This window comes from Drosophila subpulchrella, chromosome 3L (assembly GCF_014743375.2).
Source record: "Drosophila subpulchrella strain 33 F10 #4 breed RU33 chromosome 3L, RU_Dsub_v1.1 Primary Assembly, whole genome shotgun sequence".
NCBI lineage: Eukaryota > Metazoa > Arthropoda > Insecta > Diptera > Drosophilidae > Drosophila > Drosophila subpulchrella.
Genome location: NC_050612.1, coordinates 10,699,437 through 10,910,963, shown reverse-complemented (window position 1 = coordinate 10,910,963; position 211,527 = coordinate 10,699,437). Strand labels below are relative to the sequence as shown.

At 41.5% G+C, this 211,527-nt stretch overlaps 38 protein-coding genes across 60 annotated transcripts in view; 13 read left to right on the top strand and 25 right to left on the bottom strand.

Moving 5' to 3' along the window:
* The first annotated feature begins 1,666 nt into the window (after positions 1 to 1,666).
* LOC119553755 (protein masquerade) lies at positions 1,667 to 6,481 on the top strand. Its single transcript, XM_037864359.1, has 8 exons — positions 1,667 to 1,790; positions 2,156 to 2,305; positions 2,363 to 2,659; positions 2,915 to 3,070; positions 3,128 to 4,060; positions 4,349 to 5,255; positions 5,561 to 5,838; positions 5,906 to 6,481. The coding sequence occupies exons 1-8, from the start codon at positions 1,667 to 1,669 to the stop codon at positions 6,226 to 6,228; spliced, it is 3,168 nt and encodes a 1,055-aa protein (XP_037720287.1). The 3' UTR covers positions 6,229 to 6,481.
* Positions 6,482 to 7,604: 1,123 nt separating this feature from the next.
* On the top strand, positions 7,605 to 15,326 carry LOC119554535 (NGFI-A-binding protein homolog). Of its 2 annotated transcripts, XM_037865489.1 has the most exons (6): positions 7,620 to 7,977; positions 12,310 to 12,582; positions 13,111 to 13,994; positions 14,802 to 14,893; positions 15,140 to 15,219; positions 15,301 to 15,326. In XM_037865489.1, exons 1-6 carry the CDS (start codon positions 7,620 to 7,622, stop codon positions 15,324 to 15,326), a joined length of 1,713 nt encoding a protein of 570 aa, XP_037721417.1. The 2 variants fall into 2 exon arrangements, with proteins under 2 accessions (XP_037721416.1, XP_037721417.1); XM_037865488.1 differs by lacking the exon at positions 15,301 to 15,326 and having other exon boundaries at positions 7,605 to 7,977; positions 15,140 to 15,275.
* A 2,079-nt stretch (positions 15,327 to 17,405) lies between these two features.
* On the bottom strand, positions 17,406 to 20,133 carry LOC119553367 (venom serine protease Bi-VSP-like). The gene is made up of 6 exons (XM_037863712.1): positions 19,919 to 20,133; positions 19,287 to 19,456; positions 18,962 to 19,214; positions 18,374 to 18,782; positions 18,237 to 18,312; positions 17,406 to 18,127 (listed from the first exon to the last, which is right to left on the bottom strand). The coding sequence occupies exons 1-6, from the start codon at positions 20,013 to 20,015 to the stop codon at positions 17,594 to 17,596; spliced, it is 1,539 nt and encodes a 512-aa protein (XP_037719640.1). The 5' UTR covers positions 20,016 to 20,133; the 3' UTR covers positions 17,406 to 17,593.
* Positions 20,134 to 21,084: 951 nt separating this feature from the next.
* Positions 21,085 to 25,217, bottom strand: LOC119553366 (venom serine protease Bi-VSP). The gene is made up of 6 exons (XM_037863711.1): positions 24,897 to 25,217; positions 23,305 to 23,474; positions 22,959 to 23,232; positions 22,169 to 22,562; positions 22,034 to 22,109; positions 21,085 to 21,769 (listed from the first exon to the last, which is right to left on the bottom strand). Exons 1-6 carry the CDS (start codon positions 24,991 to 24,993, stop codon positions 21,233 to 21,235), a joined length of 1,548 nt encoding a protein of 515 aa, XP_037719639.1. The 5' UTR covers positions 24,994 to 25,217; the 3' UTR covers positions 21,085 to 21,232.
* Positions 25,218 to 27,393: 2,176 nt separating this feature from the next.
* On the bottom strand, positions 27,394 to 31,741 carry LOC119553851 (venom protease). 2 transcript variants are annotated; one of them, XM_037864496.1, is made up of 7 exons: positions 30,103 to 30,676; positions 29,743 to 29,894; positions 28,917 to 29,205; positions 28,533 to 28,826; positions 28,050 to 28,261; positions 27,908 to 27,979; positions 27,394 to 27,686 (listed from the first exon to the last, which is right to left on the bottom strand). In XM_037864496.1, exons 1-7 carry the CDS (start codon positions 30,674 to 30,676, stop codon positions 27,546 to 27,548), a joined length of 1,734 nt encoding a protein of 577 aa, XP_037720424.1. In that variant the 3' UTR covers positions 27,394 to 27,545. The 2 variants fall into 2 exon arrangements, with proteins under 2 accessions (XP_037720424.1, XP_037720425.1); XM_037864497.1 differs by lacking the exon at positions 30,103 to 30,676 and adding an exon at positions 31,645 to 31,741 and having other exon boundaries at positions 27,546 to 27,686.
* A 241-nt stretch (positions 31,742 to 31,982) lies between these two features.
* LOC119552750 (adipokinetic hormone) lies at positions 31,983 to 32,578 on the bottom strand. The gene is made up of 2 exons (XM_037862538.1): positions 32,420 to 32,578; positions 31,983 to 32,354 (listed from the first exon to the last, which is right to left on the bottom strand). Exons 1-2 carry the CDS (start codon positions 32,486 to 32,488, stop codon positions 32,184 to 32,186), a joined length of 240 nt encoding a protein of 79 aa, XP_037718466.1. The 5' UTR covers positions 32,489 to 32,578; the 3' UTR covers positions 31,983 to 32,183.
* Positions 32,579 to 32,713: 135 nt separating this feature from the next.
* On the bottom strand, positions 32,714 to 34,951 carry LOC119552749 (ras-like protein 2). Its single transcript, XM_037862537.1, has 3 exons — positions 34,795 to 34,951; positions 34,090 to 34,177; positions 32,714 to 34,033 (listed from the first exon to the last, which is right to left on the bottom strand). The coding sequence occupies exons 1-3, from the start codon at positions 34,873 to 34,875 to the stop codon at positions 33,624 to 33,626; spliced, it is 579 nt and encodes a 192-aa protein (XP_037718465.1). The 5' UTR covers positions 34,876 to 34,951; the 3' UTR covers positions 32,714 to 33,623.
* Positions 34,952 to 35,370: 419 nt separating this feature from the next.
* On the top strand, positions 35,371 to 38,013 carry LOC119552747 (protein ROP). Its single transcript, XM_037862535.1, has one exon. It carries the CDS (start codon positions 35,564 to 35,566, stop codon positions 37,355 to 37,357), a length of 1,794 nt encoding a protein of 597 aa, XP_037718463.1. The 5' UTR covers positions 35,371 to 35,563; the 3' UTR covers positions 37,358 to 38,013.
* Positions 38,014 to 38,115: 102 nt separating this feature from the next.
* On the top strand, positions 38,116 to 39,375 carry LOC119552748 (replication factor C subunit 2). Its single transcript, XM_037862536.1, has 2 exons — positions 38,116 to 38,418; positions 38,471 to 39,375. The coding sequence occupies exons 1-2, from the start codon at positions 38,263 to 38,265 to the stop codon at positions 39,299 to 39,301; spliced, it is 987 nt and encodes a 328-aa protein (XP_037718464.1). The 5' UTR covers positions 38,116 to 38,262; the 3' UTR covers positions 39,302 to 39,375.
* A 368-nt stretch (positions 39,376 to 39,743) lies between these two features.
* On the top strand, positions 39,744 to 52,051 carry LOC119555684 (ensconsin). Of its 12 annotated transcripts, none has more exons than XM_037867307.1 (16): positions 39,745 to 39,845; positions 40,452 to 40,505; positions 40,631 to 40,738; positions 42,340 to 42,596; positions 42,659 to 42,798; positions 43,274 to 43,389; positions 43,865 to 44,119; positions 44,771 to 44,911; positions 45,839 to 46,510; positions 47,717 to 47,890; positions 47,949 to 48,118; positions 48,178 to 49,008; positions 49,080 to 49,310; positions 49,609 to 49,979; positions 50,038 to 50,198; positions 50,262 to 52,051. In XM_037867307.1, exons 1-16 carry the CDS (start codon positions 39,797 to 39,799, stop codon positions 50,276 to 50,278), a joined length of 3,747 nt encoding a protein of 1,248 aa, XP_037723235.1. In that variant the 5' UTR covers positions 39,745 to 39,796; the 3' UTR covers positions 50,279 to 52,051. The 12 variants fall into 12 exon arrangements, with proteins under 12 accessions (XP_037723238.1, XP_037723235.1, XP_037723243.1 ...); XM_037867308.1 differs by having other exon boundaries at positions 39,750 to 39,845; positions 45,839 to 46,204; XM_037867310.1 differs by lacking the exon at positions 40,631 to 40,738 and having other exon boundaries at positions 39,744 to 39,845; positions 45,839 to 46,204.
* A 722-nt stretch (positions 52,052 to 52,773) lies between these two features.
* Positions 52,774 to 61,596, top strand: LOC119553793 (myophilin). 2 transcript variants are annotated; one of them, XM_037864404.1, is made up of 3 exons: positions 52,774 to 53,000; positions 59,942 to 60,283; positions 60,830 to 61,596. In XM_037864404.1, the coding sequence occupies exons 1-3, from the start codon at positions 52,947 to 52,949 to the stop codon at positions 60,998 to 61,000; spliced, it is 567 nt and encodes a 188-aa protein (XP_037720332.1). In that variant the 5' UTR covers positions 52,774 to 52,946; the 3' UTR covers positions 61,001 to 61,596. The 2 variants fall into 2 exon arrangements, with proteins under 2 accessions (XP_037720332.1, XP_037720333.1); XM_037864405.1 differs by lacking the exon at positions 52,774 to 53,000 and adding an exon at positions 59,847 to 59,876.
* A 601-nt stretch (positions 61,597 to 62,197) lies between these two features.
* Positions 62,198 to 68,769, bottom strand: LOC119555630 (serine/threonine-protein kinase par-1). Its single transcript, XM_037867149.1, has 3 exons — positions 67,983 to 68,769; positions 64,545 to 65,686; positions 62,198 to 64,485 (listed from the first exon to the last, which is right to left on the bottom strand). Exons 2-3 carry the CDS (start codon positions 65,681 to 65,683, stop codon positions 62,415 to 62,417), a joined length of 3,210 nt encoding a protein of 1,069 aa, XP_037723077.1. The 5' UTR covers positions 65,684 to 65,686; positions 67,983 to 68,769; the 3' UTR covers positions 62,198 to 62,414.
* Positions 68,770 to 70,404: 1,635 nt separating this feature from the next.
* On the bottom strand, positions 70,405 to 73,935 carry LOC119555631 (unc-112-related protein). The gene is made up of 2 exons (XM_037867150.1): positions 73,471 to 73,935; positions 70,405 to 73,387 (listed from the first exon to the last, which is right to left on the bottom strand). The coding sequence occupies exon 2, from the start codon at positions 73,307 to 73,309 to the stop codon at positions 71,174 to 71,176; it is 2,136 nt and encodes a 711-aa protein (XP_037723078.1). The 5' UTR covers positions 73,310 to 73,387; positions 73,471 to 73,935; the 3' UTR covers positions 70,405 to 71,173.
* A 1,008-nt stretch (positions 73,936 to 74,943) lies between these two features.
* Positions 74,944 to 85,036, top strand: LOC119552949 (adenylate cyclase, terminal-differentiation specific). 5 transcript variants are annotated; one of them, XM_037862925.1, is made up of 10 exons: positions 74,944 to 76,486; positions 77,445 to 77,510; positions 80,400 to 80,573; positions 81,182 to 81,515; positions 81,691 to 81,819; positions 82,280 to 82,354; positions 83,279 to 83,377; positions 83,468 to 83,706; positions 84,154 to 84,247; positions 84,309 to 85,036. In XM_037862925.1, exons 1-10 carry the CDS (start codon positions 76,407 to 76,409, stop codon positions 84,420 to 84,422), a joined length of 1,404 nt encoding a protein of 467 aa, XP_037718853.1. In that variant the 5' UTR covers positions 74,944 to 76,406; the 3' UTR covers positions 84,423 to 85,036. The 5 variants fall into 5 exon arrangements, with proteins under 5 accessions (XP_037718853.1, XP_037718854.1, XP_037718855.1 ...); XM_037862926.1 differs by lacking the exon at positions 81,691 to 81,819 and having other exon boundaries at positions 74,952 to 76,486; XM_037862927.1 differs by lacking the exons at positions 81,691 to 81,819; positions 82,280 to 82,354 and having other exon boundaries at positions 74,955 to 76,486.
* A 146-nt stretch (positions 85,037 to 85,182) lies between these two features.
* Positions 85,183 to 86,314, bottom strand: LOC119552950 (phenoloxidase-activating factor 2). Its single transcript, XM_037862930.1, is given in 3 exon segments — positions 85,183 to 85,956; positions 85,959 to 86,157; positions 86,222 to 86,314. Coding segments are annotated over 3 exon segments (960 nt in total). The 5' UTR covers positions 86,297 to 86,314; the 3' UTR covers positions 85,183 to 85,270.
* Positions 86,315 to 87,080: 766 nt separating this feature from the next.
* LOC119554330 lies at positions 87,081 to 90,996 on the bottom strand. Its single transcript, XM_037865194.1, has 3 exons — positions 90,745 to 90,996; positions 89,853 to 89,956; positions 87,081 to 89,396 (listed from the first exon to the last, which is right to left on the bottom strand). Exons 1-3 carry the CDS (start codon positions 90,987 to 90,989, stop codon positions 89,029 to 89,031), a joined length of 717 nt encoding a protein of 238 aa, XP_037721122.1. The 5' UTR covers positions 90,990 to 90,996; the 3' UTR covers positions 87,081 to 89,028.
* Positions 90,997 to 94,323: 3,327 nt separating this feature from the next.
* Positions 94,324 to 106,933, top strand: LOC119553727 (glutamate decarboxylase). Of its 3 annotated transcripts, XM_037864315.1 has the most exons (9): positions 94,324 to 94,511; positions 94,630 to 94,713; positions 95,327 to 95,395; positions 97,698 to 97,934; positions 101,533 to 102,101; positions 102,249 to 102,316; positions 104,579 to 104,657; positions 105,572 to 105,916; positions 106,342 to 106,933. In XM_037864315.1, the coding sequence occupies exons 3-9, from the start codon at positions 95,335 to 95,337 to the stop codon at positions 106,513 to 106,515; spliced, it is 1,533 nt and encodes a 510-aa protein (XP_037720243.1). In that variant the 5' UTR covers positions 94,324 to 94,511; positions 94,630 to 94,713; positions 95,327 to 95,334; the 3' UTR covers positions 106,516 to 106,933. The 3 variants fall into 3 exon arrangements, with proteins under 3 accessions (XP_037720243.1, XP_037720242.1, XP_037720244.1); XM_037864314.1 differs by lacking the exon at positions 94,630 to 94,713; XM_037864316.1 differs by lacking the exon at positions 94,324 to 94,511 and having other exon boundaries at positions 94,627 to 94,713.
* A 970-nt stretch (positions 106,934 to 107,903) lies between these two features.
* LOC119555115 (fumarylacetoacetase) lies at positions 107,904 to 109,798 on the top strand. The gene is made up of 4 exons (XM_037866339.1): positions 107,904 to 108,087; positions 108,446 to 108,663; positions 108,734 to 109,335; positions 109,399 to 109,798. The coding sequence occupies exons 1-4, from the start codon at positions 108,001 to 108,003 to the stop codon at positions 109,743 to 109,745; spliced, it is 1,254 nt and encodes a 417-aa protein (XP_037722267.1). The 5' UTR covers positions 107,904 to 108,000; the 3' UTR covers positions 109,746 to 109,798.
* Positions 109,799 to 110,341: 543 nt separating this feature from the next.
* On the top strand, positions 110,342 to 118,779 carry LOC119553165 (bone morphogenetic protein receptor type-2). Of its 2 annotated transcripts, none has more exons than XM_037863399.1 (6): positions 110,342 to 110,601; positions 114,286 to 114,459; positions 114,526 to 114,750; positions 114,816 to 115,385; positions 115,715 to 116,538; positions 116,601 to 118,779. In XM_037863399.1, exons 2-6 carry the CDS (start codon positions 114,393 to 114,395, stop codon positions 117,645 to 117,647), a joined length of 2,733 nt encoding a protein of 910 aa, XP_037719327.1. In that variant the 5' UTR covers positions 110,342 to 110,601; positions 114,286 to 114,392; the 3' UTR covers positions 117,648 to 118,779. The 2 variants fall into 2 exon arrangements, with proteins under 2 accessions (XP_037719327.1, XP_037719328.1); XM_037863400.1 differs by having other exon boundaries at positions 114,295 to 114,459; positions 116,601 to 117,647.
* On the bottom strand, positions 112,138 to 113,038 carry LOC119553168. The gene is made up of 2 exons (XM_037863404.1): positions 112,900 to 113,038; positions 112,138 to 112,842 (listed from the first exon to the last, which is right to left on the bottom strand). Exon 2 carries the CDS (start codon positions 112,832 to 112,834, stop codon positions 112,190 to 112,192), a length of 645 nt encoding a protein of 214 aa, XP_037719332.1. The 5' UTR covers positions 112,835 to 112,842; positions 112,900 to 113,038; the 3' UTR covers positions 112,138 to 112,189.
* On the bottom strand, positions 118,703 to 120,957 carry LOC119553167 (cytochrome P450 302a1, mitochondrial). Its single transcript, XM_037863403.1, has 4 exons — positions 120,394 to 120,957; positions 119,301 to 119,902; positions 119,043 to 119,240; positions 118,703 to 118,951 (listed from the first exon to the last, which is right to left on the bottom strand). The coding sequence occupies exons 1-4, from the start codon at positions 120,941 to 120,943 to the stop codon at positions 118,832 to 118,834; spliced, it is 1,470 nt and encodes a 489-aa protein (XP_037719331.1). The 5' UTR covers positions 120,944 to 120,957; the 3' UTR covers positions 118,703 to 118,831.
* Positions 120,958 to 121,583: 626 nt separating this feature from the next.
* On the bottom strand, positions 121,584 to 123,767 carry LOC119553166 (UDP-glucosyltransferase 2). The gene is made up of 4 exons (XM_037863401.1): positions 122,951 to 123,767; positions 122,482 to 122,891; positions 122,310 to 122,422; positions 121,584 to 122,246 (listed from the first exon to the last, which is right to left on the bottom strand). Exons 1-4 carry the CDS (start codon positions 123,607 to 123,609, stop codon positions 121,668 to 121,670), a joined length of 1,761 nt encoding a protein of 586 aa, XP_037719329.1. The 5' UTR covers positions 123,610 to 123,767; the 3' UTR covers positions 121,584 to 121,667.
* Positions 123,768 to 124,109: 342 nt separating this feature from the next.
* LOC119554270 (actin cytoskeleton-regulatory complex protein pan1) lies at positions 124,110 to 141,831 on the bottom strand. Its single transcript, XM_037865121.1, has 4 exons — positions 141,459 to 141,831; positions 127,517 to 127,679; positions 127,330 to 127,451; positions 124,110 to 126,055 (listed from the first exon to the last, which is right to left on the bottom strand). Exons 1-4 carry the CDS (start codon positions 141,471 to 141,473, stop codon positions 124,973 to 124,975), a joined length of 1,383 nt encoding a protein of 460 aa, XP_037721049.1. The 5' UTR covers positions 141,474 to 141,831; the 3' UTR covers positions 124,110 to 124,972.
* LOC119554271 (protein dpy-30 homolog) lies at positions 140,687 to 141,470 on the top strand. The gene is made up of 2 exons (XM_037865122.1): positions 140,687 to 140,826; positions 141,055 to 141,470. Exon 2 carries the CDS (start codon positions 141,062 to 141,064, stop codon positions 141,359 to 141,361), a length of 300 nt encoding a protein of 99 aa, XP_037721050.1. The 5' UTR covers positions 140,687 to 140,826; positions 141,055 to 141,061; the 3' UTR covers positions 141,362 to 141,470.
* A 4,769-nt stretch (positions 141,832 to 146,600) lies between the features above and the next one.
* LOC119554780 (microspherule protein 1) lies at positions 146,601 to 148,688 on the bottom strand. The gene is made up of 3 exons (XM_037865824.1): positions 148,330 to 148,688; positions 147,506 to 148,247; positions 146,601 to 147,446 (listed from the first exon to the last, which is right to left on the bottom strand). Exons 1-3 carry the CDS (start codon positions 148,605 to 148,607, stop codon positions 146,712 to 146,714), a joined length of 1,755 nt encoding a protein of 584 aa, XP_037721752.1. The 5' UTR covers positions 148,608 to 148,688; the 3' UTR covers positions 146,601 to 146,711.
* A 536-nt stretch (positions 148,689 to 149,224) lies between these two features.
* Positions 149,225 to 151,958, top strand: LOC119553485 (protein prune homolog 2). The gene is made up of 4 exons (XM_037863894.1): positions 149,225 to 149,428; positions 149,493 to 150,719; positions 150,778 to 150,888; positions 150,952 to 151,958. The coding sequence occupies exons 1-4, from the start codon at positions 149,424 to 149,426 to the stop codon at positions 151,070 to 151,072; spliced, it is 1,464 nt and encodes a 487-aa protein (XP_037719822.1). The 5' UTR covers positions 149,225 to 149,423; the 3' UTR covers positions 151,073 to 151,958.
* LOC119553486 (gustatory receptor for sugar taste 64f) lies at positions 151,923 to 153,902 on the bottom strand. The gene is made up of 7 exons (XM_037863895.1): positions 153,777 to 153,902; positions 153,487 to 153,572; positions 152,981 to 153,433; positions 152,634 to 152,905; positions 152,424 to 152,578; positions 152,115 to 152,367; positions 151,923 to 152,063 (listed from the first exon to the last, which is right to left on the bottom strand). The coding sequence occupies exons 1-7, from the start codon at positions 153,872 to 153,874 to the stop codon at positions 151,971 to 151,973; spliced, it is 1,410 nt and encodes a 469-aa protein (XP_037719823.1). The 5' UTR covers positions 153,875 to 153,902; the 3' UTR covers positions 151,923 to 151,970.
* A 152-nt stretch (positions 153,903 to 154,054) lies between these two features.
* Positions 154,055 to 157,790, bottom strand: LOC119555257 (gustatory receptor for sugar taste 64e-like). Its single transcript, XM_037866555.1, has 14 exons — positions 157,714 to 157,790; positions 157,471 to 157,665; positions 156,698 to 157,334; positions 156,387 to 156,639; positions 156,217 to 156,335; positions 155,928 to 156,032; positions 155,799 to 155,866; positions 155,673 to 155,747; positions 155,172 to 155,558; positions 154,849 to 155,123; positions 154,638 to 154,792; positions 154,364 to 154,526; positions 154,216 to 154,305; positions 154,055 to 154,150 (listed from the first exon to the last, which is right to left on the bottom strand). The coding sequence occupies exons 1-14, from the start codon at positions 157,760 to 157,762 to the stop codon at positions 154,067 to 154,069; spliced, it is 2,655 nt and encodes an 884-aa protein (XP_037722483.1). The 5' UTR covers positions 157,763 to 157,790; the 3' UTR covers positions 154,055 to 154,066.
* Positions 157,791 to 157,935: 145 nt separating this feature from the next.
* Positions 157,936 to 159,581, bottom strand: LOC119555256 (gustatory receptor for sugar taste 64c). Its single transcript, XM_037866554.1, has 5 exons — positions 159,524 to 159,581; positions 159,267 to 159,461; positions 158,447 to 159,083; positions 158,126 to 158,378; positions 157,936 to 158,066 (listed from the first exon to the last, which is right to left on the bottom strand). The coding sequence occupies exons 1-5, from the start codon at positions 159,579 to 159,581 to the stop codon at positions 157,950 to 157,952; spliced, it is 1,260 nt and encodes a 419-aa protein (XP_037722482.1). The 3' UTR covers positions 157,936 to 157,949.
* A 131-nt stretch (positions 159,582 to 159,712) lies between these two features.
* Positions 159,713 to 161,356, bottom strand: LOC119553488 (gustatory receptor for sugar taste 64b). The gene is made up of 7 exons (XM_037863897.1): positions 161,317 to 161,356; positions 160,867 to 161,256; positions 160,633 to 160,793; positions 160,293 to 160,570; positions 160,060 to 160,225; positions 159,920 to 160,009; positions 159,713 to 159,859 (listed from the first exon to the last, which is right to left on the bottom strand). Exons 1-7 carry the CDS (start codon positions 161,354 to 161,356, stop codon positions 159,764 to 159,766), a joined length of 1,221 nt encoding a protein of 406 aa, XP_037719825.1. The 3' UTR covers positions 159,713 to 159,763.
* A 189-nt stretch (positions 161,357 to 161,545) lies between these two features.
* On the bottom strand, positions 161,546 to 163,361 carry LOC119553487 (gustatory receptor for sugar taste 64a). Its single transcript, XM_037863896.1, has 7 exons — positions 163,166 to 163,361; positions 162,912 to 163,103; positions 162,667 to 162,861; positions 162,444 to 162,610; positions 162,110 to 162,387; positions 161,703 to 161,955; positions 161,546 to 161,635 (listed from the first exon to the last, which is right to left on the bottom strand). Exons 1-7 carry the CDS (start codon positions 163,359 to 163,361, stop codon positions 161,546 to 161,548), a joined length of 1,371 nt encoding a protein of 456 aa, XP_037719824.1.
* Positions 163,362 to 164,347: 986 nt separating this feature from the next.
* LOC119553758 (FGGY carbohydrate kinase domain-containing protein) lies at positions 164,348 to 167,756 on the top strand. 2 transcript variants are annotated; one of them, XM_037864363.1, is made up of 6 exons: positions 164,348 to 164,368; positions 165,388 to 165,612; positions 166,040 to 167,056; positions 167,116 to 167,190; positions 167,257 to 167,475; positions 167,537 to 167,756. In XM_037864363.1, exons 2-6 carry the CDS (start codon positions 165,427 to 165,429, stop codon positions 167,684 to 167,686), a joined length of 1,647 nt encoding a protein of 548 aa, XP_037720291.1. In that variant the 5' UTR covers positions 164,348 to 164,368; positions 165,388 to 165,426; the 3' UTR covers positions 167,687 to 167,756. The 2 variants fall into 2 exon arrangements, with proteins under 2 accessions (XP_037720291.1, XP_037720290.1); XM_037864362.1 differs by having other exon boundaries at positions 164,368 to 164,484.
* On the bottom strand, positions 167,684 to 169,367 carry LOC119553759 (mitochondrial E3 ubiquitin protein ligase 1). The gene is made up of 4 exons (XM_037864364.1): positions 169,202 to 169,367; positions 168,563 to 169,146; positions 168,303 to 168,510; positions 167,684 to 167,931 (listed from the first exon to the last, which is right to left on the bottom strand). Exons 1-4 carry the CDS (start codon positions 169,304 to 169,306, stop codon positions 167,812 to 167,814), a joined length of 1,017 nt encoding a protein of 338 aa, XP_037720292.1. The 5' UTR covers positions 169,307 to 169,367; the 3' UTR covers positions 167,684 to 167,811.
* A 262-nt stretch (positions 169,368 to 169,629) lies between these two features.
* On the bottom strand, positions 169,630 to 171,008 carry LOC119554393 (mitochondrial E3 ubiquitin protein ligase 1-like). Its single transcript, XM_037865274.1, has 4 exons — positions 170,849 to 171,008; positions 170,196 to 170,779; positions 169,943 to 170,138; positions 169,630 to 169,829 (listed from the first exon to the last, which is right to left on the bottom strand). The coding sequence occupies exons 1-4, from the start codon at positions 170,951 to 170,953 to the stop codon at positions 169,710 to 169,712; spliced, it is 1,005 nt and encodes a 334-aa protein (XP_037721202.1). The 5' UTR covers positions 170,954 to 171,008; the 3' UTR covers positions 169,630 to 169,709.
* Positions 171,009 to 171,191: 183 nt separating this feature from the next.
* LOC119554666 (fork head domain-containing protein FD2) lies at positions 171,192 to 173,634 on the bottom strand. Its single transcript, XM_037865668.1, has 3 exons — positions 173,264 to 173,634; positions 171,750 to 172,005; positions 171,192 to 171,680 (listed from the first exon to the last, which is right to left on the bottom strand). Exons 1-3 carry the CDS (start codon positions 173,632 to 173,634, stop codon positions 171,195 to 171,197), a joined length of 1,113 nt encoding a protein of 370 aa, XP_037721596.1. The 3' UTR covers positions 171,192 to 171,194.
* A 5,078-nt stretch (positions 173,635 to 178,712) lies between these two features.
* On the bottom strand, positions 178,713 to 179,374 carry LOC119554428 (C-type lectin 37Db-like). Its single transcript, XM_037865320.1, has 2 exons — positions 179,246 to 179,374; positions 178,713 to 179,183 (listed from the first exon to the last, which is right to left on the bottom strand). Exons 1-2 carry the CDS (start codon positions 179,366 to 179,368, stop codon positions 178,824 to 178,826), a joined length of 483 nt encoding a protein of 160 aa, XP_037721248.1. The 5' UTR covers positions 179,369 to 179,374; the 3' UTR covers positions 178,713 to 178,823.
* Positions 179,375 to 190,487: 11,113 nt separating this feature from the next.
* On the bottom strand, positions 190,488 to 191,714 carry LOC119553354 (MIT domain-containing protein 1). Its single transcript, XM_037863696.1, has 3 exons — positions 191,226 to 191,714; positions 190,945 to 191,150; positions 190,488 to 190,747 (listed from the first exon to the last, which is right to left on the bottom strand). The coding sequence occupies exons 1-3, from the start codon at positions 191,589 to 191,591 to the stop codon at positions 190,594 to 190,596; spliced, it is 726 nt and encodes a 241-aa protein (XP_037719624.1). The 5' UTR covers positions 191,592 to 191,714; the 3' UTR covers positions 190,488 to 190,593.
* An 11,690-nt stretch (positions 191,715 to 203,404) lies between these two features.
* LOC119552855 (protein snail) overlaps positions 203,405 to 211,527 on the bottom strand; it is a 9,417-nt gene continuing 1,294 nt past the window's right edge. The window contains exons 1-2 of the mRNA XM_037862731.1: positions 211,252 to 211,527; positions 203,405 to 210,084 (exon numbers count right to left, since the gene is read on the bottom strand). The exon at positions 211,252 to 211,527 is cut by the window's right edge and continues 1,294 nt beyond it. Coding sequence (XP_037718659.1) covers positions 208,535 to 210,084; positions 211,252 to 211,527 — 1,826 coding nt within the window. The 3' untranslated portion in view covers positions 203,405 to 208,534. The remainder of the gene's footprint in view (positions 210,085 to 211,251) is intronic.

The window sequence follows — 211,527 nt, the reverse complement described above, 5'->3', positions numbered from 1 at the left end:
CCTGTTTTCGCTGGACTTTGCATATGGCTAGCACTACTTTAAAGTGGATTTCCGTATGGAAACCAATTCTCCTGGCTGCCAGCTCACAGTTATGCGTATGCCAACTTACCGTTAAGATCTCAAGATCCCGAAGAAAGAAAAGAGACGGGAATGGGGATCGTATGGGATGGTATGATGATGTTGATGGCCATTCGAGAAACAGAAGTCGCTTAACTTGTTCGTGAGCCACCGCCGAGCCTAAGGCGAAGAATTCCTCCAACTCTTTGACGTGGTCTTCTACGTTTCTTCGCGTGTCTTTTCCATTTCTCGGGTCGGTTCGGGACTTTTATGGAAGTGCTAAAAACGAAAGAAACCAAACAAAAGAAAATAAGAATCGTTTTGCAAATTGACAAATCAACTACGATAGTTATAGTGTTTGGGCCCGAGTGTCGTTTACAGTTAAGCCAAACGGTTGTGTTTGTTTTGAAAGAAATCTTTTCTTTTCCATCGCCTGGCGTGAAATTCAAATTCATATAGATATTCGGCCAAGTGGAATTCCAAGTGATTCCCATACAATACTCAAGAACCGAAGAACCGAAGAACAGAAACGAACTGAAAGAGAGAAGAACGATACGTTCGATGTTAATGCCGTCGCGCCTTATGCATCTGACCCAGTTTTTGGTTTTGGTGCCGGACTTGGTATTCATGGTGGCGTAGGCGTGGTGGACTGACAGAATGGGGCAGGAATGTGTTACCCAGAGGAGGAGAAACGGCTCACTTGACCCAAAATTCGTGCTAGCACTTTCTAGCCCTTGCCATCAGCTGGCCAAATAAACATAATACTATTTTCCTGGCCCGTTGAGAAATTTCCGGTTTGTAGAAAGCTATTGTAAAATCGCACGTGATTGGGGAAGTCCGATTCCGATTCCGATTCCAATTCCCATACCGCATCAGTTACCGAAACCCCAAGTGCACTTTCGCTGAGTGGCGACAGATCTCGAGATATCTCTATCGCAGTGGCAGAGGTTTCATTTCATACTAAGTACTTTCTATTTCATTCATTAAACGGTTTCGTTTCGTTAATTGTGGCCCAAGAATGCCCTGGCTTTTACCGACCTCTCCGACTGCCCATAATTATTTGCATGGTCTTCATCTGCGTCTTTATCGAGTGTGTGTAACCAGTTTTGGGTTTTTGGCTTACAGCTCTTTTTAGCCGTTGCCATACTCGTTCTGGGCAACCCAGATACATGGATTATGGCCGGAATGGAGCTGGAGTGGCCCGTTAGTTGGCTGGCACCGCTACGTATACGTAATATTGAAATGGGGCACCTGCCCCGCAGAACCAGAACCCAAACCCAAGGCGTATAAACTGGTTTGGGCTTATCACACACCTTGCCTCTTAGAGGTAACATCTCGATGATGATGATGATGATGATGCCTCTTTCTAGGCCAATGATCTCTGGGCCGATGCCTGTGGCAGATGACCATGCCCCCAAGCTGCCGCATTACGTCACTTGGGGGCCGGGGTTACATGGCCCCGGGAGTCTTGATGATTCAGTCGCCATTGCCGCCACCTCGACTTTCACTTGACCACCGCTAATTGTCTCACCTTTTCTTCTCTCTTTCTATCTCTGGCAGATTCTTGGTAAGAAATGAGCACGTGCTGACCATGTTGGCCCATCGAAATATGCAAAGACATCCCAGCACAATGAGCCGCCTTGTTCTGCCCCTGATCTTTGGCGTTTTGCTGATCAGTAAACCATCGCCATCACAGGCTCAGGATGAATCACTGGCTGGCAGTTTTCTATCAGGTAAAAATCTTACTAAAAAAATTAATATTAAATATTTTATCGATCTTATTAGTAGATATTTAAAATATTTAGTATAACTTCAATAATCCATAAAATACATTAACATTAGTTGTAGTTAGAAAGAAACCCGAAATACACTTTTAATGTAAATTTATTTTTCCATCTTAAGTATTACAGAAATTGCAAATGAGATTCTTCCTTTTGAATGAAATAATGAAAATGAAAAGTAAAACATATATTTAATATTGATTTTCTTGCTGAAACATAAAGTGTTCTATGTTTTTAGACACCTTTAAAGTAAACATCCTCGTTTCCAATTTAAGGTCGAAACATGTCATTAACATTTATATATTCTTACTTCCCAGGCCTTTTGGACACCATAACGAGTACAGCAGATGCCAAGGATTGTCCTGGAGTTTGTGTCCACACTTTGGCTACTTTGATATGCTACGAAGTTCTAGACGATGTGGCATGTCCTTCGGCCAGCATGAAATGCTGCATAGAGAATGCTCCAGGTAAGAAAAGACTTTTATATAATCCCTCTGAAATTTATTAAAAATAAATATTTTAAGCTGGTAAAAATGTAACTGCTGTCAGGGCCACAACAACGCCAAAAACCACAACCACTGCCAGCACCACCACCACTCAGAGGACAACCACTACGGTGGCCACCACTAGCACCACAAAGCGCACCACCACCACCAGTACCACGCCAAAACCCAAGCCAAAACCACAGACCAAGAGACCCACTACCAGCACCACCACAAAAGCCACAGCGGCCACCACCAAGAAACCCAGCACCACCAAGAAGGTGGCCACTGCCAAGCCCAAGGACAAGGAGGAGGCCACCAAGGCGGAGGATGCCAACAGTAAGTTGGAGAAATTCTTTAAAAATAGGAAACCAAATTTAACAATAATATAAATGGTAATAAATAATATAGCTCGATCAGCCTTCTTATAAAAAGAGAATAAGGGTTTTTAAAAGATTATTTAAGAGTATTAATGTAAAATGATTTTTTTTCCTTTTTAAGACCTTTATAAAGAACTGTCTTAAGATATCTTGTAAAAGATTTTATATCTTACGAATAGTTTAACTAATACTATGTACCTTCTGATATTTTCAGAGGACTGCACTGGAGTCTGTGTGGCGGACCGCATAGCGGAGTACTGTGAGGCCTATTTGACCAGCGATGGACTGTGCAAAGAGGGCACCAAGTGCTGTGTCTCCCTGGACGAGTACTCCAATGGCAAGCTGCCCAAGGATATCTACATTCCAGCCAGTAAGTAAACACCATTAAATACTAAGACTCCAATTCTAATTTAACTTGTGCCACCAGAGCACATGAGCAACTTGAAGCCCAATCAGACGCTATCCGAGAAATCAGCTCCCTCTAAGAGTTCCAGTACGTCCACTAGTAGCACCACTACCACCAGCACCACCACCACTCCGGAGCCGGCCAGAACCAATAATAGTTCTCCAAAGCCCAGCAAGCACAAGAAGCATCCAACAACCACCACCACGGAGGCGGCCGACGAGGATGAGGATCAGGAGACGGAGGAGGATGGCGAGGAGGAGGAGCCACCATTGAGCAACAAACTGAAGTCCGGACAGGGTCAGGGTCAGGTGTTGAAGGAATGCGAGGGCGAGTGCATGAATGGGATATTCGCCATCTTCTGCGATGACATTGATTCCGAGGCCTTTTGTCCGGGAGAAGGAAGCTGTTGTGTGACCGGATCTGCGTCTGAGGCATCTCCCGCCTCTAAGGCTCCACCAACGAAGCCAGCCATCAAACATGCACCCAAACCTGCCGCCAAGCCGGCTAAGCCCGCCCGTCCTGCCTCTCCACCGCCACCACCCCCAGCTTCCACTTCCGGAGGAGGAGGAGGCGGCGGAGGAGGAGGTGACTTCCTTTCTCAGATCATATCATTTGCGGAGAGCACTCTGAACTCCCCAGCTCCTCCACCACCACCTCCGCAGGCTCCAGTTCAAGTGCCACGCTGTCCAGGATTCTGTCTGCTCAACATCATGGCCGCCTTCTGCGAGAGACCCTCGATTCTGGTCTCTACACCCACCACCTGTGCCAAGGGATCCGTGTGCTGCGACAATTCGAGGGCTGGAGCACCCAAGCCCAAGTTGCCACCGCCCACGCCCTCGCCCACAGCCCCGCCCACCGCTCCGCCCTATGTCCTGCCCAACACTCCAAGTCCCGATCCCCGAGAGGAATGCCCTGGATCCTGTATCGTCAGCCTGCTTAGCTTCACCTGCTTCAGTGAGTATTATAATTGGATAAACTAAAATAAGATTAAAGTCAAACTCAAGTGTGAGAACTTGTGTTCTTACTTATCAAGAAGAAAAGTTCTTGAAAACAAGACGAAAGTCCTCTTGCTTTTAGTGTTCAAGATAAAGTGTTCTTGAAATACAGATAGAAGCAATCTTGATTTGTTTTTCAATATCTCGATTTTGAGAATTTGAAATTGAATTGATCTCTTCTATCATTTGAGATCGACAAAACGATTTTAAAGAAACCTAACATTTAAATATTATATTTAACCCTCAGAAAACGCCGAGATGACTGACATGTTCCGCTGCAAGCGTTCCGGCCAGATTTGCTGTGCGCCCAAGAGCAAGATCCTGGAGAAGCAACAATTCCAGACGCGCAACGATACCGCCTACTATCCGGCACCACCCCCACCACCCATTGGTCCACCCCAGGCGTATCCGCCACAGACGCCACCCTATTCCTACATGAACAACCCACCGCCACAGGGACCACCACCACCGCAGATGGCGCCACATCATCCAAATCCCTACCAGCCACCGCCGCCGGCTCCCAACTACGGAGATTACTATCCAGTTTCGGGACCAGCAGGACTTCCACCACAACCTCAGACCACACCACCCACCACGACCACAACAACCACGACTCCAAGGCCACATGTCTACTCCAAGTACGTTTGCGGAGTCAAAGGAACTCTGCGAACAGGACGAGCCCAATCCCAAGCCCTTTCCCTGGTCTCCTATGCCCGTGCCAAGTATGGAGTACAGCGAACAGCTCGCCAGATCACCTCCTCCGCCGGCTACTCCGGTAACTTCAACAAGTCTAACGAGAGATTGGTCCTCGGATCCGCCATTGTGCCCATCCAGATCCACAACGATAAACTGGGTGACCTTGTCGAATCTAGCAGTCTGCAGAGCAACCAACTCCGCTCCTATCACAATCACCAGGAGTCTATGAACCAGCCGGATCTGGTTTATCCAGAGTACTATCACCAACAGAGATCGCTCCACGGACTTCAGTCCAATTTCAGTGGACGGCGAAGGGCTCGCGTGGTGGGCGGAGAGGATGGCGAAAATGGGGAGTGGTGCTGGCAGGTGGCTTTGATCAACTCCCTCAATCAATACCTCTGTGGAGCAGCTCTCATTGGAACCCAGTGGGTCCTCACGGCAGCCCATTGTGTCACCAAGTAAGTGAACCCAGAAAAAATTACAACAGAAAAAAGCCAAGCTCAATTCTCACTTATTTGAGAAGAAACCTTCTTGAAATCAAGTCAAAAGTGCTCTTGATTTCGTTCTTTGCGAGGAATGGATTTTTAAATAGAGATGAAAGTCAAGATTAAATGTTGTCAATTTGAGAGTTCTTCCTCTCACTTATTTAAGAAGAAATGTTCTCGAAATCAAGAAGAAAGTGATCAAAATTTTTTTTTTCAAGGCAATCTATTTTATGAAAGTGGTATAATATTTCTAACATTTATTATGCTTACCTCCTCAGCATTGTTCGCTCTGGAGATGCCATCTATGTGCGCGTGGGCGACTACGATCTGACCAGGAAATACGGCAGTCCCGGGGCTCAAACCCTGCGCGTGGCCACCACCTACATCCATCACAACCACAACAGTCAGACCTTGGACAACGATATTGCCCTGCTGAAACTCCATGGCCAAGCTGAGCTCCGGGATGGAGTGTGCTTGGTGTGTCTCCCGGCTCGAGGAGTCAGCCATGCGGCGGGCAAGCGATGCACTGTGACCGGATATGGATACATGGGAGAAGGTACTGTTGCCATGACCTTAAAATCATCTCCAGAAAATCTCAAGCTTTTGCTCTTCCTTTTCCATAGCTGGTCCCATTCCCCTGCGAGTACGTGAGGCAGAGATTCCGATTGTTAGTGACACGGAGTGCATCCGAAAGGTCAACGCCGTGACGGAGAAGATCTTCATCCTGCCCGCCTCCAGTTTCTGTGCCGGCGGAGAGGAGGGACACGATGCCTGCCAGGGTGATGGAGGCGGTCCTCTGGTTTGCCAGGATGATGGATTCTTCGAGCTGGCCGGCCTCGTTTCCTGGGGATTCGGCTGCGGACGCCAGGATGTGCCCGGCGTCTATGTGAAGACGTCCTCTTTCATCGGCTGGATCAACCAGATCATCAGCGTGAATAACTTATAGTGAGGAATCGCTCGCATAGGACACACAGACACCATGTGCGGGAGGAACCCCGCTCTTGTGGCGATTTCCTGGCCAAAAATATTTACAAAAAAAGATAGGCCCGGTGTAGCCTACGATTGTTTTTAAGGGGTTCCCGCTCTTCGACTGCTAACGTAAACCCATCCTAGTGTAATCTATTCATACCTAACCTAACCCTAACTCTAATGGCTCGAAACCCAGAAAACAACTATATTAACTATTACGATTATCGGTAGCGTAGACGGCAATCTTTAAAAGTATTCCCCTATTTGATAACGCCCTATGGTAAACTGTTTTTGTATATACCAAATAAATACAAAAAATCTTCAGTTATATAAGCATTTGTTTGAAAATGGGTTGGGGCCTTAAACTGGTATCATGATTATTCCATTTTACTTATAAATAAAGACCTTTTCATTAAACAAATTAACGGAAAAGACGTTTTGCTTTTTCTAAAACTATTCAAATTTATTTCATTTGGCTGAAAATCAATGACGATTTTTTAAGTACAAGAAGAAAAAAATCTTTAGATACCTTTAGAAAAATTTGACACGAGAAAAGGGTTATTTATTTTCCCTCTTTTTTGCTGAAAAATTACTGCACATCTTGCATTTGAAGAAATTAAAATATTCCCAGCAGACTTAACGGAAATTTTTACCAAAAAAAAAGTGTTTTTAAAAAGGATCTTCAGGAAGAGCTCTTAGGCACCCAAGCTGTCGGATCTTTGAGTGATTTTCAAGAGGCGGAGCACAAAGACTCACTCAAAAATGCTCAATTTTGGAGAGAAGAGAGGCATTCTCTAATAAGAGAATCGTATGCTTTACCAGATAAAAAGTAACCCTCGAGTGGAAACGTGGAAACCAATGTCCTACGTCCCTCACCCTCCATACGATTTGTTTTGTTTTGTTTTTTGTCCCTGATTTTAACCCTTTTCGCCCGAGTTATAACAAACTATACTTCCCTGCTGAAAGAAAACGAAAGCGCATGGCACTCGGGTGGACTTCGGGTGGTTTCGTTTGGCTTCGTTGGCATCGGCCGGTTCCAAAAGGGTTCCTGAGATGTCCGTTCTGGGATTCGAGAACAGAAGTTCGTCTGGCCTCGAGCTGAGCGGATCGCAGAGATCGTTGAAACTGACGCGAATCTCGTTACTGCCGTTACATTCTTCTGTTTTACATTCTCCTGAGAGATACAAATATCTAGTGTAGCTAAGCGTAGCTTTGTAGTACTCACCCCGATCTAAGATCCCTGATCCCTGATCCTAGTTTGCATGCATTTCGTCTTGGTTGTTTGTGTTTGTGCCTGGTTTTTGTTCGTCTTTCGTACAAATCGCGATAATTTAATTCGACACCGTTTATCAACGAGTTATCAACGCAATGGAGGCGAATTCAAATCCCACAACTCCCACGACGGCGGTGGCCACCACCACATCCACATCCAGTCCATCGCCAGCTGCGAGCACCAGCAGCAAAGGACACAGTCAAGCCGCCTCCACTTGCTCCGCATCCGCATCCGCCTCTGCATCCGCATCCGTATCCGCATCCGCACCCGCCACACAGTCCCAGCTGCTAACCACAAGTCTGGAAATCCACAAGGTGGAGGATCTGTACAATCTGTCCCTGGCCAGCGGCTTGTCCGAGGGTCAGAGATCCCTTTCGGGAGCCCCGTCGGCCTCCTCCAGTCCCATCATGAGTCCGCAGGGCAAGATATTCGGAAGGAATGCGAATGGAACAAGTAAGTACTTAGTAAATTACTAAATTAAGTTTTAAGGTAAAAGTGATCCTTTTCGGTATCGTATAGTACTATCAAACTGAAGTTTAAGTTAGGTACAGTTGTGGATAGAAATATCAGCTTTTTAAAGTATTCTAACATTGTCGAAATATTTGATTTAAGTACCCATACTTGGTTTTGGGTGTCACAATCGAATATCTCGAATTAGTTAAGTATAAGGTACAGTCGTGGATAAAATATGGAGGTTTTCTAAAAGAATTTTTTCCTTGCTATCTAATAAGAATTTGAATACGTAATTTAGTGTTGGGTGCCACATGTTTTATGAAAGGTATGTCGCGGTTCTAATAAATTATCTCTAAACTTATTCGAAATATAGCTTTTTTAATAAATTGGAAAGATAGAGAGTTTTATGAGAGATAGATTTGAAAATTCTTTATTTTTTATCTTTAATAAAAATAGGTGAATGAAATCAATGTCTGCTTAAAACTTTTAAAATTGTAATTATAATTCAAAGTCGTGCATATCTTATTCGTTATTCAAAGATGCAGACGGGTTCCCTTATTTAACTGTTATTGTGCCCCATCTTGATCCTTCGACCGCATCGAATCCTTTTTTAAGCTTCCCTGCAGCCAAGGCAATCTCCTCCAGCCACATGCTGCAATTTTCGCGCTCTTTTCTTGAGCTTCCATTGTTTGGCACCATTTATGTAACGGAAAACGCTTGGAAACCAAGAAGCTTGTCCCTAGTCCTTGAAGTCCTTAGTCTGATAACAAAGGCCCTTGAAATGTTGCCTTCCTGGGTAATTTAATGTCTTGAAAAAATCGCAGATCCTGTTCCTGCTTTCATTTCCTTGGTGCCCGATTGCTCGGGGTGTCTTATTTTGCATAACTGCTCAAGGTCTAGGCTTCCTTCAGGTAGCAATGGCAGACTTCATCCAATGAGATCTGTTCAAGACCCAGGTAAGATGCCGTTTCCTAGGCAGCCGTTAGATCAACCTCATGATGATAGGCCATAGTCTTAGGGGTGACAGGAAAAAACTTTGAAAAGAAACGGGAAAAAAACTCACCCCAAGCGATGAGGGTAGTAAAATATATCCATAAATCTCGGTTCGCAAGAGAGTCAACCAACGAGACGCGTTCTCGCTGGAAAATTGCTCAACCTCCGGGAAAAAGATGTCGCCACACAGAAAAAAATATATCCCATTAATAATGCTGATTGATTTTCATTTGGTTTTACAGGAAAGTTGGGATATTTGTTGTATCATACCTAAACTGTATCAAAGCATTTTTACTTGGAATGTTTTCTCTTTACTTAAAAAGACTATCCGAAAAGACTTCGAATCTATTAATAACTTTCCAAAATGGTCTTAAGTTTATGATAATTTCTTCCTAAATGAGACCTACTTATTTCCGGGACTGATAAGATTAAGATCGTAATTACCCCCCAAAACAATGCATTTAAAAATTGAGTGGGCATTATTCTTTCGCTGTGCAGGTTATGGTTATGGTCCGTCTGCAGGGGCCATTGGCCATTGGCACGTACGGGCCAAGTTATTGCCACCAATGGAATTTTGATCGACAAGAATTTGGTCGTTGAAAAAGTTGGCTTTTAATTTATCGTTGTATATGAGAAATAGTTTCGGTTACTTGCCCATTGCCGATGCCGATGAGTGGAAGGGAGGATGAGGAATCGGACTCGGACTCGGGCTCAGGCTCAGACTCGGACCCAGGTCCCAAGTCCCAAGTCCCAGGTTCTTCCAGGTTCCGATTCCAGGTCCAACTCTCCAAGTCAAAGTCTGCCAAGTCCGGCGTCTACTTTTTGCCCATAATCGAAGCGATCGCACGATTGACTGCTCCGCTCCACACGCACACATTAGCCCCCTCACACACACACTGGCACTCACACGCATTTTCTTTATGCACTGTGAAAAATAATTTGTTTGTTAATTGTTCTACAATAACGATGTAGAATAATTTTTAAGCATTTATGTATGAATGCCTTTATTTAGTACAAGCATGAAATACTTAAATCTCATGTTTCATTTTCTATGGCAAAACAAAAATCTATAGAATTTGTAGGATGGATCAAAAAAAAAAGTGTTCTAATTGGTCCTCAATATATGATCTTCACTAAACTTCTTTTCCGTTTAAACGAGATCAAAAATATTTAAAATACTTTAAAATGGATATAGAAAAAAAAAACATATTATAGTTAAAATAAGAAATTTTTTTCATTTAATACCAGTTAGTAATACCATATTTTTTCTGAGTGCCGATCCTGCTGGCGGTTCGCGGTTTTCCGTTTTCTGCTCCTGGCTGCTTGGGCAGCTGCTTGGTATGTGGCGTCGAATGTCATTATTGCTGCCAAGTGCCAACTAAAAAGTTACTGCAGTTAATTTTTTGTCCATCTTTACCATTTGCCGTTCGCATAAAAACAGCATATTTAGCAAATGACAACAACAGCAGCGGCCGAAGCATCGGGCAGTGGGTAAAAAAAAAACGAACCCGCAAATTAAATAAATAAAAAATCAGCAACAATCCGCAGAAGCAGAGGAGCTGGAGCAGCCACAACAAAGTGTCCCCAGTTCCACCGATCCCCATACCGAACCCTCCACCTCGCGATCCTCCGATCCTCCCTGCCCGGCATTATTTGTGTATTGAAATCACGTCTCATTTATTTATTGCTGCCACCGTATGCCCCTCTCTGTCGCTCCACCAGACTCCCGACTTACGCAGGTCTGCGTTAAATACCCAAGTTAAGATGAGGGAGAGGGACGACAAGTGGTCGCATAGAAGTGAAGTGTGGCCATGCTATTAACCCTAAACTGGTCACTCTAAGAATTTTTTTTCTTGTTTTCAAAAATGTTTTAACTTTACTAAGGAGATGTTGCCTCCATTTCTGATATTATAGGGTTGTATAGAGAATATTGAATCTAAAATATTTTGTAAAGTATTAAAACCACTTCGTTCTTTGGATGAAATATTAAAATAGGTTCCGATACCTTATAATATTTGTTTTTAACCGTATTTGTTCCAAAATATATAAATATATTTTCTTATAATTCTAATGTAAGAATATTTATTCTTAATCTTAATGTATATCTTCCAAGCTAAAATCATATCCACAACATTTCACCAATGCTGGGAACTTTAACCACATTTAACCCTCTAGTTAAACTAGTTTCCACCATCCTTGTCACTTGTTTACTGGATTAGCGGGCATTTGTGAGCACTTTCAAGTCTCTATCAAAGTTGACGCTTAGCCGACCACAACCACATTTTCAAGTCCACGTAACTGGGCTGATTTTTCAGTTTTCAAACTATTTATGATATACCCAATTAAGCGGCTAAGAATGCGAATTATTCTTGGGCCCTGGCCATAAATCGTAACAACCCCATGGCGCGGAGCGTGGGTTAATGGCGCGAAGTGCGCATCCTTGGTGTTGGTCGTTGGTGGATGCGCTTCTGGCTTTCAGATGACCAAGGCAAAAACTAAAATAAAAAAAAAAAGCCAATGGAAACAGAGGATGGCCATCGATGTACGCAGCTTTTTCTGCCCTGAGTTTGTTATAATTTAGCCGGCCAGCTCGTTTTTCTATTAATTAAAGCTGGCTGGAGACGTTGTCGCCGCCTGAAATATTCTCACATAATTATTTACGATTTGACATAATCATCATCCTCGTCATCGGCGTCGTCCATTTAGAGCTGTGCTGCCATAACAGTAACAGCCTCGTCGATCGGGGGATTCATTAGTATGAGCAATAAATCGCTGCCTAGTCAAGAGTGGGTTTCTTTGAATTTCGCTGTAGGTACGAGTCTTTATACCCATGTATTTCACACGAACTGCTCTTGCCCTTTATAAAATATCATTTTTTTTTTTTGGGCCAAAAATCGAAAGTGATAAAACCAAGAAAAAAGTGAAGATTAAAATGATCCTGGCAATCCTTGACGGCATCTTGCAGCATGCGTGACGCATTTCTAACGAGTTTGCCGACTCAAATCGGATCGTATCGGATCCTTGGTCCCTCGAAAGGGGTTGAACCACCATGCTTATGCAGATGAGTTGGTTCCCAGGTTCTCTTGCCTCATCCTTTTTGTGTGTGCTTTTCGAGTTTTTTTTTATACCTTGGCTGGCTCTCTACGATAAAAAGGGTTAGGGTCCAGACGTCCGTCGAGTTTTTTTTTTTTTGGGTAAGAAAAAGCGAATTTAATTAAATTTTTTTTCTTATAGCCGGTTAGCATTGTGAGAACGTCGCAGGCCAGAACTTAATAAATATCATTTTTTGCTGGATTTTTTTAAAGCCTGTTCTTATTTTTTTTCGTTTGTGTCTTTCAGTGATCACCACATCGCGACCGGGCAACGAGGCGGAGGTGCAGCTGTACCGGGTCCTCCAGAGGGCCAGTCTGCTGGCCTACTACGACACCCTACTGGAAATGGGCGGCGACGATGTGCAGCAGCTGTACGATGCCGGCGAGGAGGAGTTCCTCGAGATCATGGCCCTGGTGGGCATGGCCTCCAAGCCGCTCCACGTCCGCCGGCTGCAGAAGGCGCTCCACGAGTGGGCCAACAATCCGGGACTCTTCCAGGGTCCCATGCTGCCGCACTTGGGTAAGGATCAGTATTGTACTATAAGGATTATCATACGGAACCTTCAAGCTTAAGTTAAACTGAGGTTAAAGTAAGGTTTAGGAATTTTAATTTACTTTTATTTTTCTACACTATTGGATTATTGAATAAAAAAAATGATAGCACAATGTTTTAATTTATAAATTTAAAAATTGGTAATAAATTCTTTAAGAACACATAATTGTCCTACAAAGTTTAAGATCCTTATATGATCTATGATCGTTAAATTTAATATCTACGTTTTTAAAACTATTCATTAATAGTTAAATAATGAATATTATATTAATTTAAAAGTTTAAGATCCTTATATGATCTATGATCTTGAAATTTAATATTTACGTATTAAAAACTATATATTAATAGTTAAATAATAAATATTATTTTTATTTATTATTATGAATTATGGATTTAGTAGGTATGTTTTTATAACAGAGTAGCCTTTTTCTACATTAATTTAAGATATTTTATAAAATCCTGAGAGTATCCTTATTAACAAAATCTTACTTCCAGGTCTCTGCGAAACGCCACCGAAACCGGCTTTGGTCTTCAATCCGGACACCACTCCCGCCCTGCCCCGCCAGAAGTTCCCCTCGTTCAACCCCTCGGCCACCTCCTCCTTCCAGCCCTCGCCGCTTCCCCCGGCTGCCGTGCCCACATCCGTTTCGGTTACCGTCCCCGCTGGTCCCTTGGTCACCCAGATTAGTTGTCCCTCTGCGCCACCGGTGCCCATGCCCCTGGTCCTGCCCTCCACCCCGCTGACCAGCAGTCCCCATCCCTCGGCGAACAGCAGTCTGCCAGCGAACACTGCCCACCAGGTATCCTCCAGTTCGCCCCAGCTCACTCCCGTCCTGACCGAGATGCAGATTCAGAGGATAACCATGTGTGCCGAGAAGATCGGTAGGCAGTTGCCCCAAAGGGAACCGCGGGCGCAGACCACCAGGAAGCGAACCACCCGGGAACTGGAGCAGGTGATCGCCATGGCGGAACAGGATCCGCGGCGCATGGACGAGATCCGTAAGTACTCGGCCATCTATGGGCGATTCGATTGCAAGCGGAGGCCGGAGAAGCCGCTGACCTTGCACGAGGTGTGCGTCAATGAGGCGGCCGCCCAGTTGTGCCGGAATCCACAGACCATCTGGCTGCTGACCCGCAGGGATGAGCTGTTCCCGCTGGCGCGGCAGATTGTCAAGGATGCAGGTTTTGGTCATTCCGCCAGCATTGCTCGGTACGGTGGTCTGCTCACCCAGCTGCCCTCCCAGGGAGCGGGATTGGGCGGCGGACGAGCTGGTCCTGGGGACACGGACTGTGAGTCCAGTGACGCCGCCGCCGTTCCCTCCAAGCGACAGCGACTCTCCTCCACGGAGGCCGCCCAACTGCCGCTCGACTTGAACCGGGTAAGGAAGCTAGAATCCGTAGAGCCGTAGGTCCATCGCCCGGTGCAGTGCTTCAGCTTCGCTTCGGAGTTCTCCTCCGGAAGGAGGAGCTCCCTGATAACCCAAAATTTCCTTGCAGCTTTCGCGATCGCCAGCACAGAATTACTAATCCTGGTCGAGAGGTTCTTCTCAGAATATCTCGACTTGTGGAGGGGGTTCGAAATTTACGCTACAGTATTTTTTCCGTAGACAAGATATGTCTCGTAATCCTTAGATTTATCTTGTTGTACTCTTGAGTAGTTAATCTGGTCTTAAAGGCCCTTTAAAGTTGTAGAAAAGGCTGATTAAATAACAATATTAAATAACAATAAATAAACAATATAACAATAATAAATATAATCCTTAAATCAATAACAACTTCTTAAAATCTTGGTATTATTGGCATGCAATTATAGTAGTCCTAAGTGGTTATGTTTTTGTAGAGTATGGTATCTATTATATTAAAAACCTACTAATCCTTAACATGATACTAATCACTAACCCTTAACCCTAAATAATTAGTTAAATATTCTTATATTTAAATCCAAGTTATTTAGTCAGTAGTCGTTTTGCAATATATTCTTGTACCTTTTCCCACTGTTGAGTCAATAAATAAATTCTACAAAACTGCCAAAACCAAAGATCCACGTGTCTTCTTCCTTGACCTCCAAAACAAAAACCTCTTTCCACGCATCTGCCTCCTTGCCTCGCTTAGCTTCAATTTGGCTTCTTTGAGAATGAGAGACTTTAATCCCCGATCTTGTTGATAAATCCAACCCATAAATAAAGGAAGCCGTCGAGGACTCACGCTACAATCTGTTTGCCATGTACCAAAAGTTCGCCAAGCCGCCGTTCGATCTTACGGAAATTGCCAAGTTCTCGTGAGTATAAAGGTCTACAAGATACCACCAAAGTTTAGATTATTTTATTCGTAAGCAACATCATATATATTTGTTCTAGTAATTCAATTTATAATAAGAAAAGTTTTTATCTTAACTAAATAATTGCCAAAATTTTTAACAAAAATATTAACTTTACAGTTTTCTTTAGTTATGAATTAGTATTAAACTAAAGTTTGCATCGTGTTTCGTATTAATCAAATATTATTTTATTTTTATATATTCCAGACTTGGCAAGGCGGCTGACTATGAGGATAATGACTCGCGCTTCTCGTTCAGCAACTCCAGTTCGCCGACCATGCCAGTGAGTATGTGTTGGAGCTCTACGAGGGCACTCCGCTCGCCGGGAAAAGCCTTAGAGTAAGGAAAAACCATTTTCTACCCCACAGACGCCCTGCAATGGAATGGAAAGTGATCGATCGCCCGTCTCCCGCCGTATGGAGACCTCTTCGCCGCCCAGGGAATCGGTGGATCTGAGTGGTTCGGCCTCGGGTCCGGTGCTCAGTGGTGTCCAGGTGATATCCGCGGCGGGGGACAACATCATCGCGGTGGCCAATCCCGCCCTGGCACTCAGTCCCACTTTGAACGAGGTGCTCTCCCTCAAGAGGAACGCCGCCTCGCCGGAAGCCTAAGTGCAGCTGGCGAGGATCGGATGGATGCCATTCGTAGTGCCAGATTTGGATAAACATACACCCAAATCGTTTTAATTCCAGTGCAATTCAATTAATTTACGTTCGTCTAAGAGAAAACCTTGTTTTAGGAGTATTAAGTCAATTTGTAGTTCGTAGTCTCTGTGATCTATACTAAAAACCTGTAATAAAACCATTATTTATCCATCAATAAAAAATTTCTAATCATTTTAACTGAATAACAAAAATGTTTTTAAATTTACTTTTAGTTTCAAAATTTTCCTTATAACAAATAAAAAAAGGCATCATATTAAAACTAAGGGGAATTCGCCATAGACAATTTAAAGAATTATAAGTTCTTTGCACAATATAGAGGATAATAGAAAACCATATTTAAGTATATGTGCTACATTTACTTATGTGACCACATTACCTAATTAAATATATGATAAAACTCTATAGATAAATCTTTAAATTCGATCCAAATATAAACAGTCAATAGAGCCGTCTATATAGAGAGGTGACAAGAGAGCTAAAAGACAATGCCAGACAATTGCCCTCATTGATCTTGGCAAATTGAGAGATCATCGAGATCATAGATCAGAATTGCACCCATTGCAGTTGACTGATCGTGTTTACATTTGCGATTGTGGGCAATTCCTTTGTTCGCCTCTTGACGTCGCAAAAAAGGCCAGTTAAGATCCTGGCGAACCTCCCTTCGATTCTTGCGAACCCTTGCGAAAATTTTCGGGATTGGCGATAAAGATGTCTAATCTGGGAATCGGGTAATGAGCAAATTAACACCCTTGTGGCATCGGCTTAGGTATGCAAATTTTTGCCAAATTCCTGGGGCATGCAAATTTTGTTGGCATTATTGATGATGATGATGATGATCGGATGATGATTGCAGATCGGTTTCCATTCGCTGTTGTGATTGCATCTTAATTGTGAGGAGAACAGGGACAGAAATTCCTGAGGTATGCAGTTTAATGAACTCTCGTGCTCTCTCTTTATAAACACTAAATCATCTGCCAGATGCGATTGGAATCTCAAAGAAAACCAGACCATGTGGCCACAAATGCGCGGGAGGCGTTCTGACTTTAAAAAGGATTCGTCTTGCTTTGTACTTTCGGCATTTGATTTGTTCATCTGCTGTTGGAGAAAAGAAAGCGAGAAGGGATTTGGGGGGAAGCCAACCCTTTGTTCCCCTCCAGGAGATGGCGCCCAAGCGATACTCTCTAAAGATCGTATAGGGGCATTCTTACCACTCCCCTCCCTTTCTGAGTTATGCAAATCCGCTTGTGGCTGCCGGAGCAATTACAATGCAGTTCATGTCCAGGAGCGCAGGCTGCCTTCTTACCCCGCATTTACATATGCGTACCCCTAACCCATTTTTTCCCCTCTGGGTTCTTTTCGGTTCGCCCAAGACGCGATCATTACCAGAATGATTGATGGGCGTCTTGCGCTCGATTTGCATAAGATGCTGTAACCCTAAAAGGGATCCTTCTGCCTTCAGGCATCGGACGCAGGGATTAGACATCCTGAGAACAAAGCAAAGAGTGTCAATATTTGCACTCAAAGAGCACTAGATGTTTTAAAGTTCGGTACTGGAATTTGGTATACGTCTGTACTGGGTTTACTGAATGGTCAAAATATATAAAATTCAATTTATTACCTATTTATTTAAAACTCTTTTACCAAAATATAAAAATATCTATGTTTTTTATATAATTGAATTTTTAAATTCACTTTGAAATGATAAGAATCTTAAAGAAACGTGATAATTAAATTTTCAAATCAAAAACTTTTATTTATAGATAATTAAAAAAATATTTTAATTTTGAAATCAAAGGAGATACTAATTTAAAATATAAATACATTTTTAATAATTTATTTTATTATTAATTCAATTAATATCCAATTGTTTTAGCGTAGTAGCTTCATTTTAGGATTGATTTAATTATTAGGTTATAGTAACCAAATCATTTTTAAATCGATATCACACCTCAAATCATTTATAAATTTAGTTAGATCTGGCCTTTGTGATAGCAACTCAGGGTGTTTGCTGGACCTGTTGGATGATCCAGTCCATATAGTGCTGTGTGCTGGTGTATACACCCGGAGTATTTTTCCGAGCACACCCGATGCCGTAGGACACCACGCCGATGAGATGGTACCGATAGGTGTCCTTGTACGACTCCGGCATCATCAGCGGACCACCGGAGTCGCCCTGGCACGTATCCTTGCCTCCGGAAAGATCTCCGGCGCAGATGACCGAACTGTCAAACATATTGGCGGGTAGGTTCTTAGAATAAAAACTATATGCATATCTCTGGCGGCACAGACTGTTATCCTGAATTGGAATTTGAAGCTCGTTCAGCACGGTGGCGGACTCACCGTCCTCCATCGTCTTTCCCCATCCTACGACGAAGGGATTGTGTTGCAAGTAGGATTTGTGGCGCAGATCAGGCGTGTGTGGCAGGCAGATGGGTGTGATCTTGGAGGTGAACTCCACGTTTCGCTCTAAAAATATAATGGCCAAGTCACCGCGTTTGAAGCGGACTTCGTACTCCGGATGGGTCACGTACTGAAAGAAGAAATCGGTGTTTATTAGTTAAGAACCCTTGAAATAATTATATGACTCAGTAGAAATTTTAAATTATATAAATCGGATCAAATCCTAAACTCAACCTTACCTTTGCTATTTTAAAGTCCACATGGCGAGTCTCGGTGTCCGTAGACAGATCATGTTCTCCCAAGCGCACAAACGACCTAAGAAAAGATGAAAGGTCAAAGCAAAAGAAAATCGTATCATTTACCATTTTGAACTCACAGATTTGTGGTGATGCAGTGGGCTGCCGTGACCACGTGTCTGGCGGTGATCAGGGTTCCTCCGCACTTGAACCGTTTGAGGGTATTCTTATAGCCCAGCAGTGCGATCCAGGGCCACGCCCCCTTGTGGCTCACTACACCGCCCACAATTTTTTTATTCGGTACATTCGTATAGCCACACCCATCCTCCATATTGAGCAGCCGACGAGGCACTTCGTCCGTATTCCTGGGAATAATGGAACCCGATGTGATATTGGCACTTGGTGTGGTGACCGCCTGTCCATTGGGACAGCACACCTGGTAACCCTTGTTGCCACAAACCAATCTGGAGGCACGCAAGAATTTGGCGTAGATCTCGTCCTCCGGTCTCTCCAGCAGCTCCTTGGCTAGCAATGCACACTCCTTGAGTTCTAAAGTAGTTGCAGAAAAGTAGTTAGGGATATTTATTAAATTATTGGTTGGTTCCAAGTTATATAGTTCTTTTAAAACTCTATATGTTACCACTTAAACCAACTACAATCTATTTTTTTAAGATCTGATTCGATCTGATCTGTAAATGATATTATAAACAATTTTTAAAAAAACTCACCTATACAGTGTCCAGGCTTGGTGTCTGGTCCTCGGCATAAGGGTCCCGATGTGGTAACCGGAAAGGGAGCTGGAGTGGTTGTCGTTGTGGTTGTCTTAGTAGTAGTCGTGGTTCTCGGGAAGTTTGGAAAGACGAAGGAATTGGTTCTTGTAGTCGTTGTGCTCGGTATGGTAGGAAACAGGAATGGATTATCGGGGTGTTGCGGCGGAGGTGCCTCTGTAACCGGGTTATATCTGGGTTCTGTGCAGCAGATCTACATAGGAGAAGGAAGGTAAAGCTTAGAAACGGTGGAAAGTGGTAGAATTGATCGAAGATATGTCCCTACCACCGGATCCCCGTTGATGTTGCGGGTGCCACAGCTGCGCTGCAGGGCGATCACATAGCTCGCGGCCCGATCCCTGCTGGTGGTCTGGAAGATGTCCACCACCTGGGGACAGTAGGTCAGGGCCACGCAACTTCCAAAATAGTTATCCGGGGTGACGCAGCTCTGGCTAACTGGGCAAATAAAAACAATGGGTCATCCATTCGATATTTTTTTTATTAATTAACTTTATTCCACTTTCAAGAGTTGCGATTTCCTCAAAATGACTTAAAACCAACTTTATCCCAAGAACGGAAGATGTTGTTCAAGCCAGTCATAGACGTCTATTTATATATCAATTAAACTTTACAAGTACTGGGCAGCACGCGAGTAATAAATCCGGTCTTGGGGACTTGCCCAGCTGTCAAATCAAAAGACTTGAGCAACAAACTTTCCATTGAACTAGAAGATGATTGAGGTCTAAGCAAATAAATCTATAGACCATTTGGGTTAAACGCATTTAAACAGTTTTTGATTTAATTCACATTTGCGTTGTTAACTAGTTTGCTCAGATCAGTCGTAAAAGTTATACAGATATTAGATAAAGATAGTTAAATAATCTCAAAGCTCTCGACTAATTAAGTGGCTTTGACTACCTTGCCTGCGCTGATTGAACTGGGCGGCAGTGGGCGGGGGGAGGAGTACAAGGGGCAGGAGTGTAATCACAGCACTAGCACAGCACATCCACTTCATGGCGAGATCGATATATTACGATTATCTCCCAATAACGTTAGCCGAATTGCTTATAAGAAGGATCTTGCGGTTGTTTTGTATGTTTTTCCGTGGCCAGCGTGACCAAAGCGATCGCGTCTTCGATTCGGATGAGCGGTCGACCCCCAGAGCCCAGCTTTATATGCCGGGTTCTCGTGGGAATTACCGACCTCTCAATCTAACAACCTGTCTCGCGGAAGCTCTCTCGCCGGAAAAGTGTGCGCAACTTTGTCGATTAACTATTTCGGAAAAGTATGCAATTTTAAAATGATTTTTTCAAAACTAAGTAGACAATAGATTAAAATGTTAAATATATTATATTAATTTTTTACTATTCCATATACTAAATCGTATAGCGTTTATACTTAAAACTTGTAAAGTTGCAGAGGAAAGTCTTAGCCGGCTTAACGGTTTCACATATTTTATTAAACTTTATACCACGGCATATACTTTGTAGCAAATTTTTAATAAACTTGATTTCTGATGATCAGGTATTTTCAGTGATGTAATCCCTAATATGATGGCCAATCAATAACTCTATATAATTGTTTAAAGAAAGTTAATCCCCTATTAACAAGTTTATTATTTAAAATAGTTAAATTTTGATATAATATGTTAATTCACTTAATATCCTGTGATCTCGAAAACCATAAAAGCTACAAAGTTGGGATTGCAGATTTTAGAGATATCAGTGCGAGCAATTTTGTTTCAACGCCCACAAGCCATCCGAAATTGTGGCTCCTACAGTCTTAACGCTAGAATACACATTTTAACTGTAATGTATCAATTCCTATCAAATTGATAGTACCAATTGATTGAAAAATATTGCCACGCCCGCAAACCGCCCAAAACTGGGGCGCCCACATTTTCAAATATTTAAGAATATTGTCAATGACGTCACAGCCAGTAGATAAAAGTGTACAATTGCAAATGTAAAGTAGATAAAATGTAAGAAGTATATTTATTATGAAACTAATTAGCTGAGTAATGGGTATCTGATAATCGATGCACAGCTTTCTTTCTTGTTATCTTTTAATATAGAGACGATAGATTAAATATGTAATAATTAATTTTTTTTATTTTTCATAATCCGAAGTTAATCTGATATCAAAACTTAAATCAATCGTTATGTTCTGATTAGGGGCTTAGATTAAGTTTGGGTTCTTATGACCTAGGTGCAACATGTAGGCGATGGCAACTCAGGGTGTCTGCTGGACCTGTGCGATGATCCAGTCCATGAAGTACTGCGTGCTGGAGTAAACCCCCGGCACATTTGGTCGGGCACACCCGATGCCGTAGGACACCACGCCGATCAGATAGAACCGCAGTCCCGAAGTACCGCCCTGGTACTGTTCCGGCACCATTAGCGGACCGCCGGAGTCGCCCTGGCACGTATCCTTTCCTCCGGAAAGAACGCCGGCGCAGAGGACAGCGCTGTCGAACTGATCGGCGGAGAAGTATCGCTTCTCCTTCGCGTAGCTCTGGATGCACACCCCGTTCTCGTAGATGGGGATTTGGAGCTCGTTCAGCACGGTGGCCGACTGTCCGCCCTCCATCGTCTTTCCCCATCCGGCGACGAAGGGCATATAGCCCACGTATGACTTCTGGCGTAGACTAGGCGTGTGTGGCAGGCAGATGGGGGCAATCTTGGACGTGAACTCCACGTTCCGTTCCAGATAAAGGATGGCCATGTCACTGCGTCCATTTTTGCGATTGTACTCCGGATGTGACACGTACTAGAAAGAGCAAGTATAATAATCCCATTAACATTTAAAATACATTTTGGAGCCTGGATATAAGAATACTTAATATATATAATCTAAATCTCTTTCGGTGACCATATTAAAACTATTTTGAATTAAATTATGAATACAACTTTTTACTTTCCTTAACATTTTTTAAACCGAACAATTTTTAAAGTACTATTAAATATTCAAGATTAAAACAAGTCTCAGTAAATATTTTTAAAATAGATTATTTTCTTAAAATCTTCGACATACCCTTGCAACATTGATGTCCACATGGGGAGTCTCCGTGTCCGTGGACAGATCGTGTTCTCCCAAGCGGACAAATTGCCTAAAAAAGGGAAAATCCGATTAAAATACACATAAATTGTTAGGAGAAGATGAACTCACAAATCGTCCCTGATGCAATGGGCGGCCGTGATCACGTGTCTGGCGGTGATCAGGGTTCCTCCGCACTTGAACGGCGATCCGGAGGGATCGTCATATCCTAGCAGTGCGATCCAGGGCCACGCCCCCTTCCGGCTCACCTCGCCGCCCACGATCTTCTTGAAATATCCAACCGTTGAGCCGCATCCTTCCTCCACATTGGGCAGCCGGCGAGGAATTTCGCCCGTGTTCTTGGGAATAACGGAAGGCGGAGTGGTGACCGTCAGTCCATTGGGACAGCACACCTCGGTGCCCTTGTTGCCACAAGTCAGTCTGGAGGCCCGCAAGAAATTGGCGAAGGTCTCGTCCCGCTGCTTCACCCGCAACTGATTTAACAGCGATGCACACTCCTTGAGTTCTAAATGAGGTGCCATATTTAAATATTTTTTAATTTTTTTGATTTATAAACAATTTTTTGGTTTTTTTTCTTTAAACATTTTTATAAAAACAAATTATCTGTTCCCTTGTAATATATAAAGCTTTTTGAAACACGTGTGGCCACAATACTTTTCTTATATATGTATAAGAAACAGGTTCAAAATTATTATACCCGTTCAGTTCTCCAAGGGTAATTACTTTCTGATTGCATGTCTAACATAAAATTTAAATGAACCCAATATATGACATAAGCTTCCCCAAACAAATCTTAAAAATAATATCAAACACGTGTAACCATGTTGATCTCAAAAAACGTATTGCCTGGTAAATCCCGCTTTTATTTTAATCTTACTAAAGAATTGTTATGTAAACTCACCCACACAATTTCCGGGCTTGGTGTCTGGTCCACGGCACGCGACACCCCGCTGTTCCACCAAGGGTTCTGATGAGGTAACTGGAATGGGAGCTGGAGTTGTAGTCGTTGTGGTTGTCGTGGTCGTAGTCGTGGTCCTCGGGGCGGTAGGGATCAGGAAAGGATTGTCGGGGACTTCCGGCGGGGGCTGTGGACCAACAAACGAGTCCTCTGTGGGGAAGAAGGGGTTCCGAGGTCGCTCTGTGACCGGGTTATATCTGGGTTCTGTGCAGCAGATCTACGTAGGAGAAGCAGGGCAAAGCTTAGAAAGGATGGAAAGTGGAAGGATAGATCGAAGATATGTCCCTACCACCGGATCCCCGTTGATGTTGCGGGTGCCACAGCTGCGCTGCAGGGCGATCACATAGCGTTGGGCCCGATCCCTGCTGGTAATCTGGAAGATGTTCACCACCTGGGGACAGTAGGTCAGGGCCACACAACTCCCATAATAGTTCTCGGGGGTGATGCAGTTCTGGCGAACTGGGAAGCAAAAATGGGCCAGGGGTTCATTAGTTTTCTTTATAACTTTTATAACCGTTAAGTTCAGTTAAAGTTTTAATCTACTTTATACCTCCGTAAAAAGTATTAGTTTACTTAAGAATAAAATACTTTAGATATTTAGTAATCTTCTTTATACCTTTGTTAAAAATTTTAGTTTACATAGGAACAACATCCGCAAAATATTAAAAAAATTAAAATACTTTTTGTGATTACGTTACTAATGGTTATAGATATTTAAATTTGAAAACCAATATACTTTTTATTACTTTTAAAATTGTAATTGAAAAAAATGTTGAAGTCCGATTTAATCTTTAGGTCCAATTATAAAGATATGAATAAATGTTTAATTACAATTTTTAATTCATGAATATAAATACGAATTGGTTAATTTGAGTTGCATGTGTTAAACGGCTAAGCCTTCACCTCAAGATGAGTCAGTTTTGGGAATGGGGGATTTAGTTATGTTTTTCTCACACCTCTAACCAAGTCAACAGTCTATCATTAGCAAGAGCACAAAGCTACAAACAAAAATCCGCATTGTACAAGCACTAAAGCTCTATTATTATACTTCACAGTTGACAGGAAATAAAACAAATCCTATTCTTTGTATTTTAAACGATTTATTTAAATTTCAAAGCCATTTACTAGTCCTATTCTTTGTCTGCTTTGTTTATTTTGGCCTGAATGGTATAATTGATACCCAAACTTAGCACTTTCTAATGTGATTCATAAGATAACAAAACAATAAATCTTAAAAGTAAAAGCCGTCATACTGAATTATAAATGACTTTTTTAATTTTGTTGTAGTGACAATGTAAAACAAACTTTATCTCAAGAGCACTAGTATTAGACTTTCTCATAATCTTACAAATTTGATATCGTCGTAACGGCAGATGCTGATCAAGCGAGCTATAGATGTTTATATCTCAATCAAACTTTACGAGTACCAGGCACAAAAACGCCCCGCGGGTAATAAACACCTGTTTAAGTCGGTGTCCGAATCGAAATTCGACCTTGGTGACCGGTTTAGTGAACTGGAATTGAACTCGAACACAATGGGCCAAAAAATTTCGTTGTGAATAATTTTGGGATAATTGTTTATTTTGCAGTTAATACAAATTGCCCCATCAAATCAAAAGACTTGAGCAACGAACTTGCCATTGAAATTGAAGATGTGGAAAGATTCACACAGGTTAGAAGTCTACGCGAATTGATATTTAGACCATCTAATTTAAATGCGTTGATGTATTTATGGTTTTTGATTAAAATCCCAGATGCGTTGCTAATGAAACTGGTTTGTTGTTTGCTTAGATCAGTCGTAAAAGTTATACAGATATTAGATATAGATAGAAAGATATGGCGAAGCGAAAAGCTCTCGACTAATTAAGTGGCTTTGACTACCTTGCCTGCGCTGATTGAACTGGGCGGCAGTGGGCGGGGGGAGGAGTACGAGGGGCAGGAGTGTAATCACAGCACTAGCACAGCACATCCACTTCATGGCTAGATCGATTTATTATATGTTTACGATCATATATACGAGATATCGAGGGGCAACGCGACGTTCACTGTCCGAATAGCGTTATTAAACTAATTTTTTTTTGGGGAACCGGACAACCGGAGACAACTGGAGACGCGTCTTCACCCGCGGAAGCTTCTTCGGAGATTGCCGTGTGTTTCTTTTCGTGGCCTGCGTGACCAAAGCGATCGCGTCTTCGATTCGGCTGAGCGATCGGCCCCCAGAGCCGAGCTTTATATGCAGGGTTCTCATGGGATCTCTCCGCCGAATCTACCGAATCTACCGACCTCTCTCGCCAAGCTCTCTCGCCGGGAAAGTGGGTGCACTTTGGAGAGCACTTCGGATGGGGTTCACATTCGAATTCATGGAGCACGCCATTTGCTTTCCAAGCATATAATCAAGGTGGAAAAGCACCAAATTCACACATTCAGATTAGGAAGTGATTTTCCCAACCCAATCCTAAAATGGAAACAAATATTTATTGTTTTTTTGCAGCCTGATAATATGGTTCAGTGGGTAATGGTTGGTAATGATATAGGACACAATCTGGCATTGTTCTGAATTGGGAATTTTCAATTAAGGCGTGAGTCAAATGAGGCGCCAAATTATTGGCCTTGCTCTGCTCACAATTTGTCATTGATCTCGAGAATTCCGTGACTCAATTAGACGGTCGTCTAAGCAAAAATGATAAATGCCATTAATCAAGGTAAATTAAAACGGATCCCGTTGACATGTCAATTGGGAATCACTTAGAGAACTGACCAAAGCCGCCGGCGACATTCTAGCTCGAATTCTATTTTAGCATCATGATTAGCAATCAGAACTTATTCTCATACTTTGAAATTGCATTCGTATGCCAGTACAGTGAAAAGCTTTTGATTATATAGATAGCAGCCTCCCATAAAGAATACGTTATTATTGGACTTACAGTGAGGATCAATCAGATGTTGTATAGTAAATTTGCAAAGAAATGATTTTATTTGTATTTTCAATGTTGCGCTTAGGATGATTCATTTTCCTTTACTGAGACCTAAAATAATAGTTTTACAATCATTACACTTTTGGGAACCTTTCGAATATTAATTATTTTACATGACTAATTCTGTCAACTACGATGAATTTAGAGGTTCCATAATGTTAGTACTATGATTATCCAAGAAAATATTTTGGGGCGGTTCAAATATTACGTGATGCGGATTTCACGATGAATAGAAACTCCACCCCCCTTGGTGACACATTGTGACACTTATCCAAATATTTTCCACATTTCGTAACACTACCATTCCCTTCAGAGCATCATGTATTATGACCCCTTATCTATGATACATAATAAACTAATCAAAAATACCAAAAACATTATATTATCGTATTAAATAAATTAATATAAATGTATATTCTGTGTGTTGTTGTTTTTTTGGACATTCAGAATTTCTTCGACTACAATCAACACAGTACATGTAAATTTTATTTGTTTTCGACTGTCAACAGATCTTATAAGAAATATTCTACATGTGACGTCATCTGTGTTCACTATGCATCTGAAGTGCGATCACAGTTAGCACTCTCCTAATACACCCCACTTAGTCTCCTCCGATTCGCTATATACATCTCAATACTGGGGGCACTCAACCTGATTAGAATTCCGTTGAGACGCTGCCGAAAGCCAATTGGCATGCGATCGATGCAACCGCAACAACACCGATCGATCTACTATAATGACTAATCCGTATCACTTGGCCATGCAGTGCAGGTAGAAACAGCGGGGGCCGAAGTGAATGGCGGGAAATTCCAGACCCTGGTGTTAAAGAATTGCTCTTTTTCGGTTCCGGCTCAACAATTTCATCTATTTTATGGTACCTTATGCCGCGAAATATACTTGGTAGCAAGTGTTTAATAAACTTGACTTTTTTATTTTCAGATATATTGAGTGATGTAATCACGAAATCTTATGAATATCCCTAATATATTTCAATTGCTAAATACCTACCTAACACATGTGATGACATATAATCAAAATAACGCAAACACGTTTTGTAATTAATCGAAAACAAATTTTAAAATGCTTTGAGAACACAATAAATAACGTGAAGTGTATGCAAATCAAACAAATTTATTGTGTACTTCGAATAATAAATATTAATCAAAAATCGATTAAGTCAACAATATAACATTGTTAATTATTTTACTACAACACTTATTTTGATTAGAATCACATAAATCAGTTTCAAATAAGATAAGAACTAAAATGAACTAAATATTTTGGGCACTTGATTCATTTTCCTGGTTAAACAAAGCCTAAAACAAAATCCCCTGACAAGGGGAATTTAATCCAATACATGCAAATGATATTCACAAATTAATGTAAGATCAATTAGGCTTAAATCAAAAAAGAACATAAAATCATGAAGTTTATTGCGGAAATTCCGGTGGGTAAGTGTATTTGGGGTTTAGAATTGAAATGCAAGTATTTATTAAGTGCTCTCAATTTGGATGACACATCAAAGATAGCTAATCGATTTAGGATGTGTCATATTCTAAGCCGTTGAGATGTGTTTCCTGATCCAAGGAACGTAGGAGGCGACTCTCGTATAGACACCCGGAAAGTTAGGACGAGCACACTCATAGCCAAAAGAAACCAGGCCGAGTAAGTAGAACCTATAACCGTTGGCCTCCAGCTGAAGAATTCCGAAAAGAAGTGGTAGGAGGTATATGATTATAATAAAATCCGAATTCCCTTCTGCAAGTCACCGACATTTTCGTTGACCAACGAATTCTTATCTGCGTCACGAGCATGGACAATTAGCGGTACGCTATTTAGTGAACCACCTTGGCGACAGAGCTCAAGACGTGGCCAAAACAGGTTCGATGACTCACAGAAGAAGAGATTGTAACTGACCTGGGGCATCATGAGTGGTCCACCGGAATCCCCTTGGCAGGCATCCACGCTCGAACTGCCCGCACACAGCACCTGCAAAGGATTTATTGGGCTTGAAATATTCTCTCGGGGATTCCCCTCTGGATCAGGATGGCCAGCTCACCTTGTCACTGAACTGGACGAACTGGAAAACGGACTTGTAACTCTGCTCGCAGCTCTGTCGAGATACTATGGGCACCTGGGCATCTCTCAGCACTTGCGAGGTGGCTCCCTGGTGCTTCACTGCCCCCCAGCCGGCCACAAAGGGATTCATCCCCACAAAGTCCTGTTGCAGAAACTTGGCGGCCTCAGGCAGGCAAATGGGTGATATGTTACCTGGTAGATACAATAGTGTAAAGATGGAAATATAATTATCATTCATTGAGTCAATAATTTTGTGGGAAAAGGGTATATACGGATAGACCTTAAAAAGTGCTTTTAAGGTTTGAAGAATAAGAAGAATAATGAATAATAATACAAATCATTTTGTTAAAGTTGGTCATGGATAATATACATTTTCCGAGTTTTGTTAAAACATTTTGAAAAACATTTTAATTTTATCAATTTAAAGAGTAATATAGTACAACCACTAATCTCGAGATCTTACCTGGCAATGTCCCCACTCCGTTTAGCTCGACCAAAGCTATATCATTCGATATAGAATTCAGATCGAAATGCTCGTGGACCACAGATCTACGGATACGGAAATCCATAGCCCCCGGTTCAGCTGGCTTGGAGAGATCATGGGCTCCCAATCTCACCAAAGTCAACATGGGATTAATGCAGTGTGCCGAGGTGACCACATAGTGCGAATGGATCAAACTGCCACCGCAGAGGAACTTTAAAGCATTCCTATTGGACTCCTCGAAGTAGCCAAGGGCAGCTATCCAGGGATAGGCTCCTGGAGAGGAGTTAATATAGGAGAAATAGGTAGTAAAATAAATAATAAATAAATATTCAAAATGTAATCTGGTAAATAACCACTTGTTACCTTTTCGAGCCTCCATTCCACCCACAACTCGATTGGAAGTGGCACCACTGATCCCACAAACGGATGCCGAGCGTGGAGCATTTGGTGGAGGTGGTGGAGGAGGAGCTTGTGGGTTAAAGCTGGGGCTCACCACCTGGTTTAAAGGCGGAGTGGGCTGGAAAACCATCGGAGTGGCAGTGGATCCTCCACTTAATGGCGAGAAATGAAAAAAGCCAAAGGGTGCAGCGGTGGTCGCAAATAGGTCCTTCCTGCTTCTGGCATTTCCTGTTCGATCCGAGGCGCAGCAAACCTGACCGAAAAAAATCCAAACTTTTTAAAAATTATATTAAATGATAGAAGACAATTTTTTTTACTAATGCAGCTTTTAGATTTTGAATGCAATAGTTTAAATTTACGTCAATTGTTAATGACAATAACTCATTTTGCTTTAAAAAAATGTTTAATTTTCGGTACCAATTTAAAATGTTTTTTTTTTATGTCCCAAGTGAACTAAAATATATTTTTTGAAACTTTTACCCAGAACATTGAATATTTTTGTCCCTTGTAAAATACATATCAATGTGATACAGGGCAAATCTCATGTTAAAAAGATGTACCACTTTTAAAAAAATCGAGTATAATTTCTCAATAATTCTTTTTATCAGTGTAGCAAACAATGTTCATGCTCAATTTAATGCGTAGTTTGAGATAATAATTTTAAATAATTTTTGCAAGTAGCAAAAAATAAAGCGATTTTAAATAGAGTGCAAAAAAATGAGCGGTCATTGATATTTCGAGTTAAGTAAAGCATGTGGAAGTAAAAACCAAAATGGATCTGAGGGATTACCATGAAAGTGGAGCCATCGAAGCCACAGATGGACTGGCCCAGGAAGGTGTGGAACTCGTTGCCCTGGCCCTGATACTCCTCCATGAGCTGGGGGCAGGAGGTCAGGGGCAGGCAGCTTCCAGGCCGGGATCGGGCATCTTGGCAGGACTGGGCTGTAAGAGAACGAAGTGATTGGGAGGGGCGTGCCAGAGGATTCTCCAATATCAAATTTAGTTGGCCAATTCAATTTGCTTTGGGTTTTGTGATCGTTTTTTATTTTGACTAATTTTGCGGTGTATATGCAAGTGTTTTGTATTTCTTTGGTGTGGGGATAGGTGATTTTTTTGGTGGCTAGGAGGTGATCTTAGTAGAGTATCCGACGTTTCCGGCGACGACGCCGCCTACGTCCGGAATTGAGCGGCATGAAAACCATCATATCCGAACCAGTCTGTGGTCCTGGGGAGGGGTTCAACGGGGAGTTCTGCTGCTGGCGGGGATCGATGCACGGGCAATTGGGCAGTGGACGTGCTCCACCGGGCAGGCAGACCAGTGGCTGTGATGGACACGTGGGCACAGGCAGGGGCAGGGTGGTGCCCGCGGTACTGGTGGTGGTTCCACCCGTCGTCGAGGTCGTGGAAACAGTGGTACTGCTACTGGTCGTGAACAGCGGCGGGGTCACCGGCGTCTGGGGATTCGGTGGCGTGGGCTGGAACGTCGGGATCACTGAAGATGTGGACGGAAAAGCGGTTTGAGGCGGTATTAGTGGACCAATCGGCTGGAGCTGCTGCTGCGGCGGCAGCGGTGGATATGGTAGTCCCTGCGGCGGTGGCGGTGGTATCGCATAAATGGGATAGTAACCTGGCGGATACAGCGGACACCAGCCCTTGATGGTGGCCAAATAGGACAGGAATGGCCAGAAGTACACCTTCACACAGAACTCGTCCAGCAGAACCATCTCTCCAATCCGCAACCGTAACCGTATCCGTTTATCCGTGCTTGCTGCTCGGCCACCAGGTGGAAACTGTCCACGAACTCATCTTTTTCGGCCAATTGCAGCTCCGCCAAGTGGAGCATGGCGGCCCATAATGATTATATTTCAATTGTATTTTAGTGGGGCACAATTATCCAAAGAGTTGTCCGAAAAGCTTAAACTCAGGAGCGGATCAGGGGTAAGTGTGAATTTTAAATATAAATTGTTCGAAAACTTTTTTTTTCGATATTTTAAATACATTTAAAAAGTTTTTAAGTTAAATGAGTATTTTTCGTAAACTTGTAACATGTTGTGTTCGAGTTTTCAACAATTTTCTAAAAAATAAAGTTACATTCATCTATGTTACTAATAAGGTAGAATTTTTAAATGCATATCATTCAATTAAGAATGGGTATTTAAAAATTAATATAAGTTCCAAAACCATATGATTTAAAGCATGTTTTGTAGGATGTTCATGACTAAAGAACCTCATCATAATACACATAAACACTTATAATATCATTGAAACAAATAAAAACTTTGTATTATTTTATGACCCATTACTCATTCTATAAAAAAATGACTTGGTTGTATTCAGAGAATTTAATGACCACCGGGAAATGCACATTTTTAAAAGCTTAATTCTGAGCATTATTCAACCCCTTAATTGCAGATCCAACAAATTCACACCGAGATGCATCGTTAATTCCGGGGGAATTAAAATAACTGGGCCAGTGGCGCTTGGAATCCGATTGTAAACATTTGGGGAGGTCTGTTCAAATCACTTGCTGGGTGCTAGATGATGTGATATGTGGGGGATTTGTTTATGTTGACACATTAAATGGAATGACACGATCACATAACTCAAAAAGATCTATTGGCACGATCTAGTTGGTATTTTTAGACAACCGAATGGGGGAATGGGTCTAAAAAAAAGAATTCACACAACTTACATTTGACGGGCAAGCCAATGGAGAGACCCAAATAAATTATGAGGAATTTATGAGCTTTCGGGGAGCCAGAGATCGCACACATTCTGATCCTATGAACTTCGCCGACGAACTGAACCCGTGGGCCACTGACACACCGGAACTTAAGCGCCAATGGAGTGGGTGTCATCAAATGATTTAATTGATGCAATTTTCGAAATCACATCTAATTTAATTGACAGCTACCATTGCCCGGTTTTCTTTTTTTTTGGGGGATGAACTTGAAAAGTTGAAGGATGGGTAAAGCACCCACTGAGTTCAGGGAGCTGGTCGAAATTCCCACTTTTGATAGCCGATCGAAATACATTTTAGATGCGCTTATTTATTGTGGGGAAAGGAAAGTTCCATTAAATCTAAATGCCGACTACGACTACCTTGATAACGTGCTGTATACATATATATGGGTATATATATAGATAGTGTATGTGTGTGCGTGCTAGACATCGTCCGAGATCCGAATTCGAAAGGGGATCTAGATGGGATACAGATACAGATACAGCCTCCTACTCGCGGTGCTTGCAGTCCAGGAAGAGCTGGGCCTGTGCCTGCACAAAGCGGAAGATCTCGAGCAGCATTTCGTTGGAGGTCTTGCAGTTGCCTTGCTGGGGTTCGAAGAAGGATCCCGGGACAGCTCCACCAACCGAACGCTTGCCCCAATCCGGCGAGAAAGTCAGCTATATGGGGGGAAATCATATATCACGTATTAGGATGGGTTATAAGTACAAATAGAACTACTCACTTGACCCTGGACACAGGCCAGCAGCAGGAAAAGCACGGCTGCAATGAGGACTACGCACTTAGGATTCATTCTGAGTTCTATGCTGCTTTACCTCGGTTCAGCCTGCTTTTATACCCAATTCAGCCCTAAAAGGAGCCAGCTGGCAGCTAATTAACCCAGCACTTGCTAGGATTCCGTCTATAATTGATTCCTTTCTGCTTCTTCATATCCAATCCAATTGGCATCGTCATTAAAACATTCTTCTATGTGGAAGCGATTGTGATTCTCCATGTGTTTATTAGAATTGCGCATATGTTTAATATTAAATATAATTATATATTTATTTATATACCTTTAAATAAGTTCGTTAAATTAAGCAGTGTATAAGAGTTAAACGAGATTGCGGCTTAAGCAAACTGTTGCAATACATTTGGCGAACAATAAACCATAGAATCCGGCTTGGGACATGTACAAAAATATTGTTAAGTGAGTTGTGCGCCTGGCAGCTGCGGATATAGTACAAAAATGTTGTGTGTGTGTGAAATACAGAGTTTGATGTTTTAGCTTTCTATGCGCGAGAACGAGGCACTCAATTTGTTACAACAAAATCGGATTGTAAGCAGTTTATATATGTATACGTATATATTAGTAGTAAATAACAATACAAATTACAATAACACATTATTACGTTTTGGCTTAATCGAAACAAACGTTCTGGGTTTAGTTATTGCATTATAAAAACAAATGGCCTGCGAGCCACGATTGGTAATAATTATAGAAAACATTCGTCCTTAATTGTTGTCGTTGATCAACAAATAATATTACAAAAATATATGTAGAAATATATATATATATGTATGTATATATATGTTATTCGTGTGAATCTGTTGTATATATCTAACTATTCTTCGTGTTTCTGTTTTCTGTTTGCATGTGGCATTGTTAGTTCTCAGTTGTAAGTTTCTTCGTAGCTATTTGAAAGTGGCGAAGCTTATTCGATTCGTTCGTTGAATGCGGCATGCACCTGGGCAGGTAAGAAATGCACTTCGTTTGGGCTCGTTGACACGTTTTGCGCGGTTACTGGTTTCGGGTTACTGGTTTATCGTCTTCTCAACGGAATTCAAAGTTCAGTCGACGCGTGTTTTTCAAAAAATTTGGTGTTATACTCGTTACATGTTGGCTCCTGCTCCCACTGCGGCATTCAGGAGATTCTCTACGCCGCCTCTTACATCAGACAGCACTTCCTCTTGCCCTTCTTCTTGTAACTTTGCTCGATGAAGGGACGCTCGGCGATCTGGAACTTCCGCACGATCCTTACCAGCTCGTGGAAAGCCTGATCCACGTTGACCCGCAGCTTGGCACTGCACTCGATGTAGGGGATCATCAGGCTGCGGCTAGTGTTCTGCGCCTCCTCCAGGGACACCTGCTGCTGATGCTTCAGGTCGCACTTGTTGCCCACCATCAGCATGGGGAACTCGTCGCGATCCTTGACGCGCAGGATCTGGCGCTGGAACTTGGGGATCTCATCGAAGCTGGAATGATCGTTGAGCGCGAAGACGAGAAGGAATCCTTCGCCGGAGCGCATGTACTGCTCCCGCATGGCACTGAACTCCTCCTGGCCAGCCGTGTCCAAAACTAGCGAATCGCAAAGATTAAAGGGGTATTTCAGGGGGTAAGGTAAGATAACTTACTGTCCAATTTGGCTGGCACATCGTCGATGTTGCACTGCTTCGTGTATGAGTCTTCAATGGTGGGATCGTAGTCCGTGACGAAGTAGCTCTGCAAGATAAAGGCCGAATATTATAACATATTACTAACTTATATTACTCAGGCCATGGACTATATAAACATTTCATAATAGAAGACCTGGTGCGTTTATCATTCCGCCTTTGATTTGTTTACACACGTCACTTTTATCATCCACTATGCTCTATATATCTTTGGGGAAAAGCTACAGCATATACACGAAAGATGTGCAGATGACGCAAATGACTAAAAATAAATGGAAGCGGGCGGGCATTGTGGTCGTGACCATGGCACACACTCTCGGAATCGATCGGCACACCCAGAAAACAGGGGGCTACATGGCAATCACAACTCCCAGGGTTTTGGCTTTAAACTGTGACCACTGGATCCCCCAAATGGAGATACACACGGGGGTGTGGCCTAAGTCGATGAAGACGATGATGATGATGATGATCTCTGCCCGAAACTATGCACACGCATGTCCAAACACAGACGCACATCGCAGTCGCTTGTTGCTTGTTTGTTGCTCTGGCCAAAACAAGGGCCGCCCCGCCCCGCCCCTGTGCTTCGCCACCCCGCTCCATCACCCGACCGCCCCTGTAGAAAGCGACGTCACCTGGCTGGATATGGGGGTGCTCCCGGGGCCTCACCTGGATGAACTGTATCGTGATCGCCGACTTTCCCACGCCGCCGCCGCCGACGACCACCAGTTTGTACGTTTGCATCTGCATTTCCCCGTTTATTTCGACCAGTTGGCCAGCGAAATTTTTTATTTTCCTCCGCGACTAGGGATGAGAAAAATAGAACTAATCTATTGATGGCACTATCGATAACATCGATGATTAGGAGCCAGCCTGCCAGAGTTGTCACCTCAGTTCATCTGATAGCCAAGACAACTGTAACATTTTTGTATCACAAGTAAGCATTGTTTATTAAAAATCAATTTAGAAAGTATACTTTTAGTTCTGCTCATCTTAATAATAATTTAAGATACTAAATTATAATGTGAAATAAAATATTAAGTGTTTTTACTTCCAAAAAGTTTAAAAGTTGGTTAAGTCCTTTTTATAAATTATACAGGAGCCATTTGGTGTCGTTCCTCAATTGCTGAAATTTTCTGTTGATTTTTCAACATCTTAATTTTTTCTGTTATCAGTTGATACCCTGTAATGCTAACAGTCGTACAGAAAATACCGATTTATTGGTAATTGTTATATTTGAGCCACCGCCACCTGGTCACACTACGGTATAGTCATCAAAGAAAAATACAGAAAAAAATACAGAAAATTGGCCAAGGAATAGATAAAATTCTTTAGGCCCAGTTAAGACACGGGAAAACAAGCGAAAAAAAGTTTGGCAAAGCCAGATAATCTCCAATCCTAGTGTGTTCATTATCGTGACCAATAAATCGCAGTGAAAATGGCCTTGAAAGTGCTGGTGGGCCAGAAGCTGATGAATGAGGTGGTGAAGTATAAGCCTCCAGCCCCCAAAAAGCAGGGCGTTACGTCGGCTGCGGGGGCGGGCGGAATGGAATGGAGGGTGCTGGTGGTGGACAAGCTGGGTATGCGCATGGTGTCCGCCTGCACCAAGATGCACGAGATCAGCGCCGAGGGCATCACCCTGGTGGAGGACATCAACAAGAAGCGCGAGCCGCTGCCCACAATGGATGCAATTTACCTGATTACCCCATCGGATGAGTCAGTGCGTGGGTTGATTCGAGACTTCGAGAACCCCGCACGGCCCATGTATCGCTATGCCCACGTCTTCTTTACGGAGGTCTGCCCCGAGGAATTGTTTAACGATCTGTGCAAGTCCTGTGCTGCCGGAAAGATTAAGACCCTCAAGGAGATTAACATTGCATTTTTGCCCTACGAATGCCAGGTGTTTTCGCTGGACTCACCGGATACATTCCAGTGCCTGTACTCCCCGGCCTTTGCCTCCATAAGGAGCAAGCACATCGAGCGGATTGCCGAGCAGATAGCCACTCTGTGCGCCACTCTGGGGGAGTACCCCAATGTGCGCTACCGCAGCGACTGGGACAGGAACATCGATCTGGCCGCTTCGGTGCAGCAGAAGCTGGACGCCTACAAGGCCGACGATGCCACCATGGGCGAGGGTCCCGAGAAGGCCCGATCCCAGCTGCTGATCCTGGATCGCGGCTTCGACTGTGTGTCGCCACTGCTGCACGAGCTAACCCTCCAGGCCATGGCCTACGATTTGCTACCCATCGTCAACGATGTCTATCGTTATACACCCGGACCCAACCAGCCGGATAAGGAGGTGCTGCTCGACGAAAACGACGACTTGTGGGTGGAGCTGCGCCACGAGCATATCGCTGTCGTCTCCACCCAGGTGACTCAGAACCTGAAGAAGTTCACCGACTCGAAGCGCATGGGCTCGGCCGACAAGTCGTCCATGCGTGATCTCTCGCAGATGATCAAGAAGATGCCGCAGTATCAAAAGGAGCTGTCCAAGTACTCGACCCATTTGCATTTGGCCGAGGACTGCATGAAGTCATACCAGAACTATGTGGATAAGCTGTGCCGTGTGGAGCAGGATCTGGCCATGGGCACGGATGCCGAGGGCGAGAAGATCAAGGATCATATGCGCAACATTGTGCCCATTTTGCTGGATGCCAATGTCTCGAACTACGACAAAGTTCGCATTATTGCTCTCTATGTGATGATCAAGAACGGCATTTCCGAGGAGAATCTGACCAAACTGTTCACGCATGCCCAGCTGTCGCCGAAGGATCAGGATATGGTGCGTAATCTTAGTTGCTTGGGCATCAATGTCATTGCAGATTCGCGCAAGAAGGTGTACTCGGTGCCGCGCAAGGAGCGGACCACCGAAAGTACCTACCAGATGTCTCGCTGGACCCCGGTGATCAAGGACATCATGGAGGATTGCATAGAGGATAAGCTCGATCTCCGCCACTTCCCCTTCCTCGAGGGCAGGGCCCAGAACACCAATTACCATGCCCCGACCAGTGCCCGTTATGGTCACTGGCACAAGGACAAGGGTCAAGCGCAGGTAAAGAACGTGCCCAGGCTCATTGTCTTCATCGTGGGCGGCGTCAGTATGTCTGAGATGCGGTGCGCCTACGAGGTCACCAATGCCGTTCGCAACTGGGAGGTCCTGGTCGGCTCTTCGCACGTCCTGTCGCCCGAGATCTTCCTCAGCGACTTGGGCAGCCTCTCCAAGGAGGACTAAATATTTATTGGATCATAATCTTGTTAACGATTTTGTCACATTTATCGTGTTTAAAAATAGTTTGTTATTCCTTACCGAAGGTTCAAAATGATTCCTTAAGAAATTATTATACTAATAACATATTGCAATATATAAACATAAAAATACAATACATAAATTATATACGCATTACATAATATATTAAAATTATATAGTATTTTATTCTTAGCCGAATATAAATAAATATTAACGTCAATAATACGAGTAGTATTATTTCAATTAAGCCCCTATACTGGCTCTTATACTGTAGTGTGAACATTAGAAAGAAAACGGGAAACGGATTTCACAGCACCATAAAATATTCACCTCGGATTACTAAAAAATTATATGTATTACCGAACTTAGTCAAATTGAAAAAAAAAATTATGGATGAGCCTGTGTAATAATGCATATTCGGCAAAATGACATAAAAAATACTTAAGTGTTAACATTAAAAATAAAACATTGAACCGAAATTTCATTACGTTTCAAAAACTTAAGACATTTTAAAATTGGTTCAGCGATGTATGTATTTGATCTAATTCGAAAAATATTAAAATGCAAGTTCAAATTTTTGGCACCCGATTCATCTAAATGTATTGTAATTTCTTCAATACCCAATAAAGCTTACAAAAAAATATCAAATTGTTTCTAAAATATATTTTCTTTACATATTCAAACAAACCTGAAAAGTTAATGCATTTAAAAAATTATTATAAAAACATTCAAAAAACGCTAAAAATACTTCAACAAAAAATCGATGGAATGTTTGAACATATACTAGACCAAAATACCAAACACTCGTATTTTGGCGCCCAAGGTACGGTCATACTGCAGCCCCACGCCAAACAATTGTTTGTCTTGCAAATTTATAAAATTGCACAAAAATGCCAGAGGAAATTGCGGACGACAAGCGTAGCCACTTGCCTTGGATTGAGAAGTACCGCCCGGCGAAGTTCAAGGAGATAGTGGGAAATGAGGACACAGTTGCTAGACTATCCGTCTTCGCCACCCAGGGAAATGCACCCAACATTATCATAGCGGTGAGTTTTTAAGGACTACAACCTTTGAAAGAGTACTTATCATGTTGTTTAGGGTCCTCCTGGCGTGGGCAAGACCACCACCATCCAGTGTCTGGCGAGGATCCTTCTGGGAGATAGCTATAAGGAGGCGGTCTTAGAACTAAACGCTTCCAATGAGCGAGGAATCGATGTGGTGCGCAACAAGATCAAGATGTTTGCCCAGCAAAAGGTGACACTGCCCCGCGGAAGGCATAAGATTGTGATCCTCGATGAGGCGGACAGCATGACAGAGGGTGCCCAGCAGGCCTTGCGCCGCACCATGGAGATCTATAGCAGCACCACGAGATTCGCCTTGGCCTGCAACACCAGCGAGAAGATCATTGAACCCATCCAGTCGCGATGTGCCATGCTGCGATTCACCAAACTTTCCGATGCACAGGTTCTGGCCAAGCTAATCGAGGTGGCCAAGTGGGAGAAGCTCAACTACACGGAGGATGGCCTGGAGGCCATCGTCTTTACCGCCCAAGGTGACATGCGACAGGGCCTGAACAATCTTCAGTCCACCGCCCAGGGATTCGGAGATATCAATGCCGAGAACGTGTTCAAGGTGTGCGATGAGCCGCATCCCAAGCTCCTGGAGGAGATGATACATCACTGTGCCGCCAACGATATCCACAAGGCCTACAAAATCCTAGCCAAGCTGTGGAAGCTTGGCTACTCCCCGGAAGACATCATAGGAAACATATTCCGCGTCTGCAAGCGCATCAACATCGACGAGCACCTGAAGCTGGACTTTATCCGGGAGATCGGCATCACACACATGAAGATCGTCGATGGAATCAACTCGCTGTTGCAGCTGACCGCCCTGTTGGCCAAACTCTGCATAGCCGCCGAGAAGCATTAGCTTTTATGAAAAACTTTGTTTAGGGTCCCTTAGATTATGGTCAAGTTACTGAATAAATTTTTGGAATGAATTTACACCGCTGAGTTTCGATTTGTAATTTTTTTTAAAGTTTTAATAACAATTTTGTGGCTTCATTGATTTATTTTAATGATTCCTCTAACCTAATTTTAAAAACACGTACCTAAGTTATACAAAGTGTACCTTGAATCTGTCTGGGTATTTAAAATATACCGCACCTTCTGAAACTAACAGATTTGTTAATTCTACAGGATAAAACAAACGTGAAATATGATTTAATTACTTAAATAATTATTTGTTTAAATACATTCACTTCAAACAAACTTAATATTTACTTATTTCTAATTTACTTGGTACTCTTCCGGTATTTTTATAAAATCAAAAGGTATTTTCCCACCAGCCGCGTTGCCTGGTATATCGCAGCACCCCGGCTCTGGTCACATTGTTTGCAGCGCTAAAAAAAAGAGCGAAGTGAATATGGCGAGTCTTGGGGTCCAACACGAAAATATTTCGAATAATCCAGAAGGTACGCATTGAAAACAGCCTGTGTGCAGTGCGAAATCGAAGGACAAAGCCCTCCGCGTGGGCGGCGATCCAAAAACGGCCAGGATTTACGCGATTCCGGGGCGTTTTCAATGGCCAAAAAGTGCTGGTCGACTGCGCAGCAAAACGGCACTCACACCACGGCCAAAAAGCAAAAACGGAGTGAAAAAAGAGAAAAAAGCAAGAGAGGAAGGGAAAAGCCAAGAAGCCAGAAGTGTCTCCCCCTCAAAATGGGTGGATATTTCGAGTTCCCCCGATTCGGATCCGGAGTTTTGAGTTTATAAATAAGTTCCAGTCCTGAAGACGAACGAGAACGAGAAAGAGAGAGGGAGACATACATTATTTTCCCGTATTTTCATCTGTCTCTCGCTTCGTCATCGCAGCTGCTGCCCCTGTATTTGTGTGTGTGTGTGTGTGTGTTTTTGTGTTCCCTCCCTCCTCCGCTCTTTCGCCGTCGTTTTTCCACCTTTCCTTTTGCCAAAACGGAACGGCAATTGATTTTCCCCACACGAAAACGAAAAACGTCCGTGTAAAACTCCGGAAAATCCCTGTACTTATCAGACCCATTTTTCCGTACTTTATTTTGCAGTGGAAAACACATCCAAGCGAACCGAAAGTCGCGAGGGCAGCGCCGAGCGAAAAGGTAAGCCTTCTAGGGGGATTATCTCGCGGGTTACATAAAATGGGCACCTCTATATCTTCTGCACTATATGTATATATATGAAAGCGCTTTAAAAATCTCAAAAACCTCACAAAACTCAACTCCAGCCCACGCACTCGCACCTGCCAAGATCACGGGCTGCAGCGCCGGCGCAACCTTGCATTGGTTCGCCCAGGTGGGCGGGCAATTCTCCGCCAGCGAAGACGACTCTCAAGGTAGTTGGCATTCCAATACGGCTCATTTGAAGAGCCACGGCCACGCCCCGTACCGCTCCGCCCACAAATACGAATGCTCTAAATGCTTGCCGCATGATCTCACTAACAAATAAGACCCATAGTCCTCCTTATCGCGATTTTAACCCCCGGAATACCTCTGTCACCAGTCTATTACAAGTCTGGAAATCATTGAGAACCACTGTTTTCCTCATTGGAATGTCTTCTTATCTGCTCTTCTTTTGTAAAGTGACGCGATTCTTCTTAAATTAAAACTTTAACTATCTATGTTGATTTTAAATATTAAGTATTACGCTCGTTTGACCTCTTGAAGTGCATACTAATATCATAAATTCCCATTAAACATGATTCAAATTATAAAATATCTAATTCGATTTAAGATGTCAATAGGGTACTGCATTTTCTTATAAAAACAGGCATATCTTACTCGCATATTTTTTAAAAACAAGTATAAGCGTTTTTGAGTAAACAAAAAATATTAATAAATGAATAAGTATTTGCGAATATTTCATGTAATGACAAATATTGTTCTTCAAAGAGTTTTGGTGACGAGAGATATGAGATGCTTCAACTTTTTCCAACTTAAGGAATTCAGTAAAAATCGAAGTCACGCCTAATTTGCATTTTGTTAAAGTTAGTTTTGTTTCTCTTAACAAATGCAAAACTCATTCAAGACTTATATGCATTAATTTGCAAACATTTGCTATTTCGAACAAACAATGCGAAATCTTTAAATCTGAATATAAATACGACCACATATTAAATTCATTTCCACTAAATAAGAAAGAAGGACGGCAAAAAGTAATTAAAAGATTGATTTTCTCTAGCGAAAAATCAATTGCAAGATTCTTGGCTTTCCAAAACATATGTAAATGCAACGCCCAGGGGGTTAAGAAAATCCACAAAAATTTGCCTGCGACCTTGGCCGATGATAATATTTCATTTGCCTGAAATTTTCGCACCTGTAACGAGCGACAAGATTGACTTGCAGTTGTTCCTTTGTCGTCTCACTTACGTCATGGAATTCCAAAAATATCTTAACCGATAACGCGATAAGAACCGGTTCCCAATTCGATTATGCAGACTTTTCGCAGCCCAGCCGCATGTTAAGAATAATATTATTATTATTGTTTGTTTTTCGCATTTTTCCGGCCTCAATGTCATTTCAATAGAACAAAATGTGCGCTTGCATTAGCTATTTGCTTTCTTTTTTTTGTTTCTATTATATTGTTCGTCCATTTTGCACATAGGCAAATTTTTCGGTCGGGGGCGGCGGTATTATTTTCCATGTATTTGTTGTTGCTGCTAGTTTGTCAATTGACCCACAAAAAAAAGCGAGTGTACATCGTCGATGACGTCAGCTCTCGGCTCATGTAAATAACTCGCCGGCAAAAGTCGAGAAATAGAGGGTACCTACATATATTAAGCAGATATTTATTGATTTCTTTTTCGGCCACAGGTAGCAACTGCTGAAAATATTCCCCACTTTTATTTGCCTGCGAACCGTAACTTGTTTGTCCAAAATTCAATTTATTCCCTTATATGTGCGAATCAGAATCTCTATTAATTTGCTACGCTTTTAGCGTCCAAAGACCGCGAGGAGAAGCTGAAATATGCCCGCGATCGACAAAATGAGGAGCGCCACCGGAAGATCGAGGAGCTGCGCGCTCAGGCAGAGGCCGCCCAGCGGTATCGCGAACAAAAGGAGGAGGAGCGGCGGCGACGCATCGAGGAGATCCGCGTCCGGGACACAGAGAAGCGCCACCAGGTAGAGGAGCGCAAGAGGGCCATCTTCGAGGCCGAGAAGGAACGCCGCGAGTATATCCTCAAAAAGAATCAGGTGGGTGGGGCTTACCTCAACCCTATAAACTGTAATTGTAATCCATATTTGATCCCCCCTAGGAACGCGAATCCCGGATAGAAGTCAAAAAGCGGGACAGAAACTCCATCGGCTTTGCTTTTGGTTCCTCGACTCCCCGCCTGCTGGATGTGCCCGCGGATTATGGCCTGGTATCGCCCAGTGCCTTTTGGGGTCAGCGGAGGTGAGATCCGAATGAAAGTTATCTCAGCACACGCAAAAAGCTCGCACAAAACACACATATTTGCTTTTGGCCGATTTTATCTGGGCTTTGTGTTGCACATGACTAATTATCGCTTTACTTTGAAAGACATGCAAAATTATGACCTAGACTTTTCATTATTTAATTTTCGTTATCACTCCTTGATCTTTTAATGACGACATTGTTTACCGAAATAAGGCAATAGCTTTCAACTTGAAACTAATTCAATTTGTTATATTAATTAAAAATAATAAATGTCCTAAAAAAACTATGAAGCAATAGATCGATTAGCTGTTCATTCACCTCCAATTGGTAACTAACAACCAATAGATTTTTGTTTGCTTATCAAATACGATAATACTATTTCACCATGAGTAAACATTATTTATATTATATGTAGGGATATTTTATATTCTAGAAGTTTTGACTATCACTAACATTACTGCTTTCCCTCCAGATCCACATCTATATCGAACGTAGCGGGCGCCTCGCTCACACGTCGAAGTTCAGAGCGTGAACTTGCCGACAGTGGTGCTAAGAAGCGTGCCTCCTCATCGACGGACCGTCAAGATGGTGAGTCCCGATGCCACCGGCGGCACCTCAGTCACCCCCGAAACAGAAATACACACACTCTTGAACACTCCACACTCGCTGAGACACCAGACACACATAATGAGATTAAATTTTACTTTGCAGTTATCGTTATCGTTACCTTAGACACTCGTAACTCTTGTAATTGACAAGTCCCAGTTATTGTTTACATGTGCCCCGCAAACTAGAGATTTTGTATAACCCTCTACCATGTTATCTGTCACTGTGCCCGGATGGTGTACATGTGAATTACTTTTATTATATAGAAGATACAAACCCCCTAGCACCCACAGACTTCTCACACGGCACGATCACTTTTGTTTCCTATTTTGTTTTTTTTTTTAAATTTGTTTTCCAATATGATTTGCACCCAAAAGCAAACAGCAATCACACCTCTGTAACGTTCACTTCTCTATCTCTCTGAAAACAAATCGAAAAAACCACCGACTTCACACAGATCACCGACGCAAGTCTTCCTCCATGTACGAGGTGTTCAATTGGGGCTATTCCAATGACGAGCCGCCCAAGCGGTTCTCGCTCTCCATCGCCGGCAGCGAGATAAATATCGATGGGCCGGCCAATCCCAATACGCCGCCCACTTCCAAACAAACAGCCAACGCGCACAGACCTACAAATCTCACAACAACTACAGCAACAAGCACCACAACTGCAGGCCACAACAACTTTAACAACCATAACTCGTATCGTAAGGGTGAGGGTTCTTCTACTCTTCTCAGCTCCTCCTCGTTCTTAACCCCAATTCTCGTTCTGACCCCGATTTTTGTTTTGCCGTAACCCAAAAAGCAACCCTAACCCCGTAATCGTAATCGTAACCCCCGCCGTAAGCTCTTAACTCGTTGTCTCTACCCCCTAACCCAAATCGATGGCATGTCTTGCGCCGATCAGTTTTGCATGATGTTTTTTACGCCCTCAAAGATTATACAGATACCAAGCGCCCTCTAAAGCAGCATCGGCCGTCTATAAGGAATTTAACGTAGTTCCCCAACAGCATGGTTCTTTTGTACCGAAAGCTTTTACACTGGTCCTATCTATAATATTAATATTTTAAGCAGTAAAGAAATCTAAAAGCCTATATAACTACAAGAAATATATTATAAAAACCAATGATAGCATAGTTTTTTGAGATATAACCTCAGGCAAATACCAGTGTAAAAACTTTCCAATTTTTAGCTATTTTCGCTTTTGGTTTCTATCGTTCCTAGTAATTAAGTTCTATTTTTTTTATTATTTTGAGACCGAAATCGCAAGTGAATCATTTCGGCAGTTGCATCTAAAAATCCATTATCAAAATCCAAAACCATGTACAAAACAAAAACCAACAACCCAAAACCGAATATTGCAGAGGATAGCGTTGATTCATCGCCCATGATGTTCCGAAGCGTTTACCGCAGGAAAACGGACCTCATGCCGACAATACCCAGCCCCCGAGACGGGCATTATGGTTCGCGAGGCTCCCTGAGCACCACGCCGGCCAGAACCCCAGGTAAGACCCACCCAGCCGATCCCCCATCCCCAGACATCCAGCACACACTCCAATAGCAATCTGAATCATCCAGCGATCAGCTTCATCGTCCAGCTACGCATCATCAGCTCTTCATTCGACATCCTTCCATCCAATTAGTTGAGTTTTCTTTTGGTTTAGCCCATTCCGGACCAAGAGTTGCCCCTCCAGCCCCTGACTTTATATTTCTGTCGATTCCCGGGTTCTTTGCTGCTTGGGCAGAGAGAAAGTGAGAAAAAGGAACGCACTTTCCCATTTAGCCACCTGAAACACCTCAGAACACCAGAACTTTTTTCCACGCACAAAAACAAACACTGTACAAAACACACCAGCCATCCTGAACTCACATTCTTCTTTGATACACACCTTGTAAACACCATTTTGTAGCCAAGTTTATCCACATCTCTTTGTGCCGTCTTCTTGTAACTGCAGTTGCGTTTGAAATATTATTGCTAATGGGGCTTTGAATTTATAAATATAATAATATAAGGTAATATATTTTCAGGAAAAATAAACCATTTGGTTTATCCTGGGGTTTTTATCCTACTGATCACTGATCAGTAAAAAAACAAATATATATATTCGTTCAGTTATCCAATTTGAATAATTCTTGTAAATACTTTTTCTGTCGCCAGACTTAAAGAATTTTAAAAAACCATTTCCAATAGAACGTTAAAAAAATTCTAAATTTATAATATCTTCGGAAATTACCAAAAAATGTATATATCTAAAAAAATAAATTTCTCGGGATAGATATAGGTTATTTTCCTTACATTTTTCAAAGCCCTTTCAATATTATTTCGAACGCAATCGTGAGTAGATAAGCGTAGCTCCCTAAGGATCCGCAGCCAGAGCCAGGCTCAAAAAGATTCACGAAACCAATTACAACCACTTTCAACTGAACCGCAGGACGGGCCTACTCGATGAACCGCTTGGACCAGCTGGCGCAGCCGATACGCCGGAACGGAGAGCACATGCGGGCCATTCTGGAGCGCGAGAGGCGGGAACGGGAGCTGGAGATGCTGGACGAGACCGCCTCGCTGGGCGGAGGAGGGGGGCGACGCGGTGCGGCGGCCAGTGCCCGAGCCCGGAGGGCGGGTAGCGCCGGCAGCGGAAGCTCCAGTGCCGCCGGCATCATGTCCCGCAGCATGACCCACCTGGCCGGAGGAGGTGGTGGTGGCCAGCGGGAGCGCGGAAAGTACTCGCTGGGCGGCGGCATCTCGACCAGCTTCCGACCGCTGGCCAGCGGTGCCGGCGGGCAGCGGGACACCACCAGTAAGAGCATGACACAGATTAGCAGTTGGTCGGTTTATGGCAGCACAGCACCACAGCAACCAACACCCAACCACCTGCACCACCTGCGCCAGTCCACACTCGGCCTGCAAACTGCGGCAACTAAGAAATACCTCCAGTCATCATTTGCCTCAGCCTCATCCTTCAACTCTGCATCCTTCCGCGCGAACGCGACTGGGCGTGGCCAGCAGCAGCAATATGCGATCTCTACTAACCCCCACCGTTTTCTCGATCTCGATCCCAACTCATTGTTGCTCATGAACTCTGCTAGTTTGTTAGTGAATGCAGGTGTGTGCGATTAAACAAAACAAAACTAAACAAAAAAAACAACCAAATCGAAATCAAACATCTCGAAACCACCAATCCAAAAACACACTAGCACTACCACACACCACACACTAAAAGCTAAAATCCAAATCCTCTGCAGATTGCGTATAGCGTTGTAGCCATCTACCCATTTCCTCGAGTACTTACCGATAGCCACCACTACAAACCACAAAAACAACAGTTCGCGCACCACAATTGGCTAACTTGAACTTTCACCACACTCCGCAAAAAACACACAACAAGAAACTTACACTGTACACTCGCATAGGCTTTGGTTCCCCGGTAGATCGATCCATAGAGGACATACGAAGAACGACCGATCGAGGTTGTCCTTAGTTCATTTGAGCAGCAATTTGTGATCCAATGTTCATCTCATTCGGTTTTGAAAATTCAGTAAATGCATTCCGCAAGTCCGTTTTTGTACTATAATTCTATAAACAGTCAGTGTTTATAAATGATATTCTGAAATCCCATTACCTAAAACTGAAAAAATTCATGATTTGATTTCCGTTTAATTGGAAATGTATATTATCTTCGATATATCGCACTGTAGTTGTCAAAATTCCTCATTCATTTGGGACTATCATCATCACATTATCATAATAGATCCTTATTCGGGTATTCGTGGTCCATATTGTTGCTGCCTGTCGCCGTCTGTCGGTCGTTTCGTTCGTATGTATCCATAGTTACACTTATTTATATCGGTTTTTATCACATGGTGAAGCGAAACATACATATATTGTTATTATTATTATTATTCTCATTTTGGTTATCATTTATTTTACGTTTTAGCCATTGCATAACATTAAAAACACACATAATACTAAGTATATATGGGCTCAGTCGATACTGGGCCTATCTCATCCTGGTAATTGGTATATGTTCTTTGGTCCTTGGTTTTATTTTGTGTATCCTCATTATGTTCGCTCTATATGTGTAAGAATTGGAAACTTCCTTGTCTGTTGGTACCTTGGTTAACTTGTGTCCCCTCATTTGGTTTTGTGTTTTCCCTGTGTTTCCCCCTGCAATAATGGTAAACTCTGGTGACGGTCACTACTCACGTACGCTTTATTTGGTGCTCCACATAAGCTCATCCATATTGACACCCTCTTATCCCCTAAAAACCGCTCATCTCGTAATTGTTCTAATCATATTTGGATTCTCTAGGCTCGCGATCGGGAAATGCCACGCCCGGCGGACACTTCAATAGCTCAAGGCCCGGCAGCGCCATGTCCACATCGACAAACATGTCCACAACCGGGATGGTCCCCAGGCGACCGGCAACGGCACCCCGCAAACCCAGGCCCGCCAGCATCGCCGGAACGGGCATGTCCCTCGATGGTAAGTCTGCTTTAATGTACTTATTTGGAACAGGAGTAAAACTTTTCTAACCCCGCAGAGATCAACAAACTCAAGAGGGATCAAAAGCCGCCCGTGAAGGCAGCAGCCGCCTCGCCATCCGCACAAACGACACCCAAACGAACTGCAAACCTGATGTCCACCTCCCTGATCGTGACCTCCAGCTCATCGCGGCTGACCAGTGCCGAGAAGAAGACGCCCTCAAAAAGGGTAAATTACTAGTCTATAGATAACCTATAAAAGATATTAAATATATTATAAACCCACAGGAACCTCCGGTACCCAAGGCGGCATCCGCTTCCAAGGCGCTGCCAAGTCGCACGGCCAGTTCGGAGCGCATCAGTCGGCTCAGCAAGGAGCCGAAAACCAAGGATACCTCTGCGATGACCAGGTCCATGATCGTCAGCAGCAGCAGTACCACTACCATCACAAAAGTGGCTCCTGCCCCGGCAGCACCAGCTCCCGTTGCCGCCCCGGCTCCCGAGCAGAACGGCGTGGCCAAGGAGGCTGAGAAGACGCCCGCAGAGGTGCCAGTTCCTGCAGTGGCTGCAGTTCCTACCGAGGCTCCTGTTGCTGTTCCACCAGTGAGCAAGGCTGAGAAGGAGGCCCTGAACTCTGAGAAAACGGAAGAAGTGGCTCGTCAGGAGGAGGAAACATCTTTGGTGGTGGAACCTGTGCCCGAGACCTTGGTTACCTCAGTAAATGTAGAGGAAAAATCCGACGAGGGAACTGAAAAGGAGGCGCCCAAGACCCAGGAGCAGGCTGTGCCCAAGAAACCGTCGCGCAGCAAGGAGAACTCCGAGGTGCGCGAGCTCACTCCGCCGGAGGGTGCTGATCTGATGACCGCATCGATGATGGCCAAGAAGATCACGACCGAGGAGGAGGCCAAGGCCGCATTGGCCGAGAGACGACGCCTGGCCCGCGAGGAGGCCGAACGACAGGCGGAATTAGAGCGCCAACGACTGGAGGCTGAACGCCTGGCAGAGATTAAGGCCCAAGAAGAGGAGGCCGAGCGGCAGCGCCTCTTCGAGGAGGAGTCCACTAGACTGGCCGAGGAACAGCGCCGCGGCGAGGAGGAGCGCCTGCGCAAGGCTATTGAGGTAAGAGGTTTACGCCCAAAGGGAACAAAGAAGACAAAGGAATCTAATTTATTGACCACTTTTGTTCACAGGAAGCCCAGCAGCGGGAGGAGGAGGAGAGACGCAAGCGCGAGGACGAGGAGAAACAGCGCGTGGAGCGCGAGGAGGCCGAGAAGAAGGCCAAGGAGGAGGCGGAGAAGCAGCGCGTCGAGGTGGCCGAGCGGCTCAAGCGGGAGGAGAAGGAGCGCGAGGAGCGCCGCAAGCGGGTGGAGGCCATCATGTTGCGCACTCGCAAGGGAGGTGCTGCCACCACACCCTCCAAGGTAGGGATCTTTATAGTCGAAAATTTACTGGATAACATCTTACTTTATCAAGCAAAGTTGCCAACACATCTAGATCGACTAAAAATAACTTAATGTATTCTCATGTCGTACCCACAAGTTTGTCATAAGTAAAAGGAAGCAATTAATCTTGTATTATTCATTTATTGTTATGTTATGTCAATGTTATAATGTCAACAGTTTCTTTTGAGAGTCATGCATAACAATTTCGATTTATTTTTAAGCCCCTACAATGATTCATACAATGACAACACTCAACTAACCAATCTCCTCTTTTCAGGACGCTAACGACAAAGCAGCTCCTGCTGCACCAGCTCCAGAGAACAACAGCAGCAGCAACAGCAGCGTAACTGGCAGCAGCAACAACTCGGCTGAGGGTTCACCCAGCGCAGCAGATTCCACGCCAGCATCTGAGCCCGCGCCCGTGGAAACTGTCCAGGAGCCACCAAACAGCCAGGCGATGTATGAGCAGTCGGTGCTAGACAAGGAGAACTCGCTCATCAACAGCTTCTCCACAATGATCATCGATGAGAATGCCAAGAACCTGCAGCAGGTGAGCAACGGCAAGTTGCTGGTGGACTTCGAGGGCACCAACACTGTCCCGGCGGTGGCCAATGGCAATGGTCACATCGAGAATGTCAACAACAAGAAGTGAGTGGCATGAATTGGCTTCGTTTTATATTATTCTAAATATGCCCTTTCATTTTAGTGACATCAATCTGCTGCAGGACGCAGTTGCTCCGGTTGCCAGCCAACTGATTGACCTGAGCATCGAGTCACAAGATCTACACCTAAACAACAATAACAGCTTGCTGACGAGCACAGCGGCAACCACCACGCTAGTCACTGCTGATAGTCACGAGAATAAAGGTACCTTTATAATTCTTATGCCTCTAAAAGCTCCACTAATCTTCCTTTAATTGTCCACCCCAGATATATCGCTGCTGTGAATTGGATGAGGAAACCAAACCTGATTGTTTTCTAAACCTAAATCTTGATATAGCTAAATGTGTGTGGAGTTGGAGTATTTATTTATAGGATGAGATCTATATAGGAATGCGAGTGGACAGTGCGACAAATTATGGTTACTAAAAACAGGAAAACGTAAAAGCTTATAAAAACCTATATATTTAAACGTACACATTATATAGATAGATCTGAATCAGAATCAGAGCGGGGGGTTAAGATGAGACCGATTCCAAGCGAGGAACGGAAAAGAGTAGCAGCTGCAAGTTAAAATTAGTTAAGAACTAAGACAAACCGTAAAAAGAGATAGATTGAAGAAGATCGTCCCCAGAGTTTGGGGATCGTTTGCGAAGCAATTCAATATCAAAGAAATCTGTTTGTGAAGCACTACAACTAAGCTAAAGAAAATGAACATTTGATGCAATTCTCGATTCGATTCGATGCGTTTCGATCTAATTTAATTAAAAACTCGCTTCAAAAGTTGAAAGTGCATGCTTACATTGAGTATAACTTGAGCCAGAGAGCAGGAGAGTCGCGGAAGCAGCGTATATAATTGAAAATTATATAAAATTAGTAGACAAACCCCTAGTTTAAACAAAAAGATAACGCGAGATTCTAAGGGGCACCCAGATCAAATTGTGTGCGTGTCGGGCCCCGAGCGAGCAATAAACGAAGACGAAGACGCGGTATCCACATACCATCAACCCCATCCACATTTACAGCGCCTCACTGCTGGGAGGGCATCCGCTCCCTTCTTTATTTTTTGCCCAACTTTGCACAGTTGTTCTGTAAGTTAAGTTTACTACGTTGAGCCAACGAATCCGTGAGGTATTATTTATTAAAAACAAAATCGAAACAAACAAGAAAAAAAAATAGAAAAAAAGGAACAGAAATTCAATTGAAATTATTTGCTGATACTGTTGGCAGTTAGTCGAGCAGATATAGGTAGCCTGTAAACAATAAAAAACAATTACACGCGGATATATACACCCACTGTAATCACAGATGTCAGTGCTTGATATACACATGCCTAGGCCTAGTGGAAACGGCAGTACCATATTGTACTATTCGTAGTAGGAGTCCCAAATCTGATTATGCTTATGTCACCCTTTTATTATAGTAAAGTTCTCTGTATATTATTGCGTCTTTTTTGCGTCTACGTATATATTTTTTGGTAAAACATTTTTTATATATATACACATTTATACTTGTAATTTGTATTTATCCATGTGCAAAAATAAATTATGATGATTATTTTTTAAAGAGTCGTCGTCCCCCTCGAAGCATGCATAACAAAACAGATTGTAAAAAATAAATCGATTTATACATACATCTATATGTAAAACCATCCCCCATAGTCTACGAAACTCACACACCCACTTGTATCTGAGCGAAAGGGCCTTAACAGTTAGTAGGATGCATGATCGATGCTGATCGATTATAGAACGATTGTAGGCAGAATCGGAGAGAGTTCATTTTCGAGCGTTTCGCATGCGGAAACCGTTAATAGATTAATATATTATAATTGCAATATGTGTATGCAACTAATAAGCCCTAACTTCTAGTTAATTACTGCTTTCCTATGTTATAAACCTAATGGCGATATAATCAAAACAAAAGACAAGCCCACATCAAATCAAATGTGTATGCTACCAACTTAACAAACCTTTGAAGATCAAGCTGAATTATGTATTTTTAATATTAAATATCACACACCCACACAAAAGAATGAACACGACAAACAGAACAACAAATTATACAAGCAATTCCCCTTATTTATTTAGAAACCACACTGAAACACTAAAGAAATTCGCTTCTTATCGTAAAAACCACAATTGCATAATTTATACGATTAAACGAAATATATATTTATGTGAATAAACTGTAACTAATTCTCAAGGCAAAGTTCAACGAGCAGTTTCCTAACTTGTTGGCTTCCAGACGGTCCCTCAAAGTGTCATGGTCACCTAAATGGAATGCTGCAGTACCCTATCGATAAGGCGGAACATAGGAAGTAACGAATGGAATTCTAGTCTAGCGGAGCTCTATCTTATCGTTTAGTTAGTACACTTAACAAAAACATATCTGAAATATTTGGGGTCTCAAAAGAAAAACAAACATACATATTATTAGAATCAAAAAGGCTTTCAAAATAATAAGGGAAAATATATATCATATCATCGATAAACACTTTTTTATAGAACTGCTATTAATTATAACTGTTAATTTTATGTAAAAAGATGACTACACAATAGATTTCAAAATCTTAGTGGGTTATTTTTTCCAGTGATCGATAGTTTTCAGTTTCACATTTTATTTTTAAAAACAACTGCCGTTAAAAAAAGCTGTATGACATCATCAATACCACCACAACAAATCAGCTGACGCTGATAAGCGCTGGCTGGAGCTTTGTACAACCCAAGTGTACCTCGAATAGGTACAGAAATGTTTCAGAGGTTATATATAGAGCTGAAATTTCCGGACGCCTTTCAAAACGCAGTAAGCTCTCGTTGCGAACGGACGTACAAACCTTTGCGCTCCTCCGTTTTATTTTATTCCGCGGCAAACATTCCAGTGGACAGTGGTGCACTTCAGGCCCAAGACCAACCTACATTTTAGCTCCCTGCAAACCCGTTTCTCCACCAAATAACCATGGCTTCCAACCGTGCAGCAAAGTCTGGTTTCGCCGCCGAGGCCCAGCGCAAAGTAAGTACCAACAAAGTAACCCCACCTCCCAAAAATAAGCCCCAAACAAAACAACACGGTATACAAATTGGCCAAAAAACCCATTTTGCATGGGTGTGCGAGTGAGTTTGGAAGTTTGGAGCCAGCATTGACTTTATTTGGCGCTACGATACGACGCCAGGTTTTTATCTGCTCGCGCCAAATGCCAAAATTTAGCTAAAAATGGTCTTGAAATTGCCAGCGTCTAACAAGGAATGACCTCATTTCGTTGATAAGTCGAACAAGTATGTATATTCAGCTAGATGTATGGGTGATGCATGCGTAATTGGAAAGCTTGAAGATGACTTAGGTGATTTTAAGGCATTGTCAGTGCGGGTGATTCAGTTTCAAGTTCGAACTACTAGGTGTCGAAATAGTGGAGCTCTGGAAGTTTCAAGTTTTGGTGAATACTTGTAATATCATATTTATGACTTTCGGAACAATGGGAAGGCAGTAAATGTAAATTTTAATTTATTGCTGTAAATAATAAATCTTAGGAGCTTAGTATTGAATTTATAAGACGATCTTTCAGAGTACCAGTTATAGAGTTTCCACTGCAATTCGAAAGATATCCCGTTTTCGGATGATCTCAACTACATTGAAGTATTCTAGCTTCCCCCTTGTAAATTGACAACATTAGTTCCGTCCATTAGCAGCACTTTGCATTAAATGCACTCATACAAATGCATCGGGTTTTTGTGGGGGGTACTTGTAGTACTGCTCGTACCCTTCGACAATTTAGCCCTCGCCGAGTCGGGGTTACGCAATTCAAGCCGCCCCTGGACAAGCCAGAGTGAAATTGTATATGTCGCCGGCAAAGGGGATTAAGTGCAGTCCAACAAAACAACTACAGTTACAACATTGCCCAAACAAAAAACGAAATAAAAATGGGATTACCATTTAGCCGAAGTTTTATATACCCTTGAGGGTTTTTCCATATAATATACCATGCTGAAATATTTTGTATTTTCTTTTGCTCGCTTATCTGAAAGTTTGCTACCCGGATTTCATTTTCTTGAGTCAGCCCACTTGCTAAAAAGACCTTGTTTATCGGTATTATCTAAACAAGCACATTTTTAAAGCACACTTGTGGTTAAAAATGTAGTATCCGGTTAAATTTCTTATCTGAAAGCTAAATTCAGTTTGTTTGCAAGTGATTTAAATTATAAATAAATCAGATATTAGGTATAGTTATTTATGAGGCTTTTAAGCTTTGGGTTGGTTAATGTTTTAATCATTTTTATTAATTTAAAACAGTTTAATATGGTTGTTAAACAACTACTTTTAAAATACTTTGGGAACTTTTATAAAGGTCATTATTTGTAGGCTTGCTATTATACCACGCTATTTTAAGCTAGAACATGAGGGAAAACACTTTGATTTTTACCTTAGCTATAGGTTCGTTGGGAACAGGGATAGGAAGAACCTTGGGATAGGGTATACTATACCAAAAGAGAATGAGAGGCGAGTGTTATTTCAGTTTTCGCGATGCCTGAAAGCGCAGCTGCTGGCGCGACTTCAAACCGCGATCAAATGGCTCCCCAGGAGCTAAAGGCGATGATGTCATCCCTCCAGCTGCCTCTCCTGCGTCCTCCTCGACTCCTCCCCGAACCATCCAACTATAAGACGTCGTTAGTTTTGAGCACTTTTTCGTTTGAATGAGTTGCCGGTTTCGGCCGCAGAGAATCACTCAATTCTACTGGGGGTACGTGGTTCGGGGTCTTTTAGGTTTACGGGTGACAGAAGGAAGAAGCGATAGCAGCACCTTTTCCATACACATGGGCACTTAAAAATGAGTATGTGGCGTAAGCAAACAGCAAAACAAAAGTGAGGTAAAAACGTAAGAAAACAACATTTTGTTTGCTTCTTGGGTTCTCTATACTCGCGTGTGTGCTTTTTCCGACATTTATGGCACTCACCTCACCGACAAATGAGCATGGATCTCAAATTTCGGAAGAGGGATACGTTGCCCCTTTAGTTTGTCAACCCTTCCATCGGATCGTACCACCTTAATTACGAAACCACTTTTCCTCAAACTCATACCGCCAGCTGTCACGTATAGTTATGGGTAGAAAATGTAAGGGTTTCAAATTACCTCAAATTGTTTACCAATTTGTAAACAAAAGGATTCAAGGAAATTGGATGACAAAGTCAATGTGTCCAGGTAAATGTTTTGGAACAATGTTACTATGAACCAAAGTGTTGGATATCAAAAATATAAAAAATAAAATTAAATATTTTTATCTCTTTTCTAAAGATGAACATTTATATAGATCGTAAAGAATTTTTCATTTACCTTTTTTTTATAAAAAAAATAGATTATATGGTAAAGAACATTCGACTTAGGAATTGACAGTAATTACTTTCTTGTCCGATTCCCTCCATGTTCGCAGCTGTATCTCAGCCATTGGAACATTGGCCACGTACTAATCACCTGGCCGCTTTTGGAGCCAAGAATCCACACTCAATTAGCAGTGAATATACGAAAGACTGTGTACATTTGTACATCCGCAGCACGCAACGTGTCCAACTCCCTATATCTACTATATGTATCTATAAAGGTACCTCTATCAGTGCGGGCGACACGTAAATGGAACACTTGGCCCACATGAGCTACCTCCTAGATGGGGATAGGTATACCCTCTGGAACCCCCGTTGTCGATCCCCCCAAAACACTTGTTGGCCGTCAGTCAGTCACCGTCATTTTTAGATAAGCCATAAACAGTCGCGGGAGGAGGTCGGTCAAAAACGATTTTTATCATAAATCAAATGTTGTTTTGGATTTCCGGTGAAACTACTCCCAGTACCGAAAACACCTCGACAAATAAAAATGGGGTTCTCTTTGTTTTGTGGCAACCCCTCCCAAATAAAGACACTCGGACTTGGGCCTACAACTCACTCAACTGAACTCAACCTGGTCGTAAACCAGACTCAAAATCATATAATTGACCTCGTTACATTTTTGCGGATTTTGTTTATGTTTTCGCTGTGGCATTTTTGTCGTTTTTCCATTTATTTATCCACCCAAAAAGATATCGGTCAGCAATTGTCATGGATCATGACACATCGCGAAAGAAAGCGAAATCGAAACGGCCTGGTAGTGAATAATCACCAGATCTGGCCATTCGATGGATTGATTTCTGAAGCCGAGCTTACGTAATGGAGTGAAGTGTTTTTTTTTGCCGACTGGCGATGCGTCAACTGCCAGCGATCCCTTTCGAAATACACACATCTAACTAATCATCACCATCTACGCTAAAATATTGCCAAAGTTCAGATCCAAGCCATAACGATGCCATGATGTCATCGGCTTCAAAAAGCCATCAGCCAAGCGAAAACGTGCCCCTGTCTCTGGTCTCTGGTATCCTACAACGGATTATTATGCAATGATCATCAGTCTGGGTCCCTCGTGGTTTTTCGGGGTAAATTTATACAGATACTCTTCGGATGGGCGGAAACTTCCGTCAAATGTGTTATTGTTCGAAGCAAGAAACGTTTTTAGAATTTTAGAACCACTTTGTTTCTCCCTTTAATTGCAAATTATATCTTAAAATAAAGTCCTGACTTTCCAGACATTTCTTTGGAGTTATTAAAAGTCTATAGAGTTTAAATAATATTGTTTAATGGTACTAAATGTTTGAAATATTGTATTCTGGAATTTAAAACCAAGTATCAATATTATTACAAGCTTGTTACAAAGCAGTTTTAAAATCTGTTTTTTTCCGAATTACCGGAAACTTCCAGTGGTTTTTGATATGAAATTGTTTTTGGGCACCAAGATCAACTAATAGAATTCTCGGAACTCGCACTCAATTGTGAAGACTGAATCATGATAAATAAATAAATAGTTACATATGTGGCACCAAAACAACATTTTCACTTTTCAAGTGGCGTAGGTGTGAATTAAATTGAGTTGGCGTGGGCAGGCCCTCTCCAGAGAAACTTTTTACTTGGGAGTTAGGATTTATGCTGACCCTCAGTTTTTTAGGGGGTTTTTTTGGATAGCCAAGAGTATGCGGGAAGCTTGCCTTAGCCAGGTTTTAGGTCATTTTAATTTTAATTCCACTAAAAGCCAGCCAGGCTTGGCTTAGCATGTCTCGGTCACTAATGCGCATTGCGTGTGGAATGCCAACCACCCAGAACGTACTTGTAAAAGAGACCCAACCCCAAAAACACATTGTACATCCACATCATAAGCTGGGAAATTAATTAGGTTCTTGAGTCTAGCGAGCATTTCATTGTCACGCCGTTTTGTAATTGCCCGTAATCGTGGTTAATTCATCATATGACCCATAGACCCAAAAAATAGTGCCTGAAAAACTAATTTTGGTCAGGAAGAACATAAGGAAACCGTTACGCCGACGTCATTTCTAACGGCAAACGATGACCAAGTTTAAAAGTTCCGCTTCTAATTATTGTTATTTTAATTTTTTCTCCTATCAACTGGAAGCTTTTTGTCTGGAATTCCTCACTCTCGATAAGGCAGTAAGTTCTAAACAGCTGTACATATGTTTTTACTAAAATATTATATATATGGGTGTACACCATTACGGGCTGTACTTATGCCCCGGCATGCGATCGCCGTTGAATTTCGAGTCGACCTTATAGCGCTAAGGCAAACAAAAAATACGAATGAAATTCGCTGACTGCTGACTCATTAAAACAACGCTAAAAATATTTTAATAAGCGGAGAGAAGAAGACAAGACTTTGAAGGAACGGCAAAATAACTTGGCTATTCCGCACCATTTTTCATTTAGTTCCGAACATTGTGTGTCTGCCGGGACCACCAACTGTCAAATTTGGTTGGGGTTTGTTTGGGAAGAATTGGGGTTCGAAAAACGTGTAAGAAACGATCCGTATTCACTAGGCTCTTAACGGCTTTTGGTTTACGATTATGTATGGTATATGCATAAACTAACCGCAGAATCCCATAAACATATTTATTCCTAATCAAAATTTATTCATCTGCCCCGAGGGTGTCAATTTATCTGCCATCATCAGGGGCTCTAAGTTATGATCATCAACTTCTGGCTTCGGCCAGATTCTCAAAAAGAATGTCAATCTGAAATTGCTTTTATTAATTGTCTCACGCTTCTTGGTGCTTTTCTCTCCGCTTCGATGATGGATGATGCTGTTATTCGGTTTCAATCTTTTCTCCTCTTATTTTTGGCTATTGAGCTCTAATGAACTGACCTCTGCTGTTAAATGCTTGTCCGTTATACCCAAAAATTCGAACAAAGCAATTTGCCCAACGGTCTATTGCAATTATCGATAATCTTTAGTTTTAGTCAGTGAAATTCAAAGATAAAGACATTTTCAGGTGATTACCATATTCTTCGCTTTTATTCTGTATATCTCAATGAGAGATCTTTGGTTTTTATTAAGCTCAAACCAAAAAAAAGTCTTAAATTTTCAATAACTCCCAACTTCTGTTGGTTTTTGAAGAGGAAGAGTGGAAATTTGATGGAGTGGTATAATATAATGTGCGCAAAGTGCATTCACCTTCATTAAGTACAAACAAACACAGGGAAAGCTTCTGGTCTGTATTTCACTTTTTTTTTTACTGCATCGCCAACTTCTCCCCTTCAATCCCCTTCAATTTACGAGTTTGCATTTCCCCACGACTGGCGATAAGGAGTGGAATACAACTCAATTGGCGACAATCGTTCCATTTGTTTTCTCTGAGATCATTTATTTTAATAGACTTGCCAGTCAGAGCAAAAATCACACAAATACTAAAAAATAACACAATTGTGGGTAAAATAATAGTTCTCTTGACTGAGTTTTAGATGGAAAAATTCAAAAGTTGTACTATATCAACGTTTCCCTTTATAAAGTAACTGAAAGCTTATAAATAATGGATTTTCCCACAAAAAAACCCAAGCAAATATAAACAAAAACCTGAATAACCTTTATCTTTCCGTTATCAACTGTTACTTTTTATAGCATATACATATCATAACTTTTTTATTACTAAGGACTAAAAATAACTTCTTTTAGCTTAAATCATCACTACCAAATGAACCTGAATTGTGTATAGGTACTTGAACTTTCTGATAAAATGTCAGCTAATCTGAAATCTGTTAGCGACAGCCATTCAATTCAATCAAATAAAACTAATAAATACGTGTTAAGTGAGTCTCTGCGATATGACCCATAGTTTGCTAAACATTTTGACTCGGATTTTTATTGGCAAGCCCAATGGAAACGCGACACGCAACGATTTTGCGGTTTGTTTTGGGACTCCGACTCTGGCTTTTGCGGTTTTGAGCCAAACGAGTGGAAATGGCAATAGAAGTGGGGGCCAGCTGGCTCGGCTCAACAAGTGGCTTTTTGTCTATGGCCAAAATCGGTGCGAAGGACGCCCAAGCGGCCGGTAAACTTAGGCCCATATATGGTCAAGACGATCAGATTTAAAGCAGGCTATAGCTCTCAGTCGAAGCTATCGGCATTGGCAAATATGGAATACTTACACTTACTATTCAATAAGAGAACATGCGAACGTGACTGACTTTTATAAGTTGTACATATAGAATAATGGAATTGTGGGGAGTGCCGGCGAGAGAAATGAGAACCCAACCAACCCGATCGACCGAGTGCAATCTTATCCTTATCGGAACTTGAAATATAACCGCCAAATTGTCACGAGTGCGAGACAAGGGAAAGGTGAAGAGTGCTGTATGTTTATAACCAATTAATGATAAGACCGCTATCGGCGATATTTCAAGAGATAAGCGTGGGGAAATGGCCCACAAATAAAAAATAATGGTCTGTACTTGATTTAACCCCCGATTTTGGCTTTAGTCTACCAAGTGCAGCAGTCAGGTTGGGATTAGCCGAAAATGTACCAGTCCAAGGTGGCTTTCTCCTGCAAATAATTAATAATTTTGTACTAATTCTTAACAATTATCTTATTTTTTAGATCAACTCCAAGTACAGCGAGGAGCTGGCCCAGGAATCCCTTGAGTGGATCAAGGCCGTCACCGCTGAGCCCATCAACACATCCGGCGACACCGACAACTTCTTCGAAGTGCTCAAGGATGGCGTTATCCTGTGCAAACTGGCCAATGCCCTGCAGCCCGGATCCATCAAGAAGGTCAACGAGAGCAAGATGGCCTTCAAGTGCATGGAGAACATCTCGGCCTTCCTCGAGTGCGCCAAGAACTTCGGAGTGCCCACCCAGGAGACCTTCCAGAGCGTTGACCTGTGGGAGCGCCAGAATCTGAACTCGGTGGTTATCTGCCTGCAGTCGCTGGGTCGCAAGGTGAGCTGATTACCCTTGCTTACATGGGAAAAATGGGATCAAAGATCACTTTTATAAGAAGAATGTTGATTGTTTATACTTTAAACGGTATATGATCATTTTTATCGGTATTTTTATAGTTTTTTCATCATTTTTCATTCAAAAAATGGGATCAAAGATCAATTTATAAGAAGAATGTTGATATTTTATACTTTAAATAGTATATTACAATTTGTATCGGTATTTGTATAGTTTTTTCATCATTTTTCATTGAAAAAATGGGATCAAAGATTACTTTTACAAGAAGAATTTATATTTTTTATAACATATAACAGCATATGATCATGTTTATCGGTATTTTTATAGTTCTTCCACTATCATCACAAATCTGTGTTTATAAGACTAATTCAAATTATAAAAATAATAGTAATCCTAACTGGTTAAAATATTATTATTGTTTTGAAAAGTATTCAATTAGTCTGATCCTTTTCCACACGAACCCTAAATAAATTCTAGATATTTATATTTATTTATTGAAAATCACATTAATAATACCCCTCCTTATAGGCCTCGAACTTCAACAAGCCATCGATTGGACCCAAGGAGGCCGACAAGAACGTGCGCAACTTCAGCGATGAGCAGCTGCGCGCCGGCGCCAATGTCATCTCCCTGCAGTACGGATCGAACAAGGGTGCCACCCAGTCCGGCATCAACTTCGGCAACACCCGGCACATGTAGATCTGCGTCCTGCATCCAGGATCCTCCGCCCATCCTTCGCTCTCAGACATTCCGCAATAAAAGACCAAACCAAAATGCCAACCACTTCCGCAGCCGCTTTTGGGTTCCACACTTTTCACTATTTGAGCTAAATTTGGGAAGAGCCCCGAAATGATATGATACGGATATATATTTATGATACCAATTTGTATTTGTATTCCATTTGACCAGGCGTATGCTGTTATGTAATAACATAAACTACTTTAATTTAATATTATTAAGTACTCGTACATACGGATCTTAGGATGATTTATTCTATTTTCAACATTTGCATTTGCGACACGATCGTTTTTGGATAGTTTCGTTCCATATAAACCGCACTCAGATTCTGTGCCATCGAAGACAGTTGGAAATTGTCCCCATGCAAAGTGAGATAATAAGTGATCAACGGATCGAAAACGAAATGAATTGTGTTTGGTGAAAGTGTCTTCTATCTCGTAGAGTAACGATTACAATGTTGTTTCGAACTAACCACCTGAATACCAATCAAAAACGCAGAGCATTTAAAATAATGTATTTACAGGCAGAGAAAATATACGTGTTACACACTTTTGAAAGATCTATTTTAAATAATGTCCCCTGTTGAAAATAAATAATTATTCTTTTAACATAAATGGTGCTTTTAGTGATTTACTGGTACTTTTAATGGTTGCTCGGGGGGTAAAATCTTGGATACTCATTTTTTAAAATTTATTAAGTCTCTGAATAGGACGTTTAATAATTATATTACACATCGTAAGACTTTCTGAATTTTCAAACTAATCTCGTGGGATCTTTAAACTACTTCAATCAAATTTTCGGTTATTTCCATCCATCTAATATCTGAAATTCATATTTTAACTGCATTTTCTGCGCGGTTGATAAGCAGTTACGATTTCGACCCCCTTTTCGACACCCATGGATTAGTATATTTTCTGAAGCTTGTTGGTATGTTTCCATTCAGCAGTCAAGTATATTTCAGCGGTATATTTTATGCCTCCCCAGTTGGCGCCAAATTTAAAAGAAAAGAATGTTTTGTAACAATTACATATAATTTATTTGATTTCAAAACAAATTAATTGTTGCATGCGTTGATATTTTTGACCTTAACCTTCCTTCGAACGGTTCGATTTCAGTGTAAATAAAATTTCGGGGCATCTAAAATATGCAGACATCGAATAACAATTATAAAATAATTTTATACGATCGCTTATATAAAATAGAACATATTGTACAGTCGTTGACAATGTGTGTTTGCTTTCGTGCAGACACCTAGGAGTATTTTGATAAAGATTCGAGACATCGTTAGCTATTTATAGACGAATATTCAGCAATTAAAACTAAAGCAATTATATTCGAGGCGGTAATACATGGTTGCTTCTTTTTGTTCGCGAGTTTATCCCGCAATTGTAGACTGCAGTAGAAGTTCAGCTGCCACCTCTAGGCTCCAGTTGGTCTGCTGCAGCGCCTGTTCGCACTGTGGTCGACCAGCGACGCCCAACCGCGCCAGCTGGTCGATCTTGTAGTGCCTTGTGGCCAGGCCCACATCCCCGCTGGCCGCTCGCAAAGCATTGCGTACATCCTGCTCCACCGCTGAGCTGCCCAGTTCCTGCATCAACTGCTGGAGTTTCTCCTGCTCGCGTCCGTAATCCGAGGGCACTGGGGCATACAACTGATGGGCTCCCTCCAACTCCTGCTGTTGCTGCAGCCGCATCTTCTCCATCCGCCGTTGGATCTGCTGGGCGGAGAGGGGAGGTGGTGCCAGGGGAGCAGGTCGCGTTGGCCTCAGGTAGTCATCCTGGGTCACCTCATCGTATCGAACAGCGCCACTGCCGTTCGGCACTTGCCCGTAGTACGTGGATCCTGCCGTGCTGGCTGCCACTGCATCGTACAGAGAGGCCGAGGAGGAGTAAACACTGTTCTTGGGTGCCACTACCCTGTTGGAAATGGCCACAAACGAGTGGTTAGACTCTTGCTGCTGCTGCTGATGATGATTTTGGTAGATCTGCTCATCTGGCTGCTCTGGCGGCGGCTGCGCGTAGTACTCGGAGGACGTGGAGGCCACCTGCTCGTACCAAATGCGATTGACCACACTTTGCGTGGTTGCTGCCGCAGCTGCAGCTGCCTCCAAATTGTTTTGCTTTGGCGAGGCGGTCGACGAGGGACTGGAATGATTCGAGTGGCCTGAGCCGTTCTTCAGTGGCGTGAGATTCTGTTTGTATACCATGTCCTTGCTGGAATACATCTGCGTGGAATTGCGCTGGTACTCCTCATGCGCCCGATTCTGCCCATTGCTGTACATGTCCTTTTCCAGTTCGGCGATAAAGGATTTGTCCAGCAGCACTCCATCAGTGGCAGGAGCTGGTACAGGCTCCATAGGCTGAATGCTAAGGGCTTCATGCCGCTCCAGCGCGAGGTTATTCAGATTTAGCTGCATGGCCGCTGATTCCAGGGCAGGTATGTTTTCTTTATTCGAGTTGGAGCCCCCAAAAAGACTCTTTCTGACCGAAAGACTGTTATAAATGGGTGCTGGTGGAGGAGCTGCCTCTAGAGAGTTGTTAAAATTCGAGTAGATTGCCACAGCCGTTTCCAGGTTTGTGGTGTCAAAGGGATCTCGCTCCCTTACAGGCGTCGCTAGCTGCTGCTGGTGAAGGTCTCGCTTCTGGACAAACTCCATGGTATTCGAGTATGTGGGTGGCATCTGATACGGCGGTGGCTGAAGGCGTCCAGGAGAAGCTGTCATGCTGGCCGGATCAAAGTCAAACTGTGGTTGTTCGTTATAGTATGTGGGTGAAACGTTTAGTTCCCCCGAACCACTGGATCCAGCGTATGTGGGCACATCTATAGGAGCATCCAAAAGGCAAAAAGAGCTGTCCGCCTGCAGAGATGAACTATCGCCTGCTCCCTCAACTCCGCCTCCTCCTGCCGAGGGCCGCATGTCGGGCGAAATGTCAATGAGTATGCCCTCCTGCTGGAACTGCGGCGGTGGAGGTCGCTGCGGACCCACCACTGCTCCCTTGTGCTTCACCGCGTTGCGTCGATGAAGTCCCGCCGCCGCTGCCTCGTTGACCAGTTTGTTGTAGGCGAACTGCTTGCTGGACGTCGACTTGCGCTCCTTGGCGTGTGCCTGGCTCGTCAAGGAGGCGGTCTTCCGCTGCCGATCCTCGCCATTGGCCATGGCAGCCGCTCCACCCCAGCAGAAACCGAAGGGTGAGGACGACGAGCCATTGCTCACGCTGCTACGCATCACCACATCTCCGGCTGCACCCACTTTCCGCTGCTCCAGCAGACTCCTGGGAAAGATTCCTATATCGAAAGTGCGCTGGTTCTGGCCCTTGATTAGCTTTAGCTCGTGGCGGCCATCGATAATGGCAATTGTGTCGCCGGGCTCAATTTGTAGTCCCTTGGACTCGTGGTGACTTCGGGAGGCACGCATCACTGGCGGTGACATACTCGCCAGATATTCTCTGTAAATCAAGAATAAGAATTAGATGAATACGAGTTTTAATAACTTATAGAAACCTACTTGAGGGCGGCAAAAGTGGGTCGCTCTGCCGGCGTTTTATCCCAGCACTGCAGCATCATGGCGTAGACGTCCGGCGGACAGGCGTCCGGCTGATGCAGTCGCTCTCCCTCGCGATCGATCTTGCGCAGGATCTGAGAGCCATTCAGCCCCACCCAGGGATCCTCGCCAAAGCTAAACATCTCCCACAGCGTAACGCCAAACATCCAGGTGTCCGAGGCGTGCGAGAATTGCCGGAAGCGCAGCGATTCCGGAGCGCACCAGGGAAAAGGCACCTTCTTGTGCTCGGACATCACATAGCAGTCATCCTCTTGCGGCAAGGCACGCATCAGGCCGAAGTCCCCGATCTTGATCTTGTTGCCAGCTGCCAGCAGGACATTGCGACAGGCGAGATCGCGATGCAGAAAGCGCTTCTGTTCCAGATAGGCCATGCCCGTCACAATCTGCACCGACCAGTTCCAGATGATGGTTAGCGATGTGTGCCGGCACTGTTTGCGCAGCGTGTCCAGCAAGGATCCTCGTTCCGCCAGCTCTGTGATCATCATCATGGGCTGGGATAGCACCACGCCGTAAAGCCGCACCAGATTCGTGTGATCCAGGGCGTGCATGGCCTGAACCTCGCGAAAGAAGTCATCGATGATGCCCGGCTGGGTGAGGTTGTCCGACTTGAGGACCTTGACGGCCACCGGGATGACCTTGCCCGCTGGTGAGGCACTCCATTCGCCACGTCGCACCACTCCGAAGGATCCGTCGCCCAGCTTCAGGCCCATTGTGATGTCCTTTTCGTGGATGAGGCAGGTTAGCTGGGTGCCATTGCCCTGAGTGGATTCCCGGGCGGAGGACGACTGCTTCTTGGACGAGGGCTGCTTGCCGCCACCAATCAGCTTAGAGAGGATGTTCTTGCGCCACTGGTGGGCCTTCTTTTTGCGCACTGCCTCCATCAGCCGCCGGATGGCCGGCTTGCCCAGCCCACATCGTTCCAGATCTTCGGGCAGCACGTAGTCAAAGTGCGCCAGCCGGGTCACCTGCAGGTCATCGCGTATCCTGTCCAGGAACTGCTCCAGCTGCACCTCGCGCAGCAGATCCTCCAGCCAGGCCGTCTCGCTACTCTGGCCGCCATCCACCGCGGAAGTGGAGGTCATGTCCTGAAAGAACGAAGAACGAAACACAATCAAATGAAGGCAATATCAAACACATAGTGATCGGTTAATGAACTTTGGTCAAGGGCACTGGGGCAGTTGCGCAATCACGTAATCCCCTCAGTAAGCGATAACACGGTGGGGAAACAGCGAAAGTGCGCAACATTTATGGGCAGTAAAGGCAATTCCATATGCTGCGATTTACAGAAGGTGGAGCCAAGTGTTCAGTGATTTCTGACGCCATAAAATACTAATGATACTACGGGTTTAATCAAGTGGCTTATCAAATATTTATAAATCAATAGTACAGGCCTATGTTTTAAATCACTATAGTAAGTAATCCTTTCTTGTTAAATCATTGATAAACTATTTTCAAAAAATTATATTAAAATTTTTTAAATTATCTTTAAACTTCTATGGATTGTATCACAAATATCATTGTTTCAACATTCTTTCTTTGGTAAAAAGTTCATTGGCTTTTGTGTTAATATTAGCCCATCATAAATGTCATTTAATTAAACATATGTTTCGATATAAAATAAAGTCGCCCCCAAATGAAGTTGTTATTATTGATAGCTTATCATTTCCAAAAAATCTCTTTTACTGCCATTGGTTTTAAGTTGTTTTTACAAACTATAATTGGATATTGTGTAAATTTTCGTATTATTCTATAAAAAAAATTGCAATCATTTAAGTGCCACTAAAAACCGGTTGTAAAGCAATTAACTATACATAAAATATACGAAATCTGATGAATAATATTTATAAAATCGTATAGAAACGAACAAATCCCTGATTTATTTATTTCTATAAGGAATATCAAGTGTCAAATGTAAATTTCCGATTTCCGGAAAGGGCACAGGAAGTAAGCTGAGCTAGTTGCAAGATAACATATTTATTAAGTTCTTGGAATTCCGACAAACGATTTACTTGTTGAATTTGTTGCTGTTTCCAAGGGGCCGATGCACACAAAAGTGGATTTGTGTAAATATGTCCCCCATGACGTCACGTTTTCTTGGCAATCCACGTAAATACGCTGCGTCACCTTATGAAACCAAACCTCCCTCATACGGAAGTGATATAAAAGTCGGGGGATACTCTCGGAAAAAGGGGATTGGGATCTCAGAAAGGGCAGCTTGAACTCTGGCGCGTGCTGAAGTGGCGTTTATTTATAGAGCGCGATAAAAGGTGAGCAGATGGGTGTTCGGAACGAAAGCGATATGCATGTCCCATAGGATTCCCCTGGGGTGCAAAAAAAAATAGAAACCCGGCTGCTAATTTCTATTGTTAACGAGCGAATAATAGAAATTACACTTTGCGGCGACAGTTTGAGTAATTATTCGGGCGGAAACTGGAATTTAGCGGATGCGAGAGGCGGGCAGAGATGTCCAAAGAGACAACAACGCCCAGTTGAGAGCAGGTTATCAGCTGGGTAATTTAGATACAGTCGGACGTCCATGGATTAACATCTGTCGCCAAACAGAGTTTCGAAAAATGGTGACTTCGAGGTACAGAAATAACCCAGGTACGAACACATGTTGAGTTTTAAATACAGTCGGACCTCTGTGATTTGAAAATGGGCAAGTGAAGATTGATAAAAGCAAAGGTTCGGTTTCAAACTATATAAAATTGACCCATGTTCCAATTATGCATAAAAAAACATAGTTTGGAAATGGAATAAAAATCCGTCCTTCGGTTAAAGTCCCATTTTCAAAAACTTTTATATATTTATGTACTTTTTGATGCATTAGCCAATTATACATCAATAATAATCATAAAAAAATCTTTATATTTGTTTTTTGACGATAAATTTAATGTATATTATCCTATAGAACACCTAATCTAAATTGCATCGGGAATTACTTTGTTTATGTTTTCTGCTTTGCAAAACAGTTTCCTTTACCAAAGTTTTTCTGTACAACTATTAATATTTTAATTTTGCATGGGTTATTGATTTTATAGCTTAGCTATAAATGGTAATATCGAACTAAAACAATGGAACGAACTCAAGCTGCTTTCATGCTTTCTGCTCTGCTTTTAGGATAGTCTAATTAACCGAAATTTCCTGGTATTACTTATAACAAGCTGTTTGGTAACCATAGGTATCAACTTTATATGTAAATATGGTTAGGTACTTTAACTCCGTTTGATTTATGGGGTCTTCACTGTATGACAACAATCCCACCCCGAAATGCGTAAAGGGGCTAGTCCCATTTTATTGTTTTTTGTTCGAGCATTTGTAACATTTCCTCGAGGTCTTCAAAAGGGTTTGTTTTTCTTTGTTTTTTTTGGAAACACTCACCGAATATTAAGATCCGCAGCTGCTGCGACGCGGGCAGAGGACGTCGACGTCGCTGCCTCGCTGCACTTGGCTAAACTTGCGAAAATTGGCAAACTTCCTGTCTGGAAGCGAACAGGTTGGCCAGACAAAAGATGAGGCGGCAGATGGAAGTGCGATATATGGAGATTTCCTTCTTTTCTGGCTTAAAGATGTGAAATTCGATATGCGTGATGGGCAGCGCAGTTGCGGTCGGCGTCGCCGTCGCTGTTGGCGTCGCAGTCGCAGCCAGGTAAACGAGTATGCGTGCGTGTGTGTGTGTGTGCTGCTTTGTTTACACTCGCCAAATAAGCAGCTGTCTTTTCGGCTGCTGAATTCGCTGGCGGGAGGTAAGCGGTCCCCACATGACGCAGACACTTAAATATGAATTTATAGTGCACACACGGGGAAAAACAATGAATATTTTGCTTTCAACACACAGCAGAAAAGCCCCCTCCTCCCCCGCCCCCTCTGTCGTCACAGGTTTTTGCACAATTTCACACACACACACCCATTCGCTGCACGGTCGTTTATCCGCGTGTGTGTGTGTGTGCGTTCGTGTGAACGGATTGAAAAATTCACGAAAAAACGCAGGTGCCACAAATGAGCGTTAGAAACGTAACTTTTCACTTTTAACTTCACTAGATTCCTTGGAATCCATACGATTGGCTTTGTTATTCGAGAACGGAGGTCGCTAAGCGAAATTAACAGCGTTTAATTTGCGATTGAAAATGCGCGACAGAGTTTGGTATTTTTTCTAGCAGCTGATGCAGCAGAGATGGAACTACAAGACGATTCTTTTTCAATACCATCGATGTTTATTGAAACCGCGAAATATCGATATATTCATGCCATTATCGATTGTTTTCGATGTATTTACCGTTACCAGAAATTTAAAATGCAGTCGCATGTATTATTAAATATTAAAATAAGCATTAAAACATTACGAAGAACATATAATTTTGTTACCCTGCTGTTTTTGTATGCTTGTAAGCTTCTGTAAAAAAACAAATATACATACATTTTTGGATCGTGGAATAAGACATTTGTCCAGATATTTTTAATATCTCGATCATATTTTTTACTGCAGATTTGCAAACCATTTCAGAGAATTAAAAAAGTGTCTAAAAGCCATTTTTAAAAATACGCGCAAACAAAGAATTGGTATTTTTTCTGAATATACCCTTTTTTAATATACCAATTCGCAAGGCGTTACGATTTTTAACGGTATTACGTACTGGTTTGTATCCATAAATGGCAAGGAAAATTTAAAATTAATTATTATAAATGGAATATTATTATTATTATTTATGGAAAATATTTATATTATGCATTGAATTAAAGCTAATTTATATAACTTAGCGAATTTTTTAAATTGCCTAATTTATCTTTAAATTACGTCAAGTCATAAAGCACTCAAACAAAACAAAAAGCATTATATCTTTTCCTTTTTTAGAGAACAAAATGCGCTAATCTGTTTAATATTTTTTGTTATGTCGAATTGCTTTCATATAAATCATGTTATTATTAAAGTTATATAAAAATAAAAACAAACTAATTTTATCTGTATGTGATTCAAATTTATGAATAGCCCTGTGTTACTAGAGCAAGTATCTGGAATAACAGATTTTAATTAATCACTCTTTATTTAAATATACTCTCATTTTTCATCCTCTGAAAGTCATACAAGTGGCCAAGTAAACACTTACGCCTGTGACGAATTTTTGTAAGGCATTTTCATTATTATTTTTAGACTTACAAGGAATTACAGTAGAACTAACATAATTGCAAACACTCAATAGAATTGTTGACTCGAATTTTCCTAACATTCTAATATATGTAAGCACCCAAAAATGTATATTCTATTTTAAAAATATTTTAAGTCATTTAAAAAACAAATCTCTCATTAAAAGTTCTTAGGATAACTCATTTAAAAAACAAATCTTCTAAAACATTCATCGACTGATTCTTTGTTTATCACTCCTTATTCATATCCGGCAGTTCTTTTTTTCCTCCTAAGAGTCACCCCGTTAAATTAAATCAACTTGAAGATTTCGCCAGCCGTTGCGTGAGAAGTTGCCCCATTCCGAGGCGCACAAATAACTCTCCGACCGGGGTCATCAATCAACGGTATTGCCCGGAGCTTCCTATAATCTACAATCCCCACATAACGACGACTCAGTCGTGGTGCTTATCAATCCAATTGAGTGCGCTGTTATTAATAACAATACCCGTGCTTTATATTAAACGCCCGACTCTTGCATCAACGCCCCTTTGGAAGCCGTAGCCCTCTATAAAATTCGATGAGTAATCCATTTGGAATCGGGTTTCCAGCTGCCAGTGGAATGTGGAGTGTAAAGCAAATAAACAAGCCGTCGTTTACGATCATTAAAAACATATAAAATAATTTATTCTGCTTATTAATTTGTTTAATAAATATACAATATGTAAAACTGCGGGTTAGTCGCGCAAGTCCGCACAAGAGTGGTACAAAAAGGACTTAAGTAGTGTAACTTTAACGCTGTGTTAGAAAACAGACAACACAGAGAACACAGGACATTGACTTGGACTTGTTTTGGGTTAAGATTGCTCTGGCGAAGGCACAACATCGTTATCAGCGTGGTGATTGCTATTAGTCTAGAATTCCACTTCCATTAACACTTAAACACACAACGCTTTCGACGAGGGTGGGTCGACTGACTGGGTTGATAAAAAATGGAGGTAATCTTTGGACAGCTTCAAGCAATTTCAGTTTTAAAATCAAGTTAAGCATTGCCCTAGATATAGAGTACGTTTCAACAACACAAATTATTTTCTGGTCGTTTTAAAATTAATTATTTTTAGGTAAATGCCGACAGTAAGAAAATAAAAACAATTTTCACTACTAGTCTGTCAAAGTAGTTTACAAAGTAGATATTAAATTTGGTTACTTTTGTTTTTCAAAACCAGAAGATAAAAATGACCTTGCTAATAATTTGGCATTGGTGCTTTTACAACTAATGTTAAGCGATATTTGCCTAGCATAGTCCGCAGATTACTTCTCAACCCATAAATCAACGCACCCTACTTTAGGTAAATATATGTAGATAAAACTGTAGAACATGCGACGAGGTTTGTGCTTGGCACTCGTAAGACTCCACTCCACTTCACACCTCCTTAGGATTCCGCTAATCCGTTTACGACCAGCCACCCGTCAGCTTGTGGAACATCTCCTCGTTCAGCGTCTGGTTGTTCTCCTTGGAGCGCATGGACATGAATATGTAGCCGCCGATGAACTCGTGCACGACCTTGCAGTCCGCCGACTGGACGGAGAAGATGATGTTCTCGTCCTGCAGCTGGATCATCATGCACTTGATGCCCCAGTTGACGTTCCAGGCCTTCATCGTGTTATAGCGCCAGGTCTTGATGTGATCTCCGGAGCTGAGGTCCATGCGCATGATGCGGTTGTTGGCCACGCCCAGCAGCTCCTCCTTCTTGTGGCCGTCGAACTTGATGACGAAGAGAGTTACACCGAAATCGGGCAGGGATTGCCAGGCCTGGATGTACTTCATCTTGGCCTCCATCAGGGGCAACTGCTTAACATTGGCATGGGCCTCTAGAATACGCTGCACCGCTTTGCTCGATAGTTTGCGCATCATTTTGGGCGACAGATAGTCCATGGGCTCAACACTCCTGGGATTCACGGCGAGCGGAGCTCCCTGGGCGGGTTTCTGCATCTGGAGCAGCGAGCGAATGCTGCTCACTTCGCTGTCGTAGGAGCTATCGGCCAGAGAGCGACCCTTGGCGGCCAGACGACAGGCGGCCATCCACTTGGCATATTGCTCTTCGTTCTCGCATCTCACCCAGACCTCGCTATTCGGACCATTCTTGCCCTCTGGCGGAACTTCCAAGCGAATTGCAAACTTTCCTTGGGCCAAGTTAACATCGGGCGTCACCTCGCAGCCCCGCAAATTGATGCTGATGCTGGGAGCTCCGCGACGGGACTCTTCCTGCGATTTGTACAGGTGCAGATGCAGATCCCTGTAGGTGAAGAAGTAGCGCTTGTATCCCTTGAGCGTGAACCGCTGGGGCTTGAGGAATTTCAGATAGTCCGATAGCTCTGGTATCCTGGTGATGTTGCCCTGATCCTTGCCACCTCCCGGACCCTCGAGGGTGATCTGCAGCTCGTTGAGAGCGGAGTCAATGTCGTCCTCGCCGCCAGTCTCCTGACTGGAGGTGTCTATCCCGGAATCGATGCCTGGTGGATGCAGATCCGTCTGGTGATTCACCTGGAACTGCAGGGCGGCAAACATGAGGGTCTCCTCCTCGGTGGCGTCCAGTTCCTCGTTGAGGATGCTCCATTTGGCCTGCTCGTACAGCTGGTTGATCCTCACCTGGTCGTACTTGGGGTTCAGATCGAAGAACGTGAAGTATTTAAAGCGAAGGCAGAGGGTGTCGTACTCCCGAACACCCTGTTCCATGATGGACAGCGATGAGTCCAGCCAGCCCACATTAAGACGGGCTTTCTCCACCCGTGTCTTGGGCCTAATCAGACGGGCTCTTACATCCGGACTGGGGGACCTGGGCGACATGGCCAGGTTCTCCTGGAGGTCGCCGAAACTGGAGTTTGAATCGTAGCTAGCGTAGCCCGTGGAGTTGTGCTTCCAGGTGCCCGTGGGCGAACTAATGGGCGTTCCAGGCGCAGTGGCTGCCCTCCTGGGCGTGGTGGCATATGGCGAGGTCGGGGCACACAGCAGGTTGCCATTGTGCGAGCGATCCAGACTGCTATTGCTGCCATTGTAGGCTCCTGTGATGGGGACAAAGGAGTTGGTGTCCGCCGCTGGCTGCAAATAGCCAATGCCATTCACGTCCGCCACGGGAATCTTGCGCTGCGGCAGCTTGGAAAAGTTCTTCTTGAGATGCTCCGCCTCCAGGGGTTTGCAGAACGACAGCTCCTCCGGATAGCGAATGTCCAGATCCTTGCACAGGCTCACTACGGCCCCAAAAGTCTTGGCCGAGAAGTTGACACGATAGTCGAGATAGCGAAGATCGGGCATTTGAACCCTCAGCGTTTTGTGCATGGGTGTGAAGTGCAGAAACGAATCGGATTGGACTCCAGCCTGGTCCAGAGTGGATCTCGTCCTGGTTAGCCACACATTCTTGGCGGGCCACCACAGGGCGTGATCGGACCAATCCTTGGGCATCTCCGGATCCACGAGGTTCAGCATGACACCGCCAATATGCTGATCCCCCTTCACCCGCAGCGTCTTCTCCACCTGCAGATCCGTGATGAGGATCCGCAGGTTCCACGTATTCTCGCCCACATGAATCATCTTTTGATCTCGCTCCCCTCTGGCCTGTAAAAAGTTCTGATGCGCGGCCGTCTGTTGTGTCCAAAGGCAAAACTATAACTGAGTATATGGACGTCTATGTGTATATATGGCACAATCAGAGTCTAAAATTGCCCTCGAAACGATGACGTAATGCAACTTACGTTCAGCGCCGTTTTTTGCAAAAGCAACTTTTGTTGTTGTTGGAGCGCTTGGTGGGGGAAGGGGAGTTGTGCCGAAGGGGGGCGGGGCGGGGCTGTCTTCTATAGGCCCTTATCTCGCCAGATGTTTGCACGGAAACAGAAATACCAGCGGAACCAGAAAACAGAACAAGCCCCGTAATCCAGATCAAAATCGGTGGAAGAATGTATGTAGATAAGGGGTGGGGTGGGGGATCACTCGATTAATACACGCCCAAGGTTATGATTTTAATGGCTTGTTGCTTGGGCCGTCGAGATGATGTTTTGTTTTCCCTCTGCGATCTCTCGCTCGCGTTTTTCTCGCGCTTTTCCTCGCACGTCAACACACCGACGAATACTAATGCAGGCGCGTGAAAATGCGATGCAAATTTTCACAAAACAACACGTAAACGAGATAGAGAGAAATTAATTTATAAATAAATCAGCAAGGTGAGGGAGATGGTCACACTGTCGCAGTGTGCCCAGATGTGGCTATGGCATTTACACCAAATCGTGAACCACCCTGTTCTTACATTTAGCAACCCACTTTCCCGCTATATTCAAAATGTTATAAAAATAAGAATGGTTTCCCTTTCCTCAAATATAATTAAAAATTAACAAAATGTATATATTGGCGTAAAGATAATAATAAACCATTTATTAATCATTCAGTTTTGAAGAAATAATAAGATAATAATTAAAATTCCTAAAAGTATGTATGTATTTCATTCAACGGTTCTAATTGTATTTGTTAAATATATTAAGACGTAATAAACCTAAGCGTGGCATATCGAATACATTTGTAGCGCCTGCAAGATTGTATTATTTGGAAACTATAAATAAGAGAACATCTCAGTCAAAAAGTAAAAATGAAAACACAGTCATTAATACTATTGGGTCTTATTTGCATGGCCAGAAGACACGTTGGACCCTGTGTCCCCGGATATATTACTAAGAACTGCTACAAAGGCTGACATTTTTACGTTTTGAACATAAACGTCTTTAAAATAAACATAAAGAATGTATTTTCATAATAAAATACAACCAAGAAAATAGTTTTTATTATCAGATTATTTAAAAGTAAAACTACGGGAAGTTATTTCTCGGATTAGCCGTGTCCAAAGCAAAGAATTTCGCCTTGACTTTTCCATTTGTTCGTTATCTATCTATTTTATCTAATTACAACTTAATTTAGTTATGAAAATAAGTTGCAATAGATAAACTGGGTATTTTCTTAGTTTTTTTAATGATAAATATTTTTTTTTTTTTTTGGATTTTCATTTCCATGTTAAGTATTAGTTTTTAAATATATATACCAGAACTTAATTTAAAATAACGGTATTAAATACCAAAAAACGTTCGATTATTCTCCCCTTCAACAAGTATGGTCACTTTGGTGGCAAGTGTCATCTCTCAAATCTTAAAAAAATACAATCCACTTTTTATAAGGAATTTTAATAGCTAATATATAGTAAATTAGTAAGAAAACCAATAAAATTGAAAGCATATAGCAGTTAATTGATATAAAATGTGAAACACAGATGCCTTCACAAAAACAAAACTGGTTTACCGCCCACGCTATCTCGCTCTCTCTCTCTCTGTTTCGCTCTCTCGCCTCTCCTGCTTCACACCGCATTCGTAAACAAAGACAATGAAAGCTCCAGTTGAACGGCTGAAAGGCCCCAAAGTCCCCAGATTGTTTCTCGCCGTCGAGCCGAGCGCACGTACTCGAAAAAATAACACTAATAATAGTATACAATAGTGCAGTATTGTGTAAAACACGCGCGTCTCTGCTGTCTCGCTCTGGCACACACCCATACCCGTGCACTCTCGCGTGCCCACACACACACACACTGATATACAAACATACCTGTAAGAGAGCGAGAGATACGAAAAAAGGTGCATGGAAAATCGGAAAATCGGAACTGAAAAAGTCTGAATTTCGCTTAAACATAGTTATCTAAGTACGACTGACAGTTTGAAAACGAAAGTGTCGGCAAAAAGTGTTTTAATTAGTTAAATATTATAGCAATCCAAGAAGTAGTTCTACGTCCATTAAAGCTCGAAATCGTAACGGCAAACGGGAAACATCTGGGCGCGAAAAAATCGATCCAGACGATGTGAAAATTGGCCAAAAATTTCCTCGTACCTCCCAAAGCAAGCAACAATTTTGGCAAAAACAACAAGACTGGGAGCGTGAAATTGAGATACGGCTAAAGATACTATATATATAGTGGTGGATGGGTAGTTAAACGGCGTGTTACGTTGATATCGTAGTAAACATAAAAATAAACCGCGGCGCAACAACCCGAGCGGCTTAGTCATCCGTGCAAGAGATTCGCTATAGCTGCAGATACTAAAAGATACGAGATACAAAACACCAGATACAATAGACAATAAGCGGCAGACTGCGAGATCTTAACTTTGAGCGCTTGGTAAACGAACCCAGGGGAACTCGGAAACCTGAAGGCCTATGTAATTGGACAAAATTTCAGCTGCAAAGACGCTTTATAATACACAAAATTCCAATCTTGGAGATCCCAACTTCAAGCGGTTGATAAACCCGAATCTAAAGGAACTTGAAAACCTGGAGACTACGTAATTACAAGTAAAGTGCAGCAACAACAACAGGGCAACGCCTACGACACGCCAGTGATTACAGCAACAACATTATTATTTACCTAGCCAGCGTAACCTGTTGTAGGTTTTTTGTATTGCATTGTGGCTCACCTCTCGCCGTCTAAAATTGGGCATTCACAAGCGGCTTAAATACGTGGTTAGCCATCGTATACCACTATACATATAGGCGGAATCTGCAAGTGGCACACCTGTGGCCACGGGTCAGTTGAACATCAATTGGACGACCAGTTGGAGCCACAGCATCACCATCACCATCGCCATTGGAATCACAATCACACATAATGTCGAGACTCACCGAGGAAATGGTGATTGCGCGGGCCAAGCAGTCCGATCTGTCCCTGATCAAAAAGCTTAATTGCTGGTAAGTAATACTGGGAACCAGTATGATTGGAAAGATATTATTGCAAAACTAGACTTTGAATTATATAAATGTTTTGAAAAGTATATATAGATATATACATTTTATATACAAGTTGTGTCTTTTAGTCAGCGGTAGTATTATCATTCAAAGAAAAATTTTGAATGAGTAATGCTTTTGAAAAATATCAACAACTATACAATTCCGAAAATGTTTAATATGTTATCTATTTGTTGTTATTAAAAGAAAGGCATTGTTTTCCCTTAAATGAATAATTTTACAGACTTTAAATGTATATGATTGGAGATGTTAATACATATATGTACAAATGTATGTATTTTTATGGCGGGCTACTAAAAAATTAAAATAAAATTTAATTATGTTAATGCTTTGAGAGATTTTTTAAAGTTCACTGAACTTAAATGAACAAATTGTTTACCATAAAATACGAGCTTTGTTTACTGATTGTGGTGAATCTACAAGTTTTACCCCACTGTTCATTAAATCGATTTTCGATCTAATTTCCGCCTGTGCATTGATCTATTGCTAATCGTGCTGGGGCAGGTGCAGCCGTAGTGAAAGCTTCGATCTCTGTGGAATGGGTCTACGATCTGGGGCCTGAGGCATGGGTCTGGGGGATCTACCCACTTTGCTGCTCACTTCTGCTGCGCCGCCTGCTTTCACTCGACCCAAATCCGGGGGCAAATCTTCTAACCAGTTTAGAAGTGTCCACTTTGGAGCGAGTCACGATTCCCTGGGCTGGAAAAACACGCGGGCCCCTCGAGGAAAACGCTTTGAAAAGCGTGAAAAGCAGTTGAGCTACTTTTCGAAATGGACCCCCCCCCCCCACAACACAACTCTTGACCCTTCTGCGATAAGAGCGCACGATGACTTTTAAAAGGGGACTCCACTGTACATATTTATCTTTATTAAAATACCATCTATTCTGTGTTTATTTCAGGGGCAGTGATCTCAGCGATGTGTCCATCATCAAGCGAATGCGTGGAGTGGAAGTTTTGGCTCTGAGGTAAGTCGCCCAAATGGTGGAATAAATCACATATAAGGATCATTTTGATTATGATTTCCTGACCCGCGCTCTGGTTGATTCAAAGTCGGCGCCCCAAGAAAACGGGAAAGATATATATGAAACCACTGAGATATTTGCTTTCAAGTGATGTCATCGCCCCATCATTAGGCAAGCTGAAATACGAGAAATACTTTGGCACGCTCAGGCGCGTAATTAATGCAAAAAGCAGTGGCCGCAGAAAACTACAAAAAATAAGCTAAAAGTCGTGGGAGCTCCAAAATTGGCAATACCAACTGGCCGCGTACTTTTCCAAGTCGCGTAGGCCATTGCGTGGGGGGCAGAGATACTGTAGTTATGACTCGTATCTGCCAGATACTATTGAACAACCCCCTCCCACTTCATCTCGTACTTGTTACTCAGATGTACTTGTTTGTACTTGGTGTACTTGCATGTCGCTCGATAACTTTGCATGTACTGCTGCTGCTGCTGCTTTTGCTGCCATCGCCTTAAAAGGCGGCAATCATTTTGACTGCCAAGGTCGTCGAAATCGATTCGCCCGCCAAACTTCTTCGTCATCTGCTGGCAATATGCTGACAACTCTCGACTCTGACGATTCGTTTAATTATGCATGTACGAGATATGGGAGGAGGTGTACACGGACCATAGTTCGTGGCCTTATAGGGAGCGGACTTGGGGCGATTTGGCATTGAACTTGGGGGAAAAGAACCGTGAGAATAGCAGTTCCGAACAGGAAATAATAATGTAGCTATGGGCGAATCACATTTTTCAAAAGGAATTATCAGATGAAGCGAATAAATAAACAGGAAACAATAATTGGGGTATGGGAGTATCAGATATTATACCTTAAGAAGAAATCCGATTTAGTAGAAACTTCTTATACATGTCAGTTCAAAACAAGGGGAAGCACTTAGTATACCATATGATATAAAATATAAGATATAGATAAAACGAGCAAGCACAAGGACAAAAATATCCCAGTTTTTTATTATGTTGAGTATAAATTTGCCTTGAAAACTAATTAAACCAATCTTGATTAAAAGCAAAAGTGGTCCTTATTTGGCATCTGGTTTTTGGCTTTACATTTTTGGATTTTATATAAAATGAGTCACATAAAATATATAGAAAAATTGGTTAGGGAGATAATTTGGTTCTTAAAAAACGAAAGTTCTTTAAAATACCAAGCAATACATCTAATCTTTCAAGTTTTCTTAGTTATAGTTCCCCTTGTCTAAGTAATAACCAAAGTATTGTGTAAGAAAAGTTAATTTTAGACTAAATGAGATAAAAAGGCCCTGAAGTGGTTAAACTAAAAGTAGAGCAGTTGGATTTTCTTAACTATATCCCTTTGTAACTATCTTAACATACATATACTTGATTGCTTTTATTCCATTTTTGTTATCAGGAAGCTATTACCGCAATCGACCTATAGCTTTATCAGTCTTCATAGATAATGAAAGGCGTTTCCTATATACAAATGTGAATGAATAAATTGATATGGCAAGCTTGTAAGTCTGAGGGCAATAACTTCTAATAGAGGTCTGTTCTGTTTGCATTATACTACTTGGTTAAGCATTATACAACGAAAACCTTTCAGTCTCAACTCGTTGGGCATTGGGTTAGCGTGGGGTTCTCGACTTTGTTTGGCTATAAGTATGTTGAGCAAGGCCTGAAGTAGTGTACGCAAAGAATGAGCCATAAATTAGTTTGGCTCACTATGCCTCAGGTAAAATGCGTTGGCGTAGTCTTCATTTGTTGGGGGAATTTTCCGCCCCTCGCTCATTACCATTCCATTTTCCATTTCCCCTGCGTTATGAGTGTGCATATTGATTTGACTTGCGTGTGGCTAGCACTTTTCTTTTTACTTCCACAGACCTATCAGTGGTATTTCCACTTGGAAGTGCTTAAGTGCTGGGTAACCTTGACTCTTTAGGGGAAGCATTGATTATGCATATTTAAGGAGGGACACTTATTCTTGGCCCCTCTCCCAATTGGCCTGATTTTTTTAAAGAACTATTAATAGGGTAAGCGGTGCTACGAATTCCAGATACCAGACATTCACTGAGGCAATGCACTCGTGTGCCATTTACCGATCTTCCTGGCTAAGTTTAGACAGTTGTTTCTGCCGTACCCGCCCTGCTAGGGAAAAATGTTTATAGTATCTACACAGGAAGAAAAAAAAAGATATGTGTCGATACGGAAAAGTTAAGAGGGGATAATGAATATATCAAAAGTATGTAGTTTAGCAGATCTAAAAAATAAAGATTTAGTTCATCACAAAGTTGTATTCATGGCCTAATTACTATTTTATATCCAATTAACAAATTAAATCTTATATATATATTTAAAAATATGTACAGAGCTTACATTTTCTTTATGTAAATATTAAAACATTAATAAGTTATGATTTTAAAGTTATTTTTTCAATGCAATAGTTTCCAATATAGTGGAATTTTGTCTTTATTTAACCTCTAGTTTTCTCTCAGTGTGGAAACATTTCTTTCCCTTCCTTATTCAATCAGTCAGGCAGGCAATCAAGGCACGCTTTTGGCCATCGGCAATTGGCCACTTTGAAGTGTAATTAGCATTATTAGGAACCGATGTGCTAAGCGGGGACTTGGCCGGAACATGGGCTTAAACCTGACCTAGACGCAGACAAATGATGACAATCAGCTTTTCCCCCTGCCGCCGTTCTTTAACTGTTATTTGTGGGGAATTCTGCGAAGAATCCGACGAGTTAATGACCGTACGCAGCTGCTGGAGAATCTTTTGTCTTGTTTTGAGCATGATTCACGGCAGTTAGTTGTTGGTGCCTTTGTCATCTTCGAGAGAAAGTTTCTTGAACCTAAATGTTTTGTTTCTCTGTTGCAGTGTCAACAAGATCAGCACGCTGTCGCCCTTCGAGGATTGCAACAAACTGCAGGAACTGTATCTGCGCAAGAACAACATCTCGGACATCAACGAGATCGCCTACCTGCAAAATTTACCGGCCCTCAGGTATCTTTGGCTGGAGGAAAACCCCTGCTGCGATCGAGCGGGCGCCAAGTGAGTAACCTCTATTGAACATACTACAGTACACAAAAGCCAGATCTCCTAAAGTGTTTCCACCAATTGTTGAAAAAAGCACAGTTCTTTCTATTGAAAGAAAATATTTATTTAAATTATTTTGATCTATTTTCTTTAAAATTTCGTAGTTATCATTAATCATGTGATTTATTCATGATATTTAATTGTTTTAAACACTGCTCATGTAGATTTTGAGTAATATTTAGTTATCTGTGAAACGTGATATTTGGAGCAACGTGTTGAATTCATTTTGCAAACGCTTTAGTTTTCTTTTTAGGAATAATAATATCGAAATATTTGCATTTATAATAGAACAAAATAACCACCTGTAAATTTAACTGCAACTTTTACTTTTTAGCAATAACATCTAAAATTAAATGCCATCTGGAATATCTCAGAATTAGATTTATGTTTTTTTTTAAGACTTTTAAATCTACTTGATTTATAGTATGAGAAAGAGACCCTGGAAATTCTATTGTTAAGCTTAAAACAATGCAGCTTATAAGTATTAAGTTAACCGACCTGTGGTTAGTGCTCTAGAGAAGCCCCTAATGATCGTTCTCACCTCTGACTAACCGCAATCGCAGCTATCGGGCGCTCGTGTTGCGCGCCCTGCCCAACCTGAAGAAACTCGACAATGTGGAGGTCACCCAGGAGGAGTTGGACGATGCCCTGCGTGGGGGCGGTGGCTCCGCTACAGAGGATGAGGTCTACGAGGATGCCTACCAGCAGCAGCAGCAGCAGACGGCGAGAACGTCCCCGCAGCAGATGCCGCAGCAGCAGCAGCAGCAGCACAGCTACCCGCAACACTCGCCGCCACAGCATCAGCAGCAGCAGCAACATCACCACCAGCAGCATCACCAACCGCAGCAGCAGCATCAATCGCAGCAGCAGCGACGCAGCTCCAGTCCCATGAAAGAGGTAAATGGCTCCCATTGTCTGGGTGGATTTTCCCACACCACGCCCTGGTTTAGCGGCTATAATCTCTCGCCTTGGTAATGTAACCCAGTAATCATCTGTCGCCCCCGTCTTGGTCTATTTCGGTTACCCCTCCCCCTTCGAATCCTTATATTCCCATTAACTCTTTGCTAACAAGCCGCCTCAGTTGGCCAGTCCGCTGGTCAATAACAGCAGCGATGGAAGCATCAGCCAAAGTGCCAGCGATCTCCACCAGGTGCAGGCGGCCCAGCCGCTGAAGGGTTCCCAGCCACCCACACCCACCAAGGTAAAGGGAGGTGGTCAGCTAGGGAGTTGGGATGAGTTTAGGGACCACTCTGATGGACCTATTACGTACTATTCCATAGTACTCCTTTTTAAAATTCTTTTTGATTTTATGGTTATTCACATATGAAGATTTTTTTTGGGTATTTGTATAGAAATATAATCAAGTAGTATACAAAGTCATTATTGTTTATGTATTTGTTCAGTAAAACCAGTGGTTCCTTAGAAGTACTTTATAATAAAATACCTTAAGCTATAAGCTTTCCATCAGTTATTTTGTCTGCTAAACCTATATACTTCGTTATTACATTTTATTTGTATCGAGTTGAGTTGCCTTCCTAAGTTTCTATCGAATGTGGTACAGCATCATATAACCGTAATTCAGCATCTTGTAAGATCTGAGATTACTGTCCCCCTTTTCCTTAACAAAAATTCCCACTAATCTCGTTTCGGCCTTCCCCCAGGAACCCGTGCATCCGCCATCGCCCATGTATAACACCATAACCAAAGAGCAGCGCACCTCCTACCACCAATACGATGTAAGATCCACAGTCCCCCCACCGCCAGAAAGACTACTAAATAACACCATAACAGCCCCACGCATCCGACATGACAGAATTGAGCTTGTTGCCGGGCCCACTTTTGGGGCCCTATTTTTTTTTTTCGTAGGTTCGATGTTCGAGGTTCGAGGCTCAAGGGTGTGGGCCCGTCACACTCGAGTGGAGAGGGGGCAGCTGAAGGGCTAGGGGATTCGGATTGGGGGTATAGTCACGCGATGGCTTCGACATGGTTAAGGTTCTCTCGTTTTCCCGCCGCCTGTCCAATGGGCCATTGTCTACTTGCCGGCTTTTGTGGGTTAAGTCAGTCAGTTGACTTTCAGACCGAGAGATGGGAACTGGGGGACGAACTATAATTGCCGAAGAAGCCCAAAACAAAAGTCCAAAATGAACTATATAAAATGGGTCTTTATGTATTCATACACGTGAGAAAAATACTTGACTAGGTGGCGGAGAATAATTGAAATTCTAAGAGATTAAAGGCTTAAAAAAAAATGTAGTATCTGAAATAGACATGCTCACTATAGATAATACTGAGTATATAGCATAGGGAAAGCTACCAAATTTATTTCTGTGTATCTTTCTTTATTTCTAATTGTGTTTTAAGTGCATTGTGCCAGTAAAGGGCTTGTCCCTCCGAAAAACCACTGAACCAGAGGGAAATTACCCCCTCCCCGAATGACTTGCTGAACAATTTGTCATGTGTGGATTGCCCTGGGGACTGGGACTGGGGGATATCAACTCGAATCTAACGTTTCTAATCTGCTGCCTTTCTCACCAACCATGCACTGCTCCCAATTGCAACCTCTAAACAACAAAAAATATTAAAAACAAAAAAAACCAAACAAACCCAACTAAAATGCAAACCGCACCACTAACGCCTCACCGAACGGACTCGACGAGCAGCGCTCGCCGGGATCCGACCAGGAGAGTAGTCCGCACACAGCATACAGGGAGGTGCGGCCCACGCCGCTACCGCCCAGCATCTCTGCGCACTCGATGAAGGTAAGCCCGGCCATCCTCACCAGAGGCGCAAGCGTGGCTCGATGGGTCGGGACGATGGTGAAGCTATCTAATTGTGGTATTCCCGCACAGGAGTACTATCAGTCGGACAGGCCCGCCTACCCGGCGCACTACCGCCACAGCCAGACGGATCTCACCGAGTGGGAGGAGCACCAGCAGGCGCCCCAGGTGCATCACAATCCCTACGGCAGCCAAATGCAGCTGCATCATCCGCAGCGACGCAGCGCGGGACCGGAGACGACGGCCTACCGGAATGGCAGTGCCCGGGAGAATGGCGGCGAATGGGATGCGGAGGACAGGCCCAGGTCGAGGTGAGGTCATCGAACGGGTCAGCTGGCGGTTGTGCCAATTAGCTTATCGCGGTTTCCGCTTATTTTATTATGGGCAAACAATCTGACGTATCATGGATAGCCAGGCGGTTTGTGTTTACCTTAAATGTTTACTTTGTTGACTTTAAAGTGGGTTAAACACGCGCTTGTGTCTGGATTTTTACACAAATAACACGAATTTATATAATTTTGGTATTTAACTAATAATAAATGTAAGTAAAGGCCAGTTCAATTTGTTAAAACGACGAATATGTAATCTACATACCTATTTTGTATTGTAATTATAAGTTAAAACTGGATTCTAAAACGATCTAGTTCAACATGCTATTCTCAAACCTGTTAAAAAACAACAAGGCTTAGCACCTAGTATCTAAGTGTCTTAATTGCCTTATTAAATACTGTAAACTAATTTATGTAATCGTTTTCCAGACGACCCGAGGGCAGATATAGTGACTCGACTACGACTTTGTCGGCCTCCGTGATGAATCACTATACGGGCTACCATCGCCGGCCTGTTAACAGGGTGAGTATATAATCTGACACATATGCTCAATCAAGAACTGAATAATATGCTTCTTTCGCAGAATTCAAACCTTCTGTCCGCCACTCTCTGTCTGGTGAAGGAGCTGGATTACGCCAGTCTGGAGGTGCTCGAACACGCCGTGCGATGTCGCATCGATGAGATGGCGGGCGAATGATGAAGACGACTCTCTAATCGCATGTCGATTAGCTAATCCAATGCCTTTGGGGAGTTTCAACAACCACAAATGACCAGAAAATCACTTAAAAGACAGGCAGCAGAGGATGCCAAGGAGGAAATAAAATGCTGATATTATACTAACGTCTTAAGCAACAAACAAAAATGGAAACAAATCAGATACTTAACGGGGATAACGATTCATACTTGCCAATTGTAAACTGTCATAGTGTAACTAGCAACTTTTGTAAGCATTTTGTCATGTAACGAACTTTGCTAACGGAATCAGAAAATGGATGAGAATCATAGGAGATAATCGCCGATGGATCGTTTAATTAATGCTTAGATTGATTTCCGCCTATTGATCCCAGATCCCGTTTAGTTGAGCCCCGATCGTGCACACAGACCACAAAAACTAGCCTTCTTTTGTACTTAACTCGCGAAGATCGAAACTAACGAACTAATGACGCCCAAGGCGCCAAGCACAATGTATCTTCCTTGTTTCTTTGTAAGATTAGTTCAAATTTATACTCATGACTTTGTTAAATATTTTGTACACGAAAGCAATTAACGCTAAACCTTAATTTTAATATATTTACCTATAATGCAATGAAACACGTCCAGTTTATGTTTGCCTTTCTCTATTTAATGAATGCGTTGGAAACTATGCGAAAAATAAACAAATTAACAGTAGCTAGGGGTTTAAAATGTTTTGATTAAAGAAGGGTTATTATAGAACTCCTTTTAGGGATCATTATATTTATTTTGTGATGTAATTATGTGCTCTAATATATAAGATATATATAATTGGTACTTCAATATTAGGTTTATTATTAATCATTAGCTTTATTACAAACTAAATGTTAAAGGTAAATGGCCAGGCAGTGGAACACTGCTCGAGTGGTGCCCAGCCAGTTGTTGATAAATCCAATCTATGAACATTTCCACATTTGTGTAGGTAGCCGGCAAGTTTACCTGGCCACAGCCGATGCCCCAGTTGACGATGCCAATCTGTTCAAAGCGAGTTGGGTCCTGCTCCATGGGACAAAACAGGGCAGATCCTCCGTCGCCCTGGCAGGCATCCTTATCCCATTCTCCACCGGCGCAAATCAGACTGGCAGGGAGCTCAAAATCTGCCCCCAATATGGTTCTTCTCAACTGATCCTGGCATACTGCTCTTGTTACCATGGGTAAATCGATTTTCTTTAGGATGTTCGAATAAATTTTCTCCTCAAACGCCATTTTCCCCCATCCTGCCACCGAACAGCGTCTCTGCTTGAAGGGTCTTTGCTGGCTGGGCAAACAAATGGTTCGAATGTGGGCCTTCAACTCGAAGGGTGTGCTTAGGAATAGAAGTGCTATGTTGTTTTCTCCCAACTGATAGGAGAACTCCTTGTGTCGCACAATACTGGCCACCTGACGTTCCTCAGATGGTAATGGTTCAGTACGGGAAACCATGTCATATTCACCAGCTCTGACCACAATATCCGCCTCAACCTTGTTCTCGAGGAGATGAGCTGCTGTCAGGACAACCCCGGGGCAATCAGAGAACCGCCTCCAAAGAATATACGTTTGTTAAACAGGGCAACTACCCAAGGATATTGGCCAAGTTTTAAGTGATTCTCGGCTACATTCTCGCTGGCATCCAAGCCACTGGGATTACTTAGACCGCAAAGTTGATTTGGGTCTGGTTGAAGATAGTCCATGGGTGGGAATCCATTGAATCTCACTGGGTCCTAAGCGTGTTAGTAAAATAAATTTATGTTAATAAAATAAAAAAAAAACAAGGCATTTTCTTACGTGTCCAAAATTTTGTCCAGCAACGCTTAATAAAATGCAACCTATAATAAAGGTTTCCATTGTCCAGATTGGCATGCTTGCTCGAGATGAAGAATTTCCAAGCACTGACATGAAGAAGCTGCCAGCTCATTTCATAAATACTCATGAAAAGCTCGCCTTATCAGAAATTAATATATGTAAATAAAAAAACCCAAGAAACAAGTACATAAGGTTAATAATTATAAAATATAATCAAATTCTTTTGAATTGAACTCAATCTTAATTGCCTTATTTGTTATCAAAGCTAGAAAGCTTTTTTATTATTTCATATTTTGATACAGTAAAATTGACTCTACATTTGCTTGTTTGCGCGTATTTTACACGCGTTATTGACGTAAAATACTTACGATCTGAAAAACAAACTGCGTTGAAAAGATAAAAAATTAATATTTAATATATTATAAAAAAAAAATTAAATAGATTTACGTATCCGTGGGATTTCCCGTATTTCGAATAGCTTCAAGAATGGGAACCCAAAAATGAACTTCCAGATTCCATAACTTGAGTTACTGGACCCCGATTTTGAAACGTGATATCTCTATGAGTTTGTGGTCGAATTCCCTAATATTCTGCATTAAAATTTTACCTTCAAAAGAGGGTCCAAATTTTAGGCCATTTTCATGTCTGATTTTTTCGAATATCCGAATGGCTTTCAGAAGGGGACCAAAAAATGTGCTCCTAAATTCCATAACTTGGGTTAATGGACCCCGATTTTGAAGTGTAATACCTCAATGAGTTTGTGGTTGAATTCTCTAATGTGATTCCCAAAATCTTTTTTATAAGCTCTAATCCCTTTCGATTTCCCAATAAAACACTCATATTTCTTCCTTTTTTTATTTAGAGGGCTTTACAACATTTAACGTATATAAGATAATATTTGCCTTTATTTGGTTGTGTATTTGTTTGCTTTGGTTATTTGTTGTGTAATCGCCTTTAATTTTTATTTTTCTGTGTTTATTTTGACTATGAACTGGACATTACTGTTTAGGATAATGCCTGGCCATAGGATAAACTGAAAAAACGAAACTGCGAAACGGTATAATCGGTTCGAAACGGTTTTCGACTCGGTTTTTCGTAATTGATGATGATGTGTCTGTTGGTTATAAATATATTATGGATTATAGGTATTATTCCGGCATAATCCGTCTGATCGGCTCGTTAGCCGCTGGTATTCATGGCAGAAACGCAACGCCTAACACATATACATATACATAAATGTTAAGTGCATTTCGTATATTATATTTTACTGAGTGATTAACTTGCTACACATCGATATACATACTGAAGCCGCATTAGGTTATCAATGAATGTGCTCTGAAAATTGCCTTAAATACTGCGATATTCTCGGTAATAACTTTGGTGCAATACAATATATTGTTATTTACTTTTTTTTTGATAAGTGCATGGTTAATATATTAGCAATAGTACTGGTATATAGACACTGAGTATGCGAACTTCCTTGCCTGCTGTTCTCCTCATAAGTTATAGTTAATTATTGTCAGTCACAGCGTCGCGTTTGTCACAACAACGTGTGCTTGTATTGACTATATCTTCGAGGTTTAAATCGAAAATGTTATTATTATTATACTTGATATAGAATATCTTATTGACTAAATGGCAGCTGACCGATCTTGTTGTCGCTGCCGCAACGCATGTCTTCCAGAATGCGATTTGCTGATATTGTCTTCCATTTCAATGCAATGCGAAAAAATGTCTTCCGAACACACAGATAATATGCATATAAGGTATTTTATATGCGATTATTTATGCTGAACAATATGACACCTAGATATTAGAATAACTAAGGTTTACATTTTGTTTATATAAATTTATATATATATATATATTTATACGGGTCTGGTAGATCCAGTATGTCCCGTCTGAGTTTCTGATTTGCAATCGCAACTCATTGTGTGGATATATATAGACCAATTACAATTGTTTTTCATTAGTAAGTACATGTATATTGTTATATTTTTATGTTTTAGGGCCGTAACCAACACTAAACTCTTGGTATGTTTTTTGACCTAATTGCGACGCTCATAATTGATGCTGATTTAAATATATCAACGATTTTGATTTGCCAATAACTTGTAAGCCAAAACATATGAAATTCTTTGGATACCAACTTGTTTTTGCCTCGTGGTAAATTGATATGCTGATTCCATCGAACCAAGGTGTTATTATAATGAAATAAATGTGATTGGATATACTTTTGGGTATATCACGATATGTTGTGTACTTTGATATTAGTTGGTTGTTGTTGATTTCTATTCTTGTGTCTCCTTAGCTCCAGCTTCTTGACTAATCACTTAAATACGGGTTGTGCCCGCCCGGAAAATTCGGATCCGCTTTGGGAAAGATCCTAATCCTCCGAGGCGGCGCACTGGAAGCCCTGTGTGATTCTGCTGTTTCCGAAGGGGGTTTTAGGCCCTAGCCGCTTACGTTACTTAGTTACGTTTAATTGAAATTAGTTACAAATTAATTGATTCGCATAGGGATTTTATGCTTCTCTTCTCCTCCTCCTTCTCCTCCTTTTTTTTTGATTTTTCTATATGTTTTCTTTTTTTTTTCTTTACAATATTGAACTAAACTTTCGTAACAAGTTTTCCGATACAGAATATATCATTTATGAAAACAACACTAGCACTAACTGAAGTCCAAAAACGAAGAACAACAAAACATCATATAATTCTCGATCTATATATAATGGGTTTGTGATTTAGCACCTCCATCGGGAGCGATCCCCTCAGGAAGGTGGGGATCGCTCAGCTGAAGAACGGCGATAAATCACAGTTGCACAAAGACCCGCCATCGCCAGTCTTGCAGAGCACCTTGCACACTTCGTCCCAGTCCGGAGCCAGAGTGGTCGTCGTATCCGCAGCCGACCCGGCTACCACGGGAGCCACTGATGATGTTGCCTCGTCGCCCGATCTCTGGAGTGTCATCTCCTGGGAGCTGGAACCGTGTGTTGGATCGCCCTGCTCGATACTGGCCTTCGTCTCCTCCATCCGGAGATCCTCCTCCTCCTTTTGCTCCTCCATCCTGCGCACCTCCTGCTGGCAGGGACTGCAACCGGGCAGGGAGCGACCTTTCTGCCCGCAGAAGCTCGAGCAGATCAAGTCGCCCTCGGCACCTGGAAAATTATTAAATGCCAGCGATTAGAATGTGTTTTGCTCAGACTAGAGTTATATTGCAAATACATTATCAACATATTTTCCTTTTGAATTTTGTTAGGTAAATGTGATACATCTACTAAAGAATTAGATATGAAGTATATCACAATAGAATTAAATCTCTTTACTCTCTGAATATTATTAATATTCTAAGACATTTTCGGCAAATAATATCAATATCTTATTTCTCAATTTTAAACTGTCTTTTATGTTGTTTCTTATCATTAACTTATTAAACAATCAATAGGCTACCTATATTTAAGAACATGATATGAATGAATTTCAGAAAGTTACAATTTCAAAGCGGTATGGAATATTTTTAATGATCGCTGATTTTGAAACCAACAATTTTTTTTAAATGTTTTTAGCAATACATTTTTATATACTTTTTAGATTCTACTTATGTATCTACTTACCCCTAGGCAGTCCACACAGTTGCCGGCACTTGGCCACATCCAACTCTGGTCTCAGGATCGGGTTCTTGGCCCCATCAGGCGTTGACGCAACGCCCAGGCCAGCTCTGGAAAAATCAACAAGAAAATGCTTATTAAATAAAATTAAGGGAAGTCTTAAGAATTATATCACTGCAGACTAAATTTTAGATTTATATTTCTAAAAATACGGCAGGATTAAAAGGATGAACTGCTAATATTTTTTGAATTTCGCTACATTTGATCTATTAAAAAATTTTTTAACTGATCTTAAGCCAAATATAATAGATCACCACGATCGATTTTTTGTTTTTAATACTTTTATTTTCTGTTTGAATTTATTTAAATTTTATAAATGTGAGAATGTTATTATTTAATGAAAATGTTTGAGTAAGGCACAAAGTTTTAGAATGCTTTTCAAAATTTTTTTTTTAACTATTAACGAAGTTTTCAAAAAATTATCTAACAGACATTTAATTTAAAAAACATAACAGCTTTATTTAATTTTCCAAGCTATTCACACTATCTCAATTTTTAAATCAATTTCGAGAACCGATTATACTAAACATATTTGGCACTTCACAAAAACATTGCACACACGCTATTATTTAGAAGACATATCAGTAATGTAAAATATAATTGCCTGACAGTCGCGATAATGGAAAAACCTTGATAGAAACCACTTGAAAAGCCGACGGGTTTGTCACAAACACTCTTTTGTTTAAGTTTTGTTATTATCATCGTTAGTTCGTAATTTTCGAGGGAAACCTACACTTGCCGAAAAACACTTGAGTCACTTAACGCCACTCCTGACGCTCCAAGTCACTTTACTTTGGTAACCTCAAGAGTTTTGGATTGCTGTTTATCCGAAACTTACCCGCAGAGCTCTTTACACAGCAAACTCCAATCCTGAACTGCGCTGATGGTTTGGATGTCTTCAAGGATTTTGGCTGCTGAATGCGATGGCAACGCAGCATCCCCCAAAGTTTTGTCCTTCAGGTTTGTCGATGACGTCACAGTCTGCGCAGACGCAGATAGAATCAGGATTATAACCAATGAGAGACCGTAATGGAATCCACATCTCCCCAATTTTTCCTGTCCCATTTCCACACGCTTTCCCATCGCTGGGCTGAAAAGAGACGGGAAAGATTACTAGATTGGGGGATGGGTTTCTGGGGTGTTTGGGCATGGTTTGGGGGCGTATTATCCTCGGGGGGGTGCAAAATGGAGACCTTACAATAGGAGCAATTGTGCTCGAAATGCAATTATCCCGCTCTCAAAAATAGGCAGCAAAAAGCAGCCTTCGGGGGGAACTTGGATTTCCCCGTTGGGGCCTAATCCCTCCACCATTGTTATCCCGAGTATTTTGCTATCCGAATTTCATGCGCTTGATTTGCCAAACCGAAAAGGGTTATGTAATCGCCTGTCTCCCAGATGCTCGAAAAGTTCCTGGCATCCTGACCATGCTTTTGAAACGTATATTTTTCGTCTAAAATACCTCACAAAAATACCTGGGCTAACCAACCTACTGCTGGAATCTTATTTTGTCATCGTAATGACAGGCTAAGCAGACGGGAGGCCCAAACTCCATTTTGTCCTCGGAAAAATGTTTATGGCCCACGGGTGAAGAGCATTCTCCGGTCCACCGGTTCGCAGTTGAGAGTCGAGTGCGAAAGAGGACGCTTCGCCCTGGCCAAAACTCCCGGTCTGAATTAACTTCCCGACAAATTCCCACCCATCCGCATCCGTGGGTGGCACCAGGCTCCAAACATTTTCGCCTATCTGGGTTACAGGGCCTACTTGCGCTACGTGCAATCACAGCCAGGTGAGCATCCTATTTTCTGCTCGAGAGCTCGTTTCATTGTCTGATTCCGTTCGCTAGTTATACCCTTTCAAAAGGTATAGGTAGTTTTTCTGCATCTTAAAAAGGTTTTAAGAAAAAATAATAGTGCTATTCTACACGTAAATCTTGTTATATTATAATAATAAGATTTAGGGACTTAAGTTTTATTAGAAACTTTTCAAATCCATAACACCTATCACTCAGGTAATATTTATTTATTATACATTCATCACATTCTTCAGAACAAAGTTAAAAGTTAATAAAGTTGAATTAAAATATTATTACTATTATAATAGTATTATGTATTAAGTTATTATAATAAAATTATTAACCAAAGGTTATGTTTAACATAACATAACAATTTATGAAAGGTTGAGACACCTAATATTTCGGAACGCTGACTGAAAAGATGAGTTAATTTATATATCTTTTTTAAAAAAATTGGCCCATATACGGGCGCTAACTTATTGAGTTTAAGCCATATATTGCCTTGACTTAATAACTGAAAACAACCAAAAAACAGAATGACCTAAATTTATGGCCTTAACTCGGTAAATCAATTGAGTCAAGGCAATATATGGCCTCACGTAAATTGAGTTAAGGCCATATAGTTACGTGATGTTCTTTTTGGGTGTAACTACACAATTTCAGGGTATTTTAAGCACTGCTCTTAAAATTGTTTAAATCATTTAATCCCATTGTTGTTCATGTCTGCTTCTGTATCCGTTTCCCTTTACAACTTACTGTGCTTTTCGAAAAGTTTGACTCAATTAAATCCAATTGTTCGGTGCACCTGCCCCACTTGAAATGCTTAAACTCTTAACTCGACTGGATTTATATAAAGGCTGTCCGATCCAACTGGTAGCAGTTGGTGAACTGAGCCCCTGGCCAAAGCGAAATCCGATGCGAAAATCCCACTGGCTAATAATAAATGTTTTTGATGGCCTTATCTGCCGGTGTCATAGATTCAAGTGGGAATCAGTGGATATGCTATCGCAGATGGAACATCACCCCTTTCGGTCTGGGTTTGATAGAGAGTGCCTAATTATTATTGGTAGCACATGCTGTTCAAGAGGCTAGAGATAAGCCCCGACTTTATTTTGCCATATTTTAGACTGGCTAAATAGCAAAAGGTGTTTGCTATCGGAAATATTTGTCTGGCACCTGTGATGGATGGGCTTTTATAAAGGGTTAAGAGGCAGTCTTGATTTCAGTGCGCTAAATAATATTAAATGGGTGCCATCTTTGTCACGCGATTTTAAAGATAAATTAAAATATAGTTAAGTTATAGAATTTTTAAAATGGTCGAATTATGATTATTTTAATAACAAGTTTTTATAGTTTATTCATTATTTAGTTTATATCATTTAGTAAGACTTATTTTAAAAGTACCATCAACCCCAATGATATAATACAAAATAATGATAAAGTTCTTTAGTGTTGCCTCATTAAAAGTAAGGATTTTTAAGTAGTTAAGTTTTTGAATAAGGGAAAACAGCCTAATTACATTTTTGTAGTAACTTATAAAGCTTGGAATGATTCAAACTGTTATAGCCACTTTACAACTTTGGAAAATGTTAGAGATGTCTTGTTAAACAAGCGTCTACTCCATTTTGTTAGTATTGTAGAAATGGCATTCAGTAAAAGATTGATCACAAGGACTTGCAAGGGAGTTATTGCCACTGTAATGGCCTTCTTTAGTTGCAATCAGTTACATCGAAAGACACTTTTCAAGTGCCAGAGCCTTCGAAACGAATATGCTGACGCAGTGGATCCTGGCCAAGGACCAAGAACATGCCAAGTGTGGTAACATCCTCCGCCAGCTGCTCCATGTCAGATAAGAGTGGGAGAAACTCTGTTGAGGGAAGTGTTTTTATGTTCTCGTTGTTTAAGCTTCTTCGGTTTGATGGACGTCACTTTTGCCCCTTTTGCTCCTTGGGTCCTTTTAACCATGTTACATAACATTCCTATGTGTGCGGAGGCCCTTAAAAGTATGCTATGAAAAGCGTTCTATTGGAAATGATGCAATTTCACTTCTAGAGACATATCTTTTTTGCATGGTGGAAGAGGAGGTGGCACCTAGCTTTGACCCAAATTTCATTTTGTTCTATATACTAGTATTCTATGTTTTAGGTCCTATATGTACCGATATACACATGGGGGAAATGGAAGTAATTATAGAGGTTTTTTTTCACTGTCATTCGGCAGGAACTCTCATAAAAAGTTGTGGGTCATTGTAAATGTCAGTAACAGTGGCAAAATTAGTTTGTTAATTAGCTTTTCATTTGGTCGCCCCCTCACAATCTTTGTTTCCTTTAGACTGGGGTCCTTTTTTTTTGCATGTTCCTTTTTTTTTAGTATTTACCAGGCGTGCGCATATATTTTATGTATCTGTTGGATACATTGGGGCGCGCATGGTTGAAGCTCCGCCCACGCAAAATGGCCTTAACAAAGATGGTTGCCGAAAAATCAATGACGTCACCCAGAGAATTTCCCGCATTTTCCTCCTGCTGAAGGTTATGCAAGAGATTGAGGAGTAGCTTCGTATGTGTGTGGGCAGCCATTTTGTGGGTCTGGAAAAGCTTCGTAGGCAGCCCAGTCGGATGCTGCTGCTCATAGCTCCGCAGATCGTCAGCGAGTGTAGGCTGCTCAGTTCCCTAAGTTCTCCAACAAGTGAAAGTTGCCAGAGATACAATATACAAGATAATAAATCAGTAATCTGTTAAGTCCGTTTAATCAGTGAGTTACAGCTCCGTCCCGCGAGTGATTTTCCTGTGTTTTAATTGCTATAAAGGAACTCTGTAAGTTGTCGCCAATTTAGACCACTCGTAGCACTCGCAGCTCCATCTTAGAGATACATTTCGATACATTTCGTCCTCGCACATTCCTCTAGATCTGTCTACTTTTTTTTCCCGAAAGCCTCGTCGGTGATTCGTCGCCCCCAACACACAGTCAAAGTGAATTATCTAAAGCAGTATATCGACGATATCCGCAGGATTATCGGTAAGACTCCCAGCTAAGATTTTGTCTGACATTCGTTGTTGCATAAGTTTCGTACTGTCCAAGGTTTTCTTTCTTCGCTATTAACTGCAGCGGTCTGTATCCCCATGTAAATTACGTGGAGATATATAGGTATATAAATGTACATATTTACAGTCGCAGGAAATTGGCTTAACACTCACTGCGCAATAGCAGATGGCGCCAAAATGGAAAAAGGAGGGTTCCCGAAATCAGTGTATATACTATGTACTAGTTATTTACCTCCCACTTGGAGCTTGCCCTTCAGTTGTCCTTGTCTCAAAGACCCCCCATCCACCCATCCACCCACTTCCCCTTCCATTCTCCACTCTGTTTATTTACACGCCCATTGCATTTTCACACCGCTTGTTTGTTTGTCTTGGTTATGCAATTTGTGTGTGTGGGCTGGTGTACAAAGGGGGTTTTTGGAAAGGCAAGGTCTTATGTAACACCTGCCTCGGGGCCTTCGGATTTCGGTCGATTGCATAACATTGACTCACTTCATTTGGCCGAGCTCCATTTTTTCTTACTTAGCGGAGTCTGCTCCTTGGGATTCCCCTTACTAATTAAATCTCTTTCTTATTTTTAATCCTTGCAGAGGAGAAAATGTCACTCAATCCGAACGGGTATAAACTGTCCGAGAGGACGGGCAAACTGACGGCATATGGTGAGTACTTATTTTAATTTATTTTAATAAATCAAGAAAGGGTATTGGGACTTTATGTTTAAGCTTTATTGCATAACATGTTAAAATCGAATTTTGGCTATTAAAAAAAATACAATTTTTGTATTTTAAAATGATTAAGCAACCAAATTTTTACTCCGAAAAAATGTATTTTTCCAACGTTAATTTTAAACTGAGTTTCATTTCAATTCCATACTATTAATATAAGATAAGATAAAGTACTTTGTTAATTTATCATGAATTGTAAATAATTATATTTCAATAATTAAGCCTGATTTGATTTTTATAAAAATGTATTTTAAGTATTAAATCAAATATCATAAAAGTAAAATTTAAGAACAATGCTGAAAGAGATATAGTTAATTTAAAACATATGAACGAATTATATTTTAAGTTTTGTAACATTTTATTTTTTTTTCTAGCCAATGCTAACTATGTTTTTTGAACACTATATGCTTTTAATTGTTATTATCTCCTTTTTTATAAGTTAGGAAAGAGAATTTTCTTTACTATCATATATTAATTTTGTAATTACTTCAAAAGTATATTTTGAGCTGGGCTTAAAATATGGCTAAGAAAATATAGTAATGTTTTAGATATATAATCTAAAACTTTTCTACATAAAATCTGGGAAAATTTGTTCCGTAAGTTATTAATGTTCAAGATTATAGTTTTCTGTCATAGTCATAAATTGCAACGAAACAAGGGATTAATTCTAGCAGATAGCCGAGATTTATTTTCTAAATGTGCTACTCCAGCCTGTCAGATTCCTGCACACGGAACATGTATTTTATGAACATGTTTCCGAAGGGGCATTACTTCGCTGTGGTAATATGCCTGGCAAACATTGGTTCTCCGCATAACTGCACTCCAATTGCTTTTGGCTGTGCAAATAACAAACGAGTGTTAAACTGACACGGCCAGGGACAGGAACAGCAAATGGGCAAACTGGCAAAGGCTGCTTCTGTTTAAGGACATGGCCAGGCCAGGCTGTGGGCTGTCCAGGACACTCGTGTCCTTGATAAATGGCTCTGCACTGGAAGCTCCTGTTTCGTGTGCGTGTGTGCGATTTTTTGTTGGCTCCGTTGAAGCGTGAAACTGGCGACTGTTGCCCTGTAACAGATTTTCCTCGACAAACACGAAACAAACAGACAGAAAGTCAAACAAATCCACCACCATACGATTTTCCCATCCAAGGACCAGGACGAAGGTGGCAGGACTCTCCCCGAGGCGGCAGACGCGTGCCTCAAATTGAAAGGCCAACAAACATAAACCGTTTAGTCACAGGATATTGCTCACGCTCGATGCCAGGACTCTCGTGTGTGTGTGGCGGCTGTTCCTAATGCCTTGGCAGGATTCGGGATTCTGGACTCCGGACTCAGTACCGTCTGCCTTTGACACTGAGCACCCACTGCAGGCAGTCGAGCACATTAAATTTTATTTAACTTCTTGGCCGTAAACTCGAGGAATTTTTGAAATTGCTACAATTTGTCCCACCACCCCGAAGGTCCTTCTCCCCCTGAAAATGGTAATCATGCGCAACGTTAAGTTCCCAATTGATTTCCAGCTGGCTTCTAATGGCGCTGCTCCCATTTGCTCGGTGGCTTAGTGGCCACTGCTGATGCTTAAACAAAAGCCCCAGTAATTAATTGCAGCCACCGCAAAAGGACGATGGCAAGGACAGCCAAGGAAACGCTCAACCCACAAGGGTGCACTGCCGAAATCCTGCTGGCTTACAAAAAATCTTTGCTTGATGTACAGCCTTTTAGTCCTAAGTTTTTGGAATTTTTTAATTTAAAATATTACACCGAAAATAATTTTAGGTTCAAAAGATAAACCAAAATATCTATACTAATACTTAACTTTATTCTTAAATCATCTTGATAAAATAAAAATAAAATAGAGATTATTTGAAACTCTTTCTAATAAAATCCGGGGTGCTGTTAAAAAAAATCTGGGGAAATCGCACAAAAAATATCCATAGGTATTCACATAAATTGAATAGTACTGGATTTTTTCTGTGAATCAGTGCACAAAGTCTAAAACAATAATTGAAATCTCAGGCAGCCCCTGACCAGATTACCTTACCTCAAAAAAAGTCAGTCATCTCTTTTTACGACACTGCCTCCCCACAAATCATTGCAATAATAATGGTCATATATCACGATAAGAGAGGAAAAACCATTTTTCCTGTCAGCAGCGGGGCACGCTTTTCATATTTACCGATAAGAAATTCTCATTCGGTTTTTTCCGCACCCTCTTGTTTTTTGTTTATCCCATCCAGATCTCATGCCCACCACAGTTACCGCTGGACCGGAGACCCGGGAGTTCCTGCTGAAGGTAATCGATGTGCTTTTGGACTTTGTAAAGGCCACCAACGACCGGAATGAGAAGGTCCTGGACTTCCACCATCCCGAGGACATGAAGCGCCTCCTGGATCTGGACGTTCCCGATCGCGCTTTGCCACTGCAGCAACTCATCGAGGACTGTGCCACCACGCTGAAGTACCAAGTCAAGACGGGTAAGTCAACAGTTAAGATTCTAAAATTCATAAAATATGAATTATTAAAAGTTAAACAAAAATCTTACAAGTAAACCCGAACAGAACCCAATATATTGTATACCACTTTTGTAAGTTTCAAAATAAAAAGCATAAGATTCAGAAATTATTCCATTGTTTTTAAAATATATATATTTTTTCCAACCCTAAAACTTTAGTGCTTCATTAAAAATAAACAGCTTATTATACAATGTAGAAAAAGATAAGAACTATCAAGTCCTAGTCTTTCCAAGCTATGATCAATATTTCTATGATCTTAACCTATCATTTTATTTTATATAATATTTTCTTTCAATTACGAACAATGTTGTACATCATTTTGACTTATAATAATCCCGCCAGCCAGAGCTCAAATTAAATCTCTACCTTTCCCAGCTGTTTCGAAAACTCCAAGGTGATCTATACTTTGTGATTTGAGTTCTTATCATCACCTCCTAATGTTTGCTCAGTTGGGGATTAATCAAATTTGTCCCTGCTTAGCATATGCTTATTGTGTGCGGTATATTTTTTAATTTTTAAGGGCAAGGGCAGGACGCGTGCCTCTGGACCTTGCGGTCGTATTAGAGCACAAAGTGTGCAGCCTTCGAGATAAGCACATTAGCATATTGATGGCACTCGGGGAGATACTCGCACTGGGCGATCCCGGGGAGCAGACAGCAGACAATGCCATTTTATGGCCCATTGAGCTGCGGCCCCGGCTTGTTTACACCTTTCAAAAACACTCGCCTCGGGGTCTGTAATCCCCCTGTGATTCAGGCTCAGTCTGCCATCAATCATAAATCAGGCAAAGGGTTCTTTGTGTGCGCGGCTTTAGCAGCCAAAAGTCATTCGCACGTTTCACTTTTAACTTTTTATACCCACTATTCGATGATAAAGGGGGATATTATATTATAACCATAAATATAATAGCTTTTATAACCTAAAACCTCAGAAATATTTCCATCTTCTTATTTTACTTTTACAGATATAACGAGTGAGATTACAATTCTAAAATACAATTTTGTATAATTGAATTTTGTTAAAATCATGTTTGTACAAATACATATTTTAATTACATTTGGAAAGATTTCTGCTCCTTAAAATCATAAAAAACATTGTATTCGGAGGACTTTATTGTTGTGCTTAAATATGTATTAAATCTAATTTCTAGGTATCTTTCAGTCCATACCTTATACCATAGTTCCTTCCAGCTTGTTTTGAATGTCCTTGCTGATTTGATTTCATTGAAAATTAATGCGAGAGGCAGTCCGTCCTGTCCCCAGTCGTCCGCCGCTGTCTTTGTCCCTCGATGTTTGTGCAGTCCTCGCACGTGACCGCAATTGTGTTTGGAGTATCGATAATAAGCGTATTTACTATAGCCACCCCACACCATCCACTCCATCCCAGAGAAACCCGACCATCCAACACCCCCGGAAACTGCGGCCTTGTCTCGGAAGCAGGCGTTGCTTCCTTGATTTGCTTTGCAGGAAATGAGGACTGCTGCCGTTTTAGCCTTCTGCTCCCATTTGGCTTGCCAAAAATTGAATTAAAACTCTACGCAATCAAGACGGCAACTGAATAAACTCAGATTGCATGGGAAAACTTTTGGGAAAGAAAACCTAACGTAATTAGGAAGCATAGTCATAGTCGCATGATATATGGTGGGAAGTTCAAGTCTTGGCTTAAGTTTAAATTAGTTTTGCGCTCATTAAAATGCGCTTAGGAAGTAGACTCTTGTTGAAAGAAAGTTTTCGGCTAATAAGTTTCTAATAAAAGAGAATGATACTTGAGAGTTTCTACTTAGTTGTATAATAGTTGGGATTTTTCCCATAAAAATAAAAACTTAGTTTCATAATAGGCTACCATTTAAATATTTTAGATAAATTAAAATAAACACACATTTTCCCTTCGAAAAGAAATGTCAAGTCCCTTTTTATCCGTACTTGCCTTCCCTGCAGACCCGATAAGAGTCCCATTTATGATCCGTAATCTCACATAATGCGCGCCCTGTCAGACGGGCAACCTGATAGGACGGATACGACGGCTTCCTTCTCCGAGGACTCCATAAAAACGAGGGGAGCTTTAATCAAAATCCGTTGTTATTTTCTGACTCGCTGCATTCCTGATCCTTTGATGCGAATGAATGGCTGCCGGGGCGAGGGTGAATCCGCTCGATTCGACTCGTCCTTCCAACGAGATATCCTGGCCACATGCGCAAATTGAAATGTTTGGATGCCAACGCTCTGTCAGTTTACACAGGAAGAAACCCGAACTGAATAAGTAAGGGGATTAAGATGTTATTTTTAACACATTCAGAAAACAGCATATAAGTTTTAAACCCTATTTAAGGGTTAAGGCTTAAGATATACAAGGTTATTTAAAACAATATATGGCAGCCATTAAACTGATCTTTATTTTTCCCAGTGCACATATTTTATTTCTGTGGGTGGATTTAGCCTTGTGGGCAATGGGATTTTAATCACACGACTTATGGCACTCAAGATGTGAACTGACAGACGCCGAAGGGTTCAAACAGGAATATGGAGGGGATTTTGGAAGAAAATCGGGGAGTTGGACAGCTTCCTGATGGTGACTGAAAGCATTTTGTGATTCTTCGTGGGAGTTTTTCCCGCACTCTTCACAGATAGCACCCCAAAATCGGAGCTCGGCAAGTCGCAATTAGCTACAATAAATGAGCAATTTATAGAGCTCAGCAGGAGCAGGGACTTAAGGATTACAGTGTCAAAACTTGTTGAGCAAGGGATACCGATTCAGAGCAGACTATCCCCCATCGATTGGCCAGGACCTTGTTCCGTCTGCCCTTGAACATATGCACTTCCGGCGGTCTTTATCCTCCGTTGTCCTTCTATTCCTACATAGATATTTTTCCTTTCGAGGCCAGTCAGTCGTGTTTTGGTTCGGCCCATTGTTTCTCTCTGCCACTGCCCTCGAATATATATTTTTAATAAAACAAAAAAATACGAGGCTGAAGGAAGCACAGCTGCCTGGCACATCTGCTGTCAGCTTAGTTTCACTCGTTTCTCCGGAGAAGCGAGAAAAGTCCCACAGACTTCAAGAGACAGCCAGACAGCCGTGGCTAAATGGAAAGCATTTTCAGCTACATTAGGCAGGCATATAGAAAATGTCAAAAGTATTACTTCCGAAAATATTAATTAAAGGGACAAATTTAACTTTAGGCGAAGGGGTTGCAGAAAGCAAAAAAGGAATTCATATAGTCTGGGCGATTAGGAGATAATTTAAAGGACCTGTTCCAGAAAAGAATTCGAAAGGCAAATCTTAAAACTTAAATTTAATAAGAAACAGGAAAATAAGAATGAATATTATTTTGACCATGCATCAAAAAGTTACTTACAATATACAGTTATACTTACAATATTACAGTTATACTTAAGATGATAACTTAAATATTATTTAAGATTGTTGTTGGATTTTTGAGGACTTTAGGAACAGGTGTTAGTTTTTGTAGGAAATATATTAATAATTTCCCATCTTTAAGGACTCGAAAACTTAGATCAAAAGCTTATTTCCATTTCCATTTTGTATCCTTTGTAACTTCCAGGACATCCCCACTTCTTCAACCAGCTGTCCAATGGTCTGGACCTGATCTCCATGGCCGGCGAATGGTTGACGGCCACGGCCAACACCAACATGTTCACCTATGAGATTGCTCCAGTTTTCATCCTGATGGAGAACGTGGTGCTGACCAAGATGCGTGAGATTATCGGCTGGTCAGGTGGCGACTCGATTCTGGCCCCCGGAGGTTCCATCTCCAATTTGTATGCCTTCTTGGCGGCCCGTCACAAGATGTTCCCGAACTACAAGGAGCACGGCTCGGCGGGATTGCCTGGAACCCTGGTGATGTTCACCTCGGACCAGTGCCATTACTCGATTAAGTCTTGTGCCGCCGTTTGCGGACTGGGAACCGATCACTGCATTGTGGTGCCCTCGGATGAGCACGGCAAGATGATCACCTCTGAGTTGGAGCGCCTGATCCTGGAGCGCAAGGCCAAGGGGGACATCCCGTTCTTCGTGAACGCCACTGCAGGCACCACTGTCCTTGGGGCCTTCGATGATATCAACACGATCGCAGATATCTGTCAGAGGTACAACTGCTGGATGCATATCGATGTAAGTTACCTTGGAAATATATCAAAAAGATCCGAAAAAAGAACAATTTTATATACAATGGTTATAGGGACTACAATTAAATTAAGGGAATTGTATTTTACATATTATCTTAATTTGATATCCCAATTTTTATTAAATTATTTACAGGCTGCTTGGGGCGGTGGATTGTTGATGTCGCGCAAGCATCGTCATCCCAGATTTACTGGAGTTGAGCGGTAAGTAATAATATATATGTTTTAAGAATGTTAAATTTATGATCATACTTATATTTCTTCGGGAGTGGAATACCTTATAAAATCTTCAAAAAGTACCCTCCTTGAAAGTTTTCAAAGTATCATAGGTTATATCAAAATGATCAAGAAACCTTAATACAAAATACCATAATTCTTAAATTGTTTCTCAAGATTAAAACTAAATTTCTAAAAAAGATAATAGTATTTCTTAAAGCTATCAATTCTTTCAAGTGCCCTTCAGTTTGTTGGGTTCTTTAGAAGTGCTTTAAAAACCCCTTAGAAGACCTTATCTTTTGTCCCAACACAATTGTTGTGCCCATTCATCATCGTTCTTGACATGAACTTTGTGCCTTGGGCGCCCTCATCTTCGGCCCAGTCAAAACACAAATTGAAATCTCTGGCCGGGTTGGGTAAATTTAAATCTAAATGCTCCCAAATGGCCCGCATCGCTCAGTTTCCCGCCCCCTTTTTTTTGCGGCACAGGCTCGGGTTGAACATGTGGGAAAAATCTCAATTTGTCATTTAGTGCCTCCATCAGGTGTTCAGAGCTTACAGGGATTACAAGGCACAAGCCGAGTGCATTTTATCCCGAACAAACAAATGAACAAAGTGGATATTCCAGATGCCCCTCTCCTAAGCAATCCATCTAGCCAAGGGGGGTGTTTTATACATCCATGGGCATTACTTACACAACAATTACGCCAAACAATGAACGGGCGAGGGCAAGTCAGGGATTCATCCCCAGGGCGAGGAATTTTTAATTTTAAAGTCGCAACCTGAAATGCACTTTGCACTCCATCTCCAACTCGAATCCGTTTACATCAGCAATCCATACAACATCTTTAATTCCACTCAGTCTTCAGGAAGCTTAGGCAAATGCGGCAAGTGCAGCTGTCGCAGTATCGACAGCTTGCGGTCAAGCATCCGACTCCATAAACACTTTCGAATTGATTGCCCTCCCATTTCCATCCCATCCCAATCCATCCATCACCCAGGCCAACTGGCAAACGCCTTCAATTAGTTTGAATGGATCCTAAGTCCCAAATTGTTGTGGCATGCAAATCGAGGTCCTTAATTGAAAGGCTCTCAGCGCGAATTAATCATTAAAATGCCCATGCAGCTGACATTTTGCGGCCTTCGACGGCTTAGGCAACTCTGATTAATGGTTCTTCGATGGTGGCTCTTAAATCCGCTGAGTTTCATTTTGGAAATAAACTTAAAACAATCGAACGAGAATCTCATCTTAAAAGTTTTAGCTTCACATGCCGTCGCTCAATCAAATAGGAATAAAGTGGGAAAAATGTTGAGAATATAAGATACTTATCTAAAAATCCATCACTAGTTTTTTAAGACGTTATAAAGTTTTTAAAATTGTGTTTAAATCATATAATACTAATTTTTAAAAATATCTGAAGTCGATTAGAATTTGTATCCTTACACCAATTAAAATAAAGTTTTTAGTTAAAGATTTTCACTTGGAAACTTCTTATATATTTAAAAAACATGTGGCATAGATAATTCTTCATGAAATGCAGCCATATCTAAGAAATTATTTTAAAATATAAATTATACAAGGATTATTTCTTTAAAATTTAAAATACAGAAAAAACAATATACCCCTTTTCATTAAAACGACAATTTTTACTTGGAATCTTCTTATATATTTAAAAAACATGTGGCATAGATATTTCTTTATAAATTGTGTATGCCATGAAATGCAGCCATATCTAAGAAATTATTTTAAAATATAAATTATACAAGGATTATTTCTTCAAAATTTCGAGAACTGAAAAAACAATATACCCCTTTTCACCAAACCGACAAGGTGTAAAAAAGTGAAGCATACTTCCAGGCACTCCATAAGGATCATGTTTATAGACACCCACTCACTCACTCACACTTCCAAGCCCACGCACACACACACAGACTGCGCCCACATAACTGTAAATAGCTCCCACAGGGATGTTTAGCTGTCAATGTCAACCCTCTAAAGCCCACGGGGGTTGTCCTCGCCGCTCTTTTGAATTCAATTAAAGTGCTGCGGCCTGAAATTGCCACAATTTATGGCACTTGCCAGGACCTTCCGCATCCCTTCCCCTTACTTTTTTTTCGTACATCTTGTCGAACAGCAGGGGGTTGGATTTTTAGTGGATTGGGGTTTGTACCGCACTGCGGCAGCTTAGTGTTAATTGTTTGTAATTCGTAATTGAATGTCCATTTAACGCTATGATTTGACTCTTGCAGCGCCGATTCGGTCACCTGGAATCCCCACAAGCTCATGGGAGCCCTGCTCCAGTGCTCCACGATCCACTTCAAGGAGGATGTAAGTATACCATTCAATAAATCGTAAAATACAAGGGTTTGACTATATTTAAATAAATAATAGGAAACCCTACTTAAGAAACAAAATCGGTTATATATTTCCTATGTTTTTAGATGTTCTAACAAAAAAAAGTGCTGAGCCTTGTAACTTATGAAGAATCTTCTGAGTTACAAAGACTTTTTTAAGATTTAAAATATAACTCAATGAAATTTATATGAGATTGGGTTAAGCACACTCCCCACTCTGTTGCAAATCAAACAAAGTCCTTGCTATAAAAGTATGCAACATTAAATGAAATCTGAATCTGAAGTTCTGTATCCTTTACAGCTGTGACCTCACATATTTCGTATTTTATTGCTCAAAATGAGTGAAATTACTCTTTGGAAAGTAATAAATGGATAATTGTTCTTTGAGTCGCAAATTAAAATTAAAGGCCAGCCTGTCAGAGAAGTTGGTCCTCCACCATTTCCATTTCCCCACTCCCAACAAGCGATACAAATTCGAGGCATACCTCTAGCTCAACCCCATGCTTTAAATTCCATCTCCACTGCCCCATTCCCCCGGTTTGCCCAACATTCTTCTGGATGCACATCGAACAATGTTTGTGTAAAGAATTCCAATTGTACTCCGAACAATTCCTTGTTGTTCGTCCTGCCAAACCAGGAGCCAAATGGCCAAGGGTAGCAGTACCGCACACAATGCGTAATGAAATCTTTGACGAACCCACCATGGACCAAATGCGTCGAGTCACCCTGACTTTTTTACATCCCATGCAATATGTTACCATCGGTCACAGTTGCGTCTTTTGGCAGGCGGAATTTTAATTAAAATTTCAACTTGACTTATGGACAGAGAGCTTTGCAGAGTGAGAGATTTTATGCCAAATCGATATATGTGTTATATCTTTTCCGCAGGGCCTCCTCATCAGCTGCAACCAGATGTCGGCCGAGTATCTGTTCATGACCGATAAGCAGTATGATATCAGCTATGATACCGGAGACAAGGTTATCCAGTGCGGTCGGCACAACGACATCTTCAAGTTGTGGCTCCAGTGGAGGGCCAAGGGCACCGAGGGCTTCGAGCAGCAGCAGGATCGCCTCATGGAACTGGTCCAATACCAGCTGAAGCGAATCCGGGAGCAGTCCGACCGCTTCCATCTGATTCTCGAGCCGGAGTGCGTCAATGTCTCGTTTTGGTACGTGCCCAAGCGGCTGAGAGGAGTACCACACGATGCCAAGAAGGAGCAGGAGCTGGGAAAGGTAAGACAGTCGTTATAAAATTACTCAAGAATATAAATCTGAAAGCCAAGATTTTATTTTAACCTAAGGTTAGAGAACTAACAGCACATTAAGTTGGAAAACTTCTTAGATTGCATACTCTGTTTGGTTCAAATAGATTTTTGGTACTATCTAAATTATCTCAGCAAATAAAATTTTTAACATATTAATATTTTACTTAATTTAATTAAATAAAGGTTTTTAAATACAATTTTCAAAATACTTTCTTATTACCAAACGAATCGATTCTGAATATGAAATAGGATATGATTATTTTAATGTTTACATTATCATTTTTAAACCCAGTTATAATGCTTTTTTAATAGGTATTATAATTATATACCTTTAATGCCTTAAAGTATCTTTGTGCTAAAAAAGTATCTTTTATTTCCATACTATCCTTTTAGATCTGCCCCATCATCAAGGGCCGCATGATGCAAAAGGGAACACTGATGGTGGGCTATCAACCCGACGATCGGCGACCCAACTTCTTCCGCTCGATCATCTCATCGGCGGCGGTCAACGAGGCGGATGTGGACTTTATGCTGGACGAGATCCATCGTCTGGGCGACGACTTGTAAGGGGTTTCAGCATGGTTCGGTTCGGTTCCGCTTAGATTGGTAATGGTAGATCGCACAACCAAGAAGTATCATTAAGGTAAAAGCATATCAGGAGACCGCTACGAAAAACCCACAAATTTGAGAGCAGGGTATTCGAATCCAGCTAATCATCAGAGTTCAATGTTGAATGTACATTTGTTTGTATCTATAACGTGTTGCTAGATGTTCCTTTACGATTTCTCATCCCGTTATCCGTTAAACGTTATTCGTTAACCGTCGTTATCCGTTCGTCCCGGAGTTGACAAAAAAAAAAGCTATGTATGTATAATCGAGGCGTTTCATTTCCGTTCGTTGGCAACTATATCTAAATCGAAGGACAGAGAGGAGAATCTATAAGTAATATTTGAATATCTATATGTATCCGCAAATAACGATGGAATTCAGAGCATAGAAGCCACCGCTCCACACACGCACCACCAAAAAAACACGGAACAGTCCCAGCCCCCAAAACTCAATACTATGAAATATATACGATATAGAAACTGTTGGAACGCTATCTTAACATATCAGGAAAAGATGAAGAAGAGTTAAGGACTTTAGTTCAATTCGTTGATTTTGCTTTGTTTGCAAATAGTAAATCTTTTCATATAGTTATCTATGGCCATGCGTACCTTTATAAAAACGAGATCGAAAGAGACCTGTGCTTGTTAATTGTATAGACAAAACCAAAGAACGGGGATCTCTCCACCAGGACAGATCCCATTTAGTCCATGTATCGAACTGTGCTATATATAGAGACATGAATACGTATAATCAAATTAGTTGGAGTTTAGTTTCCAGCAAACGGCTGACAAATATATATTACCCGGAGTCAATTAAACTCAATTACGAATGTTGGAAGATTCTGTTTTCAGTTAAGTTTTAATCAGTTTTTTATCCAAAAAGGTTGGAGTGGAAAGTCCCTCAATCAGAAGAACACAATCAGACATATTACATTCTACCTGTGCACAAAACTCGTTTGTCAATTCAGCAAGAATATAAAATTAATGGTATACAAATAAATTACACAATTATAGTATTTTAAAGCGTGTTATCTAAGTTTATCCAGCATCGCGCTCATTTTATGTATGTATAAATTAATGTATATGTATTTGCAGAGATCCAAATCAAAACCAGAACAAGAATTATTCCAACATCTATATAAATGCAAAAGAATATATTATATATATAAATATATGGGTAAATAAAAATAAAAGTAACCAAAGCGCAATCAGTGTTTCTCTTTTTAATGGTATAGAGTGCTCTTCTGCTTTGGGGGCTTGGTTTTGCTAAGAGAAGAGAGAGATCTTGGGGTCTGGAGAGCCTATATAAAGCGGATCGTAGATTGAAAACCCCTCAGTTATTATCTAGCTCACTCTGGCTGCGAGCACATTTTTTCCGCTTCTCTGTTTCAGTTTATTGATTCGCACCCACCTGCCCAAGTTTTCCACTTTGAGTGCTTTTAAAATGGCCCAGAGTTTTGTACCAGTGCCAGCGGGCAGCGATTTTCCTCTGGAAAATTTGCCCTATGCTGTCTTCTCAACCGAAAACAATGTGAGTTATATATCTTTCTGAATTGTGAAATTAAATTTTATGAGATTTTTCAACAAGAGTTATGCTGTCTTACAATATAACTGGAATGTGTTAAGTTTTCTAAAATATTTGTAAGTTTTTAGAGTTTCACCATTTTCCATGTGACTTGAGTTTGTTCCACATGTTCTAGAAATCAACTTTAGAACAGAAACCGCTTTGGGGCATAGCATTTGCATACATCATCCAACACAAACTAGTTTGTTTACGAAAACAATATGCTAATCCAATCTTTAACTACCCAGCAACCAGCTATGATAAGACTTTATATCATATCGTATGTGTATATCGTAAATGGTATTTTTCTTCTAAACATTTATAGAAGGTTCATCGTATTTGTGTGGCCATTGGAGAGCATGTCCTGGATCTGAAAGCTGTCTCGCAGTTGTATCCTTTGCAAGTTCAGAAAAGCCTTCAGGCGGAAACTTTGAATGAGCTTATGGGATTGGACTTTGAAGCTTGGGATGTGGTGAGGACCAAGACTCAGAAGCTTTTGTCCAAGGGGTCCGAACTGGATCAGAATGTGGACTTAAAGGCGGTGTGAGTATAATTTTATGATTTCTTTATTATAATTTTGACAGCTTTCTGTTTCTATTTGCTTATATTTCAGTTCCATCGTTTCCCAGTCTGAAATCAAACTGCATTTGCCTGCCCAGATTGGCGACTATACGGACTTCTACTCTTCCATCCATCATGCCACCAATGTGGGCATTATGTTCCGTGGACCGGATAATGCCCTAATGCCCAACTGGCGCCATCTGCCGGTGGGTTATCATGGTCGTGCAAGTTCCGTGGTGGTTTCCGGCACCCCCATCCGCCGTCCCTTGGGACAAACCTTTCCCGATGGAGCTGAGAAGCCAGTTTTTGGAGCTTGTAAACTTTTGGATTTCGAACTGGAGATGGCCTTCTTCATCGGTGGTAAGGGCAATCAGCTTGGAGAACCCATCCGCGTGGACGAGGCCTGGAAGAATGTGTTTGGTTTTACGCTGATGAACGACTGGAGTGCCAGGGATATCCAGAAGTGGGAGTATGTGCCATTGGGTCCTTTCACTGCTAAGAATCTGGGAACCACCATATCGCCATGGGTAGTGCCCACAGCTGCTCTGAAACCCTTCCTGCTGGACAACTTCCCCCAGGAACCAGAAGTGTTGCCCTATTTGCGCCAGAGCATCCCCTTCAATTTCGATATCAATCTAGAGGTCTCCTTGAAACGTATGTTGAGATGTTTTTGAGATCTCTTCGAGATCTTTTAATTTCACAATTTCTCGTTTTCAGCTTCCGACCAGAACGAATCGCTCATCTCAAAGTCCAACTTCAAGCACCTGTACTGGACACCACTGCAGCAAATTGCCCATCATACTGTCACCGGTTGCAACCTGCGTCCGGGTGACCTGATGGCTTCCGGAACGATCTCCGGTGAGACCCCGGATTCGTACGGATCACTTTTGGAGCTCTGCTGGAAGGGCACCAAAACGGTGGAGCTGCCGGGTGGCAAGACCAGGAAGTTCCTGGCGGACTTTGACGAGGTCATCATCCGGGGACACTGCGAGAAAAACGGTCTTCGCATTGGATTTGGGGAGTGTGTGGGTCAGGTGCTGCCTGCTCACCCGGTGCCGCAGTAGGGTTATCTTTGGATTGTAATGAATCTTCTTGAATAAAAACATATGAATAAAATCAATGGGATATATTTTTAAGAAGGTTACATGAATCTAAAAAGGAAACATATAAATATTTTATGGGCTAGGAAAAAATAACATCGTTTTTTATGAAAGAAGAATAGCTTACTTTAGAAAAAATTATTTAGTTTGAACAAATCAATTAATAGTCTTTTTAGATTTTCTAAAAAATGATAGTGCTGGTAAACTAAATTTTCAATGGCAGCTTTTATTTCCTATTTTGAAGCATACTTTTTAGGATTAACGAGCATTGTGGCGTATACGTAATATAATTTTTTTTCGGTGCACGCTGATTAGCTCAACAAGTGCTCTCTCTCCCTTTCGCCTCTCCTTCTGGCTTGCTCTCTTGCTCTCTCAGCTGCTCCACTCTCGCTCCAATCGCTGCCTCCGCCATTCCACACAGCTTCGTAAATACACGCATGCCGCTTCTTCTTCGGCTGCCCCAAAACGAGCGCCAGCAGCGCAGTAGACGTCGCGGTGGAGCAGCGAAGAGAGCGAGAACGAGAGCGGCGCAGCAAACCGCATTCATTCCTCGAAAGTCGGCGGGCGAAGGTGGCGCGCTGCGAAAAATCAAACGGCAAAACGGCAAAAACGGCCCGCCTATCGTGCAAACTTGTTTAAAGTGCCATAAAAAAGCCACAAAAAAGAGGAAAAATAAAAAATAGCAGACGCGACTGGCGCCGGTGCCCCGAATCATAAATTTTCCGGCGAGTGTGCAACTTTATTTGGCTTATCACAAAAAAACAAAAAAGTCATACAACTTAAAGTGCAAGTGCAGTGCAACAAACGCCCTGAATTAAGTGTAAGTGTTGCTATCGAATGGCGTCCAAAATAGTGCATAATAGTGCAAATGTTTTCCGCAAACAACGCTGGAAAATGTCTTGGAAAAATCAATTTTTTACTCCACTCTGCGCAAGTACACACACACAAATATACGCAGACCAGCAGAAGGGCAGACGGTGGGCTTGGGCCACCCACCCTGGCAGAAAACTGTCTGCACACAGTGAACTTGCACTGGGAAAAATATTACAATAGTTTTTACAAACACTCTTAAAAGTCTCTTAAAGTTGATTTAAAGCAAAACTTTCAGAATTTTAATATAGCTTACCAGTTTTGTTACTATTTAATTGATGTTAATTCAAACTTTATATTAGTCTTTTATTAAATTCACCGAAAATGGGAAAAAAAGTTTTAAAAATATCTCTACGTACTTTGTTAATCTTTAGTTATTTTTTGATAATTAAAAAATATGTGTCCCTAAAATGCCAAACTTTAAATTTTAGAACTCTTCCTTTTGAACCAATTAAGAAAGTACTGCAATTTTTTCATGTGTGCAAAAAAGTCAACAAGAGACCTCCGAACCCATTCCCCTTCCCATTCCCGTTCCCATTCCCATTCACATTCCCTTCACCAGTGTTGTTCTTGCTGTTCTTCGTCTGCTTGCACTTTTGTGTTTTTGCATTGATTTTCTGCATCGTTTTTTTTCGAATGTCGCAGTTTTGCCAAATGCAGCTGTAGAACGAAGATGAATCCCAAATCACTTTGGCTGCAGTGGCATTTTTTGTGGGGATGGGGTTTGGGATGGGGACATGGACAAATGCACACGCAGCACGCAAAAAGTTAATCAGGCCCCAAAGAAAAAGAACCAAAGTGAGGGGACCAAAAACACCAACATTTTGAATGGGGAAAAATAACTTCAACGACATTTAAATGCCCTATTCAAAATTGATTATTTATCACTTATTAATTAGTAGATAAGTGATTGTAGTGGATTGTTTAACCCTGATCAGAAAGATTGGAATTTAATTTTATGTGTAGTTATCAGGGACTGAAATATTTCTTTCGGGTCTAAGAATATTTTTACAAAATCTTAGAATTTAATAACACAAAAATTTATAAAATGCATTTAAATAAATAAAAATATCCAAGTCGATGGTCTAAGTCACCAGCACTCGAATATACATGAAATTCCTGTAAGACTTAATAGGTACATGTCTAAATTTCTAATAAAAAAAAAATACCAGTAGGCCTTCCAAAATAAGTATATCTATCAACTTAGTTAATAATCTTAGAATGCTTTTTTTCTGTCTGATCTTTTGGCAATACCCCACCAAAAGTAGGGAATCAAGCAGTATTTGCAATTAACTGGCGCCGTCGGCTATCGTGCGATAGCAGCCGGCGGGTCCACCCTCCGCGCCCGCGGTCCACCCCACTCCATGGGGCACTTGAGACAGCGCCAGTAGAACCTGTTTTGGCGCGTCGGACTCCGCTCTCTTTCTTCTCGGACTCTCTTCTGCGCATGTGCTGAAGGTGGAGAAAGGAGAAGAAATCAGCAACAAAAGTTGAGGGCAAATTTAGCGTCCCTTCAAAACTGTATTTGCAGTTTAAATTCAATATAAAAATGTCGATGAAAAAAAATTGAATAGGGATCGCTTCTGTCGACGACTCCTGCAAAGAATCTTCTGGCGACTGGCATTGAAGCGGTCTTCAAAGGACTTCGGGATATTCTTCTCTTCCATAGTATCCAATTGAATATTTTTAATTTGAACGAGAGTTTCCATCTTTTTGACAACCAAATTATATTCCTTTGGAACCTCATAGTCCTCTTCCAGCTCTTCTAAAGAATCTGAGATCTCGTCGGAAGAATCCACCTCGTCTAGCCTTGCTGCCTTTCGATCTATTGAAACATTAAAATCCTTTTCCGCCATCTTATGTTCCTTTGAAACCTCATACTCCATTTCTGACCTTTCTGAAGAATCTGAAATTTCGTCGGAAGAGTCCACCTCGCCCAGCATTTCCACCTTCTGATCTTCTGAATCATTAAAATCCTTTTCCGGCTCTCTTAGGAAATCCCAAACTCCTTCTGTGCAGTTTTCCATTTCGTCGGGAACAGGAAACAAACCCTCATAACAATTGCCTTTGTCGGCCGGCTTCTTGCTAAGACAAACATAACTTCTCAGAAATATTTTGTAAAGGCATATCGTATGCAGCCAGATCATAAATAAACAACATAATATTGCGTAATGCAAATCCATATTGAACTCTGAAAATTATAAACCAGCATTTGAAGAACAACTCCAATCAAAATAATCTATTTTACCTTAGTCTACTTTCTCAATAGTAGAAAAATAATTCAGCACAAGAATAAATCCGACGAAATTCACACAAAGCCAAAAAATAATGTAAACGCACACGAGTTGACCGCTCATGACTGAATGGAAATTTTACTTGGACAACCCTATAACATCGATTTGACAAGTAACTACAAGCCTTCTTTAAAATGAGATTTTAACAGCCCCTTGGACGCAATTGGACCATTAACTTCATGTCAACCAACTTAATACTTTAAAGATAAAATACTTGTTTTATATTCTTGTTTATATTATTTTAACTTGTTATACCATTTAAATCATCTTTTTGAGTTTAAATTGCCTTATAGAGGGTTTCCCCGAGGCAAACAAATCGATTATTAGAAATTAGTGTGAGATTAGTAAAGATAATAGGCGCTTTTGCTTCCATTCTTGATTAATAAATAAGAATTTCTTAAATTGGAAACGCCATTAATAATTACAGTAGGTTGCGGGCGGAGATTTCATAATCGCGTGATAAGTATATTCTCCCCTTTCTGATAAAATGCTTATCTTGCTTTAAATTTCATGCCCCGTCACCCACAATTAACCCAAATGTCGCCAATGCAAATTCGTTACCAGCTACGTATAAACACATTTTAATATAAGTAGGTAGGTGTGTTTGTGTATAAGTCATACTCTTATATGTACCCTATAATTGGAAAGCAGTAGACAGTAATGAGTTCAACCAACTTATTAATAATTACAATAATTTGTAATCCGCATTGAAGGAGAAACGAGGCCTGGATAACACATTAAGAATTTTCTGGCTGTACACACTATTTTAAAATGTATGTGTTGGTCTCATTAAATAACAAGTACTCTACACATATATTCATATACTTAACTATTATAATGAAGTACTTATATTTCAGCTTGATATGAGTATTCCCCAGTCGAGATCTTCTTTATTGCACTCGATCCCCAACTGAAATGATTTTCGTATTCTGGCGGCGCCTGGTTCCAAATGGGTTCCAAAGTGCAATAGTTCCCCCGAGACTTGGAGTGGGTGGGTGTTCGTAGTTCCCCATAGGCCCCCGCCCCCACTCTTCCCCGATCTAGACAGACTTCGAGCGACAGACGCTTGGCGATCGGTAGTGTTCGGCTTTTGGGGTTGGTGGAACTGTGCGAGTATTTGGGTCTGGCCATTATCGCCGGCAGTTGGCTTGATAAAGTCGCTGAGCTTGCGAATTGTCATCGCCTATTGATACGCAAAGCGAATGGGAGAGTAATACTCATGGAAGGGGGAAAGAGGTGGGAAAGGGTGCGAGAGTGTGCCAGACTATTGATAATTCCTGCGTAGATGCTATTTCTTAATATTTCCGAACTCATTATTAATAAACGTGTGCGTTCTTCAGCACTTTCAGGTTGTTCAAAATGCCGTAACATTGGTTAGCATTGGTTGGGCTATCAAAGTCATCCCGGGAATATCATACTAAGGGCCTATCAAAGGATTTCTGACATCATGAAGTGGGTTATCTACAGCTGGCCTTGGCTTCTTCTGCTGGCCCTGATCTCACTGGGCAGAGCATGTGAGTACTCATAAGTCTGGTTATCTATGAATTATTTATGAATGGAATTTTTTCTGATTTGATCAGCACCTGTTCCCAGTCGCCAGTACAGCTGTATGAGTTTCCAGGAGAACGACAACTCCTTCCACGAAGATGAAGGCGATCAGGACTCCAGTGGCGAGATGCAGGAGCAGCAGGTGGAGTCCACTCCGGTGCCCAGCGAGCCACACAGACGCACCTGTTCCGATGGCTATACCTTCTGCTTTACGCTCTGGAACCAGACGCCCAATGGAACCAGGATTGTCAAGCAGGGTGAGTCTGGGAAAAGGGAATAATAATTATAAATACTCATTCTGTGGCTCTGTATCTCTATCCAGGTTGCTGGAAGGACAACACGGATCGCACTTCCATATGCAGCCAGTCGGAGTGCACTAGTTCGGCGCCCACTTCGAAGACCAGTTCCTTGTACTACTGCTGCTGCTCGGGAGATGTCTGCAATGCCCAGTATGCCGTAGTGGAACCTGCACCCCTGGAACTGGGCTCCAATGAGGGCAGAACCTCGATCACAAATCGGGCCACTGAAAAGCAGCAGCAATCCTTTTTGGCTAGTACAATGCTGGGACTTGCCGGTGGACTCACAGCCCTTACGATTGGCATCTTCCTGGCCGTTCAGTATTGTCGTACGGCCAAGGAGAAACCGGAGCCGGAGGAATCTCCGCTGGCCCCATCGGGTCCTGGTTACAGCTCCAATCTCCGGAATGTGGACAACATGAATTTGATCGGTATGCTGGGCAGCGGCAAGTATGGAACTGTGATGAAGGGACTTCTTCACGATCAAGAGGTGGCAGTTAAGATATATCCCGAGGAGCATCACCAGTACTATGTGAACGAGAGGAACATCTATGCCCTGCCTTTAATGGAGTGTCCTGCGCTTTTGAGCTATTTTGGTAATGCACTTATGATGATAACCAATGTAATATAGGGACTTAAGAACCACTTTAAGAATTTACAAATTTAATAACGGATTAACGATTAGAAAAGTATACTTTTAGGTATTGAATTAAGTATCTTGATAATTTATTTTGATTAGTGTTATTCAAAGGTATTCAAAGATTGTTTTCTAATAGCATAAATATTTGTTTTGTAATACTTTTATAATATTTTCAATTATATTATTTTGCTCTAAAATCTTATTTATGTATTACTTTTGCGCTAAAGCTTCATAAAATCCATATATATATTTTTTTAAAACCTACTTTTTCTTTACCGCCCGCAGGCTACGATGAACGCTGCACGATGGATGGCCGGATGGAGTACCAGCTGGTTCTTTCCCTGGCTCCACTGGGGTGCCTCCAAGATTGGTTGATAGCCAACACACTGAGCTTCAGCGAGTGCTGTGGAATGCTGCGATCCATCACCCGGGGAATCTCCCATCTGCACACGGAACTCCGGCTGGGGGATCAGCATAAGCCCTGTGTGGCCCATCGGGACATCAACACCAGGAACGTGTTGGTCCAGGCGGATCTCAGCTGTTGTATTGCAGACTTTGGCTTTGCCCTGAAGGTTTTTGGCTCCAAGTACGAGTACAAGGGCGAGGTGGCCATGGCGGAGACGAAGAGTATCAACGAAGTGGGCACCCTTCGCTACATGGCACCGGAACTGCTGGAGGGTGCTGTAAATCTGCGGGATTGCGAGACCTCGCTGAAGCAAATGGATGTTTATGCCCTCGGTCTGGTGCTCTGGGAAGTGGCCACCCGCTGTTCGGACTTCTATGCTCCAGGACAGCCGACGCCGCCTTACAAGGCGCCCTATGAGCAGGAGGTGGGCTCCCATCCCAGTTTCGATCAGATGCAGGCTTTGGTGGTGCGGCACAAGGCGCGTCCCTTGTTTCCCACCGGTTGGGGAGGGGGAGCAGCCGCCAAAGTGGTGCGTGATACCTGCGAGGACTGTTGGGACCATGATGCGGATGCCAGGTTGACCTCCCTGTGTGCCGAAGAGCGCATGCAAGAGATGTCGACTCTAAGACCACGAGCACAGGCCCAATCCTCTAGTCCCCTGCTCAACACCAACAATCTGGTGGCCACCGTAAATACGGAACAGGTAAGGAAATAAGCCACCCAAATGTTTCAGAATTCATTCTAATGGTATCTATGATTTTCCAGGGTCTAAATGTCATAACCACAACGACTACAGCCGCTGCAGTGCATCACCAGATGAGCGCCGATACCTCTGGACTCATCCAACCACCTCCCAATCAGCAGTTACCTTTGGCTGCCCTGGAGCGGGAGAAGAATCACCTGAGCTACCCGCATCAACAGTTGCAACCGTATCAGGGCAGGAATCCCTGCCAGGAACGCAATCTGGCACCACTGCAAATGCGTACTCCTCCGGTTCTCGTGGAGCGAAGCAAGAAGCACAGTTTCCAGACGCAGCCGCAGGAGAACTCCCTGTCCTGCTTGGAGCACGATGTGAGTGTGGAGGAACTGATAGCCAGCCATCATCACCAGCAGCAGCAGAAGAACACGATTGTCAGCGCGGTTGGGAATACCACTTCCAGCTTGGGTCAGGGATTTCCCAAGCAGCAGAACACGGATCAGAAGCTCAGGGGATGGCATGGGGTCAGAGCCCTGATTCACAAGAAGCTCTTCCGCAAGGAGCACGCTGAGGAGCTGTGCCGCCAGTTGCAGTTCGGCGAGGAGAAATCAAATCTGGTGACGGCTTTGCGTCGACCAAACAACCTGGACTTGAGCCCCCGCCTCGATAAACCGCCGCCGGTTCAACTGAGAAGTGCCGAGCAGAGGACAGGAACTCCGGCGCATATAGTACCCCGCTCGCTTTCGAGCAGCCTGATCAAACACATCAATGGGAGCACCAATAACAATTGCATCCAGAGTCATGGTAGCGAACTGCAGACCCTCACCCGTCCCGCTCCGAAACGAAGACCCGGTCACCTGCGCACCAACTCCCTGATGGTGACCACGGGTCCTCCGGGTCCTCCGACGGAGCAGCAGATGCGTCGCCAGCACAGCCTGGAGGTATTTCGCGAGGTGTTCAGCGGTCGGGGGAGCAGCGAGCGGCTGAGGGATCCCAGTGAGAGGGTCAAGACCCCGGGGGATGTCCCACCATCCGTGCGGAAAGCCCGGGCCAGCAAGACCCTCAGTCTGTACGACGATCGGATGATGGACTCCTCGCTGCTCAACATTCTCTAGCATGAGGAGGTTCTGCTGCTGGAACTATAAACTGATCACGGGCAGCAGGACATTAATATTATTCCGAACCCATATCTCATCCTTCATCGAACACATATTCAACGATAGCCATAGAGCAGAAGACTTGAATCGCTTCCTGGAAAAGTCTTCTCAAGAAACAGAAACGATAAGGGGATTGTTTGAGGTTTCTACACTGAATTCTTTCGATTGCAAATCAATGGAATATTGTATTATTAAGAATTCAAGAAATTCTAATATTTAGTCAAGAAACATTGCACATTGATGCATTACACGGGAAATACGAACCATTTTTAACACAGGGTTCAAAGATTTGAAATCGAAAGAATTGTGTGAAAATGAAAACTCAAAACACATCCCAAAAACATTTATTTTTCGAACATAGTAGAAGAGGAGTTCAAAGATAGTATGTGTATATCTGAATGTATTTTTTCACCAATCATCCTAGCGTGTAGTGCGGCAAACAACCAAAGTCCTTATAGGTTAGATCAGACTAGAATCGTACGAGTATCAGTATATAGCAGTATATAGCCTCACACACACACATATATTTTTGACTTGAACTTGGACAAGAGCGAAACAGGTAGTAGTCTATATAGTTTGTATATGTACGGTTTTCACTCGAGTTGAGCTTAAGGCAAGAAGGGAATACGGAATGAAGGGGATTGGTCGGACCATTTTTATAGAGCCATATATAGTAACGAACTGCATTACGAGTATATCTTTAACTAAGCATTGTACTGGAATATTTAGTCATACACAATTACACATTAAAGCCCCAGACTTGGGTTGTCATTACGCTGGAAACAAGTATACAAAAACAAAAGGAGCACAAAATACTCGAAAGAAAATATCTGGTTAACAAATTATATATCCTTCTTCGGAAGAAATGACAACCCTGTACCCATTCGTTCGAGTATTTGGCAACTCTATCTAGTATACCCCTTTGGATGAATTTTCGATGAACGCCTTTTTGTCGTTCTCCTTAGTACTTAGACCAAAACACCCGCAGCCTTTCAATCACATTAAATGCAAGTCTAGTTATATATAATTTACACTAAATATAATTATAAACTAATTTAATATAATTAATAAACGAATTATTTAAAAGTGATCAAAGTCTGTTATCTCTCAGTCTTGTTCCTCTGGGGACTTATATTTACAACTTATTCGCTACGCAATCGCAACTCGATCAGAACGGGAGCATCAGGTTTATTTATCAACAGGGTCTTGACGTCCAACTCTTCATCGGATCCACTCCAAATTAATTCGTATTCACGCAGAAGCTGAAAATGCAAATCAAATCAAAACAATGAAATAATCAATTTGGCATAATAGTGGGGATCGCAAAGTGCTGATCCGTTTCCGTTAGCTCACCCTGAGAAGCAAAATGTGCATATTCTGCTCGGCCATGCGACGGGCGATGCAGGCCCGCATTCCATGACCGAAGGGCAGTACCAGGTAGGGATTAAGGGCACTACGATGCTGGAGCCAACGATCTGGCTGGAAGCGCAGGGGATCCTGAAAGTGCTGTTCCAGGCGACAGGCCACCATGTTCTGGGTCACCACGGTGGTCTGGGGACAAAGTATGTTTATTACTACTGCTATATTAATTGTTTATCACCTCCAACCTACCCCTTTTGGAACAAAGTAACCACTGAAGACCGCATCCTGGTTAAGAATTCTGCCCACTCCCACTGCAATGGGGTTTAGGCGCAGAGATTCCTTGAGGACAGCCCTCGTATAAGTGATATCGGTCCTCAGGGCATCCATAGATAGCTGATCCTTGGGATTTGGAAGCACTCTCTTAGCTTCCTCATAGAGTCGTTGCTGGACCTCAGGATTTCGGGCTACATGATAGAGCAGGAAAGCCGAGGCATACGATGTGGTATCTATGCCAGCTAAAAGCAAATCTGCAGCCGTGCCCACCACGTCACTGCGATCAAGTTCAGGATTTTTCAGATAAGCTGAGATCAGTGAGGATCCCACTGAACCGTTCTTTATGTTCTCTTCTAGTAGTTCTAGGGCCACACCCTCCATGTAGGATTGGGCCTGGCTTAGTTTTCGAAAGGTAGGTGTCGCCAGGAACCGCCACAGCTGGAGACCCTGATCCGTGGGCAGGATACAGCTATTGGTGGTCTCCGCTGCATCCATCAGGAGGGTGGAGCGGGATTTAGGATCTTGTTCCTCGGGAGAAAAGGACTCCAGACGTGCTCCAAAGGTAAGCAGGCAGGTTACTAGGAAAGAAAGTAAGCATATATATTAGAACTTTACACAATGCTGCTTATAAGGACATTAAACCATATTGATTACCATCGAGTTCTGAATTAAGCAACAAGTATATAGCTTTTATAGCTTACCACTGCGAGTAATGGGTTATCACTTCGACATATAAAAAGAAACTGACTCCATCATAAGCCAATGTAAGGTTTTTATAAAAGAAACTAGTTTCAATAAATTCCAATCAACGGGAGTGTAAATTTTACAATTACAAATACTGGAATCCTAAAGAAAGTCCACCAATAAATATTTCATCATCGAATTACTTAAACATGTTTGTACCTAGATTTATTAAAATAATCTTATATTATCATAGACCTAGAATCGATATTTTCGAAAAAAGTCTGGCTCAAGAAATTCGAATGAACGGGAAATTGCTACATTCAAGATTTGAAATTCAAATACTTGATGGAATACTTAAGTTGTTTCTGAGCTGATCTGTACTCACATTCTAAATTCAATCTGGTGAGTTTGGGCAGCATATCAATGGCATCTCCCTCTCGCGTCTCTTGTAGAAATCTGAGGAACTCCCTGGTCACGCCATCCACTTGGCAGACGAAGTTCCTCACACTTTTAGGGGCACTCAGTTCTTTTTGCAGCTGGGCACGTAGACGCCACCACTCCGGACCATTGGTGGGCAGCAAACCGGTGGTCTTGTAAACTTCCGGTCGATTCCTGCGATATTGGGCCAATGCTAGGTGACTCCTTCTTTGCGGACAATCCCGCTCGTTGAGTAGAGTGGCGATGTCCTTGGGATCATATAGCCATACGATATCCTGCCCGGGAACAATAGTTTCCCTGACGATTGCGCCGTATTTCTGATACTTATCCTGACCGGCTTGGTGCAACTTCAGCCAGGAATAGGATCCGATTCCGGGCAGATAGTTGTAGAGATTCCCCATCCCGAAGGGTCCTCGCGGTCCAGGAATCGCTTGATAGGGTTTGGCAAAGGTGCACTGCCTCGAAGTGCAGCTAATCTTCAATAGTTTGGTCAGCATTTTTCCTCGGTTCTCTGTTCTCTTCGCGGCAAATTCTCGAAATGCACTGAGGGTTACGTGGGTTTGACAGTTTTATTGCTGGCTTAGCATTCTGGCAAAAGGCATAAAACGCACTCCGGGCTGGAGGTTGTGCCTACCTGTGGTGAATCTACCTACGATCGATTTACCTGAGATGGTGTTCTCTCAAGAAGTACTTTTAAGAGAGTCAATATTGGAAAAGTCCAAGGTGAGGATATCATACAGAGTAGCCTACTTTTGGGATGTAAACGTTATTAACTGTTAAACATTTCCTGTTAAACATTTTAAAGAAATTTAAAGAGCGTCCCTCATTGATTTTAAATATAAAAAAAAATGTGGTAAATTTTTGGTATACTTACATTATTATTTGTTTTTTATTTGAAACATCTGTATTATTTTTTTAAATATGTGGAAGTGAAAATTACGTTTTAACAGATGGTATAATGTACATAAATGGCAAGCCGCTAAACATAAATAACTAAGATTTGCTTTACACGATTTCTTAACTCCATTTTCGATTAGCATCTTAATGGTCATCTATACAAATAAGGTACTTATTATAATATGGTTTATTTAGGTTAAATACCCAAATATGGGTTTGTTAAATAAATGTGTCAAAAAATCGGGAGATCGTTAAATATATTTATTGCCAGTCTTTCTTTGGTATATTTTAGTACATGAATATAGAGAAAACCAGATGCAAATGTTACATATCTTTCTTCTCTTCTAGAGGCTTTTCTTCCTCGTTAAGTAAATACGCCTCCTCTTTGAGGATCTTCTCATTAAAAGCTTTCAGTACATTTGTGGTCTCTTGAATTGTTGTATTCATTGCGGATTTCTTGGAGGTCCTTTTTACCCTCTTGCGTTTTTTAGGTAGCTCAAGGTCCGACTCCATCTCCTCATTAGAATTCCGCCTAGATTTGGAACGTCCTGTGACAAGGACTACAATTAGGCGGATCACATTTATAACCACCGCCATAAGGATAATAAAGGGCACCGTCAGCACATCTAGGGAATGCGACACGAAGAAATTTTGGGCTAAGGCCTCATTTTGTGAGAAGTACTTGAAGAAACGTGGCTCTGCGATAAGTTGTTCAGCATGCCAAACTGCCAATTCTAGGGCTGATTGTGGACGGGCTCGGAATTTCAACTGAGTGTGGTAAAGAGCGCTTGTGAAATGTTCGTCATCAAGAATTCGCTTTAGAGCAACAGTCAGGGATCCCTTATGGAATTCCTTGGCCTGAACCACCACACCTAAGTAGCGTTCCATGGCACGCTGGGCATTCTGAAAAGTTAAGGTAACATATTGTATTTACTTAATAAAACAATTTAAAAATTTAAAACTCACATTAAATTCCTCCAGTTTTAAGGGGAGCATAACAACAGGCACTCCATTGTGCACTGCCTCCTGAAGACTGAAACTATCACCATGATTCAGAAAACCCTTGACGTCAGGTAGAGCTAAAAATGATATAAATAATAAATATTATTTTTAGTCTTGTAAAAACCACTGATATTACCCAAAATATCCTGCTGTAGTGACTGGTCCACATGAAGGGTTAATAAATTGGGTCTCTCAGGCGGCATTTCCTCCACCTCCTCAACATTCCATATAAACCCATAGTTGGGATTGTCGAGTGTCATTTTAACCACAGCTTGGATTCCCTGGCTACTCACATATTCAATATAGGGCATATTGATGTACACGATGCCATCGATGAATTTCTCTGTGAACTTTTCTATATAAGTGGGCAGAGGTTTGACCTCAGTCTTGATGTGAAGGCCACCCACTTCGATGACTCCGGGTGGAAGATTTTGAACATAGTCCAAGGTTGGATGTGTGTTTAGCAGCACTAGTTGTATAGTGGGAAAGGCATTTTCCGTAGACACTAGGTTATTAAGCACAGGTCGAATGATAACGAAATGGATCCTGGGGGTTACAAAAATATTAATGATCCCTCAAATATTCAAAGTGAATGTAAAACCCACAGTGGCTCTGCATAGTACAAGATGTGGTTGTGAAGTCGGTTCCAGAAGCCCATCTTTTTCGGAACCTGACTTATGTAGTGCGGTGTCCTGGCCGCATTTATGGTATTTTCCGCCTTGAGCAGAGAGATCAAGTCTGGGGTGAGTTTTCCCGCACTCAAGCCAAGAACCGGCTTTGAACGCCAAATGGGAACCGCATCCATAAGGCATTCCATGCCGTGGGTGACGTCCGTGATTATCAGATCAAAATCCACGGCCAGTTGGGCGGTCAACTCCGGCATCTTACTGTTCATGGTATCCGAGTTGAGGACGGAACGGCAGCTGCCCAAGAGGACCTCGTACCACACCAGCAGCTGTTTAAGGGTCATCATCTGCTGGTACTCTTTGGTATCCTCGCGCAGGAAGTGCTTCTTCATCACATCATAATCGTTGGGCAGGTGGTAGTACAATAGACCGTCCACCTGCTTCTTTGGCTCCGGATTTGGAGCTGTACTAACCACCACTAAGGTGTGACCATTGGCAACCAGGGCGTCGAAAAGTGGCTTTGACCATCCGGGATTGTTGTGCTTGGCCGTGCTCACTAGGCACACGATATTTGCCGCCTTCGAGGTGCAAAAGGTCCCCAAAAGAACAATCACCGGGAGCAGAAACAAGGTCTTCATTGCTCCACTTACTTTCCACAACTGAGTCACTTTTGTTGGTTGTTTGGGTAGCTCGCCACGATAAGATTTGCCGGGTAATGTGTTTGTCGCTCTGATAACGTTTCAATCGGATTTCTTTTCTCCACGATATCAGTGTGATTATGACAAATCGAAGCCAAACATTGACAACGGACTGAAGCTTTGGGCATAGGCCTCCTTAGATAAGAAATCATTTGGGAACTGAATAGTATTCGGTGTCTTAAAATAATATATTATATTCTTTAGCAAAGCTAACAGCTAAATGCGAAAAAAATTAACTTTGTAAAATACATTTTAGTTCCAAACTTGAACAATCGTAAAAAGCCATTATCGTTATCGAAGTAACCACGGTTGTTGTCAAAATAACGCTATTTAGGGTCAAATACGATTTTTCATATAATGTAGTCTACTCTTCCCACTTATTTAGGATCAAATTGATATATTTATTTTATATTCCATATTTTAATAAACAAAACGCCAGATATATTTATCATTTAAATAATTATTTATTATCTTCGAACTTATTAACAATACACAAAATAATTTTTCGCACTACTTGGCTAAAGTTTCCAGGCAACGGGTATTCATTCCTTTTCAAATGAATAGCTATTGCCCAAAAAACGGTTAATCATACGTCTTCAATTACGCTAAGGGGCGAAATGGGGAGTTTTAGGGGATGAACAGAGAGTTGTATTTATTTACTTTTCGTTAATATGGCAAGATTAATACGTGAAACGATTTCTCCCCAATCACATACACAATTTTTGCTTTTGTGCGCGGCAGTGAGTACCCCTAATAGACCTATGCTAAGCGCTAATTGCACATAGTTTCGATTTATAAATTATGTTACATTTAAATGTGATTAAGCATTAAATTAATTAACACAGATGTCGTTTTCTTTGTGTGTGTGCGTGCAGGAAAGAAAATAAAATAGTGGGTTCTTGAGAAGGGGAAGGTTTAAGCGTGGTTATATGTACAGGTTAATCGTAAGTGGGGACTGTCCCCTGGTTGAGGTTCTACGGTTAGTTTTGGTGCCTCGTTGAGTGAGTCGGGAGACGGGTTAAGTGCAGCACCTTCATTAGCATGGGTCGATTATCATGATACAGGGGGACTAACTCAAATCTTAAGATAGTATCCAGAAGTTTAGAATTCAAGGGACATATAAACATTGAAAATCACATAACATATTATCCTTTTCCAATTTTTTTCTTTTCGAAAATGTGACTAATAACCGTATTTAAAAAATCGTATGAATATATTACCCATTTATCTAAGATTTCGCAAACCAACAATCCATTTACACAATAAATCGACCCACACTAATCTCCATGAATGATCCTATTCCCTATTCGTTGACCAGCTGCGCTGGACCCGGAGCATCGTAGGGCGCTCCATTGGCGCCCACATATTGGTTGTTGTTCCGATGGACGAATCCCCTTCCGGGAGCTGCATTATAGTAGACCACCCGCCGGATGCCAAAGGGGTCCACGTAGCCAAAGCTGCCCGCTCGCTTTCCATCCGCCGGATTCGTCTCCTCCTCGTGATACTGCTTGGGCAGCACATAGCGGAATCCATTACGGGTCACGCCCACGCCATCGTATTCGGAGGCGGCCAATCCCTCCAGGTGATTACTCTGGACTGGCCTTGGACGCAGCCGTCTTCGATAAGAGCTGGAAGGCAGGGGTGGGAGTAGGGCAGCCTCCAGGGAGTTGACCTCCAGTGGAGACTGGGGCGGGGGATAGTAACCGTATCCCGTGCCGGAAGAAGAGACAGGTGGGGCAAACTGATAGGCAGGCGCAGCAAAGGGCTGCGGCGTGGAGTAGCCATACAAATCCCCGCCAGAAATGGGTGCTGGTGTACTGGAAACGATGGCTATGGGCGATGGAGTTGGACGCGGACGCAGGCGACGCCGGTGGGCACTCAGAGGTGGTAGCATGTCCAGCGAAGGCGGTCTGGCCGTTGTGGAACTGATAACCGAACCAAACTGTCCATGGCCAAATGCTCGATCTGCCTCAGCATCGTACACATTGATGGCATTCAGTTCCAAGTCCAGAACAGGCTCAGCATTGGGATGGATGTCCACCAGCGGGTTGAGGGGCGTGGCCGGGAGGGGCGACAATAACTGATCCCTCGCCCGGGGTAACTCATCCGGATAGTGATCGAATCCCAGCTGGGATTGCGGCTCAATCTTGGCAGCCTGCTCGGGGGGCAGGTAGTTAAGCTTGCCCACGCCGGAGTCCTCGATGTCCAGGAGAGCGGGTGGAGGTGGTGGTGGTGGTGCCGCAGTCGTGGTGGATGTGGTGCTGGAAACATAGCCATAGTTGGGACGTTGATAGCTGCCCAGACTGTTGACCGAGGATCCTGATGAGCCGCCATGCACCAGGACTCCCGATTGGGCAGGAGCCGCCTTCGTGGATTTGATGGCGTCCTAAAGAAGAAATAAATTTGAAATCAATAAAAAACAAGAAAGGAAGTTAGCTTCGGCAAGCCGAAGCTTATATACCCTTGCAGCTATAATTATTAAATTTAAAAACACAAAAAATGATATTCCCAATAGTATAAGATAATATGTCAAAAAACACCGAAGCTATAATTTGTTTCATATTATTTTCCTACCAATTTTCCAATCGTTCCTATGGCAGCTATATGATATAGTCGTCCGATTTTGATAAAATTAAATTCGAAACTCAGAACTAATTAAAAAATGTTATTTCCAAGCGTAGGAGGTTATATGTTAAAAAACACCGAAGCTATAATTTGTTTCATATTATTTTCCTACCAATTTTGCGATCGTTCCTATGGCAGCTATATGACATAGTCGTCCGATTTTGATAAAATTTAATTCGAAATTCAGAACTAATTAAAAAATGTTATTTCCAAGCGTTGGAGGTTATATGTTGAAAAACACCGAAGCTATAATTTTTTTCATATTATTTTTCCACAAATTTTCCGATCGTTCCTATGGCAGCTATAAGATATAGTCGTCCGATTTCGATAAAATTTAATTCAAAATTCAAAATTATTTAAAAATTGTTATTTCCAAGCTTAGGAGTTTATATGCTAAAAAACACCAAAGATATAATTTTTTTTCATTTTTTTGTCCGATTATTCCTATGGGAGCTATAAGATATAGTTGTCCGATCCGGCTGGTTCCGACTTATATACTACCTGCAAAAGATATAAGACTTTTGGGAAAGTTTCAGCCCGATAGCTTTAAAACTGAGAGACTAGTTTGCGTAGAAACGGACGGACAGACGGACAGACGGACAGACGGACAGACGGACAGACGGACAGACGGACAGACGGACAGACGGACATGGCTAGATCGACTCGTCTAGTCATGCTGATCAAGAATATATATACTTTATGGGGTCGGAAACGTCTCCTTCACTGCGTTGCAAACTTCTGACTGAAATCAATATACCCTCTGCAAGGGTATAATAATTCAGCAAGCAATGTAAAATTTTATGATTAAAACCATTTACTTTGAAAATTTTGTTCTAGTTTCGTAATAAAAATATTGACTAATTGTTTCAGGAAATAATTGGTACCCAATAATAAAATGTGTATTATTATGATTTTTTCATATTGTATTATATTTATATTAACTTAAACTTGTAGGATTTAAGTCAGACACTCAATTTAAAAATTCTGAATTTATGTAGGGGTAATGATAACTTTTCTAAGTTTGGGTAGTCTTACCTCAACTGCCCTTCCCAGGCCCACATAGATCGTCTTGGACTTGAGTATCCGGTATCCCTGCTTGTCGGCAATGTAGTCCTTCTGTCGCAGGTAGCCAGCCGCATCGATCCAGGCCTCGGTGCCTGACGAAGATATTAATTAGGTGGTTCAATGACCTCCATCACCATAGACATCGCGGCTAACTCACCTATGACGGTGCCATCCTGCAGCCGCTTCTCCTTGCGGAACTGTCCGCTGTCCGTTTGGAAGCGGAAGTACCGCTCCGGCCCCTCGTCCGTCTGGATGTGATACTGATTTGGACTGGGAGTCTGGCTGCCAGAAACCACTGCTGCCAGGGCCACCAGAGCCAGCTGAAAGGAAAGTCTCGATGAGTGGTGATCGGAGCTTTGAAAAAAGGGGGAACGCCTCGAGGATTGGGTATTTCTAACTAATCACATCCGCCGGCAGCTGCCCCAAACCAAAACAGGCAGTCGCCAAAACAGTTGGAGGCTTTCCAGTGGGGCAACTTGATTACAGAGAGGAAAATAATATTTAATTTATAGTACCCACTTGTCTTACATTTCTGCTTGATAAGCTAATGAAAATTACAATTTTTTTTACGACTGTTTGGTTTTTTCCCACCATTTACTTTTAGCGTAATTCAAAATTAACTTAACAAAACATTGTAAGAAAAATTGAAATAAATTTCAGAAAATAGGTATTAAAAGTAGGTATTTAACAAACAGTTAAATCAATAATTATATTAAAACTAAGACTTTTAGTATGAAAGCTTGACACTTAAAAATCATAGGTGCTAATATATACTTTAGATACCTTATAAAATAGTACATACAAATATTCGATCGTACTTAATAATGTTTTGTTATGTTACAAATTTAGTTTATTCCCCCCGAATATTTCTCACAGTGTGTGGACCGTTTCAGAGTCAAGGTGACACTGGCCAGTGAGGAATCAATGGCACGAGATGCGGTTTTGCAACATTTCATCAATCCGCGTGCGGAAATGCAGCATGTGAAAGTGTTTTTCACAGCCGCAGCATCAGTGGCAAGCAGCTGAATCAACTTAAGCATCATCAGTAGCAGCATCGTAAATTCGAACCGGTTCACGTGGCGTATGCGTAATGCAGATGACTCGATTTGGCTTTACTTGGGATCGGCATTACTACCCAGTTTGTCCGCGCTCATGGTTAAGGTTGGAGCTCGAATAATAATACTTCTGGCAATTATTCTAATGTCTGAGCCACCCGCACGTTTAATCATTTACGCTTCAATTACTTTCAGCATTCCGTCATAAATTTCCATTGCTTCGATGAAGGGAAGAAGGGGGGTTTTTTGTGTGGGTGGAGCAGCTCTGAGCCAAGTTAGCTGGATAATTTCGGTTGCCGCTGACGTTTTTATTTTAATTTCGTGCTCGTTACGTTATTCGCTGATTTTATGTACATACGTCTTGGCTCGACGCAATTTATGGCGCTTTAATTAATTGTTGTTGAGACACTTTTCGGAATAATCAAAATAATTGAACCGCAAAGAATGAACTTTCCTTAAAGGGAGAACTTTGTTTGGGGGCTAACTCATTTGCGAAATATTCATATTTGTTATTGATTTATGAATGACCTGTCACCTGACTAAAATTGTCCATTAATCATATTTTAAGGAGACACTTATTACATCAGCACAAACATGTAAACCCTCTCGGGATCTTTTTTATTTAACTCCCACAGATGTTTCTTGGGAATACTTAAATTGCAAACAGAACAAACATTTTTTTATCTGATTCATACTTTTATAATTTGCAATACTTAAGAAATCTAGTTGAAATTTAGAACATTTTAACATATACAGATGCGTTGCTTTAGTTGGTAAAATTCTAATTTAAGAATAGTAATTAAAGGCACATATTATTATTAAAAAATATGTATTTTCTATTTCTCCTTGTTATAAAATAAACCCACTAGCCCCACATTTTAAAATGTCTTTCCAAGACCAACAGCTAATTGAATTTCCACCTTAAGACCAATGACATAATGTGGCCATATATACAAGCCCGCACTTTTCCAACCACTCCCCCAAAAGAAAAATATAGCAAATTGCGGTCCATTCGCGAGATATTCGCGTGTTCGAGTCGCAGTGGCCATAACTAAAAGTATCTACAAGCTCCGTGCGAGCAGATGGAGATTTATTTGATCGGCTAACGCAACGAAATAAATTGCGAGCAAATTATTGCGACTGTTTCCGCTGTGTTTGGCCAAAACGAGAGTAAAAGTGGCCACCGGCGGGGGCTTCATCTCTCGATGAATGAAATTTGCTGCCCCGATTTGGGAGCCCCGAGTTGCCAGTTTAACTCAACCGGTTAGTTGGTTGGACTCTGAAGCCACTCTGCAACATATGTTGCATTTGCTGTTGCTGCCGCAAAGTCTTTGGTTACGTGAGAATCGCCTGAGATGACTCCCGACGAGGCGAACTCCTTTTGGGCGCGATCAAAAGTGGAAAATCACGTTTTCCTTGGCGCGCAATTTTGTTTACTTTATTGTCAGTCGTTAGTTGTTGTTGTTGTTGCTGCTGCTGCCTGTCGAAACGGTAACAAAAAAAAAAAATAAAAGAGTTTCTTTCCGTTGCGCAACCATCTCGCCCCCGCAGCCTCCTCATCCACTTTGGACCCCCCTTTTGTAACTTACGCAACCTAAAATTGCTCAGCTGACCCCAAAAAAAAAACCCGAGCTGAACAAAGAATTCTGCAAAATGCTAGAAACAAAGCAATCATAATTCCCCATTGTTGGTGACCTTCGCCTGATCACAGTTCGCTTTTTAATTAAAACTCACTTCAATTACGATCGCAGTTCGCTCCAAATTTACCAGAGATGATAAATGAAGCGGGGAAAATTCCAATTTTAGGTTTTTTGTTTTTTATTTGCCTGCATTCTGGGCACGAACAAAGAGCTAATGAAGCCCATAGCCTTTCAAATCGATCCCCATGTTGATCGTATTTGTTTTGGCTCAGTTGGTTTGGTTCCGATTTAGTGGTTTTAATTTTTGTCGGGGAGTGTTTTTGCATACCCGCCGGGGTGTATGCATGTTGTGATGGATTTCTACATGGCTATTTCCCCGTTTTCAATTTGATTATGCGGCTGACGGCTGCTTCCGCCTGGGGCATGGGTGCCATGAATTATGTGGCATGAAAACCCACAGAAATCGACTGTGAAAAATCTAGTTCAAGCCGTAGATTGATGCCAAGTTGTTGCAAAATTAGCTGCTAATAAAAAATCGTATCTTGTGGTGAGTAAACCCACAGAAATTGAAAGTGGAATATCTAGTTAAGTTAAGAACTTCAAAGGAAAAACGTTGGTGATTCACTTTAAGCAAATGTATAAGAACGCAGCAAGCAAGTACTTTTTCTCAATAATAATATTGAAAACAAATAACCAAAAGTGGAAGATCCACCTCCAGCAAATATCAAAAGACTAAAGACACGAACTTGTGGAGTTAGAGAACAACCAAGATGATTCATATTAACTGGGTTCCGCGCAATTATAAAGATTTTGATAGGATCGTTACTAAGAAATCAACAACAGTCATTTTTCAAACTATAATAAAACCTTATTAAAATATTAAAACAAAAGACTTAAGACACAAACTTGTAGGACTAAGGCATTGCAAATATGTATGACTCTTTTGAGCCAATTAATTTTATGATTAGGCGTTAATTAAAAAAAATTGAGATAGGACTTCCGTTAGCCTTAATAAAAAAGACTTAAGACACAAACTTGTAGGACTAAGGCATTACAAATATGCATGACTCTTTGGAGACAATTAATTTTATGATTAGGCTTTAATTAAATAAAGATATAAAAAAGATAAGACTTCCGTTAACCGGGGACTTTTATGACATTGTCAAAATTTTATTAAATAATTACAAATAACAAACTTTGCGGCATTAAGCTTATTAAGTCCCCCAGACTCAGCTGCTAACCGAAGCAAATAATAATTTCTAATTGCTCAAATTCCACAAGCACGGCAGCCGCGCACAACATGAAACCCTATATTCAGCTAATGAAACATTTCATTAGGCACAATCAATTCCAAGAATGTGAACCGCCAACAGCAACCGGCGACTATTGAATTACACTGAGGACAGCCGAAAGATATTCGAGTGCCTCGCGGATAGAAAACACCCACTCGGATATTTCAAAACGGGGGTTATTGGAGGGGAATTCTGACTGACAGCTGGCTGTCAGATTTCGAGCAAAGCCCGCAGATTTTTGGCGGTGGGAAGCAGCTGACAAGCAACAACAACGATCTGCCGTACAAAATTGTATTAAATTTCGTTAGTTGTTTGACTTTTCGTAACTTGCAAAAAATAAAAAAAAAACAAAGCAATAAAAAACTAAAAGAGTAAAAGCGCAAAAAAAGTGTTTGCCTTTTTCGGTCAACGATTTTTTGGCTGCGGCATTTCCTGTTTGTCTTGGAGCTCCACCAAAGACAACAAAAAAAAGTAAAAAGCAGTACGAAAACTATATAGGAACATTGTAAGCAGTTATACAATCCACTTAATGGTGTCTATGAGCAGCAGCCATGCCTTCGGGCCAGGCTCCAACTATGGCCAAGTCGATGGTGTGGGCTCTCAGAACCCGCCCCTGAATTGAATTGCTAGATCGAACAAATGCGACCACGCAGCACAGGCTGCCTGTCTTGTTTGTCCCAGTCAAAAGCCACTTCATCGGATCTATAGCACTACCGATAGTTGATTAACAGCCCCCAAGTAACCCAGATTTACGCCGGACAGCCGCTGCCCGTTGCTAATCGCTATTTATAGAATTTATCAGTCAGCTGCATTTGGAGAATTTGCAAATTGAATCAGATCTCGCTTTTGCTCGGGTGATGACAATACTTATAAATCCAATTGAGATGGAAAGTTCTTCTTATTAGAATCAGCATTAATTTCCAGCAACAGTAATATTCGCAAAATAGTATGATATATTTAAAGATCTATTTAAATATATTCATCATATACCCGTTTCAAGTTCATTATTCACCAGAATAAAAATATTTATATTGGGTCATATTATAACATCTTTAAATTTTTCTTTAAAAATTGTTCCTAAAAATATATTTTTAATTAACCAAACAGCAAAATTAACAGTGTAATTCAGACATATTTCAACAAACACTTGGGATTCTGAAGACCTTACCGTAAATAAGAAACTGTATTATATTATAATGTTAAAACAAAAGAAAAATGGTGTAGTAATAATATATTATTAATGTTATTCAGTTAATATTCTTATTAAAATTTAAAATCCCGTTCAAAATTATTTAAGTATCTCTTAATTTTTATGCGTCTTCTGAAGTACCCCTAATTCGATTCACTTAAATTCTTTGCATAACCCGCACTCATCTAAACCAGCTCTAACCGCAGCTTGCATTGCGATTTATTGCATCATTTTCATTTCCAAGCTGCTGCTCTCCATATTTGTGGCACTCGGGGTGTGATAACTCGATTATTCGAGTGAGTGTTGCGTGAATGGGTGTTGTAATATTCGCAGTGGATGTGACGTGTGAGATCCCCAATAGTCACGCATAGAACTAAGCAGAACGGAACGCAATAAAAACACCAGAATGGATTGATAATTAAGCGATAATCATGCAATTGACATGCATCGGACGACTGTCGAAACAAATGTTCATCAGCAAGAGCCATAAACAATTATTGAGGCACAAATGGGCATATGCATATGGTTTATGCATGCCGCCAAGGTCATCCAGAAGCGAGGAACGTGGGCGGACAACCCAGGGCCAGAGCTATGAACTCAACGACAAAAAAATAAATAAAAAACAGCTGTCAACCGAAGCGGCGCCAAAAGTTTTCCACCGGGCGACACTTCCGACACTTTTCACTTTTGTCGAGTTGACACAATTATTAAAGTTGCATAATGAGTTACACAGTTGCATAACCAGAATGGCAGCCAGTCGAAACCAGCTGATTTTAATTTAGTTTTATGTTTATTTCAGCTCTGGAAAGCACCCACAATTCATTTAGAACTCACCGTATTTGGAAAAATGTAACTGGTCGTATAAAAATTAAAATTTATGTGTTCGACTTTTTTATCTTTTTACAGATTTTGCTCTGTGTCTCCTCTGAAAGACGTTACTAATAATATACATTCAAATCATGCTTTCATATTTAGGTAACGTAGTTAAGATATACATTTATTTATTTCGCCAAAAGATTTATTTTCCCTAACTAAAAAAAAATACATTTAAAATATACAAACTATAAAAAAAAATATGACAACAAAGCTTTTTATTATAATCCCTATCCCTTTTTGTAAATCTGGTGAATGTATTTTCTGTTTAATATAAGCTTTTTTCAATATCTCAAAGCATATAGAGAACAATAAACTAATAGATGGATTGAATTCTCGTATAATCTAAGATAAACAAGGAAGAACGCTATAGTCGAGTACCTCGACTATCAGATACCCGTTACTCAGCTAAAGGGACCAAAGGGAAATGGAGATATGCAAGCAGCAAAGCGAGATTTAAGTGCGCCACCTACCGGCGGAAGACAGATTTAAGCATTGTGGGCGTTAGGGTAGGCGTGGCAAATTTTTTTTTGGATCAATCGATAGGTATTGACGAGACCAATACATTTCAGTTAAAATTTGTTATCTAGCATAAAAATTGTGGGCGCCACAGGCTTGGGCGGTTTGTGGGCGTTAGAGTGGGCGTGGCATATTCGCATAACAAACCTGCGCTGCGTACAAGGCTACGGAATCTAAATCTGAAATCCCAATACTCTATCTTTGATGGTTTCCGAGATATCCGCGTTCATATTTACGGTTTTTTGAAGTTTGTGGGCGGTTTGTGGGCGTTAAAGTGGGCGTGGCAAACTTTTTTTTGGGTCAATCGATAGGTATTGATGAGAACAATTCATTTCAGTTTAAATTTTTACTCTAGCATCAAAACTGTAGAAGCCACAGTTTTGGGCGGTTTGTGGGCGTTAGAGTGGGCGTGGCACTCTACTGAAACAAACTTGCGCTGCGTAAGAAGCTCAGGAATCTGCTCGCCAAATCTCAATAGCCTAGCTCTCATAGTTTCCAAGATCTCAGCGTTCATCCGGACAGACGGACAGACGGACAGACGGACATGGCTAGATCGACTCGGCTAGTGATCCTGATCAAGAATATATATACTTTATGGGGTCGGAAACGCTTCCTTCTGCCTGTTACATACTTTCCGACGAATCTAGTATACCCTTTTACTCTACGAGTAACGGGTATAAACAGCAGACCTATGGATTTTATTTTTAGAACAAGTTTAGGAGGAATATTAAATTGTGTGTTTAGTATTATATTAGTATTGTATTATAATATATAAATACCACATTAACAGTTTGATAACACTTTTCAAGAATCTAAGATGGAACAATTGCCCAGTTAATCAGTTGCATAACAAGAACCCCAGCCAGACGGCGACTTTACTGGGCATCTTCCTATCTTCCAATTTTCTGATTTTCCGGCTCGGCTGCGCCCAATTTGCCGAGGCGTGAAAGAGTGGAACCAAGTGGAGTTTCTTTGGGCTGATCGGCGTTGGGTAATGCCCCATGATGAAGGTCGACATCTGGTGGCGGGGAGTTGAAAGAGAGGAAAAGTGTGGCCCGCTAACCAAGTGGAAAATCCACCTGATGTGGCACCAAACGGCGCCGACGCCAACTGTTGATTCATCCAGCCATCTCGGCCAGTTCGTGTCTTAAGTCTTTTGTTTTTTGCGTTGATTTTTTGTGTTCCATAGCTTCGCGCTTCGTCGCCAAAAATGTTTCCGCAATTTGGCACTGCACTTGGCACTTGGCAGTTGCCAGTTGTCGGTTGGCAGCTGTGGGAGCTGCTCTTTGGCTGCTCCAATTTGCCAGCTGATGGGCAACCGAACCGTCTCCGCCCCAGAAACGGTGGCCAAAAAAACCAAACCTCCGGCTGACATTCGGTCCCAAAAGAGAGTGAAAGCTGCACGAGCACATTGCTAACGTATCGCATTAAATTTCAGCTCAGCTGCCACTTCGATCCGACTTCGAGACTTCGAGACTTCTTCGACTTCGACATGGGCCAATGCAGGCAGTGTTGTTCATTGCTCGCTCGTGTTTTAATTTCGTGTTGTATAAAGTGTTGTTTCTACCCCTCCTGGCCACCAATTTTCATTGTCAGCGTGCGGGCATGCAACTTCTGCGGAGCTCCCTGGCCCCCCCCCCTTAAAAACTGCTAAGGCGTATTTCATAATTGCGCCTGAGCTGGGCCTCCGAAAAGCCAAGAGCTGAGAGCCCGATGCACATATCAAGCGAAATTAATCATAGTAATTGCCGGCGCTGAATTCGACTTTGTTTTGCGCGCTGCGTGTAAATGAACTCCGGCGGGGAGTTTGGCTTAAAGCGCTGTGGGAAAAGCCGCATTTTTTGGCAGCCACTTGGCCCTGCTGGGGCGCCATCTGTGTCAGCGGTAAATGCAAAAATGCCAGATATGTGTGATAATTGTTGTGTTTTACTTTCGAACTGAGGCACTTGGAAAAATGCATGTACCTAGACTTTATTTTGCTCATAAAAAAGGGGCTGGGCCTAGGCATGACGTCCCTGTTCGGGCGCCATTTGCATAAAAACATAAAAATAATTCTATGGCATTTTAAAGTGTAAAATCTTTATGGTTATGACTCAAAGGCTGTTTAAACCTTTGTATTTGCTATAATTAAAAGTATCTTAGAGATATAAAATTAAATACTATTATTTTAACACTGGCGCCGTATTTAATATAATAAAACAATTTCCTACCTCTTTTAATTAAATTAAAAAATAATATTGTATAATAATATACAAATTTTAGGATAATTTTCCTCTCTGTGAAATTTCCATTGCCACTGGGTTGGGAAATCTTGAAAAAGGGCCAGGCCAGCCGGCTGACTTTGGCATACTTTCGATGCCAAGCGGATTGATTAGCATCTGTGGCCCCTCAGCAGCTCCCTCATCTGGCATTCAACTGGTGTACCATGCGTGGGACTCACTTTTATTGTGCGCTGGGTAGTACCTCCGCATATATTTCTTATTCTCCCCGATAAACTGGCGACAGTTCTTGTGTGGGCAAAAGTGTCTCTGGTTGCAAGCGTGGTTGCCTCGTTTGCACTCTAACAACTGCAAACTGTCAGTTACCAGTTACCATTTACCAGTTAGCTTTATGTAGAGTCAAAAATTTGGGGCGGGACAGACAGAAGTGTGACAAGGAAATGGAATTTTCAAAGGCGAAGGATTCCAAGCCAACACCCCTAAGAAATTTGAATAAACCTACCAGATTTTTGAAAGAATTTATAGGCTATAGCTATGATGCATACATTCTTCTGAAAGTACTCATTAATTTGTAATTATTTTTTAGCCGTAATCTCATGGGTGACCTAATGGATTAATTGCCTCCAAGTCTCACCCAGAACATCTTCCCACATCACTCACTTCTGAGGTGACCCGCCATTAAAGGCTGTGACCGCATTTGGATCTGCTTCCCATTCAACTGCAAAACAGCAGCTGTTGCTAATTTGTTAAGAAGGCCATTAAAAAAACAGTGCAAAATTCTCTGGCGTGTGAACCATCATAGAATATATTGTGGAAGTAGTATATAATATGTAGTTGAGTGACCAGGTAAATTAGCCAAAGGAATTGGGTCAGCCGTTGGGATAGAAAGATATCTCGATGTGTCGGCGGAATGTGGCCGAAATAACCAAAAAAGTTGCAGCATCATCGATCGTCTGTGGCCAAAACAGTTTATGGCCAAATAATATATGCGTGAAATGCAAAAAAACAAAATGCGAAATAGCCGCCGGCAGGGGCGGGTTCCATTTGAAATGATATTTAATAATGGGTAATTGTGAAATGAAAAACATGAGAAACACGAATCGCCCGCCCATATATCAATCCATCTGGGAGGGACTTGCATAATTATCGTAGGGCAACTAATCTGTTTCGGAGTCTGGTATTTTTTTTTTTGGAGGTCCAAAGCGAAGAAAAGTGCGAGGCAAAATGGCAAAGACAATTTGAATTCATTTCTGTCACTCTGCTTTTTCTGTCTATTTTTTTAGAGCTGGCTATCTCCCTCAAGGTCGCATAAATAATAAAAGTAAAATGTGGCAAGTGATTCCACTGCGCTAATTAATTCAGTTGCGCTAATTTCGCCCTGCTCTGCTTTTGGTTTCTTTTTGAGTGCCCTAGAATGGGGTGTTGTATTTATGGGCATATTTTTAACAACAGGGAATGAGAAACTCTGACCTATAACAACTTGGGCATACTTATTATTTAAATATTCGTTATAATGACGATTTTTTATTTTGTTTTTATTTTTCCGGTTATATTTCATTTTTCTTTGTCTTTTGACAGAGTTATTATACTTGAACAACCAATTTTACTGAACTAAAACTTTTTCTTCGGCACAAAGAGCATATAAATTGCCTGATTTCGTAATTTGTTTAATAATAAATAATACAAAATGCCTAACATTTTTAAATAAGCTTTAAAAATGATAATACAAAATGAGGTAATGCTTAATGTTTAGTTATTTTAAACAAGCTCTTTTAATGCATTTTAGAGTATTACTATAGGGTATTGACATCTCCTATTCCCAAGTTTTCTTAGAAATGCTCTGTTTTTAGAGGTCTTTGTTTTCTGTTTTGGTTTTTTGATGCCTCACCAAGTGATTTGCATATACTTGGCTCCCTCTCTTTCTGTCTCAAATCCCCCTGTCTTTCTTCCCTAGAGATTTGCGCAATTGTGGGCTGCAGTTGGGTTTTTCTCCCCAGCTGGTTTGTTTTGATTTGTTGGCCCTTTCCGTAGTTCCCTTCAAAACCAACAAAATGTAAGGCCCACGTGCTGCTGCCCACTTAAAAAAAGATACAAAGATACACAGAGATACACCAAGTGAGTATCCATCTGAATAGCCCATAATCACCTTCGTCATCATAGTCATCTCATCATCATCATCATCATCATGAGATGCCAGTGACCTTTGGCGGGCTCTTCATTTCTCTAGCTTCTCTGCGCTGATCAATATCTGGGGGAAGCCTTCATGTAATGCACGATTTTTGTCGAAACACCGAATGATTGAGGCCTCCGAGAACAGTTAGGGCATATAGCGTTACCCCCTCAGTTTTCCCCTCCGATTTGTATTTGTTTTCTGACTGGCCGCTTCTATTCGTATTCAAATTTCTGGCAAAATTATCTCAAATATGGGTCAAAAACTACAGGTTTCTCGTTTCTCGCAGCGAAATATGTGTTAATCACTTCCCATGAATTATTCAATAAATTTCGAATAAAAACAAGAAAGGAAGTTAGCTTCGGCAAGCCGAAGCTTATATACCCTTGCAGCTATAATTATTAAATTTAAAAACACAAAAAATGATATTCCCAATAGTATAAGATAATATGTCAAAAAACACCGAAGCTATAATTTGTTTCATATTATTTTCCTACCAATTTTCCGATCGTTCCTATGGCAGCTATATGATATAGTCGTCCGATTTTGATAAAATTAAATTCGAAACTCAGAACTAATTAAAAAATGTTATTTCCAAGCGTAGGAGGTTATATGTTAAAAAACACCGAAGCTATAATTTGTTTCATATTATTTTCCTACCAATTTTGCGATCGTTCCTATGGCAGCTATATGACATAGTCGTCCGATTTTGATAAAATTTAATTCGAAATTCAGAACTAATTAAAAAATGTTATTTCCAAGCGTTGGAGGTTATATGTTGAAAAACACCGAAGCTATAATTTTTTTCATATTATTTTTCCACAAATTTTCCGATCGTTCCTATGGCAGCTATAAGATATAGTCGTCCGATTTCGATAAAATTTAATTCAAAATTCAAAATTATTTAAAAATTGTTATTTCCAAGCTTAGGAGTTTATATGCTAAAAAACACCAAAGATATAATTTTTTTTCATTTTTTTGTCCGATTATTCCTATGGGAGCTATAAGATATAGTTGTCCGATCCGGCTGGTTCCGACTTATATACTACCTGCAAAAGATATAAGACTTTTGGGAAAGTTTCAGCCCGATAGCTTTAAAACTGAGAGACTAGTTTGCGTAGAAACGGACGGACAGACGGACAGACGGACAGACGGACAGACGGACAGACGGACAGACGGACAGACGGACAGACGGACAGACGGACATGGCTAGATCGACTCGTCTAGTCATGCTGATCAAGAATATATATACTTTATGGGGTCGGAAACGTCTCCTTCACTGCGTTGCAAACTTCTGACTGAAATCAATATACCCTCTGCAAGGGTATAAAAACAGCGGCATATCTATGCGGGGAAGGTGTGAGGGAGATGGTGTGTGATTTACAGGGGGCAATTAAGAAAAGTGTTGCCAAACATAAGCAAACAATTTAGCAGGCGATTCTACACTGATTTTACGACTCTTAGAACACGTTTACATGAGTGCCAAACGTCGCAGAGGGGCCCCGACTGGATTATGGAACCCCACCGATCAAGGGTTACCCACAGCCAGCTGGTTGGCTTCTCGTTTTGAAATTAAATTTAGCGACAAGTTTTGCAAAGGGGGGTCTTATAAATTTATGGGCAATGCTCTTGGGTTACTTGGTAGCCCCACTTAGGAGATAATTGCCGTGGATAATTCCCCGAGTTTGGCTAACCCGTAAAACAAACCGAACGATGCTCTTAAATCTTGGTCGCTTCACATAAATTTTGGGTCGAGGTCAGGCGGTTATCTATGGGAGTATGGATGGATTTACGACCCGACTAAGGGTGATTGAAATGCAAACCGAAAGCCGGCTACAAAGTGATGGGAAAACTCTGGGTGACATCATCAAAGGCATTCAGTTCAATATAAAGCGGAGACAATAAAAACCATGTTCTTTGAATTCCTAAACAATACTTTCTTTGGTCTTCTCTTTCCTAGTTGCATTCAATAAGTAACCTATTGATATTAACCATTCAGTTTAATACTAGTTAAACAGCTATTTACATTATTTTACCTTAAAAGCTTTTTAATAAAGTTACGGTGCTAGTTTTAATTTAAAAACAATTGAATTTGATAATATACCACAGTCATGCAAAACATAACTTTAACTAAAAATAATAAACAGTCCTTAAGAAGTCTAATAGAGTTGTTTTTCAATATTTTTAGGAAATTGCCAAACGTTTTTACATTTATTTATTTAATTTTGTTTTTAAAATTAAAACAAGAAAAAAAATTCTATTGATTTCTGATTCTGATTCTGAGATTTTCACAAGATACAACTTATCCAACACTGTTATGCAATATAGTATTTAAAAATGAGAAATGTTCTGACTTGTGCTGTCATTTGGCAGGCCAAGCCATTGATTTCAGTAGTTTGTGAGAATAAATCCTATGGGCACATCATTCTATTTGCAAGATTCAAAGCGGTTGGAGCTCAGTCGTATTAGAAAATATAAAAAAAAACATATATATTTTGTAAATTCAACTGGTAAATATAGCTCAAAATAAATTCTAAGAAATCAAGTACCCAAAATATTTTAAGGACATATTTATTTTTGTTCTGTTAACAATATATCCAAAATTATTAAAAAGCAATTGCGCTGTTTTGAAAAGCGTGTATTAAGATCTAGAAATATAAGGCCCCCACTTTTAAGTCAAATTTAAGTTTTAAATCCATTTCAAGAGCCGCTAGCAATATAATTGATATATTTCGCAGACCCACAATGCCAATGTCCCAAGGAGATGGCAGCTTCCTCGGCAGCGGAGATCTGACCAAGAACGAATCAAACTCTCAGGAATCGGTGGATGGGGCACCTAATGCCTTTGCCGCCTGCCAGAAGCCCCGTCCGGATGCCAATTCCCTGCCGGTGCGGCAGTACCTCGACCAGACGGTGGCCCCCATCCTGCTCCACGGACTGCAGGCCCTGGCCAGGGATCGACCCAGTGACCCGGTCAGCTACCTGGCCACCTATCTCCTGAAGAACAAGAACCGCTGCGACGAGGTCAACATGGACGAAACCTAATCACCCGTATTTTATTTATGCCGATTTTCCTTCCACACAAAATTAAGTCTTGTACACAACTTATCGCTGATTAAAAGCTGGCTTAGAGCTAACTTACCAGCCACGATTTCATGGTGATCCTCCGGTGCTTTCGAATATTTTTCCGATTTAATTTGCAATTTAGTTTCCGTTGGCTTTTCACGGCTCCGTACACACGCACAAGATTTTGTTTCGAATTATCTATTTCTCAGCTCTTGCCAATTTTGGCTATCTTCATTATAGGCAATTAGTTCCAGCTCCAGCTGCTGGGTTTTGTGTACTTTTTAAATATTTATCTTTTTCAAACACTTCCGATTGCAGCCCACGCTCGTTGCAATATGCGATCGTTTCGTTTTCGGTTTTGAATTTCAGTTTGGGCCAGGTTTTTGCTTTTCAAACTCGCGCTCTCGTGTGTCTGGTCGACTGGCTGGCTCGTTTGCCACTAAATTCGCAGCGAGCTTAGTTGACGGTTTAAAAACTTCAAATTCGAAACCGCTTCGGTTCAAAAGCGAGCGCCAAAGCTTCGGCTCTGGGTTCGTCGTATTTCTCTGTTGTCAGTTCTGCTTGGTCCAATTTAATCTACTTTGGGGGGCTCTCGAGTAAGCCGATTTCACAGGCCCACCCGCAATTGTCACGCGCCAAAATCTAACCTATATGCCTCACATATGTACGTAGTATACCTTCCATTGCATAGAATAATTAAATCTAATTGGCAGCCAGTCGGGTCTAAAGATCACACATCGCTGGCTCAGTGCATCTCCATCTCTGGGCTAAATGAGCGATAAATACCTCAGGTGCTAAGCCGCTCATTTTCGAAAGGGTTTGCGATCGGCCTTGGCATGTTGTATCTTGAAGTGCGAAGCGGGTTCAACTCAAAGTGGAGTTAGATAACTTCGTCTCGACAGTTTCCGATCAGTTCAAAAAAATATTAAAATACCCCAAGCCATTTTTATCGAGACAAATAAACACATCTAAAAATAATACAACAAATCTCCAGGCAATTCGCCATTTGAGTCAGCGATTTTTACTGAAAACGCAAATATTTGATAGTTAAAGGAGAAAGGGCAAGTGCATAGCTTTTGATACCCTTCGCTCAAGGGAGAGGCATTAGCTAATTAAAACCGGAAGAGAAGGGGGTCTAGATTACGTTCCCTATATCAATGATTCATTTCGGGCTTACCCACCTAATTAACACGCCTTAGATCACCTACCTAGAGGTAATTACTTGGAAATTTAAGTACTAACAGTTTTCAGAAAATGTATTTATTTCTATTTTTTATTTATTTTGTCGATACTCAAAAGGTTTTATAGGACTTTAAAATAAAACTTTTACTTGTATTAAATTGCTTTAAATCTTCAGATTAATTATAATCAGCTATATGAACCTATTTTAGTATTTAAATTAGTAGAACAAGATTTTAACGCTTTCAAAAAATATTATTTTTAATCATAAGATGATTTTTGGATGGTCTTCAGGAGCCTTGTTTCGATTACAATTATTTTAACTGTCTTACCAATATTACATTATACGATTTTAACTTACTTGCAATTACTTTTGAAATCCTAAAGGCTAAAAAGTTATTCTTTCAAAAACAAGTTTTATAAAGCAGTTTCGTATAAATGACGCCGTGAATATTCATCGACAAAGAGATTGTTTTGAATTGTAGAACCATTCCCCTGCCCTAAGGTATAGAGCTCTCAAATAGGGTATGCAGTCATATTCATAATCCATTAGAAGCCAAGAAAACAAAACAACAAGCCCAGAAACAAAACAACAACCCCAGCCAGCCCACACGGATAATAAAAGTCCGGAATATGATTTCTGGTGGCGTATCTGTATCTGCGGCCATCTGTATCTGTATCTCTTTGCTCGCCTTGTGGCTCGAATTAATTAAAAAATCAAAGTCGTTGTAATTATTTGTCTCGACTGCAAAAAGTGTCTGGCACTCGATGGTATCTGCATGGTATATGAGCCGCAGCAACGGCTCTCGAGATCTTAAGACCCGAAAGTGGAGTTGCAAATTGAACTTGCTTTTTTTTTTTTGGCGCCACGGCTGCCATTGTTGTTGGTGGATATCAAGTGCGTGGGCGACTCGTAGTCGCTTTGCGTCTAATGGAGCACCGAGCTCCAAGGCCTCCAAGTCATATTTTCTGACAGTCTGACGATCATACCGACTGGGCCTATAGCCATATTACTATATAGCCGATGCAGCTGACGTCACACGGCATGAAATCATTTTCGAAATGTAGGGGATAGGGATAAATCAGCGAGCATTCCATGAATAATCATAGACGAGCGAACGCTGGAGATACAATATATTTGCCAGCTAGTTCAATAAACAAAACCACACGGCGATTCAATTACCAATGCAGCTCACAGCGTCTGGACTTTGACTTTGACGACCCACTGTGCGTATGAGCGACGCGGAACAAAACTATCTTGTGTTTTAGCTTTGGTTTGGGGGTTTTCGGATTATTTATGCGTTACATGCCAAAACACAAAGCGAAATTTGAATATCTCACATGACGCATTCGGTTGACATGCGTGTCTACAACAAATGTCGCTCCAAACAGAAGCAGTCACGCCTCCTTTTGAGGATTTAAGTACAGGAAGAAATATTTATAATTTGTGGTTACCTAATGACATTTTTTGTGACAAAATTATATAAAGTTTTACGGAAATAAAAGCGGAAACTGAAGGGAATACAGATAATATGGGTAGTACAAATTTGAAATTATAATATGAATCTTTGTATAATTATATTATGCTTTAGAATCTTAAAAGGTTGCTTTACCAAAACCAAATTAATTCATAAAATAGTTCTGTTTTTAAAGAATATATCTGAATAGCAAATCAATCTCTAAACACTTTCTGGAAGTGTATTTAAAAAATATTTTAATATTTTTGAGCTTTATTTCTAGGCCTTTATCAAATGTCGATAAATGTTATATACAAGATTTGGTATAATATTATTTTCAGTGCATCGCTTACTCTTCGAGCCATTGACAATTGAAATGAAATTGATTGAAATGCGATTAGCAAAATGAAAACCAAACTGCAGCTACAACAACAATGACTGACTAATGCTATAAATGTTTTGTTTTTTTTTGAGTTGAATTGAATAATCACACAATACATATGGCAGGTGCTGTAAAAAAAAGGGGGGAAATGATTTTGGCATATTTCGATTCGGCAAAATGTTCAGCAGGCTATTTTTATGGCCCCGACTTCGATTGTTTTTTGGCCATTTTCCTGCAGAGTCACGAAATCTTGGGGCGCTGTGACAATTTTATTTGTTAAATTTATATAATGTAATGCGATAATCAAGGCATTATGTCAGCCCAACTGGGCCAAGCTAGGCTCAGGAATTTTTTCTAGCACCAGGTAAATCGAATAGGCAAGGTCTATGGCTAAGCTATGATCTCAGCCAGCGGACTGTGAAAGTTCTAACTTTCGGCTCAAGACCCCCACGCAATGCCAGCATAAAATGGAGTGGATCATGGTGCTCCACTTCGGACACTCTGGAGTCCGTTCCAAAACAAAAAAACAGCATGACCTACGCTAAAAGGGAATCTGGAAGAGAAAGATCTCGCGAAATTTCAAACTAATTTTAGCAGTTGCGACATCGCCAAAATATCGGAATATCGAGCCAGCAGCAACAACAACAAAAGTTCGCTGAACTGCACAAAAGATACAAAATATAATAAGACAAAGCCGGGCTTCATTAGCCCCGGCATCATCACCACATTACTATACCATCATACCATCCCGCCATCATCTTCGAAGAAAGCAGCAGCCGAAGATTGGTCAGCGGACAAAAAAATGCACACAAATCAACGTTAGAATTTGGAATTCCACTGGGAACAAAGCGAAGAAAGATGGAGAGTTTGGGGCGATGGGAGAACAAGAGCGTGAAGGAGAACCATCGAAATTCCCGGTAAATTGACTTTATATAGACAGTGACAACAATTAATTATATTTTAATATGCTGCGCAGCCTGGCTTATTAGTTTATAGTATCAACAATACAAATTAAAGAACCCCTCCATCCAATCCGAACCTAAGCCCCAACTCGACCTCGAAGAAAGGCCGCCGCAGAAAGTCATCGAACTTTCTCCGTGTTCTTTCGCCGACTAATTTCTATATTAGGTGTCATGGTCCCCGGCTATTTGTGGCTTAATTAATTATCCTAACAGCTGCGATCATTTATAACTTAGTCGGGGTGGTCAATCTCCCCCGATCTGCGATCTGTTACAATTTGTAAATGCAAAAAACTATTTAGCCAGTGGAGCTCCCAGGGCGCAAGGTCAAACAAATTTGCCTGAACACAATCGCAGTGATCAGTAACTAAATTGCCGTGACAAGTGAACCTCTCAAGTTGGGAACCCAGACCCGACCCTCCAGAAGAAAGAACGGATCCGACCCGAGAGTTATACAATCGCGTGAGTCTTCTCAGAGCTGCGAATCTTTGTTGCTTAATTCACCTTTGTAAACATCGTCGTCGTCGGTGACATGCGAACAGAATGGTTAGATGGATGGATCTGTGGATGGTGTGTGAGTGGTGCCCCTTTAGCAGCCACTTTCCAGCGACTGAGCTGTAATTAATAGCAGCTTACGGTTTAGTCGCAAATTAGCCACATGACACAGCGCCACCAGGGGCGTAGGAGGCTGGAGACAGAACCGAGACGGTTTCTTGTGGGCAGATCTGACCCCATCCGGGAGAACTCTTAAGCTCTTTTACCACTTCCACTCGATTTTACAATGGATGATGGAAAAAGTCGCCAGCAGCTTCCGTTCGATCGGAGGCGTTGCGGTTGTCGAGTTTGCAGAGTGGGCGTTTGGCACTCTAAATTACTTGGATACATAAAGTTTGATTGAAGTCATAAATATGCTAATAAAAGTCAATCAATCGTATTAAAACTTGATTGATTATATTAAGGAAGTAGTTATTACATTTTAAAACTTGAGTAAAACGTAATTTTTAAGTTTAAATGTTTTATGTTTAAAAAGTCCAGAACAAATAATTGAATAAAAAAGTATTCCTACCTATTGTTACAAGTAATACAATCAAATCTAAAGTCAAAATTCAATAGATCTTAATGAGCAAATCAATTGTAAAATAACAATTGTAAATGATTCATCAATACAACCAATGTGTAAAACATTTTTAAAACTTCACATCCATGTTAAAAGCAAAAGTTAAAAAATCGACACTGAACGATTTATGGGGTGTACATATTGTCCATATGCTGTTTATTCCAGAATTATCTTCTTGCTGTTTACTAAGTACTAAATACATTCAAGACTCGCATCCAGCTCGCTCTAAGCGCAGCTAGTTGAGGGGATTCGATGTCTTGGCGCTCTCCTGGCGGATGGCGTTGATCAGCTCGTAGTTGACCAGGAAGGTGAAGCGCAGCCCCGAGATTTCCACAGTGCAGTTGTGTGCCAGCCGGGCTTTATTGCCCGACAGCAAGGGAGTGCCGTCTATAAAGATGGCCCTCTTGCCCTCGTTGGCGATGAAGAAGTCGCCATTGCTGCGCAATTTGATCGTTCCCTGGCGTCGCGAGATCTTCGCAGCCGGCCCTTCGAGTCCCAGGTCCACATCCACCACGCAGTCCTTGGCATCGCGCCCAAATGTGATCTCCTTGGAGCGCATAAGGTAGCGCACATGGTGGCCGCACAGACAGGCCAGCGTCTGGTTGTCGAACTCGGAGGCGGCCGTTGGACTAAGCACGGAATCAACTAAAACGCCCCAGCGCGAAAGCTCGTTCTCCAGCAGGCGTATATCACGTTTGTTGCGACGATCTGCTAGAGCTCTCTCCATCTCCAAAGCCTCGTCACGCGGCTCGTTGAGGTCATGCTCGAAGATCTGATCCTCTGCGTCCGAGAAGCTGATTGGCTGCTGGTCCATGCCGTAAAGAGGCTTCACAGACTGATCCGGCAGCAGACTGTACTGCTTGAGGAGTAGCCAATGGTTGTGCAGAGACTTGGCAGTGCGGGCGCAATAGAAGATGGAGGCATTCTTGTCCAGGAGCTCCTGGAACTGCTCCACCTTGGGTTGCTCCGTCTATGGATTAGACTACAGATTAGTAATGGATCGAATTTAAGCTAATATCCTTCACTTACGCTCTTAATGGTGCCCAGAAGATCCTCCTCCTGCACGCTGTACAGAGCCTTGCGCTGAACGGACTCCACCAGCTCCGGATGCAGGTTCCTCATGGCGGACACGGCGATCCTGGACACCGCCGGCTCATAGAGCAAGGCATACCAACGCTGCTGGAGTTCCTGCAGGGTAAACTTGCAGGAGAACTTTACGCCACGATGGATAATCCTCAGATCGTTGGTCTGCTGGATGCCGATGATCAGGGCCAGGTCGTCGATGGGCTTCCAGCGGCCCAGATCCTTGGTGGCCATCTGGCCCATGGGACGACCATTCCGGCGCTGCGATTTCTTGCTGGCCGGACGCACTGGACGCGAGCGCCGTTCGCTGGTCGAAGGACGCTCCATGGCCGGTGGCTTGGGATGCACTACGGTTGATGCAACAATTGGGGCTGGAGCGGGAAGGGGCGTGGCCAGAGGAGCCGGCGTGGTGGGCGTGGCCAGGGGCAGTGAGGCAGGAGTACTGGGTGTCCCGGGTAGCAGGGAATCCACGGAGCCCGGCGTCTGAGGCGTTTCCGGCGTGGAAATTGGTATGTTTAGAGGTGCTAACGTGGTGTGCGGCACGCCCACCAAAGCGGGATAGTTTTGGGAAGTGGTCCGCGGTCTGCTGCTGCGATTGGCGTCCGTTCCGCCGCGATTTGTGGGCACTGCGATATTGTACTCGACTATTTCGTCATCAAAACGCTTCCGTTTAATCGTCCGCGATGAACTGTCGGGGGGAGCAAAAGGGTTAATGATTGTCAAGCAGTATTTAATGTCAAATTTGACAGCTGTCATCGGTTCTATCTCACCTTCTTCGCTTTTGATCGTTCTGCAGCTCAATCGGCAGATTTTGAATCGGAGGATTTCGTAGTGGTGTCGAAATTACAGCTGAAATGTTAGCTGTACTTCCCACCGTTGTTGTTGTTGTTGTGGCTGCTAACGTCGGTATGGTTGTTGTTGCTGGCGACACGCCTACTTGGATTAGTGTGCTCGCAGCTGGCGCGGGGCTAGCGGGCACTGCGGGGGGATTGGGGGCGGTGACGGGCACTACACTGCTCCCGCTAACGGTGATCCTGTTTACCTCCATTGCTCTGGCGGGCTGTTTACGGGTTAAAACCTAATTTTTTCGCGACGCACAACACACACAGTGTGACCGCAGCAGCAGGAAGAAGTGTATGGTACGCGGAGTTGCCAGATGGTCGAAATTAAGTGGCACTGAGAAAAAATCTTCCGCTTAAATTAATTGCAAGTATAAAATAATTTATAAATATTTCACATTTTGCACCTAAAATATTTTAGTTATATTGTATTAAACTAGATTTGCATTTTTACGAGTATGTATAGTAGTCGGCTTCGTCACTTTGTGTAATGGTTCACAGCACATAAACTGTTTAAAAGTAATACATTGTAAAAGATGTGATTATTTTTTGTTTATAAAAGGAAGATTATAATTATATATATTTTTTTTAATATACATTTAATCAAATTAGAACTATTAGTCGATTAAAGTTGGTGTATATGTATTCATTAAAAATGTAATATTACATTGCATTGTTTTACAGTTACTTATTTATTATATAAAGACAATTCAAATGGCGACAAGAATAAATTTAAATGTATTTATTTTTAAATCCATGCCATCTGTCATTGCCGTTCTGCAGGCCTGCCAGATCTCTTGCAAAACCCACGCTTCTCAACACTTCCTCCCACACACTCGCGACCATCTGGCAACCCCAAGCTTCCGAGAGTGTAAAATTTGTTTACTGGCATTTAAATATCCGCGAATTTGGGCCACAACGCCTGACTCATCCACCCAGCACTAATGCCCGGAGCCACTAGATGAGTGCCTGGAAGAGCGGGCCACCGAACTTTCTCACTAGCCACAGAATAAACACGGGAAACTATGAGGTAAATGAGCCTGCGTCTGCGAAAACAAAACAGTTGACGAAGTATATGACTAATCGATTTGCAGTTTGCACTACGCGGAATCGGAATCTTCGCAGTCAGAGAGCAAAATGGACATCTCGGAGACGCCGACGGACTCCACGGGCGTCTCGCCACTGGCGGATGATCTTGTGCCCACTGCGCCACAGAAGAATATCCTTGAATTGGAGCAGGAAAAGAAGGACCAGGACCACAATCGCGACAAGGAGGAGCTGGAGTTCAAGACGAGCTCCGCTTTGGACAACAGAATACTGCGGCCGGAGTTGCTGCCCATCGAGACGATGCCACAACGACAGACCATCGAGCGCACCCTGGCCAACAGCCATCCGCTGATGTCGCCAACCAACACGGACTCCGATTCGGAGCCCTTCCAGCTGAAGAAGCAGGAGAAACAGCCGCCGCGGAGCAACTTTCCGGACGTAGTGCCCACCACGGAGACGGTGCAGGTCAAGAACAACCTGAATCAGGCGCGGAACAAGCCGCAGGACGCCAAGGTCAGCCTGCTGAGGGCCAACAGTCCGGATATCCTGAGCAGCGAGTCGGATGCGGATGTGTCCCAGTACTTGGCCGCCGTGGAGTCCAACTTTCAGTCTGTCTCCCTGATGCCCAATGGCAATGGCAAGAAGTCCAAGCGATCGACTGCTCTCCCTGGTGGCGAGGACATATCCAGCCTGGATTCCATCTCAAATCACAGCTTCGACGATGATGAGGACATTGAGCATAACTTGGCCTCTTTGAGTCCTTCGAGCTCCTTGATCGATGGTTTAGACGGAGAGGATGACGACGATGATTGTGAGGGTCCGGAGCTGCTGCCCGACCACGATGACGACCTGGAACTGGACCTGGAGTTCGGTTTGGCCACCACGCCCACCCCAAATGCCCCGGCTTCGGGCACGGCTGCCTCCAGTCTACCACAATACACGGCTGCTGAGGAAAGACGCGACTCGCGGAATTGGCAGAAGATCACTTTACCGGACGGACGCACTCGGGAGATCGACATGCGGGTCATTGAGCCCTACAAGCGTGTGCTGTCCCACGGCGGATATCTCAAATCTGGCGGCCAGAACGCCATAGTCATCTTCTGCGCCTGCCACCTGCCGGATAGGTCAAGGGCCGACTACAGCTATGTAATGGACAACCTGTTCCTCTACGTGGTCAAGACCCTGGAACAGCTGGTCACAGATGACTATGTGCTGATCTACTTGCATGGCGGTTCCAACAGGCGAAATGTGCCGCCTTTCCCATGGCTCAAAAGGTGAGTTTTTCGCACTAGGTTTCTGGTTTTTAATGATTTGTTTTGATAATCCTTCCAGATGCTACCAGCTGCTGGATCGACGGCTGCGCAAGAGCTTGAAGCACATGTATTTGGTGCATCCCACATTCTGGATTAAGTCGCTGGTGTGGATGGCGCGGCCCTTTGTGAGGTAACAAAAGTAAATTTATAAAATGAAGACCACATTTAATTTACAACCCTTTATCCTTGGCAGCACAAAGTTCTGGCGCAAGCTGGTCTACGTAAAGTCCCTGGAGGAGCTGGGTTTGCACGTGGTTGTGGAGAAGGCGGCCATTCCGGAGAAGGTCAAGCAATACGACGCCAAGCGGCACTGAGGACCTGCGATGCCCCAGACTTGTTTTACTCAAAAAGCTAATGCAAACGCAACGCATTCATGCCACACTCGCTACTCGAGCCTTTGCATTCCCCATCTTCAATACGGACTAAGGCTAATCCTTCAACCAATTGTTTGCGCTCTCTCGCTATGCTTTAATTTAAGATCTCAATCTTTGTGATACTTTATGTTTGCCTTCTCTCAGTCGAGTCGAATCCCCCCTGCATTTTTCCGTGTGAAGCGTGAAGGCGTTCAGCAAAACATCGAACAAGTTTTTGTAGTTCTTTATTGGCAGTCGTAAAAAACGTATTAGTAGACACAGACTCACATGTGCTAGGATCCTATATATACACCCACAAACATAATGATACCATGTAGTTATCGTGTAGCTTCCGCTTCATATATTTTGTAATGGAACAGACATATGCAACCAGGAACCACCTAACTTCCGAACATGTTACCTTTCTTTGTAGTGACAAAAAGAGAAAACACGAAGTTGGAACACTAAACTGAACTTAAACATAAGTAATTGAAAATCTTTAGCTGAATTTTGCATCCAATATCGCATACTGTATATTCCAAGCGTTCCAAGCACGACACTTTCGCTGACACTGAGAGACCCCATGCCAGTCGACAGTACATAGGTGCCCCATTAATCTCATCCACCATCAGAGTTAGCCGATTAGCCTGTAAGTGAACTAGCGACCATTCTTTGTGGACTCTACACACGGACACACGTAGAATCTCTCTAGCGGATAATGTGACGTACAATTAGGCAATGATTGATATTAAGAGCGACATTTTGTTGGTTTCCTTTTACCGCTTTAAACAAACAATAATAATAAAGTGCAAGATGATTTTTTATTTATTATGCAATAAACAGTGTACAAGTCGTTGTTCTATGAGTAGTAGCTCTGATCGCAGTCCCACAGGTCGTTGTCCTCGTGAAATTGGATGAGAACGAGTTCATAGGTGACGATGGTGCCAGCAACCTGAGGAGTATATGATCTTAAAGATTTAAAATTAATTTGTTATTAACGTACACTCAACACCAGCTTCCTTGTGAGGTGGAAAAACTTCATTCCACTGAGGGCCACCTCATCGCTGATAACCTCCTCCGTAAATCTCTTCACCTCAGGACACCAGGATTCCTTGGGCACACAACGTAGATACCTCAGTGTTAGCCTGGATTCGTCATGAACGCTGGCCGAGTACAGTGAAACCGCCAAAGTGCGACCAATGAGGAAGATGAGGGAGAAGTAGAAGTACACAGCATGGGCCACCGAAGGCATGGTGCTAGGGATGAATATGAAAATTAAACATCTAGGGGTCCCTTAAGTTTATAAACTCACTTTAAACTTCTCAGCAACTGAACGCAAATGAAATACAAATTATTGGAGAAGGACACCATGGTAATTAGGGATATGGCATCGTCCATTTTGTCGCATAGTATGCATATATTCCTGTACTGAATTCGGCGCTCTGACCAGTAAGCTGGAGCCATGTTCTGTAAGTAATCATTACGTTTTGTAAGAAATAAATATTGCTTTGTTCTGTCATACCATTCCCTTAAAATTTCGCAAATCATCGTTTAGCTGACGAAACTTGGACGCCAAACCAATGCTGACTATCATCACAAACATGTCCATGTAGTTCCATATGAAGGTGGAGTAGACATTCTGGAACTTGCCCCATAAAGCCAAAGGAGTAGAGTAACTGGCCACAAAAAAGATCTCATCGTTGGTGCGCAAGAAATAGTTTTGAATGGGATCGGCGGTGCGGTTGCAAAAACGAGCATAGTTTATGGCCGATATCATGCTCAAAATGTGCTCCGCTTTGGTGGTAGAATGGATATTGGTTAGGGTTTGTAAAATAATAATAACTATATATGTTTAGATACTGAACTTACCAAAGGACAGCATCATTCCCACTAGCATGACCATCGATATGGTGTGGCCCATCTTCCACTTGCCCAGCTGCGTTTTATACTGCGGCAGTTCCTTCTCCACCGTGTGCCAAAACATCATCAACTGGGGCCACTGACGGGCCAGTTTTAGAGCCACTATCAAAACCAGCAGAACAGATCCACGGAATATAATCGGCTTAATACTGTTGAAACTAATCGGATTGTTTAAAACCTTAAACAATGATAGTCCAAAGTTGGCCAAACTCGATGCGATGAAAAGCAGACAGAAACAGGTTCGTATATTGCGCCAGGAGAAGCTCAGATTCGAAGGATGTTTTGCCGTCACTCCCTTGACTGGCATCATGGCGAAGAATTCGGCTACCAGGAGCACACGGCCAACTGCCTGATGGAAGCTTCCATCGCTGAGGAATGCCTCCTTATCGCTGCGGGATAGCTCTGTATAAAAAATATTATTAATTAAATATTTATTGTACTATTTCTAACTTAACTTGGCTGTTTACTCCGCAGTTCGAACTCATTCTCAATATGATTTTTGTAGGTCTCACAACTTTCCTGAAAGGCCTTGTTACGGGCGCTAGAAAAAGGGTATACTGTGATTTTTACACTGTAACCATAGTTAACGAATTCTATAGCCAAATATAAAATTTAAATAAATCAAATATATTAAACTTGGATAAAATTACAAGGGTTTCTTAAAGATCAAGGTTTAAAAAATCAAGGTTATTAAGCAAATCCGTGTTTTGTTTATTCCTATAAAGGTGTTCCTCTACCCACCCACCTCTCGTGAACCAAATCCAGCTTTCTAACCAGTGAAGGCCTGGTCACCTTCTTCTTCAGCCGGCGCAACCTGCGCTCCAGCTTCGGAAGGAACTTCATCCTGCGACTTTCTAACTCAACTCGCCGAGGCAAACTGCCAGAAAGGATTGGCCCACTCAACTAAACTATCACACTGCGAGTGCCCAATGACTATTAAAAACACCTGTTGTTTTGCACTTATCTATAATTAAGGAACAACACCAATAAAAGTATATATTTTGCAGGTTTAACACTCTGTCCCTCCCACAAAGTTCAGCTTTCAAAGCAGCCGGCCACCTTTTCCTCGCCATTGAACTGCAGCAAAATGAGCTCGTAGGTCACAATGGTACCGGCCACCTAGAGATATAGTATAGTTCCATTATAGGATATTTTTGCAACATTTTTTTTGCATGCACACAAACCGAAATGACAACGCCGCGTGTGAGACGAAAGAACTTCATGCCTGTCAGAGCCACATTGTCCATCTGAACCTCCTCCGAAAAGCGCTTTAGCTGGAAATTTAAGAGTGATTCTACAATTTTGATAAATAAAATGTAAATATTTGTTTACCTCATCGCACCAAAACTCCCTGGGGACCAAACGAAAGATGACTAGGGGTCGCTTGGACTCATCATTGATACTGGAGCTATAGAGCGACAGGATGAGAGTGCGACCAAGTAGATAGGCCAGTGAAAACCAAAAGTACAGGGTGTGCAAAATAGATGGCTTGGCCCTGAAAAATTAAAAAGAACTTATTCAAGACCTTTAAAAATAATTGTTAGGATCTACTGTGGTATATATGGTATATGATACGAGATTTAAGAACTACAGATCATGAACTTACTGCATGCTCTTGAGGATTTTACCACAGATGAAGTACAGATTGTTGCTGAAGCAGAGTAAGGTAATGGTGGCTATGGCATCGTCCACCTCCTCGCACAGTTTGCAAAGGTTCCGGAAGTTAATCCTACACTGCATCCAGTGGTCCACAGTGGTGGGCTAAAAGTGGGATAAAATAAGTAATAACATCTTGCCTATATGATCGAATCCCCTACCAATCGAGCCTCTCTCATCATGAAATCATTAAGCTGTCGAAAACGGGCAGCTAAAGCCACACTAACAGCCATCACGAAGATGTCATTAAAGTTCCAGGCGAAAGTACTCAAGACATTGACCACCTTCCCCAAGATCCCCAGAAAAGTGGTGTATTCCACAAAGTAGAACATTGTAGAGTAGTTTATGTACAGGAAACTGTCCATGGGATGACCCGGAAAATGGGGACAGTAGTTTACGTAGTAGCCCATGGACAGCATGCTCATTATGTGTTCCACTAAAAGTTAAGTAAATTAATAATTATTTTGAGGAAATCATATCTTACCCAGCGAGCAAGTGGTGGCCACAATAGTGATTATCTTGATGTGCTGGGCCAGGGATCTGCGTTCCTTGGGCAATTTGAGAGGTGGTAGCTTAGACTCCACTAACTGCCATTCTTGAGCAATTGCAGGCCATTTCCTGGCCAGTTGCAAAAACGACAAAGAGATGAGGAATATGGATAAATAAAATACTAAAGTCTCCACCGAATCGAAATCGAAAGCCACATTCGTCACGTAAGCCACCAGATACCCGGAAGTTATACCAAAGCACAGGATGGTAACCAAGGCGTAATAAGTTCGGATACTGAACCAGGTGAAGATCAGGTCTTCTGCGAACTTGGAGCTCACTTCCCGAACTGGCATGAGAGCAAAGATCTGGGCGATGATGAGAACTGAAAAATACATATTAACTAGGACCACAGAACTAAAAACTTGATAAGCTAAAATATTCGCCTTATTTTTATACAAAATGTCTAAAGTATTAAATATTTTCCCTTCATAATTACCTGGCTTAATGGCTTCCTGAAAAGACCCACAATACTTGTAATCCTCCTTTCTGATCCGAAGAAGCCATGCTCTTACTAGGAATCAAAAAACTAGTATAAACAATAACAACACCAAAGAAAACTTACTCAAAGAAAATTGAAATTGCCTTGAAGGCTTTGAGACGACCCTGTACTTGATGATTCCCAAGGTGATACTATATAGTTCCAATATAAAATCACATTAAAATGTAAATAATCACAATAGGATCCACCTACTCGCTGCCCACTCGAGATCTTCGCCAGAATTTGATGCGAGCAATGTACCGGCGCCGCTTGGCAGGATCCCCAGTTATCCTGGCCATGTTCCGAACTCGACTGACGGTTTAACCTCCCCAGACAAATGGTAAACCCACAAATTGCTACTGGTTACCCCTAACTTATGGCCTCCGTGCCAATTGTGCGCTTATCTGTGCATAATCTTGTGCAAATGCGAAACGTTGACAGCCCTCGTAGGGCTTATAAGGTAAATAGTCGTATAAAAGAAAATGAAAATGGTAAACAGAACTAAGAGAAGAAAATGCTCATGGAGGAGCCGGGTCCACGGCTGCAAATACTTTTCTGCACTACGGAACCTTCCAATTGTCGGAAAAGCACTAGTTCGTATCCCATTAAAGCAGCAGCCATCTAAAAACATAAGTGTACTAAAAATTATTTCGAACATTATGTAATACCCACTGCAAAGATGAGCCTTCGGGTCAGAAAAAAATATCCCTTTCCGCTTAGGGCAAAGGATTCATTGCGGAGCATCTCACTCAAGCGCTCCAGATCATCGCACCAAGAACTTGAGGGTACTTCATAAAGTGTGCTCGATATATCCTTGACCTCCTGGGGAATCGAAGCAGCTGCAAACATCATGTTCATCAAGCGGGCGATCACATAAAGCAAACAGAACCAGAAGTAAAGCTCGTCCATAAAAGCGCCTTTAACTCTGTTCGAATAAAAATATATTTAATTTCAATAAGATAAGTAAAAATTCCAAAACTCACTGAAAACTATGGTAGACTTGGACGCAAATAAAGTACATATTATGAGCGCAGCAGATCAAAATTAAGCCAGACATCTCCTTTTCATAAAGCTTCAGGAGATCATCTAGATCCAACAAGTCCGAACGTACTTCCTGCCAAAACTCATTGGTTATGGTCTTCCGCATATTTTGACGAATGCGCCAATGAAGTTGCTGGAACCGAATATTCAATCCCCGACATATAAGAAACAGGAAGATATCTCCAAAGTTCCAGATGAATGTCATGGAAAGGGTGCTCCACTCGATAAAGAACACCATCCAAAGTCGGTAATCAAACACTGAGAATACCTCCTGGCGCTCCCTGAGAAAATAGTTCTCTACGAATCCCTCTTTCAGGTTGCAATCCCGAATCTGCTCGTAGTTGCTCCAGACGGCACTGCCCACATAGGTGAGGTGTTCACACAGGGCGGTCACCAGGACGATTAATGACCAACGTCTAAGAATTCGACTGAAGTTAAGTCCTTCATGGCTGCCATAGCAGGGTTTCAGGAAGATCTGCTCACATAGCGCTGTTTGTCGGATGATATGGGGCCATCGACGAGCAATATTTATAAAGGCCCAAAAACAAAATATACATATCACACTGAAACTCAAAGAACCTGTTGATAGAAAAGGAAATTGCTGTCAGTAGTATTATTATAGTATAATAATAGTGTGATTTTAAGAACATTAAATCTTTAGTACTTTTAGAATCTTAAATATTTCATGTTAAAGCTTGTCTTTAAAGTATCTTACCTATAGTATAGACCTTTAGACCATTAAGAAGCACCAACTTTGCAGAGAGAATAAAATCTCCGATTACAAAAATGAATACCACCACGAAAAACAGAATAACAGGCGAAAACCAGCGAAAGCGAACATTTTCCGGCTTGTTCGAAGGTCCGATTCCGGAAAGAGGAAGTACGCCAAAAATCCGAGCTACCACAAGAACTGAAAGATCCAAACTGAAAGATGGGACCAACCAAAAACCACACTCACCATTTCCGATGGCATAGTGCAGGGTATTTTCCTGCACTGACCGCTCCATTTGAAGTCCACGGACACACAAATGGCTCTTTACCCTGAATTCATTTAATTTTGTGATAATTGAGACACTTGTGACAGAACGTTTCAGACACGCATTGTATTGATAGATAACATCCGACAGGTGCGATTGATTAGGTGCCATTATGGGAATAAAAAAGGTGCAAAAAGTGGGAGCTATTAAACTGGAACTAGGAAAATATGCTCTTGGAGGAGCCAACGCCGCCTTCGCAGAAGCTCTTTTGCACTTCGGACCCAGCCATTTGATTGATCAGCACCAGCTCATAGACCATCAAAGTAGCAGCCATCTTAAAAGAGATATTATAGATTTTTAGAATACAGTAACCACTATATTTTCAAAACTTACTGCAAATATTAAACGTCTGGTCAGTAGAAAGTAACCCTTGCCACTGAGGGCAAAGTGGTCCGAAAGGAAAATCTCGTTAAGGCGTCTTAACTCCACGCACCAAAACTCCGTGGGTATTTCATATAGTGTATAAGATATCTCCCTGGCTTCTTGGGGAATAGAGGATGCAGCGAACATCATGTTTAGCACTCGAATAATGACATAGGAAAGGCAGAACCAGAAATATAGCTCATCGGCATAGTTTCCTTTTGATCTAATTACGTAGCAGATGGTAGTATTTTAAATTTCATATCATTACCTTTTTGTTACTATATGACTTACTGAAAACTGTGATATATCTGCACACATATAAAGTACATGTTGTGGGCACAGGAGAGAACTATCAGCCCGGATAATTCCTTGTCGTAGATCCCCAGAAGATCACTGAGGTCCAGAAGATCACAGCGAATCTTCTGCCAAAACTCATTTGGCATTTGCTGTTTTGCATGTTGTCGGATGCGCCAGTGCATCTGTTGGAATCTCATCTGCATTCCGCGACAGATGAGGACCAGAAAGATGTCCACAAAGTTCCACACGAAGGTCATCGATAGGGTGGTCCACTCGATGAAGGGTATCCACCAGGCGGTGAAGTGCATAACTAGGAAGAGTTGCTGCCTCTCCCTCTGAAAATAGTTTTGCCAAAAGTCCGCATTCAACTTACACTCCACAATAGCCAGGTGATTGTTATACAGGGCACTTCCCACGTAGGTGGAGTGCTCACAGAGGGCGGCCACCAGGAGGCAGACACCCCACAGACGAAGGCGACTGGAGTAACCACGTCCATATTTACAATCGTAGGCGGGCTCCAGAAAGATCTGCTCACACTCTGCCGTCCGACGGATGATATAGGGCCAACGGCGGGATAACAGCAGGAAGACCCCAAAACAGAAAATGCATATCACGCTGAAGCTGAGAGATCCTGGAAGAAGGAAATGTTATATATTAATATACCATCAAAACTATTTTTAAAAAAATTTATTTTTGTTATGTTACTTTTATATTTTGATATTTTCAAGAGGAAATTTATGTTCAGCTTATCTTGGTGGTAATGGTAGATTGTCTATCTTATATTGCAAAAAATTATAATTAAGGTTTTTCTTACCTATGGTATAGATTTTCAAACCATGATCTAACACTACTTTGGAGGATAGAGCACAGTCCACAATGGAGAAACTAAACAGAACTAGAGCAGCTAGGAGCGACAAAGAAATCCAGCGAAAGTGAACCTTCTCTGGCCGAGAACTTGGCCAGACCCCGGAAACCGGTAGAACCCCAAAGAACTGGGCTACCACCAGAACTGAAAAATAACCAGATTATTAAATACGTTACGTTATTAAAATCCCCACTCATCCCAATTACCAGGACCAATGCCGTGTTGAAGCGTGTTTCTGGTGCCTCTTTGGCCCGACTGCTTCATGGCTTGGCTGTTGTTTTGCAAATGGAAGAGGTCCTTCAGGTCCTAAGGACACGCCACAAACAAGGGGGCGTAAGCCAATCTATTAACAGATTACGATCTTGCGAATTGGCGGTTTTAGTGCAGGTGCGTGGGCGTTACCATTGTGATTAATGTGCTATTGAACTGGAGCTAAATTCTGGGATCTAATATTCCCTGCAGTACTGAGTCTTTTGCCTGATGGAACCTTGGTTAATGACATCCGATATCATGAGCTCATAGGTGATAATTGTGGTGCCCATCTAGAAAGGCATAAAGATGGGTAACACATGTAATTATTATATATAAAGACTTTAACTTACAGCCAGGACAAGTGAGCGGGTAAGGTAGAAGAATCCGCTGCCGGAGAGAGCTGTCATATCATTTCCCAACTGCTCACTAAAACGTTGGACCTATGGATACAAATATTATAATAATAGATGGACCATAAAGATTTTTTTACCTCTATGGACCAAGCTCTGGAGGGCACATCCCGCAAAGCAGTGACAATCTTTTTTTCGTAATCGTTTATTGAAGAGGCCACAAAAATAGTTAGTAAAGTGCGAACAACGGCGAAACCGAGGGAGTACCAAAAGGCCACCATGACAAGAAAGTCCACTCCTATATTTCTTTTGAAAATAAATAACAGTTTATGTTTCTTATGGCAAAAATAAGGAATAACATTATTCAACTCACTTGAAACTGTTGAACAACTGAAAGCAAATAAAGGACATATTGTTGCCGAACGCCAGTAGAACCAGTGGAGCTATTGCAGCATCCAGAAGATGCACGAGTCTCTTTAAAGCCAGATAATGCTCACGGACCTCTGTCCAAAAAACAGCGGGCATTACTTTCCTATGAACAGCAGCAATCCTTCGATAGAGCTGATGGAACCTGGCAGCCAATCCAATGCCAATGCACATTATGAAGCAGTCGGTGAAGGAGCGGGGATAGGCAATAGTCTGGTTAACCCACTGGGAAATATTATTATAGAATTTAGAAACTAATATTTATACACCTTTATATTCAAAACTACCTCTAAAATAGGCAGCATCCAAAAGTGATAGGGCAGGATCATGTAGAGATGAGGACGTTCCCACTTGTAGATGCTCTCGAAGTAGGTAACATTGATCTTGCACTGGGTGCGCTCCATATTGCTGAGATGAAACGAGTTGAGGAGCAGGAGACAGTGTTCCACTAAAAAATTATGTTAAATATAAATATCTAAATCAACATCTTCTTTCCCAACAAAGGAGTACATTAAACTAACCCAAAGCCGAAAGCATGACTATGGCAAACACAATGTATATACGCCTTTTCATCTTGTATTCCCCGTAGAAGCGATAGGGGACCCTTAGGAAGAGCTGTTCCACTCCATGCCAGGTGCGCATAATCCTGGGCCATTGAATGGCCAGTCTCCAGAAGAAAATGTGCTCCAAAAGACAGACAATATACAGCGAAAGGGTGCTGGAGGTGTGAAAGTTAATGGCCACCTTGATGACATAATTGATGACGGCCCCAAATTCGCAGAGATTTAGGATTAAAACGAGGCAGGAGTAAAATATACGAGGTGAAAACCAACGAAACCGGATGTTCGCAACATCCAAGGCGCGGACATTGCTAACCGGAAGCAGGCCATAGAGTTGTGAAATATAAAGAACTGGGTTAACATAGTATTTAAGTTTTAATAGTGATATACAATAAAGTGTTAATCACACACCTTTCGAGACCGCCCGATGGAATGTCTCGCCCTGCGGCATGGCCAAACTAACACTAACCACCGACTTGCCAATCTGGCGTGCGAAAAGCTGCCCACATAACCTAGGGGGCGTGGCTGTTTTAAACGATTTACCCAGTAAGTATTTACAACTAATTGCACCGCCTGTCACATTCAGCTGACATGACAAATGGCCAGGGAGTGGGATGATGGGTGTCATGGCTGTGGCTCATCAGGCGCACAAGGGCTGCAGTCCTTTGCGTCGATTGGGTTCATCGAATTGCAGAAGGACCAGTTCGTAGGTGACAATAGTTCCGGCCATCTGGGGGGCAAAGGGAATTTCAGAGGTGTGAGCATAAACTAGCATTTTCTGCATCGGGGTTACCCACTCCAAAGAGCAGTCGGCGTGTGAGGAAGTAGAACTTCTTGCCGGAAAGGGCAACTGTCTGGGTGGTCATCTGGAATATCAGGCGCTCCACCTCCACGCACCAACTGCGACTGGAAACCCTCCTCAGAACTCCCAGTCCCCGCTTGGACTCCTCATTGATGTCCGCTGCCGTGAGGAACACAAAGGCGGTACGTGCAATCAGATATAGTAGAGAGTACCAGAAGTATATATAGTTGATGGGCCAGCGCAGCTTGCTAAGGAATGGTTAATAAAAGAGTATAATAAACAATTATTAAAGAAATTAATAAAAAGTAGGAACTAACTAAATATTATAATTGTTTTTGATACTTTTCGAATTTATGTCCAAATTGGTTTCAGAGATCTTATAATTCTCTTCCTTAAACTCACTTGAAAACATTAAGCAGCTGGTAGCACACAAAGTACAGGTTGTTAACACACGAAAGCAATATAAGACTGGACATTGCGCTATCTAAAAATTCCATCAATTCACACATCTTGACGTAATGCTCTCTGATTTGGATAAACACCGACTCGAGGACCTCCTCATGTTCCAATTTTCGAATCCGTCCAGTTATTTGCTCGAATCGGTAGGACAAACCCTTGCTTATCATCATGATAAAAAGGTCCATGTAGTTCCACACAAAAGTGATGGCACCATTGATCAACTAAAAAGATAAATACTCAAAAACAATTAAGGTATAATAAAGTAACAGGAACTTGCTAGAACAAGAGCACCGATGATGGGACTGTAGGGAAGCATCTGAAACACATAGTCGTAGTTGGTTTGCATGTAATTATCAAAACTGGCCACAGTAGTAATATTAACGCACAGCTGAATACGTCGTTTATAGGTTAGAATAGCTGATACTTGGTACAAAGCGTGTTCACCTAAGGGTCAGAAGGTTTAAAAGTAATATATCATTGAAATACAAGTTATATCTCACCTAAAGACATGCCAATTATGGCCAAGGCAGCCAATTGAACGCGACGCGAAAGATTTCTCTTGGGTATTTCATATGGAGGCTTGGTAAAGACCATTTCCGTTTTGGTCCAGTATCTTATAAGAGCTGGCCATTTTTTAGCCAGGCGAATAAAAACCACATAGGCCGACAGCACACAGCCGAAGAAAACGAGACCCACTAGATACAGAAATAGCTTTAATGATATATTTAAACATGACTGATCTTACCAAAATTCTTAGCTGTAATGCCAATCTTTAGCAGGTGGCTGAGCATGCTTAAAAACAATATACATGTGGCAGTCATAAAGATCAGGGTAACAATCATGGGTATTGATTTATAAGCAAATCTAATGCGTTTGGGATTCGATTCCCGGATGCCCACCAAGGGCATAATAGCTACACACTGTGCCAAAAACATGACTAGATTGAAAGGGAAAATAAAAACATTTTTACAATATTCTTCTCATTTTATTCAAGCTTACATGGATATACAGCCCGATGAAAAATATCCAAATTGGCATAGTTAGGTAGCTTTTCGCTGGCCAAGACATTAAATTCCAAATTCGATTCTTCCACAAACTTTGGAGGAGGCGTTTCTGGCCTGGCCAAACTCTCCACTGCCTTAACTACATTATCCCTACTGGGAGTTTTACGAAAATTCATGGTAGTTCCTTTCATGACGCCGGTCTTTTTTGCACTGACACGAAATGCGAAATTTAAATAGGTCCAAACTTGTCATGGGCGGAGTAGACCTCCGATAGCCCCACAATGGTTTTGGCGGCACCGAGGTGACCAGCTGAAGGGCCACTAATTACGGGGTTTAGACTAAGCTGGTCCGAGGATGTAAACAACAATTATGGGATTAGTTGCATGTTAAGGCCCTCGGATAGCATCCTGAAGTCCTTGAGGTCTTGGGCTCAACAAGAGCTCTTTATAAAAAGCAGGTAAGGATTGTACCTTCAACGTTCAAATAAAGAATCTTTTATTTTAATATATTATATTATATTATATTGGGATAAGAATAGTCAAAAAGTAGATATTGCAAGGTTCTCTTTTAGGCTTAATATTATTTTGACGAACAGATTACTGGTTTTCTTCTTTTATATAGCTCAATTAATTTAATAGCATAAGGTACGGCTTCAAAATAATCTATGATTTCAATGTTTAGTAATCGAACTGCAGAGAATTCACCGCTTATCTTCGATGGTAAACGAATAATGATTGCTATTCCGAGTGTGGGACCAGTCTAGATAAAACCCCGCCTATCTATAAATCTTGTTTATCGACACACTATTAAAATGTCATTCCTCCGAATAGCGTTTTCGGAAGCATTTTTTTTATAAGCGCCCTTCTGGAACTAGCCTTGACTTACATTTTTATTAAGATAACAGAAATCAGTTTTATAAAAAGGTTATTGCTAAAATATTATATTATTTTATTAATAATATTATATTATTAATAGCATAACAGATTTGTTTTTTTTTTATATACAATATTATGTTAGAAGTTATTTAATTCACAGATCTCTCTATATATTTAATTGGAAAATACAATTTTTTATTAACAGTTAAGAGACAGTTGCTGTTAAATTTGAATATGGCATGCAAATTGAAATAGATTGGATCCACTCTGAGGGCTTTGAAGCAGTGGCTGAGAGCAACTCGTTGTGACAGGTTCGACGGCAGGTGACGGAATAAAATAAAAGCAAACACATTTCATTTTTTTTGTGTTGATAAACAACCTGCGCATATGCAAGCAAAGCAGAATATCGCTCAAATTATTGTGTATTGGAAACAATCAGGTGTGCTATTCCTACTACTTAGAGTTTGATTTTTCTGAAAGACCAGTTGTTCGTGCCTTCCATTTATAATTTTCGGCTTTAACTACTTTGCCTTTTAAAATTTAAATGTTATTCAGCTTAATAAGATGCAGCAGAATTTATGTGAAAAAGGAATTATATAAAATATCACAAATTATGGTAAATTATTTGGGTTGGTAAGGTTAAGAAAACGAAAATATGATACAAATTTTAAGTAAATGTGACATAAATATTAAGGGATGCTAAGATATATAAACATATATTTAAATGTTGTACAATGTACATGTACCAACATTATTTTAAGTTACTAATCCAGCAATCCCCAAATTAGCAATAGCCTATAAAAATTAATCATATCATTACAAACCGGTACTTGAGTTAATTTATACTAATTGAGCGGCTGCTATTCGTTAATTGCCTTTGTTGAAAATTGGTTTAGTTTATTATTGTACAAAATCACTATAGTTATGTACCTTGTTCTAAAATGGTTCAATATAGAAGAGCACAGTGAAAGCTTATCAGTTTTGAACTTATTGTGCAACATTCCAAAACCGGTCAAAACCTTATCGAAATTAGGGAATATAAATGTACCTATGAACAACATAGGTACACAGAATATATTCCATTCATCGAATACAGTTTTAAATTTAGAAGTCCCATAAAAATAGCAAACCCATAATTACAGCCAGTAAAGCTTTGATGAATTAGCTCACAAGTGACCCAGTGAGATCTTTATAAACCGGTACTTGGGTTAATTTACACTATTTGTGGGTCTGCTGGGCGTTCGCATATCAGGTTGCTTATCAGTTCGCGTCCGACGCTCGACGACTTCGCTTCGCTTTTAGGTTTTTGCATTGAGTCAATAACATTTATTTGACCGCCAAGGTGATTAGAGGCGTCTGTGACGGAGGCGGCGACTTGGAAATGTCATCCGGACCGTATTTTGTGGGCGTGGACGTGGGCACGGGCAGTGCGAGGGCGGCGCTGGTGGCCTCCGATGGGCGTGTCCTGGAGCAGGCGGTACAGAGGATCAAAACTTGGAACCCAGAGCCGGGCTACTACAACCAGTCATCCGATAATATTTGGCAATCCATCTGCCAGGTGGTGAAGGTAAGTCTTTGGCGCAAGGAGCACCTATTTCACATAATTGCCAGGTATGATAAAAATAACTTGATCCTGAGATTTACATAGTGCAAATGAAAAACTCCTCCTATGATTACACCCAAATTAAAAAAAAGTAAAAAAATAATTTATAGTTTGTTGTTGTACAAAATCAAGAAGAATATTGAGATATAGTAACTTAATTATTCAAAATACAAGAACATAATAAAAAACACCAACCATAAATTTTATAAAATCCTAGGAAACTGACACTAATCCCTAACGTTATAAGAAATATAAAAATGGCAAATATAAGGATCTTTATAAAAACTAATATTTGGATCTATAAACATCTTATTTTTGCTCTGTCTGATAACCTCTGTCGTTCGGCGACGTTTCTCGACGAGATTAGATTAACCCAATGCTGATTTTACAGAAAGTCATCGCCGGCGTCGATAAGTCAGAAGTCAAGGGCATTGGCTTCGATGCCACCTGCTCCTTGGTGGTTCTGGGTTCCCAAGGATCGCCCCTGACTGTGAGCAAATCCGGTGAGACGGAGCAGAACATAATCCTCTGGATGGACCATCGTGCCGAGATGGAAACCCAGGAGATAAATGCATTTAAAAATCCTCTGCTGAAGTATGTGGGCGGTCAGGTGTCGCTGGAGATGGAGGTCCCAAAGCTGCTCTGGCTGAAGCGGAACCTTTCGAAGAGCTTTGGCAATATTTGGAGGGTTTTCGATCTGCCCGACTTCCTGACCTGGCGAGCAACTGGTGTGGATACCCGTTCATTGTGCTCCGTGGTTTGCAAGTGGAACTACGATGCTGCGAATAACAGTTGGAACAAGGAGTTCCTCAAGCAGGCGGACTTGGAGGAGTTGACTCAGAACAACTTCGAGAAGCTGGGCAGTGATGTCCAGCCTCCGGGAAGAAAGGTGGGCAAAGGTCTTACAGCCAAAGCTGCCGGAGAATTGGGCTTATCCGCTGGAACAGTGGTTAGCACCTCCCTAATCGACGCCCATGCTGGTGCCCTGGGAATGTTTGGCTGCCGTCCCAAGGAATCCAAGGGCTCCGACGATGTCCAGGGTAAGATGGCACTGATTGCCGGTACCTCAACCTGCCATATGAGCATCACAAGGAAGGCCTGTTTCGCCCAGGGCGTTTGGGGTCCTTACCAGGATGCCATTATACCCGGATATTTCCTGAACGAAGGTGGTCAAAGCATTGCGGGACATCTCCTGGACCATGTCCTCAAGTCCCATGAATCCTATGCTGAACTGAAAGAGAAACTGGGCGAGGATAAGTTTATCTATCAGCATCTCAACAAGTTGCTGCCGGAACTGGCAGCTGCTCGAGGATTGAGTCAGGTGGGATGCCTTACCCAGGATATCCATGTTTGGCCTGATTTACATGGCAATCGTTCGCCCATTGCCGATCCAACGCTGCGAGGAGTGGTAAGTGATCTTTTATAAACTTATTGGTTATAAGTTAACCCAGAAATCGTTTCTTAAAGATCACTGGCTTGGACATGACGCGAGGAACTGAATCTCTGGCCATCAAATACTTGGCGTTCGTTCAAGCTCTGGCTGTAAGTTATATCCTAATATATTATGTTAAAACTATTATAATAAATTCGTGATTTTTATTTTTTTAGTATGGCACCCGTCACATAATCGAGAACCTTTATCAGTACGATAGAGCACCCTTTCAAACGCTCCTTTTCTGTGGAGGACTGGCCAAGAATCCTTTGTATGTGCAGTGCCATGCGGATATTTGCAACCTGCCCGGCTTGATTCCAGACGAACAGGAAATGGTTTTGGTGGGAGCTGCTGCCCTGGGAGCCGCTGCCTCGGGTCACTTTGACAGCTTGGAGGTGAGCTTATAAAATATTCCTATGATCTAACTGGTTTACAAACTACTTTTTGTGCTCTCAGAGCGCCTCAAAAGCCATGGGTGGTACTGGCCAGCTTGTAAAGCCAAACTCGGAAACCATAGAGTTCCACAACCGCAAATACAAAGTGTTCCTACAGCTACTGGAGAACCAACGTCAGTACCGTCGAATTATGCAGGGAGAATCCAAGTAATGTTAACTTTTCGATGTGAAGACTTTAAATAATTTTAAAATAAATGCCGTACACGAGCATTGTAACAAAATAATGAGTTTGGCGCGCACAGGTACAAGGTGATCTTGTTGGCATTCGGCTGATATCTAGGCGATGAAGGCGGCTGCCTTAGAGGCGATTTTGCCGCGACACACGGGGCAGGATATGGAGATTTTCTGGGCGCAGTCCTCGCAGAGACAGACGTGACCACAGGGCAGTAGGATAACCTAAAAGAAAGAATATGATAATTAACCAAAAAAGTCATACATATACATGATCATATTAAGCACGTAGAGTATACAGGGTGGAAAGTTTTTTAAAATTATTGACAGCATTAAAATCGGTATTTTACAAAAGACCTTATCTTGCGATTAATTTATATGATACCAAACTCAAAAAACACTTTTATGAACAGACATATACAGGATGTGCAGTTATAAAACATAAATTAATAATAAGAAGAAGTTAAAGACCTATTTCAACTTGCTAACTAAAGGTCTAGGCCATTTGTCCTATTATTTAAAGATACTCCAAAACTTAAATTCGATATAAATGGTTCTAGGAAAGAATAGGTTTCAATTTCGTTATATAAGCTGACCTCTTTGGGGTTGGTGGAGCAGACTACGCAAAGCTGATCCTGGGACAGAGTGTGGGGACGACTCCTCGCTCGTCGTTCCCGGCGCTCCGTCTCCAGGCGACCGCGTATTTTGGCCTCCTCCCGTTCCTGTTTCTTCTTTCGGTAGAACTTCTTGGCAATAACGGCTACCAGGATGACAGAGATAGTACTACAGAAAAGCAGCTTGAGTCTGAAAGGGATTGTTATTAAAGAAGTATATACATAAAGTAAGTACTACCCACATCGTGGTCGCCTTGGCATCTTCGAACCGCTTGATGAGCGTGGACTTTGTGGCGGTGGTCAGGAAGAGGGGTCCCTCCTTAGAGGGCTGCATGCGCAGCGTATTGCCATCCAATTCCAGTTCACCAATGGCGGTCAGGAAGCTGCCCTCCCTCAGGACCTCCTCTGTGGTTTGCAGTCCCCTTTGACGGACGCCAGAGAAGAAGCCAAACAGATGGTCGAATAAGGACAGACTGGAGGGCTCATAGTTGTCATAGACCATGTCCACGTCCAAAACAGCTGCACTCAAGGCGTCCACAATCTCCACACCGTGTTGCTGGTTGCGTAACTCAAAGGGCATCTCGTTGGCGGACTCGTGGATCAGCTTGTGTTGCTCCGTCCAGAAGCCAGCGAATCCCCGGGTGATTCTGTGCTCGTGCAGCTTCACAATCTGCAGGACACCACTGACACTGGGCACCAGGCTACTCTTCAAGGGAACCCCAAGGGGGGTTACTGTTCCCCGGATTACCGCATAGGGTATCTTCTTGTCGCGCTGCCGCTCCACCACCGATTTCAGCTCCCCATCGATGTTGAATTGCGGTGCCGCCTGCAAAGTAACCCATTAAATATTACATATTTTTTTAAATATCAAGTATACGTACCTTTAGCACCTGGGCAGTGCGCTTGTAGTGCACATACTCCCGCGCACATATGCCTATTATTATCAAATCCACGCCCAGGGCAATCGATTCGTGTAAAAATTCCATATTTTGTTATGTTATTTACCCTATTATAAACATCTGTTTTATTAGTGTGGCTGTGTTTTCGTTTGCGAGTTTAGGCAGTGACAACGTGTTGAGAATACAGTTTTTCGGAATTGTTTCCCGTTTTTAGGGAACTAGTTCATATTGTATGATATCATAGCGGTTTCCTGCAATGCGGTAACACTTTTATTTAAGTTTTGGCGCCACAGGTTAAATATATAAACGGCAGAGGGTTTTACGAAATGTATATAATTTAAATTTATTTAAAGGACAAAGCACGATGTAAAGAAATACTAAATAGATAAAGTAAGTTATAATCGGTACTATTTTTTATAGAGGCGGCCGATTGTCATTTTAATAAATTGAATGGGATCATATCTAAGAACATTTGGCATTTTGATGAAGTCTAGGTGATGAAGGCGGCTGCCTTGGAGGCGATTTTACCACGACACACAGGGCAGGTCTTTGAGATTTTCTGGGCGCAGTCCTCGCAGAGACATACATGACCACAGGGAAGTAAAATGACCTGCAGGGAATAATATTAAAAACAATTCTTATATATACCATTGAAAGACGATTAAGATAACAAAAAATCAAACTTCAATAAAGTTTTTTCAAGACCTGAACCCAACTAATTACCTCTTTGGGATTGGTGGAACACACCACGCAGAGCTGATCCTGGGATAAGTTAGCTGGAAGATTCCTCCTGCGCTCCGCCCTCAGTCGATTGCGTATTGTGACCTCTTCTGCTTTAATTTTTATTCTCCTGTAAATCTTCCTTGAAACAAAAGCAATGAGGATAACAGAAATTGTACTGCACACAAGCAGCTTAAGTCTAAAGAGAAGTTCCATAATTATAATACATATATTAGGTAATTCCTGATATACCCACATAATGGCTCTATTGGCATCTTCCAATCTCTTGATGAGCGTGGATTTGGTGGCGGTGGTTAGGAGAAGAGGTGCTTGTTGTGAAGGCTTCATGAGCAGTGTATCACCATCCAGTTCCAGTTCTCCAATGGCGGTGATAAAGCTTCCTTTTCCTAAGACCACCTCGGTGGTTTGTAATCCCTTTTGGCGAGCCCCAGAGAAGAAACCATATATATAGTCAAAAACCGAAAGGGAGGAGGGTTCAAAGTTATCATAGACCGTATCCACATCCAAAAAAGATGCCCTCAAAGCATCTACAATCTCTACACTATGCTGTTGGTTACGCAACTGAAAAGGCATTTCGTTGGTGGACTCATGGAGTAACTGGTGATGATCTTTCCATAAGCCAGTGATTCCCCGGATTATCCTATGCTCATGAAGCTTTACAATCTGGAGGACACCACTTACACTGGGCCCCAGAGAACTCTGGAGGGGATCTCCAATGGGTTTTACTGTTCCCCGAATCACAGCATAAGGGATCTTCTTGTCAGGCTGCAGTTCTACGAGGGTTTTCAACTTTTCATCGATTTTATATTGTGGTGCCGACTGTAAGGAAAGCCCATTAAATAATACATATATTTTATGCTAAATATTAAGTATACGCAGTATACGCACCCTCAACATGTGGGTAGCTCGTTTGCAATGCACATATTCGCGAACACAAAACCCCAGTAGAACTAAATCTATTCCAACTGCAATACAGTCATTAAAAAATTCCATATTTGGGTTTTTCAGTGCTGACGCGAAAACGCGTTTTATATCCAATAATTTTGACGGCCTTAATAAAGGGTACTTGGTTAGATCATATAATATACATTTTTAAAATTAGGTGAACATAACTGGCCATCACCTTTTAATTCCATTTCAAATTTAAAGTTAAAATATTATAATCACTGTTATGTTTTTACAAAATCATTTATTAAGTAATATCTTAAAAGCTAAGGACTAAAAACTGCATATTTTATGGTTTGCCAATGATATTGTCGATGGTAAAAAGGGTAGTCTTTGATCGATTATTTGCCACTGTGGATGTGTTGGCTGCAGGACTACTGAGAGATGCACCCATCACATCCTTAAGTTCTCGAAAAGAATCACCAGAAGAAGTGATTTCCCGGCGATTGAGTGGAGGACTGAAGGCGCTCGGGGAATGTAAGTCCTCGTGTAATTCCATGGGACTATGAACTGTTTTACTGGAACTGCAGGAGGCGTCCACATCATCTGAGGATTCTCTGATCTCGGTGAGGGAAGAACTGGGTAAGGCTCGAATTCCCCTGGCCTCATTGTTGAACAGACTGTTGAAACCCAGAGATACGGACAGATACTGCCTATGAAGATCCGTAATCCTATCCGAAAAGTTGGGTCTTTCGTTGCAAAAGATATCGAAATCATTCAGCGGTTCGCTGGGTGAATGAATCTCTGCTGTACTATGGTTCCCATCGTTGGAATCCTGAAGGATAATTGATAAATCATTATTTATCTTGAGTTCTAATAGTACTTTTTAAAATATTATATTTACCTTTCCCGATTCCCTTTCGTATCTATTTGAGTTGGCGCAATGTCTTTGCCTACGCGTCCTCCTTCGTCGGTAGTTTCCCTGTTCAAACATATCCGATGCCGAAGAGTCCAACATCCAGTAGCTTCCCTTACCAGCGCTATCATTGTCCTCGATCGTGTTTTTATCCCGCGGAACCTTCACGAAGCAGTCATTTAGGGACAAATTGTGTCGGATTGAGTTCTGCCAGCCCTGCTTGTTCTCCCTGTAGTAAGGAAATCTAAAAAACAATGTTTGTAAGGCTTTAAAAAATATGACATATTTTTAAAGATAAAATATATATTTCTAGGTGATAAATACTAAAGAAATCTTTTGAAATGTTTACAGCATTTTTGTCCTAATATATTTATTTACCATTTAGTTTATTTTAACCAAACGATTTCGAAAAGCATAAAAACTATAGAATGTGTTTGTGAAATATGGGCAAAACATAATAAACAAATAATGATTCTAGGAGAGATACCAAAATTACGAAATAAATATTTTTATTAATCTGTCTGTAAATATTATTTGAATAGGTTAAAAACATTTTTATATCTGTACATTCAACATAAAAATAAGCTTCGGAATCCAACAAAAGTTTTTCTGTACACATTTAAGTAAACAAATCATTTTACAATTCGAAACAGTTTTTGTATTGATACACATTTTATTAGTCAATATCTATATTTTCCATTAAGTTTGTTTAAACGAAGCGATTTGAACAGGCAATAAAAATAATAGATGTTTATGTTGATAAAGAAATCGGAAATATTTAGTTTACAAACATATGAAGTCATGGCTCTCATTCTTGTATACTCAATTATTAGCGCTTTATTTAAAATATTTGACCGCCATTTTTGAAAAATGTGAGTTTATATAGGAAAAGAAAATTGTGAAATATACAAGATATACGTTTTGTTAAATATTTTTTTAAAGATATGACCAATAAATTCAAGTCAAGAAATGGGACGTTTTTTAAAGGAATAAATATATGATCAAGAAATCTTCATGATATTTATATATTTTTAACACACAAAAAAATAAAATCTTCTTCAATATTTCAACGATTTAATCCTAGTCTTGGCATATGTTTCGACAACTGTTTTGAAATGCGTCTCGGGATAAAAACCCTCTTCAGGTTCTTGGAATGTTGCGATTGTTTATTTTGGCATTTGATTTAGTCAAGACTGTCATCTAAATATCTCTTGATTTTCGTCATGGCAAAACATTTAATTTTCTTGGGATTAAACAAACAAAAACTTAAGCAGAATATATATAGAAACTTTTAGACATACACAAAGAGTAAAATAAACAATTTAAACATTTTGAAAAGGAAAATTAAAATTAAATAAATTCAAAATAGAGAAGAAACTAAAGTTTCTGATACTAGAATGTTTGTTATACTGAATATTTTGGAAAGCCATTTAAAACTGTTATTTGAATATGACAAATGAAAGAACTAACTTTCTTTAAAAAATATTTTGATCTCAACTTACTTGTCCATGATAAACTTGTAGATTCCACTCAGAGTTAATCGCTGGTTAGGAGCACTGCTTATGGCCATGGCAATAAGCGCAATGTAGGAAAACGGAGGCTTTTCCGGTCGATGGGAGTTATGAAGGAAGGATATGGGCAAGCCCCAGATATTGTTATGCAGGGCCAGGAAATTATCGATTCCCTGGTAGTAGAAAGCGGGAGAAAACGATCCGCACATCAGACCCTCCATTCCCACACCTCCGACGGCACTTGGTCCCAATGGATTCGGGGAAACTTGGGCCCTGAGATATTCCGGATTGGCAAGCAGGGAATTAACAAGCTCTTCGTTATCCGGCAGCACCGATCCATTGGCATAGCAAGATGGTAACATTTTATAACTGTATTCCTTGTTCTTCAAAGTCGATTGAAGTTATTAGTCGTATAATTTTAGGGTTTTCCGTTTTTTAACTTCAGAAAACCTTATTCGAACTTCACTTCACTTAATTTTGTATAGATTTTATAGGATCTTTGTCCTGTTTCTCGGAAAGATATTATATCCTAAGTTGTGGTTGTTACTTGCGCGGCTATTTGACTATTTGTACCGTCAGCCAAGAAGTCCGATCGACTAATGAATGGACTCGGATACGCAGATCACTTGTAATGCCTCATCCAGTACTCGTTTGCATGTGTTTTTGGGGAGAGCAGCGTATTGGTCTATAAATATAGAGATATGCAAACACCCTCACCAAAAGATCCACACATGTTTTTGTTCTCAGAGAGAGAAAAGTACATTTTTCCTGGTAAAATCCTTATATTGTAAGATTTGCTTTTAATAAACTTTGGACTCTTTTTAAAAATAAATTATTTTTATGAAATATATACATTTTTAATAATCTTTATTCCTAGATAAAATATAATTTGATACTATAAGCTTCAACACAATAAAATCTTTAATTAATGACATCATTACTATTTAAATATCGATGTTATTTTATTATTTTTCCAGTTATTCCGCTATAAAACTGATCTCCAAAATTTGTTCTTTTTGAGGGGGCGTTGCTTAAAAGTATAGTCTCCGCTCTTTCCATGTTTATTTGTGTCCATGTGTTCAAAACGATATGCGGCTCTCATTTGCCTGTATTTTCCACGATGGGCGGAGTCAAGATCGTTTCAACATGTGTGTGTGGATGAGTGAGAGTTTCCAATGTGTTTTGAATAATATGTAAATTTGATTTTTCAACAAATGAAAATCGAGCAAAGTTTACACATGAACTACAGGCATTTTGAAGGAATTTTTTGGAAAATTTTTAATAAATTACAGTCTGTACAGTAAAAAATGTAAGTACTTTAATGGGATCCCCTTATAAGTAAGTTAGGGCTGATTTTTTTTTATTTTAAGTAATATTTGAAAATATATTTGTGAATTTTTTTCTAACACCTGAAGGCATTTTTCTTTAAGATATTATATAGATGACATCATGCGCCGATATATTATTTTAAATTAAACAATATTTACGTATAATTTATGTATATCCTCATGTAAATTTATTATTTAACTTTTAGAGTTACCGGATGATATCATTGACGTTGTCTCTTTTATGTACATATTTGCCATTTATTAAACGAAAACTTTCGACATATTTGTTATACAGTATTTAATTCCTTTAAGACTCTCGAAACAAAAAAAAAGGAAAAGTTTTGATAACCTCTCCATTCAATTGGTTTGTAAACATTGTTAAAATAAAATATTTCCAAGAAGCACTTCGCTTAAACATTAAACCGGATAACAGCTGCCAAAGATAATGCCAGAAGGCTGCATTATCTAGTCCCTTGACATTGCTATCTCGTAGAATTTCCCTTCCGATTTTTACGACTTTTCCGAGCGAAAGAAAGCAAGAGTAAACTCGGCAGTCAAGTACGCAATTTTCTCAAAGCAACCAAAGTCTTGGTCTATATTCTAAAAGGTCGTAAAATAATTGTGTATACATTTCAAACAGGACTACGATCGATTTTTACGATCGTTTCGTTCTCAAGTAGAAAGCAGAGATCATTTGAAAGAAATAAAAACATTGAACGCAAATCGAAAATACCGAATACCGAGGCAATTGAAGTTGCATAGCAGCAATATATGTATTCACATGTGTGGAAGATGCCACAAAGGATTCTTCACGCTCTCTCCCGATTTATTCAAATTTTACGATCGCTTACCGCTGGTAAAAATGGGTCATAAAACAATGGGTTATCCTATGGCCTCTGATCCTCTGATTTTCAGATTTTCTCGGGAGATGTCGCTGGCCTTGTGTGTTTTGCTTGCTTATTTTTAGACCTATGCTGGGAATAGTATTGGAAACAAATATTGTTTTTTATGGCTCAGCTCGGTTTGGTTTTGTTCTCGAACTGAATACTAATGTTTTTCGTTCTGAAACAATGTTTTCCTTTGGGTTCCCTATTTTTTTTTGACGTATCGGTCGCACTAAGCCATAAAACGCCTCGGATCTTGTTTGTTTAGTCGCCGCTCCCGACCGCAACTTAATCGCTGTGTGTAATTGCATAGTTATAGTTTAGTGCGTGACTACCGATGTTGTTGTTCCCGTTGTCATCGCTTGATTTATGCTCCGAACTCCCTGTTTTGATCTGAGACACAGATGAACAAAAATACAGTAGAACTTTGAGATAAAGAAAATGTATTCGGATTTTCTTATACTTAAAAGAAATTCATGATGTTTTTCTTAAATTATAATTATATACCTTCTGTTTTTGTTTTATTTTCGTTTTATTGTAAGGATGAACATATCCGAGGATGCTTTATTTTGAATATTTTTAGTATTATATATAATTCCGATATTTATATTTATTTTATAACGATTTTCAACAATTAGTTAAACTATTATAATTTATGGTTTGGCATAAAACTGAATGAGGGGTTCCCAAAATCTTAAAATATTTTTTAGTTTCAAAAGGATATCTTAAAATAGATTTTGTGTGAGTTAAAAAATCAATTATGCAAATGAGTACTGTACAAGCTTCGTACTTCCGAACCATTTATTTTATGGAAGCTGCACTGTAGGATCTTTGATTTTAGACACACTTGAGGAAAAATGCAATCGACTCCCCAGTCGACACCTTGTCAAAATTTGATTTAATCACTCGACACTGCCGATTGCTCCGGAGATCAAAGACAACAAATCATCGATCAGCGCGGATTTGTGGCTGTGCTCAACAAGCAGTGATTTGTCAAAATTCGATGGGGTGCCACATAATGCCCCATGCCCCCAGATTCGGAAGCCCCCGTTTATTGGAAGGCATTAACATGTAGTAGGCCCTATTTATAGGCGCCGTAAAATGCAGCACGGACTATTAGGAGATGAGGGTGCTGTGGCCGTGTTGTTTGACAACAAATAGCGAGGACCGCACCGCAGTGCTGGGCCCCTTCGTTCCACATCATTGACAGCAAATTATCCACATTACCTGAATTGTCAGGACCGCTCTTTGCCCATTAGCCATTACGGCGGTGTGAACGTGACCTTTGCCGGCCATTAAATGGCACACTCAGTGTCCCGGAATCGGAAATTTATGCGATTCTTGACACTAGTTGCGTGGCTCTGCCAGCTTCTACAGCATCCCCATCCTCATCCTCGATGATAATGATGACTTTCGGAACGCCAGAAGATTTCTGAAATGAAATGCGTGAGCAATAAACTGGCTGTTGACCTGTGACGACGGGAATTTCCTTTGGCTTCCCTCTTCTTATTTGTTGGTAACAGGTGTTGGACACTCGAGTAATCGCGGCCATTTCGATTCAGCTCCTTGGCCAAAAGGGTTGGTGTTAATTAATGGCGGGTTTGAAGTCGATAGCGGTAAGCGAAAACCATAATTTATTTAGCCATTGAGGCTGCCGGCGAATGCAATTGATTTGTGTTTTGGAAACTTGTGCGGTTTCTAGGGTGTTGTCTTGGCAGGAGTCTAAGGTAAATGGTGGTTTTTACTTTGTCCTTTGGAATCATTCGATAAATAAAATATTTTTTATCAAATAAACATTTGTTTTCAGAACTCTTAAATATAATTTTGTAAATAAATAATCATATTTAAGCTATGAAATATAATTCCTTTAAAATTTAATCATTATTTCATTACTTAACTTAAGCTCTTAGAGTTCTTTATGTTTTTACCATCTGCTAAAAAATATATTTTGAAGAGAAAGAAATATTAAATAAGTTTCTTAGGCCAAGATAAGCTTGCACATTCAAGCAAACAAATAAGTCAAATAAAGTTTTAAAGAAGCCCTTGCTTTCCTGACTTTGATTCACTTAAAACTTGAATAATTTGTAGTATCTTCCTTCTGACAGCACCTCATTTGCACTTGAAAAACCTATAAATTGAGTGATAACTTCGCTGGCCCGCTATTTGGCATCTTCAAAAAGAGCAATCTATACACAAATCGAAAATGGCTGGCTTTCGAGTGGCCCCCCAACCACGGGAATCTCATGGATTATTATTTCGTATTACTCATATTGATTTCCAGCCGCAAGAAAAGTTTGCTTTCGGAGGAGGGTGGGCCGAGAAAAAGGAGCTGGGCGGATGTGTTCGGCAGAAAAACATAAACCGAGGCACTCACATTGATTGCTTTGCCGGCCAAAAATGAATCAAGTGGAAATGGAAATGTGAATGAATTTCGCACGTTTTAAGTGCCAAATTATCGGCTACTCAACCGGCCAGCGAAAAGGAATATCAAACAGTTTGGCTGCACAGGTTTAAAAACAATAAACTTTCAACAGCAGCGCATTGGATGTTTGTTTATTTGTTTAAATTTAGAATATCGACCACATTAAAATAGCAACAGCTTCGAAAAGCCTCTCAAGTGGCCGGGCGGCCCATTAAACAGATTTCCAAGATGTATTACGGCCCGAAAGCGAAACCGAAGCCCCATTTTTCCCATTTCCCATTTTCCATTTTCCGTATTTCACGGCCCTGCCTTGTTTTCAAGTTATTATTGGGGATATGTTGGGGTTGACCCCGCGGGTAATTTGCACTTCAAAGCGGCCCCCATGCAATCTGTTTATGCCATCAAGTGGGCCAGCTGGTGGCCCCCGAAAAGATCTATGGCATTTATGAGTAAGTGCGGCCTACCACGGGGATTCCTCGAGTGCCATGTGCTAATGAGCCGGCGATTCCCCAGGTTCCCCACGTTCTCTCTCACCCCGGCCCATCTAATTATCTCACATTATCCCGGGAGCGGGCGTTAAGTGAAATAATCTGTGGCAAGTCTGTCTACGCACCTGACACGATGCCAATGGGCATTATTACCTTCCGTTCCGATTCCATCATCGATCCTTGTCGCCGGCATAAAGCAGCTGTCAAATCTCCAGTTGACAGCCACTTTCATTTCGATGCATTATTAAAATACAGGCAGTGGCAACATCCTGACAACTCCCCAAGGACCTGCACTGCGCGAAAATGGATGCATAAATGTATTTATTTTCCATTTGGTAGAAACCGTTTTTTAATCCTAAAGAAAGCTTCATAGATAGTTCAACAATAGACATTTAAAGTGCCTATTTTGAAGCCATAATAAATAACAAATTATAGGTAGTATCCTCGAGTTTCACAAACAAACAAAGTCAAGTAGGTGCAGGCATTGTTGAAGTAGCCCCATGATTTATAGTTGGCATAAGCTCCGCACAGTTCATTGGTATTCGAACTCGGTTGATCTTTCCCCCAATAGGGGTAGGAAATCTTGTCGCCAGTTTTGGACATCACAAAACTGGGATATTGTCCCAGGGAATCCAGTCCCATCCAAACGGAGGATCTCCAACTATCATTAAAGGACACTCCCTCATTCAAGAGGTAGGCGGTGGTGATGATCGCTTCGATTTCGTTATCGAACATCAAGAGACTGCCGCCAAGTTTCCGACATTGGCGAGCGGCTGCGTACCAGTTGACCTGATTAAAACAATATTATATTAAGTACGGAACATAAGTATTTTCCCGATTCTGATTCCTGCCTTAGTTCTGGAAACGTAGAGACACTTGTCGCCCACCGGCGAAAATTTAGATGGACATAGCAGCGCCTGAAGACCGAAAACGAAGCCGAAGAAGGCCAAAATAAAAAGAACTTGCTTGACCATGTTAGAGTTGCACAAAACCTAAAGTTCTTGATGGGCTGTCGGTTTTATACCACATTTTATTCAAGTAAATACAGCCTTATCTTTTATAAACCTTTAAATTCTAATGAAATATCTTGAGTGTGATTTTATGATTAGATTTGATTCCGGCACTAAAAAGATAGCGTTTCCGACGCTTAAAATTAACTGGTTATACTTACACGATTCTGGTTTTGTTTAACCTAGAACAGTGGTGTAATAAGCTTAGAAAATGTTGTGAAAAAAAGAGTGTGGTACAAATAAAATTAAAATTTTCTTAACTTTACTTAAAAATCATGGTATGAACTAAATTACAATGTTCAATTTTAAAAAGAACATCATTTAAAAGCTATGAACTAGGAGCTATGAAAAGTTCCTCTAAAAATAGTCAACCGTTTCTCTGAGTGCACCTTGCAACATACTCCTGCCACCTCACCTTTTGGGGCAGCCAGGTGGGCGAGGGGGTGAGGTTGGGCCGGAGCAACAGCAAAACCCATGGCCCGTCGCAGACATCTTGGCGACTGTCGGAGCCAAACGCTTGTTTATTTTTCATGGGAAAGTCAGCCAGCAAGGGGGAGGCGGGGTGGAAAATTCTCTGTTGCTGCTGCACTTGTTTGTATGTAAATACAAGTAGGCAAAACTTCATGCGGTGCTCATATACCATCCATATTCGGGGAGTACGGGGCATGGAAAACGGAGTCCGGAACACACGCATCGCGTCAGCAACGACGCAACAAAGGCACGTGTAAACAAGCAGGGCTGGCTTCCCTTTCCCCTTTCCCAAAGTCCCCCCAGTACCAGAGAATCCCCAACCCACTCCCCACAATTGGGGATATAACAGCAATGCGTTGCGGCGGCACTTGTTGCCACATCGAAGTTTCTATACCCTCCAGGCGATCGGAGGGCAAGGAACAAAGAGCCCGGCACTAACTTCCCACGGGAGATTCAATTTGGTGGCGAAACTTGGCCTAAACTGATAAGAACCGGGCTCTAGCCGCTTTCAGCAGCTGGAACTTTCGGTCTGAGGGGTTACCAAAGGCAGCTTAGAGGGATATAAGTAAATAATACAATTTTGTTGTGCTTAAAACTAACTTATGATAATTTTTAAAAAATATTTGGGATTATTTTACTTAAACATGTTAATTTTATATAAATATAAATGATAATAACACGTTTATATATAAAATTAAAACCACAATTTCGATTTAGTTTTACCCACAGTTGCAAGTACTAGAAGCATATTTTAAAAGCTCTTGAAAAGGTTTTTCAAAAACTGCTTTCATATATTTAGTTACCAAAATTGTGGTCAAATATAAGGCGAACTTTATCATAACTTTTCAAGCGTTTGCAATCTCAATAAGTATTTTTATATTGACCTGAGGCGTTTTTATGACCTACAAGAAACCGCCAAGCAGCATAAATTTCAGTTAGGAAAATAACCTGACTCCAAAAGTTTGTAAATTGCGAGCGACCTTTGCGCCACATAGTTAGTATTGACCCCCATTTGGTATCAGTTTTTGAGTGGAAAAACTCTGGAGACTGGGAAATGCCAGAGTTCGCCACAAAACTGTTCGCACCCGCTGGCGAAGAGTGCATAATAAAAAGGGCATCTACGTATGAATATTTTTTATACTTTTATACGAATGCAGGCCGTCAAGGCGTGGCGCGGCAGACAGAGTGGCGTCAAAAGTTGCCCGACTTTTGGTATGGGGGCTCTATACTGCACATAGATGGAAGTACGTGCATCGTACAGAGGGGAATAAGGGGGCTCTGAATGTTATGAAAACAACGGCAGCCAAAAACCACTTGGCACGGGCCGCACCTCGTTGTAGACCCAATGGTAAATGGTCGACAGTTTGATATGCGGTTTGGCAGAGCCAGCAAAATATCAGTTTGAACGGAACCGAAAACCGAAAACCGTATACGTAGACCCAGTGGAAAGAAGAAGCTGCCGCTGCTGCTGCTTCTGATTTAATTTTCCATGGCCGAGTTTCAGAGTTTCTGAGTTTTTGGTAAAATTGTGGGTGGTCTAGGTAAAACCGAGCTCTCGTCAAATGTTTACAAGCAAATATGCCACATCATCAGGGGAACTAAACAGGCTTTCTTCCATTCGTTGTCTCTTTGACGGAATTTATAGATTTCTTCGCTGGCTAAGCCGCGAAATCGGGGGAAGAATACAATAAGTTGGAATTCGCTTTGATCTTTTCGCACTTTTAAATGTTTGAGAAATCTTTGTAGAAGGCATGAATCGGATTTCGGAGAACCAATAAAAAATTAATGGCAGCCCGTCTGTTGTTGTTCTTGTTGTTACTGTGGCCGCTGTTTTCTTCGGCTGTTATTTGTTTTTTAAATTTTCTGTTTGATAAAGCGCACCACCAACAAAATGGGTGGTGGTGGCGAAAATAAATCCTCCACCTCCCCCCACAGGAGGGAAAAAAAAAGAGACGAGAAGAAATAAATACGTGTGAGGGCACAGAGATGTGCAACTAGTTCAGTGGAAAAACCAGCAAATGGCCTTCCCCCGCCCCATTTTCCATTTTCCCTACCCGCCCCTCAGTCCCCCTGATTTACATTTGATTCGATTGGAAGGCGGAAATCTTCGGCAATTGCAGATTAATGCCCTGACAGCTGCCTCCTGGCGAGAGTCCTGGCTTTCCTGCACACGGAAAGAAATACCTTTGGGATTGTAAAATTTCAAAATGTTCGGAAAACGATTTTCTCTGAGAAATGCGCTCATGGCAAACCAATAAAAATGTGTTAAGCAAGCGGTTAAGATGGATTATTATTAATAATATGTAAACCATTATCCATTATACTAAATATTTTTTCAAATTTAGACTTTAAACATCATATAGGAAGTGATCTTATCCGAAAAACCTATTTATTTTTGTAACCAAAATATTTATACAACTTATTAATGTAACAAAAAGAGGCATTTCTTTATAAAACATGTTTTTTTTAATTTATCATATCTCCTCTGTAGGTATAAAACTTTTTTTCAGAAATGACAAATATTTTTTTAAGTGCCCCTGTCGTTCCTGGCTCTTCTCAGGTGTCAGGATACTTTGCGCTGATTAGATAAACATTTTGGGGAAATGTGTTAAGCCTTGTTTGGCTTTTGTTTTCGGCTGCCGGAGGTTGGCCCCGCCGATTGCCTTTAAAGCCAACTTTCTGCGGGCCAGCAGAGCGCTGCGCAAATGGCATTTTTATTGAGCCATTAAAATTTTCGCCTCGCCTTCGATGCCTTCTCCTGTATATACATATATCCTGAGTACCTATTTTGGTATCCTGGAACCCGTAAGATGGCCATATCTGGCGGCCAGGACGTTTTGTCCCCCGGCTCCCCGCCAGCATTTTGATTAACGTGCTACTGATGCTCGTTTGCTGCGTTGTTTTTTCTAGGTTTTTTTATTTGCCCGCAAAAATCCCACCTAAGGGGATAAAGTTGTGAAATATTTTGGGATTTGCGCGACTTAGGAGTTGTCCCATTCCCATTCCCATTCCTATGCCCATTCCTTTGGCGCTCCAGGTGATTAGGCAGCAATCCATATTTCTTGCGGCCAGCGATGGCCAACCAACTGCTCCCGTTTCCTATATATTTTATTTTCTATTCCGCGTAAAGATTTATGTACATATTTGCCTTGGCTTTGGGTTTTTTTTTGCCTTGAGTTTGAGTTGGGGAATTTGCCTCATTAGCTGCAGCCCTGCGAAGTGCCCACCTTTCTTTTCACCTGGGGGCGTGTGCGTGTGCTTATCACATGAATGTCATTACGCACCTTTTGGGCCGGGGATCTTGGATCTGCCAACCCCACTCTGGCCATAACTTTTTGGGCCCCCATCCTAAGGGAGTGAAAGTGCGAATGCGAATCCGAATGGGAATACGTGAGTTCTGCAAGTTATGTGCGCGTAAGTGAATGAAATTACCGTAAGGCATTTAACCAATGCAGGGAAAGGCTCTTGGAATAGATACATAAATGACAATGCCGCAAAGCGTTTAAAGATGCCGCATAAAAACGCTGCCTGGGATTGCCAGGCGTTCAAATCCGCATCCCCATCCACATCCAGATATTCACCATCCCCCTTCGGCTGACTGGTTGTCTTTTCACTCTGGAGAAGGCGCGCTTATCGTTTTGACAGGAATATCTGCGCTTTCTAAATGCCGACGCCGTCGTTTATGACGCTGACTGCTGCGCTTACGATTGAGTCTGAAAACCCCCCAAACACCCCTTACACCCCCTGGAACCCCACCACCCCGTTCCATCCTGAGGAACCTTCTTTTGTCGCCGTAAAAACGTGCTGTGCCTGGTTGTTACTTTAATGGCTTTTACTCCCCACGAATCCCGGAGTCGTCAGGCGAATTATGGAAGCTGCCGTCGCCGCCATCGCCAGCTCCATTGCTATCGTCATCGCCGCCTTCGAGGCACTGCGAGAAAATCTAGGTCAAATAGGGATATATTTATGGAGAATACAGGACAAGCCTCTATTGAGAAATTTTGATCTATACCTAGCAATGCATTCATCATTGCATTGATCTGAGTGCAACAAATTAATGATATTAACCGAAATAAGTTTAAGTCCATATATAATATATCACGTTATGGATCACCTTTCTTTCCAATAATAAGCTGGGGGTCAGAATAATATATAATATGCTCTTATAATACAGTTGGATCATAAATGGTTATAGTTTTGGCATCATAACTCATTGAAATGTATTACTAAAGAGTAATTCTTAGCATTTCTCCAATGTTTTTTAACAGAAATGAAGCCTTTTTACAAAATTTAAAAACAATTTGTAATATCTTTTTTATAGGTAGTTACTAAGTTACTAGTTATAGATAATTCTAACGTTTACAGACATCCCACTTCAATAGGTCAAGGATAAGCAGGGCACATATTAGTCACCTTAAAGAGTTGGTCTGCACACCTAAATTAAAAGGGAGAGTATACGATTTCTTAAGAATTGTTGTGGAGAGATCTATTGGTATGATAGTATATTATATTATATGATGATTCAACAGAGATTTCCTTGTAGAATATTTACAGGAACACTAAAATAAATAGGCCACTCTTCCATATTACAAATTCAAACTACAATAATTAAAAAAAACTTATGAAAATAGACTTTAAAATGTACTACAACTCCTTTTCTCCGTGTAAGGCATCCTCATCTCCTGGCTTGCGCTGGCTTTGTTTTTCAGCACTTTCTCGTGCCTGCGTGTGTATTTAATAGTCTGTGGTTTGACATTGACTGCCAGGCCCTATGTACGAATATACACACAAAGAATCATATACAAATATACATAAAGTGCGGGGCATTAAGGCCGCTCAAGTTGTAATCTGGGTGAAAGGGCTGGCGCCGATGTCGTGCCAGGATCTGGATCTACCTGCTCAGCCCTATCTTAAAATAGTACGGCCTCTCCAGAACTCCCGTGCCAGCGATTCGATTATCGTGTCAAATTTTAATTACTCAAATTACAACTTGGCTTTTTATGCCCGCGACTTACTTCCTCAAATGCTCACTGAATCTGCGAGTTTTCCCCCACTTTTCCATTTACCATTTCCCAGTTTCCCATTTCCCAGCGAGTTGTCAACGCTGTCACAATGTCTCCTGGTCATTAAACATCCGACTCTGAGGAGGCCTGGATTTGTGGCGAAATTTTAAAGCCTGCTAAATAAGTGAAATAATTGACCCGAGGTGAATTCCTTCAGACCAAGACTAAGAATGTGGCTGGGATTTGGCCAGGGGAAACACTGGCTTAGGTGGCCTTAAAGGAAGATTTTAATGAAAAAGCTGTTAAGTATGCTATAAAAAGTTATCTAAATAAAGTGGCTGTTTTTCTGGGAAATGTTTATTAAGTAGGGTTAGCAATATACTTAAATGTAGTACTTTTTAAAATGTATCAACAGCTTAAAACTGACCAAATTTAGTCAATTGACCTAATAAGACCTTTGCAGGTACGTAACTAAAACTACCCTTGGATTCTGAAGCCACTTTAAACAGCCATTTCATTAAATTCATAAATATTTTCCTTATCTCCGCTAATGCATTTAATGCTGGCAGCGGACCCTTTTCAGAGTTCATCAATTCGCCGCCGAATTTGACACGCATTTCGGTCTATTAACCAAAGAAAACCATACCGAAAAGGATTTTCAAGGCAACCAGTAGCCAGTGGCTGCCAAAAAATATCTCTGGCCATCTATCTTTGGTTTAAAATCGCCAAAAAACGTGACGAGGGGTGAGAGGAGATGAGATAGAAGGCAAGGGAGGATCGGGCAGATAGCCCGGGGATATGAAGCGACTTAGGCCGCGTTAGTCCTTTAATATGCCAAGATTGACGTCGATTATGCATTAATAGGACACGCACTATAAATAACGCGCCTTTGGCCCTAGCGAAGTCCTGTCGTGACGTCTATGGGCCTAATGAAGGCTTTTTTCAGCATACGTTCCACGTAGTCGCCCGGGGTAGCGAGTGAAAAAGAGGCTGCAAGAGTAGTGCACTTCGAGAAAAAGTGGCCTCTGATTGGAATATATGAAAATATTTCGTAACATACTATGGGACAACTTTTAAAGATACCCTTTGTAACCATATGGCTATCAAAATAATAATAATAAGTCCTATAAATTGGTTATGATTGACAATTTTGATTCGAAGTTTTAGTATATAGGTGTAATATTATCATATATGCACATTATTATCTAGATCATTTATATGATCTTCTTGAAGAACAAGGTTCCATACTGATAATAAATTGGACGGAATATGGAGATAGTGTTTTTTTAAAATGTACGTAAAAAGGCGGAAGTTTTCAAGTGCTTTATGATATGTGTCATAGCAATAATCTTAATATTATCGTAGCTAAGTATGATTATAAAATTACTTTTTAGGACTCATGAGCGAAATAGCTGTTTAATAGGAATGTGGTGGTTTTGGCAAGTACAGCGGGTCTTTTGAGTTTAATTAAAAGTAAGAGGGCCCTTTAATCAGCCAATACTCAAGTAATCATTTTAATACTCTCAAGTTTCGAACAACCTCATTTTAAAGTACCTTTAAACACCGAAACATTATCTCAAATTCACATAAATCAATCAATAGCTTCCGTGTTAACTTTCTATAGCGTTTTTTCCATTTCCGGAGTACTTTGTTGTGTTTCGACATTTTTTAGCAGTGCAGTAGGCGTCACCACCCATTTCGAATTTTGCGCTGACATTGATTGATTATAAATCGGCATACATTGCAAATCCAAAGAGAGGACAATAAATGCCTGGGCTGCTGTTGCTGTTGTTGCTGCCGGGCATCCTTTGTGTTGCTGCTGTTGTTGCTCCTTGTGTTGCTGCTGCGGTTGCCTTTGTTTGGTCTGTGACAGCTTTTAATCTGGCACGAGGCACAGCAGCAACACCAAATGCTCTACAACAGCAGCAACAATGGCAAGGAGCAGCAACAATGGCCACTCGTAAAGTGCCTGGGACGGCGACGACTGTGTGGCGTATTTGAAAATCACTTTAGTTCATATTTCGGACGCACAGCCTGGGACCTCAGCCAGTTGTCATTGCGTTCCTAATGCCTGTCCAAAGCGTTAATGATGCGGTTGCTGGTCAACCGCAGCTTTCGCCGCAGCAGCAACTAGCAACTAGCAACTAGCAACACCCACCGAAAGGCAACCGAAAAGCGCCCCAACCACCCATCTATCCCATTACCACCCGTTCCCGCCCCCTTGTCCTTCACGCAATTTACATAATGGTCGGCTCCTGATGCAGGAGAGATGCTTTCACCAACAATAACAACGCCGGCCATAGCAATAGCAGCAGCAGCAACAGCAATACCAACAGCAACATCAACAACATCAGCAGCAACAACAACCGTTGATGGCACGTTTTTGATTTCAATTGCTATTGCCAGTAGTTTCACTTGACTTTATGTGCTCCTGCGTCTCATCCCTAAATCAGTGCACTGAGAAAAAATTAAATGAATAAGAACTAACTTAGATTAATAATCCCCATTGGTGAAAGGAATTTAAGGAATTTCTTCAAGAGACTATAAATACCATACATTTTCTATGAACTGTATATAATATAAACAAAATCTTTAACTAAGGTCTTTGTATCAACCTTTAGTTACAACCTTTATAATAAAATAAAGAATATTCTTCAACTTTCTTTTTAAAATTTTGGTTGTTAGAAGGTAAGTATATAATCAGATCTCTGTGGGCTCTCTCATTTCCGGTTAGCTCTTGAGTATAGTAAGTTCTTTAAGTTCTAGATAGTGTAGCCCTTCCTAACTAATTTACTTACCAATTTAATAAACCCACTCTTCTTTTCTCCGCGTGCAGCCATCTTTCTCGTTGCTTTCTGTTGGGCTCTGATGTCTGGCCTATATAGGTTGCTTGGCGCCATTTTATGTACGTAGCAAAACAAAAGTTATGGCCCGATTTTCCCTATCGCCTATGTCGCTCGGCCCCACCCACTTTCTTTTTTTTTTTGCCTTTTGCTTTTTGGGTTGGGGGCGTTCTGGTAACAAGTGGGACATTTGCCAGTTTGCCTGGCCGTTGTTATTGTCCTTGTTGTTGATGTTGCTGGCAGCAATAAAAACAAGCAAGAAATGTTGACGCCACCCTTTTTTTTGCTGTTTGGTGGACCAAAGTTACGCATCTAATAGGAAATCGGCATAAGTATATGTGTACACAATGGAAATCCTAGTTTTCCGTATATCCCAATCCCGAAAATCCAATGATAATTTTAAGCAAACGAGCGAAGGGCCATGGTGAAAGTCAAAGTCAATTACGTGGCGCTTTCACAAATCTTTCCAGCCAGGACAATCGTGTTAGGGAGGTGGGGTTCCTTGGGAGGTTGGGTGATGCTATGGCAAATTAATAGAGAACACACACGTAGGCAGGAATATACCCAACACACACACTCACACACATCGCCTCGTAAAATGTAATGTCATAAGTGCTGCTCTGAACCTAAAACATTCCGCTTAACGCCAGCTCCTTCCCCTCGCAGCTATTGCCTTTTTCCTTTCCTCATCCTGGTAATAGCCTAGTAAGAGTCCTTGGCAGCAGTATTACGACTCTTCCATGCCCAGTAACAGGTTTTTTTTAAAACATAAGTCGCAAAAACGCTGCTTGAACAGGAACTCTATAAGTCTGTGTTATATGGAGTTCATGCTTTCAAAGCAAAAAATGTTATTGGGCTATTGAGACTGCAGTAAGGAACTCTTATCCTTTCTGCAGATCTTAAGAAAAATCTTAATAATATGCTGGCACCTAAATAAGTCCAGTTTTTTTAAAAGATTTGAAGAACAAATACTATAAGTCACTTTCAAATTAGGGAAAAAAGGGGAACATGTACACGAAGGCATTTGAAAGTAAAAATAAAAGGTTGTAATCTACAATTTACAATTAAAAAGCTGGGTGTTGGACCCTCTTCAGCGGTTCCTATTCCCACAAGTCCCCGAATTCGACATACCCTTATCACAGCCAAAACAACGGGTACAAAAAGTGGCTTCTCTTTTTCGGCGGAGGGGAGTAAAATATTCGGATTAGTTATGCTGTTGGTCTGCCTCAGGCAGTGTCTGCTCGTCATCCTCCCCCTCAGATGGAGTGGTGGGTTTTCTGCCCTTTGTGTCCCATCACTCGACCAGGACGAAGATGGAGTCCCGGACCCGGACCATAACTAATTCCATGGTTATGTATTGTAGTTTCCTGCGCTGCCGTCGCTGCATTCATTGCTCACAAATTGGCAGGCAGTGCTTGAGGCTTCTGCACTTGTGACCAAAGAGTCACTGGACCAGTGGACTTCGGACTAGGGGACTATGAGCCACCCAACAAGGAACTGTTGCTTGCCGAGGGGAGTCCGGAATCTGCTTAGCCCGGGTCTGTTGTTCAGTCAGTTAGTGGCTTATTTGTAGGCAAACATTCTACGGTGAGGCCCCGGGATCCATCTAGTTCATAGATTTATCTAAAATAAGTGAACCATCTAATTGTTCAATAAGTTCATCCTGGGCCCCGAGCGTCTCCTTGTTGCTTGTTTAGAATATCCAGGGAATGAATAGCCAGCTTAGGCAAATGGAATCCCCACTCCAAGGCTAGGCAGCATACCCATACCCATGCTCGCCCGCAGGCTCCGACCTCTAGACGTGCTTAAACCCAAAATTAGGGGTGGTTACAGTGGGTCCTGCTGGGTGGTTTGGTGGCTGGGTGGCTAACTGCTCGGGTGCTTCTTCTCCGGCCTTCTTACGGGCCATAAAATTTAAAAGCGAGCAAAGCATTTTAGCTCTGGTGCAATTTATTAGGCCGGCTCATCGCGCCGCATTTCGGGCCTTTGCGTAACAATTGCCTTCATCTGTTGATAAATCCCTGGCATGGCACCAAGTAAATTGAAAATATACCCCGCCGCACACACGAGAAGGTGGCACATCGACTTCTCCTCCGATTCCGAAGCCGATGTGCAGCCAACTGTGTCGCAGTTCTAATTATCCACGCACATGTCTGCTGGCAAGCGGTTGAACAGGCCAACTTCTTTAACTTTTACTCAAGTTGGTGTTGGGCAACAAAATCATTTAACGAATTTAAAGAGGTTTTATGGACGTTACGCACCTTGTTGCTTTTAAGTCTTGGCCTTAAGTTCGGAATATACATACTTCAAAAGTTTATACAATATTGGAAAGTGTGTAATTGGTCCAGTTACTGATGATGTGGAAGAAAAGTTTCATCCAGGGACGTTCGACTGTACCTCCACTGAGCTGAAGACCGGGCTTAAAGCGAGCCCAGAGGACACGGACAGAAGCTGCTAAAGCAGGAGCTTCCGCTTCTGTCTTTTATGCAACTGCAGTGGCCACCCGCTGGCTGCCTCAGTGGCAAGCGGCATTCAAAACAGCAGCCAGGACGGCCCGCCAGCTGTGCAGCTGCCTCCGCATCCGCAAGTGGCGTGAAAGTTATGAATTTTAAACATTTTCTGGCAGGGCATCGTCGGATCCAGAGAACAGCGGCGCAGAGAACGCCCCTTTGGCCACGTCCATATATTAGTTTCGGTGTCTTCGTGGCGTCTGCAGATTTATAGCAGGCCAAAATCTGCAATTGTGGGTGACTCCTTCCCAGTTCGTTCTCGTTTTCGCAGAAATTGAAAGAAATCTTTATAAAAATACGAAAAGAATGTATAAAAGTTGTATAAGTTGCATCACTTAAAGCTAAATATCATTGTCTGTGCCTCAGGATGCTGCGCTGCTGTTGCGCCAAATATCCACATCCGTTTGGAGGCATTTTCGGAATTTGTAGTTGACCAGGCCAATGGAATACATGGGGTTGGTGGCCTTGTAAAAGTGCAGACCTCGTCCAATCTTGATTATGTAGCCATTGCTCAAGCTGCAAGTAAAGAAAGTATATAGATAAGATATTTTATATATATTTGGCTAGTAGGGTGGATCGATTATTATTGTGCTGTCATTGAAGTGACAAACAGAAGGCTCTGTCTTCAATACCTATTTTGCGTCACCACTATAATCGACTCACCCTACTAAACATATTTTTGCTGACGTGACGCAATCATTTTGCAAGCTTACTAGATTTTGCGATCGTGCAGCGAGTCTTCGTATTTGATGGCGACTGTTATGTTTCTTCGCTCCAAATCTCCTTTGATCTGTCCAAGATTTGTTCTTTGTTGATCGGGGTTCTTCGCATCCTGGTACTCTTTAGTGATCAGTCGAAAATAATTCAGGTTGGGGCAGTTGGTGGCGGCTAGCTCCAAGAATCTCACAAGGTTTTGATACTGCAAGAGATTTAATATGATTGTTATAAGCTGATCTCCTGATGACTTGGTATTTGTTGGATATTTCTTGCTTGCCTGATAGTTCTGGGTCATGTAGGGCTCCTCCAGCATTATTTCCACGGTCTTGTCATCCATATATTTCCCAAAGAGCTGATCGTAATCGAAACCCGTGTCGTTTTCGTTAATGGAGACGTGGGAAACCACCTCGCCGAGCATGAGTTTGCCATTAACCCGCGCTTTTATGGCATCCGCCCGATCCATGTACTCCTTGATCCTAATGAGGAATCCCTTCCGCTTCGTTTCATCCGGTTCCCCGTTCACGAACTGCATTAACTGAGCGATCCCCTCCGTGTAGAGAGTTTGGGCCTCCAAGATCCGGGCATTTTGGTCGCACTCAACGGCGCGTATGAGTAGTTCCTTGGCTTTCAAAGCGTTGCTCATCTTGGCATCTCGGTATGGATTTTTAAGTACTTTATATTTCTTTTTAGGATCTTTTAACCAAGGATCGATTACATTTAATATTTTTCTACCACAAAAATCAACAACGAAATCGCCATCAGCTGATTGTGTGACCATATAGCTCTTATCTGAAAAATCAGAAAGAACCAGCGATGTTTGGTATTTATTTGGCGTTATCTTTTGCTGACCGTTATTTTTTGAATTGCAGAATTTTCAGACAAGCCGTTTTTTAGTTTATATGTTTGACTTGAAAATAAAATGGTTAAAATCGTGGAATTAAATATATTTCTATACATACTTAAAAAGTACAATAAGTAATAAATATATAGGGACTCCCTTGAGTTTGCTATGGATATTTATTTACAATCCACTTAACGTAAATTGTCTGTATTAAACAGATGTTGTCCGTTTTCAATATATAATAAATAAGAGTACTTTAATTTTAAACCTGTCCTTGACGTATATTAAATTTGATATTCTTTAAGTGGATTACCCTGAACTTTTTTATAACTTTTGTTATTTTTTCCCTGGAAAACTTTTCAATTGCAACATGTGCAAATTAAAAACGTCCCAAATTTGCATATTTCACTGGGGCCCGATGACGTTCCCTTTATGGCTGTGTCGCTTACGAGCAATTACCTGGAATCGAAAACGAAAGCGTTTTATCGCCAGCCAACAGTCAGACATGCCAACATGGAGCCAAATTCAATTTCACTAAGCCAAATATTAATTTATTTGTGTTTTCATTTCTGGCTGAAACCGCCAGGTGACCAATGGATGCGGATGAGGATGAGGGACGGCCATCCAATCCAATCGGAGTCAGCCAAGGAAAAAACCGAAAACGTTTCGTGTAATTTCGAGCATGGGTGGGGTTCTTTTTTGGTGGTGGCTGAGTGGTTTTCCCGGCCATCCCGAGTCCGTATTTTTATTTATGTCATAAATTTTAAGCCATTGGGAGCTGTGAACGGGAACGTGACGTCAGCTTATAGTTCGCAATGCGGGGCTTAAATTTTTCGCATTTTAAATGCGTATTAAGCAGAAAGAAAAGTCATTTTAGGTGATTCGACATAAAACCCGCCACCCAGCTCATCCAATTGCAAAAAATATGGCTTAATACATGCGTGTGATGATGTGCGGCTATTTGACTATGCAATTTGTTTGCCTCGATAAAGTGAAATGTCAAAAGAAGAAAATCGCATAATTCGAAAAGCCATTGAAAGTGATGTGAATTATTTAAAATTCAAATGAAAACTTTATTTGGCGTGTCGAATAAAATCGGTTTTATTTGCAAGGAAGCGCTATTAGTGGATATGTGGTTTCTATAAATAAAAAAATTTGAACCGAATGGATTAAATTATTTTAAAATCAAAAATAGTATTCTTACCTACAGGGAAAACTACCCAAGAACATTGTTCTTGAATTGAGAACATTCGTTCTTAAAAACCGTGTAAGCACATTTTGGTATCAATATAGGAACGAAATGTAGGGAAGAGAAATGTTAATTTGAGTTTATTTAACAACTTTTTGATAGGTATACACTAAGGACTGAACTAACAGTTTATTTGTACATACAATGTACTTAAATACCGCAAATTCAACTTGATTCGAGCAAAATAAAAACATTTTCAACATACAAATGTCGTTCTATTTTTAAGAACATTTTTAACTCAGATGAGAACATCAGAATTTTCTCTGTGTAAGAATACAATATATTGATCTTTTATAATCCAAAAGGTAAAGACTTTCTAAGTTGCTGCTACCAAGTATTCCTCTAAGAAAACTTTGTAAATTTCCTTCCTAGACTAGAATTCTTCACTTGGTTTCGCAAGTAAAACATTTAAATAGTTTCAGCAAACCGGAAACTAAGGATCCTAAAAAAACATAGCATACTTTCCGACTGAATCTGGAATGCAGGCGAAACCACTTTTGGAATTCAAGTTGGGAAATTAATTTGCCATCTCGAAACAAACTGTTTTTATTTGTAAATTAGACAACTTGAAGTGAAAGTGACCTTGTTAAAGACAACATTGAGCTGCTCCTTTGAGTGCCACGCAGGACTAACTTTTTGTTTGGAATTAGTGGAATTGTATCTTGTAAAACACGAACTCAAGTGGGCCAAAGCTGCGAGCCTAGAGCTCTGGATCCATGGATATATCCACATGTCAACCAATAATGCGCTGTGATGTGCCAAGCCACTTGTCCGAGTGTCGAGAGGTGTGGGGTTTTCGGGGTAAGTGGGTTTACCAAGAGGTTTCATGGGGGTTCCGGGGGTTCCAACAGGGTGGGCTAAGATCTTCTCAAGTTGGGGTGACTTATAGGATGGTTATATAGGGAATGGGAATCGGAATCGGCATCTTTAGCTGGGGGCAGTGGTTAGCTTGGCTTAGCTCATATTACGGGTATCTTGGCGCCAGCTTTTTATCGTCGATTATTTTTCTTTAACTGTGCGTATTTTTGTTGCTGGCCCGATTTTATTGTTGTTGCCTGTGCCTTTTCGCTCAATATTTGCTTGCTAGCTGCTGCTTCTTCTTCTTGCTCTTCTTCTTCTTAGTCTTTTGGCTTCCTTTTTTTCCGCCACTTTTGCAGCCTTTCTCGTTGATTTTTATTTGTTTCTCTTTCAATTTATTTTGCCATTTCGTTTTCCTTTCTGCTGTCATTGCTGTTGTTGTTGCCACTGCCATTTTCATCGCTTTTATTACAAACACACACACACAGCAGACTCACTCACACAGACAGACACACATGTGGAGCAGCTCCCCACATTGTGTGTCCTTCACAGTCACAGTCACAGTCACACTCGCAGGCACATTTACAGTCGCACATTCACAGCCACACACACACATGCACATTCGCAGTGCGTGTTTGTCAGTCTAACTGTGTGCTCAGTGCACTGCGAGAAAACTTGCCAAAGCTAATAAAGGATTAATAAATTAATAAGGAGGTTGGTCATTGGGAAATTTGAGCTTTGAGTGGTATAAAGAGGGATGCACTTGACCTATTTTAAAATAAAAAGGGCTTAAGATTGTTGTTTTAGGTTTTTGAAGAAATATCTACGTATGCTTGTTCATTAGCAATGTATTTCAGGGTTGTATTCAGAAAAATTATTGGTTAATATCAAAACATCTAATAGGAATTGTCTTTATTTTATTTCGGTAAATTGTACCTGTTTAGTATTTTTTAAGCGCTTCTAAAAACATTTAGATGTATGGCTTGTAATTTTTTACTAGCTTATTGTTTTTTTATGATTATGTTAATGTTTTTTACTTATCCTTATTAAATTCAGGACACTACTCTACAAAATGATTTAAGATATTTTCTGAAATTATTTTATAATCTTAATTTAAAAAGCGTTCTTTTTGGGTTCTGTAAAATTGTAAGCAAATGTTATATTGCTTATAAATTCCTTCAGCCAGCTATTTTTTTTACCACTACTACCTGTTTTTTTCATTTTTACCACAATTTAAAATTAAAATTTTAAAGTAAATTGGAAACCAAAAGCCACGGTGTAGGGACTTAAACTTTCTTGAGTCCTTTCCAGAGTGCACGCTGACATACCCTTGACTTTCGATAGCTTTCTCTCAGTGTGTTTGCGAATCTGTTTGTTTGCTGCTAAATGTGCGCTCAGCCCGCCACTCATTTATGTCGTCGATGTGCCACAGCCGCTGTCACCCGTCGCCCCCTGGAAAAACAGCCCCTCGCCGCTCATCAAACAGCAGCCTTGCCACCCATTTTGCCAACCCCCCTTTCGCCCCCCGCCCCTGGCACGTTCCTTCGTTAACGTTCAGTTTTCCACTTGATGCTATTTATGTTTGCTTCCATTTTTCAAGAAGGATCAAAATTTATATTGGCTAAAAAGTCCCTCGAGAGCTTTTTACCCCCCTCCGCGACGTTTGGGCTGCTTTAAGGAAAAGGAAAACCCCCCCTGTTCTCATCACACACTCTTACAGATGTAACAAATTGTAACACAATCGTAACTGTTTACCCGGGGGTCAGGGGTCGCCAAAATCATAACCTCATGAACTTTAGCGCCCCCTGCGAGCGCGGTAAGTGGCCACGCCTCCTTTTCTTTTTAGCCCACATGTCCCTCAACTCGAGCGATTGAATTGAGCTGTGCAATTGTTTTGATTTCTGGCCCAGGGCCTTCATTTTCCCGCTTTTTCCCTGGCTTTTCCACAGCCATTTTCGCAAGCCCCACACTCCAGTACATTATGACTTCTCGTATTTATCGCCTGTGTGGCAAAAATGTAATAAACAATTCGAGATGCTTTATTGCTCTGCAGCAACTCAATTTATATGGCCTGGTCTTTGAGGTGCTCCTTCGACTCCTTGGACTCCTTCGTCTCCTCCACATCCTGGCCAAAAGCAATCCCCATCATGGCCCCCACCACTTTGGCCTGCTTTTGTTGTGCGTCAGTTTCCCTATTAAGCACACACAAATTGATGATGTTAACAATGACGGTACCAAAATCGCCGGCTCCATGACTGGCCAGAAAAAGCAGAAAGCTGAAGTTTCTGCCGCCGAACCGGAACAGCGCATGGCCAACTGAAATGGAAACTAGCTGGATGTTTCCGAAGCCCACAATTGCACAAATAGTTCAAGATATATGTGTTCTATGGGAGGTGTTCCAGAAATCATGTAATGTATCTGCGCTTTAAAAATATATCAAAAGATGAAAGAAATAGTTCAAGATACATAAGTTCTTGTGGAGGTGTTCCAGAATTCATAAAAATGTATAAGGGCTTTAAAAATATATCAAAAGATGGAAGAAATAGTTAAAGACACATAAGTTATATTGGAGGTGTTCCAGAATTCATAAAATGTATATGGGCTTCAAAAGTATATCAAAAGATGGAAGAAATAGTTAAAGACAAATAAGATCTATTGGAGCTGTTCCAGAATTTATAAAATATATATATTTAATTTAATTTTTAAATTAATCCTAACTTAAGATAAAATAGGCCTAAGAAACAAAGAAAAACAATTATTTGTATTTCTTACAGTCCATTGTAAATAAATTTGAAGGCATGTTCGGGTATTAAAATAAACACACATTGAAAAACACATTATCATATTAAATTCTGAATAAATTTGATGGTTAACATTCAATTTTTGGTTCGAGCTCACAGTTGACTAAGCATCATGTGTTTTTTATGGCTTTAAGGCCACGCAATGAAGCTTAAGTAATTGTATTACACAAGGTAAACACATGTGAATAAATGTTTAAATTTATTTTGCATAAATATTTTATTTTCATAACATAAAAGGTCATACAAGGTAATTTGTTGAGTTTGTAAAAGATTAGGTTAAAAGATTAATTAAAATGTACATATCCTTTTCGAAAAAGTTGAAGTTGACACTTGAATGTGATTTTTAAACAATAATTTATAGAAAGTTTAGTGCGTATTGAATCAGTTTGTAAATTCTTAAAACTTCTAAAAGGCCATTTTGAAAACTATTAAATTAATAATAATAAATGCTTTGTTCCAACTACTCCGCTTTATAGTTCAAATATCAAAGTTTATGTTGTAAATACTGCAGCTGATGTTTATTAAGCATCGTTAAACATAAAACCAAAAGTTTTCACTCCCCGGACAGAGATTTATGGCCTTTTCAGCATTTTCAGGAACACAGTCAATCGCTCTTCGTGTTTGTGTTGCAGGCCAAAAATGGCATTAATGTTTTCGGATTTGCTTTGTTGGCTTTGATGGAAGCTAACTTTGACGCCCCATGCCACATGCCACATGCCCCACGCCCCATGCCCCATCCCAAGGACCTTTTGCCCACCCCTTCGGAATCGACAAATCAATTGAAAACTGACAGTTGTGACTAAACGGCGCATATTTCCTTGACATCTGTGTGGGAGTCTGTGTCTGTCCCTCAATCCATATCCCGAATCTATATATATATGGTGGGCATTCAGCATTGAGTGTGTGCTTGTCTGTGTCATGCATATTTCTGTATTGGATTTCAGTCCATTACGCGTCGCTCGAGTTTCGGGAATTAGATATCGGCTTTTATACATATAGTATAGTATGGCGGGGGCCCTGTTGCCGGTTCGGTTGGGTTTCTGCTTCTGTTTTTGGTATCTGGTTCTGTTTCTGGTTCTGTTTCTGCTTCTGGCTCTGTTCCTGCTCTCTCGGTTCCGCTTGTGCATTAACGAAACTCACGCACGCCAGCCTAGCCAGCAAAATGTCAGGGGCTTGATTTATCCTGGCCAACTCCGGCACTGCGTGTTTGGCCACAATCAATCGATTGCGCCATCGCCATCGCCATATAGCCATATACCCATATAGCCGTATAGCCATAGCCCATCAACGCGGCCCATCACCGCCCGGCGGTTTGTAACTGTCGCTCAGGGCGTGCCTACACTCAAAAACTCATTTTTTCTAAAAAAAAAACGCACTAAAACCAACGGTGGGATACCATAAAAAGCAGCATTAATGTTAATATATATCTTGTGATAAGATTTGGGATTCCATACATGTTATATAAACTCATTTGATCTTCAGACTTGGTTAAACGTTATAAAATTAGTAATTTTTAAATTACTAATTAAGTTAAGGCAGAGATAGATGGACTTGTCTGGTAGCACTACGATAAAAATACAACTCCCCTTTCATAAAGTTTCCAATTTTTTAAATCAGTGTATGTATAAGAAAAATATCTATTATACTTTAGAAACGGTCTTAATATATTATATATAAAGATTTTTTTCAAGATCTAGATGGTCTTTGTGTTAAATTTGCTAATAAAACAGGCTAACAAATATTTACCAGTAGGTCGAGTTTCCGTTTATAAACCTCTTCCAGGCGGTGTTTTTCTTAGTGTCGTATCAGAACTGTTCGGAACAGGATGGGGCCCACTGACTAACTGACTGACAGGACAGGAACAGGAACAGGACGGAACCGGGCCCAGAAAGCGGCAACAGCTGAGCAGAGCCGCTCACGGGGGCGATAATTAAAATCCGCTACGCGCCCCATAATTAGTTGCACAGGTCGAAAAACGCTAAATGTTGAATGCCACACCGCAGCGCTGGCAGCCAGTCCACTCCATTATTCGTAGGACTGCCCCGCGGCGAGCACTTCCAATTCTGATTCCGAATCCCGATGCCATGCGCTATCTCCATCTCTGTCCATTTTTATGGACATGTGCGTAAGCGATCCGTGCGAAAAATGGGCGCTTCGCAGCAATTACCACCGCGGGAGAACTCGGAGTCGACCAGGCCAAATAGATTCGCCATGGCCGATAAGTCCGCTTTTCCGCTTTCCACTTCCCGTCCTGCGATTTCCATTCTGTTAAGTTCCGAGCGTGCACGCCTACGCACCTTTTGCTGTCATGCAAATCAGTTTGCGGCGGGTGGCCTCCAAGTTCATAGGATGGGAACAATCCCCCCTTTCAGGACTTTACTATATAGTAAGGCCCATCCCCAATCCGGTCCAAGCCCTCACATATGCGTAACGCCCGTTAAATTACGAAAACTTCGACTGGCGAGGCTATCTATCCGATACAGTGATGAGTACAAATTGGTTTTGGTGGAAGGAATTTACTGATGTACCGTTCTAGAAAGCTTTGTTTCATGATAGTCTATATTATGGAATATATATTTGCATGGAAAATATATTTTAAACTTTTTGTAACCTTTAATAGTTTAAAAATTTTGATTGTTGAATTGAAAATATGAAACATTCAAAAAATGGCGCCCAACGTGGGGCACAGTAATCACTACACCGTAACTGTCTCCTAAGGGTCTAATTTTATTTTTAGTTTGATTTAGCAATGCTATTTAATTATTCTAGAACACCTAACCACCTTTAACATTACTTTAGAGACTTTTCCGTTATTCCCGCCAAGTCGTAGCTCTTCTTTAGAACGTATTAGCGTCAACTCTTGGCCCTGGATTCTATTCTAGCCAGGTCAGGTGATTGGCCGGAACCGTCTGAGTTTATCATTGCGTTGCGAAATGCGAATCGGAACATCCGCTTCTAAATGCCAGGCATTTGCCGGGCTCTACACCCCCGAGGGGCACCTCATTCCGACCAACCTCATATCTTTCTAATGGGGTTAGACCTGCAGTTGTGTCCAGTGTTCGGCTCTAAATTGAAATTGACCAGAGCTGTGAAAATGGGAATTGGCGGCGGGAACGCCCACCACGCCTTGGCTTATATAACGCGCGGCTTATGTAATTTCAGCGTCACTTTGGAGATTTATAAATTTTCGTTGGTTTTTCTTTTCCATTTCGCGTCGGTCTTGTTTTATTTTTTGTTTTCCCCCTCTGTTTCCCTGTTGTTTTGTATCTCGTTCCGAGAAAGAGAAGTCGCATTAAGCCAGCTGGACGACGTTTCATTACCAAAAGAGGGAAAATGGGGTGGGGAAAAGCCCGAATGGAGCTGGGAAGTATGCAATGTAAATAAATGGATAGGAAGAAATCAACGTTAAAATAAATGACACTAAAACTGGAGACACACTCACTTTGTTTTTGTTCTCCATTCCGCTCATTTAGCCCGCGTTGGTGTTGTTGTTTTTTGTTTTGGCCCGCTCTTCAATTGGCTATTAAGCAAATTGATTCAGTTAAATTTATCTTAATGCAATCTTCTGCCGACTCCCCCGCCGCCATTGAGATAGTGCATAATTTGAAGGGCATAGTAAACAAGCCGACAATTCACGCGCAACAACGGCCGAGAAAGTATCTGGCACACTTGTGGATACACAGATACATCTCTCGGTGGGTCCAACACATGATGGCGACACAAACAAAAACCTAAAACAAAAAACCGAAATAATGGTAGAGAAAAGCAAAGTATCCAGGCTGAGTCTGAAGTATCCAGACCCAATCCCAATTCCCAAAAATTGTGGGTGGAGTAGGAAGGACGAGCGACCATAAAGCGCTCGAAGCGTGAAGAACAAGGGTGAATGCGGAAAGTTACAGAAAAAAAGCATTAGAAAATATATCTGGCTTGGCTTAAAAAGCGCGCTGTTGATTGTTTTGCTGGATAACGGCCACGACGATTCCATTGCCCATCTACCATCTACCCAACTACCCATTCCATCCCTTCGCTTTTCCCCGAACTGTTGCGGGGTTATTTTGATTCCGTTGTCGCCATCCGCTATCCGCCATCCGCCTATGATGGAATCGCCCCGAAGGGCTGCTCTATCTTCCCCCAACACCCCACCGAAACCCATCCCATCCCATGCCATACATACCCCTCAACCTTCAGCCCTCCGGAAAACTATCTCTCCTCGAGCCGCGTATGTGTGCTACTGGGCAATCTCTAAGCCGTATAAATATGCCATCGTCTGAGGACAATCTACTAAAACCATCGGATTTGACTCGGCTCGCGTGGCGCGGCCCAGCCCAAAAACAAAATGGGAACACGGAAAAAAAATGGAAAATGATTAAATTAGAGTCCAACTTATCTAAGTCGAATTTTCCCAAGCCGCATTTTGTGCTGGCCAAACCAAATTGGGCTTGATTAGCCTTGAGTGGCTCAAGTTGTCGTTATTTTTTCTGAAAAACTACAAGTTCTAAGAGGTTCTAACTGGAAACTGCAATAGTTAGTAGCTAATATTAGTAGTATTCATTAAAATAGAGTTTAGATGGGTGTTTAACTATAAAACTCACAGTTAAGTTAAAACTTAAATATAATTCCCAGAAGATATACATCTCGAAAACTAATAATCCTTAATTACTCTAGTTAATAGAAAACTAATATATTTACTTTGCCCTACATTTCTCCCAGTGCAGGAACCGAATCAGCCTCGCCTTCGAGCCATTGATCGGCCTATAAACAGAGTTTTTCTCTTGGCTTGTTATTGCCCCATAGGCAAATCATATAAATTATGCTCAATTTTTTCCTTTTGGCTTTTAATAAGCATAAAAACTTATGATATGTGAAAATATGCGCAACAAACAACAACATTCTGAGGGGGTATGGGGCTTAGGGGGTTATGTGGTCCATGGGGCTTGGTTTATGCTTGAAAATTGTTTACTTTCTTGTTTTTGGCTCACAGTTACTCGCAGTTATGGCAGCCACAGTTGGGCCAGGAATTTATTTAGCTGACAACATAGCCATACAGCCGGAAGGGGTTCTGGTTCTGGTTCTGATTCTGGTCCTCGAACATATCCAACGCCAAACGTGTCACATTTCCCCTGGGGAATCGCCGGCATGTACTTAAGGTTGAATTTAGCTTTGATTTGAGGTGGTCCTTTAAGGATGTAGGGCACGCGTCTCGAGGACTTAAATAATAGCAGATAATCTCAGTGTTAAAGTGGGATGAACGGAATTTATAATCATGTTCTTGAAGGCCAAGAAAATAACGCCATTAAACGTGATAAATATTTAAATTGTTAATTGTTATTCAATTTGAGATTAAAATAACATGTTTTTAAGCTTAGGACGCAACTTTATATTTGATATTTTATTTTTGTAAGGATTGTTATACCTTGAATATTTTAGAAATTTTCTAACCTCTACAAAAATAAAAAAAGTAGCAATTTGGAAAGTCAAAATCATTAAAAATAAAAAACAAAAGAAATAAAAATCTCCTAATTTTATAACAAAATATATATAAATAATACTATTTCTTAAAAATTATAAAGTTTTAGGAACAAGTTTCTAATAAGAAAAGTAACTCATACGCCCTGTATTCTTCGAAAAATTTGTAAAGTTCTATTTACTATTGTTAAACGAAAGTGATAATTTGAATGAAACTCACACTTTCCATTTAAAACCATTGGCACTCTTCCATTTATTTGTCTAAAATTCAATATAAAATCAGCCAACAGTAATTTGCAAGATTCCACTTCCGGAGAAAACACGGCAGATCGAAGGAAAAGTGTAACTGCAATTACTTTTTCGTGGAAAATACTTAGTTTCCGTTCCGATGATTCGACCAAGTGAGACTGCATTGAATGGAGTTCCCACAGTCTGCAGTTGACACGGAACCTTTTCCCCGAATCTCCGAGTTTCCCGGAGTTTTCCAAACCAAAAGCCACCCATTGAAATCAAACGCATTTGGCTGTAGCTTTTTTTTTTGTCAGATTTTTATTTTTTTTATTCACTATGTTTGTTTTCTCATTTACTACGCAAGTTGTTTTGCATCGTCGCACTTTTCTCCATCTCGTTTTTCTCCATTTTGGTTTTTCCATGTATAAATTTGTCATGTGTTATGAAAATATAATATACTTATGTACGTTTATGTTAGATGTTTTACAGAATGCTTGGCTCCGTTTTTTCCCGTTAGTAACTATGCATTGATTAGCCATTGTGGTGTGTGTGTGTGTGTGGTTGTGTGTGTTTTTTGGTTGGATTATACAAATCAATTGATTAAGTACAAAATATATAGTATACTCGTTTAATGCGTATATAAGTTTTATATATTTATTGATGCACTCTAGTCGAAACCACGCAATCAAACTGAAGACATTCATAAATTCTTTATCGATTTCCCATCGTTTTTGTTTTTTGTTTGTCTGTTCTGTCTTATTAGCTGCACAATTTTCAACAACTTAGCATAAAAACTACTGAAAAACATGAAACGATCTGAGTCATAATTGAAATTGACCATTTGGTAAAATTGACTTTCGAGGGCGGATCCTGGTATCTGAGACTCCAATCAGGCCTGTCGGGATTTTCTTGTTAGATTCTCCCTACAATATCCTTGATTGACAGCCTGAGCCAGGACCTTATGTTTGTTTGTGTGTGTGTTTCGCTGCCATTTATGTACATGAATGTCATATACATAATGCACGTAATTAATAATGTAGAATGTTTTGCATATATCGCATAATAAACGCATTTTTGTCCTTGTGTGTATATATTTATAGTTGCATATATCGCTTTATATATGTATATATATTCGATTAGCTTGTCTCGATGCAATTAAATACATAATTAATGTTTGTTAGTATCCTGCGTGTGTGTGTGTGTGTTTGTTTGTGTGTGGATGTTTCTTGTATTTCTAGGTACAGAATTCATTATATTTTATTTTTGCTGGCTCACTAAGGTGCTGTGTTGTTCTCTAATTGTAAGCTTAAATTTATGTTCGCTCTTTCTTTTTAATAATATTTTTTTGCAACTCTACTTTTCTACAATGCTACCGTTGTGTCTGTGTGTTTGTGTCGTGTTTGTATGTGTGAGTGCTCTAAATACAAGTTAAAATGACCTTTTAATCTCTACGCAGTAACTCTGTTTTTCAACTATGTATGTCTGGGGCGTGTGTTATGTATAATCGACCAAAATAGGTTTGTATATCTATCGCAACAATATGCACCTATGCAAAAACATAAGATGAGTTCTCATTAGTTTCGTTCGATTTCTTGGTTTTCGTTGTATAAAGTAGTACATCAATTGGTCTCGTCAAGCAGCACAAAAGTTGCGATAACAATATGCAAAAAACAACTCTACCTGTTAATATATCTGTATATCGATAACTAATAATCGTTATAATCGTTTAATCAATTCATCGTTTGCCAGCTAAATCCAAAAATCCCTACGGCTCGTTAATAATAAGTTATTGCTTATTTTTTTGTTTGCGCCTCTGCAGAGTTTCTCTTCGCTTTTTTGTTCGATTTTTCGTTCGATTTTTATTCCCGTGTAAACTAAATTGTTTATATTCCTTTTTTTTTTGCTATATATATATAGTGTATAGTGCCATAAATGTTCGGGGTTTCGCCTTACTTATCGCAATAATATAACGAATTCCAAATATTTACTCATAGATACATGCGATTTAATACTTTTTAGTTACCTTAATGCTCTATTGCTTTCGTTTTGCGTTTTTGTTGCTCTTGTTAATTGCTTTTGCTTTCGATTCACTATGATTATACCATATACAATACAATAGCTGTAAATAAGTATAGCTTTTTCTCCATTATAATATATATTCAAAGTGTTAAGTCTTTCATTTTTTGTTCTCGCTTGCTTATTCTTTGTCAGCTATATATAATTTTCATGACTTTATTAGTTATGTTCAATTCTTGAATTATTAGTGTTAACGTGCCAAGTCTTTTATATTTTTTGCTCAATTATTTATACATGTGGGGGGGTGGGGGGTTTGTGATTTTGATTTGGTAAATAAATAAATCACGCTCAATGCAAACTATGCAAATTAAAATTTTTTCGAATTAAATGCGTGCAAGGACACCACCCCCTTTCATATTATTTTTTTTGCAATTTCCGCGAGGTTGGTGGGGGTGTTTTAGACCCCTGGTGTACCACCCCCTTTTTTATTCGCCTCCTTTTTTATTACATTTCCCTTTGTTCACGTCCGCCTAACGAGCGCTCGTTAAACTGCATTGACACAAAAAGGACAACACAACATTGTGTTGCCATGGGTGTTCGGTTGTTCAGTTGCTCGGTTGTTCGGGTTGTTCAGTTGTTCAGTTGGGGGTGGTGTCAGCAACAGATAATGGAAACAATGGATCATGAACCTAATGCTACAAATACTGAATTCAACAATTGCATTTCGCGTTGCGCTGGTTCCATTTATGCGTCTGTACAGGGTAAATGGGTGTATTTAAATGTATATGTGGGTCCTACGCTACTAATGTATCAACTTTAACAATTTCCTTGGGTTTAACAATACATCATGGGATGATCTGGGTTCTGTGTATGTGCGTGATTGGAACAACTGAAAAACTTAATTTTGGACTAAAGCTTTTCCAAATACAAGTAGGTATGTATATATGCCTGGGGGTATAGTTAGTAGTTTCATAGAGAGTTTTCTTTTACAAATTTTAAAATATGCACCCCCTTATTTGCTCCTCCTGTTTTTTATAAATCTTTACCACTACTTTTTATTGCTTTTCGATACACGTTATTACTATTAAAAGTTTCTGGAGCTCAATTTGATTTCTCTTTTTTGCTTCTTCCTTTGAGCAAAATTAACGAATAGTTCTGAAAATTGTTAGTATGTATTTGGACTATCACAATATTCGAATTGCTTTGGGTTCTTCTTCGTTTTATATTCATCAAAAATTACTCAGCAACAAAAGCCAGTTGAAATAATAAATACTCCGAATTGGTTTATAAATAAAAAACATTGTTTCGCTTGTAAAATGTGTGGTTATTTAATATGTATTGTATATTTGTAACTTTATAATTGCTTCTCTCGTTTTACCATTTGTTTTTGCTTTGTTTTATCGTTTTTACAAGTGTGCTTCGATTGCTAATTGTAAGTAGTTCCAACCTTACAGTATTCTTTAAGACTAATAAATCGATTAACTCGTTAGTTAAGTTAAGTTATTGCTTTACTTTCCATCGCCTTCTATACAATTGTTATACAAAATTTTTAAAATTTAATATTATTGCCGGGCTTCAATTCAATTCAACATTCTCATAATGCAAATTTCATAAATATTCATTACATTTCTCGCTTCGATAAATTATAAACGATACGTAAATAATAGTTGACTATATTCTAGATAACGCTATATATTATATATAATTAATTGTAGTTGTAATTGAAATAATTGTAATTGTAATTTGTCTTGCGGTTTGCAGGGGTTCTTATTTTCATGTTTGAGTATTTGCTTTGGTACTTTAGCCGATTTAGTCGATGCCGATTGCGATCTCGTCTCGATTATTCGATTAATATTATTCCTTAAAAGTGTTGCCATCTCTCTCGTCCGACGCTCCCTTCTCCGAACAACAGTATAAAAATAATTTCGTGATTATACTTACTAGTTTAACTTACGAGTACATGTCTGAAGACTAACCCTAGCTGTATATAATATATGCTTTGTAAATATTACGCAACTACATACGTATTCTAGATGTATATATCTTCTATATTCATATTCCCAGATACCCGCTTAGAAATACCAACAACTTTGGTTTGGTTTTTGGGTCATCTAAACTTGGCTACGACTAGGGCTACAAAATGTTCGTTGCACTTCTTTCCCCACTTCCTCTTTGAGATCGGTTGCTGAAGCTGATTTCAGTTAATGATTATAATGCTGATGTATACGCTATATATCCTAATATTTACAGATTTGTGCAGCGATTGAGTGGCGTTGTGTGTGTGAGCTTTTGTGTGAGTATGAAGATGGATGAGTAAATGATTGAATGAATGAATATGAGTTACAGTTACATAATATAGGGCTAAGTAATATCGTACTAGGTCGGTTAAGTGTCGAAAAAGTGCAAAAGTATTATTCACGCATGGACGAAGTGTACTGTTAAATGCTTGAGACTAGATCACACTCGATATTTGTTCTGCTCTGTTCTGCGATTGAGGGGTTCTCTCTATGCGATCGAATACTTGGGGCTTTTGGGTTCCCCCGATTTCTTTGGTCTTATTCGCTGGTTGTACTCCTAATTGGGCCTTGAACGGAATGCAATGTTTGTGGATACTAAAAACTGGGAATGGCTTTGGTATTAAGTAAGTGAGTTTTGCTGTTAAACAGCGACTAGATGTTCACTTCTAAGGACTAAAATAAATAATGATTCACTGGGTAGCAGTGCTAATTGACTGAGAAAAAAGCGCCCAAAAAATAAGGTTATGTTTCTCGAACCGCCCTCTGTGACTTCTGCAATGCTCTTCTAGCCATAAATGATTTAATTTCGGAGTGAACTAATTGGGGGACTTGACCTATATAAACGTGATCGTGATGCTTTCTACAAGGGTTAATATGAGGCTTACACAACCAGTTCTCGGGGAGTTTCATTTGGTCCTTGTTGTTTTCTAGTTTCGGTTTGTTAACATTCGATGAACCGCTCCCACTTGAACCGGTTCGCAACACCCGACTAAATATTGCTTTGCGTTTCGTTATTTGTTGCTTGCTTGCTTGGTTGCTTTTTGATTAATTTGTATCGTTGTCTTTATATCGAATCTAAAAATTGTTGAGTGCTTAAATGTCGCTTTCGTGTGACTTAGTTTAAAATTGCTTAGTGGCTAGCACTCGTAATTACTGCTTATAGATAGGCTGCCCTTAAGTCCTAATTCGTTGTTTGAGAAACATTGCATTTGCTTTTGTATTCGTTGCATTAATTTTAATCACTTCGCCGTCGTCGTCAACGTTGTCGATTAAAGAGATAGAGATAGAGAGTAGGGAGATATTGTTCGAGTAAGAATTAGAGTTAGAGTTAGAGTTAGCTAGAGGAGAGTGTTCTTCGAGAGTTAGTTGGAGAGAGTGGGTAGATTAAAACGTTCGTTTGTTTGGTTTAGCTACAGGTTATAGTACACTCTATATATGCATTTAAATATAGTACTCTATGTGTGTGTGTTTGCTTTTGTTTTGGTAAGATTTAAGATAGATAAGATAGCTGCTAGAATTGCTTAGATTTCTTCAGGTTCTCGGAATGCATGTGGCTTTAGCACCTCATACACAAGGCTCTCTGTGTGTTTGGGGTGTTGTTTAGTGTTTTTTTTTCGTTTTTGGAATGTGTAGGGTTTTAAGGAATGTTCAACTCACTTAAGTTTAAAAGAAGAACCATTTTGAGTTGGTTAACATGGGGGTGTTCCCGAAAGCTCTCTTCGCATTTGTAAGTTTCCTTTGCATACTTTTGGAGGCACCTTGAAAAAAGGAGTTTTCAAATCGCCAGAGAGATTTCGGGAGCACACCCATTGAGTATTTTGTTGCTTGGCTGCCTAATGCGAATTTCTACAGTCTCTGTGTTACTCTACTACACTTTGCTCTTGGACGTATTGTGATGTATGTATCTTCTATAAAAACGGCTATCGGTTAACCTAGTTGTAAATGGTAACGGTAACTTTAACATTAACGGTAAATTAACTAACCAGCTATGCAGTTACAGCACATCCTTCCTCTTTTGTATGGGTAATGCCAAAGGAATCTCTCAAATTTCGAAGCCTCGGCCATTGCTTTCTTTATACATGTTGGTCCTACGAGCCGGATCCTTACAACTTAGCTTGGGATTTCCAAACTCTAGAGACTTCTCTGGCACCCCCCTGTGTTTTATGCTTACATGGCATAAGTGGGTCCTCCACTGCCCTCGAGCTTCACGCGCTCAAGGAACTCATGTGGCGGCGACGAGGCCATACTTGCCCCGCTCTCACTGTTGCTATCATGCATGGACAGCGACATGGACATCATCAGCTCCTCCTCGTCCTTCAGGCAGGCCGACTCCAAGTGCTTGTTGAGGTACGACTTCAAAGCGAAGGTCTTGTGGCACCGCTTGCATTCGAAGTTCTTGTCCACCGAATGGGTTTGCATGTGTGCCCGAAGATTGGAGCGATCCGCAAAGGCCTTGCCGCAGTGCGCACACCCATAGGGCTTCTCGCCCGTGTGGGATCTCAGGTGTCCCTGCAGCAGCCAGGGTCGGGAGAACAGCTTGCCACAGACGCCACAACTGTGCGATAGCTTGTGGGTGAGCAAGTGCATCGCCAGGGCGGGCATCGAAACATAGGCCTTGCCACAGGTGTGGCACTTTTTGGCCGACTGCGAGTCCAGCGAGCGATGCGTTTGCTTGTGGCGCGACAAATTACTGGAGGTGGCATACTGCTTGCCACACTCCGAGCAGGTGTACTTGGTCTTCTGCTGGTCGGGAGTGGGCACTCCGCTGGAGGCGGCTGCCGGATCCGCCACATGCTTGCGCTTCGAGCGGCCATCGCTCACGAAGAAGGCCTCGTAGGTGTAGGCCACCGTTTTGGCCGATGCTCCAGATGCTCCGCCACCATGTTCACCATCCTGGAGGCACTCGCCATCCTGATTCGTGTTGGTCGTATTGCTGTTCTCGTTCTGCACCTGACCACTGGTGCTGCTGCTGCTGCTCGAGTTGCTGCTGGGACTGCTGGGCATGTGATTGCTGCTGGCACTCGAGGCATTGCTGGCGGGGCGTTGCTCATTTACCACACTGGCCGCTGCTGCAAGTTCGGCAATGGAACTGCTGCGCAGATGCGCATGCGCCTCGAGAGCTGGCAAGTGGGTGTGGTGTGCCTGCTGCTGCTGCTGCTGCGGCTGTTGCTGCTGCAGTGGCAAGTAATGGTGTTGCTGCGGGGCAAGGTGTTGCTGCTGTGCATGGTGATGTTGTTGCTGCTGTTGCTGCTGCTGCTGCTGCAGCTGGTGAGGCTGCGTGGGCGGGTGGAAGGCGGTGCTGGCACTCAGATCCAGGATGGCATGTGCCGCATGCAGGTCCTCCTCCGCCGGAATCCTCCTCCGATACCCGTGCGCCGGCTTGTCATCCAGTGAGTACGGCCTGTAGATGTCCTTCTTCTTTGGCGGCAGCGACAGTGTGGCCCCCGTACTGCTGAAGCACTTCCTTTCGCTGGAGGTCTGGCCACTCGAGAGCGGACTGTACCGATCGCCGGCGCCGCTGGGCGAGCAGGAGGGTGATGAAGTGGTGGACGAGGGCGGTGTTTGGTAGGCGGCCAGGTGCTGGTCTCCACTTCCGTTTCCGGAGGAGGATCTGGCAGCCACCAGGGCTGTGGCCGCGGCTCGGATCACGGTTATCTCGCTCTCCATGCGGGGCAGGTACGCGGTGTAGTGCAGCGGTGACAGTTCGCGGGTGTAGCCTGTAAGGAGGGAAAAAATAAAGGGGAAAACATGTGTTAAGATATATTCATCAATAGTTAAGGGGGATTAAAATACACAGAAGGACTTATAATCCAGAAAACCCTTGTAAAATACTCTGATATGATATGTTTAATAACGAAAATCGCTTGAAAAGTAAAGAGGATAGTAGTTCTCTAATAGTATTATCCCTTAAGTATGCTATACTTTTCTTGTAATTAGAACTGTCTTTTTTAAGAATCATAAAAAAATGTATTACCCTACAAAGTTTGTTATTTAATACTAAAATTGCTTGTCAGCAAAAATTAGTTAAGTTTCCTTAACTTTCTGCACGTGTACCTTTAAAAACTTTTAAATTATAAAAACTTCTGTTTCCTTTTCTTTTATAAGCTGCCAAAACATTTATCCTTTGTCCTTCTTACCGAGCTTTTTCTTTTTGAGAACTTTAAACAATAGCATTTATTGTAAACTGAAGGGCTGCTGCCGTCACATGGTTCCACTTTATGATTCCTCTGAGTATAATTTCTATAATCCAAGGACAAACTTTGAAAGGTCAACTTGAATATCATAAGACCAAGCCTGTGGTTGTGCTATGATAACCATAGTAGTTTTTATGTGCCAAAGAAGATTATATTTTCTTAAAGGATGCGCAAAGAAAACTTTCTTTGCGGCCTTTTATAATAAAACACTTAAAAACGCTAACGATTTTGGATAAAAGAATGATTAAATATGATATGATTAGTCAAACAAAGGCTTTAGTTCTTGTGTCCTTAAAGGACATACCAGTCTTCATTAATGGTTACCTAGACTGCTAGGAAACTACCTATTTAATTTCTAATTTCCTCTGAATAATTAATTTTGCAATTGCACGTAAAAAGCTTTGACTGGGCACATATTGCAGCAAAACGAAGGACCCAGATCCAGACAAACGGTTTAATTTCGCCATTTGCCATTGTTTTCACGCCGAAGGGAAACCGAGTTGGCATTTGCCAATGAGGGTAGCCCTCTGGCCGGAATCGCAAACAATATTGAGTGACAACAAAGGCAATTAAATTGATTCGGAATTGTTTCGCAATCGCACAATGGCCACATCAATGACAGCGATTACGTGCGCCCCCTCTGAATTTTCCGATTTTCCCGCTTCCCCACTTTCCCGGGGGCGAACTTACCGTTGTAAACATTGCCGGCCACTCGCGTCGCCGCCTCCGGGGAATGAGGAGGCGGACTTGGAGCCGTAGTGCCCGCCGTGGGTGAACTGGGGCCCCAGCACTTCGATGTTGTCGTCGTCGCGGCCTCCATGTTGCTGCTGTTGCTGCTGCTGCTGTGCGATGTTGCTGCTTCCGAGGATGTTGCTGCTGCTGCTGCTGCTTGTGTTGCTGCTGCTGCATCTGCTGTTGTGCGTTGCTTTTCCAGCTTAATCAGGAATTTATCGCCCACCACATCGA

Excerpts from the sequence above, each read along its gene's own strand:
- LOC119552747 (XM_037862535.1), top strand. The coding sequence starts at position 35,564 with ATGGCCTTGAAAGTGCTGGTGGGCCAGAAGCTGATGAATGAGGTGGTG.
- LOC119553488 (XM_037863897.1), bottom strand. The coding sequence starts at position 161,356 with ATGCCGCAGGGCGAGACATTCCATCGGGCGGTCTCGAAAG. Across the intron at positions 160,226-160,292 it reads CAGTTGTTCAACAGTTTCAA|AAATATAGGAGTGGACTTTC; the intron begins GTGAGTTGAATA and ends TATTTTCAAAAG. Across the intron at positions 159,860-159,919 it reads CCCGCTCACTTGTCCTGGCT|ATGGGCACCACAATTATCAC; the intron begins GTAAGTTAAAGT and ends ATGCCTTTCTAG.
- LOC119554666 (XM_037865668.1), bottom strand. The coding sequence starts at position 173,634 with ATGTTACCATCTTGCTATGCCAATGGATCGGTGCTGCCGGATAACGAA. Across the intron at positions 172,006-173,263 it reads TACAAGTTTATCATGGACAA|ATTTCCTTACTACAGGGAGA; the intron begins GTAAGTTGAGAT and ends ATTGTTTTTTAG. Across the intron at positions 171,681-171,749 it reads ACGAAAGGGAATCGGGAAAG|GATTCCAACGATGGGAACCA; the intron begins GTAAATATAATA and ends ATTATCCTTCAG.
- LOC119553168 (XM_037863404.1), bottom strand. The coding sequence starts at position 112,834 with ATGGATTTGCATTACGCAATATTATGTTGTTTATTTATGATCTGGCTG.
- LOC119552749 (XM_037862537.1), bottom strand. The coding sequence starts at position 34,875 with ATGCAGATGCAAACGTACAAACTGGTGGTCGTCGGCGGCGGCGGCGTG. Across the intron at positions 34,178-34,794 it reads TCACGATACAGTTCATCCAG|AGCTACTTCGTCACGGACTA; the intron begins GTGAGGCCCCGG and ends TTTATCTTGCAG. Across the intron at positions 34,034-34,089 it reads TGTGCCAGCCAAATTGGACA|TTTTGGACACGGCTGGCCAG; the intron begins GTAAGTTATCTT and ends GCGATTCGCTAG.
- LOC119555256 (XM_037866554.1), bottom strand. The coding sequence starts at position 159,581 with ATGAAGCAGTCGGGCCAAAGAGGCACCAGAAACACGCTTCAACACGGC. Across the intron at positions 159,084-159,266 it reads TTTGAAAATCTATACCATAG|GATCTCTCAGCTTCAGCGTG; the intron begins GTAAGAAAAACC and ends TCCTTCTTCCAG. Across the intron at positions 158,067-158,125 it reads CCAGACGTTTAATATTTGCA|ATGGCTGCTACTTTGATGGT; the intron begins GTAAGTTTTGAA and ends ATCTCTTTTAAG.
- LOC119553367 (XM_037863712.1), bottom strand. The coding sequence starts at position 20,015 with ATGAAGTGGATGTGCTGTGCTAGTGCTGTGATTACACTCCTGCCCCTT. Across the intron at positions 18,313-18,373 it reads CACTGCATCACCACAAATCT|GTCGTTTGTGCGCTTGGGAG; the intron begins GTGAGTTCAAAA and ends ATCTTTTCTTAG. Across the intron at positions 18,128-18,236 it reads TGGACTTTAAAATAGCAAAG|TACGTGACCCATCCGGAGTA; the intron begins GTAAGGTTGAGT and ends TTCTTCTTTCAG.
- LOC119552949 (XM_037862925.1), top strand. The coding sequence starts at position 76,407 with ATGTCGAGACTCACCGAGGAAATGGTGATTGCGCGGGCCAAGCAGTCC. Across the intron at positions 83,378-83,467 it reads TCTCTGCGCACTCGATGAAG|GAGTACTATCAGTCGGACAG; the intron begins GTAAGCCCGGCC and ends ATTCCCGCACAG. Across the intron at positions 83,707-84,153 it reads GAGGACAGGCCCAGGTCGAG|ACGACCCGAGGGCAGATATA; the intron begins GTGAGGTCATCG and ends ATCGTTTTCCAG.
- LOC119554780 (XM_037865824.1), bottom strand. The coding sequence starts at position 148,607 with ATGGAGGTAAACAGGATCACCGTTAGCGGGAGCAGTGTAGTGCCCGTC. Across the intron at positions 148,248-148,329 it reads AACGATCAAAAGCGAAGAAG|TTCATCGCGGACGATTAAAC; the intron begins GTGAGATAGAAC and ends TCCCCCCGACAG. Across the intron at positions 147,447-147,505 it reads TTCTGGGCACCATTAAGAGC|ACGGAGCAACCCAAGGTGGA; the intron begins GTAAGTGAAGGA and ends TCTAATCCATAG.
- LOC119553366 (XM_037863711.1), bottom strand. The coding sequence starts at position 24,993 with ATGAAGTGGATGTGCTGTGCTAGTGCTGTGATTACACTCCTGCCCCTC. Across the intron at positions 23,475-24,896 it reads GTTCAATCAGCGCAGGCAAG|TTCGCCAGAACTGCATCACC; the intron begins GTAGTCAAAGCC and ends TTTGCTTCCCAG. Across the intron at positions 21,770-22,033 it reads TGGACATCAATGTTGCAAGG|TACGTGTCACATCCGGAGTA; the intron begins GTATGTCGAAGA and ends TGCTCTTTCTAG.
- LOC119553851 (XM_037864496.1), bottom strand. The coding sequence starts at position 30,676 with ATGGTTCTGCTGGACGAGTTCTGTGTGAAGGTGTACTTCTGGCCATTC. Across the intron at positions 27,980-28,049 it reads TCGTCCAGTTCAGTGACAAG|GTGCTGTGTGCGGGCAGTTC; the intron begins GTGAGCTGGCCA and ends AATCCTTTGCAG. Across the intron at positions 27,687-27,907 it reads GACCACTCATGATGCCCCAG|CTGGAGGCCAACGGTTATAG; the intron begins GTCAGTTACAAT and ends GGAATTCTTCAG.
- LOC119554428 (XM_037865320.1), bottom strand. The coding sequence starts at position 179,368 with ATGGTCAAGCAAGTTCTTTTTATTTTGGCCTTCTTCGGCTTCGTTTTC. Across the intron at positions 179,184-179,245 it reads TCTACGTTTCCAGAACTAAG|GTCAACTGGTACGCAGCCGC; the intron begins GCAGGAATCAGA and ends TGTTTTAATCAG.
- LOC119553759 (XM_037864364.1), bottom strand. The coding sequence starts at position 169,306 with ATGGAATTTTTACACGAATCGATTGCCCTGGGCGTGGATTTGATAATA. Across the intron at positions 168,511-168,562 it reads GATGCCAAGGCGACCACGAT|ACTCAAGCTGCTTTTCTGTA; the intron begins GTGGGTAGTACT and ends AATCCCTTTCAG. Across the intron at positions 167,932-168,302 it reads GCTCCACCAACCCCAAAGAG|GTTATCCTACTGCCCTGTGG; the intron begins GTCAGCTTATAT and ends TCTTTCTTTTAG.
- LOC119553793 (XM_037864404.1), top strand. The coding sequence starts at position 52,947 with ATGGCTTCCAACCGTGCAGCAAAGTCTGGTTTCGCCGCCGAGGCCCAG. Across the intron at positions 53,001-59,941 it reads CCGCCGAGGCCCAGCGCAAA|ATCAACTCCAAGTACAGCGA; the intron begins GTAAGTACCAAC and ends CTTATTTTTTAG. Across the intron at positions 60,284-60,829 it reads TGCAGTCGCTGGGTCGCAAG|GCCTCGAACTTCAACAAGCC; the intron begins GTGAGCTGATTA and ends CCCTCCTTATAG.
- LOC119554393 (XM_037865274.1), bottom strand. The coding sequence starts at position 170,953 with ATGGAATTTTTTAATGACTGTATTGCAGTTGGAATAGATTTAGTTCTA. Across the intron at positions 170,139-170,195 it reads GATGCCAATAGAGCCATTAT|ACTTAAGCTGCTTGTGTGCA; the intron begins GTGGGTATATCA and ends ACTTCTCTTTAG. Across the intron at positions 169,830-169,942 it reads GTTCCACCAATCCCAAAGAG|GTCATTTTACTTCCCTGTGG; the intron begins GTAATTAGTTGG and ends TATTCCCTGCAG.
- LOC119555684 (XM_037867307.1), top strand. The coding sequence starts at position 39,797 with ATGGCGAGTCTTGGGGTCCAACACGAAAATATTTCGAATAATCCAGAA. Across the intron at positions 43,390-43,864 it reads ATCGACGGACCGTCAAGATG|ATCACCGACGCAAGTCTTCC; the intron begins GTGAGTCCCGAT and ends GACTTCACACAG. Across the intron at positions 44,120-44,770 it reads CCATAACTCGTATCGTAAGG|AGGATAGCGTTGATTCATCG; the intron begins GTGAGGGTTCTT and ends CGAATATTGCAG.
- LOC119554271 (XM_037865122.1), top strand. The coding sequence starts at position 141,062 with ATGCCAATGTCCCAAGGAGATGGCAGCTTCCTCGGCAGCGGAGATCTG.
- LOC119553485 (XM_037863894.1), top strand. Across the intron at positions 150,720-150,777 it reads CCTTTCCCATGGCTCAAAAG|ATGCTACCAGCTGCTGGATC; the intron begins GTGAGTTTTTCG and ends TAATCCTTCCAG. Across the intron at positions 150,889-150,951 it reads ATGGCGCGGCCCTTTGTGAG|CACAAAGTTCTGGCGCAAGC; the intron begins GTAACAAAAGTA and ends TATCCTTGGCAG.
- LOC119555630 (XM_037867149.1), bottom strand. The coding sequence starts at position 65,683 with ATGACCTCCACTTCCGCGGTGGATGGCGGCCAGAGTAGCGAGACGGCC. Across the intron at positions 64,486-64,544 it reads CCCACTTTTGCCGCCCTCAA|AGAATATCTGGCGAGTATGT; the intron begins GTAGGTTTCTAT and ends CTTGATTTACAG.
- LOC119553727 (XM_037864314.1), top strand. The coding sequence starts at position 95,335 with ATGTCACTCAATCCGAACGGGTATAAACTGTCCGAGAGGACGGGCAAA. Across the intron at positions 97,935-101,532 it reads GAAGTACCAAGTCAAGACGG|GACATCCCCACTTCTTCAAC; the intron begins GTAAGTCAACAG and ends TGTAACTTCCAG. Across the intron at positions 102,102-102,248 it reads ACTGCTGGATGCATATCGAT|GCTGCTTGGGGCGGTGGATT; the intron begins GTAAGTTACCTT and ends AATTATTTACAG.
- LOC119553165 (XM_037863399.1), top strand. The coding sequence starts at position 114,393 with ATGAAGTGGGTTATCTACAGCTGGCCTTGGCTTCTTCTGCTGGCCCTG. Across the intron at positions 114,460-114,525 it reads GATCTCACTGGGCAGAGCAT|CACCTGTTCCCAGTCGCCAG; the intron begins GTGAGTACTCAT and ends TGATTTGATCAG. Across the intron at positions 114,751-114,815 it reads AACCAGGATTGTCAAGCAGG|GTTGCTGGAAGGACAACACG; the intron begins GTGAGTCTGGGA and ends ATCTCTATCCAG.
- LOC119552748 (XM_037862536.1), top strand. The coding sequence starts at position 38,263 with ATGCCAGAGGAAATTGCGGACGACAAGCGTAGCCACTTGCCTTGGATT. Across the intron at positions 38,419-38,470 it reads CACCCAACATTATCATAGCG|GGTCCTCCTGGCGTGGGCAA; the intron begins GTGAGTTTTTAA and ends CATGTTGTTTAG.
- LOC119553487 (XM_037863896.1), bottom strand. The coding sequence starts at position 163,361 with ATGAAAGGAACTACCATGAATTTTCGTAAAACTCCCAGTAGGGATAAT. Across the intron at positions 162,862-162,911 it reads CATTACAGCTAAGAATTTTG|TGGGTCTCGTTTTCTTCGGC; the intron begins GTAAGATCAGTC and ends TTCTGTATCTAG. Across the intron at positions 161,636-161,702 it reads CACGCCGACTGCTCTTTGGA|ATGGCCGGAACTATTGTCAC; the intron begins GTGGGTAACCCC and ends TTTGCCCCCCAG.
- LOC119555115 (XM_037866339.1), top strand. The coding sequence starts at position 108,001 with ATGGCCCAGAGTTTTGTACCAGTGCCAGCGGGCAGCGATTTTCCTCTG. Across the intron at positions 108,088-108,445 it reads TCTTCTCAACCGAAAACAAT|AAGGTTCATCGTATTTGTGT; the intron begins GTGAGTTATATA and ends AAACATTTATAG. Across the intron at positions 109,336-109,398 it reads TCTAGAGGTCTCCTTGAAAC|CTTCCGACCAGAACGAATCG; the intron begins GTATGTTGAGAT and ends TCTCGTTTTCAG.
- LOC119553755 (XM_037864359.1), top strand. The coding sequence starts at position 1,667 with ATGCAAAGACATCCCAGCACAATGAGCCGCCTTGTTCTGCCCCTGATC. Across the intron at positions 2,660-2,914 it reads CAAGGCGGAGGATGCCAACA|AGGACTGCACTGGAGTCTGT; the intron begins GTAAGTTGGAGA and ends TGATATTTTCAG. Across the intron at positions 4,061-4,348 it reads GCTTAGCTTCACCTGCTTCA|AAAACGCCGAGATGACTGAC; the intron begins GTGAGTATTATA and ends TTTAACCCTCAG.
- LOC119553354 (XM_037863696.1), bottom strand. The coding sequence starts at position 191,591 with ATGAGCAACGCTTTGAAAGCCAAGGAACTACTCATACGCGCCGTTGAG. Across the intron at positions 191,151-191,225 it reads ACATGACCCAGAACTATCAG|TATCAAAACCTTGTGAGATT; the intron begins GCAAGCAAGAAA and ends AATCTCTTGCAG. Across the intron at positions 190,748-190,944 it reads CTGCACGATCGCAAAATCTA|CTTGAGCAATGGCTACATAA; the intron begins GTAAGCTTGCAA and ends CTTTACTTGCAG.
- LOC119554270 (XM_037865121.1), bottom strand. Across the intron at positions 127,452-127,516 it reads GCAGGATGGCACCGTCATAG|GCACCGAGGCCTGGATCGAT; the intron begins GTGAGTTAGCCG and ends TATCTTCGTCAG. Across the intron at positions 126,056-127,329 it reads GCCTGGGAAGGGCAGTTGAG|GACGCCATCAAATCCACGAA; the intron begins GTAAGACTACCC and ends TTTCTTCTTTAG.
- LOC119553167 (XM_037863403.1), bottom strand. The coding sequence starts at position 120,943 with ATGCTGACCAAACTATTGAAGATTAGCTGCACTTCGAGGCAGTGCACC. Across the intron at positions 119,903-120,393 it reads CACCAGATTGAATTTAGAAT|TAACCTGCCTGCTTACCTTT; the intron begins GTGAGTACAGAT and ends TTTCTTTCCTAG. Across the intron at positions 118,952-119,042 it reads TGCACATTTTGCTTCTCAGG|CTTCTGCGTGAATACGAATT; the intron begins GTGAGCTAACGG and ends TTGCATTTTCAG.
- LOC119554535 (XM_037865488.1), top strand. The coding sequence starts at position 7,620 with ATGGAGGCGAATTCAAATCCCACAACTCCCACGACGGCGGTGGCCACC. Across the intron at positions 7,978-12,309 it reads AAGGAATGCGAATGGAACAA|TGATCACCACATCGCGACCG; the intron begins GTAAGTACTTAG and ends TGTGTCTTTCAG. Across the intron at positions 12,583-13,110 it reads TCCCATGCTGCCGCACTTGG|GTCTCTGCGAAACGCCACCG; the intron begins GTAAGGATCAGT and ends TCTTACTTCCAG.
- LOC119553758 (XM_037864363.1), top strand. The coding sequence starts at position 165,427 with ATGTCATCCGGACCGTATTTTGTGGGCGTGGACGTGGGCACGGGCAGT. Across the intron at positions 167,057-167,115 it reads ATCCAACGCTGCGAGGAGTG|ATCACTGGCTTGGACATGAC; the intron begins GTAAGTGATCTT and ends CGTTTCTTAAAG. Across the intron at positions 167,476-167,536 it reads GTCACTTTGACAGCTTGGAG|AGCGCCTCAAAAGCCATGGG; the intron begins GTGAGCTTATAA and ends TTGTGCTCTCAG.
- LOC119555631 (XM_037867150.1), bottom strand. The coding sequence starts at position 73,309 with ATGATTCATGTGGGCGAGAATACGTGGAACCTGCGGATCCTCATCACG.
- LOC119554330 (XM_037865194.1), bottom strand. The coding sequence starts at position 90,989 with ATGGGAAAGCGTGTGGAAATGGGACAGGAAAAATTGGGGAGATGTGGA. Across the intron at positions 89,957-90,744 it reads CTGTGTAAAGAGCTCTGCGG|AGCTGGCCTGGGCGTTGCGT; the intron begins GTAAGTTTCGGA and ends TGATTTTTCCAG. Across the intron at positions 89,397-89,852 it reads ACTGTGTGGACTGCCTAGGG|GTGCCGAGGGCGACTTGATC; the intron begins GTAAGTAGATAC and ends ATAATTTTCCAG.
- LOC119555257 (XM_037866555.1), bottom strand. The coding sequence starts at position 157,762 with ATGGAGCGGTCAGTGCAGGAAAATACCCTGCACTATGCCATCGGAAAT. Across the intron at positions 156,640-156,697 it reads CAAGTCTACCATAGTTTTCA|AGTTAAAGGCGCTTTTATGG; the intron begins GTGAGTTTTGGA and ends TTATTCGAACAG. Across the intron at positions 154,527-154,637 it reads AAAATCCTCAAGAGCATGCA|GGCCAAGCCATCTATTTTGC; the intron begins GTAAGTTCATGA and ends TTAATTTTTCAG.
- LOC119553486 (XM_037863895.1), bottom strand. The coding sequence starts at position 153,874 with ATGAAGTTCCTTCCGAAGCTGGAGCGCAGGTTGCGCCGGCTGAAGAAG. Across the intron at positions 153,573-153,776 it reads CTGGATTTGGTTCACGAGAG|CGCCCGTAACAAGGCCTTTC; the intron begins GTGGGTGGGTAG and ends CCCTTTTTCTAG. Across the intron at positions 152,579-152,633 it reads TGCGAAATTTTAAGGGAATG|AACATGGCTCCAGCTTACTG; the intron begins GTATGACAGAAC and ends GATTACTTACAG.
- LOC119552750 (XM_037862538.1), bottom strand. The coding sequence starts at position 32,488 with ATGAATCCTAAGTGCGTAGTCCTCATTGCAGCCGTGCTTTTCCTGCTG. Across the intron at positions 32,355-32,419 it reads TGGCCTGTGTCCAGGGTCAA|CTGACTTTCTCGCCGGATTG; the intron begins GTGAGTAGTTCT and ends CCCCCCATATAG.
- LOC119553166 (XM_037863401.1), bottom strand. The coding sequence starts at position 123,609 with ATGAAGACCTTGTTTCTGCTCCCGGTGATTGTTCTTTTGGGGACCTTT. Across the intron at positions 122,423-122,481 it reads ACTACAGCAGGATATTTTGG|CTCTACCTGACGTCAAGGGT; the intron begins GTAATATCAGTG and ends TATCATTTTTAG. Across the intron at positions 122,247-122,309 it reads TAAAACTGGAGGAATTTAAT|AATGCCCAGCGTGCCATGGA; the intron begins GTGAGTTTTAAA and ends TTAACTTTTCAG.